Here is a 279,387-nt window from a genome sequence, read left to right as displayed (position 1 = left end):
GGAGTATTAAAGTCCCCTGCTATTAGCACATTCTTATCTATAAGCTTGTTTCTGTTTGTGATTAATTGTTTTAGATATTTAGGTACTCTCATATTCGGTGCGTAGACATTTATGATAGTTCTTCCTCATGGATGGACCCTGTAATTCTTATGTAGTGCCCTTCTTCATCTCTTGTTATTTTCTTTAATTTAAAGTCCAATTTGTCTGATATAAGTATCGCTACTCCGACTTTCTTTTGATTTCCTGTAGCATGATATATATTTCTTCATCCTCTTACTTTTAATCTGAAGGTATCTTCCAGTCTAAAATGAGTTTCTTGTAGACAGCATATAGATGGATTTTGGTTTTTTAACCATTCTGCTACCCTATGTCTTTTGATTGGAGCATTCAGCCCATTTACATTCAGTGTTATTATTGAAATATGTGGGTTTAGAGTCTTTGTATCTTTTGTAGGGTTCATGTTTGTGGTGTTGTCTCTGGTATCTTTGTTCCTTGCAACCTTTCCTTCAGAGCGTCCCCCTCAGGATTTCTTGTAGGGCTGGCTTCGTGGTGACAAATTCTTTCAAATCCTGTTTATTTGGAAAGGTTTTTATCTCTCCTTCTATTTAGAATGACAGGCTTGCTAGGTAGAGGATTCTTGGCTGCATATTTTTACTGTTCATCACTTTGAAGATACCCTGCCATTCCTTTCTGGCCTGCCAAGTTTCAGTAGATAGGTCTGTCACCAATCTGATAGGTTTCCCTTTGTATGTTAGAGCCCTTTTCTCTAGCTGTTTTCAAAATTCTCTCTTTGTCCTTGTATTTTGCCAGTTTCACTATGATATGCTGTGCAGAAGATCGATTCAAGTTATGTCTGAGGGGAGTCCTCTGAGCCTCTTGTATTTCCACATTTACTTCCTTCCTCAGGTCGGGGAAGTTCTCTGCTATAATTTGTTCCAGGACTCCTTCAGCACCTTTTCCCCCTCTCTTCCTCTTCTGGGATTCCTATGATATGGATACTGTTGCGTTTGACCGTATCGCTGAGCTCTCGAATTCTTCTTTCCTGTTTCTGGATCAGTTTGTCTCTTTTTTTGTCAGCTTCTTGTTTTTCTATAATGGTGTCTTCTAAATCACTTATTCTCCTTTTTGCTTCTTCAATCCGTGCATTGGAGGCCTCTAATTTATTATGTATCTCATTTATCACATTTTTTAATTCTTCATGCCTTTTTTTATTTTCCATTCTGTCCGTAGTCATAGTTTCTTTGATGTCCCCTATGTTTTTTTCAAGCCCAGCTATTAATTTTACCATTATTATTCTAAAATCTTGTTCAGTTATGCTGCTGATTTCTGTTTTGAGCAGTTCATTAGCTGTCATTTCTTCTTGGAGTTTCTTTGGAGGAGAGGTCTTTCGTTTCTTCATTTTAGTTAGCTTTCCGTCTCTTGTTGGTTTTAAAGACCTGTTATGCTCTCTGTATCTATGAGCGCTGCTTTATCCAAGAAGATTCTTTGACTGTCCAGGGCTTATCCTTTCAGAGAGTGTTCTTTGAATGGTATCTCTTGGTCTCTCTTGTTGGGACCTTGGTTATTTTATTTTCTTATTCGTAGTGATATTTGGGACTCTCCGCCTTGTGTACTCTGGCTTGTTTCTTGAGGTAGCCCTTGGTGGTTGTGGGGAGGAGAGTGACGGTGTTCCAGCCCCTCCTTGAACCAAGCGCTGTACCTTGCTTTTTTGGGCGTGTAAACTCCCCGTACCGGGAGCGCAGCCAAAGTTGTTGCACTCTTCAACTTAGGCCAGTCCTAATCTCCAAATCCCAGTCTGCGCACCCCGCTGAAATTGCCTTAGACACAGCTTCCCAGGCAACCCCCTAGGGGCAATTCTAGGCCCCCTGCCGAGCTCTGGGGGTGGAGTCAGAATTGCTGCTTCCTTCTCTGGGTTGGGCTGGCAAGCATGGGCGGGGGCTTGCCTGCCTTGTGCGCTGAGCCCGAGCCCACTGGAGTGAGGAAAACCAGGTCTCTCTATGGCTTGTCACCAGAAACACGAACTCACAGGCAAATTTCCCAGTTTTTAGCTCTTTGCCTTCCCTCTAGAGTTCCAGCCAGCCAGGAGTGCGGACGCCTGGTGTCCGCGCGCGCGGCTCTTTCTGGGGCCCAAGCCGCCTGGGAGGACAATGGCGGCAGGCACGCCGCTAATCTGAAGTCCAGCCGCCAGGAGTCAGCACAAAGAAGCAGTCTGTGCGCTCAGCCCCCCGGGACTAGTTGGCGCAAGGGGACCTGGCGTGCAGGTATTTGGCAAGTATGGTCTTTCTATGCCCAGAGCAGAGGTTTTTCTGTTTTGGACTCTCTCCTTTTCCCCTTTCACTCCCCGTAGAGGGTAGAGGGGGATTGCCTCCAACCCTGGAGTCTCCGATCCCAGCCCAATTTTATCTTCCCCAGTTCGCACACTCACTTTAGAAGGCTTTCTCAGTGGATTCTGCATCCTTTTTCTCCCAATCTCTCAGGTTTTGTAGGTTTCCAATGGCTTCAGATCTTTTTCGTGTGATGTATGGGTGTGAGTGCAAGTACGGAGCTCCTTACTCCGCCATCTTGCCCCCCCTATTTTTTTTAACTTAAAAAAATTTTTAATGTTTATTATTTATTTTTAAGGGAGAGAGAAACAGCGTGTGAGCAGGGGTGGGGCAGAGAGAGACACACACACACACACAGAATCTGAAGCAGACTCCAGGCACTGAGCTGTCAACATAAAACCCAATGCAGGGCTCAAACTCATCAACCATGAGATCATGACCTAAGCTGAAGTAAGACACTTAACCCACTGAGCCACACAGGTGCCCCTCAAACTTACTTTTAGTCCCAGGTCTTTGCATATGTCCTTTTCCCCACGTGGAACAGTTAGCTGTACTTAAGATTTTTGCAAAAATGTTCTTTGCATCATGCACGTGCTATTTACTATTACCTATAAAGAAAAGCCTCTTCTTTAAAATGGCTATTTCTTTACTTTCTCTTGTTTTGGGGCTGAATTTTCTGTAATATAATTAAATATATTAAGTATATTTAATATAATGCATTACTACATGAAAAACTTAAAGAAATTATCTCAGTAAATTTATTTGCTGTTTATGAGATACATATAGATAATAATGAATGCTTTGTTACTCATTTACATTTAAACATGTATTTTCATTTTATTTTTATGAAAATTATTAGTAATGAGTATTTTTAAATATCATACTTGTCAATTACATACAACATAGCAATTCAATAGAGATCACTTGAGATTATAAAAAGAATAGGTGCATTATTTACTAAAATATTTCTCCTTTAATAATTTCATTGTAACACAGACAGTAAAGATTTTGTTGAATTTAATGTCCTCAGAAAAAGAAAACAACAACAAAAAAAACTTGTACTATATTTGGGTCAACAATTTCTTACCTACAAGCTGTAATCTTTACCAATATTTCAAAATCAATATTTATTAGAGAAAAGAGCTATAACAAGTATAGTGTCACTTTATTGGGTTTTCCTTGCACTATAATCAGGCCTGCGAGTAACAACTCAGGCTTCAGTCCACATGTGAGGAAAAAGTTTGATATATACTCATGTCAAATACAGGCCTGCAGTTTATATTTTTCATCTAGAAAATAAATTGCTATTTCAAAAATTGTTTCTTTCCCCTAATACTTCTATTGCTTCTTTTCTATTTTAAATTAGAGTTACCTAGATATATGGATGCCATCACAATGCTTTACCTGTAATAAGTTAGAACTGTAACATTAATGATATAATCACATATTACAATATTGTACAGAGCATATTGGTGACTTTATAATGTTTCAAATATTACTTTATACCTAATCAATTCACTTATTTTTTGTTTATTGATGATTTATTTTTAATTCCCATGGGATGTTCTATTTCTTGAGCTTTATATATGCATAACAAGCATGTTTTATTACTAGTTTACATTTAAAGCACAATTCTGTCTCTTTTTCTGCTTGGAAAAATTGCTAGCTAATATAATAACAGACTTTTTTCAATCTTAACCTTGTTGAATTTCATTGGGTAAATACAGAAACTGTCAAAAAATGAAAGTAAGAAAAATAGTACTCAGCATATTGTAGAATAAGTGGCAAGAAACATGCTCATGGATGAGGTAAAATATTTTAAAATACCTTTGATTTAAAAGCTTTCAGTCCTTGGTTTCTCACTGAATTATGTGATTCTTTAAATAGTTTAAGGTTACAATTAGTAATGAATTATATCAACCCTGAGGAGATTATTCTATATTCCAACCATGACTTTCAAAAAATTGGGTAAAAAGAAAGAAAAGAAAAAAGCATGTATATACAGTTAATTGTATTTAAGAGGATAAGATCTAAGACACTAGAAAAGGAAAACTTTTAATTACATTTATTGATCGCCAAGTGAGAAAAACAAAAATACAAAAACCTGTGGTATTAATAATAGGATCTATAACTAACATCTACTACTAAATTAAATTGCTTAATGATTGAAGGAAATAATAGGTTTATACACACACAGCTATTCAAATTCCTTTTGATTCTGATATAGAAAATGGATTGGGTTTATTATCTGTATACTGATTACAAACTAAGGGGGGAAATCTGAAATACTGGCCAGAATTAAGAAAGATCAAAGCTAGGTTCCACTGGTAATTAATGCGACTCATCTAGAGGAGATGATGATGAAGACAGTGTTCCTATTATCCCAGAGATTCATACAAGTTGTTCATATTTTCAAGTTTGTTCCCCAAAATGTAGCTTGTTTCACAAAAGTCATAGAGTCAACTTCTTGGCAACTGCACATATGAACATACAAACTATTTATGTATTTTAAAACATTTAATTTGCTTTCATTGTTCTAAAAATAAAATGTCAGGTAGGCTTTTTGGTGTATGTATGTATTTTTCCCTTGTAGATGCCATGTTTTATTTTGTTTTGTCAACATGAAGGTTGCAAGATTTCCCCTTAACGATGTTACCAAGATATTTATGGGCAACTTTTTTTCTTATTATTATTCTGATCTGGAATACCATGGATTTTTAGTCTGCCAACTTAGTTTCCCAACTCAGCTCAGGGAAAGATTTTTCTGTTGATTTAATTCCTGTCTTTCCTCCAATAGCAGTATAGTTTGAATGAGGACTTACAAGGATCACTCCTCTTTAGAGTCCAGAGATCTCTTAGCCTGTATCTTATTTAGAATCGGTTACATTGTTGGTCTTCACTGGAGTGCTCTAAGCTCGTTCTCCAGGCTCTTGCCCATTCCATAAAGGAAAAAAATCTGCCACTGTTTTTTCTCTGCTAGGGCACAAAGTACTAGATGGCACTTGATCTAGCTGACCAAAGGTATATATACAGGGTAGTTTCAGGATTTACTTGAAAATTGAGAAGAAAAATTTTAAAGCTGTTATTGTTGTTATTGTTGTCTGGGAAGAAGTGGGAAATATTCAAGTATTAAGATCTGAATTCCAGTTCTTCCCTTCTATAAGCCTTGTTTCAAAGCCACAGCTTAAGCATTCAAGACAGAACTATTGGCTCAAACCAGCTGAGTTTCTTACCTGAAACAATGTAGTCTGATCATTTCAATTTCTAGTAAGAAAAAATGAAATTACAGATGATGTGATATTTCCAAAGGGAAGTTTTCTTTGCCCTCTACATCTTTCCTTCTTTCCTTCCCTCTGTCCTTATCTCTCTCCTTTCATCCTTCTTTCTTTATAAACTATATATAATGAATCAGATAATCTAGGCAATATCTTCTTCTCCAATTTGTAGCATTCAATATCTTCTCCAATTTGTAGCATTCAAATTGTTTGCTTCCTTTTTTGTCTTCCCTTTGACTATCTTAACTGTGTAACTAATCATTAAATTTCTGACAAAGGCTTAGGAAATGTAGACACTGACTACACAATCACCTTTTAGAACTAATTTTACATTAAGGAAGGAAGGCTCAAATCCTTGGTGGTCAGTTTTAATTTCCACATCAAAAAACTACCATGGCACATTTACTGTATTAAGGTTTAACTGAAGTACAATACAAATACAATGTTTAAGCTACATTTCTCATTATTCAACTAAATTGACCCTCTTTGCATTAATCTTTGTTGGGGTTTATATAAATCATTGATTTCTTACTAATTGTGTAATATGTGCTGGATATAAAGTTGAAAACTATGACCTTCATTAAAGTTTTTAAATATGAGATGGAAGTTTTGTTGATTGCTATTTATTTTTGTGAGAAAGAGAGGACATACTGCATCTGCTTCATTCATTTTCTTTGAAAGGATATAGTCTGAATACATTTTTTTAATTTGCTTATTCAAACACACTTCTTATTTGGCTGCTGTGCGAAAGCAAGTAAAAGGCCCATTTTCAGAATTATATATAGGATTAAAGAATTTGCAGGATATCCGACTTGCAGGATGGAGTTATTCTAGACTTTTCTATCTTTACTAATGTCACTAGAAAGCATAATACATCTTAAGTATTTCACAAAAGAATTCTGACAAAAGTTGTGTGTATTCTGTAGCATGGAGAGAAATGCCAACACCTAATGAGTTTTTTTCCAAGTTCTCATTTATCTCCTGACTAATTTATTATGACATTTTTTTTCTTTTTTTTACAAATAGTTTATTGTCAAATTAGTTTCCACATAACACTCAGTGCTCATCCCCACAAGTGTCCTCCTCTATGCCCATCCCTCCTCCCCTCCACATCCATCAGTCCTCAGTTTTTGTCAGCATTCAAGAGTCTCTCATGGTTTGCCTCTCTCCCTTTCCCCCACCATTGCCCCCCTTTTTCTCCCCCATGGTCTTCCGTCAAGTTCCTCCTAATCCTCCTATACATTCAAACATATGATATTTGTCCTTCTCTACCTGACTTATTTCGCTCAGCATAACACCCTCGAGGTCCATGCATGTTGCTACACATGGCCAGATTTCATTGTTTCTCATTGCCATGTAGTATTCCATGGTATAGATAAACCACATCTTCTTGATCCATTCGTCCGTTGATGGACACTTAGGCTCTTTCCATGTTTTGGCTATTGTGGAGAGTGCTGCTATGAACATTGGGGTACATGTGCTCCTATGCATCAGCATTTCTGTATCCCTTGGGTAAATTCCTAGCAGTGCTATTGCTGGGTCCTAGGGGGGTTCTATTGTTAGTTTCCTGAGGAACCTCCACACTGTTTTCCAGAGGGGCTGTACCAGTTTTCATTCCCACCAACAGTGTAGGAGGGTGCCCTTTTCTCCATATCCTCGCCAGCATCTAGAGTTCTCTGATTTGCTCATTTTAGCCACTCTGACTGGCGTGAGGTGGTATCTCAGTGTGGTTTTGATTTGTATGTCCCTGATGAAGAGGGATGCTGAGCATCGTTTCATGTGTCTGTTGGCCATCTGGATGTCCTCTTTGGAGAAGTGTCTGTTCATATCTTCTGCCCATTTCTTCACTGGGTTGTTTGTTTTTTGGGTGTGGAGTTTGGTGAGTTCCTTATAGATTCTGGATATTAACCCTTTATCTGATACTATGACATTTATTTCTAATCCAAACATCTGATAACATGCTGCATATATAGTACCACTCTCCCATCCCAGTTTTATTATTAGAAGCAATGATTCTTAGAGCAATGATCCCTTTAAAATTTTTTTCCAAGTTTATTTTTTTTTATTTTGAGAGAGTGAGAGGGAGTGTGCCTGAGCACATGCCCGTGAGCAGGGGAGGGGCAGAGGGGAGGAGAGATGGAAACCCAACCAAGCTCCATTTGGAGAACCCCAAGAGAGGCTCTGCTCAGAAACTCTGAGATCATGACCTGAGCCAAAATCAAGAGTTGGTCGGGGCGCCTGGGTGACTCAGTTGGTTGGGCCTCCGACTTCGGCTCAGGTCATGATCTCACAGTTCGTGGGTTCGACCCGCTTCGGGCTCTGTGCTGACAGCCATCCTGGAGCCTGTTTCAGCTTCTGTGTCTCCCTCTCTCTCGGACCTTCCCCTACTCACGCTTGCTCGCTCTCTCTCTCTCAGAAATAAATAATAAAAAAAAAACATTAAAAAAAATCAAGAGTTGGTCACCTGACCAACTAAACCACCCAGGTACACAAATATTGCAATGATTCTTACAGAACATGAACATTATTTCACATTCCTCATTACTCAGCAATACAGACAGTCTCAATTTATCCCATTTGCAAAGGTAGATAAAATTATTTTTCCACTTTATTATTCAGCCGTTTGACTCATATGATTTCAGTGCTTGGGCTCATGGGTTTACACGTGCATGCATGCCAGCAGATGCATACACATGCGCACGCACTCACACACTATCCAATCCAATGCCCATCTTTCCATGCTTTCTAAAAAATTTCACAAATGTTCTTAATAACCATGATTTTCTAGGAAATACTGTATTTATTAGTACAAGCTACTGCAAGAGTACAAGCTAGACTAACATATTCTGCAAAATGCTAAGGTTTACATAACAGAGGAGTTTACTTTTCTTTTACATTATTAGCTACAGGAGAGTTTTCTGGACTTCAGGGAATTCTACCAAGTGAGCCCAGCTGACAGATTGGCTCTGATTTCCCCCAAATTTCGTTTCCCTGTGAGTTGACAGCAGCAGTGTTGTCATCTCTTAGCCATCAAGAATGGGGGAAAATGTAATCCAGAATACATCACTTCATCTTTAAGGTGATGATCCAGAAGTTTCACATGTTATTGTAAGGGAAGTTTATAAACTCTCCCTTAGGTAGGCAACAATGCGCCCAGATGACCTGGGGAATTTTATTACTAAGACAAAAAAAGAAGAGATGGATGCTAGGGATAATTAAACTACTTTGCCCCATGTTAGGAACATTGAGTTGATAATGATTATCATGTGGTGAAAGTTATTATATATATATTATATGTATATAATATATATAACATATAACATATATATAATATAACATATATATGTATATTATATATTATATATAAATCAGTGATCTTCACTATAGAATTTTCTGAAAAGAGAATGATATATCTATATTCGATTTGTAGGAAGGAATATACTCAAAGTAAAAAGTAACAAAGATACTTCTAGTATCCCAAATTTTTGTGTTTTTTTTTTTTTCCATTTAGTAAATGGCAACTGCATACATACAGTTGTTCAGGGGGGGAAAAAAGTCATTTTTGTTTCTTCCCTTCCCTTCCCTTCCTCCATAACCAGCTCCTTGAAAAATGTTTTGATTTATATTTCCAAAAGATATCTTGAATTTGTTTACTTTCTGTTCTATTGTTCAAATGATTTTAGCAATTGTTTAGCAATAATCTTTTATCTGGTTACTTTACTTTTTATATTATCTCTTTCTAATGACTCCCAGTTAAGCACCAACCTTGGTCTTTTAAAAATACATCACTTTACCTTTAATAACTCTCCAGTATATTTTCCTTTGCAATTTAATACCAAAACCCCTTCTTATAAAGTTCTTTCCAATCACACTCCCATAGTTATCTCCAATCCCATCTAGATCCACAAATTTACCTGCTCAAAATACCTTAGGCATGCTGGCCTTGTTGCTTTTCACTACCATGGCAAACACAGTCTAAGCCTGAGGGTCTTTGTAACTGTGATTCCTCTGCCAGCAACTGCTTCCCGAAGAAATTTCCATAACTAGGCTAGGCCTTTTTTTTTTTTTTCCCAGAATCCAACAAAACCATCATCTCTCAGAGAATATTTTCTTCCCAAGCATTCTATTCACAATCATCCCTATGCTGCCATTATTCCTTTATGCACATGTAGAAATAACTGCTATGTAAAACATGTTGTTTATTGATTTTTACCCTCACAGAATGTAAATTTCCTAACATCTAACTTTTTTTTTTCAATTATTAAATCCCCAGGACACATAACACTACCTGGAATATGCTAGGTTTTCAGGACATTTTCTTGATTGAATAATTTGATGTATCTATCTTAGTATTTCTTATCCCATGGAACTAATTCTCTAATACTTATCAGCTTTTTCAGATACTCAGATTTCATTTTTCTTTCGGGCAGTTCAAAAAGGTACAGTTACTATCATTCAGGTAGTAATTATAGCACCTGATATTTCTTAATTTACCCTCCTTCCTCTCTCTCATCAAATGTAGCCTGTTACTTGTCCCATTCTCCTAGTATTTCTTAATACACAAATTTATTTGAGAAAATATTTAACAAAAAGTCATTACTGTTAATTTTTCCACATATGCATGCAATAAGAGATTATTTAGGTATAACACAAAGGAGTGACTAATAGTTTATATACAACATTTTCCATTATAATTTTTCCACATTCATTAAATATATACCCAGAATTGGCTTACAAACGTGGGTAAAAAAATACTTTTCATCTACTCTTATCAGTAAATAGACACATCATTAATTTTCTCATCAGGGATGTTTTTAGTAATATAGCATATCTTTTAAAAAAAATTAATCTATATCTTATTCTTAAGAGATACTTAATTTTTAATTTGGAAAAGAGAGCTTAAACATATATTTAAAATTTTTTAGAAATAGTGGAACAGATCATTTTAGATTTTATTAGATTTTAGTGTTAATATAGTATATTACATAAGATGCTTTTGACTTCTAGTAACAAAATCACCAACTCAGACTTGCTTAAACAATAAACAAAGATGCTTACTTATATGAAAAGGGGATTGAGAAGAAAGGCTAACTCTAGCATGATTTATCAGAATTCTCCCACTCATCTTTAGAATTCCTTAGAGTATGACTTCTCCCATGAACAGGTCACACATTATATTCACTTTTGAAAATGTCCAGGCATAGCTAAGTTATCATCTGTTTATTTATCTTTATTGCTAAGCAGGGAATCCATTTGCAAAAACTTCTCAGAAGACTTCACTGAGGTCAAATTTGCCAAGAGAATGTCAATAGCTTTCAACAGATTTTTTGCCCCATTATTGGCTTAGATGATTGCTTAGGGTGGAACGGATCATATGGAATCAAACAAGTATTGTCTGGTATTTACATATTTAACAAATGCTATTTAACTACAAATATGCATGTTAAAATTAAAAAAAATATTACTGAAATGTAGCATCAGTATTTGTAATTGTGCCCGATTCGCGAGTTCCCTGAGACCCCCAAGTAGCCGACATAGATGCAAGTACATAAGGGTCTTTATTACAAGCTCGAGCAGGGGCTCACCCGTTTACCAGCACAGCAGCAGCAGGGTGAAGCCCCGAAAAATAGCAAGGTTTTTTATGGGGTAAGGGAACGGGAGTGTTACAGTGCACATGTTGTACGTATAGCATCATCACATAAGCACCAATCATAATTGTACAGCACCCATGGTAACAGCTTTGACCATTCAGTATCTGTGAGGTGTCCATTACTTTTGATGGGACCCAATCATGACTATTGAGGATCCTTTGAAAATGACCAATTATGAGGTGAGTTCAAAGGGCCCACGTGGGGTTCAGGCAAGTGGTGAGAAATTGGTTAGTTTGTACAGAATAACTGTCTACAGTTCCCAGCCTTGCCTCAGACCACAGGAATGTTTTTTGATTAGCTGATCTGAGGGCGGTCTGAGGATGGCTTTAGCCTTGAGCAATCTGAGGAACTGGGGCTACATGCAGCCCGAGGTTGCTCTTAATGGAGGCCTTAATCTCAAAATGACGTCACTTAGGCTCTTCACAATCTATAACACAATGACATCTGCATCCTAATGACTCTCAACTGGAATAAGAACTGTTCTGATAAGGGGCATTTGAAAGTATGGGTAGGGTTCTTTTCAATTGTCATAAACATTAAGCCATATAGCGGTCACAAGCCAACAATGCTAAATACTCAATAATATACAGGTTAGTCTCACAGAATCTGACACATTAAGAATCACTAATCAGCTCTTATTTATGTAGATACATATAAATTGCCATGTCAATATCAAAATTAAAACATAAAGGTATAGTTAGATGTGCAGATTTATATGTAGTCACATATATCACATTAAATATACTGTAACAAACATGTATTCAATTATTCCTTTTGGTAGTGTTATATCTTCCATGAGCCCTGTGCTCTTAGAAAGCAGCAATGGTTAAGAAATCTTCCCAGCCTCTTGCATTCCAAGAAATGGCATACTCTAAGGAATCACCTTTTCAATATGACATAAGTACAACTTATAAATGCCTCCATCATTTTCCTCTAACAAGGCCAAATATCCACTTCAAATTCCATTCTGTGTCTCTATAAAGTATTAGCTTTTTGTACCAACTGACCAACCTGCTATTTGACTTGACTAACTTTAGTTAATTTTCTCTGTCTTCCAAGGCCTGGGACTTTGAACTACCATCAGCCTGTGTCAGTATCTGAATAGGAACAACCAGTCTGAGAATCTGGTAATCTCAAGGTAAGACATTTCCGGTTCAACTATCCTATCAGGCCACCTTTTAATTCAATTCCCAGTACTTGTTGTCTTCTTTATCCCTACCTTTACAAGAAAATTCTCTTCGGCCTGACTTATGAAATGCTTTGCAGATCATATGATGTCAAGGTTTCCCATATTCTATAGCCTTTTTGAATAAGGTCTTTTCTTATCCAAGTCCAGATTTATCATTCGTCCTTCAATAGTAAACATTTATCAAGTGTCTATTGTATGCTAGGTAGGCACTAAGAACACATGATTCATCAAACTGCCTTGGTAAGACCGGTGTTAAACAAATGAGGTTGGATTGTTTTAAACTAAATAGCTCAGGAGGGTTCCTCTGAGAAAGCAATATTATAGTTCAGTCTCTTTTAGGACTTTTAGCACTAGCTTTCAAATAGTGGCATAGAGGGAGTGCCAAGGTGGCTGAGTTGGTGAAGTGTCTGACTTCAGCTCAGGTCATGATTTCATGGTTTGTGAGTTCAAGCCCTGTGTCAGGGTCTGTGCTGACAGCTCAGTGCATGGAGCCTGCTTCAGATTCTGTCTCCCTCTTTCTCTGCCCCTCACCTGCTCATACCCTGTCTGTCTCTCTCTCAAAATTGATAAACATTAAGAGAATTTGAATAGTCGCATGGAGTGTTCCAGAGAGAAGGAATAAAACGTATGAAGTATTTATGACAAATACTCCAAATGTGTAAAACAATAATGCATTAACTTTTTAAAATCCAATCTTATGCAGTTATTTAAACAAATCCCACCATTAATTGCATATTATTTAACTGTTTACAATTTTAAATGTAAATTGTCATAGAAAATCAGCAGAGTTTTGCAGGAGTGGTTGGGATTATTGCTTGTCTGAAAACAAATCAAGGGCATACACATTTTTGATTATGTGCTTTGTTCCTTCTGTGAAAAAAATGATTAAATAATGAATTTCTGAATTGATATTGACAATTTAATATGAGAAAGTTTCTGACACTATACTGTGCTCCAAGTAATATCAAAACTAAGGTACACACTCAATCAGCTATCAAAGCAGAGTACAAACTCCTGCTCTGTGCCAAAATCTTTTTCAGATTTTTTTCTCTGAGGGTATAAACTTAGTTCCTTAAATAACATTTGTAATGAATTAAAATTAGTAAGCAAATATTTATTTGGTTTATTTATTTGGGTATTTATTGGCATTGCTTTATTGATATTCCTTGGGTAATTATGGTTTTTACTATAAAATTACACCTAGTACTGCTATCAGTTCACCTTCACCTCTTCTCTCCCCTTCTCAGGTAATGTCAATCTGCTCATAATGAAGCTGTAAAATTTTAAACTTCAGTTTGTGCTGCTATGCAGAGTTTTGATTTTCCTTATGTAAAATGTGCCGTGTCCTCAATAATAGCCCACATGTTCATTAAAAGTGACGTGACATAATTTATTTTAATGTAGATATAACTGTTAATTGTCTCTTTAAAAATACATTTATACCCATTCTAAACATTCAAAAAGATCAGTTACCTCATGTGAAAGTTTACAGACTATAACAGATTTATGACAAATACTCCAAATGTGTTCTTTTATAAACAGTGAAATTTTGAATGCAACATCCATCAATTTTATTCAAGTCTTAAGGTTTCCAGAGTGATTTTCCTACTTTCTTTCACAACAGAGGGTATGCAATAGCAAATCCATGTATTTATGTATACTTCTACTCAGTGAAGTTGCCTGGTTACAATATATGAAATAGCTTAATATAAAATTATTTTTAATACAACAGTCTTGATACATTTACCAATCCAACCCTCCTATACTGTTAAGCCTGTTAAGACCAGGCTTCCAATATCCAAGCGAAATGCTCAATTCTCCTTTCCCTGCACTGGAGCATTGCAAATTGGAGGTGAAAAAGCCAAAATGAAACTTAAATGCCCTGCTATCTTTCTCCCTCAATTTCAACTCCTCGACTTCCCCTCTTTTGAGCTTCAAGTTGTTTGAAAATGAGACACAGGACATAAAATAGAGGCCATTGGACCAGACAGACCCACAGGGCACAACTAAAAAGTGTGTTGCCTTTATCCCCCTCATCTTTCCTGCCAAATGAACATTCCCAAACCCACTCCCCCCCCCCCCCCCCCCCCCCACTACACAGCTTCTGTCTGAAACAGATAGTGTCTCTCTTTACGTTTGGCATACAGTTGTCGGGTCCCACTAACTTTTGAAAATGTTCCTGTTCTAATTAGTTTCATTTGAGAATTATTATTCTAACAGTTGCATTTTATAGAAGACTTTTTTCTATATGGTTCTGCATCATCCTTTCCCAATTCTTTCATAGAAATATTGAGTTCGGCTCAGTATAGCATAAAGTCAACAAATCTAATAATACTAAGAAAAGAAGTTCTTCAGGGGCTCCTAGAGTGGCTCAGTCGGTTAAGCATCTAACTCTTGATTTTGGCTCAGGTCATGATCTCTCAGTCGTGAGATCAAGCCCTGCATCGGGCTCAGTGCTGAGCATGGAGCCTGCTTGATATACTCTCTCTCCTTGACCCTCTGCCACTTCCCTGCACACACACATGCATGCTCTCTCTCTCTCTCTCAAAAAAGTGTGCTTCAGATATAAATGAGAATTAAATAAAAAATGTAGTAACTATAAACACTAAAAAGTTATATAACGGTCAACTCATGTAGTTAATTTATAACACCACATTTTCCCATAAAAAAATTAAGAAAAGACAGCAGAGCCCAAATCAAGATTTTTAAAAATATGTTCAGAACACTAAATGTATCGTTAATATTTATATATCTTAAATTTTAGGTCATTTTATTAAAAGGCAATAATTTGTTAATCTTGCATCTTGTCTTGAATAAAATAGGTAGTATACAAATAAACTAAATGGACTAAAGACTCTCAAGTTATGTAGCGATATATTTATTTTCTTTCAGATTTAAGCCAGTTTACAGTAGTGAATTATGGTGTCCACTAAGAGGTAAAAGTTAAAAAGAATGGCTGCTAACCTTAATCAATGCAACTGGGGTGAATACATGTTTGTGGGCGCATGTATATATTTTTAGGGGAAAGCTGGTGACAAAATGGAAATTATTTCCTTATTCTACCTTAAACTTTATCATATGCTTAATGGTGATTATTGTTCAATAAGTGCATATTCAGTGCATTGAACACAGGCTAAATGTAACTTAGCACAATACCTCTGAGGAAAAATACTTTGATTTAATGATTATGATACTTCAGAGTCATCTGTTTTCCTCCAGTAGAGTACATTGACATCTACAAGAATTACAGAAATAATAAAAATAAGTGTAACTGTGTGGCCTTCGGGTATGTGTTAAGAGAATAAATGACGTAAAGGCTAAGAGAAAGAAAACACACATTCAATGTGCTTATTAGCATCATAAAGAAATCTTGGAATTTATACATAATTATGCTAGCTATAAATCTATGGGTTAAGTGGGTAAATGTAGCTGGTTTTTATATTTTCCTTTTTCCATACAATAAACTTGATATGTGATTTCATACTTGCTATGATGGTGTATGTGTATGTCTGTGTATATTGTTTATCCTTTCAGTGCTCCCCCTTGCATTAAAAATTGTTTAAGAGATAATCCAATTCCGAGTTTATAATTCACAAGCAAAATATTTACCTAAAGTGTTTAAACGAATCTGTATTTTTGAAAGAACCACTCTAAATTAGTTTTGAGGATACTTTCACATTTCATAAATCAGTAATCATTCTTCTTTGTATCTTTCTCAAATAAAACAAAAAAAACCCTCTACTGATTGATTTATTCAACAATTCCAATTTTTTATTGAATATGTACTATGGACAAGTAAAATTCAAAATATCCTAATTCTTTCCAGTTTAGATTTAAAGGTAACTTTGTTATTGCTATTATGACAAAAGACAAATGTTCCTGACCTATCAGTATTAATTCCTTTGTCTCTCTGTAGTAATATTCTTGAACAAATTCTTCTTCAAATGTTGATGATTGGATAATGAAATGAACGTGATATATTTCTCAAATTTATAACTGTGTTATTTTATCAGAGGAACTGATATGCAATTTGTTTCTACACCCCTGATACTATTATCTATTATTTGACGGAAAATGAAAAGATCCTGTGCAGAAGAGAACAGAATGAAAAAGGAGAACAAATGGTTAGACAAGTATCACATGTAAGATATATTTGGAATTGATCATACTACAGGTTCATTCCCCTAATCCAGTGATCATAAATTGGGTGATTTTTATAAGCTCTCTAGCTTCACAAACCATTTAGTTGACAAGTTTTGAAATTTTTTGTGTTCTCTGTTTATTGATTTCCAATGAAATACCCATCTAAATTGATGAATGTGAACCTACACTATGGAAAGATGTTCTTTGTTTTTCTCCCCCTCCTCCAAGGTGAATCTAATAGAATTTTGCTCCAAAAGCACAGGTCAAGGAAAAACAGGAGGGAATAGTCTTTAAACTTACATAAAATGAAGTTAATAATATAAATGAGACAGGTACATAAATTTGTAGATGATCATAACAATAGCAACAAAAGAACTGAAGGCTCTTATTACAGAGTCATGGCAAATTCTTTCCTCATAATAAATTTACATTTCATGTTAACTATCTGAGAGGACTTGTATTCATATTTACTAATTAGCTATAATTTTTGTAAAAATGCTTCACTAATGCAGACAATTTTTTGTGGTTTTACGGAAGTTTTACAGAAAGTTTGCATATATTGAAAAAGAGATTCTTTCCTTAAGCAAATAGCTTTAGAAGATTAACATGTGGGAAAACAATTAACACCTTTATTCCAACAAACTCTGATAATTCAAACCTGCCTCATGCATGCAACATAATTGAAAATATTTTGGATAGTCCTATGGATTCCTACTTTTTCAAAATCATGTAATGGGGGCAGAGAACAAAAGATATTGAAAGACTAAAGCAGTAACAGAAAGCCCAGAAGTGTCCAGCAAGTCACAGAGTATTGCATTGGTCAGGAAGTGTAGAACAAGTATGGATTTGCCATAAAGATTCTTGAGTATAAATAACCAAGAGAATACTTCACTCACAGTAGTTTCTATGACATCCTGACAAAAGGTATCAGAAATAACTTTCATGTAAAATGAGCCAAATTAATTTATATAGTAAACAGCACTCCTCTAAATTAATTTTCTTAAAATAATTTGTTTTAATCTTCTGTATGTCTACATAAGAACACAATTCAAAAATAAAAATTACTGGTACAAACATTTGTCTAGACAATTGGAATTATGTTAAGTTTGAAGAATATAGATTCAAATATGCTTTGATTTTGATTAGACCACCTGTAGGGCTGGTTTCATGAACACCAGACCTATACAGGGGTACAGGGATTAGGCTCTGAAGGATACTGCTCATCGTCTAATGCTCTGCTGTCTCCTTCCCGGGATTCTTAATAATTTTATCCTTGCACTTCCGTGCTTTAAGTCCAACAAAACAACGGAGCATGTATGACAACAGAGAAGACACACACATTAGGTCTGTTGCTGTTTCTGGTCGCCCTGTTCACACAGTGCATGTGCAGTGTCCCAAGAGCTTAGAATTATAGTACACTTATGATGCATCTAGGGTCATGAGACTCAAAACAAGTGCAAATGAAGCTTGTTAAAACTGACTATTGGTTAAATGCAGGCGATGACCACTTTAAGAGGTTGCAACTTTCAATTTTGCACTTGCTTCAAATGCAAAAATAAAATGTCATTGGTGTTCTAAAAAACATAACCACTCAGGGGCGCCTGGGTGGCTTAGTCGGTTGAGCGTCCGACTTTCGCTTAGGTCATGATCTCGCGGTTCGTGGGTTTGAGCCCCGCGTCGGGCTCTGTGCTGACTGCCAGCTCAGAGCCTGGAGCCTGTTTCGGTCTGTGACTCCCTCTCTCTCTGACCCTCCCCTGCTCACGCTGTCTCTCTCTCTCTCCTAGAAATAAAACATTAAAAAAAAAAATAACCACTCAAAAAACCCTATCATATAATTCATTTATTTTATTACTCTTTGTATTTTCCAACCACTTATATAGAAAATGATGACACAGAAAGAAAGGTAAATATAAGACAGCCCATGTTTCCTTTTCCCTTCAGGCCTTATCATCAATAAGCAACTGTAGAGAGTGTTGGTAGAATGTGCACATGTCAAAAAGTAAAAATCTACTGAGGTATTTTTGCAGTTTCCACCGTCTGTTAAGAATAAAATACAAAACTGTGTATGCATTGCAAAAAACAAATTGTGTAATTTCACACATAATTTACATGGTCTTATATTTGAATTTTAAACTAGAATTGTATATCATATAAAGATGAATGATAAAATTTACGCTAAAATACTAAAAATTAGTTTTTTAATTAGATTATTTTTTTAAAATCTTGACTTATTTTTGAGAGTGAGAGAGAGAGAGAAAGAGTGCAAGTTGGGGAGGAACAGAGCTAGAGAAAGAGACACAGAATTTGAAGCAGGCTCAAAGTTCTGAGCTATCAGCACAGAGCCCCACATGGGACTCAAACTCAGGAACCATGAGCTCATGACCTGAGCTGAAACTGGATGCTTAACTGACTGAGCCACCCACGTGCCCCTCTTTAATTATATTATTAAACAACAAATAAATCAGTTGTGAGGGACATTACAAAAATGAAAGCACCTCAAATTGTAGTACCTTAAACAGTATTTTTTCCTATTTTTGAACAAGGGGTCCAACACCTTTATCTTGCACTGAGCCCTGGGAATTATGTTTCCAGCATCTAATACTTTGTTGGCCTCCCATGTCAGGGCTCAAATGAGAATCCCACAAACTTGAAGTAAAATAAGCCCTCTCTTGGCTTCCATCCTTTCTTTGACTGAATCAAGGGAGATACAAAGTGCTTCAAATGGGGAACAAAATAAGAGTCAACTACTAGTTAGCTAGACTCCACATAACCAGTATGAGTGTTTTCTGGGCCTCATAATTTCCCCATGTGAATGACCACCACTCCTCTCCCCCTACCCTGCACTAATGGATTCCCCTGTATGATCTGCATTGTGGACATTAATAGTAATCTCTTATTTGTTATAAATCATCTTAATTTTAAGACTCCTTTCCTATTGCCCATTCTAATTCCTATAATGCTTTATGTACTTCCTTTGCTAATCCCACCATCTCCTCTCCATAACTACTGAACTTAACTACTACTAACTACAAAATTGTATGCTAGAATTCATATTTGGTCACTGAAAAACTCTCCTTCCTCAAATTCTTTTCTCAATATTCCCTTACTTTCCTGTCCAAAAAAATAGATCTTTTCAGAAGATACTGCTTTCCATTAATTACTTTATGTGGTGGCCCCTTTTGTTTCCCTAACACTTTATACCAGTAGAACTGTAGTTTATCTTAGACCATTCTCTTTTTGTCTTCCCTGCTGACCTAATATATAATAAGTCTTGTCCCACCACTTTCTCTTTGCAGTTATCAACAGATCTCAGTCATACTTTATCTTTTGAAGGTTTTAGCTCTAGGATCACTTTCACTTTCTCTAATACAATGTAGCAGGATTCTCACACAGACAGTCCTGACACTGAGGCTTTTTTTTTTTTTCTAGGAAGCAACTATATTTGTGCTGACACTGCTCAGTTGGGTTCGTACCTGAAAAACTGAACCCCGAACGCCACGTGGCATAGTTTTTTTTATACATTTTTTTTATTTCATTGTCTCCCATATTGTCTCTCAGATCACAGCATGTAGTCTGATTAAGTGGCCTCATATTACAAGGTGGTGAGGGACCTTGTCACCTTCACGTACCGCCAGGTTGAGTTTTTTGTTTTTGTTTTTGTTTTCTCCTTAGGGAGGGGACCCTACCACAACAACATCATTCCTGTATACATTGCCTGTTATTTTATCCATGTTGTCAATAAGGTTCCTTTCAAATAAGCTTGTTCTGATACCACTTTAGCCATTCATATTCCCCATGGACCTACACAAGGCATTGTCATTACAAGCACAGTAATCGATTTAAAGTATCTCATTCTAAAGCCACTACCATCTTTTCTTCAAGCTCACACATTCTAGAAATAATCTCAATAATCCTTGCTCTCTACCTACAATCTGTTTATCTAACAACCTTTTCTTCTTTTTCACCTACCTACCACCTACCAGGCTGAATTCCATATTTATTTTTAACTCCCTAATATAGTCCCTAGACATCCTCATTCCATGTATTATATGTAACAGATATATTAATCCACTTTTTAAATTTTTTGTTTCTTTACTTATTTTAAAAGAGACAGAAAGAGTGCAAGTGGGAAAGAGGCACAGAGAATGGAAAGCAGGCTCCACAGTATTAGTGCAGAGACTGACTGACGCAGGTCTAGAACTCACAAAAACTGTGAGATCATGACCTGAGCCAAAATCAAGAGCTGGACTCTCAACTGATTAAGCCACCCAGGTGCTTTGATATTAATTCATTTTATTATTTTTTAATGTTTATTTATTATTAAGAGAGAGAGAGACAGAGTGTGAACAGAGGAGGAGCAGAGAGAGAGGGAAAGAGAATTGAAACCAGGCTCTAGGCTCTGAGCTGTCAGCACAGAGCCCTAGGTGGGGCTCAAACTCATAAACCTTGAGATCATGACGTGAGCTGAAGTAAGACTCTTAAATGACTGAGCCACCCAGTTGCCCCTAATTAATTTTATTTTCAATCAATGAATGTTTATAAATAAAGATTTTAACACAATTTGACATGTTTTAAAAATATAACTTATCCTTGATATTTTTTAAAAGTTGTAAGGCAACTAGGAAGATCTGGAAAGAGTATTTATGCAGGAGTTAGTTATGAATTGACTCATTTACAAAATTTTATTCAATTAATATTCCAATTATATCAATGGGAGATTCTTATAGATAAAATCAATTAAACCAAATAGTCTTCAACGATAAATTAAGAAGCACATATGCATGTTCAACAATAAGACTATCATTTGGAATTCTTTGTTAACTTAGGAAAATTCACATATTTCACTTTCCAATTAAGTGGCATACGTGCAGACAAGCCTAAGGCCATGATCCCCTTAGCAGCTCATTCCACTCAGAGCAGTAAGAAAACAGACAGGCTGTTCGTTCTCTTTCACATCTCTTGCATAGACCATAGCAGCTGTGGCTGTGACAGGCTGTCTGTCTTGTCACTTCTTTATGTATTCATTTTTACAGCTGCAAAGAGAGTCTATTCTTGTAAGAATTTGCATAGAAATTCATCTTAATAAAGCAGGTCTCAAATGTTTATATTAATCCATATACTGATACAAAGCCTTTACATTACCTTCTCTTTGAAGACGTGTTTTGTTTTTGAAAATTAATTTTGTGCAGTGATCACATGCAGTTCAAATTATAGAAAACATATGAGTTACATAATATTTATAAAATTAAATGAGTAACAAGTATTATAAAAGATACATGGTACTTTAAAAAGTTTATACATATATATATGTATACATATAGAATGCATACTATATAAATTAAATATATTAAACATTGTTAGGAAAAACCATTTGAAACTTGATTTTACGTCATTAAAAGAACAAGAAAATTGACATAAATAGATAATCAATCAACATTATTTTTGATTATCAAAAAAAATTTGAAGGCTTAGTAACTATATTAAAGTTTCTAATTCTAATTTAGAGAACTATTTCCATTAGAGATATAATAACACACTATTAACCATCTTGATTATAGCCGTAATTCAATAAAAATTAGTTAATGTTCAATATCCTACTATCCAGTGGTGACATGTGGTAAGAACAAATTAGTCAGTAATATATAACTTTGAAAAAAGTAATCAACATTTTACATTATTTTCTTAAAAGAAAATAGAGATGCCAGTAAAGTGTGTATGAAGGTAAAATGCTGCTATAATAAAAAAAGGTTACTTGTGTGCTTTCAGGTCTGCAAACTGCATCTTCATTTGTGAAATTCAGCATGCAGAATATATAATCTAATCAAATGATGTTGGATTTCAAGACAGCAGGCATTGATGCTACCATAAATCTTAGGCCTAAAAATACCTACCTTTAAAAATTATATAATGTTATCACTTTTCACATTTATTTAAAAAATAAATACTATATTTTTATATATTACACTATTGTAAAAATAATAGTATATTTATTATGCAGTATTCAATTTTCGAATGGGAAGAAAGAATCTAGGACCATTTATCTTAATAAGAAGATACTATATATTGGTTGGATGGGGGCAGGTAGAGCAGGGCGACAGGCACGGATTTAAATGTTTTCAATCAAGGGCGCCCGGGGGGCTCAGTCAGTTGAGCACCCAACTTTGGCTCAGGTCATGATCTTACAGTTCCTGAGTTTGAGCCCCGCTTAGGGCTCTGTGCTGACAGCTCAGAGCCTGGAGACTGTTTCAGAGCCTGTGTCTCCCTCTCTGTCTTTGTCCCCTACCCCACTCATGCTTTCTCTCTCTCTCAAAATAAATAAAACATTTAAAAAAATTAAATGTTATCAATCAGAACCTAGAGCATTCTTCCTTTTATACCATTATTTAATTATTATCCTCTGCTATGTAGAAGTTAATCCCTGTAACTAAAAAAGCAAAGATTATGGAAGGATAATTCCTAGAAGATGAACTATAACCTGTAAACACATTCATTATTTTAATTCCAAATGGATTTAATCTTATACACATCAAAAATATAAAATTTAACATAAATTATTATATCTGAGACCTGACAAGTTATTCTGAAATAACCATATCATAACCACACATTATGATGAAATGTGATGATTAGCTGTGGTACATAAAACAGTGGGGCAGATTTAGAAAACTGGTTATTAATTTTTTTTCAAATATCTCAACACATCCAGACTAAAGAGGATGAATTGATGGAATTAATAATTTGGTACACAGTGAAATTGTAAAGATAAGTCTTCCTACATTAGAAAAAGATATGTATTCTAAATTCTTTTAAGTTTTATTTATTTTTGAGAGAGAGAAACAAAGTGTGAGTGGGGTAGGGGCAGAGAGAGGGAGACAGAGAATCTGAAGCCGACTCCAGGCTCTGAGCTGTGAGCACAGAGGCCGACATGGGGCTTGAACCCACAAACCACGAGATCGTGACCTGTGCTGAAGTTGGCCACTTAACTGAGTCACCCAGGTGCCCCCAAGAACATGTATTTTAAATATGAAACCACTTTTGAAAAGCTAAAATCCTTTGGGAGGAGACTCTAAGTACACAGAACAAATTATCTAAAAATATTAACCACTGAATATCTGTAAAGCACATAGTGCCTAATAATGTATTATGATTAACAAGAGACTTCGGATATAAATCTCCACTTTCTTGAATACTAGGCAATATCATTTATTTCCCAGAAATATTATACCTTAGGATGTATACAAAATTATATATATTTGTAATTGGAATTACAACTAGGTCAGTGATATGAGGCATTGTTTCCTATATCTGGTAAGGTATCTGGTATCTTAAAATGGTAGGTTATCTGCCTGGTTTGCAATAAATTTAGATGACATTGTTTGTTGGATATTACTGACGCACCTGGGTGGCCCTGTCAGTTGAGCATCTGCTTCCAGCTCAGGTCATGATCTCATGGTTCGTGGGTTCAAGCCCCACTTTGGGCTCTGTGCTGACAGCATAGAGCCTGGAACCTGCTTCGGATTCAGTGTTTCCCTCTCTCTCTGCTCCTCCCCAATCATGCTCTTACTCTCTCTTTCTGTCTGTCTGTCTCTTTTTGTCAAAAATAAATAATCTTAAAAAAATGTTGGATACTACTGCATTACATGACTCCATAGTCCTGTAACCCCAATTGTCATATAAAGTTTTCTATTCCTTTAAGATATCTTATTTTAAACAATACAATGATTATCTAAGAAAGACAGTGACTATTATTAGTATTTCCCACCACTTAAATAATGTTTATGAATTTAACTTGAGTAAAATTACTAAAATATAAAAATAAAAGGAAGGAAGGAAAGAAAGGAAAAAGGAGGAAAGATAAGAAATATATAAGATAATAATTCCAGCAAGGCTTCCTCTGGGGAAATTGGAAACATTCCAGATCAGAAACAAGAGTTGAAAGGAGAGGTACATTTTGTGGTCTCTTTACAGTAAAATACTATGATAATAATAGTCATCATTAAGCATTGTTGAATATTGAATCTATCACTACTAAAGTTAAATTATATATATATTTCATATTACTATTAAAGTTATATATTTCTATTTTATTAATAAAGTTGAATATATAAACATGTGTGTTTGTGTGTGTGTGTGTGTGTGTGTGTGTGTGTGTGTGTATGTATATATGTGTGTGTGTATGTGTGTGTATATATATAGATTTTGCCCTGGAAAGGCTGTTCCTTCTTCTACAGTGCCCATTACTTTTTTTTTTTTTTTTAACATTTTTTCCCTCTGTGTTAAATTATTTTTAGATTTCCTTGCAATTTACTTCTAGTCATGTGTTTACAATTAAATTATTGAATCAAAACTCTAAGGATTATACTCAATCACAACCAATCAGTTATAAATTAGAATAATAACATATGAAGCCACATCATAAATGTTATAGTAAAAATCAGCAAATGTTGGGGTGCCTGAGTGGTTTAGTAGGTTAAGTGGCCAACTCTTGGTTTGGGTTCAGGTTATGATCTTATGGCTGGCAAAATCGAGCCCCACATCTCTGTGTTGTCAGAATAGAGCCTACTTGGGATTCTCTCTCTCCCTCTCTCTCTCTGTCCCTCCCTCACTCATGCTCTCTCTCTCCAAATAAATAAACTTTAAAAAAAACAATCATGTATTTGATTCAATCAATCAATAAACATAACTATTTTTCTGTCTAGTAAAATAAATATTTTTCTAGGTCTGAGAGTGAAAGAATTTATGTGCACTTAATATACATGCACATTAATTTTCAAAAATCAACTCTAGAGGCACTATAAAAACGTGTAGTTTTTAAATATTTTTTTAAAGTTTATTTATTTGTTTTGAGAGAGAGAGAGAGAGGGAAACTGTGAGTAAGCAGGCCACAGTTAAGAGAGAAAGAGTGTATCTTAGGCAGACTTCACACTCAGAGCCTGTCACGGGACTCAATCCCACAACTGCAAGATCACAACCCAGGCATTTCAAAAAATCTTGTAGGGTTTTAAAAAAGACTAAAGAATTTTCATAACTATCTTGAGCTAATTTCACATAAAATAATAGAAGCTTTCAATCCTCAGTGACGTTTACAACTCAAATATCAATAAAAATGAACTTAGCTGATCCTAGCATCCAAAGTTAACAATTAATTTCAACTATTCAATACAATTTTGCTCCTAACAATAAACTTGATTCTTCCCTTGACATTAACTTCCTTTTTTTTTTTTTTTTTTTTAAAACAGGCTTGGGAGACCCACTTTGTTCTATTTTCTCATTCCAAAAATCTGTCATTTTTGCTTTCTCCAGCACTAGATATATCCAAGAGGCTATGCTCCAAAAAGTTCATTTTGGCCCCAGGTCATATATTTTCTGCATATAAAATAGTCCAGCCCTTAGGCAGGCTATAGCATGCTCCTAGGCTCAATTCCCAATACCTAAGGTAAATTGTTTTATGCTGTCCCTAAAAATGTAGCCCATGTTAGAATAAATGTATGAGAATCAATGCACATTTAAAAAGCCTTTTTCTTCTCCATTGGAATGCAAGGTGGCAACATAAATAAAAATGAAAAATTGAAAAATAAAATTTTAAGTTCTATGAACTGCATTGTCATAGATCATTTAAATTAAATACTTAATGCTTAGTTCTTGAAATCACAATATGAGGTATAATTAGAGCTTTACTTTAATGGATAGAAAATCTAAGGCCCACAGAATTTATGAAATCTAGGTGACACAACTATTATATGCTACACTATAATAATTATACTAAATAGATATAATATGTTGATAGGTATAATATGATAAGTTATCACAGCAATCCCTACCAAATAACACCAGCATTCTTCACAGAACTAAAACAAACAATCCTAAAATTTGTATGGAACCAGAAAAGACTCTTATTAGCCAAATCAATTTTTAAAAAGAAAACTATAGCTGGATTCATCACATTTCCAGACTTTAAGTTGTTTTACAAAGCTGTAATCATCAAGACAGTATGGTACTGGCACAAAAACAGACACTCAGACAGATGGAACAAAATAGAGAACCCAGAAATGGATCCACAAATGTTTGGCCAACTAATCTTTGACAAAGCAGGAAAGAATATCTAATGAAATAAAGACAGTCTATTCATCAAATGGTGCTGGGAAAACTGGACAGTGATGTAGAAAAATGAACCTGGACCATTTTTCCTATACCATACACAAAAATAAACTCAAAATGGATGAAGACCTAAATGTAAGACAGGAAGCCATCAAAGTCCTAGAGGAGAAAGCAAGGAAAAACCTCTTTGACCTTGGTCACAGCAACTTCTTACTCAACACATCTCCAGATGCAAGGGAAACAAAAGCAAAAATAAACTATTGGGACCTCATCAAAATAAAAAGCTTCTGCACAGTAAAGGAAACAATCAGCAAAACTTAAAGGTAACCAACAGAATGGGAGAAGATATTTGCAAATGACATAGCAGATAAAGGATTAATTCTATAAAGAACTTATCAAATTCAACACCCAAAAAACAAATAATCCAGTGAAGAAATGGGCAAAAGACACAGACACGTCTCCAAAGAAGATATCCAGGTGGCACATCTCCAGAGAAGATATCCAGATGGCCAACAGACAAATGAAAAAAATGCTGAACATCACTCATCATCAGGGAAATACAAATCAAAACCACAATGAGATACCACCTGACACCTATCAGGATGGCTAACATTAACAACTCAGGCAACAACAGATGTGAGTGAGAATGTGGAGAAAGAGGATATCTTGTGCACTGCTGGTGGGGATGCAAACTGGTGCAGCCACTCTGGAAAACAGTATGGAGGCTCCTCAAAAAATTAAAAATAGAACTACCCTACAACCCAGCAATTGTACTACTAGGTATTTATCCAAGGGATACAGGCATGCTGTTTCGAGGGGCACATGCACTCCAATGTTTACAGTAGCACTATTAGCAATAGCCAAAGTATGAAAAAAGCCCAAATGTCCATCGATGGATGAACAGATAAAGATGTTGTATATATATGCAATGGAGTATTATTTGGTAATCAAAAGGAATGAAATCTTGCCATTTGCAACTATGTGGATGGAACCAGAGGGTATTATTCTAAGTGAAATTAGAGAAAGACAAGTATCATATGACTTCACTCATATGAGGACTTTAAGATACAAAACAAATGAATATAAGGGAAGGGACGTAAAAATAATATAAAAACAGGGAGGGGGACAAAACATAAAAGACTCTTAAATATAGAGAACAAACAGAGGATTGCTGGAGCGGTTGTAGCAGAGGGGATAGGCTAAGGAATTAAGGAGACTAATATATTAAGGAATCTATTACTGAAATCCTACATGCTTACTAACTTAAAAAATAAATTAAAAATAAATTAATTTAAAAATATATCGCAAAAAGTACAATATAATACTAATTATATAAAAATATAATGTATAATTAGCTCATATATTCCTAGGTAGAAAGATGTATTTTGAAATGTCCATGATATCTTAAATTAGTTTTCAATGTTTCTATTTAAGTAACTATAAGTAACTAAGCAAAAATAATCTCTCAGTTGTTAAGGTCAGTAATTCACTAAAAATGTGCATTTCTTCTTAAAAATAGGAGGATATATGTTTCAAAATTATCATAAATAGGTGTCACTGTTAACAATTACTAGGCTTTGTATAAATATCAATTTATAACATAATTTAAGAAATCAAAGATTTTACCCGATTAGCTATGATGTACATATAAGTATCCTTTACTGTACTTGATCATACAAAGAGTGAAGAACAGGTACAAGTTGTATATACTGTGTTCTGTGCAAGGATGGCCAGCCAAAAGTTTTAGTAATAGGTCTGCTTGTGAAATTATATGATGTCACATTCACAAGGAAGGGCTACTTTTTTAAAAACTCATTTACAAAAGGTCACATCTTGCACATGTGTATCTACAAGCCTGGAACATTCTAAATTGTTTGATTATATTTTCTAATTTTCATGATGTTCCATAGGGCCTAGAAACAAATTCAAATAAAAATTGTCTTTTTATAAGTTCTTTTATAAAAACAGAGAGTTGGTATATTTAAAATGACAGAGAATTTCTTTGCAAATTATCACTGTGTGTGCAAGGAACTGCTGCACCCATCTTGCATCAAGTCCCCTGAGTGTGCTTTTCACCAACTAACTAAAAGTGGTGGTAAAATATATTGCAAAATCTTTCTTATTGAAACACGAGAAAACCAGAAAGCAAGAAAACCTCAGGGCCAAATATGAAGTTAAGTGTTAATCTAGAGGGGCAAACAAAGATTTAAACCAATGTCGGACCTGGAGGCATGCACCAGTGCTGTTGATATTGAGATTCTATTTCTTAAGGACAAGGTGCAGGGAAAAATGACAAAACCCAGTGCTCACCCAAATTGGGCAATTTGAAGCCATCCCCATTATAAATCTGGAATCAAATGAACCTATCATGAGAATGACCTGGACATGAAAAACCTTGTGAATTTCAAACTTGTTGCTCAATTATAGGAAAAACAAAAACAAAAACTCTGAAAATCATTACCATAAGCCAGCATGTCTACATTTTGAGGCCCAAATTCCCATACCGATATGGTCTAAATATACTCAAACTGAAATTTTATTTTAGGTAATCTATAGTTATCTTCATTTGTATGTACCTTCAACTCAGAAAACATTTTGAATAAGATAAATTCTAAAACAAAAGTTAAAAACAGAATTTATAGGGGCACCTGGGTGGCTTAGTCGGTTAAGCGTCCGACTTTCTCTTAGGTCATGATCTCGCGGTTCGTGGGTTCAAGCCCCGCGTCGGGCTCTGCTGACTGCCAGCTCGGAGCCTGGAGCCTGTTTCAGTCTGTGACTCCCTCTCTCTCTGACCCTCCCCTGCTCACGCTGTCTCTCTCTCTCTCCTAGAAATAAATAAAACATAAAAAAAAAATTAAAAAAAAAAACAAAAACAAAACAATTTATAGGGTGGGACACCTGGGTGGCTCAGTCGGTTAAGTGTCAGGGTCTGACTTCTGCTCAGGTCATGGGCTCATGTCTTTTGAGTTTGAGCCCTGCATTGGGCTCTGTGCTGACAGCTCAGAGCCTGGAGTTGGCTTCCAAATCCGTGTCCCCCTCTCTCTCTGCCTTTCTCCTGCTCACACTCCATACCTCTCAAAAATAAATGTTTAAAAATATTTTTAAGACCAACAGAATTTATAGGAAAGGAAAACAGGGGAGAGTATAATCAGAGGGCATACATTGTTTTAATACTGGAATTTTCAGAAACAATAAAATACAAATACATTATACTTAAATATTATTTAAATAAAAAGGAGTGGAAAATAGACAATGCTTTATTATTTTACTTTTATAGGCATTATGTTTTATAAAATTTAGCAAGCAGATCTCAAAAAAGAATTGAATGGTTTAGAAATATACTATTGAAATTAATAACTCACATGATTACTTTAGACGCAGAGGAATTTTTTTAATGAACTAGCATTTAAAATTGACAAATTTATTCAAAATGCAACAGCGATCAATCAAAAACAGGCATCTGTAGGAGACACAAAGGGTAGGTAAGAAATCTAAGATACACAGAACTGGATTACTAGAAATCACTAAACTTTTCAAATTGATAAAAGACCTTAAAAATCATATTAAGGAAGGACAATGACATTGAGACAGAAAAATTAAAAGATATTTGTAGTTCAAATGAAAGTTCAGACCAGATATTATAAAAACACTCAAAGAACAAAGAATAGATTTCTTAAAAAAAAAAAAAAAAGCAGAAACTTTATTGACCGACAGCAACCAGTGGAAGTTATAAGACAAAAGGATCTCTAAAATTTATTTAAAAAATAAATATTCAGCAAGAACCATATGTTACACAAAACTGTCTTTTAAAAATATGACAAAAGGGGTGCCTAGGTGGCTCGGTCAGTTGAGCATCGAATTTCTGCACAGGTCATGGTCTCGTGGTTTTTAAGTTCAAGCCCTGTGCTGGGCTCTATGCTAAGAGCTCAGAACCTGGAGCCTGCTTAAGATTCTGCATCTTGCTCTTTCTTTCTGTCCTTACCCACTTGTACTCTGTCTCTGTCTCTCTAATAAACATTTTTAAAATTTTAAAAATAAATAGAAATGACAGAATAAAACATTTTCAGAAAGTAGTGCTTTTATCAAAAGACTACTGAAAGAAATTACAAGGGTATGATTTAGACAGGAGGATATAATCCCAAAAATACGTAATGTGATGCAGGGATGCCTGGGTGGCTCAATTGGTTGGGCATCTGACTTTGGCTCAGGTCATGATCTCACGGTTCCTGGGTTCGAGCCCCACATAGGGCTCTGTGCTGACAGCTCAGAGCCTGGAGCCTGTTTCAGATTCTGTGCCTCCCTCTCTCAGACCCTCCCCTGCTCATGCTGTGTCTCTCTCTTTCTCAGAAATAAATAAAACATTAAAAATTTTTTAAATAAGTAATGTGATGCAAATAAGAATGAAAATAGAATAGAATAGAAAATATTAAGGTAATCTGTCATTAATGAAATATGAAATTATAATAATGTAAATATCAATGACAATATAATATAAACATCATTTATAGTTAATAGATTAATATTAATAAATAATAAAATATTATTAATAAAATAATTGTTATATCTAATTTGCACGTTCAACAAGAAAACATGAGGAAAAATTCTTTACCTAATATCATTTATATTGGAGGTATAAGTGCTGAGTTAAATGGCTGCATCTTTTTTACTCTTTGAGTAGAAGGAACCAATTTTAATCATTTTAAAGCTGACTGTAACTTTTTTAAAAAATGCAATTACAAAGAGAATTAAAAAGTAAGTATACATACAAATGGTTGGAGAAAAAATGGGATGAGAAAAAAATGAGAGCCCCCCCAAAAGATTAATCTACAGTGATAGAAATCACCAGCATTTGCTTAGATGTAGGGGTAGTGGGCACTGACTGGGAAGAGGCAGAGAGATCATTTTTTCTGTGTTGTAAATAGTCTCTATCTTGATTATGGCAATAATTGCATGGGTGTACACATTTATCAAAATTTAGAACTGAACAATTAAACTGGGCTTTGTTGTTCATAAGTTAAATTTTGATATACTATTTATTTTATTTACTCTATAATAGTCTTTTTCCTAATATGTTCCTTTCTAAAATTTTTTTTAATGTTCATTTATTTTTGAGAGAAAGAGAGACAGAGTGTGAGTGGGGGAGGGGCAGAAAGAGAGGGAGACAAGAGTCTGAAGTGGACTAAGGGCTGTCAGTACAGAGCCTGATGTGGGACTCAAATCACAAATCACGACATCAAGACCTCAGCCAAAGTCAGATGCTTAACTGACCAAGCCACCCCGGCACCCCAATATAATAATGTTTTAAAGAATATTTATATTCTAAATAAACTTAGAAGCTGAATGGACAAGGCTGAGAACTGCCCATATTAATTTAGAAAAGCATACTGTTAGGTATCCTTCATAACAGAAAATGAAAAGGCTAATAGATAATGCTTCCATACCTCCTACATATTTCTTTCTTGAAAAAATTGCATCAGTAGTCAGTCAGCTGAATGAGTCTTCAGAAACAGTGGGTTTTGACCAAATCCCAGCTATAACAGTAACAATAAATATGTTTCCTGCTAACACTTCCTCTTTGGCCCAGGGGAATATAGTAGTTCAACTCCAGCATCTTGTTCACAAAATTTTCATCTTCCTCAGAGCTCCCTTTTTGTATTGGTTCCAAAATGACACCAGCAGCCTCCAGCTCCTGAAGCTCCCTTTTACTAGACAGAGTTCATTCACTAATTCATTGACTCTATTGCTTGTTCAGCTATTTCCCAAATTCAGTTTTCTATTCTATCTTCCAAATACTTTCCTGCCACAATTATTTTAACTTTCTATTGCATGTACAAGGAAGGCACCAGTCAACAGCACTCTTAAATTTGGGGACACATATCAAGCACTCCAAAAAACAAACTGACAATCCCTAAACTTGCTGTGAAGGGTTAATATCTAGTATAGTTTGTCCCTGACCAACTTTGGAATGGAGAACTAACACTCCCAGCATGTATTTATTCACAAAAATCTCTGTAAATCCTCTCCCTCTCTCTCACATCCCTCAGAAAAGATTGAAGAGTCCTTGAATTAGTTCTAGGATATGTTCTTTGTCAATTTCACTCAAAGTGCTCTGTCATACATTCACATTTTAGCTATCACGTTGTTACCAGAATTGAAAGCAAAGCAGCTAGATACATGAGGATAAAATTGAATCTGTTCCATTAAGTCAAGAATACATTTCTTCCTAATGTACAAAGTCCTGTTTGTATCACTAAAAAAGGCAACTAGTGGTGTCTAGTAAATTGGGAAAAGTTTCAGAAAGAAGGCTGTATTGCAAATATACCTTGAAAAAATAGTTTATAAGAATAAGTGGGAAAGAATGCTTTAGACTGAAAAAGGAATGATACAAAGAACATGACATTCTTCTCAGAAGGACAAATAACTATAGGTAGATGCAGTGTAATTTTGTGGGAAATTAAAAAGGGTAGGACAGAAAATTTAAGTGGGAAAAATGCTGAAGTGTGTTTATTGCTATTCTAGAAATTTTAGATTATGTCATATAAAAATGAATGTTCACAGACAACCCATCAGTGACACTTAAAACATGGGCTGTCACTTTATAAGTACTCAAATATGTGTGATTTATTGTGATTACAATAATTACAAAAACATTTAAATCACCACATTACAACTTTAAATGTATATTTTGAAACATAACTCTGACAGCACTATGAAATATGAATTAAAGAAACCAGAGACACGGATGTCAGAAAATAATTTCAATGGATTACATGAAATGGTGAGCGTCTGAATTAGGTCACTAGCCAATAATGAGGAGAAAAGATGAATTAAATTCCATGAGCACTAAGTATCTGGAGAGATGTGAAACACAAAAAGGGCACCTATCCTTCCTGGGGAATTTTCATAGAGGCAGAACCCTCAGGCATGTTGCTTTTGTTTTATTTTATTTTTGCATCTTATGAAAAAACAGGAGAGTGAAAAAAGTGAATTAAAAGAGGTTAAAGACAGCACTGAGCTACATGTACAGGTAAGTTTGGTACAACAATAATCCCCATGTTTTCTGTGACCCATGAAGAAACTGCAAATGGTAGAAGCATCCAGGGATAGCTTGCCAGCTTTTATAAGAGCCCTCACCTAAAAATAAAACAGACCATCTCTCTGTCTTCCCAGAGACCTTAATGGAGTGAATCTGATTCCAGAAGAGGTGGGGAAAATACATTTTTCTTTATGTGATTTTCTATGGACGAAGGCTATGAGAGAGCATGCAGAACTCACAGAACAATCAAATCCATTGCCCCAAAAGGCTTATGTTGATTCCTAGCCTTCAGAAGAATAACACCCCGGAGTTAAATTAGCAGCAGGCCCAATAGTTTTCCAGAGCCTGCCATAGAACAAAAAAGAGGATGGACTCCATCCAGTGAGGTTTGCCCTACCATAATTATTATTAAACTTCTCTATTTTTGGTGGCAACTCTCAAGTTTAGAAACAGGGAATGTTAGATGAAAGGAAAAGAGTATTTATAAAAAGAAGGAAATTGGAAAGAACTTTGAAAAAATGATTGCCCTGCTGATTTCTGTTGGAATATATATTTTCCAAATGAATATATTCTTACATATACACATGCTCATGTATATATACATTCTTACATATATTCTACATATACACAAATGTGTATATATATGTAATTTTCTACTACCCTAAATGAGCAAATGCAAATTAGTATATACATATAAGAACAATTATACACATATCTGATAAAAGACACACAGTAGTTCCTCACTACTCACTTTTGTGTTTGTGAACTTGCCTATGCATAAAAAATACTTGTTACCCCAAAACTGATACCCCCTGACATTTCTTGGTCATTCATAGACAAACACAGAGCAGCAAAAAAATAGAAGTCATCCAAAGGTGCACATTCCCAGCTGAAGTCTAAAGAGGCAGTGCTCTGCCTTCTTGTTTCAGTTGTTATAAAGGAACAGCCAGAGGACAGAGAGAGTAAAGGTAACACAGTGTAGTATAAGAAATCTGACTACGGATATAGTTGGACAGGGTGTGAAACTTATTTTCTTTTGTAAGATAAAACAAAATCTATCAAGATTAGTTGTTCAGGATATAAGATTATAATCATTATGGTTCAAAAGGTGGCATAAAAATGTTGAATTTCAATTATAAGAAAAATAAAGTATTACATTTCTATATACATCAAATCCAGGGCTACCAAATTAATACTAGATGGAGTAGATTGTCGATGACTTTTAGGAATACTTTCAATAGCATTTAATTGTTTTTTTTTTTTTTAATCGGTTTTTCATAGGCTGAGGAAGAAACAAGTTAAAAAATACTTGCTGTTAGCATGGACTATTCCTTTATGATGTTTAATAATGAGGAAAACTAAAACCACAAGGAAAACATGGGGGAACTAAAGGGATTTAGGGATGAAATGAAAACCTGTAGGAAAGGAATTGGGGATGGTGGATAACTGGGGATCGAATATTCAGGCAGGGCATAGTGGAGGTATTAAGAATACTCAGGCTTGAGTGCTTTTATTTCCTATGTTCATTAGGAAGCAAACTACCAGTTAAAATGTTGGCAGTTAGTTTACAGGAAATGAGGATAAAGCATTTCACAGCAAGCACTGCAGTGAAAGAAGACTAAGTTGGGGTAAGTGATACAACTGATGAGTAGTGTTGAAGTTCCCAGAAGTTTCGAGTTTGAATAAATAAATATGATTTGGAGCTAATCAGATCAGTTTTGTAATTTTCTCCAACATGTCCCAAGTGTTTGGGGGCAGGAGCAGAGAATACAGATGGTTAGATTCACTATGTGAAGGGTATTAACAAGGCATTTGCAGTGGCAGAAAAGAAAGCTAAGGAAATAAAATGTGCTTAAAGTGAAACCAGAAAGCTAGGAGAATAAGTAAGAATTGAAGAGGGAAGTCCATAAGAGAATATATCTTTGAGGTAGTGATCAAATGATAAATCATCTGATTCTAAGTCTTTGGAGCTAGAAAAACTCCAGTAAAAAATAAAGTTTAAGGTATTGTTACCAAAGTGAAGCTTATGGAAAAAAGAAAAGAAAAACTATAGAAATAACCCCCCCCCCCTAAAAAAAAGAAAAGAAGAAAAACAAGTTACATAGCCAATTATATTATGTTAAGGTGGCCATAGTTAGCAGGAATTAGGATTAAGGGTAAATCAACAGGTAACTGTTGCTTCAGCAGATATGAGAGACATGGAACCCAATGTTGCACAAATTGTTCCATTTATACTTATTTTTCATAAAGTTTTGACTTTGCCTACAGACTTTGTCTATTTGTTTAATTAAATTCAAACTGGGTTCTATTAGTTGGTTATTCCTCATATATCCGTACTTACAAATGTTTTTGTCATACGCTGCTTGTGATGATACTGGATGACTGTCTATCCTATTATAAAATAAAACTGCCTCAAAGGCTCCCTGAGTGCCTGTATCCCTCCAATCTGTTTTGAACTTTTATCTAGTTATTATTCATTACTGAGAACCTATCCCTAACATGTGTGTTCAAATTATAAGCTTCATCATGAATTCCTCACTTTATCCCTCACCTCCTTTCCACGTTGATCCAGTTATACTAAAATTATCCAATCAGAATGTTTCCCACCTTTCACAAGCTAACCATCCATGGCCTTCAAAGGCACTGGTCCATAAGTTCTCTGACCCTCCCTGCCCTACAGGCAACAAAATAAAAGAGGTGGCATTGCTGTAGAACTTTCAGATATTAAAAGATTATTAATAGAAAGATTCAAACAATCCTATAATCATAAATGCAATAGTTTGTATGAAATAGGCAAATTCATGTGAAAACACAAACCACTAAAGCTTATTCCAAAAAAAAACTTAAGCTGGATTTTTATTTTTATTTATTAAAATTTTTAAAATATTTATTTATTTATTTACAAATAGTTTATTGTCAAATTAGTTTCCACATAACATCCAGTGCTCATCACCACACGTGCCCTCCTCCATGCCCATCCCTCCTCCCCCCCACATCCATCAGTCCTGTTTTTGTCAGCATTCGAGAGACTTGCATGGTTTGCCTCTCTCCCTTTCCTCCACCATTTCCCCCCTTCTTCTCCCCCTTGTTCCTCCGTCAAGTTCCTCCTAATCCTCCTATATGTGCAAACATATGATATTTGTCCTTCTCTGCCTGACTTATTTCGCTCAGCATAACACCCTCAAGGTCCATCCATGTTGCTACACATGGCCAGATTTCATTGTTTCTCATTGCCATGTAGTATTCCATGGTATAGATAAACCACATCTTCTTGATCCATTCGTCCGTTGATGGACACTTAGGCTCTTTCCATGTTTTAGCTATTGTGGAGAGTGCTGCTATGAACATTGGGGTACATGTGCTCCTATGCATCATCATTTCTGTATCCCTTGGGTAAATTCCTAGCAGTGCTATTGCTGGGTCATAGGGGAGTTCTATTGTTAGTTTCCTGAGGAACCTCCACACTGTTTTCCAGAGGGGCTGCACCAGTTTACATTCCCACCAACAGTGTAGGAGGGTTCCCGTTTCTCCACATCCTCGCCAGCATGTAGAGTTCTCTGATTTGCTCATTTTAGCCACTCTCACTGGTGTGAGGTGGTATCTCAGTATGGTTTTGATTTGTATTTTCCTGATGAGGAGGGACCAAAAAAAAACCTTAAAACTACTAAAACTTACTTCAAAACAAATTCAATAACTTAAACATCGTATATCTTTTAAGGTACTGAATTTCTAACAAATGGCTTTCCAACAAAGACATTTCCAGAACCAGATGGCTTTACTGATGAATTTTTCTAATCATTTAAGAAATGTATAATAAGCCAACATAAATTCTTTGAGAATATGGATTAAGAGTGAATGCCTACCGATTCATTTTATTTGGTACCTCTCAAGTCCTTAGTTCCTGGAGGGATCTCCCCAAGATCCCTGCCTCTACAGGCAGCATTCTGAGATGAGCAAATCATTCTCCCTCCTGTCTGCCATCAGCATTTTTCAAACTGCTGGTTCTATGATTTTCAAACATTTTACATACACACTGAAAATATGTAAATATGTTCTCTATTCCAAGAGTTATTTTTCCATGTTATGGATGACGTCTTTTGAACCACAAAATTTTTAGTTTTGATGAAATTAATTTACCTATTATTTTCTTTGTTGTTTGTGCTTTTGGTGTCCTAAGAAAATGTTGTTTAAACCGAAGTTATACAGATCCTTTACTTTATTCTAGGGTTTTTATAGTTTTGATTCTTACATTCAAGGAGAGTATCCATTTTAACTTTTATGTGTGGTATGAACTAGGGCCCCAAATTTATTACTTGCATTTTGATATCCAGTTGTTTTGAGAACCATATACTACAAATTCTTCATTGAATTTTATTGGCAGCCATGTTAAAAATTAATTGACACTAAAGGTAAAGATTATTTCTGGCTTTTAGTTTTATTTCTGTTAATCTGTATGTCCATCCTTATTATATTATACTGCCTTGATTACTAAAGATTCGTAGTAAATTTTTAAATTGTTATTGTAAGCTACTAAACTTTGTTCTTTTTGAAAATTGTTTTGTACTTTCTTGGTACTTTGTATTTTCATATAAATTTTAGGGTCACCTTGCCAATCTCTGTGAGAAAAATGCTGCTAAATTTGATAGGAATTACATTGAATTCAGAGATTACTTTGAGGAGTACTGCTTTCTTAGCACTGATGAAACTTCCAAACAACTATTATGAGATAGATTTCCATTTATTTAGGTCTTTTACTTCTTTCAATAACATTTCATAGATATCAGTGTACAAGGTGTGTAGTTCTTTTGTTAAATTTATGCCTGTGTTTATGCTTTTTGCTGTTATTGTCAAAAGGATTAGTTTCTTAATTTCAATTTCAGATTGTTCACAATAAATGTACAGTAACGGAATTTATTTTTCCTTATCAATATTACATCCTGACACACTGCTGAATTCATTTATTGGTATGTACAATTTTGAAAACTCACCACTTTAAGAATAAATGTTATCATTTAACTCTACAAAAGAACCTAACATAGACTTTAGTAAAAGTCTCTTGGATAGTACCCTGTTGTAACTGGTATATGAAATTATATCAATCATGATTCAATCAAGGAAAGATTATAATTTCTCCCCAGAACACACACACACACACACACACACACACACACACACACACACACATACATTTATTTACCAGTCTCTCTAGAGCTATCATCTTTGTGTCTGATGTTGGGGGCTTTTATATCTACAAGGTAGGCAGATGAAGAGCAAAGATAGACATAATATGGAGAAGCATGAATCCACAGTGACAGACTCATATTCATGTTGTTCTCTCACTGTCTCCAAAGTTGTATTGTGGAGAACCTGGAGCCCTTCCTCAAAGAGCTAAACACATGAACTGGCCCAGGAATCACAGAACCTAAAGGAAGTTCTAGGCAGAAGTGAAGCAGCTAGAGGTCCAATTGTGCCACTGAAATAAACTGGAAGTTAATTTACAATACGTGTAATCTGTAAATGCACCTAGCAACCTTATAGCAACTTTCTAAGTATAAAAACAATATGGTCATCAAGATTAAAAGCTTCTACACAGCAAAGGAAACAATCACAAAATAAAAGGCAGCCTTTGGAATGAAAGGATACATTTGCAGGTGATATGTCTGACAAAAGATTGGTGTCCAAAATCCATAAATAATTCATCAAACTCAAACATTCCCAAAACAAATAATCCAGTTAAGAAAGAGGCAGAAAACATGAAAAGACATTTTTAGACATCCAGATGGTTAACAGATACATGAAAAGATGGTCAGCATCACTCATTATAAGGGAAATACAAATCAAAACTACAATGAGATATTACCTCTCATCTGTCAGAATGGCTATAATTAATAATACAGGAAACAACAGATCCTGGTGAGCATGTGGAGAAAGGGGATCACTTTTGCATTGCTGGTGGGATTGCAAACTGGTGCAGCCAGTCTGGAAAACAGCATGGTAGTTACTCAAAAAGTTAAAAATAGAACTATCCTATCATCCAGGAATGCACTTCTAGGTATTTACTACAAAATTATTGACTCAAAGGGACACCTGCACCCTGATATTTAAGGCAGCATTATCTACAATAGCCAAATTATGGGAAGAGTTCAAATATCTACTGACCGATAAATGGATAAAGTGGGGGCACCTGGGTGGCTCAGACAGTTAAGCATCCAACTTCTGGTTCAGGTCATGATATCATGGTTCATGGGATCAAGCCCTGCATCAAGCTTTGTGCTAACAGCACTGAGCCTACTTAGGATTCTCTCTCTCTCCCTCTGTCTCTTCCCCTCCCTGACTAATGTTTTCCCTTTCTCTCTCTTTCTCAAAATAAATAAATAAACTTAAAGAGAAGTTGTGGTGTATATATACGCAACGGAATATCACACAGCCATAAGAAAGAATGAAATCTTGATATTTGCAATGACATAGAGCTAAAGTGTATTATGCTAAGTGAAATAAATCAGAGAAAGACAAACAGCATATAATTTCACTCATATGTGGAATTTAAGGAAAAAAAGAGGCGCCTGGGTGTCTTTGTCAGTTAAGCGTCCAACTTCAGCTCAGTACATGATCTCACGGTTTGTGGGTTCTAGCCCCGCATTGGGCTCTGTGCTGACAGCTAGCTCAGGACCTGGAGCCTGTCTTCAGATTTTGTATCTCCCTCTCTCTCTGACCCTCCCCTGCTCATGCTCTCTCTCTCAAAAAAAAAAAAAAATTAAAAAATTAAATAAAACATTAAAAATTAAAAAAAAAAAAGTCCTTTAAGGAAAAACAGATGAACATAGGGGAAGAAAAAAAACAGAGAGACAAACCATAAAACAGAGTTTTCATACAGAGAATAAACTGAACGTTGCTGGAGAGAAGGAAGGCAGGGAGATGGGTTAAATGGATTATGGGCAATAAGAAGGTAAGTTGTGATGAGCACTAGGTGTTGTATATAAGTATTGAATCACTAAATTCTAGTCCTACAACTAATATTACACTATATGTTAATTAGCTAGAATATATATAAAAACTTGAAAGAAGAAAAAAACATTGTTTTGTGATAGTGAGTTATGTGAGTTCTTGATGCATTTTGGATGCTAATAACTTTTTGTCAAATATGTCATTTGTGAATAGCTCACACAATATGGCTGATGATTCCTTTTGCTCTCCAAATCTCATACAAAATATTCCTGTAGCACCCTCTAACCAGAAATATACTAGGAAGATAATTATTACAAACTGTGTTGCTCTAGTCCATTTGACATATATCAAAGCTACCTCAATGCAATATTGAAAGCTATTTTGAGAAGATTTTAAGGAATTTTTAGTAGGTCCTTAAGGATATTAAACAAATTACATCAAAAACATTTTGAAGAAATTTGACAGGCTGATTTATATGCTATCAAAACTGGTATTGAGAGTTACTCAGCATTATTATTTTACTTTGAGCAAGACAGATGTGACATTTTCAAAGCTGTATTCTATCCTCTATTGTTACCTGCCTATTATAACTAAATAGTTCTGGAATATAGTTCTTATTTAGTTTGAAAATCTGAAATGAACCACATGCCTGACATATAAGTTCTGATAGTTCACTGTGGCATCTAGTGATGTTACATATTTAAAATTTCTCTTATTTAGGGGCACCTAGGTGGCTCAGCTGGCTGAGCGTCTGACTTTGGCTGAGGTCATAATCTCTCAGTTCATGAGCTCAAGTCTTTCCCTGATTGAGGTGAGCTCAAGGCCTGCTTCTGGTGAGCTTGATCCTTGCTTTGGGGTGAGCATGAGTCCTGCTTTGGGTGAAATTCGGGTGAGCCTTGCTTCTCTCTCCCTCACTCTCTCTACCCCTTACTCACTTGGTACACTCGCTTCTCAAAAATAAATAAAATATAAATGAATACATACATACATATATACATACAACATAACATTTCCCTTATTTATATTACGTTTTGTTGAACGTATTATTCACAATGGAAACTGTCCCAAACCCAAACTAATAAAAAAAAAAAATTGTGATGAGAAACTGGAACAAGCATTAGTTTGAAATTTGGAAACAAAGGAAGATACCTTGTTTGGGCACAGAACTAAGTTAAATCTCAGTGTGGTTTGGAAATCATTATTCTCTTTTATCCAGAATTATGAAATACTTAATTTGCTTAGAAGGGGTGTGTTAAATATGTGTCACTTTTGGGTAAACTCTTATCTTTTTTTAAATTTAAGATTAAAAAGTAATCTATATACCTTAATCATATTAAGTAAACTACTCATTCTTTTAAAAGTGTTTTATATACCAATCAATGAATAGGTCAAAACTAAATTTAAATCATGTTTTCATTAAGCTCTTAATTTTTAAGAATTATATATGTATGTAATATTTATATAGAAATCAAAATATCCAACATCATTCAAAGCAAATCTCTTAAATATACCCTGCATTTGGAATGTTTAAATTATAAATGGACAGAAGGTAGATTCTTTGATAGAGAATTCTTCTAGTTAAAAATATAGCTAAATAGAGATAATTTAATTTTTTAGACATGTTACTTAAACACAAAAGTTGTTTAATTACAATATTGAAATTAATATTTAACACACAAAGTATTATTGTCAAACACTTTCAAAGCAGATGTGACAATTTCATTCATACTCCACTTATTTATTTACTGTTAATATACTTATTATGAATTATTTGTCAGTTATATTACATTTTATGAGTGTTTATGGTAGGAGTTGGAACTGATGGAGATTTGGTCCATTACAATTTATTCCTATAGCCTATCTTTAATTCAAGCATCATTGATTTAACTGATTTTAACACCTCCCTTTTATTTTTTCAAAACATGTATTATCTGAGTCTTACTGAATTTGTGAGGTTTATAAACTGAAAAATAACCCCAAAGTGTGTATGTGTAAAATGTAGAAAAACTAAATCATATTTTTAAAACTCCAACTTGGTATAATTTGTTTATATAATGGTAACATAAAATTATCTAATTTCCTCAGAAACTTGTTTTTTGATATATCCTTTTAAAAGGTTTTTATAAAACATCAGAATTTTGTATTTATTATGTTTATTTATTAAAAATAATTACCAGCAAGTAACTGTGGGATGCATATGGAATTCATGTGTATTATGTTAGGTAGAGCTGTGATTTATTCATAATGAATAACTAATTTTACTTTATTTTGCAAAACATACTTAAAATTTTTCAGGCTTTATGTGACATCCTCAAGAAAAAAAAACACTTGAATATGTTTGGGAGAAAAAAAATATAACCTTATTTTTAACTATACCGGAGTATAACTAGCTTATTTATTTTTAACTAACTTGTATTTTGCCAAGGTCACTTTTAGGAGAGGAAAAAAAGTGTTTTGCCATAAGTGTAGAAAAGCTATTGAAAATTCATACCTACATGGGATAGGTATTGCACTTCATAACTTTACTGAAATCAAACCGAAATATTTCTCCCATTTTGATAAAAAATAATTTTCTCCCAGTAGGGAAGTTACAGGATAAATCTGTTCAATGTGCCAGGAAGGGATTCATGACCTGGCTTCTATTAACAGAAATGGGGTGTCTTGCAGCTATATCTCCATAAGTTGCACTGAAAAATACCTCTGTAAGTAAAGATTCAACCCAAGGGTTAGTTTTTACTGCAAGTTATAAACTTCAGGAAACTGGGTATATAATAGAAATGCTGACACAACCTTAAAGATAGCTGCCTGAACGGAGTAACTATAATACTCCAACTCCTTTATTTCAGAAAGTGTGAGTGTTTATGTTGCCACTGGATAAAAGAATTGATGTGGAAATTACTCATGCTTGTTGAATTGCATGGTAATAAAAGAAAATCTTGCTAAATAGAGATTTGGGTAAAATGGAATATGGAGTCGATTTTCCCTACAAAACCATTTTTACAAGTTTTATGCTTTATGCTTATGTTCTACAAATCCTGCACCTTGTGTCATTTATCAGTTCTGCATTTCATTTGCAAACACTTCACTGATGAATTAATTTATATAGCAATAATGAGACAGTCTACCCAGAACTTTTAAGAAGCAAATACAATGGCAGTTAGAAAAAGCTTTTTTAAAAAGTAACATCAGATTTTCCATTTTATGGTCATTTAAAATTTGAAAAGTATTTTGAAAATTGTAGGTATCTATGAAAGAGTTTGTAATGTTATGCTAAACATCAGTTTATGATTTTTAGGAAAGCAGAACTATATATCTCAAAAGTTTCATATACAACATTAAAAATTTACAAAATAAAATCTCATTATTTTATTTCTCCAAGAATTATATTACTTTATCAAGAATATAAAAACTGTTAATAAGCCCTATTTTTTAATTTATGAATAAGTGCAGTACAGAGCTTTACAAAGTAGTATTTAAGATGTTGGAAATGAAGTATTCCCTTTATTATAACTGATTACCTTGATTATAACTGAAAAAAAAAACTTTTATCTAATTTGTATACAACAAGGCTGTGGGATTGCAACCACTGTGATACAGTACTTTCTGTTAAGGGTTTTAGTCTAACGGGAGAGACATAAAAACACACAAAGAAATGTGATATGCTCTTTTAAAAGGACATACTTGGGATAATAAGGAAAACAGCAAACAACTAATAACAATATTGTCCTTGGGATCAAAAAAGGATAATGTCATGGAATAACCATCCCAAGTCTTGTATGATAAGTAACAATTCATCAGGTAGATGAAAATGCACTTTGAGGGAGAAAGGAGAGGAATACAAAAATGGGAGAAAACCAGTATAAAGTATACATATCATGAAACATGAGGGAAGACAACCATTGCTAATACATCCATGTAGATATATCCATGTAGATGGATAAGATACTAATTTATAAAGATGAAAGAAAAATTAGAAGGATAGAATGGAGTTCAATCCTGAGAGCTTTCAACTGTGTGAAGAAATGTTGTGCATTTTCCTATATGAGATAAGAATGATAGGGAGAAAATAAAATCAGAAAAAAAAAAACACAAGATAATCTATGTTTTTAAATGAGATCAGACCACTTAAGCACTTACTGAAATAGTATAAAGGGGGTTCAAGAGTAGACACAGACTCAAAACATAGTTTCAAAGAAGACACATAGAATACAGAATGCATGTTTTTAAATAAAGAATCTTCTTTATATCTCCTAAAACTTACAGTAAGTTCTAAGTATTTGAAAAATTACAGTCAAGACAAATAGTCAAGTGTTTAAAACCAAGAGACTTCACATCCTTTGCCCATTTCTTCACTGGATTGTTTGTTTTTTGGGTATGGAGTGCGGCCCCTCTGGAAAACGGTGTGGAGGTTCCTCAAAAAATTAACAACAGAACTCCCCTATGACCCAGCAATAGCACTGCTAGGAATTTACCCAAGGGACATAGGAATGCTGATGCATAGGAGCACATGTACCCCAATGTTCATAGCAGCACTCTCAACAATAGCCAAAACATGAAAAGAGCCTAAGTGTCCATCAACGGACGAATGGATCAAGAAGATGTGGTTTATCTATACAATTGAATACTATATGGCAATGAGAAAGAATGAAATCTGGCCATGTGTAGCAATATGGATGGACATTGAGGGTATTATGCTGAGCGAAATAAGTCAGGCAGAGAAAAAGAGATACCATATGTTTGCACATATAGGAGGATTAGGAGGAACTTAACGGAGAACCGTGGGGGAGAAGAAAGGGAAAAATAGTGGGGGAGAGGGAGGGAGGCAAACCATGAGAGACTCTTGAATGCTGGGAACAAACTGAGAACTTATGGGGCTGGGGGGGAGGGGGAGTGATGGGCATGGAGGAGGGCACTTGTGAGGATAAGCACTGGGTGTTATATGGAAACCAACTTAACAATAAAGTATTTGTAAAAAATAATAAAATAAAATAATAAAATAAAATAAATAAAATAAAATCTAGAATTCCTAAAAAAAAATAGACTTGTATTTGAATTATGTGTTGAAATTCATTAATTTATGAGCATGGTTTCCTTTACCAATTATTGGCTATATTATAGGATTTTTATGTTAATTAAAAGGGAAGCATATGTAGAGTGTTTGGCTCATAAGACATGCTCAATAAATAAGCCTCTCTTTTTATTTAATGTAAATACCCACAGTGCTATCTCCTTTTTCTGTATTCTTTAAGTCCACTAGACAGTGGAGCAATTGCCCTTTCAAAGTTCTGGTCCAAGATGTTCCACTGAGCTATGACAGATGGAAGCTCAGTAGCAGCCATGCAGAACATTTGCCAAATAGGATAGTCATCTGAAGAAGATGGCAATAATAGAGTTCTTCTCTGCAGGACCCAAAGACCTACTGCCATTCATCAGTGATTGTGGAAAGTGCCTGGTGATTCTCTGTCTCTAACAATACCACTAGATATTAGATAATCTGTGCTAAAGACACTAAGAAAAGAGAGAAGCTGACTTTCAAGGTAAGAAGTTAGGATCTTTCTTGCCCTCACTTTTATCTTCCTCACTCCACCCTCCCTCACTTCCTCCTCTTCTTCCTCTCTTTCAAAAATGAAATAAAGAACACTGAATGAGAAATTAAAATTTAGCAGAGGAAATATTTCAGATGAAGTATAAGGAGGGCATTCTCAATTTCTTCAAAGATAAATAATAGAATGTTTAGATAAAAACTGTAGGCCTTCTGTGACTTAATATTTAGGAAAAAAATCCAAACACTTCCTCTGTATAGTTTAGACCACTGATACTCTCATAATATTGCTTTTCCCCCTTTCTTCCTGCCTCCTTTTTCTCTCTCTCCTTTTCCTTCCTCTTTTCTCTCTCTTCTTTTTCTGCTTCTTCTCTTTCTCTCCCTCTTCATTAGTCTTTTCTTAGGAAAACATAAGTATACGTGATCCCAATCTCAACTTTTCAACTCTATCTGCCCTAGAAGTTTCTGTTATCTTGCCTTGGAAATTGTTCTACCACTTCCATAGGCTGACAGATTTTCTTGTTAGTGAAATACTAAGTTATTATAACCAGTGATTCAAGTAAAGCCTAACTGCATGTCTCAAGTTTTAACATAATATTGATATTTGAGCTTCTTTTTGGAAAAGAATAGGACTCTAGTTACCAAGGGCAGGAAATATAAAGATGTTGGCAGCAGTTAATGCTAGGAAATTCAGGGAGTTTTTGTTTGCTATATGCTTTTCAAAATATATTTGCCATCATCTCAAAGCACTAGAGAAGTGGGCAAGAAGTTGGGTAAAATCCCTACTTAAGTATAGTGGAATAACAATAAACCTAAACCTAAAATAATTATTGTATATTGAATATTTACTATATACTAAACAATATACTAAGTACACCAATAACCATTTTACTGGCACCATTTAATCAATCCACAAAACTATTCATCTTTAAAAGTACTCTCATTGCCACTGTTTTATAGTGAAAAAACTTTTAAAGAAACTAAATAATTCACCCAAGGTCAAAAATTATTTAGTTGCTCTAGAATCCACATTCTTTCTTTTTTTAAAAATATTTTTATTTATTTCTAGGATAGAGAGAGACAGCGTGAACAGGGGAGGGTCAGAGAGAGGGAGATACAGATTCTGAAACAGGCTCCAGGCTCTGAGCTGGCAGTCAGCACAGAGCCCGACGCGGGGCTCGAACCCACAAACCGCGAGATCATGACCTAAGCGAAAGTCGGACGCTTAACTGACTAAGCCACCCAGGCGCCCCTAGAATCCACATTCTTAATAGCACAATATACCACCATCTTTAATATTCATTGAATAAATTCTAAAGACAGATTTTCAGCCACCGTGCAATGCTTATTAATTAACTTACCCTTCCTTGATACTGTGATTTGCCACTAAGATTCCTCCCTCAGGAGAGGAGACATGCATTCCCTTAACAGCAGGAAATAATGGCTGCTGAAGGCTCAGAATTGAGTTCCTTCCTGGAAATTGCCCTTACATAAAAGGCATTGTCCCAGCCAAAATTATGACCCCCTGTTAGGGACAGTCTGCATCTAAAAACCATTTTATATGGGTGGTCAAAGCTTTAGCCCCCTTGCCCCAATTCAGGACAATTCTGAAGGGTTGTCTCAGGTCCATTTCGCTCTAGAAGAAGCTGAGGATCCTGTTGCAACTCAATTCCTACTCAACCCCCCACCCCTACCCTCTGCTCATTCCTGCTTCACTCACTTTCTTAGAGGTGTCTTTCCTGAATGTACCGCCCAGTAAACCTCCTGCATGCATTATCCAGCTCAGTATCTGTTGCTATAGAAACCAACCTAAGACAATTGGTCCCAGAATGGTTCCAGAAAGCAAATTTTAAGTGGAAGATTCTGTGGCTGGATCACTTGCCAGAATTCTGACTCTGAGTACTCAATCACTGATAGTACGTGGAGTTATGATAGCCCTTGAAATTATATAGCAAAACAACTGCTATAACTTTCACTGCTGTTGAACTTGAATGGGATACCTAGAGATGGGAATGAACTGACTGGTGCCATCTTTTATGCATTTGAAAGGTAGAGGGAATTAGTAATTATAATGACTACAGAATATTATAGCATTGTTGGATGCTCTCCATGTACAATGGAAAGTCAATATAAAGGTTGACAATGTGTAGTGTGAAAATCAATGTGACTCCTTGACAGCCTATAAAGCTAATCTCCTCTCCTACGTTTGAGGAGCTAGAAAACATAAACATTGGACTTAGATCATAAACAACGAAGCAGAAGAGATCCAGTAATGTTTGAGTTCTCAACCTAATCAAGTCTCTTACAATAAGATCAGGGTCCTGATTATAAAGAAATGGGACCCTGAGAACTAGAATGAGTTTATTTGAAAATCATTGAAACTCACACTTTTCTGAATCCCCTTGAAGTGCTAAAGTAGCTCACTCTTCCTTGTTAAATACTAGACCCATGACTAGACTTTGCTACAACATGATGCAGAGTCATCTACTCTGAAAAGAAACATGAACTTCCTTGTAATGTATTCCCATTTTCCTTTCTGGTCATAAGAAAATAACCATCTCAGACAGGATGGAGAAGTGCTGGTTCTCTTGAGGAAGGAACAAATCAAATATCAAACAAGTTTCCTAACAAGCTGACATGTATCAGTTGGAGCCAGGAAAACGTGTACAGAAATGAAGTCTCAAGGTGATGATCAAGGGGATTAAAATATAAAGTTGGATATAGGAAGGTTTATCAATATGGGACAATATCACAGATATATGTTTTATCACTCTGGTAAAGACTCAGAGAATATATGGGACTTCGAAGTTTGGAAAAAGCAGTGGGTTACTTTAAGTGATGTAAATTCCAAAATAGAAGACAGTGGAGAAATGGATCAAATTTACAGAGACTCTCATGCTACAGTAGATATATTATGCAACATAGAAAGTCCATTATCAGACTACTTTTTGTGGGAAAACCCAAAAGGCACAGCGCTTATCAAAGCATTAAGGAATTTTCTGACAAAGGGGGAAGAGCATGGTTAAGCTCAGTGATGACTGCTTACTACAAGGCAGGATTGATAATAATGCATGTTATTACAGAACTGGTCTGCTTACTAGTTAAGAGCAACAGGATCTTAAAGTTATCAAAGCTGTGTGGCAGCATTTAAACTTCAGAGTCCAGGTGCAATTATCATAATTAGTAATAAGGCCACCATGGAGACTTGGGGGAATGGATTCAAAGAAACCAATAGAGAAATTATTAACACATAGTGTTGCTTAGTACAAGGTAAATCAGTAGCCAACAAAATTACTGCTTAATTTAAATAAAAAGAAATAATAATGATAATAATAAATAAAAAGAAATAAAAGATGGATGATCAGGTAGTTGAGAAAAGCTTGGTCAACAAAAAGGTACAGTGACCTACTCATCTTAAAAATATAAGATTTCAGAAACATCTAGGGTAGAAGGTCACTGTAAGGCCAAAGTAACACCATATAGATTAATGAACACCTCCAGATTTCCCCCAAAATATCTGTTGCAGTTTACTCAGGTAACCGTACACTAGGAAAAAGAAAATATTCAGGTACTCTGAGGTCTTTTTTTTTTTTATTTTTATTTATTTTTTTTATTTATTACCAGGAGAGAGAGAGACAGACAGCATGAGCAGGGGAGGGCCAGAGAGAGGGGGAGACACAGACTCCGAAACAGGCTCCAGGCTCTGAGCTGGCAGCCAGCACAGAGCCCGACGCGGGGCCCGAACCCACGAACCGCGAGATCATGACCCAAGCGAAAGTCGGACGCTCAACCGACCAAGCCACCCAGGCGCCCCCTCTGAGGTCTTTTAAACACAGAGTCTAGCTTGACATTAATATTTGAAGACTGAAAGCATGATCACAGCCACTTCTGAAAATCACAGCACATAACCAGACCCAAAATGAAATTCTGGCCTAGGACTGGTTACTAGTAGGTCTACTGTGTCTATGGAGCCACCCATTGGGGATTTTTCCAATCTCCAATTAGATTATTATATTATTGTTTCTTGCTAGTTTTAAGAGACCATTCTCCACCTGTCTCTCACATTTCTGCATTTTTTAAGAGCAGAGACATTGACTGCTTTTGTTCTGGGCTATCTTTTTTAAGGATAAGTGTATAGCAAATAACCATGGCTGAATAAGATACTCTGAAGCAAAAGATAGACATGTTTACCATCCAGTATAACAAATAAAATGCTTCCATCCAGGGCAAAGCAGATGTGTGTTTACTACCCATTATCAAAAACTTATGCCCCACTCAGCTGTACAGCAAATCATTGTGTGTGCTGTACCAATCTGGACTACTTTGCATCTCCCTTTAAAACTTGGAGAACAAGGGAAGCCATGCAAACATAACATTCATCCTGCTTGCTCTACTGTTGTGTAATCAGCTATTTTCCTCAAACTCTGAAATCTCCTGTCTTCTATGGCAGGTGAAAGCTCAGACCCTATACAGTTCCTTACAGGCTGTTGACAGAAATAGTATCAGTTTACTTGCCAGAGAAGTAAGAGCTATCATGGTGGAAAAGGCCAAAAAGAAACCTCTGCATCTGCCCCTGACTACCAGCCAAGAGAAAAGCTCAAATTAGTATCACATCCAGGAGAAAGCAGTAGCGATTTGAGCCACCTGTAAGGACAAAGATGCAGAGTGGTGATGCCAATTATATTCCTATTTAATTCATTATTCTGGCCACTTAAAAAACACAAATCTCCTTGAAAAATAAGAATTTACTACTACAAACTCACCCAAGTATTAATCCCAAATGTAGGTACCATGATAGGTGTGTATTTTGGAGATGAGAATAACCTCAAATATATACGTTTTCATTAATTTAGCAAATGCATTCTTTATTCTTGAACATCTGAACATTCTTCAAAATAGCATTTGATTCTCCATGCTGATGACGTATTCTTAATTAGAGACCAGTCAGTCACTTGGTGATAAGTTTACTACATTAGACCTCTTATGCCCTGGAAGGGTTAAAACTCAATCTGCATGCAACTTATGAATATTCTTGATTTTGCCTTTCCTGCTTATCAGCCTCACATTCTCAAGAGTTCACAGAGTATTCCAATCACAGTGGATCCCTGATATCATTGCTTCTAAACAAAGGAAATATTTATAACAGAGAGACACCAGTGGGCACATGAGGATGAGACCCACTTACCCTAGCAAATACTGAAACCCCAGAAGCCACTGACCTGACATGGCCTCTTAAAGGTTCAGCAGAGGTGCAAACTTAGAGTTGATGAACTATGAAGATAGGACACCTTCCAGGATATGTGTTTTACCATAAATAACCAACCATAAGACACTGCTTTTCCTCATTAGGTAGAACATTTGGGTCTGGAAACCAAGGAATGTAACAAGTATACTCTTGTTTTCCTTTATTCTAATACCCACTTACAGCACCCACATCCTTGTGCCCAAAGGCCTGCAAGTGAATAAATTAACGTACTGATAAGATAATTGGCCATTAGTGAATGGTAAGGCTATTGCTACAAAAGAACAGCAAGAAAAAATATGTTTGCCGTTCAGTTAAGTCACTGACACTTCTTTTGGTACTTTACATGCCTAATTTTAATGGTAAATGGATAAGTGCATCAGCTACAAAATGAAAGATTTTTAATGAGGAATAAAATGTTACCCTACAGAGTTAAGCCATGTAAATCAGCAGAGGTGTTAACCAGTATGAGGGGAATCTTGAAAACATATGGAGAAGGAAAAAAAAATTAGTATCATTTAAGGCCTTGAAACCAATTGCAGTGGGGAAATAGGAGATTGCAAATAGTCCTATTAACCTGTATATTATACTTTTTCCTAGGAGACGAAATGAAATGGAATTCAGAAGAGTCTGAACCAGATTAAAGGAACTTGCTCTTATAAACATGTACATCAAAGTGACACAAAGTGAGAGGTCTGATGATACTAGGCTACAAATAGCTGCTGAGTATTAGCTGCTGACAACTCAGAGTTGAATCTTCCTCCTGGAATTTCCTTTGTCAGGTCAACTTGTGTTTAAAGAATGGTTTATGCTGGGCTGCAAAGGCCCAGAGCTCTTGTCTCAATTTTGGACAGTTCAGCCCTTAGAATCAGGTGAGACTTTTGCATCACATTTTAACTTCACACTTTACTTAGTCCCGGTTTCCTCATGTACAAATACTTTGTTCCAACTACAACCCCCACAAAACATCCTGTGTGCAAATATTTAATTTAGAATCTTTTCCCCATAGGAACCTCAGTCTAAATACCCTCCAACTTAATATCCATGAAGGAATCATGTATAAAAAGTCATGTAGAAAGTAAATGTGCCTAAAGGCAAGCCATGTACTTTTATAAAATATCATGTTTCTATGTATCTCTTTCATTCCTGAATGAGCAAACAGGAAAAAGAATAGCAAAACAAAATGCAAAAAATAATACTACAGGTAGATGGCAATGAAAACATATCCTAAGTTTCAGAAGATCATAGTAGTGAAATTATTTATAATCAAAACCAGAAGAAATTTTAGAAAGTTGTTTGGCTTATTGCAAAGTAGAATTGATTTTTAATTTGAAAGGAAAATCCAATAAAGTATACAAATAAGAGAACAAAGAATTATTTTTTTTCATTTTCTGTGGCTTGCAAAAATAATATGACCTATAGAAAACAGTGTCACAAAGCTGGTTGTATCTGGATAATCTCATCTATTCTCAAAACTTTAACACAGACTTTATCTTTATGAATACAAAATCAGTTTATCTTCCCCACACCTTCCCCTGAGCTTCAAACTTTGATACACAACTGTCTACCTTATATCTCCACCTGAATATCCAGTAGGCATCTCAAAGTCAATATTTACAAAACTAAATTATTTCTTCAACATTACTGTCTCTCTGTTTCTTCTCAAACTTCAATTCTTCCCTTTTCATTTTTATATCAGTTGATACCAAAATATACAACTGCTCAAAAAATCTGAATCTTGTTCTTGACTTTGGGCTCTTTCTCATCTTCTGTATCTTGTTATTTTCCACTTCTAGCCAATTTGCATTCATTCATGTCTCTCTTCCTTCTCTCCCTTTTACCACAGAGAATTAGAGCATCTTATCCATAAAGTGAACTACTACAACAGCATCCTTAGCTGGATACCTGTTTCTGATTCTTCGTTCAACATATCCTTTACATACATACTACCAGCATGGATTTTCACCTTGATAAAAATTGTTTAATGATTCTCCAGTGCCTTCAGAATAAAAGACTCCCTAAGATTCAAACAAGACCCTTTACCTGGTAACTGATTACTGTTCCTATATCTACATCTGACTACCCACCTCTTGTAGGATTATTTACTGTTCATGCTTTGAATCAGACAACTACTTTTCCATCTGGTTTCAAGATTCAATTGAGGTACCTTCTTTTATGAAGCTTCCCTAATCCACTAGATGAAAAATCAGTAAATTTGCCAAAAATCAGTATTTGCATTTATTTATTTTTCTTTATTCTATTTATAATAGTGGAGATGGTCCCTCTTCCAACAAACCCCACCAATTCTGTGTGCTATATAGGTTTCATTCTTCCTGGAAAAAAAAAAACCTATTTAAGTATAGATGAAAACTATAAATTACATTATTTAATTGTGTTTTAGCTAAAAGAAAGGTGATTTTCTAAAAGTGTGACTTCTTGCTACTTTAGTCAAACTATTTTCTGACATTTAAAATATAATTTCATAGAATGTTCTAAAAATTGATTCATTTATATTTTGAGTGAAATGAAGAAAAAAGAGAAAAGAAAGAAAAAAGAAAAGAAAAGAGAAAAGAAAGAAAGAAAAGAAAAGAAAAGAAAAGAAAAGAAAAGAAAAGAAAAGAAAAGAAAAAAAAGAAAAGAAAAGAAAAGAAAAGTTAAGTTGTGGGAGCCATGTGAATAATGGAGCCTAACCCATGTCTGGTTAATAAAGGGTCACTTTATTGTGGTGTCACTCATTGTAATTCGCAAATTAAAATCATCCAGTTGAATTAAAATAATCAATATATGCCCAATAAAACATGTGATGTTGAATGGGATATTTCCTAAAATTTAAAAATGTAATTAAGAATAATTTTCATGAACTTCACTCAGAACATGTTTGCAACAAGACTCAGCTCATGCTTCGTAAATTTGGTATAATATTTCTAATTAAAACCATTCTGGCTGACTGCCATATCAATTTATGTTAGATTATTTTCCATTATACTTTCAGCCTTCCATCTTGTCAGGAAGTGTACAAGTAACAGAATGTTAAGTGGGTAGGTTTAATTGGAATCACCTGGATTCCATAGATATGGCATTCTTCTATAAGATGGTAGGCCTGAAATGAGAAAACTATAGAACAAATTTGCCCAATTCTAGAATATAAAGTACAGCTAAAGGGGAGATTCAGGAAAAGGATTGTGAAGGGATTATTGGGAGAAAGATACTGTTGCAAAAACGTATTATTCCATCAAGGAAGAAAGAAAAGATGATGGAATTCTTCAATGAGAAGAAACAGACACCAGGAGTAAATAGGTAGATAACTAGGAAGAATTGAAAATGGTGGGTCTCTACTATACCTAAGGCATAATAGTACATCCTTTTAAATTGGTACCAAACTTTTCAGCATGTCGTTGTTGTTGTTTTGTTTGTTTTTGTTTGTTTGTTTGTTTGTTTTCTGATTCAAATATAGAACTCATAGTACATTATCCTTACTGGGGCCAGTTTACATTTAACAGGAAAGGACTACATAAAAAAAAAAAAAAAAAAAGAATTTCTCTTATGAGTGACTGTGAAGAGCAACAGAAAGCCAGGAGTGAAAGGGAAGCTCTCCTCTAATGAACACTAACTTGGGATGGTGATTACTGAAAAGAAACAGTTATAAGCATAACCTTGTCCACAGAGAAAAGTGACATCTTGGAAATTTCACATAAGAACTTCTAACCCATATTTGACTTTCCTTCCTAAACTATGCCTCAAAGAACTCTACATGAAGGAGGGGAAAATAGTTGGCATTAAATTAACTTCACAATTTTATTTGCTGAGATTAGAAATTCTAAATACTAAATTCTGTTTGAAATTCTTTTTTTAAAATTTAGGAATTTACCTTTCTTAAGAGTGATTGGAAGTAATGAAACTTGGCTAACTTTTCACTGAAGAGCAGAGAAAAACGATCTCACTGAATATATTTCAATAGAGGGAAGATAAAATAGAGTTGTTATTACTGCCCGTGAATCATGTATCTTAAGTACATCAGTCACAACTTTGATTACTTATTCCTGCTCTCTAACTTGAACCTCCCTAAATCTTTGGTTCCATTTAATGAACAATTTACATTAATAAATTTCTTCTATGTTTTAAATTACATTAAGATTAAATTTTTGAAACTTTTATTTCTTTTATTTTAAACTTATTCAAATCCCTTCTCTTCAAAGCCAGTTATACACACACACACACACACACACACACACACACACACACACACACACATATATTTCTGCAATTTTTATTTGCATATCTAACAGAACACTTAATCCTAACATTTTAAAAAGTAATGATTTCAGTTTTGAAACCTACCCTGCTACAGTCCTCCACATTTTGAGATGGCAGCTTCTATCTCCATTGGCTAAAACACTTGATACCATTTTTGTCCCCCATTTTTGTCTCAACTCCATATCTAATCTACCAGTAAATTCTATTCTCTTTCCTAGTTTTCTAGCATCTACACTTATTTCTCCAGAGTTTTTTTCACTTGTAATATATATGTGCGTTTATATTTATTTATATTTTTAATATATATGTATATATATTTAATGTGTATTTCTTGGAAATTATATCTATGTAATTGAGATATATATATATCTTGTTTTTTGATACAGTGTCACAATCTTTTAATTGGTGCACTGGTATTTAAAGTGATTACTGACATAGTCAAATTGATATCTATAATATTTATTACTGCTTTCTATTTATTGCCCTTGTTTGTTCCTATTTTTGTCTTCCACTTTTTATCTGCCTTTTGTGGTATTAGTTGAACATTTTATATTATTTCATTCTCTCTTCTTTCTTAGGATGTCAGGTATATTTTTTTGAAACTTTTATAAGGGTTGCCCTGGATTTTGCAATATGTATTTACAACTCATTCAAGTCCACTTTCAAGGAGTACTATCCCACCTAATAAGTAGTGTGAGTACTTTATAATAACCAAATAATTCTAATTCCTCCCTCCCATCCCTTATATCATTGCTATCTTCATTTCAATTTTATAGAAGCATAAACTATTTGTTAGTCTGAGAAAGTCTTTATTTCTACTTCACTTTTGAAGGATAATTTTGCAGGGTACAGAATTCTAGTCAGTGATATTTTCCTTCAATATATTAAAAATTTCATTCCACTCTTCTTGCTTGGATGGTTTCTGAAAAGTCAGATGTAATCTTTGTCATGCCTCTCTAAGTAAAGTATTCTTTCCCTCTGGTTTCTTTCAAGATTTTTCTTATCTCTGATTTTCTGTTTAAAATTATATGCCTGGGGCACCTAGGTGGCTCAGTAAGTTTAGCATCTGACTTCAGCTCAGGTCATGATCTCAAGGTTCAGAGCCATGTCAGACTATGTGTTGACAGATCAGAGCTTTGAGTCTGCTTCAGAGTCTGTGACTTCCTCTCTCTGTCCTTCATCTGCTCGCACTGTCTCTCTCTCTCTAAATAAATTAATAAATACATAATAAAAACATTATAAAATAAATAAAATTATATGCCTAAGAATAGTTCTTCTTGTTTTTTTGTTGGCAGTTACCTTGAGTTTTCTGATCTGTGGTTTGGTGTCTAATATTAACTTGGGGAAATTCAGCCATTACAGTTTCATATATTTTTTCTGTTCTTTTCTTTCTTCTCCATATAGAATTCCTATTATACATATGTTACACCTTTTCATAGTCATCCCACAGTCCTTGGATATTGTTCTGGGGCTTTTTGTTTGTTTTTACAGTCTGTGTTCTCTTTGCTTTTCAGTTTTGGACTTGCTATTGAGATGTCCTCAAGTGCAGAGATTATTTCCTCAGCAATGTCTAGTCTATTCATAAGCATATCAAAGTCACTGTTTTGTTAGAGAATTTTTACTCTCTAGCATTTCTTTTTAGTTCTTTCTTAGGATTTCTATCTCTGCTTATATGTTCATCTGTTCTTGTAAGCTATCTACTTAATCTATTAGAGATCTTTCCTATTCATTATTTGTTGTTATCTTTTACTCTTCCTTCACTTATTCTATTCAGGTACATGGCCTTGATATTTCTAGGAAACACCACATGCTGTCCAATTCTGGGGACTTTGCACTGGCTCTTCTCTCTAGTTGGAACTTTGTCCCTCAGCTGTATATTTAGCAACCTTTCTCTCTCAATGAATCTCATCTTAAATACCTCCTTCATAATGATTTCTATCTTAGCCATCACTGAAAAATAACAGCCTGCCAACCTGGTCCTCTAACATTCCTGGTCTGCTTCCCTAGGTCCAGTAATTTTTGCCCATTGCGCATATAACCTTCTAACATACTCAATGACTAATGTATTCAATATGTGTATTCTTTGTATCTATCCTAATGGAGAAAAGCTCTTTGTTGTTGTTTGCTGTCATTTCCAGAAACTTAAAACAGGGCTGCCTGGCACATGGCAGTTTCTCACTAAATAACCTGTTGAATGAACAAATTAACATTTTATTCTATTTGATTTGGGCTTTTGCCCGTAGCACCAAAACTATGCTCATTGGTTGAGAGACCACAGATTTGGACAATTTATTCCTCACCTTATGAAAGTATTCTTTATATTTTATTTCATTGGTTTCATAAACTTCTTACTCTTCTGTTTGTCCTTTTTCTCCAACAACCTCTGAGAATATACCTCCTAATCATATGCTCTATTTCTTTCTAAATTACATTATGGTACACAGATATTTATATCTATAACTGTATGTAGGTGCATGTTAATAAGTTACATACATACTCTTTATCATAGAGCCCTGAACCATTGGTCCCCTATCTCCTGAGCTTCCTCTCATGTTATTTCTTCTTCAGCCTAACGCTTTAGTAAAACATCAAATATTGGCCACTGATTCAATAAATATTCTCCATTATAAAGGGCAGCTCCCCTACTCCACAAAGTATTGTCCTCAAGCTGGTTTTTAGCTGAGCCATAAACAAATTATTCCACTGTTTTATCAGACTGGTTGTTTTAGAATGATGATTCATTTCTTAGTATCGTGGCATCATGTGGTTATTTCTTTTTTGAAGGCTTTTCAAATCAGCTAGCAACAGCCAGGCTATCTTCCAATACTTATATTTATTCTCTTTATACATATTTATTGGTGAGGTGCCACAGCCACTGCAAAAGGCAGCTCTTCACCTTTCATCTGTGCCCATCCCAATCAACCACAAAGTAAAAGTACGTAAAATTAATCCATATTACTTTTTGCCAGGAATAATCTCTTCTGACAAGAACTATTATTGCTATGTGACTGGTGAGTAATTTAGCTCCACAAACCCATTCAAAGTATCTTATATTTAAAAGTATTTATGGCGCTCATTATCTTAGCCTGAGTTTCACCCAAAAGCAACATCTTTGGTAAAGATCTGTGTGTAAATATTCTATTTGCAAGTGTTATCCTGGAGAACAGGAGTGAAGCTGAGTGGGGGATGGAGAAAAAGGAAGTATTTATTTATAGTGTTCATATCTCTTATTGGCCAACAGTCACCCCAACATTGCTCTCTATGCCTTAAGTTCCCTTCACTTTTCAGTCCTGCATATATGATTGGCAGGTATGTTTGTATACCTGGGATGATGGCAAGACAAGCAAGTTGTGGCTGTAAGACAATCATATTGCACAAACACAAAGCTTCTGTTTAAAGCCTTTGTGGAACTACACACTGCCGCAGTGTCTGCAATAGGATAGGCCTAGAGGACATGGTATTGTATACATAAAAGAACCAATGCACTGCTTACTACAGACTCTTATTAAATATTTGTTTTATGTTTTGTTCTCCACCTTGACATATTTCTGTGAAGTTTAGGTCAGCCCTGTTCACTGCTATTCTGCTAATTCCTAGCATAGAATATTTTTTAAATATAGTTCCGTTCAATATTTTTTAAAAAAATGATATAATGCAACAAAATTACTTTTATTCTAAATTCACCACTATTTTTTTTAAAAAATTGTTTTTAAAAATTGTTTTAAGAATTGTTTTTAAAAATATTTTCCATGCCCTTGTATAAAATGTAATTTCACTTCAAAAAGTGCCCAAATCAGCCCTAATCGTATGAATCAGCTATTTGCTCAAAGATTTAAAATATTACATTCTAAACAAAATAGCAAATATTATTATAGGGTGGAGGTACAGAATAATTTAGTTAGATTTAAAGTATTTTAAGCTTGAAGAAATATAAATATCTTATGTATATGCACTTAATAGCACTAATTAAAAATTAACCTAAATATTATCTCTTATCGGCTTAATTATCATATGTAGTAATGATAAATAATGTATGCAGTCTTACCTGGTTTTCCAAAATTTCTCAGAGGAAAGTAAATTATGTTTCCTTAAGGTATACTGAATGCATTTCAGGTTTCAGAGGCATCTTAAGACAGTTACTTTGGGGACAATTTTACTCATGTGTTTATTATAGAACAAGATGTTTTGTTTAACCCCATGACTTTAAATATAGGATATTATTATAATTTGTATTCTTTGTACAAGGTTCTGTATAATAGGGTTTTGTTATGTTAATACAGTATATGACTTTTGCACTTCCACAGTATATAAAAAAGCTTCACTCCACCAGTTGCCTGTTATCTACCCACAAAATGAACATTCTGCATTCTGCTGAGCAAAGTTATCAATATTTAACCAAAATTGACAGGACACTTGAAAACCAAGTGAACCAAGGCTCATTGCGGGCAAGCTGAAGGTCTTCTTTACATGACATACACACCATAATAACCAGTGATCTATACAACTGTAATGTGCTTAGGTCACTCAAACAAATGGGGACAAAGTTTTGGCTTTCATGGATAGAAATACTGCTTTAACTCAGGGAGTTTGAACCAGAAAAGAAGTTAATTGCATTTGAAAAGAGTTTGAGAATTATATTCTCCTATGACCTTGTGGATTTGTACAATGAGGCATTATTTCTACAGAGATCAGTACCATAAAGAACCCCTAAAGGCTCTACTGAGTAGTAAGTTTAAAATCATATAAAAGTAAAGCAGCTAAATTTATGTCAGTTTAGCATTTCTTTAAGAAAAGCTTCTATAAAATCTCACCTCCCTTTTACAAGCAGAAATTTCCAGGAGAACTAAAAGAACATATAAGTAGTATGTACTCCACATATAAGTGGAGTAGGTTACTGAATATGTGATATGGCCCAAAATAAACTGAGTTTGATGTGCTGAGCACTGGTTTTCCAAAAAGAAAAATGACCCTACCAAACAATATTTCCAATCTAAGTAGGCAACGGAAAAGCATGGACCCAAAGCTACTAAATGATCTGCAGCCTAAGATAAGCTACAGAAACATTCCTCATTTATTTTTTTAACTTTTTCTCCCCTTCAGTCGGTCACTTATTTTTTTTTTTTTTTTTACTCATTTGTTTCTTCTTTCATTTTCAAAAGGAGATAGTGCTGATTTAAGCCACATAAGGCTCTTGCCCTCTTGAAGCTTTCTCATGTTCTTAACTTTTTCCTGGATTGTAGTTGCATATTTTTACATTCTATTTGCTTCTTGCCCGATCATTTCAGTAATATCTAGACTTCCCAGATGATCTATAAGATTTGGACTTAAGGTCTCTCTTCTTCGCATAGTTTGCCCTTCTATTTTTGTTAACTCCTTCAATTTCAGTTGAACAAAAAACCAAAACAACAACAATAAAAATCTTTCATCTCTGTGGTGCTAGCTGCAACCACAGTAATCTGACTGGCATGTGCTGCTGGAGTCAAATATTGAGTACTGACTACATACTAGGCAACAAGAGTTTCTATTCATTCTACCTATATGTCAATTTCAGAAACCAACATTTATGGGTGTTAGCATTAAATTACTTTCTAGATTGAAACTCTGATTCCCTTAAGGAAATATGGTCAAGGTGACCATAAAAAAATAACTATTTTACTTTTTACTTTGTAGGAAAAAGTGTTTCTCTTGAATTACTTCTTGAGCACTTGATTATTTTTAGGGTCTATTACCAAAATGTGCTACAATGACAAGATATTTTCATATTGTGGTGAGATCAGGTTTCCTCTCCTCTATTAGGCAGTATCAATATAAATGCAATACACATAGTTATTTGTCTGCATGTTAAAAACTTTAAGTAAAATATTATGTAAGCAAAACTTACAAGTGTCCTTAGTTGCAGTTTTATTCTCTTACCATTACAGAACAATAGTGTTTCAACCCTGCAAACAACTTCTCTTCGTGACTGATGTCACTACTATTTAGCCCTTCGAGGTTAGCATTTATTGATTTTGCTTTTACTTTGATTGGATCTTACCTACCTCGGTGCTTCAGTAAATTGAAACCTTCTGCAGTTCATGGAAGAAAGCTAAGAGCAAGGCTATGAGAAAATGTACACTGACCTCAATTTGTTTCAGACTATATTGGTAAAATCATTGTCACTGTGTTGCAGAAGTGACCTTAACTGGATTTGTGTAAATTCAATCCACCATATTCTAGACAGCTGATGGCAGACTGGCCTTAAGTGTTAGAATTAAGATAGTTTCAAAATTAAAAATATAAATATTTGTGGCTGTTTTATAAAAGATATTTTAACATTTCTCACATGCATAAACTTCTATATGGTCATTACATCAATTCAATAACTTATGTAAGTATCTATTGTATGTTGCCAAATGTGCTTGTTGTAGGGGATTTCAAGAGTATTGTGTGCTTCAGAAAATAGTAAAGGATACACTATAAAGTTATTTATTAAAGAACACAATGTAAAGATAATTAAAAATTATTATGTATTATAACAAATTACATACATTATGGGAACTGTGCAAGCATAGATTAAAGGGTGACCATATAAATTATGGTGCAAACTGAGGCTCTTTTGCCAGTAAAATGAGAATCATTCTTGATAATTATGCTGGAACAACAAGGGTAAAGAAACTGTTCACAGAAACTGAAATAATGAGCACACCAGCCTGGTTGAGGTGGAAGACCCTACAAGGAATTTACACTTGAACAGGAAGTTACTTGAAAGGAGAGAGTGGTCAAAAAGGAAACGAAATTCAAGACTTAAAGCATCCAGCTATGAGATGAAGCTGAGTAGGAAAAGAACTTGGGAAACACCTGGGAAATGTGATGAATACAGCAAAAGATATAGTGGCAGATATAATTTGGGAGAAATCGAGGCCAGACTATGAAGTTTATTTTCTATTATACGTATGTAATTTGGTATTAATGCTGCACAAGTATCAAAGATCACTGAAACCACAGCCAAGCTGCCAAACTTTGCTGCCCATGAGAACCGGCTACTAAACTTAAAAATCTCAGAAGCCTAGCTTGCACACCATACTAATAACATTGGCGTGTCTATAGGTAGAATTCAGACTTTAGTGTTTTTTTTTTTTTTAATAAAATTTTTTTAATGTTTTATTTATTTTTAGGAGAGAGAGAAAGACAGCGTGAGCAGGGGAGGGTCAGAGAGAGAGGGAGTCACAGGCTGAAACAGGCTCCAGGCTCTGAGCTGGCAGTCAGCACAGAGCCCGACGCGGGGCTCAAACCCACGAACCACGAGATCATGACCTAAGTGAAAGTTGGACGCTTAACCAACTAAGCCACCCAGGCGCCCCAAACAGACTTTAGTGTTTTTAAAGATCCCAGGTTACTCTAATTTGCATCCACAGTTTGGGAACCACTGGCAAAAGCCAGATTGTAACCCATTTCAGGGCACCAGACAACTTCTCAAAAAACTTTGGAACAGTGTGCAATCATATGGTGTTTTCATATTCTTCCAAAAAGCCAAACAAGAATTCGAGTAGGTTTACACAGGCTGTTCATTCTGGCTTAAACACTCTTTAAGAAGATATCTTGCAGAGACTGTCCAACTTTATTCAGATCTCTATTCAGTGTCACCTCTCCAGATGACATATCCTGACCACCACATCTAAAATAGTAACTTCATCCTTTTTAAATCCAATAATACACATTTGTCTTATTACTTATTTGGTATTATACCATGTATTTTTTTTTTGTTTACCTATTTTCTGCTATACACATTAGTAGAATATAAGCTCACTGATAGTAAGGATATTACGGACAAGTTTACTTTCATATCTCTAGTACCTGACAGCGTCCGGCACATGGTACATACACAATAAAGTCTTTTCAAATGAATGAATTATTATGAAAGTCAAGGAGGTAAAGCAACCATCCTGAGTCTCAGAGTATAATCAGAAGGTGCCCTTTTACTTAAAAGAGAGAGAGAGAAAAAAAACCTCTCCATCAATATTAAAGTTGTGTTTAATCATTTCTCTGTACTTGAAACTGATGTGAGGAAATAAACTTTGTTTTATTCTTTTCAAAGGATTGCGTTAAATACAATGGAGTTCTGGGGTTATAGAAATAATCTATAACCCTTTGCTGATTTGCTCGATTTGTGGCACACCGTTCATTTTTACCAAAAACTAACTGAAATGAAAGCTGCATGACCCCCAAGTAATGATTCCATACACATGCACACACATATGGTGTTTTGATCCAATGTGACATCCTGCCACAATTTTTGATGGGCACTGCAATTTTATTTATCTAAAACTTCCATATATTGAGAATTCAATACATTTTTGTATCCAAAAATGAAAATTAAAATAATCATAGGCATACAGATCCAGTTTTGTAATTTAGTATTTTTCTCCTTTTCTAAATTTGAATGAACTGAGATCAAGTGGCCAACCCAACCAAGTTTTCTCAGGGTTTTCACCGTTTTAGCTTTCTAAGTCCCATGTCCAGCAAAGCTTCTCAGTTTCGAGCAAGCTGAAATTATTGATCACCCTAATACCTTACTCATGATAGATGCAAGAAAGAACAAAATGGTTACTTTTCAGGTAACATCAGTTTATTTGCCTTGCCTCTATAAGTGAACAATGTAATTTGAAAGGCTTGACTTCATGAGCTCTCCAGGTTAAAAACCATCTGATTCTTTGGTACAGCTTTGAATATTGGTAATATGATCTACAGACAAGTAATTCAATTTGGATTGTTGAAACACTCTACTTAGTACTATAAGTAGTAAGTATTGTAAGTAGTAAGTATTGTAAAATGCTATCATAAGGAGAGAGGGTAAGGTAACATTTTTGCATAAACATTTATATTCACTTGTGAAAAAAAAATTTCTGTCGAACTGAGACAGAAAGAAGGCTCTGAACAGAGGAGAACAGACTCAAACCAAACATTCATGTGCAGGACAGTCACCCATCATCCCATTACTTCAGCAAAATTTTTTAAGAACTGCAATTACTGGAATAGTTTTATACTTATATCTGCTTTGGTGACTGAAGTCAATTTTTATCTTGCATTTTACCATTTTTCTTGTTTATATTTGAGACTGATATGAAGAAAAATTGAGTATAAATTAGGTGATTATAAAATTCCATTACAATGTGCATGTTTATATGGATATAAATATATACATAATATACATGTACATATATATGTATGCATATATTATTTACTTAGCATCTTTACCCAATCCCAAATCTCACATGATATTTTTGCACATCATATATACAAACTCTGGTTTCTCTGCAACAAGTGAATTGCCATCTCTAAAGATCAACTTCTTCTAAGCAGTATGATTGATCTACTCAATATCAATAACTACTTTCTATTTTTTTAAATTTTGTTAACATTTATTCATTTTTGTGAGAGAGATAGACTGTAAGTGGAGGAGGGACAGAGTGAGAGAGAGACCTAGAATCAGAAGCAGGCTCCAGGCTCTGAGCTGTCAGCACAGAGCCCAATGTGGGGCTCGAACCCACAAGCTGTGAGATCATGATCTGAGCCAAAGTCAGACACTTAACTGACTAAGCCACCTAAGCACTCCAACAACTGCTTTCTAGTAATAAATAGCTCAGTCCCATGTGCCTTTACGATTACTATCCAAACAAAATGAAGTGAACATAGCCTTCCCTTATGCTCCCTCAGGGAAATGGGAATCTTGGTCTTCCTCCTCTGAGACATTTTCTACCTTCACTTTATGTTCCTGGTATCCAGGCTTCACAGCCTTCATCAGGTGTACCAAATTCCACTGAATATTTCTCAACACTTTAAATTGAATTTAATATATATTTTTGGAAGAAAGGTGAAATCAGAAAGGGAATGAATACATTTTCTATAGTAGAGAAAGCAAAATTGATAGAGAACAATGATGTAATTCTAATTAATAGTTTCAAAACAGAAGTCTTATGGATCTATAACCCCAGATTATCAAGAATACTTGTTTAAAAAACAAATTCACTGGTGGTTACAGAAGTTCCCAAACTTTAAAATATAATTAATTTTATATAGTTCAAACATGAACAGAACTTGAAAACCATCCCTTTCATACACACTAGAAAAATGCTGAACACACTAAACATCAGCAGTTTTGCTTAGAAACATCGTAGAATTGAGGTCACAGGGCAAAATTTTTGCCATGAAAACTAGAAAGACAGATATATACAGAGAATCACAACTTACCAGGAGTAGAAGTTACTCAGCAGCAGAAGCCTCATTATCAGCAGAAATGTTTAACCTGTGAATGACAAATAGGGAGAGGCTTAGTATAGATTCTTTTAAGAGTTAAACAATTTCATAGGACCCACTCTTAAAGAAGTCACAACATCATAGTGTGTTTCAAATCCAGGAGGCCTTGCAAAATTTTAATGTGAAGGTTGAAATAAAATTCTGGTGCTTCCACTAGGAGGAGGGGAAAAATTAACTCTGGTACATGTTGATAGTTCCCGGCTCTTAACAAAATCTGTTCTCAATGGATATCATTTTATTAGAGACGGGAAGTGCAATTCCAGCCCCCTCTAGCCTTTCACTTGGAAGAAACAAATACCCAACTCAGGCTCACAAGAAGACTGTAAATGAATCTTTGGCCTATAGCACATTTTCCCTACCTCCATGCTTTATCACCACATCAACAGGGTTTCTATTTAAAACAGGGTATTAGACATAAAAGAACTGCAAACCATACCCTATTAAAAACTCTCTGGGAAGGAGTGCCTTGGTGGCTAGGTCTGTTGAGCATCAGACTCTTGATCTCAGTTCAATCTTGATCTCCGGGTCATGGTACCAAGCCCTGAGTGGGGCTCCATACTGGGTGTGGAGCTTACTTTTTAAATAAATAAATAAATAAATAAATAAATAAATAAATAAAAATCTCCAAGAAAAACTAAAGTCAAAAGGGAAAACAAAAACAAAGACACCATAGGAAGTTTTAGCTTCTGACACCACAGCTATGATAAACAGTAAGCACACTCTAAATCTGAGTCAAAAAAAACATAACTGTCTCATGAAGGCTTGTCTACCTTAGTTCCACTTATCCAATACAACATGTTTGGTTTTCAACAAAAAATTACAAGGTATACTAAAACGCAAAAAGCACAGTCTAAAGAGACAAAGCAAGCGTCAAAACCAGCCTCGGATATAGCAAATGTTTTAGAATTATCTGGCTGTAAATTCAGAGCAATTTAATATGCTGAGACTCTAACAGAAATTGTGGACAATACACAAACACAGATGAGCCTGGATGGCTCATTCATTTAAGTATCAGACTTTGTCTAAGGTCATTATCTCACGGTTTGTCAGTTCAAGCCTTGTGTTGCATTCTGTACTGACAGTTCGGAGCCTGAAGCCTGCTTTGGATTCTGTGACTCCCTCTCTCCCTGCCCCTCCTCAGCTCACACTCTGTCTCTCTCTATCTCTCAAAAATAAAGATAAAACTTAAAAAAAAAAAAAAAAACAGATGGGTAATGAAACGAGAGAAATGAAAAACACATAAAAGAATTAAAATACTAGGAAAAAAATGTAACAGGAATGAAGAATATACCATGGCACAGCTGAGGAACAAATCAATGAAGTTGAATTTGTCAATAAAAATTTTCAAAAGTGAAATACGGTGATGAAAGAGTGAAAAAATGGATAAAAGATGAAGCAGAATATTAAAGAATTATGAGACAATTACAAGAGATATAACATATATATAATGGTAATACCAAAAAGAAAAGAAACAGAAGAAATAATTATAGAAATAATGACTAATAATTTTCCAAAATTAATGATACTAACCAGGATAAATACCAAAATGTTCAGACACAGCATATCATATTCAAACTATACAAAGTCAAAGATAAATAGAAAATCTCAAAAGTGTCCAAAGAGGGGGAAAATATTACCCATAAAGAAACAAAGATAAAAATTACATTAGACTTCTCTTCAGAAACAACCTAAGCAAGAAGAGAGTAGAGTGGAATATTTATAGTGTTGAAACATTAACTTAGAATTCTGTATCCAAAGAATTTATCTTTCAAAAGTGAAAGGGAATTAATGACTTTTTCAGACAAACAAAAATTGAGGTGATTTGTTATGAGCAGAACTATTTGCAAAAAATGTTAGAGGTTCTTCAGTGAGAAGGAAATAATATAGGTCAGAAACTTGTAACTACATAAAGAAGAGTGTCAGAGAAGGAATGAATACAGGTAAAATATTTTTTTTTATTTTTCTTAATACTTACATGAGTTTCTTCAAAATATCAACATCAGGAAGTTATTTAGTTAAGTTTAGCTTCTGTATAAGTGAAACAAACCAATGTTATTAGGGATGGGAGGAAGGAATAAAGAATACTCTGTTATAAGGTATTTGCACTACCTGTCAAGTGGCATAGTGTTATTTGAAAGAGGATTTGGATTGATTATAAATTTAGGGTTGCCTGGGTGGCTCAGTCAGTTCAGCATCAGATTCTTGATCTGGCCTCAGGTCATGATTTCTTGGGATAAAACTTCACATTGTGCCCCCTGCTGGGCATGAAGTCTGCTTGGAATTCTCTCTCCCTGTCTCTCTGTCCCTCTCCCATTTGTGCTCGCACACTCTCTCTCTTTCAAAATAAATAAATAAATACTTAAAAATAATAAATGTGCAATGCAATTTCTATAGCAACCATTGAAGATATAAAAATTAAGGAAATATAATTAATATGCTAACATAGAACAGAAAATACAACATGATGAAATGCTCAATTTGAATCAGAAAAGGCAAAAAATGAGAATACAAAAAAGAAACAAAGAATAGCAATGAATAAAAAAGAGTTATAAATGTAGATATTAACCAAACAATATTATAATCGCTTTAAATGTAAATGGTTTAAATGCACCAGATGAGATAGATTGAGAATAGGTAAAACAAACAAACAAAGAAACAAAAATTCAATTATACATTGTTGACAAGAATCCTACTTTAAATATAAAGAGAAAGATATATCACTCTCTCATTAATCAAAAAAGAGGTAGGATCTCTATATTAATTTCAATCCTACAATACTCCAAGGCAAGAGATGTTATGGTGTAAAGAGAGACACAACATAATTTAAAGGAGTCAATTACCTAAGAAGACATAATAATCTTTAACAGATAAGTACTATGATAGAAGAGCAAAATATATGAGGCAAAAACTGGTACAATTGCAGGAGAAATAGACAAATCTATTATAATATTTGGAGATTTCAGTACCCTTCCATTAGTAATTGACAGAACCAGCAGACAGAAAATCGTTAAGAAAACAGTTGAATAATGCAGCACCATCAGTCAACTGGATATAATTGACATTTATAAAATACTTCATCTAACAATGCATGAATACACATTATTGTCATCCCGAAGCATTCAACAATCTACACCACATTCCTGGTTATAAAACACACCTGACCAAATTTTTAAAAATAGGTATTATACAATGTATGCTCTCAGAAGCCAGTCAGTAACAGAAAGATAGCTAGAAATCCCCCAAATATTAGGCAATAAAGCTATACCTACTATCTGGCATTACCCTTGGGTCATAAAGAAGTCTCAAAAAGTTTTGAAATATTTTGAAAATTGAAAATGAAAAACACAACCTATGAAAAGTTGTGGAATGCAGTAAAAGCAAAGCTTGGAGGTAAACCTATAAGCATCAGATATATATATATTTAAAAAGAAAAAAAAAACAGATCTAATGTTAATAAGATTCTAAGCTTCTATTTTGGGAACCAGAAAAAAAAAGGGCAAATTAAAACACAATGTAAGCATAAGAACCGAAAGAAAATCCAAGAGCACAAATCAATGAAATTGAAAATAGGTAGACAATAGAGAAAAACAATGAAACAAAAAGCTGGTTCTTTGAAAAGATCAAAAAAACTGACACCCCTCTCCCCAGAGAACCTAACCAAGAAATATTAGATAAGATATAAATCACTGATAACAGATATGAGAAGGACCATTGCTAGTGATACCGTGGACATTTAAAGGTTAACAACAACAACAACAAAATACTATGAACAGCTCTAGGCCCACAAATTTGAGAATAGATGAAATGTACCAATTATTTAAAAGAAACGATCAAAAATTCATAAAAGAGAAATGGATAAATAGGCCAAAATTGATTACAAAACCTGAATTGATAATCTTCCAAAATGAGAAGATAGGGAACCAGATGTTCTTACTGGTGAATTCTACCAAAAAGTTAAGGAACAAATTGTGCCACTTTTTTTTTTTTTAAATAATCTCATTTGGGAAATAGAAGCAGAGAGAACATTTCCTAATTCATTCTAGAGACTACCATTGCCCTAATACCAAAGCCAGACAATTAAATTACCAAAAAAAGTGGTGGGGGTGGGGTAGCTACCTACAATAACTTTCATGAACATACGTACAAAAATCTACAACAAAATATTAACAAATCAAACCCAATAATAAGTTAAAAAATTATATACCATGATGAAATGAGAGGTATTCCAGGAATGGAAGGCAGGTTTATATTTTAAAAAATAAATGAATGTAATTCATCACATCAATTTGGCTAAATAAGAAATATATGACACAGAGATGTAGAAAAAACATTTGACAAAAATCTAACATCATCCGGAATAAAATCTTTCAGAAAACTAAAAAAAGGTGAACTTCATTAATTCGGATATCTCCAAATACCTACGGCTCATAATATACCTATGGTGAGAAACGAGAAACTTTCTCACTAAGATCAGGAACAAGACAATGATTTTCCCTCTTACCACTTCCTTTCCACATTATATTGAGAGTCCTAGAATGCAAAGTATACAAGAAAAAGAAATATATATTGAAAAGAATGATATAAAATCATCTCTGTTTGCATATGATACATAATTGTCGTATAAAATTCAAAAGAATTAACAAAAATAATCTTGGAACTTATGGTAGGTGCTTTAAGCAAGTTTGTCAAATACAATGTTAATACATGTCAGTCTATGTTCCAGCAAAGAGCAATGGTATATGAAATTAAAAACGTAACACCATTTATATGACCCCCCAGAAAAAGAAGACTCAGGTAAAAATCCAACAAAATATGTACAAGATATGTAAGAGAGAAACTACAAACTTTGATGGAAGGAAATGATTCTTAAATGATTGGAGAGTTATTCCATGTTTACACATTTGAAGACTCAATAATGCTTAAGATACCAGTTTTCCTCAAATTTGTTTATATATTTAATAGATTCTAATAAAATTCCCAAAAAAGTTATTTTGTGTATATTGACAAAGTGATTTTATAGTTTATACACACAAAAAAGATACCTATAATTGTCACATGCTATTGAAGAAAAGTGAGAAGACTCACACTACTCAACTTCTAGACTCACTATCTAGCTTCAGCAATCAAGACACTGTGGTATCAGGAAAGAACAGACAAAAGAATCAATGGAATGAAATGGGAGCCCTGAAATAGACCAAAAAAATACAGTCAATTGATCTATAAGAGCAAAGGAATTCCAATTGAGAAAGTATAGTCTTTTCCACACATAGTCCTGAAACAACCAAGTATCAGCATTTAAAAATATTAACATGGGCAGAAAACATTATTGTTCATGAAAATTACCTCAAAATGTATCAACTTAAACACTAAGTGGAAAACTATAAAATTTCTAAAATGTAACATGTGCAGAACATAATAGAGAAAAAAAACCTATGTGACTTTCTTTGGATATAATGCAAAAGCAAAGGGAAAAATTACAAAGTTGGACTTCATTAAAATTAAAATTTTCTGCTCTGTGAAATACATGGTTAAGAGAATTAAAAGATAAGCCACAACTGGGAGAAAATATTTACAAAAGACATATCTGATACAGTACTTATAGCTACAATGTACAAAGACTTGTTGAAGCTCCATGATAAGAAAACAAAGTACCCAATTAAAAAGGAGGCAAAAACAGGAATCGACACCTCACCAAGGAAAATATGCAGCTAGAGAATAAGAATAGGGAAAGATGCTTTTAGTCCCAAACTAAAAGTTAAATATAAAAATACCCAAAATTTATAACCAGGATATTCCCTAAAAGCAGCGATGTCTTATTTTCTAGCCAGGCTAATTAAAAAGTAAGATATATATAGAATAACTTAAGTCCACAATATTTCATAAGTTTGGATTTTTCCCCTTATTCTGAATTCAGTAATAACATCATTACCCTCATAAATAATAGAGGAGTATTATAAATTTGTTGTGTGTTTGTTACAGGAATATATTATTTAATAATAGTAAAATTTAGATGTCAAAAAGTGAGGGGCAGAAGAGGTATTTGCAATGGCAAAATGATAGGGTCTGACTGGTTAAGGGGAAAAGATTCTTGAATAGTCTATCTGAAATGTTGAAGAAAATATCTGAATATATTTCTCCTCATGGAGAGAATTTAGAATCCATAGAAAAATTAAAGAGATACAAAATGCAACATGACTTATTGAAGTATTCACTGTTAGAGGCAAGCATTGCTTAAATGTATGTAACAGAGGTGCCTTGGTGTCTCACTAGATTGAGCATCAGACTTCAGCTTGGGTCATGATATCGCAGTTCGTGGTGTTGAGCCCTGAGCTGTACTCTGTGCTGACAGTTCAGAGCCTGAAGCCTGTTTTGGATTCTGTCTCCATCTCTCTCTGCCCCTCCCCCACTCATGGCTCATGCTCTCTTTCTCTCAAAGATAAACATTTCTAAAAAATTAAATGTACATAACAAATTCATCAACAATTAAACAAAAAATTCATCAGTAATTAAACAAAAATACCTTTACTAAAAAAAATAGGCTTTCTATATGTCAAAGCTATTATGCAAATTACTATGGCTATAACTGATTCAGCTGCAATTCTATGCTTATTACTAGAGTCATAATTGCATCTGATTCAAAATGATACACAATATTCAATGTTTTCCTACACATTTGACTCCTTTTAACTTATACATTCACATACAAATAAAACTTGAAAGACTACAAGAAGAATAAAAACAAATTTTCTATTGTATATTCTAATTGCTCCATGACAAAGGATTTTAGTTTGTTTTTAATCTTAAAAATTCCATCTTTATTTTTATTTTCTTTCACCTTTTATAGAAGATGGGACTCTAGTATCTCAAGTCATGTTCATCAACTACAATGAAATTATGTCTCACTGAAAGGAATATGATTGATGTAATATGTCACGGACAGCCAAATATGACACATCAGCTGCAAAATATTAAATGCCTTTGTGGATGGAAACAAAAATAAAATACCTGTTTTATAAGGGCTTAGAGAAAATAAATTTAAGAACTTCTCCATGATCAATGTCCAGAATTGTGTTAATTATAAAATTCCTAAACAAATAGATTCCAAATTCAAATACATATATATATATATATAAAGTAAAAAAGGAAACAAAACAAATCATAAGTGGTCTTCATTAAAATACATTTAAGTTCCATTTTAAAAAAAAATAACATTTATTTATTTTTGAGAGACAGACACAGAGTGTGAGCTGTGGAGGGGCAGAGAGGGAAACACAGAATCTGAAGCAGGCTCCAGGCTCTGAGCTGTCAGCACAGATCCTGATGCAGGGCTTGAGCTCAGGAATGCGAGATCATGACCTGAGCTAAAGTCAGACGCTTAATCAACTGAGACACCTAGGTGCCCCTAAGGTCCATTTTTAAGGAAAATATTAGAAGATAATAATTTGAAGATTTTTAACTACAAATTAACAATTAGGTAGGATTTTTTTCCCCCTAGAGAGAGAGGATGCACAGGCACATGCACAGCAGGAGAGGGGCACAGGGTGAGTGAGAATCTCAAGCAGGTTCCATGCTGTCAGCATGAGATTAACATGGGGCTTGAACTCACCAACCACAAGATCATGACCTGAGCCAAAATCAAGAACATGACACATAACAGACTGAGAATATTTTTCTTTCTTTCTTTCGTTCTTTATTTCCTTCCTTCCCTCCTTCCTACCTTCCTACCTTCCTTCCTTCCTTCCTTCCTTCCTTCCTTCCTTCCTTCTCTTCCCTTCCTTCCTTCCTTCCTTCCTTCTTTCCTTCCTCTCTCTCTCTCTCTCTCTCTCTTCTCTTCTCTTTTGAGAGAGCAGAAGTGAGGGAGAGGCAGAGAGAGACACACACACACAGAATCCAAAGTAAGCTCCAGGCTCCAAGCTGTCAGCACAAAGACTGACACAGGGCTCAAACTCATGAACCTTGAGAGCATGACCTGAGGCGATATTGTATGTTTAACCCACTGACCCACCCAGAGACCCCATGAATATTTTTAGTTAAATATATGTTGAAAGAAAACTACTCACAATTGACTTGTTTTTCTAAATATCACCTGTTTCTAGCCTTATTTCATTATTGCTTGACCCTGTGAATTACATGCAAAAGTTAATATTTTTTTGGAATTACATAAAAATTAAATTAAACATAAAAACAATTTTTATATTTTTAAATATTTAATTTTGAAAGAGAGACAGAGTGCAAGCAGCAGACGGGGAGAGAATGATAGAGACACAGAATCTGAAGCAGGTTCCAGTCTCTGAGCTGTCCACACAGAGCCCAATATGGGGTTCAAACTCATGAACCACAAGATAATGACTTGAGCCAAAGTCAGATGCTTAACTGACTGAGCCACTCAGGTGCCCCCCAAATAAAAACAATTTTAAAATAGTGGTATCACACAGCTTTAATTACCTTGGGAACTGGAATTTTTAAAATGCTCTAATTGTAAATATTCTGTTTTGAAGTATATATGTATATCTATGGATATGTATGTGTGTATATGCATATATAATGCACATATAATAGGTCTGTATATATGTGTGTATAGGGTATGTATTTCCATATATGTGCTGTCACTTGATCCTAGAGTTTAGTCTCTTTATCTTCACCTCCTACCTGTCTTAAAAACTTTGCAAATTCAAAAGACATTAGAATGAAGCTTAAAAATTAGTGAATTTTAACAATTCCATAATATTTTATATAAAGAATGCCTGAGAAGGTGACTTCCCCATGCTTACAGAGCTAGCCAAAATGATCATTCATTCTAACGTTTACTGTATAAATTATAAACCCATAGTTATATATGACAGTTTCATTTAAGAAGTAATCAGGATCTAAATATAAAATAGCATGATAGTTTTCTTAAATATGTGAGCCATCACAGCCTCATCAGATCAGATACAGTATATTCCATATTATTAATGCACAAAAAAAGATCATTTCCACTATTCATATCATTATACATACACAAAAATATACAAAATATAATCTAAGAAATGTAGCATCTCTGACTATGCTTAGAGATTTTTAGAGATGTAGGAAAGATATAATTACCATAGCATACACAGTGTTAGGTACAGACTAAGAAGCCATAAAGGTAACATGAAACAGAGAGCAATGCACTTTCATAATATAAAACTTGTACATCTATATTCTTATGCTGTGCTGAATAAAATAGAAGACAAAGCCATTAAATCTATATTGTAATGTGTTATTTTTTACTTTGTAGATTACTGTCATATATTCAGCCAGCTGACTTTTCAGAAATTATAATAATAATAATAATAATAATAATAATACCAAAGTTTTATAAAGTATTTGTCTTCCAAGATGCTCTGCGTTTATGTGTACATTGCTTCATCCATTCTAACAACATTCTTGTGAAGAAAGTGAAGTCAGGCATTATCTTCCTCAATTGCCTTACATGTAAAGGCAGCAAAGTGAAGCTAAATGACCTACACAATCATTTACAAAACTCAAATCTGAATCTAGGGCTACTGATCTCAGTATTTTCAACCTTTAAAAGAATTATTCACCCTATTCCATGTTCCCTACTAATAGGTGACTATCTGTTGCAAATAAAGACACAGCATAAGTATGACCAGTTAAATTAGAACTTCAAAGGAAAAGATATTATTTACTTAGTGTAAGTGCATACCATGCAATATTTGGGACATATTTATATAAAAAAACTATTTGTTTATCTGAAATTCCATTATTCTCCCTGGAAATCCTACATGGTGACCAGAACTAAAATGCAAAAACAAAGAGATATTTTAATTAGTGACACAGAAAAGAGATACAATGGACTGTATCCAAATTAAAAATGTTTCTCCTACAAAGATACTACCACAAAACTGAAAAAAAAAAATTCAAAGAATATGTGTAAATCACATATCCAATATAGGAATTTTATTCACATTATATATAGAACTCTTAGAACTTACTTATAAAAAGACATAAAATAGAATTAAAAATAGAGTTTAGACTATTTTAAAAGTAACTTTAATAGGTATTTCTCCAAGGAAGATATTTAAATCACCATTAGCATATGAAAAGATGCTCAAAATCATTAGTCATTTGACAAATTCAAATTAAACCATGTAAGATACCACTTCACACCAATGACAATAGCTATAATAATAATAAAAAAAAACAATAACAAGTGTTGGCAAGCTGTGCAGTAATTAGAACACTCATACATTGGTAGCTGGACTATAATATAGTACAGCACTTTTTAAATGCTCTGACATTTCCTCAAATGTTCAACATAGTTATCTTATGACCCATCAATTCCAGTCCTATTTATATACCCAAGACAAATGAAAATATATGCCTATAAAAGTACTTTTACTTGTGTGTTCATAGAACATTATTCAAAATAGCTAAAACTTGGAAATAATCCAGATGTCTATTAGTTGATGGATGGATGAACACAATGTGGTATGTGTCCGTACACTAGCATATATTTGGCACTAAAAGGGATAATGACACATGCTACAACATAAATTAACTTTAAAAAAAGTAAGCAAAATAAACCAATCACAAAAAATCTCCATCTTATGAAAATTCACTAATAGGAAATGTCAAGAACAGAGAAATATACACAGGCAGACATTGAAATTGTAAATGGGATTGTTTTCTTAATTTCTCTTTATGCTACTTCATTATTAGTGTATAGGAATGCAACAGATCTCTGTACACTGATTCTGTATCCTACAACTTTACAACTTTACTGAATCTATTTCTTCTGGTAGTTTTTTTGTTGGAGTCTTTAGGGTTTTCTATATATAGTATTATGTCATCTGCAAATGAGAGCTTTACTTCTTACCAGTTTGAATACCTTTATTTCTTCATGTTGTCTAACTGCTGTAGCTATGATTTCCAGTACTATGTTGAATAAAAATGGAAAGAGTGGATATCCTTGACTTTCTCCTGACTTTAGAGGAAAAGCAATCCATTTTTCACAAGAGTATGATGTTGGAGGGGGATTTCTCATATAAGGCCTTTATTATGTTAGATATGTTTCATCTAGACTGACTTTGTGAGGCTTTATCATGACTGGATGTTGTGCTTTGTCAAATGCTTTCTGCATCCACTGAAATAATCATACATCTTTTATCCTTTCTCTTATGAATGTGATGCATCATGTTGATTGATTTATGAATATTTAACCATCCTTGCATCTTAGGAATCAATCCCACTTGATTGTGGTGAGTGATTCCTTTTTTTTAAGTGCTTATTTAATTTTGAGAGAGAGAGTGATTCCTTTTTTTTAAATGCTTATTTAATTTTGAGAGAGAGAGTGATTCCTTTTTTTTAAATGTTTAATTTTGAGAGAGAGAGTGACAGAGAGGAAGATAGAGAATCCAAAGCAGGCTCTGTTCTCCCAGCAGAGAGAGCTCAATGTGGGACTTAAACTCATAAACCATGAGATCATGACCTGAGCCTAAGTCAAGAGCTGAAGACTTAACCAACTGAACCATCCATGTGCCCCTGATTCCTTTGATGTATTGTTGGATTTGGTTTGCTAGCTAATATTTTGTTGAAGATTTTTGCATCTAAGTTGATCAGAGATAATGGCCTGTAGTTCTTTCTTCTAAATGTTTCTTTACTTATTTGAGAGAGAGAGAGAGAGAGAGAGAGAGAGAGAGAGAGAGAGAGAAAGGAGGTGGGCAGGGAAAGAAGGAAAGAGAATCTCAAGCAGTCTCCAGAATGTTAGTGCAGAGCCCAATGTGACTGAGGCTCAACCTCATGAACCATGAGATCATGACCTAAGCCAAAACCAAGAGTTGGACTTTAGGCAACTGAGCCTCCTAGGCACCCTGTTGTTCTCTTTTCTTTTGTTATCTTATTTTGGTATCAGGGTAATGCTGGCCCCATAAAATCAATTTGGAAGGTTTCCTTCCTCTTTTTTTTGGGGGGGTGGGGGCAGTAGTTTGAAAAGAATAGGTATAAACTCCTCTTTAAATGCTTGATAGAATTCACCTGTGAAACTGTCTGGTCCTGAACTTTTGTTCATTGGGAGTTCTTAGAATACAGAATTAATTTCATTGTGAGTAATGGGGCTGCTCAAGTTTTCTATTTCTTTCTAGTTAAATTTTGGGGGAGTTATGTTTCTAGGAATTTACTTACTTTTTCTAGGTTGTCCAATTTACTGTCCCATAATGTTGTCATAATATGTTAAAATACTCTATGTGTTTGCAGTGTCAGTTGTTAGTTCTCTTTCACTTCGGATGTTATTCATTGGAGTTATCTTTCTCCTCTCTCTCTCTCTCTCTCTTTTTTACTTTTGTAATTTTTTTGACCAGTCTAACTAATGGTTTATCAATTTTGTGGATCTTTTCAACAAGCCAGCTCCTTGTTTCGTTGATCTGTTCTATTGAGGTTTTTTTTGTTTGTTTGTTTCTATTTCATTCATCTCTGCTCTAGTCTTTATTTCCTTCCTTCTTCTAGTTTTGGGTTTTGTTTGTTCTTCTTTTTCTAGTTCCTTTAGTTGTAAGGTTAGATTGAGATTTTTCTTTTTTCTTGAGGTAGGCCTATATTGTTACAAACATTTCTCTTAGAATAGCTTTTGCTACTTCCCAAAGATTCTGGACCATTGAGTTTTCATTTTCACTTATTTCCATGTTTTTTTTTAAATTTCCTATTTAATTTCTTGGTTGATTCATTTATTGATTAGTAGCATGCTATTTAATCTCCATGTGTTGGTGTTTATTCCAGATTTTTTTCTGGTGGTTGATTTCTAGCTTCATAGCATTGTATTCAGGAAAGATGCATGATATACCTTCAGTCTTTTTGATTTGTTGAGACTTATTTTGTGGCCTAATATGTGATCTATTCTAGAGAATGTTCCATGTGTCCTTGAAAAGAACGTGCATTCTGTTTTAGGACACCATGTTCTGAATATATCTGTGAAATCCATCTGGTCCATGTCATGCAAAGCCACTATTTACTTGTTGATTTTTCTGTTTGGATGCTTTTTCCATGTATGTAGGTGGGGTGTTAAAGTCCCTTACTACTACTGAATAAATACTGATTACTTCCTTTATATTTGTTATTAGCTGCTTTGTGTATGTGATTGCTTTCCTGTTGGGTGCAATATTTACAACTGTTAAATCTTCTTGTTGGACTGTTCTCTTTATGAATATGCGGTGTCTTTCTTTGTAGCTTGTTACGGTCTTTGTTTGAAAATCTATTTGTTCCAATATAAGTATTGCTATACTGGCTTTCTTTTTATTTCATTTACTCTGTCATTTGAATGATAGATGCTTCTCCACCCCCTCTCTTTCAAACTGCATACATCTTTAGGTCTGAAATGAGTCTCTTGTAGGCTGCCTATAAATGGGTCTTGCTTTTTGATACATTCTGTCACTCTATGTCTTTTGATGGGAACAGTTAATCCATTTTCATTCAGAGTAATTATTTATACACATGTATTTTGTGTCGTTTTGTTACTTGTTTTCTGTGTGTTTTTATAGTACTTCTCTGTTCCTTCTCTTGCTCACTTCTCTCATGTTATGCTGGTTTTCTTTAGTGATATGCTTAAATTCCTTTCTCTTTATTTCTTGCATAACTATTACTGGTGTTTGATTTGTGGTTACCATTAGAAGCATATAAAACAGTCTATTTTAAGTTCATGATCACTCAGGTTTGAACCCATTCTTTATTCCTCTCTCCTCCAATTTTTAGGTATATGGTTTCATACTTTACATGCTTTTATTTTGTGAAACCCTTAACTAATTTCTTTTAGATATATCTAACAATACTGTTTTTGTACTTCCTTCTTTTTTATTCCTACTAATGTTCTTTCCTTTCTACTCAAAAAGTTCTGTTTAACATTTCTTATAAGGCTGGTCCAGTGGTCATGAATGCCTTTAACTTTTGTCTGGGAAAATCTTTATCTCTCCTATTTTGAATGATAATCTTTCCACATAGAGTATTCTTGGCTGCATTTTTTTTTTCCTTTCAGCACTTTGAATATATCATTCCCCTCCTTCTGGCCTGCAAAGTTTCTGCTGAAAAATCAGCTCATAGGCCTATGGGGTTTCCCTTATATGTAACTCTCCCCGTCCCCCCCAGCCCCCGACCTTGCGGCTTTTAAAATTGTCTCTTCATCACTACTTTTAGCCATTTAAATTATTATGTTTCTTAGTATGAACATCCCTGGGGTGATTTTGTTGGGGGCTCTCTGTGTCTCCTGGATCTAGATTTCTGTTTCCTTCCCAAAATTCAAAAAGTTTTCAGCTATTATTTGGTTAAATAAGTTTTCTGTCCTTTTTTCCTTCTTTTCCCTTTTTGAAATCTTTATAATGTGAATGTTACTACACTCAATGGTGTCACTGAGTTCCTTAAGTCTCTTTTCGTTTTTTTATTATTTTTTTCCTCTCTACTGTTTGTTTGATTGCTTTTCATTATTCTGTCCTCCAGAGCACTGATCCATTCTTCTGCTTCCCCTAGTCTAGCATTGATTCTATCTAATCTATTGTTAATTTCAGTTGTTTAATTCTTCATCTGCGATTGGTTCTTTCATTGTTGTTACCTCTTTGTTTAGGGTCTCAGTGAGTTCCTATACTCTTCCAGTCGAGGGAGTATCTTTGTGATCACCACTTTAAATTCTCTATTAGACATATTACTTATCTATGTTTCATTTAGCTCTTGCTGTGATTTTGTCTTGTTCTTTCATTTGGAATATATTCCTCTGCCTCCTTTTTTGTGTGTAACAACACTCTTTGTTTCTATAAGTTACGGAAGTCAGCCATGTGTCCTACTCTTGCAAGTAGTGGCCTCATGAAGATTTCGAGTAGTACCCTGAAGTGCAGTGTCGTCTGTTCACCTGAAGCTTTCAGGGGTATCTCTTTATGTGTGTTGTGTACATCTTCAGTCGTGGCTGATCTGTTTTTACCATCAGTCATCTGCAACAGCTCCCTTTGCCTGTTGGGGCAAGGTTTTGTCTCGGTGTTATTAGTGAATCAATCTGAGACTACGTTGGCTGGAGTTGAGTGAGACCAGGTGTTTACCAGAGAAGTAGCACCACAAAAGTGCAGAATACATTCCTTATGTTGTTTCCGAGGAGCTTTCATTGCTGGGAAGAGCCTCCAGTCAGATCTGTAGTCTGCTCCCAGCTCACTGTGGTGCCATAGTGCAACTGGTGTGTATGCTTAGCTTCCCCTCTCTCCAGGTCATGAGTCACTTTGGAGTGGTACTGGTCCCTGTCTGGGCTGTTTACACACTGTCAAGCTTGTGGCATCACTTTAGGTGGGCTTTGGCTAAGAATATATTGGAGGAGGCAGGTCTGCAGGAGAATGTGGGAGCTGGGCATGCAGTGTTAACAAAATCCACATTGGTCCACTGTGGAAGAGGCCTTACAGTCATCCAAAAACCCTGTCAAGCTGGGCTGGGTTGGTGGCAGTGTATACACAGAGTATCCACAGTGTATCCACAGAAGTACATGGGGGTAGTGCAAGCTGTTATCAAGCTAGGTGGAGAATGTTGCTGTGTGGTGGTTCCTTAGTTATCCTTGTATCCAGAGTTGGGGGCAGTGGAGGACAATGGCACCTACCAGCTTCTCTCTTCCTGAGCAATCTCCCAAAGATCCCTGCCCCTTCAGGACAAGCTCTGAGATTAGTAAACAAATGTCCCTCCCATATACCCCAGGCATTTTGCAAACTGTTGCTTCTATGCTGTATCTCCATGGAACTGTTTTTTGTGCTCTTTATAGGCAGGAACTCAGTTCTGTATTACCTGCCTGGCTCTCCTATAGCGGAGCTCACTGATTTTTAAAGTTCCAGGTGTTAAGTCCTGTTGATTATAAAAGTTCACAAAATTATGCTCCTCTGGTTTTCGTGTGGGTTCCTCATGCCTGGGGTGCTTAGTGTGAGGGACTGGTCCTCTCACCTATGTCCATGGTGTCCCTCCCACCTGGGGACAGTTGTGTGGGTCTATTTAGCTCCCAATCATATTTCAGCTCTTTCTACACTCTTCAATGGGGTCTCTTTTCTATAGTTAGCTTTGGAGAGTCTGTTATGCCAGTCTTCAAATCATTTTCCAAGTTATACTAATGCGTTTTTTAGTTGAATCCATGGGAGAGGTGAGCTTAGGATCCTCCTACACCACCACCATCTTCCCTGGCAACCCTCTTCCATAACATCTTGATTTCAGACTCTTAGTCTCCAGAACTACTGTTTTAAGGAATCAAGTTTGTGTTGCAGTACTCTTGAGAAATTTAAATATATATATACATGCATTCATACACGCATACATATACATGTATATGATTATAAATGATATTAAAATAATATATCTACACATATGATCGTAAAATCTGTAGTTCATTTGAGTTGCAAATAAAGCTTTAAAGGAAACTCATCCATTCATAGCAACATATGTATATTATCAATTCAAAGGTATGATCCTTCAAATAAATAAAGTGACCTAATATTGAATCTAACATGAAGTCAGCTGACATTATTTTCTTTTAAATATACTTTTATCAAGATATCCTAAATTAATCAAATAGAATGTATGTAATCTAGACAAAAAAATAAAGCTTCAAGAAAATGACTTTGAAAGCTCATTATTATATCCGAACTCTGAAAATATTTTAACACAATGTATAACAGAGTTTCATCATTTTACTTCTAAAAGGTGTTGAAAAAGGATGAAGCCACAAAAGGAAAAACAGAAGAGCAAACTAACATCAACATATTTACAATTTTGATGTTATATATCTAAAATTAAAAACCATATTATTGAAAGTTTCTGATATAAAGACCTAATATTTATTAAATAAATGATGAAATAAATCAATGATTCAACTCAAATACAAATGTATTAAAATTATTAATTTTTATTATGGCCACAAAAAATGTTAACTTAATGCTGACAGTCTTGCTAATATTATTTCATATAAACCATATAACCTAGATTTATAGAGAAAAACATAATTTTTAAAGCCAACTATTAAAACTACTGAAAATGAGATTTGTTTTTTGCTTTTATACACCCTTACCTATGTTTTTTTTTACTTTCTAAAAAACTACCTGTCATTTCAAACTCATGAAAAACAAAACATTTGCAGGGTTTTCCACTACATTAGAAATTAATGACTTTCTGTTTGCACAGAATATTTTATAAGTAGAAGTGGGAATATGGAATGCTAAATAACTGGTAAATAGGATTATTTTATTTGTAAGCAATATTAAATTTCTTAATGTAATTTCTTACTGTAATTCTGTAGTATCTTACAGACATACATTAACACACTCACACACCATGACAGCATCTGTGTGTGTGGAAATACATACATATGTGTGTATTTGTGGATGTGATATAAGTACATGTGTGTGTAACATCTATATAAATGTTGCTTTTTTTCTGTGCATGCATTTATTTCAATATTCTGGTAATTAGTAACCACTAAAATAACTTCAGATTCTTTTAACAAATGGTTTATCAATTTTTAATAATTTATCCTCCAATTATTTCTTTTCTAAGTATATTTCTCAAAAGTATAGACTAGAGAAACTAGGAAAACAGATGCATGTAAATCCACAGGTATCATGTTAAAACCAATAATAAACATACTGTGAACTTGTGTTAAGTTATATACCAGGCCAGCTTCAAAAATGATGATCAAACTGTGTAAGGATAACTGAAACCTATAACAGAGTAAACACAGTGTTAGGATAATAGGGTGCTGACGGGGCAGATGCCTTCCAGCTGAATCATTTTTCCATTCCTGGAAGATTCTGAAATGGAGAATTAAGCATTGTCTACCTCAGGGTTACTCAGTCAGTATATATTTCTGCAGATGAGCTTGTGATATGACACAGAAACACAGTGATAAGTCTTACAGAATCCCAGTGCTTGCAGGCATGAGTCCTGCACATTGAGCAGCCTGGGTCAATGCTACATCTTCAGTGTGTTCTAGACAATGGCAAATAGGAAACACCATGCAGCTGTAGAACAATATTTGATGGGAAAATAAGCCAGGCATTATACTGTGATGTCTTGTGACACAACTGAGAAATGAATCTTTTAGGGGGCCTGTGGAGAAATTCATAAATATGTAAAACAGTTAAGTCTTTAGAAAGTATATTACTTTGTAGGATTAGATTTAGAAATGGGACAGGCTCTTTCTTATATATGAGAGCCTGGTGACTGAAAATAAGACTTTTGATAAATAGCACACATGTAACAGCAAAGAGCAAATCTGGAGATATAATCTATGAATTGGCATTTAGCCAGTGTACTTCCAACATTGGTTATTATTAGATCATCCAAGTCAGACAAGTTAAGTATTTCTATTTTCTTCAATTAAACTATAAATGCAGGAAAATTCCTACTTGTTCTTGTGTGGTTTTTCACTTTGAGGATACGTTATGTTAACTTTTTAATCCTAAACTAACTGTCCTCGGCTTCCAGAACACAAAGATCATTCTTGCCCTCATCCATAATACAGGTTTTCATTGACAATTCCAGCTTTAATTCAAGAAAACATACATCACATGATTATTTATTCCATTGCTTCAAATTGTATTAAATATTCCAAAACAAAATGTAAATGGTTTTAAACAATTTGTTTTTAGAATTATGCATACCCCCAAATAAATGCACAGATAAGAGAGATTTATCCGTATCTGTGAGCATAATTCTCTTTTACTATACAGTTCTGGAAATGAACTCTCCTGAGCTATAAAACACCAAAACAAATGCATGTGTATATGCTTTATCTCTTCAAATATATTATATGCATCAAGTTGGCCTAGTACTTGCAGCAGTATCACAGTACTTTGAACATAATAGGTACTCAAAAAGTACTGGCTGAACTATTTAAGTTAACCACACAGAGGTGTTTTAGATAAAATTAAGAAAATGGTTGATAGTTTATATAAATGAACATAATGTGATGTGGTTGTGCTATGTTGTACAGAAGTGTTGATATAGCACATAATAAGACAAAACTATATAAACAACAAAGGATTATTTACAGACTCCTTTTTATTAACCTAAAGAAATAACATAAAACACATGGTTTCTTTTAAAAAAATATAAACTCTAGGAAATGTATTTTGTAAATGACAAGATATATGGATGATTCTTAATTTTGGTAATTTACAAATACTATTCTCAATAAAAAAAAGAGATTTGAAATTAGTCATTTCCTCATACTAAAATGTCTAGAAAAAGTAAACTATATAATTCAGAAATACTATTTTAGAAAGACATGCATGTCATAAACAAGGATTAAAATTATTAAAATTAAAATTACTAATCTCAATTAAAATAATACAAATAGGCAAACAATAAAAGATAAAGAGAATACACATAGTTAAATAATTTTAATTTAAGAAACTTTGGTGAATCTCATCAATGTTTAAAATTAAAACAGTATAAGGGTGCCCAGATGGGTCAATTAAGCTTTGGACTCTTAATTTTGACTCAGATCACGATCTCATGGCTCATGAGACTGAGCCCCTCCCATTGGGCTCTGTGATAACAGTGCAGAGCCTACTTAGAATTCTCTCTCTCCCTCTCCCTTTCTGCCCCTCCCCTACTCATGTGCATGCCCATGCTCACTTTAACTCTCTCTCTCTCAAAATAAACATTTTTTAAGTAGTAAAATTAAGTTAAAATAAAATTAAAATAGTTTAATAAATCTGTCAGACATTTGGAATTTTTACCTAAACTTGAGAATAATGCATGAATATGATGGAATAAGTTTACATTTCAATAAGAACTCCCGTGGGACTTCATCTTACCTTGGTGATACATAGCCAAAAAAATGTTTCTACTTCTTTACAACTAGGTAGGACCGTATATGTAGTTCTAGCCAATGGACTGTAAGAGTTATGGTTATAGTGTAGTTATGGTAGATATGATCTTCTGTGTCAAGGTAGTTAATTGGCAATTTAAGGCTCTCAAACACATTTCTCACCATCTATGGAAATGAAAAGATCAGGTCTTCCAGATGCTTCAGCTACACAATGATAAATCTCCCTCCGATGGTATCTCAAAGTGTCTATGTGGGGTAGACTCTACCAAATTATCTATCAAATAATGCTATATTCATAGTTTGATTAAGTACTAAAATTTTATATTACTTAATCACTAATATTTAAGATTATTGCTTACTACACAGTAATATAATCTAGCTTAACCTGATTAATCAATAGATATTAGGAAACTATGATGGGCCTAGTCTACCCACAGGTAAAGCCTATGCTCAGCCATTTATTCGTCTCATACTGAAAAAATTTTTAAATAATCATCAAAAGGTCCAACACTACTTGATGGTATGCTTTTTACCCTGTGTAAGAATATTGTAAAACACAGTACTATTTAAAGTGATTAAAAAGTCACTGGGTGGATCATATCATTAGGTGTTCAAAACATCTAAAATATTCAGAAGAGAACTATATAAATACAATAATATTTTTTAACTTATCACATGATGTGTTTCTGATCTTGTCTTCTTGCCTAAAATAACTAAAAATATTAAAAACAAAAAGCAAAATAATGAGTAAACAGATCTGTCTTCTATGAATGATCTGTCTTCTATAAATATTCATATAATATATTCATATAATATATATATTATACATATAATATATATAATATAAATAAATACATGATTCATCATGCACTCACACACATAGACTATCCTCTAATATTCAATTACAATATCGCAGCAAAAACATGGAACAAGAAGCTGAAAAAAATTATACTACCTTGAAGAATTTGTACAAGGAAAGAAAAATTATTTAGAACAAGAAATAGACACGAAGGTCATTTCTTCATGCACATGTTCAGTGATTGATGGCCTGCTTTTGAAGAGTTTCCTGCAAATCAAGAAAAAGTGTTATAAAGAAATCACAAGAGTGTAATGAATTATAGTTAGAATGCAAGGAAAAACTGTATAGTCCAGCTCACGACAGAATTCACTGAAAAAGAAACCTGAATATAGGAAGTTAGAAATGCCCATGGTACTAATCAAAAGTTTATTGGTGTCCTTGAAGAGATATAGGTAGGAAATGCAGAAGAAAAAGTAATATATTTACATTAAGTTCCTATCACACATAAAATCTCTTAAAATATTTGGGGAGTTAGCAACACAAAGAATTATTCAGTAAGTGTATGTTTCACAGAGGCCATACCCCTGGTTCTGTCCAGACTTCTGAGTATCTAACATTAGGATGTTGATCTTGTGCACTAAAGTTAATGTCCTAGCAACTGTCTTCTCTGTTACCATTTCAAAAATAAAATGTAAACTTATTATTGTTAGGAAAACATAGAAATCTCTTATGCTGTAAGACTCTAAAATATTTATAATAATTTATTAAGATTCAAAATGCTTATAAAACAATGAAGATGCACTAATAAATGAAGTAAAACTTATTTAGGGAGCATGAAATCAAGGTCCAAAAATTGCTAGGGTCCCAGAGCTATTAATAGAACAAACTGATACCCATAGTGGCAGTTTGTACATTTACTTGTATGTGGATATATCTGTATGTACATGTTTATATGTATCTGGGTGTGTTTTTGAGGGGTGCCAAAAAAAAAAAAAAAACACTTCATGATATGCTTTTATATCTTATCCCATCCTCATTCTTTAAAATGTTTATTTATCTTGAGAGAGACAGCACACAAGCAGAGAAGGGGTAAGGAGAAAGGAATACAGAGAATCCCAAGTGGGCTCCATGCTGTCAGCACAGAGTCTGATGTGGAGCCTGAACTCACAAATGTGAGATCATGACCTGAGCCAAAACCAAGAGTCAGTTGCTTAACCCACTGAGTCTCCCAGGTACCCCTATCCAATTGTCAGTTTTAACCCTTCTGTGTGAGATACGGAAGACTTCAATAAAGTATTGCATTTCACAGACTATTTTTCAACCCCATAATTTAAAAGAAAATTACTTACGTTAGGAGAATTGTGAAAAAAATAAAACTAAGAAAATGGGAAAATCTAAAAGGAGATAGGAAAAAAAGGGTAAGGAATGTCCGCTCCCCTCAAAAAAAAATATGGTAACATATTTTGCCTGAAAAGTCAAATGGACAACCCAGGTAAGTCAGAAAGCAAAATTTACCAATGTGAGTATTCCAAATTGTGTTCTCTTTGTCTACTTCAACGATGACCTAGTGAAGTTTAACAAAGGCCTTATTTAGCATTGGTCTTCCACCTATATTGACTTTTGACTAATGATGGATACAGGAGGGTATGGAATTTATCCCCTAAATGTGTTTTGCAATGCTAAAAATCATAATATCAAAGAATCTATCAAGGAAAACTGAAAAGTAGCACATATTCTACTCTGTATCACATCCTACTCATCAGCAATCTGAAATTTAAGCCCAGGTTATCTCGGTGTCAGAATAGCAGAAACTGCAGTTTTTAGAAATCGGGCTCTGTGCTGACTGCCAGCTCAGAGACTGGAGCCTGTTTCAGTCTGTGACTCCCTCTCTCTCTGACCCTCCCCTGTTCGCGTTGTCTCTCCCTCTCTCTCTCTTAGAAATAAAAAAAATAAAACACATTAAAAAAAACATTAAAAAATATAATAAAAAAAAAAAGAAACCTAAGGATATGAGTTTGAATTCTGAACCCTGAGTCTGTAACTTTAACTAGTACATATTACTTATTTGACTTTTTTTAAGCTTCACTTGCCAACTGTGTAAAACAATTATGCTAAAATGTGTGATGCAAAGTTAAAGATACAGGTATCCTTGCTTTTGGAAAGTTAATGTTAGTCCACTTCACCTATAGAAATGACCTGCATGAATACCTAGCTTCACTAACCAAAAGAAATCAAAAGAGGAATTTTGTTTTTGCAAAAAAATGGCTAAAAGCAAAGACAAGATTCAGTGTTTGTTTTGTAGCAAATCATTATAGAGACAACACACATCCTAAGTGAGAGGGGCGCTGCCAAGCTCCTTCCCCGGAACTATACTTGGCTTCTTAGCATCAAGCCACCAGAGCTTTGCACTATGTCTGTGAGCATCTATTTTTTTTTTCTTATCCCCATTTATTTTGACCATCCTTTAGTAAGATGTGTCCTAAGGTGTCAGAAAAGCCTAAGAGAGGTTATTTTGGGGGTTTGGAAATGCTCAAAAATTTTTCCATATAAATGGCAACTGTTTCTGCACTTAACTGCATTTGGCTAATGAAAATTTTCATAGGAAGGCTCTATGTTGAGACAGTGGAGGAAACCTGTGTAAGGACCTGGGATATAAGGATCTGACACAGAATATTTCCCTGATAATCAGTAAAAATGAAAGTCAATATGACTATGATTACCACTGCAAAATGGCATTTTCTACTTTATTGTTGCTATTTTTCAAATAACGAACATATTATCTTCATATGCTAGGGAGGTCCTTTTTGCAATAGAGAGTATTTAATTTTATAAAGTGACTCAAGGGTTGGAATTGTCTAAGTAACACTTCATTCATCTCCTTAAAAACAGGATCTGAGGCCTAGGAAATGAAATGCCAATGATGGGACAGAGTTTGGGGTCCATGAAGCATGAGAAAAGAAAAGCCAAATTTATCTTCAATTATGCTGACTTATCTCACAATTTCAAATGGGTGTCTAATGGCAATAAATGAACATAGCAGAACAGCGATATTCTCTTTTTCAGACAGAAATAAGAGAGGCTCGGATAAAACATGGGGAAAATGTAGATATTAAATAAATAATGTTTTAAAAATTATATCTATCATTCTTATCATCTTGTGTTTTAATGTAATTCAACAGGTCATTCAGCTTATTTTCAGGTTGTTGGTTTTTTTTTAAATGTTTTTTATGTATTTCTAGGAGAGAGAGAGAGACAGCGTGAGCAGGGGAGGGTCAGAGAGAGAGGGAGACACAGAATCCGAAACAGGCTCCAGGCTCTGAGCTGGCAGTCAGCACAGAGCCCGACGCGGGGCTCGAACCCACGAACCGCGAGACCATGACCTAAGCGAAAGTCGGATGCTTAACCACTAAGCCACCCAGGCGTCCCAGCTTATTTTCAGTTTTAACCATGACTTAATATTTTAGTTGGGTTAAATGATTGCTAGTGCTACAAAAATGGCTGCTGACGTAAAATACTATTCCTTCATAAGCATTTAAATGCATTACTATAATCACAGCAACTTCATATATTTTAAAGTTTATCAAATAAATTTGGACACTATGTGTGGATTTCTATCATGATATACAGTTTGTAATTTATTGTTCACTGATCTGTCTGTCCAATGAATGGATGCCATAAGTCTGGACTTTTATAAGATAATTTAAATATATCTAATAAACCAAAATAAGTATTTTTGGTCTAACTTTTGACAGATATGAACAGAGCAATGTATTTATTTCTTGTTTTTGTTTTAAATCCTCAACAAATATAAAATCCTAAGCAAGAGATTACCTTAGTAATAATCTTAATTAAGAGTCTATCAGCCAAGGCTTTTAATGCCCAGATATTCAACAGGTAGTCACATAAAGCCATGACATTAAGGGGCAAACTAAAACAAAAGAACACAACAAGTACAAAATCTAAAGCATTCACAGATAACATGTGTCAGTCATTTCCACTTATTTCTTTGTATGATAAGCAAATTAATGAAAGAAATTGAGGGCAGTAACCTTTCCTTCTTTCACTCTCTCTTTATTTTTCATTCCAGTTCTCAAAGAGCCATGCTTGAATCAAAGACTTTAAAAGTTGATGAGGTCAGAAGTAATCACTGACTATCATCTCATCTTGCTTAGTAATGATCATGTTTCCTCTTGGTAGTAATCATGAGTTGGTTACAAAAAGTAATTCCAATTCATCCTCACATTATTAACTCCAGGTACGTGGGAAAAAAAACTGGCCATGGTCCTCTCATTTTGCTTCAAGTTCAATAGGAACAGGAAAAACTGGATTAGGTTTTTCATCCACCCAAGAGGCTTTTCTTTCCCCATTTTGCATCAGCCATTTGGGAATAATAGTACTACTCACATTTTCAGAGATCTATAAGCCTTTAACCATATCTAACATAAACAGAGGGACTTATCAAAATAAATAAAAATTGCCTTTAAGAAAACAGCTAAAATTGATCAAAAAGTCTATCCTGTATTCGGTTTCCTAAGCAAACACAAAATTATTTAATTCTACTTCCATATACTTATGATTAAGGTGTTACTCAATTTCTTTTTTTTAATATTTTTAATGTTTATTCTTAAGAGAGAGACGGAGAGAGAGAGAAAGAACTTGAGTGGGGGAGGGGCTGAGATAGAGGGAGACACAGAATCTGAAGCAGACAAGCAGGCTCCAGGCTCTGAGCTGTCACACAGAGCCCAATATGGGGCTCAAACTCACAAAGCGTGAGATCACGACCTGACCAAAGTTGGATGCTTGACTGACTGAGCTACCCAGGCACCCCATGTTACTCAATTTCTAAGCTTCTATATATCAGAGATGAAAAGTACATTTAAACTCAGAAGAATGCTGCCCCTGGCCAGAATCTACTACTGTCTTTGCTTAATTCACCTCATGCTGACCTCCTGAGATGCTTAAAGTCATCTTTTACGCATCTTTTAAGTATTCCATGGTGCAAGTCTATATAAAAAAGTATTTTCCAAATTGTATTTAAAATGTATTCCTTTAGGTTTCAATGTATTTTGAATAACTCAACTTTAGCTCAAAGCATACACATACCACTGTATAACACAAATGGTAACAAAGGAAAAATTGTGGGGACCAAAGAAACAAACTTCAGTATCTCAGAGTTCAGTGGTGATATCCACAGCCTTATGTATTGGTAACTGTTTCCATTTATGGAAATAGTTTCAATGTGGAACTAGAGCAAGGTATTTTAAGTATGAAATGTGGAGAGAAGCAATAAGTTCTTTTTGTCACTGATTTTTGGAAAGCCTTATTGAGCACAACCATTTTTCCTTGTTGTTGAATAAAATTGGGTTATCAGAATATGTTTAGATCATAATCTTTGCACTGTGTTGGCATACCGATATTTCATTCTGCAATTACTCTGCAAATTCTGTAGACCACAAGTTCTAGTTGAATAGTAATAGAAAATGGTAATAGAAAATATTTCTATGGTAATAGAAAATGCAGAAATTGTTTATGACTTTGAAGGATGCCAATGATAGCTAATGGCTCTGGGTAATTAGTCAGTTGTCCGCAACTTAAAGTATGTAGATGGGCCACCTTGAAATTATTTTTTGATTATATGGTTGTTTGCATGTACCACTGTCTCCACATAGTAGCAACAGCAGGAAGAAAAAATAAGGTAAAAAATAAGATCCACTTTGAGCACAACTATTTCTATCAACAATATGACTTTATAATATTATAATCTAGACTATCTTGCTTTGTGGTTCAAGAATTCTAACATGAGAAAACCTTATATATTCCCTAAAGGCTTCCAATGTCTAGCTGAACTTCTGTTCTGCTTTTTGTTTGTTTTTTAAGTAAGCTCTACCTTCAGCGTGGGGCTTGAACTCAGGACCCGAGATCAAAAGTCGCATGCTCTGTTGACTGAACTAGCCAGACAACCCAATAACTGATTTTCTGGATGTGTTTCCATACTGGCAGTTGTTTCCAATTGAAAAAGACTAGAATTCTTACCAAATAATTGGTAATTAAGATGTAATTATTTTATCATTTATTCAAAAGCTCTACTAGAAGGTATTTAACAGTTATGGTAAAAGGAGATTTCACAAGAGGCACTACGTGTGTGTGTGTGCGCACGCGCACACACCCGTGTGCATACACACATATGGGCACACATGCATGTGTATGTGTAAAAGCAGCATTCTTTAGTCCCCTGAAAGTGCTGAACTTAGATTTGAGTATTAATTATAAATTAATGGTTTTCTTAATTGATATTAACCATAGGCTTATTATCCTTCTAGTCTGTACACTTTACATTTGAATATTCAAGGTTCTCTTCTCTACTAGAGTTCTTATATTATAAAATACCTGAAACAGATTTTTAAGTCTGAGAAGAATGGGCACTGAAAACCAAGACCAGCTTGTATCTATATACTTTAATTAATAGGACTGAGAGGAAAAAAAATCTAGATCAACATAAATAAAGAACTGTTTTGAAAAAATATTGCCCAGGATGATAATGAACAAAATAATAACTTTACTTTTTTCTTCTTTTTTAAGGGAAGAAGCCTCCAAACTCTATCAATACAGATAAAATTGTTCACAAGATTAAACAACCTATCCAACCATATTTTAATTGCAACTCACTTTAAGACTCTCACTTCCTTGTGTCTGCCACTCTTAAATATTGTTATAAACTTTGCCTGATCACAAACAATTTTGGGCTTTAATAACCCACTTTATTTTTTAAGGTTTATTTATTTATTTTGAGAGAGACAGAGAGAGCACAAGTGTGAGGGGGTGGGGGATCAGGGAGAGAAGGGGATAGAAGGGGAGAGAGAGAGAATCCCAAGCAGGTTCTGCACTCAGCACTGAGCCTGATGCAGGGCTTGATCTCACGACCCTGGGATAAGGACCTGAGCCAAAATCAAGAGTCAGATGCTCAAATGACAGAACCACCTAGGTGCTCCTTAAGTACCTTACTTTATATACTCAATTAGGGAAGTCAATATGCAACAAAACTTTTGAAATGCTGAAGAAGTTAACTAACTTTTTTTCAATTTTGAAAACTATGATGTGTGACAGGTGTTAGAAATCATTTGATCATTCAAATGTAGAACTAATGTCATTGCCTTTTAACTTCTCAAAAACCATGTTTGTATCAGCTATCTCTGAAAATGTTTTCCTGGGATACACTTATGTATCTGAATATCTACTAAGAGTGATAATTTACTTTTAAGCTATTGAAGTAGTAATTGGATCCAGATTTATAAAAACTCTAAGAAAGTATTCTTTTCTATTTTGTGAAAAATAGGACACTACTGGGAATTTTCATAAGATATAGAGGAGACAATTTTCTTAACATGGTAACTCTGCTTTAATGTTACAGGTCTCAGGCCACTTGGGTGGCTCAGTCAGGTAAGCATCAGACTCTTGATTTCTACTCAGATCATGATTTCATGGTTCAGGGGATCAAGCCTCACGTCAGGCTCTGCACTGACAGTATGGAGCCTTTTTAAGATTCCATCCCTTCCTCTTTTTCTCTCTGCCTCTCCCTGACTTGTGTGTATGTGTTCTCATTCTCTCTCTCTCTCTCAATAAAAAGCATTTAAAAAATATCACAGGTTTCTCCACAACTTTTTATGTATGTATATTTACTCTGCTATGGGTCTTTATAATTAATATGATTTCACTTGCAGTTTTCTCAGCATTCTAAATGTGTATTACCTTACTAACATTAAAGATTTTTCAGCATTTGAGAGGTCTAGAATCTTAGTAACTGCAGTCACTCACTAAATTACCTTTTGTAAGGTGACTACTATACATTATTGTCTCAATAATAGCATTTTGAAACGCCAATCTTTTTTCATACTGATATTGTAACAATTATTTGTTCAATTAATGAATACACTAATTCCTAGAGAAATAAAGATAAACAAGTTTTCAGATAGCCAAAGCACCAGATTTGGGGTATCACATTTTAGGACAACCCAGATAATATGCCAAAAAGACTTTCTTAATTCTTCTTATGAAATAAAATTTTGAAAATTCATGTTTTTCAATAATAATAATAATAATATACTAGGCAAGATGCTGAAATATTTCCATGAATAATCTCATGTAGTATTCAGAAAGTTATGTATTATTATAATCTTATTCTATGGAGAAAGAAACCATAATTTGTAAAAGTTTAAAATTTTGCCAAAGTCACATAAATATTTTGCAGAACTTGGGATTCAAACCCAGGTGTGTTGATTCAAAGCTCATATTGTTAAGTAGCACCAAAGTACACCAATTCCTGTGCAATCCATAATGACTTTAAAAGGACGTTATTACAAAGTATTTTAAAGCTTTGATTTAATGACATTTCTGGCTTGAAAATTTTAGTTTAATTTTATAAGTATACACTAAGAGAAAATTAATTCAAGAACTCCTTCTCATTTCTGAAACAGTAAAAGTCTTAATAGTAATAGCAAACATTTTAGCCATTTCAATAAAGACTTAAAATGCTAGATTTTTTTCATACATTTAAAGCATGATAACTTTGATATGTGTATTCTGTTGATATAGAATACTACAAAAAAATTAAACAAATGGTGCTATTTAAACATAACCTACATGCAAGTCATAATGGTATATCATTTATTTGTTTAACTAATACTCATGCCTATTTTTCCAAACATTCTTCTAGGTGCAAGAGTTATGGCAGTGTACAAAAGAAATGCATTCTCTGCTATCATAAAATGTATATACCTAATGAGACAAAATTAAACAAGATAATATACAAAATAAGGTAGGGAGAATGGATTGTAGCAGGTCATTTTAAAACTAATATTATAGAATAGGTATGTTTATGAAACTATAGATAAAAGTATAATGCTTTAGGCTTTGTTTTTACTTATAGTAATTAAAGAATTAAAGAAAGTGTAAAATTTGCAATAATATCTCACTGTTTTTGTTAAAAATCATGCATGAATATTTTATTAACATTTTTTTCAAACAAGGGTACATTTAGCATGCACATATTTATTTAAGTTTTTTATTTAAATTCTAGTTTGTTAAAGTATAGTTTAATATTTGTTTAAGGAGTAGAACAAACTGATTCATCGCTTACACAGAACACATCAACCACTTAGCCCGTACTCCTCCCACCTCTCTCCTCCAATAACCCTCAGTTTATTCTTTACAGTTAAAAGTCTCTTATTGTTTGCCTTCTTTTTTTCCCTTTCCCTACGCTTATCTGTTTTCTTAAAGTCAACACATGTCTGAAATGTTAGGGTAATTACTTTTCTCTAAGTTATTTCAGTTAGCATAATACACTGTAGCTCCATCCAAGTCACTGCAAATGGCAAGGTTTCAATTCTTTTTGATGGCTGAATAATATTCCATTGTGTATACGTTGTGTACATACATATATATTTATATACGTGTGTGTGTGTGTGTGTGTGTGTATGCACGTGTGCACACATGCATATATACCACCTCTTATTTCTCCATTCATCAGTCAATGAATGTTTGGGCTCTTTCCATATTGTGGCTATTGATAAGTTACTATAAACATCAGGGTGCATGTGCCCTTTTGAATCGGTATTTTTGTATCCTTTGTGTAAATACTTAGTTGTGCAATTTCTGGGTGATGGGGTAGTTCTATTTTTAACTTTTTGAGGAATCTCTATTTTGTTTTCCATAGTGGCTGCACCTAATTTCAATCTCACCAACAGTGTAAGAGGGTTCTCCTTTCTTCCATCCTTGTCGACATCTGTTAATTTTGTGTTGTTAATTTTAGCCATTGGGACAAATGTGAGGTGGTATCTCACTGTGGTTTTGACTTGATTTTCCCTGATGATGTATGACGCTGAGCATCTTTTCATGTGTCTGTTAGCCATCTGGATGTCTTCCTTGGAAAAATGTCTATTCATATCTTCTGGCCATTTCTTATCGATTATTTGTTTTGGGTTGTTATGTGGGATATGTTATTATTTTTTTAATTTTTTAATGTTTATTTATTCTTGAGAGAGAGAGAAATAGAGACAGGGGAGGGGCAGGATCCAAAAGCAGGTTCCAGGCTACAGAGCCCTACGGGGGCTCGAACTCAGGAACTATGAGGCCCTGACCTGAGCCAAAGTAGGACACTTAAACGACTCAGCCATCCAGGCACCCCTAAGTTGAATAAGTTCTTTATAGATATGAGATACTAGCCCTCTGCTACATCATTTGCTAATATCTTCTCCCACTCCATAGGTTGCCTTTTAGTTTTGCTGATCGTTTCCTTTTCTGTACAGTAGCTTTTTATTTTGGTGAAGTCCCAATACTTCATTTTTGCTTTTGTTTCCCTTGTTTCAGGAGACATGTCTATTAAGAAGTTTCTACCGACAAGGTCAAAGAGGTAAAAGGAGTCTGGAAGTTTTCTTTCTACTTTTATTTTTTTTGGGAAGTTGGAGAAGAATAGGTATTACTTCTCCTTGAGATGGCTGGTAGATCTCCTAGGAAGCCATCTGGCCCTGGAATTTTGTTTGCTGGGAGGTTTTTGATTACTTATTTAATTTCTTTGGTGGTTATAAGTCTGTTTAAATTTTCTGTTTCTTCCTGTTTCAGTTTTGATAGTGTATATGTTTCTAGGAATTTATCCATGTGTTCAAGATTGCCTGATTTATTGGCATATAATTTGTCATAACATTCTAAGTGTTTGTATTTATGTGGCGTTGGTTTTGATCTCTCTCTTTCATTCATGATTTTGAGTCCTCTTGTTTTTTGTCTGGCTAGGGGTTTATAAATTTTATTAATCCTTTCAAAGAATAAGCTCAGTTTCATTGGTCTTGTTCTATTGATTTTGTTTCTATATCATTGATTTCTTCTCTAGTTTCCATTATTTCACTTCTTCAGCATGGTTTAGGCTTTATTTGCTGTTACTTTTCTAGATCCTTTAGGTGTAAGATTAGTTTGTGTATTTGAGACTTTTCTTACTTCTTGAGTTATACCTGTATTGCTATATACCTCCCTATTAAAACAGCTTTTGCTGAATCCCAAAGGTTTTGGACTGTTGTGTATTCATTTTCATTGCCTTCTATGCATTTTTAAAATTTTCTTCTTTAATTTTCTGTCTACCCCATTCACTCTTCAGTAGGATGTTCTTTAATCTATAGGTATTAATGGTTTTTCCAATTTTTTTTCTTGTGAATGACTTTAAGTTTCGCAGCATTGTGGTCTGAAAATATACATGGTATCATCTCAACCCTTTTTTATTTGTTGAGGTCTGATGTGAACAAGTATATGATCTGTTCTGGAGAATATTCCATGTGCACTTCAAAATAATGTATATTCTGCTGCTTTAGGATGAAATGAATGTATCTGAATATACTTGTTAAGTCCACCTGGTCCAGTGTGTCATTCGAAGCCATTGTTCCCTTGTTAATTTTCTGCTTAGTTGATCTGTACATTTCTGTAAGTGGGGTAATATCTCACTTTTAACAGTTATTTCTACTTGGGTTGCATGTTTCCTTCTTACTTTATGTGTCTCTTTATAATGCTACTTTTCTCTGCAAATGCCACTTTTGCCTATCTAGTATCCAGATTTGGTATTTGGTAATACTAGGCTCAGACACTTATGAAGGTAGTAAATATATAAAGATACAATAAAAAAATGAATGTAGTAGTTATCACTAAAGTTTCAATCACCATCATTTCTTCAAAATCTTCTTGATCATTTATCAGAAATGTTTAAATAAGCTTAAATTCAATGATAGAAATGATAGAAGTAATAAAATAAAGTTTTATTAACTACCACATAAAATCATGTAGTAGGGGTATACATCGATGATACCTGGTTTTCCCAGTATCACAACATAATAGTATTATCCACACCATATCCATTTTATAGTGGAAGGTAATATAAAATATGTCAAATATTTTTCCCATTTGAGGAATAATTCAAGGCCTATATGCAAACTACTAACATAGCAAAAATTCCAAGGCTGAATTTTGAACTCTAAAATATGAGCCGTAGGGTAGGGGAGCCAAGATGGAGGCATAGTAGGAAGACCCTAGGGTGGCCTCATCCCTCAAACACAGACCAGTAGCTATAAAATTATTCTGAATACTCAAGAAATTGACCTGAGGACTGGTAGAACAAATCTTACAACTAGATGGACGCAAAAGGCCACTTCAAGGAAGGTAGAAAGTGTGCAGATGTGGTTTGGGGGAGAAAAGATTCATGGATGCTGTGTAGTAGAGGGAGCCCTTTGTCACAGAGAAAGGTGAGAGAGAGTAGAGTATAGAAGAAATGAAGGAGGAGGACACTTCCTCAAAACCATTGTATGGAAGAACAAGAGGGCCTGAATTTCATGAGTTTTTGCAAAAAGCAGGTATAAACTACTGGACTTTTAGAAGTCTCTAGGCTCAGCTGAGATAGAGATGTGAGGACACTGCCCTGCTTCTGGAGAAGACAGAAGCAAACAACCCCTGGGATAGACTGTATGATCTGAGGATCAGCTAAAAGGCATGAGAAGAGACTGTTCATACTTTTTGGAGCACATCTAGACAGATGGAATTGCCTCTCTGGGGACAAAAGAATTGGCAGGCACCATTTCCTTCCCTGCCCCTCAGCACAGACACAAATACATGATGTTGTGTTAACCATCACTAGCTGCTAAGCCAGCTTTCTCCAAAACCTATGCCCCTGTGTTCTGACTCAACTGCCCTTCTATGGCAAACCTGACCCTTTTCCAGAGGACCAGTGCAGATCCCTGCCACAACAGGTCCCTTAAGTTTGTAATTTTAAAAGTCAGCAGGCCTGTCTAGGATAGAGCACAAGGTGTGCTACACTGCTCCAGGCAGGCAATCAACCCAGAGACAAAGTCTGAAATCAGCTATCTGAAAACTGCCTGTGATGTATGAGTGGAAATCATTTGCTCCTCCAGAAGGGATTTCCTGAAAGTGGCAAGCATGGACTCCTCTCTTCAGAGACAAAGGAGCGGGCTAATGTCATTTCCATCTACTGCTCTTCAACATAAACCAACTTTGGTAATCAGCATGGAACTAACACTGTATACCCACCTGCTTATACCAAGTCCCACCTCATTGTGTTCTGTAGGGACTGCTTTCTCAGGTAAATGTGTCTAAGAGCCAGCACAGCTGGCCCCTCCCCTAGCAGTCAGCACAAAGCCCCATATGGACCACATCTACTGACCACAGAATTCTGCAAATCTTCAGTTCAATAGGAAAGAGCATCAGGTCTCTTTTAGCAAGCATACCAGTGTACACCTAATAAAAACTCACCATACTCTGGCCAAGTTCCAAATAGTCCCTACTACAGGCAAGGAGAAACTCTGCAGAAGAGTGACTTGAAGGATGGAGGATCCAAAACACAGAAACAGAGTGCACACAGAACACACAAGAGACACTTCCTGAAAAACACCAGGCCATAGACATTATAGGACTTCATCTTCATAAAGCCATTACTCTGAGAAGCAGGAAATATAACAGGCGTTCCAAAGTATAGAAAAAAGACAGAGACCTAGACAAAATGCCAAGATGGAGGAATTCATCCAAAAAGAAAGAACAAGAAAACATCAAGGCCAAGAATCCTCTTGAGACAGATATAAGTATTATGCCTGTTAAAGAATTTAAAGCAGCAAGTTAAAGTATGATAACTAGCTAGGCTTAAGCAAATCACAGAAGACATCAGGGGTATCCTTACCACAGAGATAAAAGAGCTAAAAAAGCAATCAGGCCAAAATGAAAATTGCAATAACCAAGATTCAAACTGAATGGATGTAAAAAGAACAGTATGGAAGAAACAGAGGAACAAATACGTGATAGAGAAGATAGAATTATGGAAAATAATGAAGCTGAACAAAAGAAGGAAAGAAAAATCTTGGATCACAAAAATAGACTTAGAAAACTCAGTGAATCCATCATCAAGCATAGTAACATCTCTATCATAGGGGTCCCAGAAAATGAAGAGACAGAAAAGGGAGCAGGACCTTTAATTGAGGAATTATAGCTGAAAATTTTCCTAACGTGAGGAAGGAAATGGATATTCATATCCAGAGGCAAAGAGAACTCCCATCAGGATCAAGAAATGCATGCCAACATGAAGATATATAGTACTTAAATTTGTAAAATATAATGACAAAAAAAAATCATAAAAGCAGCAAGGCAAAAGAAATCCCTAACTTACAAGGGAAGACACCCAATGTTAGCACAAGATCTATGCACAGTAACTTGGAGAGCCAGAAAAAAGTGGCATGATATATTCAAGGTGCTGAATGGGAAAAATCTGCAGCCAAGAATACTCTATCCTGTGAGGCTATCATTCAGAATAAGAAGGAGACATAAAAAGTTTCCCAACAAAAACTAAAGAAGTCCACTAAATCAGCCCTGCAAAAAATTTTAAAAAATTAAAATAAATAAATAAATAAATTAAATAAATGGACTCTGAGTGGGCAGGAAAGACCAAAAATGACAAAGACTAGAAAGAAATTTTTTTAAAAAATTCCAGAAATGATGACAAAACAAGTAATAAAATGACACTAAATAGGTATCTATCAATAAGTACTCTGAATCTAAATGGACTAAATGCTTCAATCAAAAGACAGAGGGTGTCCGAATTTATTAAAAAGAAAAAAATAAAGACCTATCTAGATGCTGCCTACAAGCAACTCATTTTATTTTATTTTTTAAATTTTTTTACATTTATTTCTTTTTGAGAGACAGAGACAGAGCACAAATGGGGGAGGGACAGAGAGAGAGGGAGACACAGAATCCAAAGCAGGCTCCAGGCTCTGAGCTGTCAGACAGAGCCTGAAGTGGGGCTTGCACTGACAAACCATGAGATCATAAACTGAACCAAAGCTGGACACTTAACCGACTAAGCTACCCAGGCATCCCTGTGCATTCTGTAATCTTAAAGTATCAACCCATACTTTAAAAACCAGGTCTCTCAGGGTGCCTAGGTGGCTCAGTCAGCTGAGCCTCTGACTTCAGCTCAGGTCATGATCTCACAGTTCACAGGTTTGAGCCCTTCTTCAGGCTCTATGCTAACAGCTCAGAGCCTGGAGTCTCCTTTGGATTCTGTGTCTCTCTGTCCTCCCCTACTCATTCTCTCTCTCTCAAAAAAATTAAAAATATATAAAAAATAGTAAACACTTTAATTATTGATGACATTGGGAGGTTAAATTATTTGTATAAAAATTATACAAACAAAACATTTTATAATAAAAATTACAAAATATCATGTTTAACAAACTAAAAATGAAACACTAAAATTTTTAAAAATCAGTAAAGCAAAGAAATTTGAAAATAACAAACCTACAGAATTGAAAGTTAATTTTACCATTTTGTCATATGAAATAAGGTATGTGATTATGTTTTATATATGTGAATAAGGCAAATAAGCAAAGGATCTAATATATCAAAGAGGGAAACACCAAGGCTTCATGATTTTTGTTATTAAAAAAAAATCCAACGTCTCATATAACAGATAAAGCATATAGTTGTTACTCTACATTTTTTGTCACTTTATTTTGTTTATACCTAATATTTCAACACACAACTGAACCCCTTATTTATAAAAAATGCATAGTTCATATTTAGGAACTTAGAAGCAAATATATTTCTAAATGTAGACAACGAATTATTATGAAAAAAAGTATTATAGTTCTTTAAAATACTAGAATATCTAGGTGAAATAGATCTATTCTGCTTTTTAGTCCATCTTATTCATTCATTCACACCATCAACATGTTTACTGAACTCATAAAATGTACATCTCACTTTGTATGTTTTTAAGTAATGCTATTAATCATTATTTCTGTGTCTGTATACATATTGTGAAGTCTTCACTGGGGATATTATTCTAATATCTTCAGTAAAAACACATCCAAGTGCAGAGTCCAAAAGAAGTTTATCTCACTGTACTTTTTTACTTCACTGCCAAGTCAAACAAGGCTAGGTACCAGACACCAACATAAAGAATTATTGAAGCCATACTAAATAATGAGAGGGAAATCATTCTTCTGGAAATGAATTCTATTATCTGTCTTAATTCTTCAAATAATTCTCCTTGATTCTTAAATTATCTATATTTATTCACCTTTCTACTTACATTTTTCAGAGATCTACAAATATCTGATAAACTGATGACTTTTAAAGGAAAATACTTAGAAGACAAATAACAATAATCTCATTCACTTGACAGCAGTTTTGTAGGTCTACTATTCTATGCTATTCAAACTCTGATGCTGAGTAGCTACTCTTTAAATTTTTGTTTAAATTCTAGCTAGTTAATATACAGTGTAATATTAGTTAATATACAGTGATTCAACACTGGTGCTTATCACAAGTGCACTCCTTAACCCCCATCACCTATTGCACCCACCTTCCCCATGCATCTCCTCTCTGATAACTATCAGTTTGATCTCTACAGTTATGAGTCTGTTTCTCTCTTTTTTTCTCTATGTTCATTTGTTTTGTTTCTTAAATTCCACATATGAGTGGAACTATATGCTACTTGTCTTTCTCTGACTTATTTAACAGTATCATACTCCTTAGCTCCATCCATGTCACTGGAAACACAACAACTTCATTCTTTTTGATGGCTGAGCAATATCCCATTGTATCTATATACCAAATCTTCTTTATTTATCAATCGATGGACATTTGGGCTCTTTCGATACTTTGGCTATTGTTGATAATCATAAATATCTACAAACATCGGGGTGCACAAATCCCTTTGAATCAATATTTTTGTATTCTTTGGGTAAATAACTAGTAGTGAAATTGCTGGATCACAGGGTAGTTCTATTTTTAACTTTCTGAGGAAATTTCATACTGTTCTCTAGAATGACTGTACCAGTTTTCATTCCCACCAACAGTACACAAGTGCTCCCCTTTCTCTGCATCCTCACCAACCTCTGTTGTTTCCTATGTTGTTAATTTTAGCTATTCTGACAGGTGTGAGGTGATAACTCATCATTTTGGTTTGTATTTCCCTGATGATGAGTGATGTTGAGCATCTTTTTATATGGCTGTTAGCCATCTGTATGTCTTCTTTGGAAAAACATCTATTCTTTCTTCTGCTCATTTTTAATTAGATTATTTATTTTTGGGTGTTGAGTTTTATAAGTTCTTTATACATTTTGGGTAATGAATAGCTACTCTTAAGCTACTCTAATGAGTTGGAATTACTGTAGACAATTTATCATTCTCATGAATGCACAACATAAAGGGGCTTATAAATAAATAAACCAACAAAAACATAAGTTCTAAAATTTGATATGAAGAAAACAAAAAGGTTTTAATGTGACAAAAACAAAGTGGATGTGATATTTTGGGATCAGGTAAGATCTCTTTGAGTATTAACATATAAATTGAAAATCTTAAGTCAAGAAGATGGCAACCCCATGAAGCACTTGAATAAGAAAGTTAAATGAAGAGTAAAATCTTGAGAGTTAAAAGCTTAGGAAATAATAGCCACCTGTGTGGCTCAGTCGGTTAAGCATTCCATCTTGATTTTGGCTCAGGTCAGGATCTCATAGTTGCAAGATCAAGCGTTGGGTTGGATCCACCCTAGGGGGTTCTCTCTTTCCCTTTCCCTCTGCTCCTTTCAAGCCAGCATGCTTGCACTCTCTAGAAAGAAAGAAGAAAGAGAGAGAGAGAGGGGAAGAGAGAGAGAGAGAGAGAGAGAAAGTTAGTTTAGAAAAGAATGTTCAAATAATAGAAGGAAGTGTGGCTAGATGATAACAGCAAGAGGAAATTTTAACAACAGCTACCACTACCACTTACTAAATGCTCTTATGTATCAGGCCCTGTACTAAGCACTTTTCACATATTGACTCATTTAACACTGTAAACTATGAGACATGTAAAATTATTATGCACATTTTACAGATGAGGTAATTTTACAACAGAGCAGCTTAATAACAAGATTATATGTTAAATAAAGACACCAGAGTTCTACCCAGAGAGTCTGCATGAGAAGCTAGAGCTTTAACTCTGTCCCATTGCACACAACTGCTTGAAAGACAGTGTCCAAATCACCTAGGACACCAGAGATAAAAACTGGAATTGAGGCATTAAATAATATGTGAATCATAATTTGATTTAGCATTTATATGGACTCTGGAATTGGAAATATAAATATAGAAAAGTAACTGAAATTAAAAAGAAAGCAAATAAAAATAAAATAAAAATCAAATAGCAAGCACAAAGAAGAAAAATGGACAGGGGTGAACCAGAATTCTTCAATCAAGAAATTATAAAGGTTGTGAGGAAAGAAAAACAGCAAGGAAACAGAGTAAGGGTTTCGTGCGGGAAAGGGTCCTGGACTTGTGAACCCTTAGGACATTCTAGGTCTTCCTCAGCTACCAGGTATGTGTGTGCTCTTGGGTAATTACTAAACTTTCTGTACCTGTGTTTCTTTATCTGCAAAATAAAAAGTTGGACTACTCCAGTGTTTTGTAATTCAAAATATATTACAAACAAGAAAACTAGTTAAACTCTCCACTACTGACATAAAGAAGGAATAGAAGTGGGAAAAATTGGCAAGAATCACTACTTAATAAAGAAAAAAAAAGAACAGAAATGAGTGGTAAATAGAGTTTTTTCTACCACCATAAGCCTTGAAAAGCCTGGAACAGATGATCTCTGTAGTCTCTAGTTTTAAAATTCTATGATTCTATAATGAAAGTTTATACAGAGTAAACTTTTTAAAACATTTTATGTAAGAATACTTTCTGCTATACCTCAAAAATATCTAAAAAGAAAAGCTGTTCTTACATGAAAAGCAAAGCAAATTGAATTCGTTAAAATAACTCTAGGGCACCTCTAGGGCATCCGGCATTGAACCCAACATTGTTCCCTGTCAAAATGGGTGCAAAGGAGAGAAACTATAAAAATTGCAAAAAAAAAATTCACTTACATTAATCTAAGATGGCATCTGCTCTTATTGCTGAAGCTCTGTTGCTATCCGATACAGAGCTATATGACCTTGAGAAAAAGCACAGGTTTCTGAAAAGAAGAAAAAAAAAGAGTGATATACTTTCAAAAAGTGAATTATGAACCTTTCTTAATTTAAAATCATTTCTAAGATATTTCGTAGGTATGATCTTGAATATAACTCATTCAGAATATGAACTGAGTAACAACTTTTGTTGTTTATGCCATTAATGTCTATTTCCCCAGCTTAGGAAACAAAAATTTTACCATCAAAGAAAAATAAAATCACATCTGAACAGATATAATGATTCATGCTTGTAAAATACATGTTAATGAAGCCATACATCTATGAATTTAATTGAAGAAACGTTCATGTAAAACATACATAACATATACAAGAACATTCCAACTAAAGGCTGATAAAATGATACATTGTTAATGGCAATGATTTTTTAAATTTAAATTTCTATTAGTTAGCATACAGTGTAAGGTTAGTTTTGGGTGTACAATACAGTGATTCAACACTTCCATACAACACCCAGTGCTCATGACAACAAGTACACTCCTTAATCTCCATCACCTATTTCATCCATCTCCCCTCTGGTAACCATCGGTTTGTTCTCTACAGTTAAGAGTCTGTTTCTTGGTTTGAATCCCTCTCTCTTTTTCCCTTTGTTCATTTGTTTTCTTTCTTAAATTCCACATATAAGTAAAATCATATGGCATTTCTGAACAAGTTAGATTCCTCTTGTAAACCATTTTGCATTAAGATTACAGAAAACCTATTCTTTACTATGATCACAGATCAGAAACTTTCAAAGAGAAAGACAGACTCAACTTCTAGTAATAAACATACAAGTCAGAATTAGTAAAGGAGGAAACATCAGTCAGCAAATTTCAGACACTTGAGTACTTTTTTCTCTTCTAGGGATTTTCATCTCTAGCCTACATGTGCTTGAAATATGGAGATTTAAGGGTTTCCCCTGATGCTGGTTTCTGCCCTGGTTTGTGTTCTTACTTTTGATTTGCTTTGGATCTGGTTTCCTGTTGAGGATACTTCCAGTTTGCTTTCTTCTTTGGCACATGGCACATCTTGCCCTAGATCCTGCTGCTTGTGCTTGCTACTCCAAATCTGGAAGCTTGAACTCCACTTCTGACTATTCCCCTTGCTAATACTTTAAAGGTGATCTAATCCCCCAATATACTCTTGTCCAAAACTTTCTGCTTATAATGAAGAAAGATACATTCTATATGCTGTTTGGGAGACTGAAGTGACTATGCTCTCAAATATATGAGATAATAAATTAAATCTCTGAATTTATAACTGAAACACTATATAAAATCAAGATAAACATGGTTCTGATTTCCAGGCTTTATATGTTTCAGTTAGTGAGTATAAGATTCTGAATCCACAAAAAGTGGTATTTCACATAGTAGTACGTACACCTACAGAGCTTATTATCCAAATATTTGTCCAAATATTACTTCTTTATCCACATTATAATTTATTTTTTTTAATTTTTTTTAATGTTTTATTTATTTCTAGGAGAGAGAGAGAGACAGCGTGAGCAGGGGAGGGTCAGAGAGAGAGGGAGTCACAGACTGAAACAGGCTCCAGGCTCCGAGCTGGCAGTCAGCACAGAGCCCGACGCGGGACTCGAACCCATGAACGGCGAGATCATGACCCAAGCGAAAGTCGGACGCTTAACCGACTAAGCCACCCAGGCGCCCCTATCCACATTATAATTAAAAAAAAAAAAGATTTACTCACATGAATCACTGACTAAACCATGAGACATGCTAATATAATTTCTCATATTTCTTGCCATGGGAGTTGATATCAAGTAGGACAAACAGGACCTTTGATTCATGGGTTCTAGAGTAAGCCCTACTTGTCATAACAATACTTAACTAATTTTAATCAAATCATAGCAAATGGTCAGATACTTAAATTCTCAGAGTTGTGTATATTAATATTCTCAGATATGGATTTGAGCCATTGCTGGAGGAAAATACTGTAAACAAGGATAGAAGCAAATCAGTCCATAACTGTGTATGTTTAGCATGATTGTCCATTTAACTGATTATAGGGTTATTGAAGAAAATATTGAGGGCTAAAGAGAGAACTTAAGGGATGAAACTATGAGGCGGGACAAGGTAGAGATACCAATAGACTTTAACTTGCTTTTGGACCCTGAATTTCTTTCGTTTCAATATGTGTCTGGTTCCATCTACCATCTCTCCCTCTTTTTATACCATAAACAGATTAGAGTTTACTTTTTAACTTAAATTTCAAATCAATAAGATGTGCCTTATGATACATCGTACTGATTCACTGAATGTGTTTCCCAAAGAAGTATAGCTTCAGATAAGAAGAACGGTGAAGTGCACAGAAAAGTGAGACAATGCAGAGACTAGATGCTTTAACAATCTATTAAATGTCTTAGCAATCTATTCGAGTACTGTGAGAATTAAGAGTGTATTTTTTTTTTAATGCGACTCTTAGGGAATATTGGTTCCAAAACTTTTAGAATTAAAAAAAATAATTGAGGGGCAGAAATATTATTGTGAAAATTCTGTGCTGCTTCAGGCATTTAAATGCAGTAACAAAAGGTTATATTTTGAAATGTACCAAGTACCTCTACAAGGCATACTGTGTGCAGAGGTGTGTGTGTGTGTGTGTGTGTGTGTGTGTGTGTGTGTGTGTACTGCCTAGAATGAAATCAACTGATATTACCATGTTGACTCAGGTATCTGCAGCTGACAGTGCACCCTTCAGGCATTTTGGAAATCTTCAACTAACAGTGCAGACAGCTGACAGAAAAAGAATGATGAATTAACACACTTAGGGGCAAGAATAATAGCAGAGAGAGCCTGCTAAGAAAGTCCGGTAAGCCAGCTTGTAAATATAAGAGACCTATTAATTTTTTCAGAGTTCCTAATCTGAAAGGTTTAGGAGAAATTACACTCAATCTTATATTAATATTATTTCTAACAATTATAGGGTTACTGAAGGAAATATTGAAGGCTAAAGAGAGAACTTAAGGGATGCAACTGTGAGGGGGGACAGGGTAAAATCTTTCATTGATTAAATAATGACTATGAATACACAGATTTTTGAATAACTTAATATTGTCTTTTAAGTGGTATTGAATACCACCTAATAAGGGGATATTTTGGTATTTTGAACATGAAAATAAATCCATTACCAACCACATCTATAAGATACAACACATTCAAGATGTCCTTGTTCGGTAAGAAAACAAAACTGGGGTATATCCATTCAGTTAAAGCACAATGCTGTTTAATACCTACACAATTTTATAGTAGTAAATTTTTTAAAAATGAAACTTGTAAGCTGAATAGTATTTGTATCTATTGAATAAAAATTGTCATTAATAATTCTCATGAAGAAAATTTACATTGGATCTCCTCTTTCTCTATTTTTTTATTCAATATTACATTTAAAAGAAAAAGTACAACTGGACTTGAATCCAGTAAGAATAATTGATTATTTTTCAAAAGGTTGGTATAGAATTAATACTTCTTTGGCAGCAAAAATAAGTCAAAATTATTACATAATATATATTAAAAGCAAGATGAAATTGATGTGATTTGAAGCATTTTGGCACATGCTGATGTCCACTCCAAGTTCCATCTCTTTAAGAAAACTTATCAGCTATTCTTTTAAAATACATATACTCATTTTTGTACTCATTCTTGTACTTAATTAATATGGTCTTCATTTTTAATAAGTTTCATGTTTATCTTGCAGGGATATTGTTTTCTCCATTTTAACTTTCTTGCACAGAGGGAATGCATACTACCTCACTGTTTATATCTTGCATAAATTCTTCCAGGTCTTTGGGCTTATCTCAAATGGACAATGAATAGGGTTTATAAAAAGTGAATTGAATTCAGCACATTCAGAGAAATTTGGTATCTCAGACCAAGCCTATGGGTAGATTAAGGCCTTGAAAATATAACCATGTTTGGGTAGTCCTTTCAAATGTAACTTACAGTAACTTTAGGAGAAAACATTTTGAAGTGGCAGTATACTGCTGTGTACGGCCTTCTAGTTGTGCCATAAACTCCAGGTTGACTACTGAACAAAACCACATTTACCAAGAAGGAAAAGTAGAGAAATAGTAATTGTAAAATATATATATATATATATATAAGTTGTATTCGATCATATCAAGAGATATAGGTCAATTGCTTTTATAAAAACACAGCAACTTCCTAGGGTACATAGGTGAATTGACATTAGTAAGAGTTAACATTACTATCTGGCAACACAAAACTCTTTCCTTTAAAGAAACCTGTATCAGCTCCAGAGATATTGTGTGGTGGATACTGCTAGAGGCAGAGCTGAGTTAAGCACCTCACCATGACATGTAGACCACTTCCTCCATTACTGACTGCATGAGTGTCATGATAGACTAGACAATGTTTTTCTCCTTGTATGACAATCACAATTCTAGAAAATGGGACCATTTCAGCAAGAAGGAAAAGTATTGAAGCACACTCAAAATGCCAACAGTTTTCAAGCAATCTAACCTCATTAAAAGGTTATTTAATGAATACCTATTTTAAAAAAGCCTTACAAAGGCATATGCTATATCACATTTAAAAGAAAAAAAAAGGACAAAAACATGTAGTGTTTTTTGAGTACTTTACATGAATTAACTTTTTATTTCTTATGACAAGCCTCTCCAGTACAATTATCCTTCCCATGCTATGGATGGAAGACTCGGTACAGAAAGTTTAAGTAAATTTTCTCACACAGCTAACAATTGTAGAAAATATCTCTTAATTCAGAGGCTCTACAGTTAATAAAATTTCAAAGATTATAGTCTATTGAATCTTTCTAAATAAAGTTAAATTATAGTTAGTAACATTTATTTCATTTATGCAACCATTTACAGGAATTCCACTTCACAGCTAAGAAAAATATCTTAATCTTCCACGAACTTTTGCTTTTAAACAAATCACTTATTCAATAAACATGTGATATGCAAAACTCTTATATAAATAAAAACATCTCTTGGCTCTAAAAAGATGAGAAAAGTCATTACATTCTAATTATTACTTATTAGAGCTGACACATTAATATTTTTAGGCCAAATAAAAAACATGGTTGTCATGTATACTTTATAAGTATTTTAATTTCTGCATACAGTGTTATTCATGTAATGTATATTCTAAGTTACAATAAGAATTTATAAGAGATATACTAGGAGTAAAGAAAAAGAACTACTCTTTAAAGTCAAGGGTAAAAATTAATAAGGGAGAGGTACCTGGGTGGCTCACCCAGTTGAGCATCCAACTCTTGATTCTGGGTCAGGTCATGATCCCAGAGTCTTGGGATCAAAGGCCCACTTTGGGTTCTGTGCTGATTGTGGAGCCTGCTTAAGATTCTTTCTCTCTCTCTCTTTGCCCCTCTCTCCCACTCTCAAGCAAACTTTTCTTTATGAAGAACATTAGTACAGTGGAAAGACCAAAGGCTTGAAAGCCAAGTAGATACGGGCTTACATCAGAGCTATACCTTCAGTACTTCTCTAAGCTTGGGCAATTGACTTGACACCCTACATATCAAGTTTTATTTTATTTCTGTTTTACCTGTACTTTACACCAACTCTGAAAATTTTTATGAAGGGTATATCGCAGACAGTCAATAAAAATAGCTGTGATGATGACGATTATGTTTTTGTTTTGAGCTAATAAGAACCATGGAGAAAAAGTATAACCAATGGATATTTTAATTTATTACAATTTTCTAAAAGGCAATGTTCTACACTGTGTATTTTTAAAATATTGTCATTGGGATTAATGAAATCATATCTTAAGGAATAAGAAATTAATTAGGGCTATAAAGATTTAACAAAGCATATATGTAAATTATCACAACATCTAAGTCAAGGACAGTATTTTCTCCTTGCCCCATTCTCTGAAAGATCTGTTATTAACATTTTATCAGTAATGCAGAAGTGATACTACAGTGAAACTGCTAAGTTTGTAGATCATATAGAATTTCTCCTAATAATTAAAGAACAAAATAACTAAAATGTAGCAATGATTAGTATTTGTTATATATTTCCTGACTTATTATGAACTATTATACTTTATAAATGTAAAAAATATAAATATTATATAAGTATAAATATAAATGATTCCTATTTATATTTGTTTACAGTTACTTATACAGTTATAAGTATACAGTTATATATACAGTTACTTATATATATATATAAACATATAAAGGGATATACTTATGAGCATATATTATTTCTAAACATATATGAAGTACTCATAAACATAGAGCACATATAAATTCATATTTTATAAACATTAAAACAATTCAAATATAGTAATGATTAATACTTCACCTATGTTAACTAACTGAACATATAACAACATTTTACCTACATTACCTAATTTATTTTCAAAACAATTATAGACCCTGTTTGATGGGTTCACAGAATGAGGTAATTCATGACAGAGGTTGTGATTTTCTCAAGGCCATACACTTGTGGGGAGCAGAGTCATTCTGATCCTAGAAATCAGACTCTAGAATGTAATCTATTAACCAACATATCTTTTTCTTTGAAAAATTAATATTCAGGGAATTTGTGTATGGCATTAACAAAGTATTAAATAAGCTTCAAATGGGAGAAACAAAAACATATTTAAGATAAACCTAAAATATAAAATATATATACTAATTTTTCTCTGGTATTTGTGAATAGATACTTGAAGTAATATGGGACCTGGTTGCAAATCTGAAATTCTGCTCTACCAGAAGATTTATAAATTAGACAAATCCTCTGAGCCTCCGGTTTTGCCATCTGAAAAAAATACAATAATGTAAACATGATATATGTGTTTGACAATTAAATGAAAAACACATAGGTGTCTTGTGAACAACATAGTTTCTGGTAATTGATAGAAGAAAACTGATTAACACAGAGAGCAACTCTGATAGAGCTTCTCTCTTATAAAAAAAAGTCTTGATGCTAAATTGAAACAATTTGATCCCTTATATAAATCAGTGTATGTCTTTATCAGAACATTAATCTGAAAAATATTAAAGATGGCTATGGGGCAGCTGGATAGCTCAGTTGGTTGAGCCTCTGACTTGGCTGAGGTCATGATCTCAGGGCTCGTGAGTTGGAGCCCCACATCAGGCTCTGTGCTAACAGCTCAGAGCCCAGAACTTGCTTCAGATTCTGTGCCTCCCTCTCTCTCTGCCTCTCCCCCACTTGCATCCTGTCTTTCAAAAATTAATAAACATTAAAAAATTAAATTACGTAAGGAGCATATGTGTAGCATGATCATCTGAATTGATGTGCTTGGACAGTATATAAGTTTACTTGTCCCAGAGTCATTTATCCCCTTTCACTCTCAATATTGTTCTACTGTATATGGTAGGCTATGCAGTCACCTTAGGCTCAGTGTAACTGATTTTTGAGGCTGAAAACATTAAAACTGTTTCATCTAATAAAATTAAGCCTTTTTAAATTATGACTACCACATCTTTAATAAACTAATGGAACATGTATATAGGATAAGAAGGGTATATTCATCCAACCAAAAGTACATGAGAATTCAGAGCACCCATTAAACATGAAAGTAGTTCAATTTAGGGCAAATACAAAGCATGGAAAAATATTTCTCTGAGCTGTACTTTATTCACAGAAGAGAGAAAAAACTTCTTTGTTTGTTATCTAGTGCATTCTAATTCTGCACCAGATTTGAGAAATTAATTTAAAGCAATACCAAGTTAACTATACTACAGATAAGAATACATGGAGATAAAAGATATTTATTGAACTAACTTTGGCAAAACATGTTTACAGTTATAGTATTTAAGTGATATTGACATTATAGTTAACTGAAACAAATTATTTCATGCGTAGAGCATTCAACTCTCAATTCTGGAGATAACTAATGAAATAAGATAGTGTTGTGTTTTTTTTTCCCCTAGAAGAAATTAGGATTTGATGGTTCTCTAAAATATACCATAGGCTAAAATAAAGGTAAGTAGTTGGATTTGAGAAGTCTTTTTTAGTACATTACTAGAATATCTACATTGTCTAAATCATAAAAGAAAAATGGAAATTTGGGGGCTATTTTTCTTAAATTTTAGACATGTCTCAAGTTAGATCTATAAGAGTGTACCCTACAAAATTAACTTATATTGTTGATTTTAAATCAAATTTTTAAAATGTTTAGTATAGATCATAAATTTTACAATTGTGGTGTGTACATACTGTGTTGTGTAATACTCAAATCTTTTCCCCCAAGCTAAGACATATTTTAGGATGTTAAATCCTTAGGCCACCATCATAAACACCTTTGATACAATGAATAAAATTACCAAGGGCCCTAGTAAAAACTAGTAAAAACAGTAAAACTAGACTGTCCAAGATTTAAGTTCTTCAAGAACAACAATATATCACAGTTTCTTGGAAAAGTTTTTGATACTCAACTTTAATTTTATTTTTCTACCCTTCTCTTACATTAGGATTTTCATGCTTTAATTTAACCTTGCTTTAAAATATAATCATCAATAATGATCTGCAATAATAACTATTTTTTGAATGTTCATTTTTATGGTATTATGGTCATTTTGCACAATAATAATAAGTACAGTAAAAACTGGTTTCTGATTTAAATATCAGAGTAATGAAAATATAAAAATGAATGATTAAAGAAAATAAAATTCAACTTGATTTTATTAATAAACTACTGTGTAAATTGTTTCTTTACCCCAAAATTCATTCTGGGATCACTAACAGTAAAAATCACTAAAGAAATTTTTCTTCTACAGTTTAAAATCTAGAATTACACCCTAGTACACCCACTGCCTAAATCTATATTTTTCACCAGGAGGAGTTAAAAATTCTTTGTAGAACTCATTGATCCCAAAGTTTCAGCAGAAAGACCAAAAATCAGGGGAATGTCAAAAAAATGTAGAAAAAAAAATAAAAAAATTGAGAAACCCTCTAATAATTGAACTTCCCTCTTTAAAAAATGTCAGCCATGAAACATAATGAAATACCAAAGTTACTGTAATATATTGGAGAATTCTAATTAGAATTTTATCACTACCATAACAAATTACCACAGTTTAGTAACCTGAAACAAAACAAGTTTATTATTGTATTGTTCTGCAAATCAAAAGTTCAGTGCCATACTCAGTGGGATAAAATAAGGTATCATTAAGACTGAATCTCTTTCTGGAGGTCCATGACCATAGCTTTTAGAGGTTGCCTGCATTCCTTGGCTGTTGGCCCATTATCTCCAGAGTCAAAGCCAGCAACATCACATTTCTCTGACTTTCCTTCTATTTTCACATCTCTCTCTGACAATCACAAAATGTTCTCTACTTTTAAGGGATTCAGATGGAAAGAATGTTCCCACCTTGAAAATCAATAGTAATGTCCCCATCTCAAGGTCTATACCTTCAATCATGCCTTTAATCACTGCAAAATCTCTTTTATCATATAAAGTAACATATTCAGAGTTACTAAGCATTAAGACATGAATATCTTGGTGGAGTGGGGCTGGGGATGATGACAGAAGTATTTTTCTGCTTAACAAAGAAAGATGAGGAAAAAAGCAATTCCGGATTGGATCCTAGACCATAAACTAAACCTCATTGGTGAAATCCAAATAAAGTGTATTGTTCAGTTAATCATGCTACATCAACAGTAATCTCTTAACTTGATAATTTTTTTAATGTTTATTTTTGAGATAGAGAGAGACAGAGTGCAAGTGAGAGACAGAGTGCAAGTTAGGGAGGGGCAGAAAGGAGACAAAGAATTTGAAGCAGGCTCCAGGCTCCAAGCTGTCAGCACAGAGCCCAATGCGGAGCTTGAACCCAAGAACTATAAGATCATGACCTGAGCTGAAGTCACATGGCCTGAAACTCAGCCTATTCTATTCAAATAGCACAAATCTTTCTCTGTGAAATCTGTTAAATTATGAAGATAGTGAAGCAGTAAGTAAACAACATAATTTATGTCTGTATTACTACAGTTTAATTAACAAATAAATATAGAATTATGCAGAAAATCTAGTAAAATCAGTTCTTAAGAACGGAAAGACTAAATTCATTTTATGACCAACTTCAATGACTTAAGGTTTCTATTAGAATATTAGCTATGAATATTCTAATATTATCAATTAATATTCTAATATTTTAATATTAGCTATGAGTATTCTAATATTAGAATATTAGGGTGAAAGTTTTACCCAGAACACTGACAGCTTTGTTAAAAGTAAGAAATGAGCCTGGTGACCAGAAACTCCACCTCCAGAGAAGAAGTGGATCTGTTTCTCCCCTGGTTTTTGAGGAGCCAGCTTGGGGGTCCAGTATACCACCCTTCCCCCCCACCCCCGGTATTAAGTGGAAGTATCATGTATCCCCTATGCATTTGACTTCCCGGCCCTTCTTTGATGAACAGAGCCTGACCAATTTTCAGAGGAATGATTTTGTTCCTCCCTGTGTTGGCCAGAGATGTTGGGACAATGTGATTTTTGAGTGATTTCCTACCGTGTTGGTTTCTTCCTACAAGTTTGGAGGCAATAACCACCATCCCAGGAATTCTCAATAAATTTTCATTACTTAAAAAAAAGAGTATTAGCTTCAGAAACTATGCTCTTGAATGCAGAGACTGAGTGCAAAATGCCAATTATGCATGAAATAATTTTTTATTCTCACAGGGATCAAAAAATTATCTTTCTTTTAATAGTACATATGTGACATGAGTCTTTACACATAGGCTGTTCATGCCTGTAATAGTTTACTTATATTTAAAGTTATTATTTTCTATCTAAAGATTCTAAGATGTTGAACTTGCATTCGTGTAAGGAAACAACTTAAATCCATTAGCAACTTGGTAAAAAAAAATATATCTAAACCGTATCAATTAGTAATGTGTGGCTTCTTTCTGTTGTCCTCTATAGATTTTTATTTTAACTTTGATAAGAAATCTTTTAAAACAATTCAAAGGATATGTTTTCAAGGTCATAAACAAAAACTGCATCACTACTAAACAGAGCTTTCTACTGAAATTATAGTGATTTGGCTTATTTATTTTCAGTTACAAACTTTTCCCTTTATATGTAATTCTAAGAGAGGCATAAAACATTGTCTTTAAGATGAGAATCTTGAGTGTCGTTAATTAGGCTGAAATTATTGGTTTACTATCCTGTCAGTTCTTAATGTTTAGACTTGCTAAAGATACTTAATCTTTCTTTGATTAATTTCCTCAACTCCAAAATACATTCATCTTATATAAGATAATTACTGAATAAAATACTGAAAGAATGAATCTTAAACATTATTTTAAAATATTACAGAAAATTCAATAATTATTGGGGCACCTGGGTGGCTCAGTCAGTTAAACGACGGACTTTGTCTCAGGTCATGATATCACGGTTCGTGGGTTCGAGCTCCATGTTGGGCTCTGTGCTGACAGCTAGCTCAGAGCCTCGAGCCTGTTTCATATTCTGTGTCTCCCTCTCTCTCTCACACTCCCTTGCTCACACGGACTCTCTCTCTCAGAAAAAAAAAATTAAAAACACAATAAAAATTATTTGTAAAATAAGCTTTTTTTCTTCAAAAATCTGTAATAAAATTTAAAACCTATAAAAACTAGGGCTTATTTGTGGACTATTCTATTCCATTGATCAATGTGTGTATCTTTGTTCCAGTACCCTATTGTTTTAATTGCCTATTGTTTTTAATATAAATAAAATTGTATTTAAATAAAAATATGAACTTCACTCTGTTATAATTTTCATTAAAATGTTTCCTTTTATGAAATGTTCTAAATTCTGCCTGTACCTACTCTTGACAATATAAATGAGTTAGCTAAAATATTTTACATCAATGCCATAAAATTTGTAAGGTTTGAGAGTTTATCTTACTGATGTCCTAAAATTTTTGCCTATCACAATCTCTTTGATGCTGTGTACAAGACACAAGACTCATAAACCAGAAGCAAAGGATTTTATTACTCATAACCCAATGAGCTTCATGAGCATCAGCAGATATGTTGGTTTCTATCATCCCCACTTCCATGGGGCAACACAACATGGGCCAAGATGAACTGCACATGCTGTAAGTTCCTTATAAGAGAGGAATTCTGGGGATGCCTGGGTGGCTTAGTCGGTTAAGCGTCCGACTTTCGCTTAGGTCATGATCTTGTGGTTCGTGGGTTCGAGCCCCACATCAGGCTCTGTGCTGACTGCCAGCTCAGAGCCTGGAGCCTATTTCAGAGTCTGTATCTCCCTCTCTCTCTGACCCTCCCCCGCTCACGCTCTCTCTCCCCTAGAAATAAATAAATATATATATATATATAAAGAGGAATTCTGAATCTCCTATATTGGACAATAAACATAACTATCCTTTCCTGCTGGAGTAAGATATTACCTTAATAATAATTAACAATCAGCATGCCCGGACCTGACACTAATGCTTAATTACCTTCTAAAAACTCATGCTCTAGGGGCTCCTGGGTGGCTTAGTCCAGTTAGTATTTGACTTTTGATTTTGGTTCAGATCATGATCTCATGGTCCCGTTGTGGGATCTAGCTCCACATCCGGCTCCACACTGGTACATGGAGGCTGTCTGGGATTCTCACTTTCCCTGTCCCTCTCCCCAGCTTGTGCAGCTCCCAGCCAAAGACTGAAATATCACTACAGGAGGGTCAAATCACTATCATTTCCTATTCGTCTGAGCAGCATGTAGAAAGAGGCTAAATTCAAGGTGAATTCAATCAAGAAACAAAGGACTTAATTCTTCAACTCAACTACCATGTCGAGGGTGGACCTCAACCTAGGAATGGAAGGTTGTGAATAATACGGGCCCAGGTAGCTCTCTTCCAGCTTCACAGAGTAGATGTTCCATGACAAAAGAGGAAAGCTAAGAAGAACAGTTACTGAGCTCCCAAATAGGTTATTTGTTCATGAAGCAAATGTGTCACTCTGGAATAACTGGGCCAGTATGTCAAGCTCTAGAGATTTCTCCTAAGAGGTAAGGCAGTCTATAAGAGCTATAGAGCTCTCTTCAAGAAAACTGGTTTTATTTAGAACAAATAAAGGAGAGATTTACAAGAGCACTCTAAAAAAGAATGGATATTTTAGTGTTAAGCAACTGAAGGGAGTCTAGGAACTTCATAAGAACAACAGGACAAACTGCAAACCACAAGATTGCCAGAAAGAACAAGGTTAGAAAGATTACTCTTGTGTAAAGAACAAAGATCAAAACCTGGCCCCAACACTATCCTTTCAAAGGAAAATGAGATGAGACTGTGAAGTCAAATATGATGCAGAAAATTATCTCACACAATGGAGCAACAAGCTGGCAATTAGTGGGGCCGAATCACTTGCTGTGATCCCAAAGACACAAATAGGATAAAAGAAAAATCAAGAAAAGAAACAATCTAAGAAATTCCTGTAGAAAGTATTATCATCTCAGGGTTGAACTGTGTTTATATTCAAGGCCACACTCTTAAAGAGTGATAGTGGAGGCTTTACTCTTCATTAAAAGAATTGTTACTAAAAAAGTGCAGCTTAAGTCAATAGACAACTACATAAAAACACAAATATAAATGCAAACTCTTGAATGGAGGAGGGTAGGACCTGCTACAATAAATTGCCAAATGTTAGTTTTCAACAACAAGAAAAAAAATGAACTATGTGAAAGAAAGAAATGAAAAGGGAAGAAAAGGAAAGAAAAAAGAAAAGGAAAAGAAAAGATTGGGAAAGGAAAGGAGAAAGAAAAGAAAGGAGAAGAGAAGAGAAGAGAAGAGAAGAGAAGAGAAGAGAAGAGACGAGACGAGACGAGACGAGACGAGACGAGACGAGAAGAGAAGAGAAGGAAAAAGACAAGGAAAAGAAAAGATCGGGAAAGGAAAGGAAAAGAAAAGATTGGGGAAGGGGAAGGGGAAGGTAAAAGGAAAGGGAAGGGAAGGGGAAGGGCAGGGAAGGGAAGGGAAGGGAAAGGGAAAGGGAAAGGGAAAGGGAAAGGGAAGGGAAGGAAAGGGAATGAAAGGAAAAAGAAAAGAAAGAAGAGAAGAAAAGAAAAAAGAAAAGAAAAGAAAAACAAAGAAGGAAGAAGTGACCCATTAATGTGGAAGGAGGAACTGTAAACAGAAACTGGATGTGGGGAAGACTTCATAGATAAAGTTTTCAAGGAAGCTATTATAATTATACTCACAGAACTAAGGAAAATCATGCTTAAATAAGTAAAGGAAGATACAGTATTGCTATTCTATCAGTACAGAATATTAATAGAAAGTAATTTTAAAATAAAATTAAAATTCTGCATTTGAAGAATATAATATCTGAAATAAAAATTTCATAAAAGGGGCTCAAAGGTAATTTTGAAATGAAGAATAAAGTTTGACAAAACTTGAAGATAAATCTGCAGAAATTATGTGATATAAAGAAGAGAGAGGAAAAAAAAGAAACATGAATAGAGACTTAAAATATGTGGTACATTATTAAGTACTGGAGTGTATGTGTAAAGTACCAAGAGAGAAGAGAATGTAACAGAAAAAAGTTTAACAAATTAATGACTATAAACTTACCAACTTTGATAAAAATCCTTAATCTAGACACTAACAAGTTCCATAAACTCCAGGTAGGAAAACAGCAAAGACATCCACACTGAGATATAACACAGTGAAATTACTGAAAATTAGGGGCATCACTGGCGTGGCTCAGTTGGTTAAGTGTCTTAGTCATCATCTCACCATGAATTAGAGCCCTGTGTCTAGCTCTGTGCCAACAGCTCAGAGCCTGGAGCCTGTTTCAGATTCTGTGTCTCCCTCTCTCTCTGTCCCTTCCCCACTCAAGCTCTGTGTCTCTCAAAAACTAAATTTAAAAAAAAAATAAAAATGGGGCGCCTGGGTGGCTTAGTCGGCTAAGCGTCCGACTTTCGCTCAGGTCATGATCTCACTGTTCATGGGCTCGAGCCCCGCGTCGGGCTCTGTGCTGACTGCCGGCTCAGAGCCTGGAGCCTATTTCAGTCTGTGACTCCCTCTCTCTCTGACCCTCCCCTGCTCACGCTGTCTCTCTCTCTCTCCTTGAAATAAATAAAACATTTAAAAAAAAAAATTAAAAAAAAAAAATAAAAAAATAAAAAAAAATAAAAATTACTGAAAACCAGAGACAAAGAGAAAATCTTGAGAGTGGCAAGGGAAAAACATCTCCTCACATACAAAGGGACCACAGGATGATAAACAGTGAACTTCTCATCAGAAACAATGGAGCCTAGAGAAATGGGAAAACATTTTTAAAGTGCTGAAAGAAAAACAACCAAAAATCTTATATTGAGCATAAGTTCTTTCAAATGTGAAGGCAAAAGGAATAATTCCCAAATAAAAAAACCTCAGAGAATATGTTGCAAGTAAATGTCTTACAAGAAAGGCAGTTCTTTAGCGTGAAAGCAAGTGACTCAAAATGTAATTAGAATCCATATATATAAAAAAAATAAAGAATGAAGGTAAAGGTAATTTTGTAATTATTAAAGAGAGTAAAAATTCATAAGTATTTTTATTTTTCTTAACTCATTTAAATGTATACTTATCTAATCTAAACCTATTTTAAAGCAATGGTATAAATTGAATTTTGAGCCTTTATCATGTAAAATATAGTACATCTAGTAATAAGAGCCCAAAGGAGAGAGTGGAATCAAAGCTCTGTTAGATTAAGGAAACGATATAAATGACATAAACTTCAATTTAAAAGAACAAATTAAAAGAGCCAGAAACAGCACACAGGAGGGTTAACTTAAATGACACAGACATATGCTTATTCTGTTTGTTTGGGTTTTTTATGTTTTTCATAAGATACAAAATTACATAATTACACTATAACAATATAGTGTTGGTCTGTAATATTTATAGATGCAATATATAGATGCACAAGAAGATGAAGAGCTAGACTCAGGGGAAATGTTCGTTTTACTCTAAAATAGATTATGATAATTTAAGATGTACATTGTAAGCTCTAGAGCAGTCAGTAAGAAAAAGTTTTTTTGTATACAGTGAAAAATCATTAAATTAATTAAGTGTTGTACTCGATAGCAATAATATAAGAAAGCAAAGAGGAACAAAAATGACAGGAGATGTTTAGACAAAAAAGTAAAATCGCTGACATAGTTCAAGTACATAGCTAATAACATTCAACATGCATAGATTAAACAAACAATCTGATCAAAAGTCACAGATCATCAGACTAGAAGGAAAAGATCCAAGTATATTCTATCTACCGGAGAAATACCTTTGATTCAAAGGTACAAATATATTCAAAGTAAAGAGTGGAAAATAAGCTGCATGCAAACAGGAAATATAAGAAAAGTGGAGTGGATATATTATCAGAAAAACAGGCTTTTTTATTTTTAATGTTTATTTATTTCTGAGAGAGAGATAGAGTGTGAGTAGGGGAGGGGCAGAGACAGAGGGAGACACAGAATTTGAAGCAGGCTCCAGGCTCCGAGCTGGCAAAGCCTGACACGGGGCTCAAATTCACAAACTGTGAGATCATGACCTGGGCTAAATTCAGACACTTAACTGACTGAGCACCCCCAGAAAAACAGACTTTAAGATATATGAAAAAGATACAGGAGATAAAATTCTTAGAATAATAAAAAAGTCAATCCATCAGAAATATATAAAAATTTAAACATACAATATGCAAGCAACAATAGAACATCAAAATGGTTAAGCCAATAACCAACAAACTGAAAAGAGAAATAGATGCTTCAATAATAGCACTGGGAAGCTTTAAAATTCAATTTTCAATAATGAATAAAACTAAAGGAAGATCAACAAGGAACTGGTAGATTTGAACATTATAAACCATTTAGACCTAATGATCAATTATAAAACACTCCATGCAACTGAATATCCTTCCCAAATGCACATAGACATCCTCCAGAAGAAACCATATTAGCCTCAATAAAATGAGCCTCAATAAAATAAAGGACTGAAGTAATACAAAGTATATTTTCAAACCAAAATAGAATAGAATTAGAAATCAGTAACAAAAAGAAATTTAGGATATTCACAAATACCAATGAGATAAACAACACATATCTAACCAATCAATTAGTCAAAGTAGAAATCACAAGGGAATTTAGAAAGTACTTTGAGATTAATGAAAATGAAGGCAAAACATGCTCAAACTTCTAGAATGTAGCTAAACCTGTGTTAAGAGGAAACTTATAACTCTAAATGGGTACATTTAAAAAATAAAAATCTCAATGACCTGCTTTTTCACTTGAACACAGTAAAAGGAAACACAAAATAAACTTCGTAGAAAAAGAAGGATGGAAATTAATCAAATTGATAATAGGGGCACCTGGGTGGCTCAGTCAATCGTCCGACTTCGGCTCAGGTCACGATCTCACGGTTTGTGGGTTTGAGCCCCACTTGGGGCTCTGTGCTCACAGCTCAGAGCCTGGAGCTTGCTTCAGATTCTGTGTCCCCCTCTCTCTCTGCCCCTCCCGGACTCATGCCCTTCTCTCTGTCCCTCAAAAATAAACATACATTTAAAAAAAATGATAATAAAAACAATAGAGAAAATCATCAAAATCAAACATGGTTTCTGAAAAGATCAACAAATTGACAAAGGTTTAACTAAACCAACCAAGAATAAAAAAGACTCAAATTACTAAATTCATAAATGAAAGCAGGGACATCAATACTCACAGAAATAAAAAAAGTAAAAATGCATACTATGAACAAATGAATGTCAACAAATGAGATAAGGTAAATGAAATAAATTTCTAGGAAGACAAACTGCTGAAACAGACTCAAGAAGAAATATAAAATGAACAAATGTATAAGAAGTAAAAAAAAAAAAAAAAGACACTGAATTAGTGATTTTTAAATATTCCTATAAAGAAGAGTCTAGGTTCATATGACTTCACTGGTAAATTCTATCAAACTTTAAAAGAAGCAGCAGTGCCAATTCTTCACAAACTCCTCTGAAAAATAGGAAATATTTTCAAACTTAGTTTATGAAGCTAGTATTACTCAGAATACAACACCAGATAAAGGCCTGAAAATAAAACTATAAAGCAGTATAGATTATGAATATAGTTGTAAAATATTTTTAAAAAATAATACTTGTAGACGAGTATACTAGTAGAATAAAAAGGATTATACACCACAACCAAATAACAACCACCCCAAGAAAGTAAGGATGGTTCTACATTCCAAAAGAAATTACTCTAAGATACTATATGAATAGAATAAAGAACAAAACCCATATGATCTCAATAGAGAAACATTAAAAACTAGTCTTTGCCATAATCAAATACCGTTCATTACTTCCTTACCCCAAAAATTACATTTATAAAAATCTACAGCTAACATCATACTTAAAGGTAAAAGAATGTTTTCTCTTAACATCAGAAAGAAGACAAAGATATCTTCTTTCATCATTACTAATCAATACTATAACAGATATTCATGCTAGGGAGAATCAATAACAAACACAAATTGAATCCAAGTGGGAAGGAATAAGTAAAACAACCTCTATTTGCATAGGACATAATCATGTATACAGAAAATCCTAAGGAATCCACTAAGAAACAGATCTAATAAACTACCTCAATAAAGTTACAGGATACAAAATCAATATACAAGTATATATTCTGTTTGTATATGCTAGTAACTAACAAACTGAAAATTAAATTAATAGTTTAATTTACAATATTACCAAAAAATATAAAAGTTAGGAATAAATTGAAACAAAAATTACAAGTTTTGTATGCCAACTACAAAACCTTGCTGAAAGAAATTAAACAGAACCTCAATAAGAGCAAATAAATACAACTTAATCCATGAAATTAATTTAGGATGAAATTGTTACTCTTCTTCAAATCATATACAGAAAATTAACTCAAAATGAGCAGAGATGTAAATATTAGAGGTAGAAATACACACTTCTTAGGAAGAAGTTTGAAAGTAAATTTATATGACTTTCGTTTAGCCAAAGCTTTCATAAATATAAAACCAAAATGTACCAGTACCAAAAGATAAAACAGATTAAGTTGAACTTTATCAAAATTAAAACTTTTGTGCCTCAAAATATACCATCAAGAAAGTGAAAAAATTATCCAGATAATCACAGAATATTTGTAAATCACATACCTTAAAAATGCACGTGTATCTAGAGGATATAAATAACCCTTTCTATCCAATATTAAAAAGAAAGAATAAAATAGGCAATGAATCTTAAGGGATATTTCTCCACAGACATATATAAATGGCCCAATAAGCCAAAGATTTTCAACATCATTAGTCATCAAGTAAGTGATAATAATAACCTAAATGGAATATTTCTTTAAACCCATTAAGATGGAAATATTTTTAAAAATTTAATTGTAAATAAAGAAAATTAGTGTTGGAGAGGAAATGGAAACATTGGAACCCTCATCTATTGCTGGTAGTAATGTAAAATTGTGCAGTCAATTTTGAAAATAATTTGGGAGTTCCACAAAAAGTTTAAATATAATTGCCATATGATCCAGCAACTCTACTCCTAAGTATGTACTCAAGAGTGAAGAAAACATATACTAACACAAAAATCTCATACTAAAAAGTTCATAGCAGCATTATTCATAATAGTCAAACAGAGACTACCCAAGTTAAACAACTGTAACAGCAAATGAACCCCACTGATTTTACTGCTGCCTAACCATCACTAACCACCAGTGCCTGGTTCAGGCACTTAGTGAAGTTCTGTAAAATGGAGAGGTCCATTGAGCTGTCAATTCTGTTTCAAGTGGTGGAGTGGGAGATAAAATTTTCACCAAATAGATACTTTTGCACATATGACCAAATTCCTGCTGGAGCTAGTCTGGCTATATTCCTGAATATATGCCACTTTCCATTTGACTAATGAGACATGTTGGATACTATTCACCATGTTACTCACTGAGTCCAAGATGACCCATCACAAAATGGGAATATTAGAGAGTCAAATGGCTTCCTTGCGTCAGGCATTTATTTCAACAAGATTCCAATGACAAGCCAAGTGATGGTTTTGTTTGTTTGTTTGTTAAATGGTGTACCTAGTAGTCATCCATAACTGAATAGATCAGGTAGGCAATACATCCAAAACTCCAAAGGATGCTTTTCGGTGGGGGCTGCCTCCATTTGCCAAAGGTTCAAATCATCAAAACATCAGTAACAAAAACTCAAAAGCATTATTAGCATAATGGAACTCCAAATGTAAAAGCATTTCTGTATATGCTCTCAAGAACATTACCTCTGACATTTATGTAATGGAGAAGAATGAGCATGTAACTCATGTAACTCAATTCTTACTATGCATTTAGAGATAGAAACAACAACAACATATATTGTATTGGCCTAAAGTGTCCCCTTAAACACACACACACACACACACACACACACACACACTTCATGTTAGTATCATTTCTCTGAAAAACTTGTTCAAACCTCATCAATAAATTTGCATGACTCTACCCTTCATAGGACTAGATAGAATGTAACTTTTATCTCTACATCTAAGACACAAAAATTTTATCTCTCCTGTCCTCAAATTTTCCCAGGTATGTATGGTCATTGGTCACTCTTGGAAATAAGGAGAACTCAGCCACACATCTAATCATTTTTCACACTAAAGCAGCTGAAGACAGAATTAAAAAGGTGAAAGGGACAGGGATACAAGGAGAGAAAGAATTTCTACAAGACAGTAAACAAGGGACAGTTAGTTTCAAGCATGTGGTTGCCTGATCATTCTCCCAATATTTCTGTCCCATCCAAATTCCCGTATTGGTTTCAAGGTTTTATCACTGATAGCATGAATTTTAACTTTGAGGATCCTTTGACTCTTTAATCAGAGCTACATCAATTTGCTTTTCTAGTGGAGCTACACTGTTTGCTTTAACAGTGGGGCTTTATTCACGCAGCTGTGCTTTTTAAAGGTTCACCTTTATACAGGTCGTTTTTTGGTCTCACTGTTATAATAGTATCTTTTACATTTCTAGCCACTTTCATCATAAAAACTAGGAGTGTTTTTCAAGTCAGAAGGGTTGATGGCAAGAATTTATCTAGAATTTTATTGGATCTGTATCTTACTCCCTAGTGGTTCCACTTCATTGGTATTTTAAACCCAATCTGGGGCGGGGAAAAAAACAAAAAACTAAAAAACAATGACTATTCAATGCCTTGTTGGTTTCACATAGGAGTTTGTCTCAGGAAAATCTCCCCAGGGTTGACAAATTTGCCTTACAATAGTCCATACTCAATACCAATAACTCTAAGACATTTGGTTGTTGTTTTTTTTTTTTTGTTTTTTTTCTTCCAAATCAATCTGAGATTGTCTTCATAAATTATAGAAAGATCTGAGGTGGAAAACGGCCCAGGTATTACTAATTTTACTATACAAGCATTACGTATCCTACTTCCTCATCCCACCACAACTCAAAGTTTTAAAAGTACTTTGGTTTTCAAACTGAAGTAGTTATGGATTTCCTTCTTTCATTTCTTTGTGTAGATAATGCATCACTTTAACTGCTGTCAGATGAAGGAGGGAAGGGAATAGGCCAAAACCCTATGTCCATCCAGGATGAATTTGAGTCCAATAGTTTTAACAGTGGGCAGACCTGAACTGAAAGCCAAATGTCAAGAAAGTGTCCTTACCAAGAGAGAGGCCACCATTCAGAGGCTGATTTTTGAACCATTTTTCAGTGACTCAATTGGTAGACACTGCCTCAGCTCTCCCTTAATAAAAGTCAACAAAATGCTGGACTATTTATTGCCAATTGTCCATAAAAATTGATCTACATGCTCACTACTGATTTCCATGAGCTCCCTCAAGTCCTGTATTTTACCCAACAGACCCTCATTCATCTTCAAAAGAAATGTCTCTGTGAGTATCCAATACTTCACACCAAAACTGTCAAGAAATATCTAGGGTCTGAGATTTTATCCTACTTGCCAAATAACGAGTTAGCCTACCACAATTTCATAAATGCTGCTATATGACCCAAGACTCAAGTCAGAGATGAAGAACTATATAATCACAGCACAACCAGCAATATGAGAATCAACATGTGATTTTCAGGCAAAGTCCATATGTGCAATGAAATATCATAGATGCCTGTACACATGGTGAGTTGCATCAAAGGAGAGGAACCCTGAGCTCAGGGAGCATTGTTCATTTAGCATACTTACTCTTTGCTTTGGATGGAAACATTTCATTTATTACCCTGTACAGTGAACATATCTGTCCTTTGCTTTAGAAGGAGATATTATTTCTAAATTCCAAGGCTAAGCAAACCTCCTCTTTGCCTCAAAGAAAAAAAAAGACAACATATATCAAGAAATTTACAATAAAAGGAAATATATATGTGGAAATCTATTTATGGATATATATAAGGAATAGTACAAGCCCTTTTACTCTATAGACATCTTTTAAAAGATAGTCAAGAACAATCAGCAGAACTGCCTCTCTCAAGATGTGCAGAAACATGACATCCATGGAAAATACTCTCAACAATCTACACATGCTATCATGTGTTTAATTATTTAACTCATATTGCTTTAAACTCAAACTGTATATTGAAGAATAGTCGGTGTTTTGTAAAACTGAGAGGAGATACGTATCTTTTCTCATTAATAATGTATCATTCTCCTTAAATATTATAAGAACACTTCAAAAGATGAGCTATTGGGGTGCCTGAGTGGCTCAGTCGGTTGAGCGTCCGACTTCCACTCAGGTCATGATCTTGCGGTTTGTGGGTTCGGGCCCCGCATCGGTCTCTGTGCTGACAGCTAGCTCAGAGCCTGTTTCAGATTCTGTGTCTCCCTCTCTCTCTGACCCTCCCCTTCTCATGTTCTCTCTCTCTCAGAAATAAATAAAATAAAATTTAAAAAAAGATGAGTGTGTATATAATACACACTATTATATTTAGTGTGTATAATTTCATAAAATTTCCACATTATGAGCACTGTAGGCAAATACCATAGGCAAGTACTATGTCTGGGAACAGTTTCTTTTGTCATTGAAACTATTCTTTTAATATCATTTTCTTTTTCTTGAACGTCCTTTTAAAGTTTTAAAAAATCCAGATTTAAAAATCTATACCCTTTAATCATAAGTAATACAAATTTAGAAATTACTCAGCACAAGTCAAATTTTTAACAAAGAAACTGAGGAAAATTGAGATTAAACATGAGGTTATGATAGAGCAAGTTAATGACTAGAAGCACTGTCTTAGTGGACAGGTACTTAGGTTTTCTCTAATTCATCTATTAAGAAAATCTGTTCTTGTGTTTCCATTTGCATGGAAATATGGAAAATCAAGAAAAAATTACATATTCATACATTATATATAATATATATAATATACATATTTAGAACACAAAAAATGTTAAATCCATGCCAAAATGTAATATACACAAAAATTCATGCATTCCACTTTGCAGGAAATGTTCAGTGACATTAAAAGCTCCATTTAGATGAATCAATGCCATTATATCATCAAAGCGAGGAAGGATCATCTACATGTAAACAACTTCACATCCCCAAAATAACTCTATTTAAAATTAGGCCAAAATATAGAGTATTTATTCATTATGTAAAGTGGAAAATGAAGAAAAATTAGAAAATTAAGATTTAGAAAAACAAAGTGATTTGCATTTCATATCTTTGTTAAGCCACAATTGCATTAATATTACAATTTAGGGGTATAGAATATATAAAATAAAGTGGAAGGAAATTCTCATGGAGTTTACAAAATATATTCGGGAAGGAAAACAAGAAAGAAACATCCAAAAAACAGTAACAAAGTAATACATTCTAGGAGCAAAAATAATATCAAGATAATGTGTACATATGAGGAAGGATTTTTTAGAGAATATTAGATTTAATTATTATCCTACAGATATTAAGAGTGTTCTCTACTTATAACAGCTTCTCAGTGTGATTGATTTTTACAATTTGTCACTATATTTCTTTTCTTGTCCCCGTTTCTATTCCCCATTCCTCATTTCTATCTTATTACACAGCTGTTCATTTGGAACTGCTTTAGTTACAGCCCATAAGATATATATGAAATTAAGTCCTACTCCAAATCATTTTTAAGTAAAATAATATTTAAAAGTTTTAAATAGGTCAAATTAAGTATTTATCAAAATCATCACTAAGTATGCTTGTTAATTGAGAATATTTACCATATCACACTTAAAACTGATTTTTTTTCAAATGAGGTCATGCTCATAGTTTCCACATATACACCTTCTGAACTTTTTTTTTAATGTTTATTTATTTCTGAGAGTGAGAGAGACTAAGCACAAACGGGGGAGGAACAGAGAGAGGGGCAGACAGAATCTGAAGCCGACTCCAGGCTCCCAGCTGTCAGCACAGAGCCCAACCTGGGGCTCAAACTCATAAACCATGAGATCATGACCTCAGCTGAAGCTGGATGCTTAACCAACTGAGCCACCCAGGAGCCCCAACATATACAAATTTTGGGATACCATCATTCACCCCAATATAAGGACAGTTCTATACAATATTTTTTATTATATTTAATGTAAGCATATTATATATGCAGAGTAAAACGGTATCTTGTTAGAGACTAACTCCTAAGTTTAACTGTAGAAGACAAATTTTTATCAATTTAGAGATTGTCTTCTAGTATAAATGGAATAAAAATCTTAAGCAAGATTCAACTCTACAGAACATTTTTCATTATGAATATACTAAGACAAATCTCTCCAAAGTTTGTGCGTGAGAGTTCAGAATCATGTCCACATGTCCAACTTTCTGCTGAAGTTTATCTAAACTATAAATATATTTTATGGGTGCCTGGGTGACTCAGTCAGTTAAGCATCTGACTTCAACTTGGGTCATGATCTTGTGGCTTGTGGGTTCGAGCCCCATGTCTTAATTTTAAAAGAGAATATTAGCTGTAGTAATAACTTGAGAATTTCAGAATAAACACTTTTGTGGGAAAGTTATAAGTAATACATTTGATTTTAGAAACTACTCAAATGTCCATCAGAGGAAATTATATCAATGAGATGTCTTTGAAAGGCTTTAAATGAATATAAATATAATAATGCATACTCAAATACTATATCATATAGGAGAAATGCTATAAAGTAAAAAAAAGAAAAGTAGAACAGATGGGGATGAAGGCTGTGGGTAAAGTGGGAAGTAGTTGCAGCAGTATACAGAGAAGCCAGAAGAAGTTTCAGTGGGCAAAAACTTAGAAGACAACAGAGTTAGGCATCTAAATATTTAGGAAAGGTTACTGCAAGTAGATAAAATCTTTAGCACTGCACAGTCCACTAACTACAAGTGACTAAGTTTAAATTGATTATATTTAATTAAATTTTAAAAATCTAATTCTTTGGGTATCAATGCTTAGTAACCACATTTGCATAGTACAGATTACATACTATTTCCATCCTTGTAGAAAATTCTATTGGAGGGGTGCCTGGGTGGCTGAGTTGGTTAAGCATCCAACTTTGGCTAAGGTCATGATCTTGTGGTTCTTGGGTTCCAGCCCCGCATCATGTTCTGTGCAGGCAGCTCAGAGCCTGGAGCCTGTTTCAGATTCTGTGTCTCCCACTCTCTCTCTGCCCCTCCTCCTCTCATGCTCTGTCTCTCTCTGTTTCAAAAAACAAAACAAACAAAACAACAACAACAAAAACTGGGGTGCCTGGGTGGCTCAGAAGGTTGAGCATCTGACTTGGGCTCAGGTCATGATCTCATGGTTCGTGGGTTCAAGCCCGCATTGGGCTATGTGCTGACAGGTAGCTCAGAGCCTGGAACCTGTCTTCAAATTCTGTGACTTCCTCACTCTCTGACCCTCCCCTGCTCTCATTGACTCTCTCTCTCTCTCAAAAATAAATAAAACGTGAATGAATGAATGAATGGAATGAATGAATGAAAAATAAAAACCATAAAAAATTTTTTAAAAAAGAAAATTCTAGGGGTGCCTGGGTGGCTTAGTCAGTTAAGCGTCCGACTTTCGCTTAGGTCATGATCTCGCAGTTCGTGGGTTTGGGCCCTTAGTCGGGCTCTGTGCTGACTGCCAGCTCAGAGCCTGGAGCCTGTTTCGGAGTCTGTCACTCCCTCTCTCTCTGACACTCCCCTGCTCACGCTCTCTCTCTCTCTCCTAAAAATAAATAAAAATATATATATATATATATTAAAAAAAAAGAAAATTCTATTGGAAAGCACTTGACTTATACTGGCCTTATTTTGGAAGCAAATACCTGTCATTTGGAGAAACAACAAGGTAGTTGGAGTGGAATGAGTAAGAGAGGAAGAAATGAGGTTATAAGTGGATGGCCCAGGTAAAACATTTACACGTAGGAATCTGTTGGAAAAGGCAATCCACCATAGATCCTAAGCATCCCTGCACATTCTTGATGTGTATGTCTAATTGCAAGGCTTACGCTACTCCTTGTTAATGAGCATTTTGTGTGGCTAGTCACATAGATAACTAAATAGATCAATGCAATCACGGTGTGCCAACTTTGTAATTGTGTGCTGGTGGGAAGAAGACCAATTTGTTCACTGCTGACTGCAATGTTTCTGGCTTGTTCAAAAAGTGATAGGCTCTTGGGCCTGTTTTTCCCCCCTCATCCAATCCAATGCATGTAGAGGTATTATCTGGCTTTCTTTGGGACTTGGAACAAGAGAAACACACACAAATATGATACACGTACCACTTGTCTTGTCATGAGTAATAAAGGCATTTGTCTCACAAAAGTATCAATTTTGTGCCAGTATCCATGATAAGGTTATAGACTAACTCATTAATTTGTGCAGTAGTCAGAAATGCTAAGAATCTTATTCCTTGATTATTCTATCAAACACAAATTCAGGATACAAATGTAAAGTCACTTGACATATGTAATAAAGAGTACAGACCTAAAATAGGGAGATTATCTGGATTATTTGGTGGCCCAATATAATCATCTGAAAGCAGAGAAAATTTCATCAGCTGGAGTCAGCGATATAAGAGTAAAAACATGAGGCCTAAAGAAAGCAATTTATCATATATATCATAAATGATGGATTCAGATAGTCTATTAAGAATTTCTACTGAAATTCTACTGAAAATGACTAAAAATGAAAAATTCTAAGTAATTTATGGCAAGCATTTGGAGAAACTGGAATTTTCATATGCTGCTGGTGGAAACTGCAAATTAGTACAACCCTTTGGAAAAGTTTGAAAGCATTTAAAATGAACATATGCATTTCATATAATTCAACAATCCTACTCAGACATATATCTTTTAGAAATATACATATACATAATACATATTCATATTGACACTACTCATAATAACCCCAGGCTGGAATCTACTCAAATGTCCACCAGGAACTGGATAAATTGTAACACATAAATATATTCAATTCTCTACTGCAATGAGCTTGAATGATTTCCCTTCATTTGCAATAATACATGAACCACTCAAACACATTCTTGGTCAAAGATAAATTAAAGTGTGTAATATGATTCCATACATTTAAATAAAAAAAAAACAGGTGAAATTGTCTATGCTGTTACCCTTGTGGTTAATGATTGGAAAGAAGAACAAGGGAGACATGTAGGATGAGATAAATGTTCTATTTCTTGAGATGGATTCCAGTTACTTAGATGAGTTAAACTAATGAAAATTATTCAGCTGTGATTTACGATTTGTACCCTTATATATATTACATCTAAATAAATGATAAAAAGAAAACCACACATTATATATAGCATGCATCCCAAAGTGGTGAGGAAGGGAAACAAAATTCAGCAAATTTTTATTACCATGTAGAATTAGTAATAATAATAGAGACAAACACATATCAACATATATAAAAATAATTTCCAGAGACATTATCTATTATTTACAACATTAAGATATATGGAATATAAATATACAATGTGAGTACAGTAGATTTGAGTCTGATTATCAGATATATCAAATGATGAAGGGTGAAGAGATTAAAGCAGAGAAGAATAAGGCCATCTGGAACTGATTTTCTTGGATCTAGCTTCTAATGCCATGAATTAAAAAATAGAGATCACTAAATTAAGGATTTAGGGACAAATATATTTTAAATTATACATATGTAGACCACTGTATTTGTGGCATATAGTATCCACCAATGCCAATTCTAAAACCAACACAGGATTAGTCATGTATACAATTCCAAAGACCATAATGACCTGATAAAGGGAATATTTAATATTCTACTAGAATACCATTCAGTAAATCACTATCAATATTCATCTTGAGGGCCATTTGGTAGTATCTTTATGTTTCATAGCCTTAGAGATAGATGCTATTTTTTCCTGCTAAAAAAGATCATTTGCCAAATTTTTAGGATCACTCTGATCTACTCGAGTTCATATTTTATGATAATCTTTGGCCCTTTTATTATGTTATTTTCTCTTCTATGTTACTGTATTTGTTTACTATGTTTTCAGATTGATTCTAGAAAAGTGTATTCAAATCATGGCTGATTTTTCATGTATCTGATCCTATTTTGAATAACTGATCATATTAATTCCCAAAATACACCAGACTGGAACTAGAGTATGATGGGATTTGACTAAAATTGAACATTTTAGTTAATTAAGTAACATAAACAAATTCAGGATTTAGGAAAACAAATCTAGCAACCAGCATAAACATAGCTTAGAGTGAGATAATACAAAATAAGGAAAAAATAAATAGTCACATCCTCTGAAAGAGCATCACCTAATATAGCAGCAATAGGAACTGAAAAGGAAAAGGTGGAAACATGGGCCCTTGTGAGAAGGATCAACAGAACTCGTTAAATAACAAAATTAGGGTATTATCAGAGAGATAACATGTGCTACTGTGAACACGATTATCTTACAAGGTAAAAAGTGCTTAGACATATCTAACAGCAAGTGCATGAAGGTCAAAAACTTGCCAGCAATGCTTAAAGGGGGTTTCCAATAATTCCTTGGGGGTAACAGGGTAGATACAGATGGAGGAACAGGGTAGATAAGTCAGTTGGTATCCAATTATGAAGATGTATAGATGTGTTGTTAATCTACGTTAATATTACCTAAAATTAGGTTTTCATATCCAAGTTTTTCATTAAGTATTCATCTAAGTATCCATCTACTCAATATTTTTATTAAATGACTTTCATAGTCATCTATGTAATCCACACATAAAACAATACATGAGAAGTCTTCCAACAAATTCTTTCTTTCAGCTGCCCAATACTCCTTCCAAATAGAATCCACTTCTCCCAGATTCATGTATGACCTATCATACATACTCTGCTCATACAGAGATATTCACATGAATATTCACCACAAATAGCATATTACATGCACTGCTACACATCTTATTCTATTCATCTGTGTCTTAGACATCATTCTTTATGTAGATATATACAATTGTTTTATTCTTTTTAATAGTTACATAATATTCCATGTCTGAAGGAGAGATTTTTTTAGGTTGTACAGTCTTTCAAAATCAAGCAAAACTACTATGAATAACCTGCATATATGAAATTGTTAATGTGTTAGTATTTATTTGTAAAATAAATCCCTATTAGTATTAATATTTCAGATGTTTATAGATCTAAAGCATATCTAGCATTTTTATAATGTATAAACCAAATAATAGTATATGCATGGGTAGAATATCAACTTAAGCTTAAGAATATAGAAAAATATCTTTAATAATAATCTACCTCTGGGCCTAAATATTAGGATTTAAAGACTTGGGCCTTTCAGTGATTTGCCAATAAATTGGCTCTGCAATTTAAAAAAAATTACTGACAAAGTGTTTGCCAATTTTTGTGGTGTAAATATTCTCACCATGGTCTATTTTATGCTACCAATGATTTGACAACTGGCTCTCAAATTTCTGAAACATTTATTTGGCTCCAGAGAACTTTGGCCAGGTCCAACACACCACTGTTAGTCATTCATTTGGATTTATATCTCAGCCCTATTGACAATTATCTGAAATACTTATTATTTAATTCTCTATGTATTTAATTATCTAACTATTGTGTTCTCACTTCTAAAACACAGAACCTGACTTACAGGATAACTCTAAAGATTATTAGAAGCCAATTCCTTACCATCAATTTACTCTTCAGCTTAATATAATGAGTTAGGCCCAATCACTTCATGAAACAACTCCCCATATATTTGCAGTTACCTCTTACCAGTTGCAATTTATGAATGTATTTACCTTGCTTGACAGTTTGCTACAACCATGCCCATATACATCTTGAAAGATTGGTCTTTCTTGGTTGTCTCTGTATTCATGTGTGTTTATACACATATTATATGTGTATATAATATAATATAATAATATGTGTTTATACACATATTATACATATATGTATACATATATGTATAATATTAATATATTAATATAACATATATAATATAACATATTAATATACATATGTTTGTGCATTTCTATATCCTGTATATATTATCTCCTACTATACTTAACTACTCTTTTTCGTGATCTTGCATGGGTTTTCCTTTTCCTATTCACCTTTCAGTATTAAGACTTACCAAGTTAGATCTTTGGATTACTTTTATTCTTATTCTACATAGAAATTATGAGCAGATTACCTAAACCTATGGCTCTGTTACATCATTAATGATTACAGCTCCCAATTTTAATGGGCCATGTAAAATTCCTATTAAATGCTCTCTAGTTAGCAGACATTTTGCTGAGAACTAAAAATACACACATGGATCAGTGCTTTTTTGTTCCAAAACCTTCCAATCTATTGGGGGAAACACTGGAGTAAAATAATTTTGTTTAGCTATGACAAGTGCTATGCACCCAGGTATACTGAGCTACTTGTCATTACATGTATATGATATATTCTATCAGACCTGTTATTTCTTAGCCTCTGTGTCTTTCTTCTCTCTTCTTCTTCATTATTTTCAATCCCAAGATTAACTGTCTATTTCAAAATTTTCCAACTTCCTCAGAGAAAGAGAGAGAGGGAGTTTATTCCCTATATTCCTACAATATCTTGTGGAAATTTTTAATCAATTAATATTATTGTGCTAATCTATTTATATTCATATTTATATCTTTCTCCTATCTCATCATTAATTCTTGAGCTCCTTGTAATGTTTAAAACATACCTTTGTTTATTTAAAACCTAGGTAGTGCCAGCTAAAGAGAAAGTACTCAATAAATAAAACTTCAAATGAACTGAAGTTCAATTCTATTTTATAGAGGTAAGTGAAGCATAGAAAGTATAATTAAATTAACCTTAAATATCTCATTCAACTCTGAAATGGAGTAAAATAATTATTTGATACCAGAATTGTGGTTTTGAACTCATTTCTAATGAAGGAGTATTTATGGTATAAAAATGGACAGTAAGCCAAGTGCTTAGAAAGAGTGCAAGCTTCCTCAGTTAATACATATTTTTTTCCATGCCAGTCAAAGCTATCTGTATTTACATATACATTTCAGTTAGCCTACAAGTGAACACAGTGGCTTGGAAAAGGGCATAACTACCCCTTCCAATAAATATATTGAGAAAAAATAACATTATTTTGTTTCAACAGAGGTAAAGAAAAGAAAGATTTAAAATGGTACATCAGAGGAGTGCCTGGGTGGCTCAGTCAGTTAAGCACCCAACTCTTGATTTCAGCTTAGGTCATGGTCTCACATCAGGCTCTACACTGGGCAAGGACCCTGTCTGGGATTCTCTCTGTTTCTCTCTCTCCCTCTGCCCATCCCCTACTCATGCATGTGTACACAGCTCCCTCTCCCTCTCTCTCAAAAAAAAAAAAAAAAAAAAAAAAAAAAAAAAAAAAAAAAAAAAAAAAAGGTGAACAGGGAAGTGACAGAGCACAATGTAATATGCATTAGTTTAGGATCTAGAGAAATCTTGGTTTATAAATTTTGGCTCATAGCCAAGTATAAATTTGGCCTTATTATCATTATAATGGATACGGTTGGGTCAATGTGAACCAATGGATATTATGAACGTAAAGTAACAAACAGTGCCCAAAATACAACTGATAGTATCATCATTCTTAGTGAAGCTAGAATCAGTTTATACATTAAAAAATATTCCTTCTTTTACCCTTCAGTGTTTCTCATTTATTTTTCTTGTTGTTGTTGTTCTTGTTATTATCCATTTATTACCAAAAAGAAGCCAGTATTTTTTAAGAAAGAATCAGAGTTGCGCACTCAACTAAAAGTCAAACACTAACAAGAACATGTTTTCCTAGTTTACTCAGAAATATGTCATGTGAAGTAGCACCAAAATCATTGCTCATGTCAAGAAAGATTGCATCTATCGCCTTCCCTTGATTGATCAAGTTTAGATTCATTTGATAGAACTTGTACTTTATGAAGCCATTGCTGTTATTAACTAATTCTAGGGGTAAATTACTTCCATAAAATAGGCCAAGATATTTCCTCTGTTGACTGGCCAGGAAGCAAACTCACTGGCAAAAGCAGGCAAGTGTTACACCTTCCAACCAAAAAACCTGCAAAAAGTGCCAGTTATTCTCTAGGTCACTAAGCAAATGAATAATCACTCTCTGTTGTAATCTTGCCCTTCAGAGTAACCTTTTCTCTTCCAGATGCTGGTAAATTGATTTTATAGCACCTTTTTTTGAGTAAAAATTTAAATTAAGGGATCAGTAATTTCAAGGGTTATAGATTTTCTCTTTCAAAGTCTAGTTGCAATACTATTTTTACACCAAAGTAGTTAAAATATTTATAAAAATATATTTTAAAAAGATATTTAACATTCATCATGTTAAATATATATATCTTTATGTATTATCTTTTATGTCTTTATAAAAGATATATATCTTTTTATATCTTTATGTGTTATCAATTTTAATTCATCTATTATTTTCATTATTTTGTCTATACTACTGTCTTCAAATGTTTTTTCATATTTCAGAAATCATTAATTTTTAATTGTGTCATCTCTTTAACAAATCTCAGATTTAGTAAGTACACAAGAATCATAACCTAGGGAAAAGAAATTCTCCAACAATGTGGATAATGCTGATGCTTGGATAAGTATTATTTTTAAATGGAAAATTAGGTCAGTGTCAGATCTATAAGTTATTGAAAGACATCCATTTATTAAACATTACTGATGGTCTTCAACATTCCCCAGACCTACCTATCATGTGTCAATCAAGAAGCAAGGACCAGAGGTACAATATTCAAGAAGAGGTAAACTTAATCTTAAGAAGCATAACAAACACTAAAGGATATAAACATGAAAACTAAGCCTTCAATAGACCAGTACAAATTATGAACAGCTGCTTCTGGATGATGAAACCATGGGCATCTACCATTCTCTCACAGTTTGATATAAAATAATCTGTTATGCTCGAAATCATTCTTGTTTGGTCTATTGTGATGAGTACTGTGGTATTCACTATGTTCCCAGATGGTAGTAGAAAAGTATACTGGTTAGGGAGGGCAGTTACATAACCAGATTAAATATCTAATACAGTATGGATATAATATTACATCTCTCTTAATGAAAGAATCCAAATAACTAAGAGACTGGTCTAACTGTAGAGTAGTGTCATATCATATTACTGGTGAAGCTGTTAGTTTGAATATGTGGCAGTAGATGTGGCCAATTTAGCTTACTTGAAAGGAAGTCTCTATTGCTGAGTTCATAAATAACCAACATCTGAGTCAATGGGCAATGGTATCTGTAATCCCACTGAGGGACTACAATGCTGGAAACAGGAAGAGAGGGTAAGAGATTTCTCAGTAACAGTTCTTGGTGCTACCCTCATTACATCTCAAAACTGGCACCTCTTCTCAAATCATTTACACCAAGATCTAAGATTGTCACCATCTCTTACCAATTTGTCTTCTTCATTCCACTTTTGTCTTGACATAGTAGCCAGAATGACTCAGGTTGCATCTCTCTCAAAAACCTCTACTGGGCTTCCCAAATCACTTAGAGAGAAAACACCAAGTACCTTTCAATGAACTTCAAACTATAAATAATCCAACTAGCCATTTTTCTCTTTCATTTTATGTCCTACTAAATACCTCTTGTCTTACATTCTGCTTAAGTTATACTAGCCTTTTCAACATTTCTGGAATATTAGTCTCCTTCAGATTTTTTATACTTACTCTTCTTTTTGCTTGAATACTCTTTCCTCAAATAGTAGTATAATTTGCTCTCTAACCACTTTCTTGCCTTTACTCCTTATACATTAAGCACACTATATAACAGCCACTTCTAAGAGTTTATCGCTTTAATACTAAATATTATCTAATGTATTTTACATATTCATACTGATGATATCCCTTAGTTATCCCTACAATGACATGAAGGTTATATGAAGATAGGTATTTTTGTTTGTTTATGTATGTTTGTATCCCTAGATGTAGAACAATGCCTAGTCTATAGCAAGTACTCAATAAAATGCTGAAACAGATCACAAAAATTCCCTATCTAATTATTATAAGAATTGGCAAACATTCAGATTGGAAGAAAATAGTCCTATTCTGAAACTAATTTATGTGTTCAACTCAAAAGCCAAACCTCTTCGTAACCAAGTCTTCATTCTTGAGTGCTGCAAATTCTAGGTTGTTTACAAAACAGTAACTATTCATGAATCATTATAGATTGATATTACTAGGCAATTTCCCTTCCAAAGTAGACAAAAAAGACATAAAACTTTAAGTTTACCCTACTAAAATAAGTTTAGAAGAATAAAAACTCTTGAGTGATGTTTTAATGTCCCAGTAGTTTAATCCCAGCTGGTACCAGCATATTTGCAGAACACATAAATCAAACCCAATTGTTGCTTCTTCAGGAAACAGATCATAATAAATTTCTCTTGAGAGCTCTTGGGTAGGTGCACTGAAGGTACAAGCCATGTGCTCATGCAAATTATTACTATGTTCAAAGTTTGCTAGAAACTGACCTCACATAGATAACTTTCAAGTAACAAAAGAATCCTACTACATAAAACAGGATTTATGTATGGACAGATACACTGACATGATCTCCTATACTGCTAGTCAATGATTCACCTCCGGTTTCCTCAAACAAGTGCTTGAATAGAACAAACTTGGCTCAGAAAGTTTTATAGTGCAAGGAGGACCTCAAAGTGAATGAGATGGATAGAATTTCCAAATGCAATGGATTCTTTAAATAAAAGAAAATTATATCAAGTAATTATACTTAGGTCTTATACTATCATCTTAAGCATAGTCTTAGGACAAAGCATTGTTTTAGATGTCTGAACATATCAGTCTACAAATGGATAAAATTTCCATTCTTATTCTAGATTACAGCAGAAAAGTAAAAAATCATTAGAAAATGAATTTTAGGAATGATAAAGAAACAAATTTTGTTTGGAGTCAGAAATAACTTTTAGATTATTATAAAGAATCAGCTATAACCTGTCCTGCACTCTAGAAGCTGCCATTACAGCTTCTGGCTACAGTACTATGACTAAATGGACATAACCTAAGTAAGCCAGACATGACTAGAAGCACCATAAGAAACTAGGAGTAGTGGGAAGCTTCAGAAATAGCAAAAAGAGTGGTATACAAGATCTATCTCCCTTCCATATGCCAAAACTGTATGAATAAATCTATTTGGTGGCAGTTAATTGCACCAAGAACAATAACCACAAATAAGTACTGAAAATGCAGTTTTCAACTTTGCCACTGAGGAAGGCATATTAGAAGAATATTGAAAATGCATGGTGACCACTTAATTATATTATCCACTCATTAATCTTCTTGATTACCCCCACATATAAATGAGTAAAAAAGTTTGATTAAGAGTAAGACAATTCAAGAGTTTTAAAGCACTTCCTCAATGTTGATTTCTTGATTACGATGGCTGGTATGTGGTTATATAATAGAATGTTCCTATATGTAAGTAATACATTCAAGTATTCTTTGGTAATGGGGAATCTTGTCAGTAACTTAATTTCAGCTATCAGGAATAAGAAAGTTATTTGTACTATTTTTATCATTTTACGTAAGTACACCACTAAAAAAAATTTATTATGCATTATTATACAAACTAATGTTTCCCTTGATAGGCATTTATTGTCATGCATCACCTTATTCCACATTGCTTTTAGTTTTATAAAATATTCCTAATTACTGATGCCAATGAATTTTGATTTTATACAAAATACCTAAACTAACTGTTCATTATTTAACATCTGGGTTAAGTGATATATTTTCTTCTGTATTAAAGATACCAAATATAAAAAGGATAAAAAATAAATGTTTTAGTATTATGAATGTTTCCTAAAACCATATAAAACTTGGATGTCCTTTTATATGCGTATCTTATCAAAACACTTACAATTTCTTTAATGTCTATTTCTTTTTGATAGAGCATGAGTGGGGAAGATGCAGAGAGAGAGGGAGACATAGGTTCCAAAGCAAGCTCCAGGCTCTGAGTTGTCAGCACAGACCTGATGCGGGGCTCAATCTCACAAACTGTGAGATCATGATGTCAGCCAAAGTCAGATGCTTAACCAACTGAGCCACCCACCCAGGCGCTCCACTTATAAAATACTTTTAAAGAACCACAGTAGAGCTTTTATTGAAACATTTCACCCTTTATCTTTTCCTATATCTTTATGAGCAGTGAGTCATTTGTAACTCCGTTTTCATTCTTAAGAAGGCTTAAACATATGTTCTCTGTGTACAGAATAGAGAGAGGCATATTAGAAATGTTTATTTACAAATCTGTATCATTTTCCTAGAATATTAAAACATCATTATGCAAATTGTCTACTTTTAATGGGCATTTTAAAATCAGATTTATATTCCAATTTTCTCAGAAAGAAAATACAACCAACAAAATCATACATCTTGTGTATTTTCTAATGTCTTATTTTCTCTTATTCTTATTAAACCTTCTTATCTGTTGCTCTATATGTTGCATTATTTAAAGGCTGTTTGACATATTTACTACTTGTAGAGAGCTAATTCAAGAACAAAATTGCTTTTAACATGCTGTGATAGATTTTCAAAAAAAATTCAAGTTCAATTATTTATAGACTAATTTTCTGTTTGCTGTCTAGTGAATGGCAAAGTGAAAAGTTCACAAATCCAGCTAGATGACACTTGCCTCCTCATATTCTAGGGCACTGACATTTCTTGCTGGACTGACAGTAAATCATAACTCCCCAGGCTACTCGTTAACTTTTAGAAGCTGATATAGTAACTTAAAAGTTTGGTCTCCCTTGGATGACCATGAATTCTGCTTATGGATACTATAAAAAAAAATGTATTGGGGATGGTAATAAATGGGGCCTCAAAGACTAAATTTAACTGTGGTAAACTTGAACCATAATGACTACGGCTACTTCCTATGAACATCAACATTGAAGCTTTAGAGGCTTTAGGGACCACAATATTTTTCACACCAGATAAATTGTATTTTCATTTCAGACGGTGGCATTATCAGACCTATAGGCAGCCATCAATCACCTTATGATCTTTGAGTCATGCATCACTGTTATTAGGGTCCTACTAGAGTTTATTTAAAAAAAGAAAGAAGATGAAGAACCCAACTATTTGAGGCTGATACCAGTATACTTAGAGAAAAACGGTACAATAAAAACACTGCCAACAAAAATGAATCAATACACAACATTTTAATATTAAACTATAAGGAATAGCAAATATATTTTACATAGCACAATAAAAATTTATAGCATATTTCACATTTAAAAGATTTCTTAGTGACTTTCATTTTTAGTAATCAGGAAATTCTATCCTCAGTGGGGAAAATTGACAGCTTTCCCCCTGAAATCAGGAACACAACAGGGATGTCCACTCTCACCACTGTTATTTAACATAGTGTGGGAAGTCCTAGCATCAGCCATAAGACAACAAAAGGAAATAAAAGGCATGAGAATTGGCAAAGAAGAAGTCAAACTTTCACTTCTCACACATGACATGATACTCTACATAGAAAACCCGACAAACTCCACCAGAAGCCTACTAGAACTGATCCAAGAATTCAGCCAAGTTTCAGGGTACAAAATCAACGTACAGAAATCAGCTGCATTTTTTAAATGTTTAAGTTACTTTTGACAGAGAGAGAGACAGCATGAGTAGGGGAGGGTCAGGGAGAGAGGGAGACACAGAATCCGAAGTGGGCTCCAGGCTCCGAGCTAGCTGTCAGCACAAAGCCCGATGTGGACCTCGAACCCACGAACTGTGAGATCATGACCTGAGGTGAAGCTGGATGTTAAACTGACTGAGCCACCCAGGCACCCCACTTAGTTTTATTTTTATAAGCCAATAATGAAGCAACGGAAATAAAAATTAAAAAAACTGATCCCATGCACAACTGCACAAAAAAACATAAAATACCTAAGAATAAACCTAACCAAAGATATAAGAGATCTGTATGATGAAAACTCTAGAAAACTTATAAAGGAAATTGAAAAAGACACAAAGAAATGGAAAAACATTCCATGCTCATGGATCAGAAGAATAAATGTTAAAAAGTCATCACTACCTAAAGCAATCTACACATTCAATGCAATCCCAATCAAATTGCACCAGCATTCTTCTCAAAGATAGAACTATCTTAAAATTTGTATGGAACCACAAAGGACCCCAAATAGCCAAAGTAATATTGAAGAAGAAAACCAAAACGGGAGGCATCACCATCCCAGACTTTAGCCTCTACTACAAAGCTGTCATCATCAAGACAGCAATATTGGTACAAAAATAGACACATAGGCCAATGAAACAGAATAGAGACTTCGAAATTGGACCCACAAATGTATGGCCCATTAATCTTAAACAAAGCAGGAAAGAGTATCCAATGGAAAAAAAAAGGCAGCCTCTTTAACAGATGGTGCTGGGAGGACTGGACAGCAACATGCAGAAGAATGAAACTTGATCACTGTCTCACACCATACCCAAAAATAAACTCCAAATGGATAAAGGACCTGAACGTGAGACAGGAAACCATCAAATCCTAGAGGAGAAAGCAAGAAACAACCTCCTTGACCTCAACCAGAGCAATTTCTTACTGGACACATCCCCAAAAGCAAGGAAATCAAGAGCAAAAATGAACTACTGGGACCTCACCAAGAGAAAAAGCTTCTGCACGGCAAAGGAAACAATCCATAAAACTAATAGGCAACCGATGGAATGGGAAAAGGTAGTTGTAAATGATATATGAGATAAAGGGCTAGTACCCAAAATCTATAAGGAACTCACCAAACTCCACACTCAAAAAATAAATAATGAGTGAAGAAATGGGCAGAAGACATGAACGGACACTTCTCCAAAGAGGACATCCAGATGGCCAACAGACACATGAAACGATGCTCAACGTCCCTTATCATCAGGAAAATAAAATCAAAACCACACTGAGATACCAACTCATGCTGGTCAAAGTGGCTAAAATGAACAAGTTGGGAGACTGTAGATGCTGATGAGGATGTGAAGAAATGGGCACCCTCCTACACTGGTGGGAATGTAAACTGGTGCAGCCACCCTGGAAAACAGTGTGGAGGTTCCTCAAAAAATTAATAGAACTCCTCTATGACCCAGCAATAGCACTGCTAGGAATTTACCCAAGGGATGCAGGAGTGCTGATGCACAGGGGTACATGTACCCCAATGTTCATAGCAGCACTTTCAACACTAGCCAAATCTTGGAAAGAGCCTAAGTGTCCATCAACTGACGAATCGATCAAGAAGATGTGGTTTATCTATACAATGGAATACTACAAGGCAATGAGAAAGAGTGGAATCTGGCCATTTTTAACAACTTGGATAGAACTCAAGGGTGTTATGCTGAGTGAAATAAGTCAGGAAGAGAAGGAGAAATACCATATATTTTCACTAACATGTCGAACAGGAGAAACTTAACGAAGGACCATAGGGGAAGGGAAGGGGAAAAAATAGGTAAGGAGAGGGAGGGAAGCAAACTATAAAGACTCTTTATATATATATATATATATATATATATATATGCATATATATGTATGAATTTTTTAATGTTTTTTTAAATTTATTTCTGAGAGAGAGAGAGAGAGAGAGACAGCATGAGCAGGGGAGGGTCAGAGAGAGAGGGAGACAAAGAATCTGAAGCAGTCTCCAGGCTCCTGAGCTAGCTGTCAGCACAGAGACCGACGTGGGGCTCTAACCCAAGAACCGTGAAATCATGACCTGGGTCAAAGTCGGACACTTAACCGACTGAGCCACCCAGATGCCCCCACTATGAGAGACTCTTAAATACTGAGAACAAAATGAAGGTTAATGAGTGTGGCGGAGAGGGGAAAATGGGTGATGGGCATGGAGGAGGGCACTTGTTGGGATGAGCACTGGGTGTTATATGGAAACCAGCTTGACAATAAACTATAGAAAAAAAAATTAAGTTTCCTCCATGCCTTTTTTATGACTTGATAGCTCATTTGTTTTGTACCACTGAATAATATTCCATCGTATTGATGTGCCAGTTTATCAACTCATCTCTTGAAAGATGTCTTGACTGCCTCCAAGTTTTAACAATGATAGAAAGGACACTATAAACACTTCTGTGCAGGTTTTTGTGTAGACATAAGTTTTTAATGGACTTGGGTTTTTGTGTAGACATAAGTTTTTAATGCATTTAGGCACCAAGGAATATGACTTTGGATTGTGTGATAAGAGTATGTTTGGTTTTATTAGACACTGATACACTGTTTTCCAAAGTGGCTGTACCGTTTTCCATTTCCACCATGAATTACTGAGAGTTTTTGTTGCTCCACATACTCAATAGCATTCATTGTATCCGAATTTCAGCAACTCAAACATGTATGCCATCATATGTCACTGCTGTTTTAATCTGCAACTCCCTAATGACATATGTTGTTGAACATCTTTTCATATGTTTACTTACGATCGGTATATCTTCTTTGGTGAAATGTCTGTTCAGATCATCTGCCCATTTTTTTTAACTGTTGCTTATTACTGTTGAATTCTTTGCATATCTTGAATATCAGACCCTTATTAGATACACGTTTTCCAAAAATTTTCTCCCATTGTCTTTTTATTCTCTTGGCATTATCATTTGTAAAACAGAAGTTTTAATTTTAATGAAATTCAATTTATCATTTTTTTCTTATGGATTGAATATTTACCATTGTATCTAAAAAGTGCTCAAAAAGTGAAGATTCTATCCTAGATCACCTAGCTTCTAGCCTATGTCATCTTTTAAGATTTTCAGTTTTGTATTTTATATTTAAATGAGTAATACATTTCTAGTCGTTTTGTGAAAGGCATAAGGTCTATATCTATATTTACTTGAATATTTCTGTTTTATTAGTATTATTACTGGCATTTTTATTTTACAGTTCAATTAAATTAATAAAAATCATACAATTACCATCCAAAATGTCATATAAACCCTAAGTAATAGAATTGGAACTGTGCCCAAGTCTATCAGTTTTCAAAGTCACAGAAATAAATTTTTGTGCTATATAGTTGCTTCAGCGCTCAGCTCAGTCATCTTTGTAAACCTTTACCTAGCCTAGTCCCTGACACATAGCAGATCCTAAATCATTCTTTTATCAAAAATGTATTTATGAATTAACAAAAAAAGGTGAAGTTGATGTAACATAATCAAGTACCAGAAAAATCAAATCTAGTTTTACTTATTATTGATCATATTCATTTTGCAGAAGGCCCAAGTTTTTTAATGAATATTTTTATTAAGTAACATAGTTTATTGAATAACTAAACTGAACACAGGAATAGTTTAAGAGATAGCTATATAAATGATGTATTATGATAGATAGGAAGAAGCCATGGCAAATTTGGGAATAGAGAAATCTTATCAATTTTTTTAACACTAAGAGTAGACTAAAAATGACATTTAGGAAGACAGAAGAAATAAAAAAGAAGCATTTTAATTACACATTAACCTTCAATGGAAGACACTTACAAGGCAAAAATAATCAATTTTTATAACCTTAAAATTATGTTCTCATAATGATATTTTTACTCAAACAATATCAATTACATTTTTTAGGCTGGCTGAAGACTTATCATTCATTATCAGATTTAGGATTCTAAAAAACCACTAGCTAATAGCTATAAAATGCAACAATTTTTGGCATAAAATTGAATGTACACTTTCCATGGAAAGTTACTGAAATAGGTAGATATTCTTTTCAGCTAATTACTTTCTGGAACTACATCCTCATTTATCATCTGACAAGCTCACAATAACAATACATGCCCTTGTGATCATAAGACTCGGTATTACATCTTTAAAAACTGCCTTTGCAAAGAAATTTTCTGGCACTAGAAATTTGTGCAGAGTCAAACAGCATGACTGTTGATGGGTTAGAGAAGTATACTTGAGTTTTTTAACTTAGATAATTTCTGTATCATATTTACATTAGCTTCATGATACTTAACACTCTTAAAATATAAGTGTCTGTATGTTAGCACAATTACCCTGAGAAAAAACATTAAAAAATGTTAGCTTTTTTTTCTAATTCTTCATAATTAATCCAGTGTAATATAGGAAAATATTTTTTTTCAGGGAGAAATAGCACTTTTTTTATATTCATTTACAAAAAAGAGGAATTTTTTTCCTTATTTCCTATATGGTTTATCCAACAATAGCTACGCAAGCTAAAATAATATCCCTATTTCTAACTGAAGTCCACCATAGATCTTTCTCCCTAAGTATATTTGCATTGAAGTTACCCGACTTGTTATTTTACCATCTAAAAAACTTTCTATTGAATTCAAGTGTATCACTGTGGGAAGACAAACCTTTTCCAGATTTCTGAATGATCCTTCAAAGTCCTGGCCTCCAGGTCTATGGAAATGGATAAGCTATAAGATGAAGAATATTTGCTGTTTTTTCTGGGGAACATTTTTTTAATTTATTTATTTTGAGAGAGAAAGAAAGAAAACAAAAATTGGAGAGAGAGACAGAGAAAGAGAATCCCAAGCAGGCTCCATCCTGTCAGCATAGAACCCTGCATGGAGCTCCATTCCATGAAATGTGAGATATTGACCTGGGTTGAAATCAAGGGTCAGAGTTAATGGACTGAGCCACGCATGTATCCCACTCTCCAAGAAACATTTGTTCCTCACATGCTATGGGTGTTAGAGTGGCAGACATTTGTTTCTTTAATAGTAAATCCATTTGGTTCAATTCAAAAGATATAAACCTTCTCTTACCTACTTCATCAATACTCTTCCATCAATTCAGAGTATTGATGGAAAAGACAAATGAATAGCTAAGAATCTTCCTGAGAGGTTTAGAGAGTTACTTTTCTTTGTGTTTATATGCCAAAAGAGATACATCTCATTTTAAATTTGGAAATCCCTTGGGTTGCCTGGGTGGCGCGATTGGTCGATCGTCCAACTCTTGATTTTGGCTCAGGTCATGATCCCAGGGTTGTGGGTTGTGGAAGGAGTCCCACATCGGGCTCTGTGCTGAGTGTGGAAACTGTTCAGGATTCTCTCTCTCTCTCTCTCTCTCTCTGTCTCCCCCCCCTTTGTCCCTCCCCCATGAGCACACTCTAAATAAATAAATATATGAATAAGTAAATAAATATATTAAAAGATCCTTCTTTTATCTTCCCCCTGGAGATTCTTGTTTACATTCCAAATAGGAACCAAGAATCCTTCCCTGTTTCTTCCAGATTTTTTGTTTACATTAACAATGGTTTCTCTTCCTCTCTCAGGAGAAGTGCAAGGATAACTGTCCCTGTTATAAAGTCCTAGATTCAAATTTGTGGTGTTCTTTGCTTATAGGAGATTCCTTACTAACACACGTAGGTATAGAAAGACCTTTGGTTCTTACCAAATCACCCTGGGACACATGTGAAAAGATATAGTTATTTCTGTCAGTAATAAGTAATCTTCTCATTGTCCTAGAAAAATTTTGTCTAGCTTCAAGATAATATGAGTAAATATAAATATTCAAATCTGATTTTAGGACATCACACCTGAGAATCTTATTCCCTACCACCCAGAAGTAATGAAAGAACCATCATCTCCCAAAAACATCTGAGTCTTACAGGTTTCTTCCCAGTAATTAGAGCATAAGCAACTAGAAAAAATAAATATTTTGTATCATTTTGCAAATCATTGCATAGATGACTGACCAATACACACCAATATTTTTAAATGAATAGGTACAATATCTAAATTGTCGAGCTGTTAATGCTAAAAGAATACACTACATAGTAGTTAACTTAAAAAGATGAATGGTAACACTGCTATAAAAAGCTCTGTTTGAGTAATTAAAAAAAAAAGAGACAGGGCAAGCAATGGAATACTGAGGTAGAAAACATCACAAATACTTAGCTTTTAAATCCTTCCTCAGATCATCTAATAGGTCATGACATTAGACTACCATAATTGCAAAATTTATTTTTTGTATTTTCCTCTAGTGTTTCTTTTTTTTTTTTTTTTTAATGTTTTTTATTTTATTTCTAGGTGAGAGAGAGAGAGAGAGAGAGAGACAGCGTGAGCAGGGGAGCGTCAGAGAGAGAGGGAGTCACAGACTGAAACAGGCTCCAGGCTCTGAGCTGGCAGTCAGCACAGAGCCCGACGCGGGGCTCGAACCCACGAACCGCGAGATCATGACCTAAGCGAAAGTCGGACGCTTAACCGACTAAGCCACCCAGGCGCCCCATTCCTCTAGTGTTTCTAATAAATTTGCTGGATTGTGAATACCTTAGTGTCATTTGGCTATTTCAAGATATCTTATTGAGTTCCTATTTCTTTTAGAGAATCTAATTGAAGCATTCTATTAGTAAATATGTGAATAATTTCCAGGAACCACAGCAAACAGAAAATAAAACTGAGGTCACACTTCAGTCATGAAGCCAAATATGTCACACTGACTCATCATGAAACAGGATATACGTCTTCATGTACAATGGACAAAATGACTTAAATCGTACACCATAAAATAAACTACTACTTGGCCTTGAAACTGATTCATTAATGTAATTCTAGCCTGGAGAGTCAATATGCACGATTGCCAGATTATAAAGAATTGGCTTCTCTTGTTCAGAGAGCACTATTAATTATGACAGTCATTGTTTCCTCAGAAGGAACACGCAGCATTACATGTCTGTTAAATAACATCCAAAGTATAACCCTACACCTGTTCCTCTTCCAGAGAAATTAGTTATAACTGCTCATTACTTCAGTGCTAATCTCTTTAAGGAAGAGCTCCAAATGGGTGAAGAGGGTAAGAATATCACCCTACAGGTACTATAGCATTATTTGTGAAAAATTTTATGGCAAAATATATTTCAAAATTTCATTTTGAGGAGTCTTGTTTCTGATTTAACAATCTCTGTGTGAGTTGTCAAACCTATCCTTAAGGACTGGGGTCGGGGGGAAGGGGACTAAAGAAAGAAAGAAACAAACAAACAAAAAAAAACTACCTAGCTGATCTCACAGGAGACAGCTGTCCTCTCCACACCGTTATCTTGTGCACAGCCCATACATGTCAGTCTGTAAAGGGGGTTGCAGTGAGGGACTCAAACCTCTCTAGCTGATCATGCTCTTAATCATTTTTGTATTCTTCACCCAGGTACTTTTATTCCTAGGTCAGTTTTTATCTTACCTGATCCCTCAGTGAAAGTCCTCTTCTGAGGTCTCTGCCAAAGGCTTCATATAGAAGGAGAAGAAGGAGAAACCTGAAGGAACTTTTCCCTACTCTGATTCACTACTCAGGTCAAATTCATTAAAAAAAATGAGATTCCAAAGCCATATAAATGTATTTATATTATTTTGGAATATTAACATACAGTCTACGTAGGGAGAATACAGTGGCATATCAGAGAAATGTGATGATTTAATTGATCAATTAGCAGATATTTCTGATAGAAAAATTACAAATGCAGGAAACTACAGTGTGGGAAACTAAAATCATCCATATAAATCACATAAATTCCACATATTATGTGCATGTTTATTGCATAATGAATAATAATATTTAGTACTGGGCACATTTTGGATCAGAGTGAGATAGCTTTTTTTAATGTTTATTTATTTTTCAGAGAGAGAGACAGAGTGTGAGCAGGAGAGGGGTAGTAGGAGAGGGAGACACAAAATCCAAAGCAGGATCCAGGCTCTGAGCTGTCAGCACAAAGCCCTAAGCAGGGCACAAATTCACAAACAGCTAGATCATGACCTGACCTGAAGTTGGACACTTAATGGAACTGAGCCACCCAGGCACCTCGAGAATGATATAGCTTTATTATTACCATGTTATTTATTTAATTATTTCATCCATGAGATACTTTCAATGTATCCATTTTAACACATAATCAAAAATTATTTAGAACTATAATTTCTATACTGGAAAAAATATTTCATTAGAAATATTCACCATGTTTAATAATTATCTTATTTGAAAGTAACATTCACTCAACTTTTCCACATGATAAAAAATAATAAATAATAACATTTGACTATTTAAACAGAAAAGACTTCTACCAATAATAGGAAATAGGAAATAATATAAATACTTTTAATTTTTTGATATAAAAATGTCAAATTACTTTCTAAGCATTTATATCAAGTCAGAATTCCTGGAGAATCGTGAAAATAATCCAAAAATTCTTGCCAGAATATTTTTATCTTGACCAACTGCATGTATCAAAATGTTTCATTGTTTTCTTACTATGAATTTCTTTGATTATGAGAAACATAATTTTATTAAATTTTTTATGTGAGCTATGTTGTATGCCGTAATTCATGTATTAAAAGAATTCTTGGATTTATAAGAACTACTATAAATACCTTTTTGCAATTTTTTAAAATATTTGTCAAATCTATCTTTTTCTCCCAGCTTTTTCTCATTTTGAGGCACCAGGAAATTACATCCATTGCATGTCAACATATTCTCCAGACTATGAAAAGATGCTTCAACCACAGATGTCTAAAAGTGAATTTTCTTTACTACAGCTTTGAGCAAAACTAAATTTTATATCTTGAAGACTGTCATATATCCATCTACCTCTGAGAAAAAAACTGAATTTTGCCCTTAATTTCTTCCTCTTCTTTACATTTTCTCTTATAATCAACCAATCTTGTTAACTCTATTTGTAACTTAGCTCTTATTTTTTTCTCTCCACCTTCATGGCAACTGTCTTAAGAGATTCCCTTACAAATTCTTGCGTTATAACTCTGCCTAGCATAATGTCTGCAGAAAATATAGTAGATTTGTGATGAAAATGTGTTAATTTTATCAAGTCAAAAATCCCTTTGCACTGGTCCTTTTTTCAATTAAAAATATGATCACAAGAAATATCTATTTACAAAAGCATTAATTTCTTTCCTGGTATATAAGGACATGGATATAATCCAATTTTTAGCAAGGTTTAGTTTTTTTCTTTTTTATCATTTTTCCACTGTTTACCTTCCAGCTTAATTCTTATATACTCTGTGTAGCACACAATGTACCTTCTGTTGCTCTCAGAGTTTGCCATTTTTTCTCAAGCCTTCCGTTCCATGTGCTACTGCCACTAACTGCAGAATGGATGAAGCCTGAACACTCCCACAGTCAACAGTGCCATATCTATTGAGGAACGTCTTCCCCCAAAGGGACTGTTAGAAACCAGAGTAGATGTTCTGTCAGATTATATTTCCTGAATGTAGTCTCTAACACTGGAGCATTTCTGAGGTAACAACTTAAGACAAGCTAATAAATATATGTTGTAAATTCATTGAGGAAGCAGTGTGGAAAAAAAGATCTTGTGATGTGTCAAAATAAAGGGAAAAAGCTAGTCTGTTTCATATTAATTTCCATGTGAAACAGAAACACAGATCATGCAAAGACTCAGGCCCCCTCCTCCAGCCCTCCCTGTGTTTTCCTCTTGATCTGAAACTCCCTCTCTCCTTCTCCCCTTTCTCTTCATATAAATATACATATATAAATTAAATGTCATACTAAGTTCAATCTGTTATTCTACAGAGTGAGTCATTGTGCCAGGTTATTTCAACTGTAATCAGTGCTTCTTTTTCTAAAATAATTGCTACTTGTTATAGTAATATGCACTGTTGAAATTAATTAAAGTAGATAACCTATACAACTCAGAAACAATGCTAGAGAAGTTGGGGGGTATGCACAAAGTGCCAGCATCCATAGAAGGGGAAACAAAGCTAGGGAGTTAATTTAAGTTGATAACTCTATTTTCAATCTGAACATTGTATTCCAATACTTTACTAGCATAGTAAATATCAAATAATTTATCAAATATGTATTAAACAACTAATATTCACCAGACCCTAAGACAGGCTTTAGGAACAAAAATTCTGATAAGACACAACACATGCCATCAAAAGGTTACCTTGTAGTAGGAAAGACTGGCAAGTATATTAAGAACCACAAAGATGGTAAAGCACTGACAGAATACAAACCATGTGATTCAGAAGAAAACTCTCTGAAGGAAATGTTTGAGTTTTGAAAATCAGTTAGAAAAACTAGGTGGCCAGAGGAAGAGGGAAGGGAGGAGAAATGCCACCAAAGAGGAAATGCAGGAGTCCCCTTATCCTCATATTCACTTTCTGTGGTTTCTGGAGTCAACTACAGTCCAAGAGCAGACGACCTTCTTTGTGACAAATTGTCCGAATGTCTGTATCAGTCACAATGCTGACATTCACTTCACTTCACTTCATCTCAGCACATAGGCATTTTGTCCTCTCACATCATCACAAGAAGAAAAAGAAGGATGAGTACAGGATAGTAAGGTATTTATACAGAGAGAGGGAGAGAGCACATTCACATACTTTCATTATAGTATAATTATTCCACATTATTATTAGTTATTATTGTTAATCCCTTACTGTGCCTAATCTACAAATTAAACTGTATCACAGGCATGCTACAGGTAGTAAAAATCATGATATATATTCATGTTTTTATATATCTCGGGTTCAAGACTACTCCATTTCAGGAATCCACAGGGGTCTTGAAACATACCACTTTGGATAAGTGGGGACTACTATGAAGTAGTGTGAAGACACTGACGACTGTGTCTGAATCACATTGTGCACCGTATGTAGACTGAACTGTGAATGTTAAAGGAATTCATTAAAGGGTTATGTGCAGAGGTCAGATGAGCTCATTTGCAGAAATGTCTACATGTTTGGAAGAAGTCAAGGGTGACTACATTAAAGACTGGACAAAACCGTTAGGTAATAAGGTAATGGCAAGAAAATGGACAGGAAAATTCACATATTAGTATTATTAAGGAGATCTTACACAGGGCTTTGCTAACAAACATTAACACCTTTTTTGCTCAAAGATGTTACTTGGTAATCCCATCTCTGGCTCAGAGTTTAATGTGCCTGGCTATGAATTGTTAGTTCTTAATATTTGATAAAAGTTCTTTATTTACTTCAAATATTATTTCTTAGTAGGAAAAAGATGTTTTCTTTAAGGATAGAGCTGACTTGGTGTTTACAGCCCATGCAAACATCCTTTCCATATTCTTTCCTAACATTTAATGTAGGAAATTTAAAAAGTTAAACTGTCTAATTCCTCAAAGAAGAGAGAGGAAGATAATTGATCTGGAATACTTGACAGCTAACAAGAGAACTATTGTTTCTGAGATGCTAAAAAATGATATATTGAAAAGGAGACACAAAGGATCTGTTTTCATGGCTTGACATTCATACTAAATTCCCTATTTCCCATAGTGGGTGTCAGAACACTTAGAACAAATTCCAAATGATCAATATTTCTAGTCTCACATTCTGTTTGTAATAGATTTTACAAGGTCATGAAAACTTGTGTTTGCCTCTGTGGGTCACTGTCTTTTTTCACTCTCCTTATCAAACTCACTATGCCTTTGTTAGCAATGACATTTACTACTGTCTCATATATTACCTTTAAAATTTACATAGAAAAATACAGATTTTACAGTATACTCGATAGTAGCAAATTGCAAGTTCCTTTCTCTCCCACTCCTTCCCTCTCTTTCTCCACTAGGTCCTCTTTCCTCTCACTTTCTCCATTTTTACTATAATGGCCACAGTAATGGCTTCCATATCTTCATTTGACTGCACCTCAGAATTATGACTGTTTGATGTTTAAAAATGTTCATACTTGGGAGCTTGGATGGCTCAGTTGGCTGAGCACCTGACTCTTGCTTCTGGTGCAGGTCATAATCCATCACTTGCGGGGTTGGGACTCATGTCAGACTCTGCACTGAGAGTGGAGCCTACTTATGATTCTCTCTCTCCCCCTCTCCCCCTCTCCCCTCCCTCTAAAATAAAATAATAAATACATATAAAACTATTTGTGCTTAATTTGTAAATATAAAAAAAAATCAACTATATTGTATTACAGGCAGAACTGTGGCCCTCAAGTATGCCCATGTCCCAATCCCTGGAATCTATGATCATATCAGTTTTAACATGCTATAGTTAGGGTTCCAAAGACCACCCTCAAGACCATAATTTGCTAGTGGAACTCCAAGGATTCAGTTACTATTACATTCATGGTCAAAGTTTACTACAGTGAAAGGATACAGAGTAATATTAACAAAGGGAAAGGTACCTGGAGCAAAGGTCAGGAGAAACAAGACACTAGGTTTCAATTGTCCCCTCACAGTGAAGACCCACAGGATGCACTTAATTCTCCCAGCAATGATGTGTAGTAACACATTTAAACTGTTATCAACAAGGAAACTCACCTAATTCATGGTTTCCCCAATTTTTATGGGAGACCACTCACCTATGCATGACTGACCCCATCTACTCAGAATCCAGACTTCCAGAGTAAAAACAGATGATCACTATAAACTATACCATTAACATAAAACTATCTGATCAGACTGGTACAGTGTGACCCAAGTCCTTAAGCATACAAAAAATACTCATATCAGGTTAAACAGTCCATGGAATCAAGTATCATTTCCCAGGAACCAACCAAGGGTCAGTCCTAAAAACAGGATTTTCTTGCTAAACAGCAGATGCGCAGAATGTACATAACTCAGGCTGTTCACTTTTCCTTGTACACATGACAATAGAGAATAAAAGTCACCTAAGGAATCAAGTTTGAGATGGGAGACTACTCTGTTGCACTTTCAACTTTTTCCTTTTTAAAAGGATACCAATCATACTGGATTAGGCATCCAACCATCCAGTATATGAACTAACTAGGCCTACAATGACTATTTCCAAATATGGTCACATTCTGAGGTACTGGATGTTAGGACTTTAACATATGAATTTTGGGGGACACAATTCAAACCATAAAACACAGAAACTCTGGCATGTGGGTGGCTTAGTCGGTTAAGTGTCCAACTGTTGATTTTGGCTTGGGTCATGATCTGTTTGGGGATATGAGTCCTGCATTGGGTTCTGCGTTTACAACATGGGGCCTGCTTAGGATTCTCTCTCCGTCTTTCTCTGCCCCTCCCTTGCTTGCACGTGCCCACTTCTGCTCTCTCTCTCTCTCAAAATAAACCAACATTAAAAAAAGGAAACATTGAAGAGTGCTACCAAATATGCATATGCATGTGGTGAAAACTCACCCATAATCTACCATCCAAATATAACTACTCTTCACATACTGATGCATTTCTTTCCATTTTTGTGTGTTATATATAATATTAACCAAATATGTCTGTCTATACATACACCTTATGTCCTTTTTTAAATGCAGTACTGTGGCATTTTAAAAATTCTTCTACAGAGAAAACTTAATGGCTCCATAGACACATTTCTTCAGCCATTTGCCTATCGCTGGATGTTTCTGCTGCTTCAGTTTAGACTACACAAATGTCACTCAAAACAGCATCCTTCTTATATTGCTTTAAGTATCTCTGATACATTTCCTACAAAAAACAATTCCACTTAAGGAAATTGCTGGATATGAACATTTAAAGATTATCAATACCACATCACACTTATTGAGTATATATTATGAGACAGGCATTGTTCTAACAAGTTTACGCAAATTAACATGTTTAACCTCACAGTGTCCCTATGAGGTTTGTAGTATTAATACAACTTTCATTCCTCAAATGAGAAAAACAGAGGTTTAATAATTTGCTTTCCATCATGGGATGAGTCCATGACAGATTTAGTATTGTTTTAAACCAAAATCTATCTCTAAAGCTTGGAATTTTAACTGTTCTATTATCATCATACTCAGGTTACACTCTAGAATACATATTGAATTACTCCCCAGTAATTGAATTTTGACCCAGTTATTATACTGTCTTTAAGTTGTTTTTTTTAATTTATCTATTTACTTTGAGAGAAAGAGAGAGAGAAAGAGAACAAGTCAGCAAAAGGGGCAGAAGGGTAAGGAGAGAAAATCTTAAGAAGGCTCCACAATCAGTGCAGAGCCTAATGCATGGGGCTTGATCTTATAACTATCAGATAATTGCCTGAGCTGAAATCAAGAGTCAGACACTTAGTCAACTGAACCACCCAGGCATCCCAAGTTTATAATTAAAAAAATTATCTTAGTTATTATACTTTCTAATAGTCATCACTTTCAAGAGTAAAAATCATACTGTAAAAAAACATGTTATATTACTTTGACGATTTCTGAAAATCAAAACCTATATATTTATAGAGCCTTTCATTTTTAGTTGGCAGTTGTCTTTGAGCTGAATTATACTTCTTATAGTAATGCAAAATTGTGAAACAAATCAGGTTTTCTTTAAGGCCTTTCTTTCATTCTCAATATTTAGTTTTGTCTGCCTATCCTCAATTATTTGACCATTCTCAGGACAATTCTGGATTGCAATGAGCATACCACTATCAACTTTTTCTTACCATTTACATCTTTCTCATCTCTTCCACAAACATACCCACATTTTCTAATTATTCTCTTTTCTCTCAGAATCTAGTAGTTTAGTCAAATACAAAGAAGGAAAAAAAAACAGGAAGATTACTTCCATTTTAGAGAACTATTCTGATAATTACATACTCAGAAAGTTATTGTTTTATTTCACTTGATTACAATTGTACTAAGGATTCTTAAATCAGTTTGGTTTTTTGTTTGTTTAATATTCCTCTTTTTCTTTTTTTCATTCAGCAATCAGCCATCACCGAGGGATATTTTCTGGACAAGATGATATACCAAGTATTTTCTAAATCTTACAATATAAAGAATAACATTTGCTCAATTCATTCAGATATTAAGGGATTTTACTGGGTTCCTAAGCACTGCAAAGTAAATAATATATTCTACCCTAGAATCTACATAAAGATCACACAAGTACTGAGAATATAATGTGCCAATAGTTTGATCAATCTATGAATGTCTATCATAAGTTCTGGTATACCAGACTTCACATAAATATATTTGAATGATAAGTGATAAATAAGCAGATTTTAATTCAGCTATTTTTTTCCACATCATAATACAAGTCCTGGCTGAACGTGTTTGAAACCATGAGTAGGAGGCAAACCACTCAAGAATACCCAGTCAACGGGGTGTCTGGGTGGCTCAGTCAGTTAAGCGTCCGACTTTGGCTCAGGTCATGATCTCTCAGTTCGTAGGTTTAACCCCCGCATCAGGCTCTGTGCTGACATCTAGCTCAGAGCCTGGAGCCTGCTTCAGATTGTGTCTCCCTCTCTCTCTGACCCTCCTCTGCTCACACTGTTTCTCTCTCTCTCTCTTAGAAATAAAACATTAAAAAAACAAAAAGAATACCCAGTCAAAAACATCAATGTCCATGGTACAAATTTCTTAATCATAAATTTTAGAGAGAATCTTCAATCATACTGTGAATTGCAAAGTGGAGTCAGCACAGGTTATATAAACATATACACTCCTGTGTCATGTTTATAGCTGCTACTGTACCTTACAAAGTGTATCCTAAAAGCAGGTCATATAAATGGGTTTGCTTTGTCCCTGGCAGAGCCTGGGATAAATTTAATTATAACTGTGAACTTCAGCTCCTGGACTTTAGTCTATGAAGCAGTCTATAAAAAAGTCCAACATCTTTCATCAATTGCGTACTTAAAATCAAACAGCTCTCCAGTGAGGATGAAGACTGCAAGTTTTCAAGTGAGTTTCAACTTCCCATTTCCCAAAAATGATAAAATGAGACTCTTTAAAAACTTACCAAAAGCAAGTATCATTCCAAAATCTCATTCTTCAGTGTCCAGCTGACTTTCATGACAATAGTGTACTCAAGGTACCCTTCCCTGGCTACTTAAAAATAATTCATCCAGTCATCCCTCTTTTCAATTATTTTACTTCTACAGAGCCACAGGTAAGGAGAATTTACATGACCAACATTTCAGCCTCACAGAGGAACTGACTATAAATCACTTCTTTTTCTTAATGCCTTATCCTTATATATAACAAATTTTATTACCCTCTATCATTTTCTTTTATTTTACAAAGAATAAGGTAAGTGCTTGCTGTGAAATGCAAAGAGATCTGAGATAACAGCACAGTTTTTTTCCTAAAAGTACTAACATGAGAAAAAACACTTCCATATATTTAGATTTCTTTAACTGGCACAGAATATACTATTTGTTCCACAGAGACTTTACCCAGAAACAGCCTATAATGTCACTTATCAATCTCCCTTGTAAGCCATCATGTTTAAGTGAACTACTAATATACCTGCTTTTTCACTTGACAAACTGAAACAATGCAGTTAAATTCCAGAGAATGCACAAGGGTTTCCTCCTATTGAAACCTTCATTCTAATCTGTTATGATCCTGCCAGAAAAAGGAGTTCCAGCAGTGTGTCCACTACTGAGAATAAATTCACAAAAATAGTGTCCATCATGTTTCAGAAAACTGTTCTCAGTTTATCAGCATGTTTTTTTTTTTTTCCTTTCTGATAAAGGAACTAACCTAGCTGGCATCTGACAGGTATAAAGTACATACATGCGCTCCTTCACGGAATGCCTGTCAAAATTGCTCAAAATATTGGTTTCCTCCAGACCTTTTGTTTATAATTCCTTTAACATGAAGCAATCATGATAGCCTATACTCTCCTGCAGACAAACCAGTGACTAGATACATTAGTTCTTTCTAGAGTTGTCGGAAGGTTTCACTTACTGTTAAATCCACCCAGAGGGCAGACAACAGCACTTTACTTTCTCAATTTGAACTGTTTGCTGTGTCTCTCCAAAAACTAACTTTTTCCCAGTGTAAGACAAGTAACTATTTCAGGAATTTACATATCCTGACAACCTTACTAAAATTCACAAATATATTGCTGTTGATCTCAAACTTAAAAAAACAAAAAACAAAAAAACAAACCACACACACACACACACACACACACACACACACACACACTTTTCCCCAATGATAAGAGTGTCACAAAGTACAGGAGAAAGTACAGAAATCTATGACTTTCAGGACATTGCTAGGAAGTTTAGGGTATAGTGGTATTGGCATTTAATACTTGCCCAGTGTTAACACTGATTTTTTTTTTTTAAGTTTATTATTTGACAGAGAGAGAGCAGAAGGGGTGGAAGAGAGAGGATGAGAGAGAATCCCAAGCAGGTTCTGGACTATCATCACAGAGCCTGACATGGTGCTTAAAAACACAAACTATGAGGGGCGCCTGGGTGGCTTAGTCGGTTAAGCGTCCGACTTTCGCTTAGGTCATGATCTCGCGGTTCGTGGGTTCGAGCCCCGCGTCGGGCTCTGTGCTGACTGCCGGCTCGGAGCCTGGAGCCTGTTTCAGTCTGTGACTCCCTCTCTCTCTGACCCTCCCCTGCTCACACTGTCTCTCTCTCTCTCTCCTAGAAATAAATAAAAACATTAAAAAAAAAAAACCCACAAACTATGAGATCATGACTTGAGCCAAAGTCATACCCTTAATTGAATGAGCCTCCCAGGAGTCCCAACACTGAAGTTAATGTTAACAATAACAATAAAAGCATGTAAACAGAAGATTCTAAGTATTTTAACAAAACTAGAGTTAATAGTGATTTTTAATTAAAGGAAACAAGTTTTCCACTTAAATCATTTTCATTTAGGAGGCAGCAGTAGAGCTTTGGTGGTTTTGATTCTTCAATAAAATGATCACACAGTATATTTATACTGAAGAGCTAGAGTGGAAAGCTCTTTTAAAGATGATATGGTAGTTCTGAATACTTTTTAAAAATTACTGAAGTAAAAATATATTATTGTTTTTAAAAATCTTTAATACATAAAAGTTGAAAAGCTTAATTAATTTGACTTAATTTTACTAGAAGAGTAAAATGGCAGTGATCAACAGAATAGACTGGTATGACACGGTTTTTGTAATATATGATTGACTCCCAGATACATCACTTTGTGTTAGGGGGTCATTTAATAACACTTGTATTACTTCTGAGTAATACAGGAAAATTTCTGCTAACTTGCCAATTAGCAGAGCTTTTTGGAAATTTCAGGAGGCAAAGGTAGGTTAGGGATCAGCTTTTTTAGTATGGCTCAACTATTACTTCTGCTCAGAAAATAGAGGCTTTCTGAGGCACCTGGGTGGCTCAGAGGGTTAAGCATCTGCCTTCAGCTCAGGTCAGCTGGAGCCCTGCATTGGGCTGTGTGCTGACAGCCAAAGCCTGGAGCCTGCTTGGGATTTTGTGTCTCCCTCTTTCTCTGCCTCCCTGCCCACACTCTGTCTCTCAAAAAAATAAAGATGAAAAAATTAAAAAAAAAATAGTAGAGGCTTTCTGTGTCCATGTCTATGGAATCTCAAATACCTAGGTGAAAACTCACCAATTCTCTCACCTTTCAAGTTCTTTCTCAATTTCAGAATATGTAATTTCTCAAGTTACACCAGGATCATTACAATTATTTTTCTTTGTTTGCAATTTACTTTTTATGTTTGATTAAAAATTGCTTAAATCCTAGTGTTTTTGATATAGTAAACGTAAAACATATACAGAAGTACTATAGAATAAAAAAACTAAAGAAATGAGTACTAACAGAACTGTCAGATCTGTCAACAAGCAGCTCTGACAACAATTCATAAAATCCAAGTGTGCAACTCTCTCATCATATTCATACTCTCCTGACCTCACACTAAGGTTACCATTATTTGGATTTTTATATGAATGACTACCTTACCTTAATAAGTTTTCCTGTGATCTCCTCTTTGATGAATGGGCTATTTAAGACGGTGATGTTTAGTTTCCATATACTTGTGAATTTTCTCTTATTTAGTTCTAGTTTAATTCCAGTTTTAAGCTTAATTAGTTAAGTAGTGTTCCTTCTGTTCCTATCCTGAAAAATTTTAAGACTAAATGTATTTAGATGAACTTGGCAGAAGTTCACTAAAATCTCCCAGTTAAAGAATCTTCTGACTCTTTTTTGAGTTTTATAGTTTCTTTGACATATTGGCTCTCCCTCATCAGGTCTAGTTTGCATAGTGTTAGGTATATTCAGGGTTTTCTCATTTTTATAGTTTCCAGAAGAAATTCCCTGTGAAGGGAACAGGTGGACCAGACAGGTCAGAAGGAGAAACTGAATGACTGTATAAACCTGTCATTCTCAGGCAGCCATACAGGTAGCCCTAGAGCTGAATTGACTCAATTCATCCTAAATCATCTGGGACTTAACACCTCTGTCTCAGTTATCTGATATATCTGGTCCAGGAAGGCATGACCTTGCATGAAGTCGCTGTTTGCAATTCTTGAAGTCAATGAGAATTGTAAACCTACAGGCTGACAACATTCACAGCAACTAGGGCAACAAGTCACTCCTTTGCAAAGGTTGTGGATCAAGAATCTCTATGTTTACCATATGTACCTATAATGGTTTTCTTCTCCCTTTGTGAGTTTTTATTTAAGTCTTCTCCTATCCCTTGACTCAACACTTCTATTCTGTGTATATATAGTAAAACTCATCTTCTTTAAACTAGGACATTTTTATTGTATTTACATTAGTGGTGTCATTTGATGATTTAAAATTTAATTTTAATCTCTTTTAATTTATTTGGAGAGAGACAGAGCGAATGGGGACAGAGGAGGGACACTGAGAAAGACAATCTCAAGCAGGCTCTGTACTGTCAGGACAGAGCCTAAGGCAGGACTCAAACTCATGAAACTGTGAGATTATGAGCTGAGCCAAAATCAAGGGTCAGACGCTTAACCAACTAAGCCACCCAGGCACCCCAATGTTTTTAATTCCCTAATTTAACATCTACTTTTACTTTTTTAAGTTGGTATCTGAAATAACTTTTATCACTTTAATACTTGAAGATATTCTGAGTATTAAAAATTCTAGTGGCACCTGGGTGGCTGAGTCAGTTGAGCATCTGACTTCTGCTCAGGTCGTGATCTCATGGTTCATGGGTTCAAGCCCTGTGTTGGGCTCTGTGCTGACAGCTCAGAGTCTGAAGCCTGCTTCAGATTCTGTGTCTCCCTCTTTCTCTGCCCCACCCCTTTTGTGTTCTGTCGCTGTCTCTCAAAAGTAAATAATTTTTTATTTTAATTAGAATGTGGCATTTCTTTCTTTTATTTAACACATGACAAGATGTTATTTCAGGGTTCACTGTTTCCATTGTTGTTCCTGGAAAGTCAAGTCTATTGTTCCTTTAAAAGTAATTTTATTATCCCTCACTATTCAGATTCTTCTGAAATGTTCTAATTGTCATTTATTTTAAATAAAATAATTTAGGTGTGAAATTTCTTTATAGTATCCTTACAGAGATATAAGGGATTGGTTTCTTAGTGTCTGACTTTGTCTCTTTCATGAATTGTCTCTTTTTATTAATGGATAGCATTATGGGGTCAACTTTGCTTGTGGGCCAACAATCCCTAGCTGTATGTTTACCATATAATTTTAAAAAATGTGAAACAATGTGCAACCCTGAACGAAGTTACTTTTCTCCAAAAGATTAAAATTTGTTTCAACATCTCTCCTAGAGACACAACCCTTCTAGAATCACTTCAAGTCATGTGAGGGCTTGATCATCCCTAGATTACTGACACTTTTAAAATCTAGTCTTCATTTTTAACTAAGACTCACCCACTTATATTGTGCTTTAACCTGGAGAGATACTTGTTTTGTATAATGGGTCTTCTGTTAGAGTACCACTTTCTATGACTTTGGTTTTGGATGTTTTGTATGTTTGTTTGCCCTTTCTTTTTTTCAACAAAAGGTAAGTAAAATATGCACTTAAGACTAAAAGTATTGCCAAGTTGTTCTGTCCTTTGAATGTTATATTTCCTAGAATTTGGTCAAATACATTTTACTATCTTTTTGGCCTTAGATCCTTTTAAGATAAGAATACATGTCATCCAACTTTGCTACTTATTGTCAGCAGGAAAATTTTCCCAAACAACCTAACTCATTATTTCTATAAATGGTAGTTCATGTACATAAGTGAACAAAGACAAATATATGAGTATTGATGATCAGTGTGACCTAGTTTTCCAAGTCACAGAAGAACAAAGAATTCACAGCTTCCCCAGTAAAGGATAAATACATTTCTCATTCTCTAGTAGTACTTAAATACAAAGTTAAAATTTTCTTCTGGATGTGATTAACATACAATCCCGTTTAACTAGTCAATCATGAAAGTTCTAAAAGACAGTAACTTACTATATACATATGGCAGTTAAAGAAGAGTTCTGCATGTGCCTGAACTGTTAATCGACAATAAAACAACTGCTGTTGTACATTTCAATGTTGGTGAAAAAATTGGCAGCATACCATGCTCTATTTTCTTTAATATGGAAGCATTTAAAGACACTGACATGGCAGTCTTAATCGAGAGCTAATTGTTTATGAGAAGGTTATGGCGTACAAAATTAAAAGTGGCCACAATATCAGTCAGCAGTAATGTGCATTCATGCTGAAAAAGACTCTTTCTTTATAAATATAAGAGAAAGCATATTCAGTAATTTCACAAGTTTAAGTTCATTCAATCTTTTTAGTCTGAGACAAACAACAAAAAAGCAAATGTGGAAACAAATTAACGCATTGTAGCTGAATCTGTTGCTCTTTAATGTCAAAACAGTGTTCAGAGGCTTTCACTCCTATCATTTGGATGCATCTGTTACAGGCATAAATGAAAGCATGGAATTATTTCAACATGCATTTGCCTGTTGAATCTTACTCTATTAAATCTTCTACTGCATATTCTTTTTCAAATCAAAGTCTTTTTAAAGAAATGTTTCAAAATCTATTCTTCATGGAATCACCACGGATATTAAATGTTAATTACAACCAAAGAGATGTTTACAAAGGCTTATATCCAAAATTAAAATATAGTTTGTTTTTGCAACAAGTTCTCTATATTGCCCCATTATTTGAATAATCTGAGTTAGGACACAAAACACCAAACTATACATTTCAAAGCCATTCTTAATAATATTTTGTATTAAGTAGTATTTGTTCCTAATAAAAACTCTTACAGCCACCTGAAATAACAGGTAAAATAATAATACCTCTTGAATCTCCTTAAAACTATACTGTTTTAGTTTCCATGCAGGAGAAAAATTACTATTCATAGTTTATTAACTAGTTCAGTTAACCAAGAGTCAGATATTTTTAGAATAAATTATGAATTTGGATAAGATTACCTCACTTTTGATTACATTAAATTATAAATTCAGTCTGAAACTTTGAAGCATTCTATTATCACTCATGGTCAACCCCAAAACATGTTTTCCTTACTGTCCATGTTTTCCTTACTACCATCCGTTCAGTTTGTATAGTTTTAGCACTGGCATGTAGATATGGTATCTCAGCCACACATCAAAGTATGTTGGAATCTGATGATGACACTTCCTCTATTTTTGTTAGGTATATGTTAAAGAAATCCTTCAGAAGAAAACTATTACTTATTTTTTAAAATCGCTAAATTGACTAGATATCATTTTCAACATTTGTGATAGTAATCTGTAGTTGACTTTCAGGACAAAGAAAACATCATTAAGCATGAATAATAATGGAATAACTTTTACTCTCATCTTGTGAAAAGAATGGACTTATGAAAATAAATATAATGCATATTTACTCATTTCAATTTTATATTTTGTTATGATATTTAAGTAATTTGAATATTTTTTAATTCAAAGCAGAAAGCAACACAAATCTTTAATTTGTTATTTTTGTTAAACTCAATGAATTCAAAACATAAATGTAACATAAATAATTTTATCATTTTTCCTTGTTTTCTAACTTCTTCTTCTTCAGCATGGAGTTCTTTTTGTTCCCACTCAGGTATAAAAATAGACACTAACTGTTTGGGAATAAGTTTTCAACCCCACTGAGAAATTCTTCATAATGGCATCCCGCCTTCACTAGTAAATTGAATCATACTGTGATGACTATAAGAAGCAGCACTTCCATCAATTAGATGAATTTAATCTTTAAAGAGATGCTCAGTTTGATAACCATTAAGCACACCTTAAATTAAAACAAAGAGCACACCTTTTTGCCTCACCAGAATTAATTCAAAATAGATTTTTGGCAAAATACATATATCATAATTTGTTCTGGATGACATGTATAGGTAATCTGCTTAAATCTTCATGGGCAACATAGAGAGACCATTAATTACACAGGTAGTCTTCAGTATTCAAAATATGTTAAAACTTCATAGATCTTTGTTTCAATAAAACATCATAAAATTGTTTATACTCTAAATGTAGTACACATATTTAAGACATTTAACAGTAGTTACAGTGTAAGATTAAAAAAAAAAATAGCATACCAAGAAAAAGGATTCCAGGTTTTAAAAAGTTTCATCACTCTGAAATTTACATTTTTCTTGTATATTTCCTATTTTTATGAGCAGTTAGTGTAGATCACAACTATTTACACATTCTGTTCTCCAGTGTTTCTTTTTGTAAAACTAACGAAAATCTTTCAGGTTTACTGAGGAAAAGAAGAAAATCACTCGGAGACTATTATATTCCCAAAAAGATGAGGATATAAGCTAGATGGACCTGACAATCTACAAAGTGATACTGTGCAATAAAAGTATGAGTTGGTCTGAGTGGAATGTTTGAATTTTAAATGCCTAAACTCAATATTCAATCTCTAAGAGTGTGTGTGTGTATATGTGTGTGTGTATGTGTGTACATAAGTATATGCACCCCCAACCCCAATCTAGGATTCTATTCACAAGCTTTCTTACTTTAAATGTACATTTTAAATTAATTTTTGCAAGCCTACCAAAGATTAGAACACTGCTATGTGCCAAATCAAATTAAAGTTCACATTTTCCAAAGACCTTCTCCCATCTTTTTTTACCAAAGTGCATTTTTTTCTCCAAAGCATGTAATGCATACAAAATGGTATCAGGCTCACTTCTGAATATATTAGCTTAATGTACAGCTAGTCATTGCCATATAGTAAAAATGACCTTTAAAAGTAAACTATCTGTCTGCCAAAAGGGGCAAAACGTTGCAAATAATCTATGTACACTACTAAATATTACACATAAGTCTGTCACATATGAAAGATATATGGGCCTTTTTTTTTTAATTTTTAATAACAAATCTGAGAGCCTAGGAAACACAATATGTTAAACAGCATGACATTTAGTGGAAGAAACAGATAGTATTGACAGATAATAAATAATAACATTAAATATAGCATTTCACATTTCTAACAAAAATTTAAATACCCTGAAATTAGTTGGAAGACTAAATTCATTATTATTATTTAATCTACCTCTCTGGTTTCATCATCTACTACTTCTTGTAATACACTAACCCTTCGCTATAATGTCATCATTTCGACAGCAAGACAATCCTTCGTATGTATCTCACTCACATTTTTCCTTTAATAAAGAAAAACTTACATCTCTTTCTCTCCCTACTGATTAATATTTTTAAAAATTTTACTCCGCTTGTGTAGTCTTGAATTTGTCTTCCAGGAACAGTCTTTTAAATCCTCCATTATTCTCCCATATCATGTTTTTCTTAAAATCCTTGACATATTCTGATACAATCATTAACATATCCACAATCTACAATATTGCCTGCCATCTAAAGTGTAAGAATTCATTTCTACATTATTTTTTTTCTCTCAGTCTAAGGTCTCACTATTCTTTATCTCCCTTTTTCCCCAGACTTCCACTGAGTACTGCGAAACACATCTTGTGATTTAAGATGAATGTGATGCCATGAGAGGAAGTCAATGTTAGCAAGTAAATGGTTATCTTGTTTTTGTTTCATTCTTCCTAAGAATATGAATGATAAAAAACAACCTCTAATGACACACATATTTTATGTATCTGAAATCTTCTTCTTGGCGAGAAGAAATCAGGATACAGTGGAATAGGTAGGGAAAAGTAAGAAATCAGGAAAAATACGTAAATGTAAGGAGATCAAAGAGTGAAATAAGCCTCCAGACAGCAATCTGAGGATGCTCTATAAATTGATACATGACCAAAAGGGAAAGGAAACAGAACTGGCAAGCACTATAATTATCATACTCAAGAGCTATTTTCTTCTCATTTTAATATGGTAAGGCTTCAGTACTGTTGCATGGTTTACCCTCCATTACAAGTCTCAGGAAATCCATAATGCATTTCCATTCCATTTATAGGATAAGTGATGGATAGCCATGTGACTTCACTCTGACCAAGAGACATAGAAATAAATTCTTCTTACTTGCTTTAGCTCTCATGTGCTCTCTTATACCCTCTCCTCTTAAAATAATGAAAAATAGTTCATATATTTTTGTGTAAATTTTTAGATCTATATTTAATGTTTGAGCTAAGGCATCTGTTCTTTGACTGTGAGAGTAACTAGTATGAGTTGATAGCACAGAAAAATGATATAAATTTACATTTCTTGATGACTTTATTGAGCCACTAATAACATCTGAATCAATTCTACTACTAGACTTTTCCAAATGGTAAAATACTTTGTGCATTACTTATTAAAATATTTCCACTTTCTTCCATGGGGACTCCAATTATACATATTTTAGACAACTTCCTATTTTCAGACAGATAACTGAAATTCTGTTTATTTTCATTTTTTCCCTCAGAGCTAATGTTTAGATAGTTTCAATTGCCTTGTCTTCAAGTTCACAATCGAAAATTTCCTTCCAAATTTTTTAATATTCTGGCAAGCCCATTCAATGAATTTTCATCTCTGATACTGTATTTGCAGCAAAAAAAAATCAACTTTATTGACACAAACTAGGAAAAAAAAAATCCAGCACACACAGAGGTACATACGCATATATGTATACACACTCCTAGAGACTCAAGGCCTTTAAATGTTTTTTAATGACTTTAAAGGTTAAATAGGCAATTCAGTTAAAGTCTGTTCTTTTGTTTATTTGGTCCTCTGTTCTCTAGCGGTATTCTCCTTTTTTATCACTTTTCTTTCATTTTCACCACTATACACTGTACCTTTTTTTCTACTTGAACAATTCTAACTACTAGCTAGCTGATGGGAAAAGTGTGTAACTTTACCATGGCTCCTATTTCAACAATTACCAAGTCATTAGTTATTTAATTTCAAATGAACCTATCAGACTATACTTTTTTTAAAAAATTTTTTTAATGTTTTATTTATTTCTAGGAGAGAGAGAGAGAGACAGCATGAGCAGGGGAGGGTTAGAGAGAGAGGGAGTCACAGACTCCGAAACAGGCTCCAGGCTCTGAGCTGGTAGTCAGCACAGAGCCCGATGCGGGGCTCTAACCCAAGAACCGCGAGATCATGATCTAAGTGAAAGTCGGACGCTTAACCCACTAAGCCACCCAAGCGTCCCTATCAGACTATACTTCTTGACTCCATATCTATCTGTCCAGTTACCTATCCATTATATAGCAACCATTCCTATTTCTCTTCTTTCCTTCTCCAACTCTAAGCCTAGCATATAAACTAGCAGTTTTCTGGTGTTACTAATTATCTTTCCCCTATGTCATTCTATTTTTCAACCTTTGATGTGGATGGACAGGGTAATTAAAAACTCAGCAGTGTGGCTTCTTTCTCTATATATGCACCTAAATTAACCAGTAGAGAGGAATATAAAATCACAGACTTGTAGAGATAGGAATCAACACCCTATTGGGTCCCCACCATCTTAAATGAACTTTATCTATTTACCTGCATAGTTCTTTCCTTTCATCTTTCCTAAAGACATTTTCAAAAATGTTTACTCTCTTCAAATCTTCAGTAACTCCTTCCCCATTTTGCAACACACCTCCACCCTCAGAATGTTATTTTACCACATATTAATTAAGCTAAATTGATTGGATTAGAAAGGAAATTGAATAACAGTATTGCTAAAATAAACTGGGTTTCAGTCTACCTAATTAGAACAGAGTTTATGGAATAGTAATTATAAATGTCAAGTAAATTATGAATATACAGTTAAAAAAATATATAGACCATGAAAGCTATAGTTTTTGACAAAGAGTTCATCTTTTTAAAATCTTTAAATATCTTATTCAAAGAAAAAATAATCTACTTTATTCAACTGTTTAACTCACTTTTGAGAGTTCTTATACATATATCATTAACATCAACAACTTTGAGACATTCATTCTTCCCTGAAAGCCCATTCAAACTGCTAGCCAATGCACAGTTTCCTCAGTGTGCTCATCTGCTCTCCTCTATCAATTCTTATTATTCTTTCCAGACAATTTAAAATTCAACTCTATCAGTCTTCTCCGCAGAAGTAATGGGTTTAACACAGATGAGAGAAATATGGACATTTTACAAGAAGGGCTTTTTAAAAATACTGTCATAATGACTTCATCCTCAGTAATGTCTTTAATAAAATTTACATTTCAATGCCCCCAAATCAATATCATCAGTTGTCTACAATGAATCCCACTCTGTCAGTCCAACTTCATATTTCCATTTACGTATCTCTGAGAAACATCAACACAACAAATACAAAAACCAGTTTATAAGTTTCTATCAGTTTATAAGTTTCTATCAGTAAATTTTCTCTTCTGGAACTTTTCATTTTTAAAACATAAAACTGATGGTCATGGCATAAAAACCAAAATTTTTGCCAGGGTTTTGTATGTTCTGCCCCTCTCTCTTCTCCTTCTCCTTCTATACTTCCCTTTGTTCCTGGTGCTGCAGTCACACTGACATTTTTATTGTTTTTCAAATACAGATGCTTGCTTTTACTTGAGAGACATTAAACAGGCTATTCTCTGTGGAAAAAGTTTTCTTATAACTTAAATAGTTTTTCTAACCATTCAGAGGTCATTACAAGTAACCCTTTTTAGAAAACTTTTTTTTCTGAATTATGTCTAAACCATGCTCTTTTTTGTTATCAGCACTTACAGAACCATGAAAATACATTTATTTCATTCAAAGCAAATTATTCACAATTCATCAGATAAAAAATATAAACAAATATAAATAATATAAATATACATGTTCCTCTTTATACCATAATCTCCTAAGGACAAAGACTAATCAATTATGTTTATTATACCACCAGCACTGAGCACACAGTACCAGGTAGATAACAGAAGCGCTGTCGAATTAATGTAGTAATATGCTTTAAGAGAAACCTGGAATAACACAGCTTTTTTTTTAATATAAAATTATGTCACAAAGAAATAATACTTTATAAAATTAAAGTGTTTTGAGAAGATGAACTAATTATTCAGACACTGATATATATAAAATATTAACTGTAGGGTTAATTTGTGCCCTGATAAGAGTAGGAAATTTTAAATAAATGACAAACTCCCCAAATGCTCTTAAAGGTTTTTTCCCCACTCACTAGCCACCTTCCATTAATTACAATTCAACATCCTTTTCTTTATCTTTGAAAGTACATGACATTACAAAAAATTCAATGACTGTGCTGTCAACTAAATATGAAAATGACACATAAGAGCTGTATCTTCTTTATCAGACTTCTTAGGAGACAGCTCTGTCTATACTTAAGATCAAAAGTAACTTTACTTCCTTGGAACTGATTAGTTATTTTCTGTGAATCTTGTAGTGGTCAAGGTTTGTCTTTGTAGAAGCTACTGGAAAGTACATGAACAAAGTTTTAACTAAAGTAAGTATATAGATTTCATGAAATGCATATTTTGTATCAGTCTAATTCCTTTAGGTATTTTTTTTTGTATTTATAAACTTGGTTTTCATAATTATGTTTCCAATATGTTAATTACATAGTATAAGCCACTTTCCAACATTTCTGAACTGAGACATCATTTCTGGAACAAACACAAACATACATATTAACCAATAAAATAAACAGCATAACGTTGTTACATTAAAGAAGATATTACAGCACAACTGGGAACCACATACAATCAGTTCTCATGGTGTTAACCTGAAGCACTAAGAGATGAATGAGATGGTTCTGTTTGAAAAAAAATGTGTTGCTGTTACTATGTGGCAATACAGGCATATCCTTAGCAACTGAACCCACAGAAGCAGTCCTTGGCATTTTAATAAATATATGTATGTAGTTGGCCATCATTATATCCATTACCCTTTCCTCTCTGTCGTCTTCATGTACATAATATAGTGAATAACAAATGGAAAATTATTGTTTTTAATTTTTTAATGTTTATTTAAAAGTTTTATTTTTATTTTTATTTTATTTATTTTATTTTTTTTTTTTGAGAGAGAAAGAGACAGAGAATGAAGGGGGGAAAGGCAGAGGGTGAAAAAGACACATAATCCAAAGCAGGCTCCAAGCTCTGAGCTGTCAGCACAGAGCCCAATGCAGGGCTCAAATCCATGAACTCCAAGATTATAACCTGAGCCAAAGTCGACACAACCAACTGAGCCACCCAGGCGCTCCTTTTAACATTTATTTAATTTTGAGAAACAAGAAAGAGACAGAGCATGAGCAAGGGAGGGACAAAGAGAGAGGGAGACACAGAATCCGAAGCAGACTCAGGATTTGAGCTGTCAGCACAGAGCCTGACCCGGGACTTGAATCCATGAACTGTGAGATCATGACCTGAGTCTAAGTCGGATGGTTAATTGAGTCACCCAAGCGTCTCCATATAGAAAATGCTTGTATCATTTTTTAGATAGTCCAAAGGTTATCTTGAAAAATAAAATAAATGCATAATTGATGCTACCATTTATAACTTTATTTTTTTTACAATGAGTATAACATCATGCTAGTTTTTTAAATATAATACTTTTCATTTAGATCCAAACACTGCAAGATTTTTGTCTACTTTTTAGACTTTTGTTAATTCATGAGTTTGTCCTTTATTTCTTAATCCTAACCCCTTGCTCAATTTATAAAACACTTATCCCACTTCAAATATTTCACTGGATTACAAATATAATTTTCTGACATAGATCTTATTATGCCATTTCTCAATTCAAATTTTTTAAATTTTTTTTAAATTTATTTCTAGGAGAGAGAGAGAGACAGTGTGAGCAGGGGAGGGTCAGAGAGAGAGGGAGTCACAGACTGAAACAGGCTGCAGGCTCTGAGCTGACAGTCAGCACAGAGCCTGACACAGGGCTCGAACCCACGAACTGCGACATCATGACCTAAGCGAAAGTCGGACGCTTAACTGACTAAGCCACCCAGGCACCCCCTCAAACATTTTTTATAAGTGCCATTTGCAAATAGAAAACTCTTGGCGTAATAGTCCAAAACTCTTTTGTCTCTAGCTTTACCCTTCACTTTTTTAATATTCCCTATACTTCAAACAAACTACAAACTGACTTTTCAAAAATACCTCTTCCCTTCCCATTGATGATTGACTGATTGCAAATTTTTTTTGTAATACATAGATGGTATATATCCATCTATCTCTAACCTGGAATCCTAGAGACTCTGATACATATCACTTTCATAAAATCTTCACACATATGCTTAACTAAATAACCTTTTCTGGTATTCCTCCTTAACCATATCCTTCTCTCTTATTACCTAAGCATCATTAACCTAATAGTACATTTTACCTCTGTCTTACTTTTCGTAATAACTTTTTTTTTTTTTTACTAAATTCTTTAAGTGACCAGAGCTTATCTTTTTTGTTTGTTCTTGTTTTTTTTTTTTTGTACGCCTCGCTTTAAAATAGACTTCTACAGATAATCAACAAACACATATTGCATTAACATTACAATATCTTCAATACTTGACTACAATACTGGAAAATACAGAGGTGCATCAATTGTATCTCAGAGGTGGTATGCAGTTTTCTTATTTTTCCTATTAAACCATACCTTAGGAGTGTTGAAGAATAAGATAAAGAAAATAAATTTTTTGACCAGCTGAATTTTAGAAAATTTCATTGGTATATGTTGACCCTAACACCAGAAGAATCAAGCAGTGAGTTAGGTCTTTAAACTATCAGATATTATAAATCACAAATATTTTAAGGATTTCTCTTCTCTTATCATGTATCTATCATGTATCGTTCCTCCTTCAAACACCAATATTAAAGAAAAGGAAGAAATCCCTGATAGAATCTTGTCAAATACCTTGTCTCCTTTGATATTTTAGGATGGAAACCAAAGCTAACAGTTTGGACAGTGTTCTTTAAAGCAGCAAATTAAATGAATTTTACATAACAGGCAGCTAGTTTTCATCAGGGGAATAATGGAATAGAGGTAGTATTCTTGAGCAATCAATTGGAATAACAAAAAGGGAAAGGAAAAGCTATTATGCAAATATATAGCTAGGTACTGCTCATCTACTTTGAGGTGGTTCAACACTGGATATGGGAAGGCTGTAGATTCAAACTCTTTTTGCCTGTGATCCCATTCTATTTTAAAAAGTAGATACCTGTATAATAAATATTATTTCAGAATGAGATAAAAGATTATGAAAGATTACCTGCAGCAATGCTGGGTGATATAGGTGAGTATACATTACTTCCCTGCTGTGCAACCACTGTGCTCATATATTTCTCATGATTTCTCATGGTGGAAGTATTAAAAGAGAATTTAGGTCTGAGGCAAATTCTGGCATGCTGATTTCTAAATCTTAAATTTTTATGCTTTGAAATTAAATAATTATAAATAATAAAATTTTAAATAGTAAAAATACTTCAGTGCTCAATCTATAGTTTGAAGAGAAATTTAACTATTAAGTATTGTAGAGTATCAAGGCCATAACAATCTACAGTAGTAAAATAAGAAGGATCTCAAAAAAAGATATATCATCATGACTAACTACTCGGCAATTCATAAAAAAGAATAAATAAAAGATGCCTGTTTCTTAAAATATGACCAATAACATCAATCACATGGATTTACATTCCTAATTCTATTCACAGTTCAATATCAGTCTTCTGAGAAAATGAGTCATGTATGTAAATTCAGATATTCCTTGTAAGGCTACCTAATTTTTATTATCCTTCACAACTGTCTTGACAGCAATATGAAAGAAGAAATGGCTATGACTTTCAAAATCAATGAGCCATTAGAAATGGAGGTGACAGCCTGAATATGATGGCAGTTTAGGAATGATGACTGAAATGAAGAAGTGTGCCCTGTGGATAGGGCTACTTCTGCCTTTCAGAAACTACCACCACTTCAGTGGTAAGAGTAACAGTTCTTAAAAATATTTTTTAATGTAAAAGGTACCATTATATCTTTGAATCTTCATAAAAATCGTATTGATTTTTTTCAAAAGACTCTAAAGGTAATAAACTGAATAGCAAAAAAGAAATAAATCATTCACTTTTACCTGGTATTATTTCAAACTCAAATCAGTTCAGAAACACCTGAAAGTTTCAATAGGAAAAATATAAAATTACCTGAGGTTGTAAGTTATTAGCAACAGTTACAGAAAGCTCTATTGTTAAATTCTAATCTATAAGCATTCCAATAACATCTAGTTACACAGAGAACTTGAAAATATGATGACAATAATTATAGCAGAAAGCATAATATTGATATGCTGAGAAGAGTGAACTGGAGAAACTACTTTCTCACTTTCATTAAATCATTTACCTTAAGGTATACTGAGTAAAAAATGGCACAGTTCCTCATGGTAAACAAGCAAAACAGGAATCTATGGAATGACTAACTTGTGTAGAAAGGATAGTACTTCCAAATCCAAGTTGTTGTAAAATGGCCTATATCACTACCAATTACGAATAATAAATACTGACTTATTCACACACACACACACACACACACACACACACACATATTATTGGAGTTTCTCTTGTGGTTTGTGTTGTTATCATTTGAACGTATTGCCCTAAAAGTTCACAATCCAATAAGGAAGTGTAAAAAAGCACATATATTTATTAGAAGTTTAATGGCAATAAACACTCTCTCCTTTGTTAAATCATTGGTTTTAAATATTACCTGTTCTCCAGTTATTCTATCTGTTTCAGAAAAAGAGGTGGCCCCATGTCTTCTTAAGGTTAATCCTATCACCTGTATTTACAATTCTAGCCTCCTACATTTTTTAGATCATATTGTTAATATTTTCAATTTTCCCTGAAATATTCAGTTTCTCCCTATCCATCCTTTTCCTATACGTGATGAGTATCAAAAATTGCTTATGTAAACTCTGAATGCAAGTTCAGTTACATAATATTTAGGGGAAAAAATAGGATGATCATGTTATCCGTTTAGCTAGTAAATTTCATTTGTTTATGATCATGTTATCCGTTTAGCTAGTAAATTTCATTTGTTTATGGAAATCCTACTTTAAATTAAAAAAAAGCATTTACAAGGATGAAAGGTGAAGAAAAAAATTGTTGTTAAATCTGTTTAAATAAATTTCCAAGATTTAACTACAATGACAAATGTGTGCCAGGTACCATTCTAGACACAAATGATATAGTGATATAGAAGACAGAATAGCCTGTTTGATAAAGTTTAAATCTTAGTGGGGAAATAATTAAAATGAAACTGGCAAGCAAATAAATAAGTGGAATTCAAACAGTGATAGGTGTTTTGAAGAATACAGAATAAAACAACATTTGGAAATGACATTAGGTGGCTAGGGCGTGGAGCCAAAAAATGAATACCTACAAGTTAAAGAACAGAATAGAACTTTTAAGAATGAATTACATTTGTGGCATTGGGAGAAATCCTGGTATCAGGTAATTGAAAGGAATGGGTCAGCTATTTTATATTCTCGTAAGTTTTTCTTTTTACTCTAGAATGATAATCACATTTTAAAAATATGTAACTTGGAGAAGATTATGGCTGAAGAAATTAATTTCATCAGACTTCCAAAGGACATATGCATAGGAGGGACTTTAGAGTTACCACTAAGGTGAAAAGGGAAAACATGAAGTAGATTCTGTTTCAGTATAATGCACTTCCTGTTCACATTAGATACTCCAGCAAAAAACAAGCTTCTTCAAAGGACAGTGCCATTTAACATTTAAAATTATTGAGTGCTTGCTATGACATAGTAATGAGAGGCACTTTGTATGATTTTCATCTTCAAAACAAGCTAATCAGGTAGGTGGTGCTGTTTTGTCCAATTTATAAAAAATCTGAGCCTTTGGAAAGTGAAACCTAGTACACAGCTAGTGAGGTACAGAACTAGGATTCAAACCAACCTCTATCTGAGGCTAGTGTCCATGACATAACCTATCATGCTTTATGGATTTATTAGGATAGATGAACACTTGGAAGGGGTTGTATAGTCAGTTCAAGCATCGGATGTGTGGTGAAGTTCTGGAAGTGAAAGACATAATAATGCAGCGATTAAAATAAACCACTATTACTATAATAAAACACTAGGGTTTTCAAATGTTTGAACTGAATTAAAGAACAATATCTTTAGTTTACAGTTTACTATTTCATCTTAACAAAATTACATAAACTTTCTCCTATGTCTTTTCAGCTAGAGACAATGGTTAAAACATTCCTTGCATATATTACACAAAATGAAGTAATCTTTGATAAATTACTCAGTGCAATGTTTATCACAGATTTATTCAAGGAAAATAATTTTTTTACAAAAGAAATTTCTTTTTACTCTCAAGTTAGTTAACATACAGTGTAGTCTTGTCTTCAGAAGTAGATTCCAGTGATTGATCAGTTACATGAAACACATAGTGCTCTTCCCAATAAGTATGGTACCATTTTCTTTTTGCAACATTTTTTCCTGAATATCACAGGACAGTAAACACTCTCAGATCTTATCTAGATCACAGCCTATAGGTCTCATTACGCCTTCTTCTCTTTTACTTCAGGGAAAAAAATATATTGAAATAAGATCTGGATAGATGGATAGATGGATGGATGGATGGATGGATATATATCTGCAATGTTATTTTTACATTTCAGTCATGAAGAAAAATAACATAAATCAGCCAGCAAAATAACAAGATTATTAAAAAAGTAACAGGAACAAATCTAGAATTAAAATTCTCAGGACAACAGAGTCTGAAAGGGAAAAAAATGTGATTTCTATAATTACCTACAGAAAGTTACTACCTATATGTGGAAAAGTAAAATGACATTTTACTGATCTGCCAGAAAAAAAAATAGTTAAAAATAAAGTACAGTGAACCAAAAAATGAACCAATCCAGAGTGCAAGAGAATAATTCTTAATATAAAACAACTGCAACAGCAGAGAAGATGAAGCCCACTTTAATATTAAGTGTCCTCATTTCATCATAAAAATAACCTAGGCACACAGCAGCTCAAACAAGTGTCCATATTTTACATCTTCTTTATAGTGAATTTTATTCTGAGGTTTTGTGAATTTGTGCCCAATAAGGTGTGATAAAAATGTTTAAATGCCCATAATTTTTTTTAAATAATTGGCTTGCTTTCTCTACTTTTTTATCTTTTTTGGAGGACTGGATATGATTGTGGCTGGTGAACTAACCATCAAATATGCCAATGTGGGCCATGGCAACAGTAATTAAAGAAAATTATATAGATAAAATCCAAGCTCTGATATTTTTTTTAAAGTTTGTTTATTTATTTTCAGAGTGACAGAGACAGTGTGAGTGGAAGAAGGGCAGAGAGGGGAGAGAGAGAATCCCAAGTAGAGCCCATAAAAACACGAGATCATGACTTTAGCTAAAACAAAGAGTCGGGCGCTCAACCAACTGAGCCACTCAGGCACCCCAAAGACCTAATAATTGTACGGACAAGAGCTGCATTCCTGATCTGGGACACCTATCTACTACTTCTAGACCATAATGTGAGAGACAAAATTTAACTTCTATGTATTTTGAATCATGGAATATCTGAGTCTCTATGTTATATTAACATAAATTATATTCTAGCTTTTCCCATGGGTTTAGAAAATAGCATTTATATAGAGTTAAAGACTTGATGAAAATTTTAAAAATAATAATCATAAAAATTATGATATAGTATCATAAAATTTATAATGTCATAAAATAATTGGGTCTATACCTAAATTTAAATGTGAAGAGTGTTGTAAGGAATTGAAAATAAAATTATTTTAATTACCTATTTGCAGAACACACTTGATAAATTTAAACCTCTAATCAAAGTAAAATTAAAACCATTATTTCTGCCACCTTAATAGAAACCTCTTGCTGTTACCTTCTCCATACCAACGAGTCTGTGAAAGCCTCATGAACATTGAGAGCCATGATTGTTCTATTTAACAGTTCCTAGGCCAAAGCAAGAAGTCCAAGCTTAGAAACCTGGCCCAAACGGAGACAACTGGATGATTTCTCCCAAAAATTTGGAACTGATTTGAGCTGATATCTAGAACTGAGAATTATTATTCGATGGGGTGAGCATAGTAGGTCCTGTGTACATATGCATGTAGAAATAAAGAGAATGAGTTAGCTGTGACACACAGGTTTAACATGAAAAGCAGAGAAAGAGGCAAGATCATAAATCTTTGAAGAGGTCCTGAGAAATTAGCTGCCTTGGTTCCTAATACTAGTTCTTGTTTCTGTTTTGGTTCATGAGTCCTAGATGTACTTTCTGCTTTGATATTGTAATACAATCCTACATATTTATAAACAGCTGGCCAATCAAGCATACTCAGAGGAAATAAGAACCATTCTTGAATAAATAAATCCCTTCTGTTACTCACCCTGGAGAACTGCTACACATGCATGAACAACCTAGCTCTAACACGAATAGCTGTTTTGGTGAATAATTCTGTATTGCCTTGTGGTGATTCTACCTTTAAAAACTAACTTTTCTATAACACTACCATGTATTTTCAGTCAGATTTTCCAAACAAGTGCTTCAGTATTAGACTTTCAGTGTAAAGAAATAATGAGACAAAAACTTTAGAATTTTATATTGAGAATATTCAATTTGCATAAAATAATTCAAACTAAAGTATGATTTTTTTCTTGTATATACAAAGTGATTACAGAATATTAAGAGTACTATAGTAAAAGATAAATTTATATTAAAATATCCTGCAGAAATGCACAAAATTGAGTCATCAGATAAGAGTTCTGGGAACATCTAATAATAAGCAGGGCTCTATCTTTTGTGGGTTCTGGAGTAAGAGATAAACAGAGACAGAAATAAGTACTGCATTTTTGAGAACATAAAAGAGACCAATTTGTTATGAACAAAGTAAGAAATGTTAAACAGGGATATTTGTGAGACCCAAATATGTACTTTGCATTTCAATTGATTTTAACAGGAATCCTTTAAGCAAGTACAAGATGTGTTCTGAATTGCTCTTCAAAATGGTTGTCTTTCCATGACGTGAAGAGTGGATACGAAGAGCAACATTTAGGCAAGAAGATCACATAGGATGTTTTCAGAATAGTCTAGGTGAGTTGCATTATAGTAATAGCAAAGAAAAGAATGAAAAACTAAATGGATTCAGGATACACTTCGAAGTTAGAGCCCATAAAATTTGAGGGAAGATTAAATAGAATGAATGTAGATGGAATGACAGACTCCTAGAATCTGGCTCTGAATACAACTGTGTGGAGAATAATCATTTATATAGATTGGGGAAAAGGAGGAAGAATTTGCACGGGGGGAGTAGGTATCAAGAGCATTTTCAAGACATTTTTTTTTAACTCTGACAGGCCAATTAGGTATCCAGATTAAGTTATCAAACTTATCTTGTTAGATGCATGATTTTGTATTTCAGTTGAGAGATCAGGAAAGATTTAAATTTAGAAATCACTGCCATGAATGGCATGTATAGCGAAGCTATTGGAAGAGATAACATAGAGAAAAATCTTTATTGAGAAGAGAATCCAGGAGTCTTCCAATGAGTGGTATTATTTAAAGGCACAATGATATTAAGAGTAGCCAACAAATAACTGAGAAGGGGTCTGGGGGAGATACCATTATATGAAAATCAAGAGATTTTCAAGAAACAAGAAATCCCAAAATCAAAGAGAAATAAAATGCTTATTACTTTAGAAATTAGCAGAAAGCTGATGAAAAGTGAGGACATAAATTATAACTGGAGTGCGTAACAGAGAAGTCTTTGTTGGATCAGCTATGAATGGATGAAGGTGTGTGTGTGTGTGTGTGTGTGTGTGTGTGTGTACACACACTGCAATATTACTCAGCTATAAAAAAGAATGAAATCTTGTCATGTGCAATAGCACTGATGTAGCTAGAAAGTATTATGCTAAATGAAATAAATTACAGAAAGACAACCACCACAGGTTTTTACTCATATGTGGAATTTAAGAAACAAAACAGAACAACACAGGGGAAAGAGAAAAAAGAGAGAGAGGCAAACCGAGAAACAGAACCACAGAGAACAAACTGTGGGTTATCAGAGGAGGTTGGTGGGGGGATGGGTTAAACAGATGATGTAAATTAAGGAGGGTACTTGTTCTAAAGAGCAACAGGTGTTGGATGTAGTGATGAATCACTAAAGTCTACATCTGAAACTAAAATAATAATTAATAATGATAAAGTGTTTAATAGAAGAAAAAAAGAAGTCACAAGCTAGAAGACTATTGGAAACTGATTAAGAGTAATGTTGGGGGTACCTGGGTGGTTCAGTGGGTTAAGTGTCTCACTCTTGGTTTCGGCTCAGGTCATGATTTCAAGTTCCTTGAGTTTGGGCCCCACATCGGGCTCCATGTTGCCAGTATGGAGGCTGCCTGGGATTCTTTTTTCTCTCCCTCTCTCTCTGGCCCTCCCCTGCTTGTACTCTCTTTCTCTCAAAAAATAAATAAATAAATAAACATTAAAAAATGATGCTACTGCTCAGAATGGTATTTGTTAAAAAATGGTAATTTTAAAACCACAATTGAGATTTGTAGTTATTCCCAGTTGTGCTATTCGCTACTTTTCTACAGCAATTGAAATTATTTGACTGTAACTATGAAATTCAATTAAATGGAGAGGAAAAATTTGAGTTGATGGTGATGGCAACTAAATGAACAGAATGGCAAACCATGAAATTTAAGGAGGATGGGACTAAAGTGAGAACATGAAAGAGATCAGAGATGTCCAGTCTTTCCTGCATTGTGTCTTCTTTTACATAGAACACCTCACATCAGACACTTTTGTTACCAAATGTATGAGGATTTTTTCCCCACCTAGAAATTCTCTGAGACACCAGCTAAGTACAATTTAACTCAATTCTGATACTACCTACCAGGAGATAGTGTCAGGTCCCACAGGTTAGGAGCTTAGTCCCATGAGACTAGGACCCTGCCCCCAACTTCAGATGCCAGGTGAAAGTAGTAAGTCCCTGGGGCGCCTGGGTGGCTTAGTCGGTTAAGCATCCGACTTTCGCTTAGGTCATGATCTCACGGTTGGTGGGTTCGAGCCCCGCATCGGGCTCTGTGCTGACTGCCAGCTCAGAGCCTGGAGCCTGCTTCAGATTCTGTGTCTCCCTCTCTCTCTGACCCTCCCCTGCTCACGCTGTCTCTCTCTCTCTCCTAGAAATAAATAAAAAAAAAACACAAAAAAATTTAAAAAAATAAATAAATAAATAAATAAATAAAAACACAATTTGTGTGTGTGAATGTATACACGATTGATAATGTCTATTTAAAAAGAAATAAAATGCACTTGACACTTTTTTTCACCAAATATCTAGTAGTCTGGTGAAAAACTAGTGTAATATACATAGAAAAAAAACAACAAACACAAGTGGTATTATTAAAATGCTCTTTGTACAGCCAAAAGTAAGACTTTACACCTCAGCATCCAATTTATATATTTTGACTGTCTAGTGAAGAATAATCCCTAACATCTTCTTCTACATGGTTTTCCCACATTCCAACTCACGCACTCAAATATACACATGACATGTCATACACTGGGTATATTTGTATACAATTTATTTTCTCAATCTCTCAATGATTTCACCATATGAATAAGAAATCTAGAGATTTTTACCATTAAATATTATATATCAAATACATATGCAATATCTACATACACCTGGATTAAATCTAATTGGTTGGTCTAAGAAAAATTCTTTGGGAAATCCACAGTACAATGCTAAAGTCTTGTCTGGTTCTCATGTATGCTCCCTGTCAGCACAACTTTGACCTAACAGCTTAGTGAGATCTCACCAGAGTCAAACCACGCTCCTGTTCCGCTTTTCAATCATGCCCTCACTAACCCTGGCCAATATGACCCAATTTCTTCTTTACAGCATTATAGAATTTTGAGCCATGATTTTTCCACTTCAACTAGTATTGAGTCTCAGATAAAGTTTTCAAGGGATCACCACAAACAATTTTATTTAGCTTATGAAGGTTCAAGAGTCATGAGGTGATTTCTCACTCTACTGCATCTGTTCTTAGTCAGCCTTAAAGAGTTAGCCACAAAACAGAGTAGAATTTCCTTGTTAAAAATTATTTTTCTTAGTGAAAAGTTCAAGAAAAAAGAAAAATCTAAAACTGAAGCCATGTTTGTATGTTTGAGAGATTGTTTATAAGAAAGGATTATTTCCTGTACTTGCAGGCCACAGCTATTATGAAGTCCAACAGTATATTTCTATTAGTAATATAATATCTAAGTCACACAGAGTAACTTTAAAAATAATTTGTAACTCATTCTGTTAAAAGAAATAGCATAAAGAATATTTGCTATGTGTTTCCATGGAAACTAATGCACATACACAAAAATGCCATGCCCATTATTTCTCAATAAAATGTCTCTGATTTATATTAGATTGTCTCAACATTAAAGGAAACTGGGAAATTCTAACTCAGAAAATGTCTCAAAATTAGAATTGAAACAAAAAGAGCCCTGTTATGAATTGTTTAGAACTGGCATGGATTATGCACACCCCCCTCCTCATTCAACATGATGCCTCATCATCTTTAATTAAAAAGTTCTGGTTAAGATATGATATAATCTTATGAATACACTTTTCAAAATGTATATATGATAAAGCACATATTTTATAGAAATGGGATTATTTGGGTCATGACAAAATGGTCATTGGGAAAAAGAAATACACCTTTCACAAAAGTATAATACGTATATTCTTGAAATATAATTCTAAGTTAATCACTCATATAAGATATGTGAATAAATCTGAGATGCTGAGCTCTTTGAGCTCTTTATTATTCTTAAAGCTCAACACTAAGCTGAGTGATGTTTTATGGCTGACTAAATAGACTATTTGCTGTATGATTTTCAAAGTAAATTTACAGGCTTAGATAACCTTTATTGAACCTCAGCAACAAATTCTCTTCCTACAAAGTCTGAGTTAATCTAATTGAATCTCTGAAATTCCCATAGAAACAGAGGAGCATATTTTGAATGAATAAAATAAATATCTTATTTACTTAATTAGTTTTTTTAACTTTCAGCCATAGTCTGTTTTAATTAATATTCATTTTGTAGTTTGATTCTAAGTATGAAAACTCAATCATGAGGAAAAATGCCACCAGAAAGGCCCCTGAAGTACTCCCCTCTTCCTCTTCATTTTATTTATTTCACTTCATTCTAATTCCAATATAGTTAACATACAGTGTTATATGAGATTCAGGTATACATTTTAGTGACTCTCTCTTCATTTTATTTTAAAGTTGCAAATATATAATTTAATCACTCTATGGAAAATAGAGACTTTCAGTTGCTTTTAAATATAGTCTACAAAGGACCATATATTGTATAAAAACTTCGAGAGGAAAAAAAAAATACTACATTGTAGCCCTGCCTTAAAATTAGGGCCAATTGATTATTGTGAAATCTGAATTTCACAATTTAAAAACATGATTACGGATAAATCAAAAAATGAACTCTACCCTGAAAATATTTATATCAGGAACTTGTTGGGATAGCGACATAAGCTCCAATATGAGTGCAATTTATATATTATTAGAATAGGAAAATATATGCACAGCATTCAGGCTTCAAACATCTATATTTTTTAGTCTGTTACAAAAAATTGATATATAAATAGGTAAACAAAATACTCAAACTGCATTCATTAATGTTTCCATGAAGTCTGTCTTCACCTATATATTTACTTAACTTAGTTCAAAATTACATGGCAGTGATACAGGACTGCTGATGCATAGGAGCACAGGTACCCCAATGTTCATAGCAGCACTCTCAACAACACCCAAAACATGAAAAGAGCCCAAGTGTCCATCAATGGACGAATGGATCAAGAAGATGTGGTTTATCTATATAATGGAATACTACGTGGCAATGAGAAAGAATGAAATCTGGCCATGTGTAGCAACATGGATGGACCTTGAGGGTGTTATGCTGAGCGAAATAAGTCAGGCAGAGAAGGACAGATACCATATGTTTGCACGTACAGGAGGATTAGGAGGAACCTAACGGAGGACCAAGGGGGAGAAGAAGGGGGGAAACAGTGGGGGAGAGGGAGGGAGGCAAACCATGAAAGACTCCTGAATTCTGAGAACAGACTGAGGACTGATGGGTGGGGGGGGGGGGGGGGGAGATGGGCATGGAGGAGGGCACTTGTGGGGATGAGCACTGGGTGTTATACAGAAACCAACTTGACAATAAACTATTTGTTTAAAAAGAAGAATACAAACATTAAAAAAATTTTTTTCAGAAAAAAATTAATTGGCAAAATTCTTCACGTCTTTTTTTTTTTGAAGTTTATCTATTTTGAGGGAGACAGAGAGTAAGAAAGCATGAGCAGGGGTGGGGCAGAGATAGAGGGAGAGAAACCATTCCAAGCGGTCTCCATCCTCGGAGCAGAGCCTGGCCACATGGCTCAATCCCACAACTGTGAGATGACAACCTAAATCAACATCGAGGGCTGGACGCTTAACTGACTGAGCCACCCAGGCACCCCTATATTTCATGAAGTACAAATTCTACGACAATGAAGATAGCATAGAAGAACATATATATGTAGTATTTTTGCATTTGTAAAATTTTGCTTAAAATCACTTTTGTAAACAGAAAAAAATATATATGCCTAACATTATACACATGTATACACACCCTAGAATAGAGGTTTTGGGGAGTTTTGTTGTTATTGTTGTAGTTGTGGTTTGTTGTTTTGTCCTCATATCTTACGTAATGAATAATAGCACCATTTATAATCTGGAATCACTTATAATGCCACTAATGTAAGAGTATAAGAACATCATGTAGGAAGTACAGAATTTGATAGTCCTTGCTTTGTGAAATGTGAAAATCTGATTTTTAAATAATCAATTTGTGTGCTGAATCAGAATATCAGCTTCTCTATCCTCTCTTCCCTCACAGCCTTTAGTAAACCCACTCAAGGAATCATACAGAATTGAAATAAACTGGCAACGTGGATGGATGAAAGCAGTAGCAAAGAGGTTAAAAAATCCAAGAGGGGGAAAAAAAAGTCAAATGAGAACATGTTTTTATTTTTAGTTTAGTTTAGATTTTTTTAGGATTTTTTTTAGTTTTCTTTTTCTTTTATAATTTATTGTCAAGTTGGTTTCCATACAACACCCAGTGCTCATCCCAACAAGTATTTTTAGACAGACCATAACAGGAGATCAAGGCATGAGGGTGTGCACTAGATAGAGGAGCTGCCCCCAGAAGGGAAATCAAAATACTGCATTCACTGAATGAGCTTCTGGATACTATGTAGAAAAGTCATTCTTAACTTCCCAATTACGTTAGGATTATTTGTATAGGAATACACTTCTCACACCAACCACTGATTACTGCTGCCACTGATTACATGTTTTACCAACTAGGAGTAAGAGAGTACAGAAATAATGTAAAGTCTTCCCTTCCATTCTTAGGGAACTAACATTAAGTTTTTAATTTTTTACTAAAAATGTGTTTTTCTAAGGCCAACATATTATATATAAAGACAAATATATGGGAGAATAATGAAATAGTAAATAGTAAACTACAAATAGTAAATACAAATAGATCTAAATAGTAAAATACAAATACTGATAGTTTTAAAGTTTTTTATTTAATATAAACCAGAATGAGGTAAATGTTTCTTTTCCTCAAATATCATAACCAATAGAGCCATCAATAATCATTCCCAAGTTCCAAAACAATGATTACATGATGGGCTATTCTTTGTCAGAAAACTTATTTCAAGTAAGAAATTATGAATTGAAGTTTTTTGTTTGTTTGTTTGGTTTTTGGTTATGGCTTCCTTTGGATTTCCACATATTATTAATATAGCAATCAAAGTGTAACTAAAATACATTTTGCTTAAGAATATCCTAAAGTATGCAGTAAGAGTTTTAAAACAGCAAACACTTTAGTTATAGCAAAAAGACACACAAATTAAAAAGGCTGTTCATGAAGAAAGCAGTAGAAAAATTGCTATTCTCCACATACTCCTTCATAACAGGTTCTTGGTTTTTTAGCTAAGCATATTGTTGGTCACCATAAAGGTCACATTTCCCAGCTCACTTTGTAGGTCAAACTGGCCTGCTGACCATGTTCTGGAGAATAAGATATATAGGAAATATACTAGGAAGGTGACTTTGTTGAAAGGTGCCTCGTTTTTTTTTTTTTTTTTCCTTTTATTCTTTCTTTTTAAAATAGAAGTCATCTATGAAGTTCTGACAGCTATCTTATACATTAGGGGGAATTCAGATCTGATTCTAGTGCTGGGGAGCAGAAAACAAAACAAAAGCCTGGTTCCCTGATAACTGTAGAACTTCCATACCAGCCCTAAAGAGCCTAGCACCAGCATTATTTTGGATAAGATTATTAACTCTTCTGTGTTTAAGCCACTCTATTAATATCTGGGTTTTTTTTTTTTTTTTGGATAAACACAATTTCTACTTTATATGGTACAAAAAGTCAATATTAGTTTGGAATCTTTAATTATAAATAATGTACAGCTTTAGAGGCACCTGGATGGCTCAGGTGGTAGAGCATGCAACTGTTTTTTGTTTGTTTGTTTTTGAGCATGTGACTCTCGAATTTGGGGTTGTAAGTTTGAGCCCCATGTTGTGTGTAGAAATTTAAAATTTCTTAATGTCTTAAATGTCTTAAAAATAAAATAATATAAATCTATATCACCTCATAACTGTAAGAATGGACATTAAAAAATAGACAAGAAAAACCAGTGTTGACAAACATATGAAGAAAAGGGAACCCTTGTGCACTGTTGATTGGAATGTAAAACTGGTTCGGCCACTATGGAAAACAGAATGGACGTCCCTCAAAAAAATAAAAACAGAGCTACTATATGATCTAGCATTATACTACTAGGTACTTATCCAAAGAAAACAAAACACTAATTCAAACATACATATGAACCCCTATATTCACTGCAATACTATTTATAATACTCAAGGTATGGAAATAATCTAATGTCCATCAATGGATGAATAAAGAAAATATGATATACACACACAGAGGAATATTATTCTGCCATAAAAATGAGGAAATTTTGGTATTATTATGGTATTGTATGGTAGTTATTATGCTGAATAAAATTAGTCAAACAGGGAAAGATAAATACTATATGATCTCATTTATATGTGGAATCTTAAACAATAATCAAAAACAACAACAACAAAAACAGAAGCTCACAGATAAGGAGAACAAAATGGTGTTTGCCGGGGGAGAGGCAGGAATTAGGGGTGGGCCAAATGGGTGAAGAGAGACAAAAAGTACAATCTGTCAGTTATAAAATAAATAAGTCTTGGAGATATACAAACAGCATGGGACTACAGTTGATAATACTGTATTGTATATTTGAAAGTTGCTAAGAAAGTAGATTTAAAAAATTCTTATCACAAGAAAAAAGTTTTATAGGTATATAGAGTAAAGGATGTTAACCAGGTTTGTTGTGATCATTTTGCAATATACACAAATATTGAATAATCTTGTAAAGCTGAAAATAATATGTGGTATTTCAATTATACCTCAAAAAAATTGAAACTGACTCTGGAAAATCTAAAGAAATTTATTAAAAGAATACTTCACCTGGAAGATCACCAAATTGAAGGAAAATATAAAATTAAAACTTAAAGAACAGCTGCAAAAACTTATGGAGAATCTCCTCTAGGCTACCATCATTTGATTCATTTAATTACAAAGTATATACAGTGTGCAATACTCCACTCCAGATTAAAACTCTAAGAAGTGAAAACTAACTAGCTTGAATCATAGTTCATCCTTTAGTAAAGGCAAATTGGTGTCACTTGAGGCATGGTAACTGATAATCTCAATATGACTTCATGGAATGCTAAAATTGTAGCTCTCATGATGTTATTACTGATACAAAAAGAGTATAAAGAGGGGGGCCGTTTCACTCTTCATATAAGTACACATTCCAATCCATATGCAATTTTTTTAAGTTTATTATTTTGAGAGATAATTTGTGCATGCTGGAGAAGGGCAGAGAGAGAGAGAGACAGAGACAGAGAGAGAGAAAGAGAGAGAGAGAGAGAATCCCAAGTAGGCTCTGTGCCATCAGAGTGGAGCCTGATGCAGGCTCCAGCCCACAAATCCAACTGTGAGATCATGACCTGAGACAAAATCAAAAGTCATATACTCCACTGCCTAAGCCATCTAGGTGCCCCTGCAATTTTTTGATCCAGATGCAATTAAGGTATCTCCATCTTATGTTAGATTCTGCTTCACGTGTTAAACATAGACACACACACACACACAAATTTTTCCTTCTCTAAAAAAAAAGCAATGCAAACCCATTCTCTGTAATGACATCCTGCTTCAAACACAGTCTCTAAACCTATTTTATTCTTAATTTACAATATTTGGAAAATTCCAGACTAAGTTTAACCATTCCCATCACCCTTTATAAGAATAGAAAAAGAAAAAATAATAATTTTTTTAAATTATAATTCATGCAAAGTCAGAATCAGAGGTAAACGTTATAATTTTAAGTTGTGTATAGGTGCCTGGGTGGCTCAGGTGGCTAAGTGTCCAACTCTTGTTTTAAGCTTAGGTCACATCTCATGTTTTCGTGAGTTTGAGCCCTGCATCAGACTCCACACTGATCGTATGGATTCTGCTTGAGATGCTCTCTCTCCCTCTCTCTCTCTCTACTCCTCCCTCATGCACTCTCCTTCTCAAAATAAACTTTAAAAAATCTGTGTAAATATTTTACAATGTTATAGCTGATGATTATGACTTCCCCTTCTATTACCTATATGTTACAAACAAAGTTCTTTACCTAGGAGTACTTCCCAAAATTTCCCAGCTGAGATTTTGGAATTATTGCTGGCTTAGTCTCTAATAAAATCTCAGTGAGTAAGTTACTGAACTAGACATTCCTCCACTGTTTAGCAACCACACTATTTCTCTTTTAAAAAGCATGGTAATCACTTTAGCCTTTCTTCCTCTTTCACTTTTCCCACTTCCCTCTTGGCAACAGTTGTTTCAAATGGTCAGGTAGCAATTTCAATCATTTTATCAATAGGCTTCTAATCATATTCTTTGGTGAAAGTTTTTCTCACTTGATTATGAACACCTCCAAACAAATGGCAGTCTGGGTCATGGAGATTACAGATAAAACTTTTAAGTTAATGTTTAAATATAATCTTACAAAACTTAACCCACACTTCTAGTTTGGGGTAACTGTAAATACACATGTCTAAGAAATACATGCATGCGCATGCACACATACATCCAGACAATTAGAGAGATAGTTTCATATATAGTTCACTGGTTCAAAGTATTTATAACATTCTGTAAGAGACAAATAATTACCAAAGTCATGATTACTTACTTCCCAAACAAGCCTAGATACTAAAAAGTAGTACCATCATTTTACATAAGCATCACATGGGAGCACCACTAAGGTTAAACATAGTGGCTGACAGAGAGCTTGATAATAGTATAAGCCAGTAGGCTGGGATAGTGTGGTTTACAACAGTCTTGTCTTGGATCTGTTAATACAGACTACTTGTATTCAATAATGGTATGCCACTGAATAAGCTACTTTGCCTCCAAAACCTATAGAGACTTGCCAACTTGTTTGCCTCCTGTTACTAGATATTATCTGTTCATTCCTCCTCATCCATCTCCATTCACACACCAACAGGATGCCAAACTTACTGGACTAAATCAATCAGTTTTTTACTCTGGTTTGGTTAAACTAATAATAGCCCAAGAGATAGAGGACAGGAGGAGATTTAAATTTGAGTATGTCATCCACTGCATACTTCATGTTGTTTACTCCAGGAAAGCTACATCCGTACAACAGCAAACTGTTTCTTTCTTTTTTTAAATGTTTATTTTTGAAGAGACAGAGCATGAGTGGGAGGAGGTCAGAGAGAGACAGGGAGACAGAGAATCCAAAGCCAGCTCAAGGCTCTAAGCTGTCAGTACAGAGCCTGATGCGGGACTCAAACTCACGAGCTCTGAGATCATAACCTGCGCCAACGTCAGATGCTTAAATGAGTGAATTACCCAGCCACCCCAATATAAGACCACAAAGTTTCTAACAAGCTAACATCTTCTGCAGGTACAGCTACTATCTATGGATTTGTACAACTATTTTTTCCTCTTATCCTTTCTGATATAGAGGGATAACTCCTTTTCTTTGCTACCCTGAGATGCCTCCATTTTTTTTCATGCCTCCCAGAGATCTATAAATAGTTCCCTTATTAACCTTTACTGTTTTACCCCACCTGTGGGTTAGCCAGAGGCCTGACAAAAACAGAGAGAAAAACCAGGCATGATATTCTTCACTTTGAATAAATATTCTCAATTCCCCCAGATACTTGAATTCCCAGGAATTTCAATGAGGTATAGAAGTTTAACATTTCTTGTATTTATTCTCTACTCTGACACACATCTTAACTTTGCAGCTGGCAAACTTGAACTTGCTTCTCCCTGATCTCCTGGTTTTCCCAGAGGCCGCTAAGAAATTATTAGTGAAGTGTCCCAGAATGACGGACTGTGGAAATGATGAACTATCAATGTCATTTGAGACTATATTATGCTACAAATATGGAGTATCATCTATCCTTAAAGGAGGGATGTAAAGACTTAATTCCTGGTGATCTATACTCACCAGAATAAACAACTTTTAAAAAAAGTAAAAAGGAAACAAGTTTGCAGGCACATAATTCCTTCCCAATGTCAGAGGTTTATCACATTATCCAAGAAAAGAGATTATATCTGAAAAAGCAGTTATAGTTGCAATCACTGCCCAATTAATATCCTTATAATCTATTGTCATATTCCAATATGTATCAGGTTGCTGCATAGGTAAAGCCAGAAAAATTAATGGGTAGATGATAAATATCCCTATAGCTGCACTATTCAAAATTTTGATGATTGATATTCTTGATTCCCAAAGGGATGCATTATTCAATCTGGATTGCTATAGTAGTAAATAGGAAGGTATATAACTGTTTCTACTCAGTCCTTCTTGAAAATATAGAAATTCTTCCAGGGTCTAAGACTTATCGCTTTAAAATTTGCAATCAGGAAAAAATAAAATAGCCAAGTTCTGGTATGAAGTTTGTAATAATTCTGATAACTTTAGCTGCATATAATAGCAAAAATATAATAAAAACAGTCCACAAATGATGAAAACTTTATTTTTACTTTTTCCTTCTTTCATAAGTTCAGAAAGAAATCAATGGAAGATTTAACTGTTTCGTATTCATCAGGGACCCAATATGTTTTTCCTCTATTATTCCTACACCTAACTTATCCTCCTTTTTATACTTGCTACAAGCCACAGAATTTCTAAAAACACCAGAGTTGGCACACCTCACACTGAATTTTTGTGGTTTAATTGCATACTTTCTGACAAACATGAATCTTGGTGAATTATATACTATTCTAACTATCTCCGAGACACTTTATGATGGTATTACATAATGAAGTTCGCTACTTAACATGCTTTAATAAAAAGCATTTTATGCTTAAAGATAAAGTAGGTTTTCTTGATTTACCTCTGGAAATTGTATCATTACAAGGAATACCAATACGTGGCAAAGATTTTGGCAAATAAAAGTTTTAAATCAATTTCCATTATTGCCGGAGGCGGAGCCGGCTCCGGCAGGTCCAGGAGTCCCTGAAGGATGGACGGTGTCGGCGAGAGAGAGAAAAGAGAATGAGAGATGCCCCAGAGATTCTTTCTGATCCCCAGGCAGGCATCTCTGTCCTGTCAGTTTTTGTGTCTTTATTTAAAGGTTCAACAACAAGATGAAGTCATAGAAAAGAATTTCTTACAATGGGAGGCCTTTTGTGATATAAATAGAAGAAGTATTCCGACCAAGGAAATAACAGAATGTTCTTAGTAAAAAACAGGATAACATATAGGTCAAATTGTATATAGATAAGTTAGGAGTATTTTGTCTGGCTCTCAAGAGGATGAATGTTTCTGAATTGGTTTGTTTGTGGAAACTAACATGGGGACCCTGAATGGGTCAGTCTTTTGCCCCTGGGTTATGTTTTAGCTACTGTTATCTATCTATCTACTTTGTGGAAAGTAGGCCTTGAGGAAGGGACTGTTATGTTTCACCAATTAGCAAAGATATATGTGGTAACTATGTTTTGCTCTTAACCCCAAAATAGTCCCTTGGTCTCAGGGCCAGGCTCAATTGTAATTCTTGTATTCTTAACCCCCTAAGTCTTGGATCGGCAAGGCCCATAGGAAGAGCCTTTTGACAATCGCCCACAGAGCTTTCATCTCAAATCTCTTTCGTAAAGGCAGGAGTATGCTTTTCCTTATGAGGTATCTGTTTTCAGAATATGGGTCTGATATGGAATATTGTGAGGCCTGGTCAATACCAGTAGGCTTATATTCAACATGAGCCATAGTAGCAGAAGGAGATACCAGTTTTCATTTCTCATGGTAGGAGCTGCAAACATTGCCACTTCCTTGCTGTGATTGCCATCCAGAGAGGCCGGTGCAACTCCCAGCACATTATAATTGTAGATATAAACATCTAAAGGAAAAATACATCAACAGAATTACTAAAATACCAAATAGACTTCAAAATTCAAGGAATGTTAAGAAAGTTCAATATTATAAAATGTGATATATACATACAGTGAAATATTATTTAGCCTTAAAAGAAAGGAAATCCTGTCACGTGCTTCAACCTACATGCATATTGAGGGCATTATGCTAAGTGAAATAAACAAGTCACAAAAATGACAATGCATGATTCCTCTTATATGAGGTCTCTAAAGTAATCAAATTCATAAAAACAAAAAACAGAATGGTAATTACCAAGGACTGGATGATGGGGGAAATAGGGGTTGTTGCTTAAAGGGCAGATATGTACAGTTTTACAGGGTAAAAGTTCTGGAGATCAGTTCCATAAAAATACACATATACATAGTAGTACTAAATTGTATGTTTAAAAATGGTTAAGATGATGCATTTTATGTTATGTATTTTTTTTAACCAGGACACAAAATGCAATGAAAACAAAAATTATAGCAATTTATAAATCAGTCAACAATTTTCACAATAAAAAAGAAAATCAGGGGCGCCTGGGTGGCTCAGTTGGTTAAGCGTCCGACTTCGGCTCAGGTCATGATCTCACGGTTTGTGGGTTCAAGCCCTGCACTGGGCTCTGCGCTGACGGTTAGCTCAGAGCCTGGTGCCTGTCTTCGGATTCTGTGTTTCCCTCTCTCTCTGACCCTCCCCTGCTCACACTGTCTCTCTCTCTCTCAAAAATAAATAAAACATTAAAAAAATTAAAAATTTTAAAAAATTTAAAAAAATAAAATAAGTTATATACATTAAGACTTTATATGATTTATCAGAATTGAAAATTTAAATGAAAATGATTGAGACATTCTCGACACACGAATATGTGCATGCCAATAAATATGATAAAAATATTCTGAGAATTGAGAATAGATTTTTTCAGATATTTCAGTTTATAATTTCTATTAATTCTTCTACACAGCATTATATTTATTATGTATATTCATAGAATATGATTTTCAAAACACAGTTGCAAAAGTATATGTGAAATGTATTTTTATGCTCACTACACCTGTAAGTTAGGCTTCCCTGTTATTAATATCCTCTTGTTAATACAGATATTAAATGACAATGCTGAGACTACATTCTCTGAACCTTGATTCCTAGAATAACAAGATGCATATTGCTATATTTCTTCTATTTAAAGAGAATCTGGGGCACCTGGGTGGCTCAGCTGGTTAAGCGTCCAACTTTGGCTCAGGTCATGACCTCACAGTTTGTGGGTTGGAGCCCCATATCAGCTCTCTGCTTGACAGCTCAGAGTCTGGAGCCTACTTCATATTCTGCACCTCTCTCTCTCTCTGCCCCTCTCCTGCTTACACTGTGTCTCTATCTCTCTCTCAAAAATAAACATTAAAAAAAATTTTTAAGAGAATTTGAGTGTGACTAAAAAGACCAGTGGGGTGTCAAGTGATTTTTACCGATCTGAGTCAATATGTAGGGGCATCTGGCTCAGTCAGTTAACCATCTGATTTTGGCTTAGATCATATTCTCATGGTTCTTGAGTTCCAGGCTGGCATCAGGGTCTGTACTGACAGCTCAGAGCCTGGAGACTGCTTCAGATTCTGTGTCTGTGTCTCTCTCTCTGTCCCTCCCCTGCTCATGCTTTGTCTCTCTCTTTCTCTCAAAAATAAATAATAATAAAACATTTTTAAAAATTATATATAATACTACTAATTTATAGAGTATTTGTCAGGTATTAAAGAATTTTATAATGGATTTGGGACATGATATAAGAGAATGTCACTGGAAATGATTTCATCTATATTGTTCAATCTATGTTCATTAACATTCTACAATTATATTCTAAATTTTTGGTGTTGTTCTTTACAAAATCATTAAAAATTTTTATCATTCCAACCCTAAAACTTACAGTTAATTCCATTTGGTCTGCAATTCAAATATTTTGTCTACGAACTTTGCTATATAACAGCATTTGGCTAAAAGCCTTTGATGCACAGTTAATCAGAATTTCTCTAAAATTCCCATAGTTATATTAGAAAAATAATGTAAAAAAATAAAATACATTCCTAAAATTAAAAAAAAAAAAAACTCTACAAAGTTAAAACTAAAAGGCAGCGAAGTATCAGAATGTCGGTATCATAATATACATCAGTCCTAAGGCTTATAGAAAATAGATCGAAGAGAGCATACCAAGAATTTAAGTATCCATGACCTCAAAATCTAAACTTGTCTGAGAAGTAATGTGATCACTTGTTTCTTTTGTCACCACATATTCCCATACATAGGATCCAATCTCTCTACCAACCACAAAGAGACAGTGATCTCCTGCTTCAGCACAGATATACTAAAAAGTGATTATAGTTATGTAACTTTTATTTTTGTGAATAGGAAACACATGCACAATTCATGAGTGCACAGTAAAAACCTTTTCTAGTCCTTAACCAGTCAATTACCCTTCCCAGAAGCAGCTGCACTACAAAGAATGTCTGCATAACAAACCATATAAATGTTATCTTTATAAAATGTTTAACAGGCTTTAGTAATTTTTAGGTCTCTTTTTTAGACACAGTGAGTACATTTTTCAGGAGACCTTCAAACTCTGGCTAAAGAAAGGTGTCACCCTCAAACCTGGTTCCTGAGTTACCCTGCAAAAAAAGAAATTTCTTCATGAGATTCACAAAATTTATAGGCCCAGCTCTTTGCGAAAGTGCTCTACTTTCTCATCCTCTCTGGTAGGCCTATTCTAAATAGTTCTACCACTGGTCTTTTATTACACAATAATGTCAGAGACCAAAAGGCCTTCAGCAGAACAAGATGCTGGCCTGGACTGTTAGCTGTTAAAACTCCTGGTCTTTGTTGCTGTTTTTATTTGTTAATAATTTCAGTTGAAAAGAAAAGTTACAAAAGTAGTAGAAATACTGTTTTATTGAGAGTAGACTGAAGACATTTCTTGATGATAACTTGTGCAGTAACTTTCAGACATGATGATCACCAATTAATAAAATCAGTGCTTCACTTTAACAAATCAGGACATTGTACTGTACATCCAATGCACAACTATTAAGATCAGAAGTTAGTACTAAGACAGTACTACTATTTAACCCTTGGACAGAAGTTCTATCAAATATCCCAATAGTGAAATGAGCCAATTCAAGATCAAGCATTGCTTTTAGTTATGATTTTCAGTAGTTGTCATTTAGTTCAGCAGGATCATTCCTCAGAATTTTGAAGATTACAGGACTAACAGAATGTCCCTCAACTTGAGTTTGATATTTCCTCATGATTAGATCCTAGATTTATTTCATGAATTTTTGGCAGGAATAGCACAGAAATAACATAGTGCTCTTATTGCAACATACTAGGTGGTATCCAGTTTCCATTTTTTCCTTCAAGGGTGGAGTTAATTTTGATCAGTGAATTCAAGTGGACTCAGCCAGGTTGCAGCTCCATACAGTTACTCTTAATCAGTGTAAAGCAGAGTGTAGTAAGAGTTATTTATGGGTTTGTTCAGCCTATGACTTCTAAATGCAGTCAAGAAATATCAAGACTTATTTTTTATAAGATGTGTTTTCTTTCAGTTATGCCAAATTATAAAGTAAAATAAATTGATTCATGCCCTCAGTAAAAACTTAAGTGCTTACTATATATATATATATGAAGCACTGTCCTAGAAATTAGTCTTTTGCATGTGTTATGAAGAAATAAAGGATGAGCCTGTGTCTATGTGGAAAGAGCAGATATACATCTTACCTGTCTCTTGGCTCAAAAGTGGAGTACAGTCTCATAAGAGTAAGAGATGACACTAATCTTGGAGGACTGGGATCAGGCAGGCAAGGCAAGTCATATAAGCCTTGGTTAGCAAGGGAAGAAAAGGCATGGATGCTTGCCTCTCCCATGATCTTAGAGAGCAGATGTAAGTACTAGGGTGCTGTGCTGGACACAGTCCACTGGAAGGGGCCTTCACACCTAAAGTTTTGCCTTTTTTAGGGCAAGTGTGAAAAGTGGTATAGTCTCTACCTGCACTGCAGCTACCTAAAGGCCAAACTGTTGAACTTAAGGTGCCTGCTGACAGAAAGTAATCTCTGGGAAATCTGGGTACCCAAGAGCCCTTGGAGATTTGGGTGGCCTGATATATTCCAACTCTTCTGGTTAAGGTAGGGTTGCAAGATTTAGCAAATAAAAACAAAGGAAGTACAGTTAAATGTGAATTTCAGATTAAGAATGATTATTTTAATCAATTATGCAGTATTAAAGGCATACTTAGACTAAAATAGTGTTTGTTGGTTTTCCTGAAATTGACATTTAACTGAGCATCCTGTGTTTCATCTGACACTTATACTATAGCCACACTACAAAGAAAGACACTGGGGCAGCAGGTATAGCCACGCTACTGCTAAGAATCTCAAACCCTGTTACCTCATTGTCCAGGAAAAAAAACAAAACTTAAACAATTTTTCTTACTGTACCATAGGAACTAATAAACCTAATACATTAGCACATTTGTCTCTTTCAAAAATATATATGATATAGGGGCACCTGGGTGGCTTAGTCGGTTAAGCGTCCGACTTTCACTTAGGTCATGATCTCGCGGTTCGTGGGTTCGAGCCCCGCGTCGGGCTCTGTGCTGACTGCCAGCTCAGAGCCTGGAGTCTGTTTCAGTCTGTGACTCCCTCTCTCTCTGGCCCTCCCCTGCTCGTGCTGTCTCTCTCTCTCTCCCCTAGAAATAAATAAAACATTAAAAATTTAAAAAAAAAATAAAAAAAATATATATGATATATATGATTTCATATATTTCTACATTCTTACTTACATTTATTATGAGTCTCTTTCCATAAAATTGTATAAAATATATAACCATATTTTCACATAACTCATTGTAAATTTTTAGCTTGCTTCTTTTTGTATTTAAATAATTCTGCCAACACTGAAGAATAAGTCAACACTGAAGAATAAGTCAATGAACAAATCCCTCTCCTTTTCTCAGGGTCATGGGTATGTGGACTCCATAGCTGTGGTACAGAAGTATAAAATGGTGAATATAGCTAACACATTTTTATCTGCCAGACATACATTCTCTCCTCTTCTCCCAAATACCCTTTACCTCACATTCCTGCCAACAGATATCACAAAATTTTGCCTGTATTTCAGCTAGGTATAGGCAGGTTCTCTAAAATACAAATGGAGGGGTGCCTGGGTGGCTCAGTCGGTTAAGTGTCAGACCTCAGCTCAGGTCATGATCTCATGGTTCGTGGGTTCGAACCCCGCATCCAGCTCTGTGCTGACAGCTAGCTCAGAGCCTGGAGGCTGCTTCAGATTCTGTATCTCCCTCTCTCTCTGAGCCTCCCCTGCTTATGCTGTCTCTGTCTCTGTCTCTCTCTCTCTCTCTCTCTCTCAGGAATAAAACATAAAGAAAAATTTTTTAACAAAATAAAATACAAATGAAAAGACTGTATTAAGTATCCTAAGCAAGTTTCTCCCTTACAAATAAAAGTAGATTTTCAAGAAAAGAGTGTCCTTATATTATTTGGAGTCAACTTAGTAAATATGATGCCAAGATTTATAATAGCTGTCCAATGATCCTTGAGGAAAAGACAGAACTAAAGCCAACACCAGAGGTTGAGTGAAAGGACTATTAAAAAACCCAGGGACTTGATGACATCATTGTGCTATTTTAATCAGATCTCCTGGGTTCTTGTTATGTCCTTATTGCTTAAGTCATTGTAAGCTGGGTTGTTTGTTACTTGCTGCTCAAAGAGTGCCATCTGGTTCTCATCATCATCTGTCCATGATGGTATTTACCAATACATTCATCATCTTGTCATGTTCTTAGTTGTCAGTGCATATGGGCTGACACTGAATCATTCCTCATTTCAATGCTCAAAGTTCCACTAAAGGAAATCATTCATATGCTTCTACCCATGAAACTTTATGAGGTTGTGTAAGATGATTTACTTAGGTTCTTCATATAGTCATCCATTGTTTCTGGGGCTCCCTAGCTCCTCCCCTTCCCCCTAGACCTACCTGAAAAAAAAATATATTTTTTCTTGCTATTACATTGTGTAAACTTTCTGATACATATTTTTCTCTGTTGGACTTGAATCATGGGACAGGAAAACAAAGACTTTTTCAAAGAAAATTGCTTGCAACTAACCACTACCACTTATATGCTCCTCTCCTTCCAGATTTAATTTGGGCATTATTTTCCCCAGTCTAAAAGAGCATTGTGTTCTCTCTGCTTCTCCCTATAGCTCTCCAAAAGCCTACTCTTTATGTCCTGGGTTCTTCCTACTTGCCTAAAAACTAGCTATTTAAAATTCAAAAGTTAGAAGAAATTGCTTTAGGGTAACACACCCTTTCCTGAACAGTGACCATAGAACAATTTATGTTCCATTGAAAGACATGAGGGAAAAGAGAGATTAGAAGATATTAGAAGGTTTTAATACTTCAAACTTATGTACTCAGCACCCACATGTTCATGTTTAGAGAGTAATTCTCAACAAACCCCCTTGTTGTCTTCATTCAGTCCTGAATGTATGTGTTAGGGAAGGGAGGGACATTTCCAAGTCTATTTCTGAAAAGATTTTGAAAACAGAAAGACATTCCTATCTATTGCAATTCATTTTCTGGTGTCTAGGGGAGGCAAAACTGTTTATATATTCAATCATATTCAATATTGCTTTAAGGCTTCTTCAGATTTAGCTATCTTTCAGGCTAAATATATGCTATATTCTATTGAAAAGACTAATTCTAGATGCATTTTATAAGGAACTTGTTATAGAAGGTCTTCTGAGACTTGTCCCCAATATCTGATAATGGATGGCTAGAATTAAGAGAAATGCAATTCCTAAGTTTTATTAGTTAGAGGCAAAGTTCATTGGGGAAAAGGTCATCTTCTGGGAGAAGTGGGAATATGGGAATAGCTTAAGTGGGCCTTTGATGATATAAATGAGAAATAAGATTCATTTAATGAAAATAAGGATTTGAAATAATACCAAATTGCTCCATATATTAATGTCTGAAATTGTTTTCCTCTGGGCAAAATTTCCTCCTTCCAGGAAGATTATTATGATGTAGAAGTCTGTTTTATAGAATTATGCAAGGAATAGAAGGTTCTCAGCCACCCCACCCCACCCCCACCATAAAGGGAGATAAGAGGCTAGGCTCTAAGTAGGGAGGAGGTGATTAAGGAATCTCAATCAGGTAAAAAGACACTGACTCCTATAACTAAACAGCAGTCTAAGGCGAGAAACAAAAGTCAACAGAAAATCTTGTACAGCCAATGGATTCTAAGAGGCATACTTAGTTTTGCGTTTCTGTTGTTCTTAAAAATCCCTGCATTGCATTCTTTTTTTTCTTTTTCACATATGCAAAAGCAGAGGGCTTTATTATGGGCTTAAGCTCGGGCTCCCAGACCTCACCACCGCAATGGATCCATGCTGAGAGCCCCGAACAAGGGCAGAGTAGGGTTTTTATGGGGTTTGAGATTTGGGAGTTACTGAAGTTGTGACATTGGAACAGTGATCCAATCATAATTATTCAACATCATTGACAGCGGGTTTGACCATACACATTGTCTAGAGTATTCTATTGTGTGCTCTTTAACTTTTCAATAAAGTACTAATGGACTTTGAGACTGGTCTTATCTGTGCCAGGAGTTGGGGTTTAGGGGTATATGGATAAGGAATATATCTATAGTTTGAGGACAATGGTCAGACAGTTATTGAATAATAAACAGTGACTTGCAAGGAACAGGGCAGCTTTCTATTACTGCCACTAGCTAAACTTCTAAGTGAAAAACACTCAGGATTTATAAAGCATGTAAGAATTCCTTGGGGAAGGTCACACATGACCATTCTTAGTGCTATCACATATAATAACGACCTCTATATTACCGAGTGCTGCTGCAGATACTGTAGATGGTTTAGTCACCATCCACTTTGCTTTCTACTTTTTCAATGAAACTGATTTGACCAGGGAACCCACTGACTTCCTATATCCATGGGTTCCACACAAGAAGCACAGTGATCCTAATCCTCCCTAGTGCTCCTCTAAGTTACATAGCCACTGGTAATACAAAGGCATCCACCAATCAGGGTAGATAGCTGCTTCAACACAGGAGTGGAATTCTGGAGGCCCCCTGCTAAAAGGGGCTGATGTCTGGAGGTCTAAAGAATTGCCTGTCAGAAGCTGCTGAGAATAGGGCAATAGAAGTACTAGATAGGATTGAGTCAGTGGCTGCTTGGCAAATAATTTGAAAGTGTTTCAATATCTAGGGGCGCCTGGGTGGCTTAGTCGGTTAAGTGTCCGACTTTCGCTTAGGTCATGATCTCGCTGTTCGTGGGTTCTAGCCCCGCGTCTGGCTCTGTGCTGACTGCCAGCTCAGAGCCTGGGGCCTTTTTCGGAGTCTGTGTCTCCCTCTCTCTCTGACCCTCCCCTGCTCACGCTGTCTCTCTTGCTCTCCTAGAAATAAAAAAATATATATATTAAAAAAAATTAAAAAAAAAGTGTTTCAATATCTAATAACTGCAAAGGCCACACACTGGTACAAACCAGATAAATATCAGCCTTGCTCAATTACTCTTTCCAAGGAACAGTTGCAGTTGTTAGAGTTGAAGCTTTTGAGATTTGAAAGGAAATTTGCTGACTTAGAAATGTTATTTAGTAATGAAAAGAATACATAATACCTACTGGACAGGCATCCCCATTTTCATGCCCCATCCCCTATAATCACCATTCTATTCTCTGCCTCTATGAATTTGTCTGTTTTAGGTACTTCATAAAAATGGAATCACGAAGTAAATGTCCTTCTGTGACTGACTTATTTCACTAATGTAAAGTTGCAGGTATACAAGTTCTAGAGATCTGCTGTACAACATAGTACCTATAGTTGACAATATAGTATCGTTCATTTAACTATTTAAGAGGGTAGATTGCATGCCATGTTTCCTTACCACCAAAAGAAGGAGAAGCAGAAGAACAACAATAACAACTACAACAGCAGCAGCGGCAGGAGGGAGAAGGAACGAGGAGACACAAGAATTCTTTTGGAGGTGACGACTGTGTTTTACCTTGACTGTGGTGATGGCATTACAGGTTTATACAGGTGTCCAAAGCTGCCAAAATGAACACATTAAATATGGGCAAGTTTCATGTATATATAAAGTATACCTCAAGAAGACTGGGGAAAAAGAAACATAATAGAAGACATTTCCCAACACACACACACACACACACACACACACACAGGATAAACACACACATATAAATATGGTGGACCTCGTTTCATTTTCTTGTACTGCCACTAACTGTGATAGCCATTTTGTGACTATCAGGAGAGACAGCCAATAACAAAATTCATACCCTGAGGATAATACAGGAGGAAAGAATTTGGATCCTTAATGATGTAAACTGGGATGTGGAATTAAATAAATTAATTAAATAAATCTGTAGGTACTTGTCCTATCTTATGAATGTCTGTAATGTAATATTATGTGTTTATATTTTTTTCCTTTTTGGTCAAAGCCACTTAAAAATATATACATGTACATACAATTTATGTATATATCCTTACTTCTTGCTGTAGAATTTATCCCAAGAGTTGAAAATCTTGGGAAAGACAAAATAAGATGGAGATGCAGTGCTAGTCTATGGATGAGTCAAGTGAAGTTTAGAGGATTTGTGAAACTGATTTAAGTTGTAGCTAGAGGAACATACCTCAACTGCTTCAACAGTCTACATAATCATACACATAGTAGCAATTTTATTAACAATCACCAAGCATCACTATAATAAATAAAAGTACTTGACCTCTAACATGTAATGCCGAAGTAAAAATTCATGTGATGACTATACTTCATTTTTACTCTCTTATTTCATAACCTAACTTTTATACCTAACACTTTAGATTACAATCACTCATAATTTTTATATATAAACAGAATATGATTACAGATACTGTATGCAATTACTGTGTATCAATTCACTAACAGAAAGATGTGGAAAATATTCTGTAAAATAAGTAATAAAATCATTTAAATAATACTTTAATTAATAGAATAAATCACACAAAATGTTTTGAGCAAATATTCTCAATTGCCTGTTCTTTAGTTGATCAGGGAGAAATATTTTTTCTCATTGATTATAGAATATCACATATACTCTTCTCTTTTTAAAATACGTTCTTAATGTAGTCTTTAAATTTTAATTTTTAAAACTTCATTAAATTTTAACAATATTTAATTTTTAAAAGGACAGACAGAATGGCTTGTTATTCAGCTCCCTTTTAACCAAACAATACAGACCAAAAACCAATATGCTAAAACAAAGAGAATAAAATAAAGATAAGTGCTATTTAATGCAATTATGTGTGTAAGAATTCAGAATGAGTATTCTTTGACAATATGAATCACAAAATATTTAATTTAGACAGTTTAAGAACCTACATAATTATTCTCTAATAAATTCAATTATACATGCTTTTGCATAAACAATACTAAACACCTTTCAAATACATATTTAAATGTGAAAAATGCTATAGATTAATGACTGTGGCTTGTTTTCCTCCCCCAATCTTTTCCTATCAACTTAGTAATTACAACAAATATTCCTGACCCCAGAGCAAAGAAAACTTTAAAGTGATAATCATTTAGTAGTTATAGGATTTCTTCTACCTCTTCCAGGTGTATCTCCTCTCATAGAAAAGCATTCAAACGTGCCTGATGGCTCATGGGTTTTGTGGGTCAACTAAGCCTCTGGTTTTTATTATTTCTGTTATGTAATTCTACATCTTTATATTTTTTCTTCTGATTAAAGGTGCTTTGAGTATTTTTCTTCTCCTTCTATTTGCTGCCTAGAATTTCCTAGTAGCTGTTTGATCTTCTGTCCTTGAGAATACATACAGAAATAGAAATTGCATTGTGAGGTAATACTGAAGTTCCCAGAAATCATCCTCTACCAAATGCTTATAAAATCTTTGGACCATCCTTTACTCACTGCTGGTACCTCTCTTCTGAATAGTAATTTTGATTCAATTGTGTTACCAATCTATGTTTATAAATATCACATGGATTATATGTGATGTGTTCATACTAAAGTTCAATCTATCATGAGGCCATACTTCACATTCTGTCCAGTTCAGGTATTTGTTTCCATAATTACAGTAAATAGCTGTTTCATTTTGGTCTGGGTCAAAAATTTGGGTGTTATTACTTCTTCTATTTCTCTCATATTACAAATCCAAAACATAAGAAAATTCTATTGACTCTTATCTTCAAAATATTTCTAGATTCTAAAACCTAAAATTACCACCTAACCACCACCATCCTGATAAATGACTCAGGGAAACCTGAATATTAGCTCCCTAATTTTTGTTTTCCTATCTGCCCCTTTATAGTCTATGTGCATCACAACAGCTAAAATTATACTTTTAAAACTTAAATCAGATTACGTCAGTCTTCAGTGCAAAATTCTGTTAGTGTCTCATCTCACAGAGATCAAAACAATGACCTTACAGTGGCCTACAAGGGTTTCACCAAGCATTACCTGTGACTTATCTCCTACTTCTCTCTCATTCTCTCTGCCCAGACACACACCTTTCCTGTTCTAGACCACAAAGAACATTTGACACTTGAGAGTCTTTGTACTGTTGTTTCCCCCAGAGAGCCACCAGGCTCTCTGCATCTGCTCAAATGTCACATTTTCAGTAAGGCCTCCCCTGACTATCCAATATAAAACAGCAATTTGCCCCTCTCATTAGAACTGTAACAGCACTCCAACAAACCTTAAGGGTTAACTTGCTTCAAGCTTATGCACTCCTTGCTTTCTGACCTAAGCCCTTTGGTTTGCAGCAGAACTTACTTTCCTTGAAATTTGCAAACCATTAACCTTGAGGAGTGAAGAGCTGTACTTTCCCAGAAAATAAGGCCTAACTACATTTGAAAACAGTTGCCAAGGATGCCAGCAAGTCTGTTCAAGGTTATGTCTACATATGACTAACTACCTGGGATCTTGCTTCTCTAGCACATAGCCCCCTTCCTTTTCCCATGTCTTCCCCTTTAAAACCCTCCAGCCTCATGTGAATGGTAAAAATGGTCTTTGAGATTTTAATCCACCATCTTCCCAGGTTTCCAGCTTCCTGAATAAAGCAACCTTTCTTTCCTCACTATCAATTGTGTCTTGGGTAGCAAGATTTTCCAGCAGCGAGCAGCTGACCCTGAGTTTGGAAACTGTTATCTGTCCCGTAATAGAACTGCCTATTTACCTTACCCTGATTTATTCTCTGCACAGCACTTACCATCTGACACAGTATATACTTATTTTGTTTGCCTGTTTATCATTTGCCTTCCTCTATTAAAATGCAATCTCCAAACTTTTGGTCTCCAGTCTAGAATGCAAGAAGCTTGGAACTGGCACACCTTATCTTAACATTAAAAAACTAAACACAGTGAAAAATCAATTTTTCTTAGATCCATAAGAGAAGTGAGGTTACAGGCAAAACCAGTATCCCCAAAACTGGAGAGACCAATGGGAAAATTACAAAGAATCACAATTTATCAGCTCAGAAGCCCACGCATAGCAACATTTCCAGGGAGGGAAAGTTAAACTTTGATAATTACTGGAGGGTCAGTGTGGCTAACTGAGAGTCAAAAATTCCAGAAGCACCCAGTCATAAGAGGTCTCCACATTGTTTTTTACCTCCCAGAGCTCAATCTGATTCTTACAGGGAATGTGAAGGGGGCGGGGTAGCGGGAAGGGGGCAACAACAAAAAACCTCTCTTCATTCTGGCACAGGTAGAGGAAAAATAAGACATTTTGAAATATGCCAGAGCATTTTTTTTAACCAGAGGCTAATTTTGTGAGGTTTTTCCAGAGTTTAACTGACTTCAGGAGAGAAATCTACAACCCCAGACCCTTCCAGCATTCCACCTGGAAGAAGGGAAATACGTCTCTCCAGCTCACTCCCAGCCTCTCGTCCCGTTTAAGGGGATTAAACACAGAGGCGCACAGGTGAAGTTAAGAATCCAAAACTTCGGGCACACAAAAAGACCAAAATGTAACCACAGGACACTAGAACTCTCCTCCTCCCCTCACTCCTTACCTACTGGTAAGGCTGACAGGTCCTGACAGCAGCCAGGAGGGCACAGTCTGGAACGCTCTGAGTGGGAGGTGACGCAGACAAACAAGCATCCCGGCCAGAAGCCCTGCGAGCTCAGTAAACCACACAGGTGAATCAGATCTCGCGAGATGCTGAGAGATCTACGGGGGCCCGCAAGGCTTTGTGGACTCTCTGCTTGAGTATCCTTATCCCGACATAGGCAGCGACGCTTCTGGCTCTTCCCACCTGTCAGGTAAACCCCAGTCCTAGTAGATGCCTGTCCCTGCGCGTTTCCAAGTGACACTGTGGCACCGAGCTCCACGGCGCTTGCCACCAGGAGTGTGGCAGTGAGCTCTGGCCCAAAGGCTGAGCGTGGGAGCTGTTGTCTGAGGCCAGAATGTGGGCGGTGAGCAAACCCTTGCACAGGTTTATGGTCTTCCTGGGGAACTAAGGACCCAGTGAAAGGACACCGGCTTCCTTAATAGAAAGTTGGGGTCCTGGTCCCAAATCTGCCAAGGTCCAAAGCTTCAACAACCCAAACACAACGTTCCATTGCGAGTCCTCAGTCCAGTTATTTATTTCCCACCAACTCCCGAGTTCTTGAATTCAACTCAGGAGGCCATCACTCTGCCTTTTCCTCAGAACTTGCCCCTTGAGGAAAAATCTCTTGGCATTGTTCTCTCTTACTGACCCTGCCTAATTGCCAGCGCCATTCCATGGAGGAACTTACTTAAGGAAACGTTCTCTTTTGGTCACCATCAGGGATGCTCACAAACTGGGCCCCAGGGCCTTATCTGGTTGGGAGGAGTGTGGAATTTCCCCCAGCAGGGCAAACAGAGAGCAGCTGAAGGCTGAAGGTGCACTATGTGACTTTGTCGGTGGGAGTGTGGGGCAGGGCAGTTCCTTTCACCTAATATCTCCTGTCTGAGTCTAGGGGAAGGGAAAAAAAAAATGCCAAAAGGCAAAACAACATAACTTGAAAAGACAGAGAAAGCCTCAAAAGCAAACTCAGATATAGCAGGGATGCAGGAATTTATAACAACTGTGATTATATAAATATACTAATAGCTTTAACACATAAAGTAGAGGGCATGTGGGCAGCGTGAACAGAAAACCCAAGAAAGAAACAGAAAGAAATGCTATAAATCTGGGGTGTCTGGATGGCTTAGCAGGTTAAGTGTCCGTCTGTTGATGTCTGCTCTGGTCATGATCTCACGGTTTGTGAGCTGGCACCCTCCCTACCGGTTTCTGGCTTCTTGCTGATAGTGTGGATCCTGCTTGGGACTGTCTCTCCTTCTCTCTGCCCCTCCCCCTGCTCCCTCTGACGATCTCTCTCAAAATAAATAAAATAAACTTTTAAAAATGCTATAGATAGGGGCGCCTGGGTGGCTCAGTCCGTTAACTTTCTGACTTCGCTGAGGTCATGATCTCTCAGTTCGTGGGTTCAAGCCCCACTTCGGCTCTGTGCTGACAGCTAGCTCAGCGCCTGGAGCCTGCCTTCGTATTCTGTCTCCCTCTTTCTCTGACCCTCCCCTGCTCATGCTGTCTCTCTTTCTCTGTCTCTGTCTGTCTCTCTCTCAAAAATAAATAAAACATTAAAAAAGTTTTTTAAAACAAAATAGAAAATGGTATAGATCAAAAACACTGTAACAGAAATAAAGAATGCTTATGATAGGCTTATTAGTAGACTGAGGGAAGAATTCCTGAGTTTGAGGACATCACAAGAGATTTCTAAAACTGGAAAGCAAATTAAATAAAAACACTAAAAAAATCAATAAAGAGAATAGCCAAGAACTGTGGGACAACTACAAATATGTAGAATACACATATAGGGATACAAAGAGGAGAAAAAAAATAAAAATAAAATAAAGCAGAAGAAATACTTGAAACAATAATGTCTGAGAATTTTCCCAAATTAATGTCAGACAACAGCACACAGGTCCAGGAAGCTCATAAAGCACCAAACAAGATAAGTACCCAAAAATCACACCTAGGCATACCATTTTCAAAAAAACAAAACAAAAAAACAAAGATCAAGTTTTTAAAAAATCCTGAAAGAAGGCAGATGAAGAAAAGCAACTTACCTACAGAGGAGCAAAGAGAACCATTGCATATGAGTTTTAGAGGAGGGTGTTTTTTTAATTTTTGTGTTTTTTTTTTGTTTGTCTGTTTGTTTTTGAGAGCAAGAAAGAGAGGGTGCAAGTGAGTGAGGGGCAGAGACAAAATACCAGGAGGTGCAGAGAGGGTCAGGGGAGCAAGAAAGAGAGAGAAGTGTGGCTCACCCAAAACAGGGCTCGAGCTTACCCAATGTGGTACTCAAACATATGAACCTTGAGATAATGACCTAAACTGAAATCCAGAGTGGGGCACTTAACTGACTGAGCCACCTAGACACCCCCCCACCCCATAACCGACTTTTTTAACTAACAAAAATTGATGGAGTTTCTTGCTCGTAAACATGCCTTACATGAAAAGTTAAAAATTCTTTAGAGAAAAGGAAAATATAGATTAGAAACTCAGATGCTCACAAAGGAGGGAAGAACATTGGAGAAGGAATAAGTGAAGATAAAATGAAAACTTCTCTTTTTTATTCTTAATTGATCTAACAGATAAAGATTTGTTCAAAATATAGCCGCAACAATGTATTTTCTTATTTATTGTTATATATAAGAATATATACATATTTGCTTACATAATATATTTATATTTACTTATATATTAAGTCAAATAAATGACAGCAATGATACAAGGAATGGGGTAGAGGAATTAGGGTTATTTTGTATTATAAGGTACTCACATTACCTGCACAGTGGTATAGTGTCGTTTCAAAGTGGACTTGTGTATTAGTCAGGGTTCTCCAGAGAAACAGAACCAAAAGCATGTAGAAGGTAGATAACATAGGTATATGATAGATAGATAGATAGATAGATAGATAGAGATGGATAGAAAAAATTTATCATAGGAATTGGCTAAGGACACTATGGAGGCTGAAAAATCCCAAACTCTGCTATCTGAAATCTGGAGAACCTGGAATATCAGAGGTTTAATTTAGTCTGAATTTGAAAACCTGAGAACCAGGGGATCCATACTAGTATAACTCCCAAGTCCAAAGCTGAAGGCCTCAGAAAGGGGGGCTGCTGATATAAGTTCCAAATCTGAAGGCCCAAAACCTAGGAGCTCTAAAGTCAGAGGGCAGGAGATGATAAGTATCAGAGCTCAAGAAGAAAAAGCAAGAATTCACCCTCCCTTACTTTTTTTGTTTTATTAAGGCCCTTAATCAGTAGGTTGATACCCATACACATTGGTAAGGGTGAATCTTCTAGACTCAGTCTAATGATTAAACTGCTAATCTCCTCCAGAAACACTCTCAGACACACCCCAAAATAATGTTTTACCAGTTTAACAGGCTTCCTTTAGCCCATCCAGTTAACACAAAATTAACCACCATATCTTGGATTAGTTGCTAATGTATATTGTAATGTATAATGCATACATTGTAATTATATATTATAACCGCAAAGTAAGTAGAACATATCAAGATGCACATAAAGCACTTGTTGAAAGACAATACCCGTTTATGATAAAAATTCTCAGCAACTAGGAATAAATGAGAATTTTCTCAATTCGATAAAGAACATATATAAAACCTTCAGCTCACATCATACTTAATTGTCAGAAACTGGAAGTTTTCCCACTGACATCAGGTACAAGCCAAGTATATCCCCTTTCGACACTTATTTTCAACATTCTGTTGGAATGCTGAGCTAAAGCAATGACAGGGATTGGAGGAAGGAAGCATAAATAAATAGGAGCATAAAGTACTTGCAGGGCAGTAAAACTCTTTATACTGCGAAGATGGGTACATATGATAAACTGGTAGAATTTATTCAAACCAACAGAATGTACAACACTTAAAGTGAGCTTTAAACGTGAACTTTGGGTGAGATGATGTGTCAGTGTAAGTTTATCGATTATAACAATGTTCCATTCTGGTAGAAATATTGATAATGAGGAAAGTTATGCATGTGTATGTATATGTGACACCTGTGTACCTTCTATTCTATTTTTGATGATAACTTAAATCTGCGCTAAAATAAAGTTTTCAAGGGAAAAATGTAAATGAACAGAATTTTCAGGGTCATTGAGAAAAATTATTTATTCTTTAGTGTTGCACTCCTGGAGCTTATAGTGAGGCGTAACACATACTAGGTGCTTAGTAGCTGTTTGCTAAATGAAATACTCAGCGGCTAAATAAATATCTTTCTCTTGGCTGCCACTTAGATTTCAGTAAGCCTGAAATTAATGGAAATTCTAAAATGAACTATTTTCTGTCAGTAGCAGCTTTATTGTATACCCAAAAGCATTTAATTATCGCATCTTTTTCTTGGTGTGTTTATAGCTGTGTGATTACAATAAGTTTAGGGTTTTTGTTGCTGTTTTTGTTAGTGTGTGCATGAATAAGGTTGTATAAATTATAAGAATAAAATATATAACTATTGTTTTACCAAAGGAAATAAATGCAAATATAATGCAGTAATTCCATGATTTACAAATATATTGTCACTGTAATATGAAGATAAATGCACATGTTGCATAATGATTTGCTATAAAACATTTTAAGAACAGCATCAAACAAAAAAGAAGCTGATCTCTGTAATGTCAGGCTGCATCACATTATGCAGTATCAAAACACTAGAACATTCAAAATAGCATATTATGTGGCTTGTCTTATTTATAAAATATTCAAAGACATTTGGTTTCTTTAGAATGCAAGTAATCACTCCAAGTTCCTAATGAGTGAGAATGGAGCTGTCTCAGGCTCCTAATACTAAGTAGCTAAATTTACCAGTTTTCCTGACATAGTCCCAAGGCTTAGCAGTGTGTCCCAGTCTCTGACCCCAAATAAAGTGCTTTATTAGATTATGATTGGAAATAGTGCAATTTAGAAAGTAGTAATCTTGGGGAACCTGGGGGGCTCAGTCGGTTAAGCGTTGGACTTCGGCTCAGGTCATGATTTCACTGTTCGTGGGTTCGAGCCCCACACTGGGCTCTGTGCTGACAGCCAGCTCAGAGCCTGGAGTCTGTTTCCTATTCTGTCTCCCTCTCTCTCTGACCCCCACCCACCCCACTCATGCTGTCTCTCTCTCTTTCTCTCTCTCTCTCTCAGAAATAAATAAAACATTTTAAAAAATTTTAAAAAACAATTAGAAAGTAGTAATCTGATCTATTCTCAAAAATGTAGGAAAATGTGTATATGACATGGGTCATTAAAGGGAAAAATACCTTTCAGAAAGTGTCAGCAAAAGCTTAAATACTCTTATTAAAAGTGTACATGCTGAAATTTTTTCATTAAAATAGTAACTCATATTTAATATGGCAAGAACAAAAAGATATAGAGAAAGTAAAATTTACTCCCACCCAGGTATAACCATTTTCAGTAGTTGGGTAAATATCCTTCAAAATATGGGTTACAGAAGGTAGAGGAAGAATTAGAATGTTCACATACTTTTGTAAAAGTCTTTTTTTTGTAGTAGTCTTTTACCATTTAACAATATATTATAAAATTTTTTCCATATCATTATTTTTTTATTATTATTATTTAAGCATTGTACAGTCCTCTGCTAAGTTCTCATGTTTATGCTATGGCTTTGAGTAAATCATCTAAAATAATAGGGGATGGTGGAAAAGGGGAGACAAGATGCTTAGACTTAATTCCATCTTACCTAGATAACTGCAAGTTTTTTTAAGTTCTGCAGGAGAGGGGGCAGAGGATCCAAAGCAAGCTCTTTGCTGACAGCAGAGAGCCTGATGTGGGGCTTGAACTCATTTATTGTCAGTTAATGACCCGAGCCAAAGCTGTACACTTAACTGACTGAGCCACCAAGGTGCCCCAGATATCTATATTTTCATTTTTGGGTCTTTCCCATCAAATTTAAATATTTCATATACTGAGACTGGTAATTCTTTGTCTCTCATCCCCATCCTCAACAGCATTCATTAGAATTCTTACACTTTAAATATGTGAAGAGTGTAATTAATTCAAATTAGGATCACTGTGACTCTTTTTGAGAAAACACTTGTAATAATTGTCCCCAAACTTTCTATTTTTCATGTATTGGAGCAATGGCTGAAATAAAGGATCTCATTTTTCCCCTCGTCTCTCTCTTCTATCCTCACTATACCTTCATGCCCATCCTGTACTTTACTTCTGTTCTTGGGGATGGTGGTAGGAAACAAAGAATCATCAGTTTCAGTAATGAAATATTTAAGTTTGGTGGGAAAAAAAACCTAAAATGAAAATATAAACAGGTACAAAAGATAGAGTTAGGTGTAGGCATTCCTGATTTCATTAAAATGGCAATGGGCCTTGTTAGAAAAATTAAAAATAAAATTAAAGCAAAACAAAACAAGGCAAGACAAAAATAAATAAAATAAAATAAAATAATACAATAAAATAAAACAAAACCACATTTCCCAGCCTCCCTTGACACTGCAGTGTTTTCTTAGGTCAGTGGAAGCCCACTGAAACATTTAAGCATATTTTACTTTCTGATGTAGTCATTATCCTTTTCTTCTTGTTATTTCCTTATTAGTCTACTGTTTATAGTCTGTAATATAAAGCTGAAGGTCAGTTTGAGGCAGGTGACCATGAAGATTATAGCAGTCACTATGGATGGTGGAGCAAGGAGATAGAAGTCTGTGAAAATGGTGACCTCATGAAGCGAATGACCTATCCCAGGACTTCCTAGCCTGACATTCTTTGTAGATTTTTTAAAAAAAGCAAAAACCTGTTATTTTTTTAAGCCACTTTTATCTGTTATCTACTTTGTGCAGCTGAGGCAATACTTAACTGATATTTTCCCTCCTTCCAAACTCACTATGTTTTTTTAGAATCCTATTCCATAGGTAAAAAGAAATAAACAAAACTCCCATACATTATCATAATTTTCTCTGAATAACCCCTTATTGCTGTCTTTCTGAAATTCAGATCAAAACAAGTCTCATCTTTTCTGCAGCTTTCTTAAAGAGTTATATTTTATTTTCCTTCTTCCCTCATATTTTAGCATCTGAGATGATCTGAGCTGGGAAGAGCATGCTCCTACCTCATGGATCCTTCTGCACAGTGATGCCTCTAACAATATGTAAAAATGTCTTCTGTCCTTTAGGATCATGCAATTCAACTATTCCCACAACATAACTTCCTTATGATTCCTTCTGTCCACCTCTGATTGGCCTCCAATGTTTAAATAATTCAAATGACTGCAGTATTCACACAGATGACTATTATCCAAATTCTTAAATCCTTATTATGTACAAATGTTCATGCTCACTTTCTTTTTTTTTATTAATATTTTTAATGTTTATTTTTGAGAAAAAGAAAGTGGAGGAGGGGCAGAGAGAGAGAGGGAGACAGAGAATCCTAAGCAGGCTCCAGGCTCTGAGTGGTCAGCGTAGAGGCCCATGCAGGGCTGTAACTCACAAACTGTGAGATCATGACCTGAGCCAAAGTCAGACGCTTAACCAACTGAGCCACCCAGGCACCCCATGCTCACTTTATTTCAGACACTTACTCCCATCTATACAAGTTGATTGTCAGCATCCTCTATAAGGCTTCATCTCTGATATTTTAAATTGAAATTTCTTACTCTGGGCAAAACCCGTCTTCCTTTATCACACTAAACTCTCCATACTTTTTGACCCTTCTAATATCTTTAGTTAAACCTTCTCTTCTACTTTCTCCTGAACTCATTCTTATGACCCAATATTAAAACTACTCTCTTCCTGATATTATTACTTCTGTTCCTCTCTTTATCCTTTTGTGGTGCCTACTAAAAAATCAATCAATCAATCAATCAATCAATCAATCAAACCCAGCCTTAGATCAGTAGAACAGTGTGAGCCATCCTATCTCCAGAACACTAGGTGGTCCAACAACTAAAATACTTAACTTTGTTGGCTTTGCTGCTGCAAATAATAATCTCAAATAATAACAATCTCAAAACTCAGTTGGGCCTGAAAAGGTGTCTGCAATTCTTATGCATAACTGATGTCACATGGCTCTTTCATGCTGTGAAAGGCAATGGAAGCCATTAATTCTGCCAGGTGACAGAAAGTGGTGTTTCAAAAGAAACATGATTATCTGCATATATATGAATATAGTTTTTCATATAAAATTATTTACAAATAGAAAGTATAGAAAGTTGTGCAGATCTATAAGTATGTAGCTAATTTAGAAAACTGCTGTCACCTATTGTACATGAGATGTGTAGGTTTCATTCAACAGATGAAACTGAAATATATGTGGGAGGTGTGCTTAACATTTTAGGGAGTTTATAGTTTTATTCTATTAGAAATTGTAGGTTAAAAAGTTTGCAAACAGGTGACTAAAAATGTATGCACTAATATAACTTCTTTTTGCAAAGTAAAAATACTTTTAATTTGAAAGTATTTATTGGTTTTTTTTAATGTTTGTTTATTTTTGAGAGAGAGAAACAGAAACAGAGTGTGAGTAGGGGAGGGGCAGAGAGAGAGGTAGACCCAGAATCTCAAGCAGGCTCCAGGCTCTGAGCTGTCTGCACAGAGCCCAATGTGGAGCTAGAGCTCACAAACCATAAGATTATGACCTGAGCCAAAGTCAGATGCCTAACCAACTGAACCACCCAGGTGCCTCAAAAGAATTTATAATATACAAAATGCATATAATAGGGGGGAAAAAAACAGAAGCTAAACATCAAAGTGAGTCATATTTTGGTAGGTAGTCAACAGTTATATGTGTTTATAAAAATTAGATCCTAGTGTACATAGTATATTGTTTTACTTCATGTATTTTTTCATATGAATATATCATGACCCTATTTTTGCACAAAATTATTCTAATACCATCATGTGGCACATTGATATTATTCCATAATATCAATGTTTGAAACAAAGTTAAACATTCTATTGATTTTTTTCCTACTATTGATTTTAGTTGGTGCTAGGCTATAAATATTATGAATAATACTTGAGTACTTATCTTTATACAAATAGCTTAGTGCAATATATTATTTTTTTAGATTTAATAACTTTTATTATACTTAAAAAATCCTAGTAGTAATAAGCTAACACAGTGTATAACATGAATTATAGGACTCATATTGTTAAGATATTGATTCTTCCAAAATTGAATTATAACATAAATGTAATCTCAGTCACAATACAAGCTGGATCAGTTTCTAAAAGTCAAAAAGGTGATTTTGAAACTTATTTTAATGGACAAAGTGTCAAGAATATCCAAGACAATTGGGAGAAATGAACAAAAATGAAGGAATCCAAGATTTTTTATAATGCTACAGTAATTTGTATAGTATGGTCTTGCCAAAAGGATAGACAACTTGATCAGTGGAGCAGTAGAGAAGTATAGAAATAAACCTACATATAGATGGTCCAATAATTTTCAAGGATGCCAAGCAATCACTGGGGGACAGAAAATCTGTTCACCAAATGGTGCTACAACATCAATATGAGGGGTGGGGACACCTTCTACTTCACACTGCACAGAAATAAAAAATCAATTTTAGATAAATCAGTCATAAATGTAAAAACCAAAAGCATAATGTTTCAGAAAATATGTTTATGACTTCTGGGTAGGTAAGTATTTCTTAAACCAGTCAAAGAAAGAAATACCTATAAAAGGGGGTAAAAAAAGGATAGATTAGACTTAACCAAAAATTACAACCTTTTTCTTGTTAAAAGAAACCATTAAAGAAATGAAGATATTCTAAAGACTGGAAGAGTACTTAGAGCCAAAACATATTAAGAACTATTGCAACTCAATTATGAAAGACAACTCAATAAAATGAGCAAAACAAACATTTTACAAAAGAAAATATATGAAAATGATGAGGAAGAATGTGAAAAATTGTTCAATAGCATTAGTCATCATGGAAATAAAAATGTTTAAATCATAATGAGGTGACAATATATCCACTTACTAATTGGTTTAAAAATGTTAAGCAACTCCAAATATTAGAAAACACACAAAGTAACCTGAGTGGTTCCATTTATAGAAAATTCCCAACTTTGCTAACGGACTTGGACTTTCTATTCTATTTGTAAGAATGATTAAAAGAAACACACACACACACACACAATTGAGGGGCACCTGGGTGGCTCAGTGGGTTAGTCATCCGACTTCAGCTCAGGTCATTATCTCGTGGTTCATGAGTTCAAGTCCCACATAGGGCTTTGTGCTGGCAGCTCAGAGCCTGGAGCCTGCTTCGGATTCTGTGTCTTCCTCTCTCTGCCCTTCCACCACGTGCTCGCTCTCTCTCTTTCTCTCTCAAAAATAAACATTAAAAAATGTAAAAAAAAAAATTGATAGGCTTAAAATGTTTCATATCCCTATTCTTTAGCAACAGTATTAGTCATTGTTTCTAAAAGCAGTAATAGCAAACATTGGTGATGATATTTTCCAGCAAAATCTGGGAGTTTAGCAGTGGTGGCAGGAGCATTCTGACGAGATTAATCCATCTTTATTATGGCACACTTCTGTAAACATAAAAATGTTCAGGGAGTGCCTGCTGGCTCAATTGGTTAAGCATCTGACTTCAGTTCAAGTCATGATCTCTGTTCTTGAATTCAAGCCTCACATCAGGCTGCTTCTTGGGTCTCAGTGACTAAGATGTGCATTCCAAGGAATATCTAATAATGAGATTTGAAATAGTGGGGACAAAAAGCTTTGAGCAAGCAACCAATGGTGTCTGCCATAGCAGTCAACAGTATCACTCAATTTAATTAAAACTTTCTAACTTTGAGGTCATGTTTAGAAAGGCCATACTACTTGGATTTTAATGGAAATTTCTTCAAAGCTTCAAAACTAAATGTGATGGTCTGTGTTGATTTTGAATAAATATATGTTTTTATTATACTGAAGATACAGATCAAACAAGCTAAAATTCTTAGAGTTCCTCAGATTACTAGAGAAAGTGTGATTGCCAAGATGATCGATCACCTTATTAGGAGTTTTAATCTTTGGTGAAATTCATCAAATGATCTACTCTACATCTATTAAAGGAGTATTTATTAATGTATCACCTTATTTGCAATCTGCTTACTAGTTAGTACTCAATGTCTTATAATTTTTATATCATGCTGGAGATGATTCATTAACATTGGTGTTTTAGTACTTCAATATATAGGTTTAAGATGCAAGCTTTTTGATACTAATATGATGATATTTTTAAAAAAGAATGGGACACCATCCATCTTGTTCTATAAACTAGAGAAGTTTAAATCCCAAAAGAATAATGTGTTATATAAGACTTGAAACATCTTGATTTTTATCATGACTGAGTCTATCCTTTTGTGGATAGTTGCTTGCCAGTTTTTCCCCTAGTTTATCACATGTTTTTTTTTTCTCCTTAATATATATTTTCAACACTTATATGACTAAAATATTTACATTAAAGCCGATCAATTGAAATTTCAGAATTTAAGTTTCAAAGATAAAAAATATAAAATCCTCTAGGAAAAGGAACATATATATATATATATATGTATATATATATACACACACACATATATAGAGAGAGAGAGAGAGTCTAAGCAAAGACTCAATAAAGAATATAATTTCACTTTCCAAATGTTGATACTATTCCTAAATCAGAGTAAAATATTATCCTATGCATTCTATAGCTAGTTAAATATTCAATCACTATTAAAAATAAATGGAGACACTTTAAAATAAACAAGGTCTCATATTTAGACATGTAAACACACAGGCACATTCTCAAGAAGCTGCTTCACCACAGTAGGAAATAAAGCAACAGAGAAAACTCCTGAGATCCTGAGAACAAAAGATCCATATTGTGAAGATTTGAGCAGATTCCCAATAGGATGATCAAGTGGATATTACATGATTTCTATGCTGAAGACCTGGAATGCGGTCACTCCTGACTGCAGCAAAAGGACTGATTACTCTAGGAGCATGTCCTCTTATAGATGAAATTGACAGAATAACTGACATTCACATTTTGTTTGGAGAACTTGAAGGTGACTGATTAGAGTAATTGTGCTAAGTAAGCAAACAGAGAGTGACTTATCAAGTCCAGGAAAATAAAGTGTGAAAGAAAGACTTTCATCTCTGATATTGCTCACATAGGGATAATGTTTGCATTATTGTAGTAACCCACATACTGATTATTGATGCAAACAAACTGTATAATTTCACTGTTTTGGAAAGATTGTGGGAGAATGGAAAAGGGTGATATGCTAGAGACCTAAATGCTCATCTTGCATAAATAAAAATAAATACACAATGCATAAAATTAAAATTAAGACCATAAGCATGTTACTTAGAAATATGAATATTGAAATACTTGGTGTCTTCCAATATTCTCTCTCTTCTAGTAATATAATTTTCAGTTTTGTATACAGCTAGTCAACATTAAGAACTAGTTTTCTAGCTTCCTTTTTCTCAATGTGGCGATGGATTATGTAATAAGAGTGTTTTGTTTAGGAGACAATATAATCTTACCCTTTTCTTTTTCCATATTTGCAGGTAACTGCTTATAAAGAGCTAATGTGTGATGGAACAAGCTTTTGTACCCACTTAACTCACTTTAGACTTCTGCAATGAACCGCAAATTATACTGACTTATATAGATGAATAGTATAGCATACATTTACCTGCAATATGTGTTACTTATAGAGTCACAGAGAAGCCAGTAAGATTCAAGCCTTTACATAATTTCATGAATTTTAGTCAATGAATGTTCTGACCTCTAGTAGAACTTTATACAGTGAAAGCCCAATAGACTTGCAGATTATTTTAACAATGAAAGACTTACTTTTAAAAGTGTAGTAATAAATGCCAACCATTTTTTAAATGTATCTTTAATATATTTAACATATATTCTTATATAGAAAAAGTAAACACTCAGGAAAAGCAAAAACTTATAAAGGAAAATATAATTTGCCTTTCATGAACTACAAATTAAATTATTTGCAACCAATTCTGAGCTTTATTTTTCTAGTATTCTAAGAAAATGCACTTAAATTTAAGGTAACTGCTTTGAGCCAAATATCTTTTAATTTATTTTATTGTATGGGTATTATTATTTGTGTTCATTAAAATTTACTCAACTCTGAAGTTGTCATAAGAAAATACAAGCTTGAGGCAATGGTATTCTGATACTATTTCCATACATCTCTGAAAAAATATTCTAAAGAAATATCATTTATAGAAATGCTATTTTAAATTGTGCTTCATGCTTAGTTTGATGACTAAAATAATAAAAAATAAAATAATTTAAATATATTTTAAGCATGTTATGTATGTGCCATTTTATTCATTGTAAGTCACTCATTATTTAGAGGTGGGCCCAAATTATAATACTTTATTTGGAAAAACAGTAACATTAGTGCTTTGGTTAGATAACATGCATAAGTTATGTGCAATTTATGTTTCCTGTCTGAAGCTATGGGTGATACTTGAGCATAACATAGATGGTTTCTCTGAAAAATTTGTGGATAAGAAGAGAACATGTGAAAATTCAATAGATCCATTCCATCTTACTCAAATAAAGGGCTTTGAATGAGAACAAAACAGAAACATCTATTTAGTATCAGAATTATCCCTAATATACTCCATGCATATTTGTGTACATACATATGTGAGTATGTATATATATGCATGTGTGTATATGTTTGCATATTTATGCATACACGCATTTTAAATGACAAAATATTATTTGTTTTAGGAACTATAAAATTAACCAGGAAGATAAAATATCTTTTACTGCTTTTCAGATTTATACATAATAGAAAGGAAAATGCCCCCTTTTCACACTCTAACCTAGTCTATAAGTAAGTACTCAGTTCTGTCAGCTGGGAAGTTCTAGTCTGAAATGAAGACCTCCTCAAATTTGAATGACCACATGAGCTCTAATGCTGAAAACTCGAGTTGTCTTATTCATGTTTCTAGCAAACATGCCTGATAATGGAGAACCTGCAGAGTTCATGCTCTGAAATGTTCATGAAAACCATATTCCAATAACAAGGCCTAATAGTAAGACAGTAAGTAGGAAGAGGGTATTTGATCCTCTATAAATGGCAAATAAGAAAGCCTTTATTGTAAAAGGTCTTCTGCTTCTAATGGAAAGTCACTAAGACTAAAAGTTCAAATCCCTTTTTTCCCATCTACTTTATGACTGTGATCAATTTCATTTAAAATGACTTTCTTTTTTTTTTTAATATTTTTTATTTATTTCTAGGAGAGAGAGAGACAGCGTGAGCAGGGGAGGGTCAGAGAGAGAGGGAGATACAGACTGAAACAGGCTTCAGGCTCTGAGCTGGCAGTCAGCACAGAGCCCGACGCGGGGCTCAAACCCGCGAACCGCGAGATCATGACCTAAGCGAAAGTCGGACGCTTAACCGACTAAGCCACCCAGGTGCCCCTAAAATGACTTTCTTAAGTCTTGTGCTAAAATGGTACATAATTACTACTGAGCCACTCCATTGAGGCTGGTACTCACAGGGCTCAAAGTTACCATTTGGTTCGAAGTTAATTATTTTAAACTACTAAGGCTAATTTTTACACTATTTGCTACCTCACCTTTACTGTTGCAAAAAAAAAAAAAAAATGCTTAAAAATATTCTACTCATTAAAGAACTAGTCTGCTTCCAGAGATGTTGAATTGTTTTCATGGTATAGTTTTTATTTTCAGGAACTCTTGATTCTATACATAAATATGAAATGTTCACCTGGTGACCTGAAAAGCTAGTGTGTCTTTAATGGCAACATCAGTCACAGTATATGGGTAGAACAAATGTCCACATCATGGACACATCTGTTAATTTTTGTCATGAACAGGTAACATATATACTTGAGTAATTCAGTTACTGTGTTCAGTATTTATCACTGAATATCAGAATAAATGGATTGACTAGGAATGAGCCAACTCTGCCAGTCATATGTAGAAATGTCTTGGGTGTCACAAGTCACACATATTTGAGAAAATATCATCCTGATTTTCCCAGAAACTGATATCTCAAAATTATAAATATCTTTCTCTGGAGCCTAGAAGATTTATATAGACATTCAGAGATGACTGTTTTCTGATCTTGCCAAATATTTTGTGCTAAAATCATTTAAATCAATATGAAGTTTATGTTAGGTATATACAAACTAGTGGTTATTATTAAAATGTTTTCTTCAGTAAAGTTGCTTAAAGGATACAGATTTTAATTCATGTAGCATTTAACTGTAATAACATATTTTCATGTGGACATGATTAAATTTATTTAGCATCACTTTTAATATTAATATTACAAATCTCAGTATTCAAAAGCTGATTCAACAATTTTGAAAACAGATCATTGAAATAACAAATACAATAGTGTTAATGTTAAAATTTTCAGATTGCAAACTAAAGTTGATAAGCAATTTTTTGTCTCAAATTATACAAAATAAGCAAATATGCCTTAAAATTTTCCTCAAGGCTAAAATTAGCTTATAGGTTCTCCTATCTAGGAAGAATCTAATGGATGAACATTACAAGTGCCTGTTTTGTTTTTGTTGTGTTTTGTTTTTAGTTTGAATAGTGAAGCATAATATATGAAATAAGCTGACAATTGCTGAGTGTGTCAAAGATAATTGAAATTTGCGTTTATGGACACAGCCTGTTGACCTTTGAGACAATTGCTAATGGGGTTCTACTGGCCTTTAACAATACAAAAAGAAAACATTTTCCTTTTACTCTGCTTTTCAAAGTTTACAATATAGAAACACTAATTTGTATAAATGAATTATTTTAGCTGTATCTTTGTAGTTTCACTGTATAAAGTAAGCAATATCTTAACAAAAAGTTTCCAAAGACCATAAAATCAGACTTACGTATGGATAGAACCAAACACAGCTTACTAATCTGTGATTAAATCAAATTATTGGTCTACAAGAAAATACAAGATGGAAGATGTACCTATTTTGTTGATTAGACAAATGCTTTCAATTTGCTCTTCCAAAGAAGATGCAAGAGGAATACTTATTAGTGTACCACATGTAAAACAACCAATCTGAAATTCAAATATTCCATTTCTATGCATGTCCAAGTTTGCTTCCATTTTCCATGCATATTTTCATGTGCAAACATATGCTTGAAGACAATCTCCAATACCCAGATGACAATTTACCTTTTTAAAATATCCTTTAAATCTCTTCTAATCCTCACTTCTCATATGAAGCATATTAAATGAGTTAAGATGATTAGAATTAACTCATCTTTACTGTGGAATTTAGATTGCTGCATTTGTCAACATGTTCTTTTTCTTGAATACTTTCACATTATTTTCCAGGATGCTTAAATCTTACTGCTTGAATAAGACCTTTCCATAACTTCCCAGCAAGAATGAATCTTTTGCTCCCCTCTCCTTTCAAAGAATTTTTTTAAAACCTTAATTATAGTTCTTATTGGATTAGGTCTCACTGGTTTTTAGCCCTTAAATTGAAGGAAGCTTTCATTTAGACATGCATGTATTTGGTTCCTCCAGGAATAGTTACACAAAATAAATGTGTAGTAAATATTTACTGAATTATATTGCAAATTAAGACACTGGTTGTCCAAAAAGAGTAGTACATTATAATCACTCTGATACATCCATGTTTCAGCTATATTAGACAAAAATGCATAAATTGTACATACATACATGAATAAAAAACAAATAATGTATCTTATTATCCATTAAGTAAAAAAGGTTATCATTATGCATTAATGTATTTATTAATCTTAAGAGAAGGTAATAGTATCTAGAAAAGGTTTTTCAACCTCAACACTATTGACATTTTTGCTGGATGATTCTTTGCTATTGAGGGATATCCTGTGCATTGAAGAAAATTTATCAGCAAATACCCATAACATCCCCCAAATTGTGACAATCAGAATGTCTCCAGACATTATCAAGTATCCTCAGAGGGCAAAATTATTTATGGTAGAGAACCAGTTGTTTAGGGAGTAGGGGTGGGAAAAAGCCACTAATAAATAAATCATCACTCTCAAAGTTAAGTTTTTTGACCACAAAATTTTCTCTTGAGTTTATCAAATGACTGACTGGGCTAACTATGCAGTTTCATCTAAAAGAAGTCAAAAAGAATGCAAATTGAGACTTACCTTTATTTCGGATCATAGAGATTATAGGGAGGAGAAAAAAGAGAATTTAGAAATAGTGATCTGAATCACAGCCTGACCTGTCTATGAGTTTTGGTCCTAAGGTAAGAGACTTGTTAGATGGGTTGGAGCATTTCTTATGACACAGGGTTTTTCCCACCTAAATATTTGAGACTTTGGGGAAAGATCACCTTGCAAACTGCCCATAACAATCTTCACATGTTCACATCAAATTAAGCTTGCTGGTGTACAGTGGGTAGGCAGTAGGAAGACCATTTAGTTTTCTCAAGTCACCCTCCATTCTTGGGTATTGTCTATAAAATATTTAATTTCTTACATTTCCCTGGTAAGGGAAATGCAGAGAGTGGCTATGTAGGAATCCAGTGGGTGTATCATGGAGACTGCCCAGATAAGAAAGAAATAACTATCAGTCAATTTATTCCCTTAAAGACTTTTAGGAAAAAATAATATTTATTGATCAGACATAGCTAAATTGATTAGACTTAATGTAGTAAAGGAAAATACTATCTTGACAGAATTTCTTATTAGTATCTCAGAAGAAGAAAACTCCAGGGAGAATATTTCATTTGAGATTGGACAAATATCATCACATAATGTCTTTGAATTACTAAAAACCTTGAGATGACAGTCTAAAGCAAATTGGGATATACCAACTGTTAGCTATCTTACATAAGCTATTTTATATGGTACAAGATCTTATTATCTGATAACAATAATTTCCTGGAGAAAGTAGCTAATATGTATACAATGTGACTGTTGTGTTATACATTTCAACTAATGACTGTCTTTCAAGTTTGGAGAAGGAAATGTCCACGTGACCTGTGTGGTGTTACCAGGAAAACCATCACAAACACAAAAATAGAGTAACAGATTCCTTAAAGGTACTCTAAAATTTAAATTTAGAAGTGAAAACAAAACTACAAGAATATTCTAGAAAAAAGGAAACATAAGCAAGGTATGAAGATGAAAACCACAATTATCAATGATAACATTCAGGCCCATTCAGGAAAACAAGCTGTTAGATATTTCGTCTGGAAGGATTTAACCCAGGGAATTGTGTACTAAAGACATTGAAAAGAAAGGAGGAAAAAGTCATGGCTCAAAGGGCGAAAAGGAGAAATGGATTGCTATGCTAAAATAAAGAAGCTGTTTTCACTCATGGTTTGGAGTCCATAAATGCAAATTTTCAGTTTTCTGTTTAAGGCACAGCTGTTGCCGGCGGTGCTGGGACCACTAGGGGCTCTACTTAGGCAAGCGGTTGTGACCTAAGTTCTTCTCTATGCAGATCACATGATTTACACAAAACAGACGTGTTAATATATTACATTTTAAAACCTAATCCCCAGTTGTCTATATTCATTCCCTGTTTCAAATTCCTCTCTTGACATTTTCTCGTATCCCACTCAATCAGTCATTAACCCAAACCCTTTCCACAAAGCTTCTCTAATCAAAATCAACAATGAGCTCAATGTTGCAAAATTCAATAATAAATTTTCAGTCCTCACCTTACTTGGCCTTAGGCAGTGTTAATTATTTCCTCTGCCCGAAACCCGTTTTTCACGTGGCTTCTGAGAAGTCACACTCTTCTGGTATTTTTTCTGACCCCATGGGCCATTTCTTTTAACCTCTTTGACCTTAAGGTTTTGGTGTGCTCAATAGCCTAGCCCTAGAGCCTCTTCTGTCCTCTATTTACATTCATTTTATTTGTGATTTCCTTTAGTCTAATGGCTTTAAATGCCATTAATTTTCTGCTGCCTCCCAGGTTTTATATCACTGGTCTGAATCTTGCTTCTGAAACAGTCCCATATATTCAGCTGCCTACTTGATTGATGTGCTTGGTTGGATAAGAAACAATTCAAATGCAACACATTCAGAACTTATCCCTAATGCTACTCCACCCATAGTCTTAATCTCAGTAAATGATGACTCCATTCTTTAAGTTTCTCAGGAAAAAATAACCTTGGATTTTCCCTTTACTTGTCTCTTTCTTGTGTCCCAAACAACATTGCCATCATCTTTAAAACATACCCAGAATCTGGATCCAAAAATTTATTTGTCCCCAATATCCTCATAGTCAAGCTAACATTTCCATGTGGACTGTTGCTATGCTCCCCGACTGGTCCCCTGCAGGCAGTGTTTTTCTCCTATCAATCTTTTTTTGATACAAGGGTCCCAGGCAAAACCTTAGAAGGGTAGAGGGAAAATTTCTTTCCCTCCTCTATAATTCCCATTCATAGTTTGTTCACACTGTTTTGTCATACATCCTTATATTAGTGAACATACAGGTTTTAATAAATCCAACTAAGATAAGTGAATTTACTTTATTTGAATGGCAAATTTGTTTGGGAAGATTAGGAAATAGCAAAAGGTTTGGGATATCTGAAATTTAAAAAAAAAAAAATATTTATTTATTTTTGAGAGAGAGAGAGAGAGACCAAGCATGAGCAGGTAAAGGGTAGAGGGAGAGGGAGACAGAATCTGAAGTAGGCTCCAGGCTCTGAACTGTCAGCACAGAGCCCAATGCAGACCTTGAACTCAGGGACCATGAGATTATGACCTGAAATGAAGTGGGATGCTTAATGGACTGAGCCACCCGGGCACCCCATGGGATATCTGAAATTTTAAAATATTATACATAGCAAGAAAAAAATGTAGTATAAGTGGCAAATAACATGACATCAGACAATAACAAAAGGTAAGATTTTCTTTAATCAATTTCATTTTACCATTTGACATCCATATATAAAAAGCACTAAAGAGGAAATCATCTGTATATGTGAGTAAGGTAAATTTATGGATTTAAGTAACATATTTGGACAAGCACCCAAGCCATTTTATAATTTACCATGAAAAGGGCTTTTGGTTGGATTGCCTGTATAGACTGAAATTTAACCATCTTGTTTCAGGATGGAAATAAATTTCAATTATTCTTATAATTTTATCTGAAATGGAAGACAAACAAAACCCAATTTTCTTTTCCCGTATCTATTTTTAATTCCTTATTTAGGTGACAGAGACCAACAAATGATCTAAATAATGTTCTGCTGTTAACTTTTTTTAATATGCCAAATCAGTTTAATTACAGTTTCTATAAATAATCTATGCAAAATACTTCCCAGAACAGAATGCACTTTTCCTTCTGTGTGTGGCACATTTTAATACTTAAAAGCATTAGAACAGATGTTAGGTGCCTGCTAAACTTGTTTTCAGTTTTCTTTTATTTATATGTTAATGAGAATTTAATTACTTCATGAATACTTAAACAACCTGAGGGTGCCTGATATCATTAGCTTGAACATGACAAGCACCTCAAGTGACCACATGGGAAGACAAAAATTGCTTTTAGTTTACTTGAAGACAGAAAGATGAATTCATTTCGCCCCCTGCTATGTTTTACCTGACATACAGAACTGGGAAAGCATAGACTCAATCTTGCTTCAACACGACTGAAAGGATTTCACTAAAGCACTCAGGAGCATAAATTCTTCCTATTTGGTTTTGCTTCGATGTCTTTTTAATAACTATTATTGCTATACTGTGCTTTAAAATCTTATCTCACTACAAAGTGCTCTCTTAAAGCAAGTCACTCATTTTCACGTATTATTTTTACAGCAATCTTAGCAGGATCGTGAATATTTAAGCATTCTTTATGGCATTGAAAAATAGTCTCAATTTCAGCTCAATCAAAAGGGTTTATTTAGCTGAATTGTAGAAAAGCTTGCAATATGGGTAACATTTGTGTTTGCTTATTATTTTTAGTACCACAAATGGTAAGTAAAAATATGTATTTATTTTAATGGTATTTATGATGAAATTTTATATATTTAAATAATGATTAATTATACATAGTGATCATATATTCATTTTAAAGTATGCAAATTTTTATATCAGAACACTATGAACATTATTAAATGCTTTCCTTTAGAAAGTGGAAAAGCATTAATCAACTCACAAATATATCTTATCAACTATACAATATCCGGAATGCTTTGGGAATTGTGAGGAGATGTATGAAGACTGCATTAGGGAAAAGAAAGTACAGTATTCAAGAAGAAGGAAGAGGAGGAGAGAGAGAAGAAGAAATTAGTAGAGTGTTGCAAAGAAAGGGGCCATTTTCTAAAGCTATTGCATTGATGTGATTAAATTTGCTACAGTTGACCCAATGTCCCTTGTAGATTTCAATAATTGCCTAAATTTATAGGCAAGGAATATTGGAAGATATTTCATAAAATGTTATTTATATTTCTCTTTTTATGAATAAAGATCATAACGTGTGTAAAAAGATCATTTCCCTTAACAATATTAAAGTAATATTTTCCAAAATATTTTCCCAGGTTTTATTTAAAATAAACAAAGAACTTTAAATGTAAGCTGAAATTTAAACACAAACAACAAAAAGAATTAAACAGTTCCTCTAAAAGATGAATATTGGCGTTTTTAAAAGACAGATATAAATCGTGCCTAGATCAGAGCTTGCTCTGATGATGAGATGAGTTGAGTCCTGGGCAAGTTCTAATAAGGTTTTGAGGTGATCAGGGTTTGGAGCCAATGGCTAAGAAAGAATTCTCAAAGACATCCTTGGTGCAAAAAGGTGATTTTATTAAAGCACAGGAATGACCCATGGGCAGAAAGAGCTGCACAAGGGTTGTGAAGAGTTATTGATTATATGCTGTGGAATTGGGGGAGGTAAAGTAGGGCGAAAGTTTCTATTTTTTTAATTTTTTTTTAATTTGTTTTTTAATTTACATCCAAGTTAGTGTATAGTACAACAGTGATTTCAGGAGTAGATTGCTTAATGCCCCTTACTCATTTAATCTATCCTTCTTCCCACAACCCCTCCAGCAACCATCTGTTCTCCATATTTAAGAGTCTCTTATGTTTTTGTCCCCCTCCCTGTTTTTATATTATTTTTGCATCCTTCCCTTATGTTCGTCTGTTTTGTATCTTAAAGTTCTCATATGAGTGAAGTTATATGATATTTGTCTTTCTCTGATTAATTTCAGTTAGCATAATACCCTCTGGTTCCATCCACATAGTTGCAAATGGCAAGATTTCATTCTTTTTGATTACTGAATAATACTCCATTTAGTATATATATATATATATATACCCCCCCCCCACACACACACATATACCACATCTTCTTTATCTGTTCATCCATCGATGGGCATTTGGGCTCTTTTCATTCTTTGGCTTTTGCTAATAGTGCTACTATAAACATTGGGGGGGGGTGTCCCTTTGAAACAGCATGCCTGTATCACTTGGATAAATACCTAGTAGTGCAATTGCTGGGTTGTAGGGTAGTTCTGTTTTTAATTTTTTGAGGAATCGCCATACTGTTTTCCAGAGTGGCTGCACCAGTTTGCATTCCCACCAGCAGTGCAAAAGAGATCCTCTTTCTCTGCATCCTTGCCAACATCTATTTTTGCCTGAGTTGTTAATCTTAGCCATCCTGATAGGTGTGAGGTGGTGTCTCATTGTGGTTTTGATTTGTATTTCCCTAATGGTGAGTGACTTTGAGCATCATTTCATGTGTCAGTTGGCCATCTGGATGTCTTCTTTGAAGAAGTGTCTGTTCATGTCTTTAGCCCATTTCTTCACTGGATTTTTTGTTTTTTGGGTGTTGAGTTTGATAAATTCTTTATAGATTTTGGATATTAACCCTTTATCTGATATGTCTTTGGCAAATATCTTCTCCCATTCCATCAGTTGCCTTTTAGTTTTGCTGATGAGGAAGTTTCTTAAATGAATTTCCATATGCTAAAGAAAACTTACATATTACTGGAGGCCTAGCTATTGTCAAACTAAGGTTGTTTTTCTCTCTAGAATAACATTATTATTAAGACAGTAGGGACTTACTACAGATTAGAGTATTGGTAAGATTGCCTTTTTCTTGTAATTTACTAAGATATTTTTAAACTGATGGAGACTCATGTCCTGCATAGACTATGACCTCTATCAGTTAACCATTGATTTTCTTTCCCTTTCCTTTGTCCTTGGGCATCCAGGAGTATCTGAGTAATAGCACACATATCTGACTTGGGGGGCTTGGAGGGGCTGCTAACTTATACTTTACCCACTGCTTGCCTTATGCTCCCTCATCAGTTCTATCTAGCTCATAGTAATAACTTCATACTGCCTTCAACTGAAGTCTCTGTGACATACAAATAGCATCATATTTGGCTTGTGATAAAATCTTGCAATTCTGGAGCTCCTGGGTGTAAATCCACAGTATTTCTCAAAATTATCTGATCAAAATTCCTCTTGAGGTTAGTCTGCCAAAAACATTTTGGAAATAGTAGCTGAGGATTATTTCTTTTACATTTCTCTATCTTATGTGTGGAAAGGTAAAAATGTTTATACTGCAATGTAACACTTTTTAACACCACAACATAATAACACATAATATATATGCCTTAATATATAATATACATAACATATATACAAATCAGATTTTATAAGAACAACATATTGCACAGAAATACCTTTTGTGGGAAAAAAAAATCAAGTAGAGCATGATCGTTAAAAGTCTTTATTCAACAATGACCTACATGAAAAGGTTCCTAAAGAGCATTTGAACTTGTAAAAGAAGGAAGAAATGGATTATAGGGCTTTATGAGAAGGAAGGGGTCATAGAGATTCACAGAGTGAAAGAAATGGCTCTTGCTGAGTACCAGCCATTGTTTGGACAATTTAGATTTCATCAAATGGGGGAGAGGGGAACGACTGGAAATGGCAAGGACCGGCCACAGTTGAAAGTTGTAACTTTTCTGTGTCTGTTACAATTAATAGGGAGATTATTCTGCTGGGCCTTTTGAGAGATGAATCAAAAGATTTCAATTAGTAATGTAAAGTACATATTTATTTATTTTGCCAAAAGTACTCAGCTTCACTTAACACTCACTGGATTTTCCAGAAAATGATTTTTTCATGAGCTTCTTTTTGAAAACTTCATGGTTTCTTCATGGTTTATCATTCATCTAAATTACAGATTTTACAAATTAAATCATCACAAATTGGTAGCTGTTATTGACAAGATCCACACACTGGCAAAAAATGTAATTTAGAATGAGGAAGAGGAAAAACGAGACAAAAATGTATTTCACAAGTCTTAAACACAAAAATTGTTTTTCCAGTGTTGGTTTTTGTCTAATATGCCTTTGCTTTTAAAATTAATTTCCCAGATTAGTAATTTTTTAAAGGTTAAGTAAAAGGACTGGCCTTGCACCGTATCACCAATGAAAGATTTATAATGGACACTTGTTAAAATAATAGGATTTATTTAAGACCAGTGGGGGAGCAGATTGAACTAATCTTTGAAACAAAAGCAGGTGTTTTTCAGCATTGCAGTTAGCTAGTGAAAAAGTACTGGAGATCATTATGGGGAAGGTTGGTGAATGTGATTAAGCCATCATTGTTGACTAATTTGTGCTTATTGAAGTTAGGTGCCTACCCTCCCACAGAGGCTAGAAATAGACATGATACCTTCCGTGAGGATTACGTTTCAAAAAGATGGCTTCCAGGTCCTTGAGAAAGATATTCCTGGCTTATAAAAGACTTAAGTCTCAGAGGGAAAGAGAAACGATTTGCAATCTCAAGTTTTCTAAGAAAAAAGAGATTAGAGGCATATAGTTGGGAAGAAACCTAAGGTTTAGTCGAGAAGAAAGTACATTTAAAGCTTTCTTAGTACTATCATCAAATCATTGAGTAGAATCATATAAAATGCTGATTTAAATTAACCTGCAAGAAATAGAGAAATGGGAAATAAGTAATATTTTATTTGTTTATGAGCCAAGCTCATTTCATTCTTGATAAAAATCTTTATGAAAATACTGTAGGCATTTGGGGCACCTGGGTGGCTCAATCGGTTAAGTGTCCAACTTCGGCTCAGGTCATGATCTCATGGTTTGTGGGTTTAGTCCTGTGTCAGGCTCTGTGCTGACAGCTAGCTCAGAGCCTGGAGCCTGATTCAGATTCTGTGCCTCCCCCTCTTTCTCTTTGGCCCTCCCCTGCTCACTCTGTCTCTCTCTCTCTTTCTCTCTCAGAAATAAACATTAAAAAAAAATTTTAATGAAAATATATAGGCGTTTAGAAACTCTGGTACAATGCAAATAATAAGATAAGTAGCAAATCTAAAAGATCCAAATAGTGGAATAATATATATTTAGGATAAAGGACTCTTCTCTCCACCATCACACCAATGGGAATCTATTTCATTTAAAAGTAAAAACAATTTAATATCTTATTTCTTAACTATAAATCCCCCATCCAGTTCACTATAAAGTAACTGATTTGGGTAAAGCAACTATGCATAAGTAACATAGTCTCATGTAAAGATGTAAGTATTTAAACAATTTTCTTATAATCTATAAACATGGCTGTTAAATAGTTGCTTTGTGTAAAGGTTCATACAGAGTTTGCATGTGACACTGAGGCATTACCAGCCCAATGGATTCTAAGTTATATTAATATTCTAATTCATTTTAACTTTTAAAAAATGCTTTACTAAATATGTCTTAGTTTGGGCTGCCATAAAAGAATAACATAGATTCGGTGACTTATCAACAACACAAATTTATTTCTCACAGTTGAGAGGCTGGGAAGTCAAAATTATAAGCACAGATAGAATTGGTGTTTGGTGAGTTCATAGATAGCTGTCTTGCTGTGTCCTCGCTGGGCAGAAGTGGCAAGGGAGCTCTCTGGGGTTGCCTTTATAAGAATATTAGTTCCATTCATGGGGGCTTCACCCTGGTGACCTAACGACCTCAAAAAGGCCCCACACCCTTATATTGGGGATTAGATTGGAACATAAGAATTTGGGGGAGACACATTCAGTCTATAGCTTTGCCACTCATGTCCTTTCACGTGCAAAATAAACTATTTTTCCCAAATATCCCCAAAAGTCTTAACTTGTGCCAGTATCAACTTTAAAGTGTAAGACCAAAGTCTAATCTTAATAACTTGAATTTAAACTGTAAATGGATTATATTACATGTTGTTGCATTATTTTTTACAAATTAGACTTTAGTGTGTGCCATATTATCTTGTAAGAATTGTAATGAAAACATTTGTTAGAACTGATTGCCAGAAATATTCTCCAAGTCCTTTATGTTTAGTTCTCTCTCTCTCTCTCTCTCTCTCTCGTTTCCCAAATAAAAGTGTCAGTAACCCATGTGGGTAATTATTTAAAGTTACAAACAACAGAAGTCTTCCCCCAAAGTGAAACATTGATAGATCTAATCAAGAAATATGGAAAAATATATCAATGATGATATTTCACATTTAAATTTGGATGAGGACAATCAGATTGAATGAGATGACTCTATGTATCTGAGTAAAGTCACTGTAAAAATTGTGATTACAATTCTATACAACCCTATAAGTATAATAATTGTTAAGGCAGTTTCATTTTACCAACTGACTCTATGTTATCAAAACAAAAAATTGCAATTGGAAGACTCTAAGTAGGTGACTTAATGCACTGGAATGCTTTCTTTGCTGATTGCTCAGAACAGAATCATTAGCTTTTTGTTTTAAGCACCTAAAATACAGATTTTAAGATTGAATTAACATTAAGTAAACATTAAGTTTTTATTAACACAGAAATGTAACCCTTTATGATTTGATATGACCATAAAACCCGTATATTGGGATCTTAAAAGCTGAGCAATGATGCACAGAATTTCAGAGCCTAAAAATTTCAAGAGAAATATTTTGTTAAGAATCTAGTACAATTAAAAAAGAATTTGTTAAAATCAAAGTTAGCCTTTGATAAGCAAAATTGCAGTGAGATCCATGTCATGTTCATGTAAATATTTCAATTTCATGTGTACTAATGTAGTTATGACAATTTATTTCCCAAAGTTTTATTTCTCCAGGAAGTGTTAGAGTTTTTATTTGACAGTTTTGTAAAATTCTGGATATTCTGCTTCACAATTTCATAGCCATCCAGCTGGTTCTCTTGGCCATGTCTGATGCTCCGTGGCTCAACACTGTCTCATTCTGATACTGTGTTCCATTCCTCTGGCCAACATAAGCAAATTACAATTCAAAGTACACATTATGCAGGTATTTGCCCTTTGGAATCCCATGGAGAAAGAAATCAAATAATGAGTAACACACTAAATAGATAAATTTTTAACTTAAAAAATTCATCTTTTTGGTTTTTCAAATTGACTGTAGTTACCTAGAAGAGTTGTGAATGGGCATTCATCTCTTCAATAGCTTCCTATTTAATGCATAAATGTATAAAAAACAATAGGGTGTAGGCACTTGGGTGGCTCAGTTGATTAAGTGTCCAACTGTTGATTTTAACTCAGGTCATGATCTCAAGGTCATGAAATCAAGCCTCTTATCCTCCACAGCACTAGGCTTGGAGCCCACTTAAAATTCTCCATCTCTCTTCCTCTTTCCCTCCCCCACTCACACATGCTGTGCTCTCTCTCTCTTCCTCTCTTTCTCTTTCTAAAAAAAAAAAAAGTTGGGGGTTATGAAACCAGCTAACCTGCTTTAGTTTAAGTTCCAAATGAAGTGAGTTCTTGTTAACATATGGTTCATAAACTCTTCCAAAAGTCAATCACTCTTGGATAGTTTTCAGGTTTTCAATATGTTATCTTACTGTTCTTTTGCTAAGGAACTGAAGTAAACATAAATGCCATCTATATTCCCAAATCATCTATTATATCTCACAGTATCATATATTGTCAAGACATTTGTATTAGTCAGGATTTTCCAGATAAACAGAACCAAGAGGATGTGGATATATATGGAAAGAGATCCATCATAAAGAAATGGCTCATGGGATGAATGGAGGCTAGCAAGTCCAAAATCTACATTGTGGGTTGGGAGTCTTGAGATACAGGTGACCTAATGGTACAGTTGCTGTGCTAAGGCCAGTAGGCCAGATAAAGTCTGAAGGCAGTCTGTTAAAGATTTCACTCTTGCTCTAGAAGGCTGGTCGTTTTGTTCTACTCAGCCCTTCAACTGATTGGAGGAGACCTACTCACAATATGAAAAGCAATTTATTTACTCAAAGTTCACTGATTTAAATGTTAATCTTATCCAAAAATCTCTCCAAATTGACACATAAAATTAACCATCACAATATTTACTTCTGAATTTATTAATATAAATGGCATTTATTTTGTACCTTGCACTATGCTACATACTGGAATTTTTCAATATGAATACTATTAATTGTCTGAATTCTTCTTAGTATGTCATCACTTGAAAATATCTGGAAAATCTTTCTCCAATTTTTGAAGTATGTTTTGTGTCAGGAGCTCTGAAGGGTCTGACATTATTCTCTGTTTGCAAACAGAAAATTAGTCACAAAGTATAAGCATATTTGCATGATTTTTGTGAGATGCAATTCCCACACAATGACAAAAAGAGGGCCAGATGATGCTGTGGACACAGTGGATTACATTACAGAAAACGCCTGAGCATAGGGAATCTCAGTCTCTTATAACGGGTAGTTAACATGCCTGCCCTTTACTCTGGAGAGAGATATTATCTTTTCAATTCTGGATAGCAAGCACGCCTACTATTTGATATGGAAGGAAGCACTATATCTCGAAATGATATAAAAAAGCTGCCCTTTTTTCCCAGGGAGGAGACATTATCTCCTTTTTACAAGGCTGTTTGTTATAGAAACATCTTTAAAAAGGTAGTTCAGTTGTTTTTTCCTTTGACATGTAAATAGCTTGGAAATTATCACTTCTTGCTATCTTCATAGCAAAAAAAAAAATAGTAAACTAAAAGGTCAACTCTTTTTTTGGGTTCCTCAAAGAATTGATGTCACAGGACAAACCTACACCCTAAAAACACGAATACAGAGAATCACAGCTTAGCAGGAGCAAAAACCACTGCAGCCAGAAACTGATACGAAAACCTAAACTGTAATTGATAAAGAAGGCTGAGTAGGGAGTAATTTGAGAGCTAAACATTTCCAGAGGCCCTGTCATAGGTGGGTCTACACACTTTCATGATTCAGCCCCCCCCTCCCCCGCCAGAACACTAACATTCTCATGTTGAAAATTAAAGAGAAATCTCTTTATGTACCAGCAAATGTAGGAGAAAGGACATTCTGAAATATAACCAGAGCTTGGGTCCACCAGCTCTCAAGAGAAACTACCTACCTAAAATGAAAGAACAGAAAAGCCAAACTTTAGCCTGCCCCAGCCCTCCTCTCTGACCTAAAAGAGAAATAAAAGCTGAGGAGCACATGTGAAATTCACATCCCAGGCCCACTAAAACACTGAGAATCAATCATAGGATTATAGAGGACTACTCCTTCCCTACATTTCACCACCACATCGACAAGGCTTCTTTACAATAACAGAGGATACAGGTGATAGAATCACAAGGCTTAGACTCTATTTAAGAGTTTCCAAAGGATGCCCAGGTGGCTCAGTAGGTTAAGTACCCTACTCTTGATTTCTGCTTAAGTTATGATCTCCCTAATGTGATCTCATTGCCTCACTCTTCACTAATGTGGAGCCTGCTTGGGATTCTCTCCCTCCCTCTCCCTTTGCCCCTCCCCTGCTTGTGTTCTCTCTCTCTCTCTCTCTCTCAATAAGTAAATAAATAAATAAGTTTATTTTTAATTTTAAAAAGTTTCTAGAGAATCCCAAAGACAACAAACAAGAGAGACAAAAATAGGAACACTGGAGAAGCTTGCAGCCTCAGACACCTACAGCTATAGCAAAGTGTAAATACAGTACTAACCCGAATCAATATAATCTCTCATATTCACGACTTATTTGCCTCAGTTCCTATTACTCAATACATCATGTCTGTTTTTCAACAACAACAACAAAATTACAAACCATAAGACAAAAAAATTTTAAAAAAAAGAATTTGAAAGACAATGCAAGAATTTGAATCAGACTCAGATGACTGAGATTTTGGAATTATTAGACCAGCAATTTAAAACAAATATGAGGAATATGCTAATAGAAAAAAGATGGACAATATGAAAGAATAGATAGATAATAGAGCTTTAAGAAAGAATCAAAGGGAATGCTAGAAATCAAACACACTGTAAAAGGAATTAAAATGATTTTGATGGGCTTACCAAAGAGTAGAGAAAATACTTGAGGTAATACACACAGGAAAAAAAAAAAAAAAAAAAAACCCTAATGGCAGACACCAAAACATACATCAGTAAAACTCAGTGAAGACCAAAAAGGATTAATATTAAAATGTTAAAAAAAATATGCTCATAGGTATATCATATTAAAACTGCAGAAAACCAATGACAAAGAGAAAATCTAAAAGAGAATCAGAAGGAAGACACACTTTACAGAACAAATGGAGCAAAATAAGGAGCCCCGAAATAGACTCTCCATTATAGTTAACTGAAACTTGGCAAAGTAGAAAAGTAATACAATGGAGAAAGAATGATCTTTTCAATGAACTGTGTGGTAGAATAATTGGACATCTATATGCAAAAAAAAAAAAAAAGGATCTAAACATAAACCTTATAGTTGCACACAAATTATCTCAAAAGGTATTATAGACCTAAACATAAAATAGGAAACTATATAACTTCTGGAAGATAACGTAGCAGGAAATCTTTGTGAACTTGGGCTTGGCAATGATATTTTAAAAACAAAACTAAAAGCATGAATCATGAAAAAAATGATAAAATTGGACTTCATTAAAATCGACAACTTCTGCTCTGCTGTGCAAATGACACTGTTAAGCTAGTGAAAAGAAAAGCCACAGACTGGAAGAACTATTTGCAAAACACATAACTGCTAAAGGACTTATACTCAAAATATACTAAGCAATACTTAAAACTCAACCATAAGATACCAACAGTCTAATTTAAAAATGAGCAAGAAATCTGAACAGATACTTCCCCATGCAAATATTTGCCATCTGCATGGCAAATAAGCATATAAAGACACTCAGTATCATATGTGATTAGGGAATTTTAAATTAGAACAAAAATGAGATTCTAGGGGCGCCTGGGTGTTGGTTAAGTGTCCGACTTCGACTCAGGTCATGATCTCATGGTTCATGGATTCGAGCCCCGTGTTGGGTTCTGTGCTGACAGCTCAGAGCCTGGAGCCTGCTTCAGATTCTGTATCTTTTTCTCTCTGACCCTCCCTTGCCCACTCTCTCTTTCTCTCTCTCAGGAATAAATAAAACATTAATTTTTTAAAATGAGATTCTATTATACACCTATTTGAATAGCTAAAATTAAAAACAAAACAAAACAAAACCTGACAATAGCAAATGCTGTCAAGAATGTGGAGCAGTAGGAGCGCACATTCAATGATGCTGGGAATGCAGTGGTACTGTCTGTCACTGTGGAAGACATGTTGGAAGTTTCCTACATAGCTAATCATAGTCTCACAATAAGATCCAGCAATTACTTATCTTGGACTTTACCCAAGTGAAGTGAGAACTTATGTCCACACAAAAAAATTGCATACAAATATTCAGAGCAGCTTTATTCATAATTATCCTTCAAAAAGTGACTGGATAAACAAATATTTCCATGCAATGGAAGTTTACTCAGCTATAAAAAGAAGTGAGCTATCAAGCTACGGAAGGACGCGGAAGAACTATAAATGCATATTACTGAGTGAAAGAAGCCAGTCTGAAAAGGCTACTTCTGGGCTAGCCTTGTGTTTTCTCACAACACTCTGACACCAAATATGCAGGGTTTTTTCTGGTATCAACCAATTTTCTAATTCTGCAGACACCAGTTGGTCATTTTACAATTCAACTCAATTCTGATTCTAATTACCTGGAGTTAGCATAAGACTGTTTCTCACTTCAGAAGCCAGTTGAAGTCTCAAGTTGCCACTGTTAGACCTCCCTTTCCAAAGGAGAATCACCGAAGGACAAAGCCCACAAAACACAAAAGGAGTTGGTTATTCAGGTATATTTTAGTCCAGCCAGATGGCCCCTCCGGAGCACCCGAAAAGTCCTCGGAAGAGCGCCCCGCCAACCCATAGCTCAGGGTTTATATAGGGAGAGGGGTGAAGCCAGTGTACAGAAGTGAAAATTTTGCGGTTAGAGGTGGGGGTTGCTTAACAGTTGCTTGAAGAACATGTTTGACCTTTCTAATCACAATGTTCACTAAAGATTTACATCTCAGGGGCTTGCTGCAGCCAGGAGGAGCTAGGTTGCTCAGCCCCTGACCTTTTACCCTAATAGAGTTTGAGATCAAACAATGGTTGGTATTTACTCATTTGCAAGTGAGGAGCCTGAAATTAAGTCCTCCATTAAGAGCAACCTTGGCTGCATGTAGCCTCAGTTCCAGGAAAAGCTTCAGCTGAAGCCACCCTCAGGACCACCCTCAGATCAGCCAATCAAAAGAAATGTGTAACATTCCTGTGGTCTGAGTCAGGGACTGAGGATTCTTGCCTAAAACCCCACATAGGCCCTTTGAGCTCACCTCATAATTGGTCATTTTCAAAGGATTCTCAAAGGTCATGATTGGGTCGCGCCAAAAGTAACGGATGCCTCACAGACACTGGTCAAAACTGTTACCATGGTACTGTACAATTATGACTGGTGCTTATGTGATGATGCTATGTGTACAACATGTGCAGTGTAACACCCCCGTTGTCCCTTACCCCATAAAAACCCTACTCGCTATTGTTCGAGGCTTCATCCTGCTGCCTGCTGCCGCTGCATCGGTAGACGGGTGAGCCCCTGCTCAAGCTTGTAATAAAGACTCTTATGTACTTGCATTGGTGTTGGATCCTTGGAGGTCTCTGGGGACTCGCGATTCGGGCACAACACAAACCCCTCACCTTTTGGACCAAGGGAGTTTTAACACCACCTGTACTTTTTTTTTCTTTATTTTTTTAGTTAAATTCAAGTTAGTTAACCTATAATGTAATGTTGGTTTCAGGAGTAGAATTTAGTGATCCATCACTTACATAAAACATGTAGTGCCCAATACAAATGACCTCCTTAATGCCTATCACTCATTTAGCCCATCCCTCAGTACATCCCCTCCAGTGACCCTCAGTTTATTCTCTATAACTAAGAGTCTATCATAGTTTGCTTCTCTCTCTCTCTCTCTCTCTCTCTCTTTTTTCCCTCTCCCCTATGTTCACCTGTACTTCTAACCAACCGGCAATACATTCAGAGAGTTCCCACAAATCACTTTGTATATATGATAATTTCCTAGAATGCTTTTAAGGACACAGCTCAGGAATAGCCAAAGTGATCTGCATAAGGCAAAGTACAGTAAAAAAGGACACAAAACTTCTAAGACCTCTCTGGGAGTGTCATCCTCCCAAAACCTCAATATGTTTACCAAACAAGAAGCTTTCCAAATTGATACTTTAGGAGTTTATCTGGAGGTTCCATTACATAAGCATTATTGATTAAGTCATAATCAATATGATTGATTGAACTCAATCTCCAGCCCCACTCACCTTCCTGGAGGTCCAGAGTGGACTGAAATTTTCAACCCTTTAATTACATGGGTGGTTCCTCTAGTGAGGAATAACAATCCTGAAGCTATCTAGGGGTTTACCAAAAGTCACCTTATTAGCATAAACTCAGGTAGTGTTGAAAGGAGCTTGTTTTGAATAAAAAAAAAGGTGCTCTCAAAATCCCTATCACTCAGGAAATTCCAAAGTTTTTTATTACTGCTACATATTGTATGATCCAACTATATGACAATCAGAAAAAGTCAAAACTAGGGGTTCCTGGGTGTCTCAGTCTGTTAAGTGTCCAACTTCAGCTCAGGTCATGATCTCAGGGTTCTTATGTTTGAGCCAAAGTTTGGGTTTGAGTTGGGCTCTGCTCTGACAACTCAGAGGCTGGAGCCTGCTTCAGATTCTCTCTCTCTGTCCCTCCCTTGCTATGTGCTCGCTCTCTATCAAAAATAAACTTTTTTTTTTTTTTTAAGGCAAAACTATAGAGCAAGGGAAAGATCTGCTTTTCCCAGGAGTTTAGGGCATGGGGTGGGGTGTGTGAGGAAGGAATGGAAAGGTAGAACACAGATTTGTAGGGCAATGGAACTATTCTGCATGATACTCTAATTGTGGATCCATGACATTATGCATTTGTCGAAACCCATAGGATTGTACAACACAAAAGAATGAACTCTAATGTAAATTATGGACCTTAGTTAATAATCTGCCAATATTGGCCCATTATTTTAACAAATTATCACACTAGGACTAAGTGTTAGTAGCAGAGGAAACTGTGAAGAGGAGAAAGTATAGATATCTGAGAGAGATGTACTATCTGCTCAATTTTTTATAAACCTAAAAAGACTCTAAAAATGAAGTCTATTATTTTTTTAATGTTAAAAATATAAAAGTAGTACAAATATCCTGAGAAAAGGGCAGTAAAGGCAGTGAATTCCTCTCTTGCAAGATGTACAGAATTGTGTCTCATCATTGGGGATGACATAGGGCATCCAGAATTTACTTTGCACGCCCCAGATGAGTATTTAGGTGAAATAAGCAATTATCTTCCAAATTAGCTGAAACTGAGCTTCCCTAAAAGGCCTAATGTAAATGCTAATTGTGAGAATTCTGGAATCATGAAATGAATTGGCTTCAAAAACATAAATCTATTAAAAGGTTTCCAAATTTCCCACTCCAAATTACAGGTTGGTGATGGAGTTTCTTTTTATAAGGGCAAATCCGTGTATGGCCTATCTGTGCAGGAGCAAGATTTATTCATGGGAGAATGCTTCCAATTTCCCTGAGCATTACTCAGTGGGCAAGTATAAAAGAAGTGTCATTCTAAGAGCAAATGACACTTCCTTCAGTTAGGCAACAGTGGAATGTAACATGGTTTAGAAAAGATTAGATATGAGTGTCTAACATCAAAATCAACTCCTGATGTTAAGTGTGTAAAGGCCTCCAGCCTGGATTGGCTGTACTTTCATTTCTATTCTTTCAGGTACTGTGTCACTTAAATTCCTTAAAGTTTGGTGGTAAAACCACAGTTATCCATCAACCTCTTTTTCACTTGCTTCTCTTGAGAATACTGTGACATAGCACAAAATGTGGGGCCTAGAGCTAGGTAAAGCAAAAAACAAACACCTCTCAGACTCATATCAATAGCATAGTCATAGTTTTTATCTTCCTTCCTGCTGCTTGCCAGCCCTTATCCCTTCCTTTTCATTTGTTCTTGGACCTGTTAGAGAAGGAGGAAAAATACGTCTATGGAAATGCTAGCAAAGTGCTAATATGACCAAGTAGTAATCTAGATAGAGACTAATGGACTATGCCAAATTCCCTGAGGAGTTATGCAGAGATACTTACGAAGTACTGAGACAAGTTCATATTGAATATGTCAGGGGAAACTTAAAAGATTTCATACAAGAGGATAATTTTAGCTTTATCTGAAAGGATGAATAAGTATTTGTCAGACAGAGACAAAGAGAGGGCACATTTCAGCCAGAGATCACTTTGTTCAAAGATATGGAGTAAAAAGAGCATAAGGAACTGCAAAAAGTTCTTGTGGTGGAGGGATAGATTTGAGGCAGGTATGTAAAAAAAACAAAGAATGGAGAGGAAGTCATGTATAGAATTGGAAAACAGCCTTCTCTGTCATGCTAAGGAAATGGAACTTTATCCAATATGAAAGGTTTTCAAGCAAAGTGCTAAAAGGAAAAGTTGTTATCAATGTGCTCCATAAAGGGAAAACTAAGTGTGAGAATGCAGTTGAAACACTGGAATCAGGACTTTGGGATTCTGGTAAAAGTCCATGGCACCTTGACTGAAGGGATTAGCAATAAAACTGGAAAGAAGAATCAGGCTTTAACCTAAATATTTCTGAGTTGAAATCAACATTACTCCACTGAATCCTCAAAATGACTTATAAGATATGTGTTTATCTTGTAAAAAATGTTTTGACTTTCAACTTAAAGATAAAGCTGAGACTGAGAGGAATGTAACTAGTAAAAATTCATATAGATCATAAGTGTGGGCTTTAAATCTAAGTTTTAAACATCAAGTCCAAGTTCATAACACTGGAATTCAAGTCACTAGGAATCAACATGGTTTGGCAATGCATATTTTTTCCTTATTTACAAATGTACCTTAAGATTATTAAAGCACTTCTTTTAAATTTTTAATTAATGAAAATAGTACACATTAACGAAAATAATGAAAATAATAATTAAAGCACTTCTTTTTAAACATTAGTGACAATAATGAAAAATAATAATGAAATAATAATTCATTCATTAATTAAAATAAGTTTCTTCACTCTATCTCTTAGAAAGCAAAACAAAGGACTGCTCAATGATTTCATACAAAATGAACACATTTGTAAACAACACAGTTTGAGAAATAGAATAACCCCCTTGCACCTTGTCCCTATCCCAATCACTCCCCTTCTTACATCCTTTTCTCCTCCCACTAACCCAATATGTTGCTATTTATGGTAAACACTTTGCTGTTTTTCTTTATTCACATCATCACCTGATGTAAATAAAATGATACATCTTGTGTTTTTTATGTTAGCTTTCTTTGCTTAATACTATGTTGTGAGGTTCATCTCCATTTTGATATCTATTTGTGCTTCATACTTTTTCATTTTCAGTAGAATGCAGTTGCATTACTACACTATTCGCAATACTACACTATTATTTATTTATCTGTTCTACTGGTGGTGCAGGGATGTGTTGTTTGCCTTTGAGGTTATTGTAGAATCTATCATCATGAATGCTCCTATAAATGTTTGTTGATGAACATGTAATTCATTTGTGTGAAGGATATGCCTGAGAATGGAATTAATTGATCACAGTGTGGATATATTCAGTTTTGCTAGATAATGCTAAAGCACTTGCAAAACGATTACATTGACTTCTGTTACCAGCAGCACGAAGAAGTCCAGTTCCTCCTCTTCCGTGATAGCAGCTGAGGTTGCCAGTGTTTTCCATTTGAGGTATTTTGATGAAAGAGTAGATGTATGCATTTGCTCTAATTTACATCTTCCTGACTACCAATGAGATTGAATGAAATTTTACATAAACAGATCATACTATAGAGATATCTTTATTTTTCTTTTGTAAAATGCCTTTTCAAATTGCTACCTCATTTTTTTTTTCCAGTTGTCTTTTTCTTACTGGTTTTGTAGAAGTTTGGTATACAGTCAGGATACCAGCTTTCATCAGCAATATGTGTTTAAATATCTACATTCACATTGTGGCTTGAGTTTTCACTTGATTATTTTTCATAATCAGAATCACCTCATTAGAAAACCACCAAATTTATTATCATTGTATATACTATTATTTGATTGTCACTGATTATGTCTTATTTTAAACTTTCCTTACCTTACATTCACTAAAATTTTCTCCTATATGATTATCTAAAAGCTTTAATATTACAACTTTCTAAAATCCACCCAAACTTAGCTATTTTTCTTCAATATAGAATGAGGCAGTTTTATTTAGTTAGTTGTTTTTATTTCAATATTGATAACCAATTGACTTGGTACCACTTAGTGAGAAACCTATACTTTCCCTACTGATTGGTAGGGTTTGGATTTTGTTTTTTAAGTTTATTTATTTTGAGAGAGGAATAGCACAGTTAGGGGAGGGGTAGAGAGAGAGGGACAGTGAAAGAATCCCAGCCAGTCTCTGCACTGTTAGTGCAGAGCCTGGAGAGGGACTCAAACCCATGAATTGTGAGATTTTGACCTGAGCCAGTCAGATGTTTAACCGACTGAGCCACCCAGGCATCCTGTAGGGTTTGTTTTTTATCAGTTGGTTATCTACATATAAGTGATGATGTTTCTGAATTCCTTTTTCACGGATCTATTTTCTTCAATTAATTAATATACTAATTAATTATTTTAACTTTATAATAAGGCTCAATAGCTAATAGAATAAGTCCTCCTACCTTTTTTCATGATTACCTGGTTATTATTATTATTTGCATTTCTATATATTTTAGAATATATTGTAATGTTCTACAAAGAATTTACTGATATTTTGATCCAGGTTGTAATAGTTTGTCTTCAAATTCATCAGTATGGCATATTTCTTTATTTGTTTTGATTTTCTTTTATTTTCACCATGTTTTATAATCTATGTAAAAGCCATATAAATTTTTCATTTCTAGTCATTCAACATTTTTTATTATATCATTGAAGGTATCATTTATAGAATTTCCATTATTTTAAAATAGGATATAGAGATGAATTAGAATTTATTTGTACTGTGACTCTATAAGACAACTGATGAATTCACTTATTAATTCCAATAAATTCTACCTGCAAATTCCTTTTTTTTTTCTTTTTTTTGACAGAGAGAGAGGGTACAAATGAGAGAAGGGCAGAGAGAGATAATCCCACAAGAAGCAGAGAGAAAAGGGGTGAGGAGAGAAGGACAGAGAGAGAGAGAGAGAGAGAGAGAGAGAAGCGGGACTCAGGCTTACCTGAAGCATGGCTTGTGCTCACCCAAACCGCCACAAGTTTACCTGATAAAGGGACTCAAACTCACAGACTGTGAGATCATTATCTGAGCCGAGGTCAGATGCTTAAAGACTGAACCACCCAGGCGCCCTTTACCTGCAAATTTTTTGGAATTTCTTATATGCAATCATATTGGTAGGGATAATATTTATTTCCAGTTCTTGCTCCTTTTCATTAATTTTTCTTTTCTCACTGCATTTGCTAAATATCTTCAATGTAATCTGAATAGCAGTAGAGTTAGGCAAGCTTTTATATTAATTATAGAAAATTGTTTTCTATATACTTTATTTGTAACAATATTATAATAAATGATATTGGGTTTTAAATTTCAATTTCTGATTTTTGTTGTTAGCATATAGGAATACAATTTATTTTTTATCTTAATTTTATAACCTGCAACCTTCCTAAACTTCCTTGTTAGTTTGAGTGGGTTCTTTTTGTACTTCCCTTTTTTTTTTTTCTCAGACAATTATGATTAAATACAATTTTACTTCTTCCTTTCCAGTCTGGAAGACTTAGGTTTTTTTGTTGTTTGTTTTGTTTCGTTTTGTTTTGTTTTCTGATTGCACTGGATAGAATCTCCAGTATATTTAGAATAGACTGGACTTCCCTATCTTGCTTCTGATCTTTTGTTTAGATAAAAAAAGTCAGTCTATCTAACATGTCAGTTGTAGGGTTTTGTTAACAGATATCCTTTATTAGTTTGAGGACATTTTCTTTTATTAATGTGTGTGACAGGTTTTGTTTGTTTGTTTTTTGTTTGGTTTGGTTTTTATCAAAACATGTTTATCCAGATAAATGCTGAAATTTGTCAGTTGCTTTTTCTGTGCTAAATGAAATGATCAGTTCTGTGTTACTTTTCCAGTATGTAAATATGGTGATTTGAACTAATTGATTTATCAAGCCTACATTCCTGGGGGTAAGCCCTACTAAATTGTGATATATTATCCTTCTAATATATTATTAGACTCAAATATCAAAACTTGTGTTTGAAATTTTTGCATCTATACTTATGAAAGTTATTGATTAGAAATCTTTTCAAATATAGGAATTTGGTGCTATAAATTTCTCTCTAGATACTATCTAGCAGCATACCACAAAATTTTATATGTTGTTTTTCATTTTCATTCAACTCAAAACATTTTTCTAATTTTTTTTGTTTGTTTTGTGTCTTCTTTTACCCTTGGGTTATTTTTAAAATGCGTTATTTAATTTCCTCATTTGAGAATTTTTAAGTGATACTTCAGTTACTGTTTTTGAATTCAATATTCCTCTATGGCAAGAAAACATATTTTGTTAGACTTAAATCTATTATATTGAGAATTGTATTATGGCCAGAATGTGGATTATTTTGCTATATTCTGATGTTGTTTGTTGGGTAAATTATTCTACAAATATAAATTAAGACAACTTGCTTGATAGTGCTTTTTAAATATATATTTATTGATTTTCGGCCTACTTCTGTTAATCATTGAAAAAGAGTATTGAATTAATTATAATTGTGGATTTGTCCATTTCTCCTTGAAAATCTATGCATTTCACTTTATGATCTTTCTGTTACACATATATTATACATATTTATATACATAAATATTTTTATATATTATGTGTTCTTGATGAACTGACTTCTTTCAACTTAATATGGACTACTTTATCTCCAGTGATATTCTTTCCTCTGAAATCTAATCTTCCTAATATTAATACAGCTATTCTAGTTTTTTTATTGCAAGCATAAAATATTTTTTCCAATTATTTTTACTTTAATCTATTTGAGTCTTTTCACTTAAAGTTTGTTTCTTACGGGAAGCATTTGATTTGGTCTTGATTTTACCCAATATGACAATATCTTTCTTTCAGTTGGGGTATTTAGACTATTTAAATTTAATATGATTAGTGATGTGGTTAGATTTTCATCTATCAGCTTGCTATATAGTTTTATTTGTCCATCTGTTCTTGGTTCCTTTTTTCTTCTTTTTATGCTTTCCTTTGGATTGCATGTATATATTTTTACGACTCCATATGATCTCTTCAGTTGGATTGTTGGGTAATAAGGGTGTATAGTTGTATCAGAGTTTATGTTATACCTTTAACTTACTACAGTCTCCTATAAAGAACTATTGTTATATATTATGCATTAAAAAATCATACAGTAGTATATGTTTATTTCTCCCATCCCAGCCTTTGTGTTTTTGTAGCCATATATTTTACAGTTGTCATAATCTCCATACTATATTATTACTTTTGTTTATATATAAGGCGATTTAAATAATAAGAAAACATATATTATGTCTTTCTCAGGTAGTTATTATTTTCTGTGTTTCTTATTCCTATGCATAGATCCTTATTCTTAGCTATGTACCTTTTCTTCTTTTTTCATGACTGAAGAACTTCCTATGCTATTTTTTGGAATGTAGATATGCTGTTTATAAAGTGTTTCTGCTTTTGTGGGTCTTGAAAGCTCTTATTTCACATGTGTTTTTAAGAGATATTTTTTCTGGTTATGGAACCCAAGGTTGATAATCTTTTTTGCTTTTAGTACTTCAAAGTTGTTCTACAGACTTTTGCTTATTGTTTTAAATAAGAAATTAGATGTTTTACTTGCTTATTTTTTCCCACTATACAAAACCTGTCATCTTCTTCTGACTGCTTTTAACATTTTTTTTACTGTCAATTTGAAAAAATACTGTGATTATGCTATGTTTTGCTAAAGTTTTCTTCATGTTTGTGGTTCTTGAGTTTCACTGAATTTCTTACATTTGTGAATTTATATTTTTTATCATGTTTGGATCCTTTTGGCGATTCTTTTTTTTTTTAAATGTTGTTCTGTAACTCCTTTCCTTGGGTGACTCAAAATATACATATATTAGGCTTCTTGAAGTCATCTCATCATTTATTGATGTTCTGTTTATTATTTTTTAATTCTTTTTTTTCTTCTGTGTTTCACTTTGTATTGTTTATATTGCTATGTCTTTGAGTTTACTAAGTTTATCAGGTGTTTTGTCTTCAATGGCACTTCCACTTGTAATATGTCTCAGTGTGTTTTTCACTTCACATATTATAGTTTTATTTTTAGAAATTATATTTTTGTCTTTTTTTTAGATTTCACTCACATATTTGATCATAGGCAATTCAGTTATAATAACTGAATCTGAAATCATGTATCTGCTGATTTTAATATATGTATCATATCTGGTCATGTTCAGTAGATTGATTTTTCTCCTCATTATGTGGAATATTTGTCTGCTTCCTATATGCCCTCACTTCCCCTCCCCTCCCCTCCCCTCCTTTCCCCTCCCCTTCCTTCCCCTCTCTTCTTTCTTCCCCTCCCCTTTGGTTGTTCCAGGATAAATCTCCTTTGTATGACCCCTATTCATTTGCAAGCAGAAATTTTCTGCTTATTTTATATTTGAATTCTATAGTTTACATGGGAGTTTTTTTGTCATGATTTCCAGTTCTCTACCAAAATTCTCAATTTTTCTTTGACTTCTTTGATCATTGGAAACATAATTTAAAATTTGTGATTGCTTAATTTGATATCTTGATTCATTGTGGGTCTCCTTTTATAGCTTTTTTTGGGTTACATTCTTCTCTTCACTCATAATTTGTTGTGTTCTTATATGCATTGTTATATCTAACTTTATTCTAGATGTCTCACTTATAGAATTATTTATAGAAAATTTTTGAGGAATAAAACCACATTATATCTTTCCCCAGACAGGAAACACAACTATTTCTGGCATACATTTTCTTTTATACAAATTATTGTCATTTCCTAAGAATTAAGCATTTCACATACAGGAAAGAATATTGGTAGTTGAGTGGACTGCAAGTAACTTTCATAGCGGTCACAGAAAAAAAAAAAAACCTCTATAATTTATAAGTAATGGTACCATCTCTGAACCAGTCATTGTAGCTTGGCAAATATTTGCTCTAATTGACCAATATTGAGTCACGTATCTGAGCCCGGATACAAAGAATATTCACCAAATCTTCAACTGAGAGTATGGAGATGAGATATTCTGAGGAAAATTGTAGTACATCAGGAAAGAATAAAATGAATACTAGATGTGAAAACAAAAGATGTTGACTGATATAAATGATTCTCACAACTTACTGATTTATCTCATAGATTCATGATACTTTTTTTTTTTTTTTTGGCTTCTTATCTAACCAATTCCTTGTTATTCTCTTACTTACACCTCATGCCTTTTCCACAGTGCAAGATTTATTTTCCCTTCACAAACTGTGATGTTTCATATCCACTTGACTTTATATGTCCTCTCCCCTCTACATCAGATATTCTTCTGTTTTGTCCTGAAAACCCACACTAAAACCCTTTTGTTTATCTGTTTATCTGAAAAACCCACACTTATCCTTCAAATGTCTTCTCAAACACGGCCTTCTTTGTAATGTCTCATTGCACTCTATAAAAAGACTCAAGAATATGTGCCAAAACTCTCATATTGTGTAACTGTTATGTAATTGAATTGCTTGCTTCTTTGCCTACTCGATTTTATCTTTTAGACTGCAAATTATTTATCTCTTTTTTACTTCCAAGTTAATGATAAATGTCAGGATCATTGTTGATTCTAAATGTTTTTTGAATAATAAATGTTGAATGTCCTGGCTGAAGGATTGTGGAAAAATTTGACTTAAATGTTGGCAAAATATAACCTAGAAATATGTTTTAAAAATTGTATTTGCAAAAAAAAATCATTCTTAAGAGCATAAAAATTAAAGGATGAAGAGACTAGACAACACAGGAACTGCAAATAGTTAATGTTTCAACTCAGTCATGTGGATGGTGAGGGAAAGCTTATTTTGAAGAAAGCAAAAGTAAGAAGTGAATGTGGAAATTGATGTGAGTACATGAGATTATGTAGTTCTAGAGAGAAAGGATGAGAAATTCAGAACTTCTCATGATTTCCTAGTAAGTTCTGGCTGTTTTTTATTTCCCCCACCCCACCCCCCAACCTTGAGACTGTAAGATACCTTGTTGACTTATAGTAGAACTCCTTTTTCCTCAAATATATTGATTAGCTTTGTATTACTTGAAACCTAAAAAGCATTAATTTATAACACAACATATATGGTGTGTTCTTTCTAACTAGGCTCACCCCACTTTTATTTGCGTTTCATTCACATTTCCCCTAGGCCTTGAGCATCATTTTTAAATAAAAACAGTCTGAATTTTAATCTTATGCCATATTTCAAGAAATGTTATAGTAATTATTGAACACTTATTAAATATATCTGAGAAATACATAGGAAATTCTTCCTAATAGGATAAGCTAGGCAACTTTAAGTGTCTTCATGTGGAAACAACTGAAATATTTCTTGATTTGGATGTAGTCCTAATGCCATTCTGGTACAGCTCAAACCAATTGTATTTCGTGAAGTATTTTCTCATTTGCAGTCTTTTTACCCTGATCAGTGTTCTCAGGATAATAACACAAATAATAACACAAATAATAAGACAAATCAGTTGGATCAGGACTATGTTATAGGGTGGAATTACAAAATGCAAATCCTTTGTCTGATCAGCTACTAGATCTGAAGCCTGGAATATGGGATCAAGACTGTACTTCCTAGGCACCTGGGTGACTCAGTAGGCTGAGCATCTGACTTGATTTCAGTTCACGTCATGATCTCTAGGTTTGTGGGTTTGAGTCATGCCTCAGGTTCTGTGTTGTTAGTCACAGAACCTGCTTGGGAGTCCCTGTCTCCCTCTCTGCCCTTCCCCAACTTGCACAAACTCTCTCCCTCTCCCTCCCTTTCTGTCTCAAAAATAAATAAACACTTTATTTTAAAGAAGATTGCGGGGCGCCTGGGTGGCTTAGTCGGTTAAGCGTCCGACTTTCGCTTAGGTCATGATCCTGTGGTTTGTGGGTTCGAGCCCCGCGTCGGGCTCTGTGCTGACTGCCAGCTCAGAGCCTGCCTGTTTCAATCTGTGACTCCCTCTCTCTCTGACCCTCCCCTGCTCACGCTGTCTCTCTCTCTCCTAGAAATAAATAAAACATTAAAAAAAAAAATAAAGAAGATTGCACTTCTAGCAAGTGCTACAGGTGACTATTATGCCATATAGAGCATATGGATATACTGTAGAGTATATATTTTTAAAAGAGAGTAAGTCTGGACATTATATTAAATCTAATTTAGGATATTGACTTCAAACATCTTTTTTTTCCCCTCTTTTATTTCCTTTAAAAAACTGGTCACTATGTTTTTATATTTTTTTCCTACTAATAAGTGTTTTAGAAACTAATAACATCAGTGTTATAATACCATCATGATAGAAATATATTTCTGAGAAAAGAGATATATGAGTCTTCTTCAAAACTACCTTTATGTTCAGCACAAATTTTATGCAAATACCATGTTCCCTGGGGTTTTTTTTGCAGAAGTTTTATAGCTGTGTCCTTAATATTCACAACAGGTTCCTCATAACGCTTTATTTTGGTGTGCTTCTCTGTTCAGTTGGTTTACTGTTTGCTTCAGAATCCCTGGATTTCTTTATAAAACTGCATGTTTTGTTCAGTCTCCTGAATAAAAACCTTTTGGAGTGATATCTTAGATTTAAAAAAAAAAAAACCTACATAGTTTATACTTACATATGCTGAAGTTTGAGAATCCTTAATCTGAAGGATACAACTACAAAATATTTTACTACCTTAAAAGTTTACATATTAACATTTCCCAATTACAAATCTTAGTATATATTTGTTAATTTTATCTGAGTATAAGTTGAATTGGTGAAAAGGCACTCATTTGAAGGAATTAAATCAAGATGTTCTAAAGATGGTGAAACTAAAATAAATGAATTTAGTAAGGGACCAAGTAACATATAATTGTATTGGAGGTGATTGTTAGCCTTAAATAGATTCTATAAAGTTTCATCAAATAAGAAGTACCTTCAATGCACTTGACCTTTAATAACCAAAATCTTCTTAAATTCAGGAAAACTTACTAGAGGCTGTGTTATTTTCTTTAACAAAGGAAAATGTTCATTTTATTTAAAGCAAATAAAACTGAACAAATCTCAAAAACACTGTATTCCACAAACAGTCTTAACTATAAGGAAATAATACAGTAATGAATTTTCAAAAGAGTAGGGACACTTTCCACACTTTGCAGTAGGTGAATGAGAAATAGTTATATTAGCAGTGTCCCAGACTTGAAACATAGCTCATTATACACACCTGCCAGCAGCTACATTAAACATTTAATAACAGTAGGATACACCTTACCCTCACAAGTGATAAATGAGGACATTTTAGCATTTTCCTTTTTTACTGGTGATTTTTGTCTTACTTGCTAAAAAGAACAAAAATGTCTATAGTTGCTACATTTTTAATCTTCAAAACAGCATTTTTAGTGAGGGCAGAAATACTTTCTTAATTCTTTCAAAAATATATTTATTTAAATTAAGTGGTTACATACATATGATTTTCATTTCAAATTTATCTTTGCTCTTAATAATAATAATATTGATTATTTTTAATGGGAAAATTTAGAAGGCTGCCTTCTTTGTTTCAACAAGAGGCACATTTTCATTCCTGAGACAATGTCTAGAATGTTAGAGTAGTAAGTAAAAAAATATATATATATGTATATATATCTATATATGACCATGGATATGAGCCAAATTCTAAAAAATCCCCTCCCCTTCCAATGCAATAAATACAATGCAAAATGTAACCATTGAATGTTAATAATAACTCTCCTTTTTTTTTGGGTTCAATTCATATGCACCTCACACTTTGACACATTATTCATTGCCTTGAAAAGGAAACAGAAAAGAGCGAGCAAGCCAAATAGAAAAGGGCCAAGGAATCACTACTCTGGCAAGAAAAAAACGTAAAAAAAAAAAAAAAAAATGTGTAGAAGAGACACCTCAGCCTCCTCATATTTCTTTCAATTGTATAATGACTTTGTTGTAGCAGAAGTGAACGCTAAGTACCAAGTGCTGAATTTTAATGAGAACTACGTGGCTAAACATACTTAAATCTTTCAGCACATGATAAAGAACACACAGTAGTCTCATTGGAGTGTCGAAAAATAATTTTCATTTTCATGAATTCAAAACAAATTTCTTCTGAAATGTACAATTACAGATGATTTCTCTCATCCCACTCCTAGGTAAGAATTGAGTATGAGTCTGAGTTATCTATTAAGAATGTATTATTTCCTTTTTCTCAAACTAGTTGCTTGTAAACAATTATTCTCTCTGTATCCTTTCAAAGAATTGTGAACCAAGTTTTTAATGCCACTCATGGAAACTGACAGGCCATTTTCTAGGATTAGGAAATATAATGGCCACAAATTTGGGATACCAAATACAATATTATCCCCCTTTTTCTCTAACCATGTATGCTGTCTGATTTGAAAGAGCAATGTCTTTATTTGATATTAAAATGACTTTGCATTCTAGTATTGTCTAGATTAGAACAGAGATCTTTTTTTCTACTTCTTATCACCATCAAATACTCTCGACTGAATCCTAGAATCTCTAGGAGTCTATAGCTGATGAATTGCATAGTACACAGGTCAGCAGACTATAGCTTATGGACCAAATCTTGCTGGTAAATAAAAATTCTTGTAAATAAATTTTTTTGGAACACAACCACACTCATTTACTTGTGTACTCTTTATGGATGCTTTAGCTCTACAAACAGCAGCTTTGAGTAGCTGTGAAAGCACCACCTGGCTTCAAAAAAAATCTAAAATATATATAATTTGACATTTTATTGAGGTATAATATACATACAACATTATATTAGTTTCAGGTGGACAGCAATGATTCTATATTTGTATATATTATGATGTGACAATCATAGCAAGTCTAGTTAATGCCCTCCACCATGCATAGTTACAAAATTATTTTTCTTGTGATAAAAACTTTTAAGATTTACTTTCTTAGCAACTGTCAAATGTACATTGCAGTATTATTAACTATAGTTATCGTGCTATATATTACCTCCCCATAACATTTATTTTATTCCTGGAAATGTGTACCTTTCCTATCTGAGTCTTTATAGAAAGAGTTTCTCAATCTCTGACATAGATTTTCTGTCAGTGACATGATATTTCTATAGCTATATAATAGTATTCAGGTATAGTTCTATAGTTCTCTAAAACATAAATATATGTGGATAAATTTGAGATTATTGGATTACGAGTTAGAATATCTTACTATTATTTATTTTATTTATTCATTAAAAAAATTTTTAAGATAATGAGAGAGCCCACATGAGCAGAGGAGGGATAGAAGCAGAGGGAGAGAGAGAATCTTAAGCTCTACACCCACCTCAAACCTGATGGAGGGCTCAATCCCTTGAGGATGAGATTATGTCCTGAGCCACAATCAAGAGTCGGGATACTCAGTGGACTGAGCCACTGAGACTCTCTGAAGAACTTACTTTAAAAAAAAAATCTTTCTTCTATTAATATGAAAATAGTAATATTTGCAGGAAAGTCACAAATTGTCCACCTGTTATCTCATTTGACTTTATTAAAGCCTTGGAAGCATTTGTAAATAGGAAATGCCATATGGAAATCTAACATATAAAAATAGAGCTCTTATTGAAGTAGAGGTGGGGAACTCAATTCAGACCACTTGGATTCTCATTCACCCTCTTGTAACTCTTTTTTTTTTTTTAATAAAGTTTTACTATTTTTTACAGGTTTTTCTTTCTTTTTTTTTTTTTAATTTACATCCATGTTAGCATATAGTGCAATAATGATTTCAGGAGTAGATATATATATCACAGTGCTCATCCCAGCAAGTGCCCTCCTTAAAGCCCATCACTGATTTAGCCCATCCTCCCCATCCACAACCCCTCCAGCAACCCTCAGTTTGTTCTCTATGTTTAAGAGTCTCTTATATTTTGTCCTCTTTCCTGTTTTTATATTGTTCTTTGCTTCCTTTCCCTTATGCTCATCTGTTTTCTATCTTAAATTCCACATATGAGTGAAATCATGTGATATTTGTCTTTCTCTGATTGACTAATTTTGCTTAGCATAATACCCTCTAGTTCCATCCACCTTGTTGCAAATATTAAGATTTCATTCTTTTTGATTGCTGAGTAATACTCCATTGTGCATATATACTACATCTTCTTTATCCATTAATCTGTCAATGGACACTTGGGTTCTTTTCATACTTTGGCTATTGTCAATAGCACTGCTATAAACATTGGGGTGCATATGCCCCTTTGAAATGGCACATCTGTATCCCTTGGATAAAAACCTACTAGTGCAATTGCTGGATCATAGGGTAATTCTACTTTTAACTTTTTGAGGAACCTCCATACTGTTTTCCAGAGTGGCTGCACCAGTTTACATTCCCAACAGCAGTGCAAAAGAGATCCTCTTTCTCAGCATCCTTGCCAACACCTGTTGTTGCCTGAGTTGTTAATTTGAACCATACCGTCTGGTGTGAGGTGGTATCTCATTGTGGTTTTGATTTGTATTTCCCTGATATTGAGTGATGTTGAGCATTTTTTTCATGTGTCTCTTAACCATCTGGATGTCTTCTTTGGAAAAGTGTCTGTTCATGTCTTAAGCCCATTTCTTCACTGCATTATTTGTTTTTTGGGTTTTGAGTTTGATAAGTTCTTTATAGATTTTAGATACTAATCCTTTATCTGATATATCATTTGAAAATTATTTCTCCCATTTCTTCAGTTGCCTTTTAGTTTTGTTGATTGTTTTCTTTGCTGTGCAGAAGTGTTTTGTTTTGTTTTTGTTTTTGTTTTTGTTTTTTTTTAAATGTTTTATTTATTTCTAGGAGAGAGAGAGAGAGACAGCATGAGCAGGGGAGGGTCAGAGAGAGAGGGAGTCACAGACTGAAACAGGCTCCAGGCTCTGAGCTGGCAGTCAGCACAGAGCCCGACGTGGGGCCTGAACCCACGAACCGCGAGACCATGACCTAAGTGAAAGTCGGACGCTCAACCGACTAAGCCACCCAGGCGCCCCTGTTTTTTTTTTTTTTTATCTTGATGAGGTCCCAGTGGTTCATTTTTGCTTTTGTTTCCCTTGCCTCTGGAGATCTGTTGAGTAAGAAATTGCTCCAGCTGAGGTCAAAGAAGTTGTTGCCTGCTTTCTCCTGTAGGATTTTGATAACTTTCTGTCTTACATTTAGGTCTTTCATCCATTTTGAGTTTATTTTTGTGTATGGTGTTAAGACTGGTCCAGGTTCATTCTTCTGCATGTCACTGTCCAGTTTTCCTAACACCATTTGCTAAAGAGTCTGTCTTTATTCCATTGGATATTTTTCCCTGCTTTGTCGAAGATAGTTGGCCATGAATTTGTGGGTCCATTTCTAGGTTCTCTATTCTGTTCCACTGATCAGAATGTCTGTTTTTGTGCCAGGACCATACTGTCTTGATGATTACAGCTTTGTAATACATCTTGACGTCTGGGATTGTGATGCCCCCATCTTTGGTTTTCTTTTTCAGGATTGATTTGGCTATTTGGGGTTTTTTCTCGTTGCATACAAATTTTTTAGGATTGTTTGCTCTAGCTCTGTGAAGAATGCTTGTGTTCTTTTGACAGATTGCACTGAATATGTAGATTGTTTTGGGTAGGATCAACATTTTAACAATATTTGTTCTTCCAAGCCATGAGCATGGAATATTTTTCCATTTGTGTGTGTGTGTGTCTTCTTGAATTTCTTTCATGAGCTTTCTATAATTTTCAGTATATGGATTTTTTCACCACTTTGGTCAGATATTCCTAGGTAGATATTTTATGGGTTTTGGTGCAATTGTAAATAGGATCAATTCCTTGATTTCTCTTTCTGTTGCTTCATTACTGGTGTATAGAAATGCAGCCAATTTCTGTTCATTGATTTTATATCCCGCGACTTTGCTGAATTCATGGATCAGTTTTAAGTTTTTTTGTGGAATCTTTTGGGTTTTTCATATAGAGTATCATGTCATATGCAGAGTGAAAGTTTGACTTCTTCTTTCCCAGTTTGGATGCTTTTTGTTCCTTTGTGTTGTCTGATTGTTGAGGCTAGGACTTCCAATACTATGTTGAATGACAGTGGCAAGAGTGGACATCCCTATCATGTTCCTGACCTTTGGGGGAAAGCTCCCAGTTACTCCATTGAGGATGATATTAGCAGAAGAGTCTCTCATATATGGCTTTTATAATATTGAAGTATGATCATTCTATCCCTACTTTCCTGAGGGTTTTTATCAAGAAAGGATGCTGTATTTTGTCAAATGCTTTTTCTGCATCTGTTGAGAGGATCATGTGTTTCCTATCCTTTCTTTTCTTGATGTGATATATCACATTGATTTGTAGACATTGAACCAGCCCTGCATCCCAGGTATAAATCCCAGCTGGTTGTGGTGAATAATTCTTTTAATGTTTTGCTGGATCTGGTTGCCTAGTATCTTATTGAGAATTTTTGCATCCATGTACATCAGAGAAATTGGTCTGTGGTTCTCCTTTTTAGTGGACTCTTTGTCTGGTTTTGGAATCAAGGTAATGCCCTTTTGTAACTGTTGAGGGGACACAGAGAACAATCTTGCAGCTACCTGCCTATTCCAGTTCTGTACTTACACATCCCATATGCAGTTCAAAATCTACAAGCAAGTCATTTCCCCAAAAGTATCTCTTTTTTATCAACCTCCTAATACTGTGAGAAGTACAATCATCCTCTATAACACTGCTTAAACCATAACACTCTTGTCATCCTTGACTCCTGCCTACCTTATTTTCTATATTAAATTTGGTATAAAAATTCCATGTCAATTATAGATATTTAAATTCTCCAGTAATATCTTTTTTTTTTTTTTTTTACTTCTCCTAAATTGGCTCTGGATAGGCCTTCATCATCTTATATCTGAGTTTCAGCAAAACTTCATAAGTGGTACTATACTTCCAGTTATTTCTCTCCAATTCAATTTGTAACTGATGTAAAATTTGATCTCTTATAATAAAGATCATTATATCACAATTCAATGTAAATTAGTTCACTGGGTATACCTTGCTTTTAAAATAAAATTCAAACCACTTAATATGACATATAAAGTCCTTCAGTAGCTTACTTCTACATTGCTTTTCATCCTCATTTCTTATCAGGCCTTTCTTTCCAGACTTAAGCTCATTTTATATATACTAAGTAAGAGACTTGTATTTTTAAGAAAAACCTTAGAAAAGTTGAACACCCCAATTTTTTTTCTGAGATAACTGAAATCAATAGCCAACTGTCATTCCTTGAACACTGTAATATATTAAATATAACTCTAATCTGGAAGTTCTCATATATATCACTCAAGAATTAATTTTTTGTTTTGTATCTTGAATGACATCCTGAATTATGACCAAAATGATAAACATGATAAAATCCCCGATTCCTTCATTCAGGCAACAAGTTAGATTTCATGATTAAGGAAGAACAAGAAAGAAGTAAAACTTTATATGTAATGAAAATCATGGCAATCTTAACTGACAGAATTTATGAGAGGAAACTAATTTATGGTGAAAAGAGACGACATGTTTGGGACATTCAAGTTGAAGTCATTCATAGCATTATAGAATATTAGATTTATAAAAGTTCTCAAGGGTAATCTAGTCCAAATTCATTTTTATTTGGCTGAGAAAAAGAGGACTATGATATTATGGGATTTGACTAAAGCTTCAGCAAGTTTTCAGCAAGCTCCTAGCACATGACTCATGTCCCAAGTTCTCAGTGTTTTTGTCAAGAGTTAAGAGTTGGTGCACTTAGAACTTCAGGTAGAATTTGAAACCAAGAAGTATTTGACAGCCTTTAAGAATTTGGGGTGTGGGCTGGGGCGCCTGGGTGGCTCAGTTGGTTAAGCGTCCGACTTCAGCTCAGGTCACGATCTCATAGTTCGTGGGTTCGAGATCCACATCGGGCTCTGTGCTGATGGCTAGCTCAGAGCCTGGAGCCTGCTTCAGATTCTGCATCTCTCTCTCTCTCTCTGATCCTCCCCTGTTCATGCTCTCTCTCTCTCTCTCTCTCTTTCAGAAATAAATAAAAAAAAATTAAAAACTTAAAAAATTAAAAAAAAGAATTTTTTTATCAGTTCTCTTTAAATAAATAGAAAGAAAGAGTTTTGGAAAATTGCATTATGTTTCTTTGAATCCCTTGAGGCCAGTTTTTATTTCTGATTATCTCTTGTTATTGACAGACTAACCAACTGGCTGAGGAAATGAATGAGAACAAAAGGAAACAAAATCAAATAAAGGCTAGTTCAGGGTTATAGGTGTGACAAGAAGAAAGTTTTATGAGTAGAAATTTATTGGCAGTGTTAGTGTTATAGACAATCTAGTGGGAAAAAAATGAAGAAATGTTGTGGAATTTCTGATTAGCAAAATAATCATTAACTTGTTAATCAGAAAAAAATCAACTGATAGTGCAAACTCATTGAAATATTAGTTTGGTCTTGTCAAAAAAAGAGCTCTAGAGCTCTTGAAAAACACTTTCTGCTTGTACACAAACTTTAAAAACAATAAAATAAATTTCTTTATATTTGGGGCACTTGGGTGGCTCATTCAGTTAAGCATTCAACTCTTGATTTTGGCTCAGGTCATAATGATCTCATAGCCCAGGCAATGGGCTCTGGGCTGGATTTAGAGCCTGCTTAAGATTCTCTCTCCCCTCTCCCTCTCCCTCTGTCCCTTCTCTGCTCACATGTGTTCTCTCTCTCTCTCTTTTTCTCTCTCTCTTAAAAAAAAATTATCATTAAATGTTTTCCTTATATATTGTATTCACATTATTACATATACATATTAAAGTTGGGACATATATTTTAAAAGCAATTGTTTTGAGTTTCAGCACTGGGGAAGAACCTTTTAAAGAATTAGCAACTTGAGAACAGTAAATGTGTTTTAACACAGTGCCAAGGACAAATTAACCCCTCATTAAAAATGTGTCAACCTAAGGAATAAATAAGTGAAACAAGCCCTCTGAAAATGGATACTATATTTTCTGATACAAACCTTTTCAGAAATCACCCAAATCATGAAACCGTAACCAGCCAATTCAGTCTTGACATAATAACTGGGAAAAATTCAAGGACAATGTATTTTTTAAAAGCCTTAATAAACTGAAAACTGTACGTACATCAAATTGGTGCTAAAAGAATTTTAAACATAAGTAAGAATAGTTACTCATGGTTTCTGAGTTCAGACCCCATGTCAGGCTCTGTGCTGACAGCTCAGAGCCTGGAGCCTGCTTCAGATTCTGTGTCTCTCTCTGCCCTTCCCCACTCAGATTCTATCTCTCTCTCTTTCAAAAACAAACATAAAAAAGAAAGAATAGGTGACTTAAACATAATTTAATGTGAAATTCTAGTTGGTTAAGAGCTAGAGGAAGTTAACATAATGAATGAAATACACAATAATTGAATGGCTATGGTGATCTTAAGAATCAGAAACACATTTACTGTTCTCATGATTCTTCCCCTGGGTGGCTCAGTCAGTTAAGCGTCCAACTTCGTCTCCGGTCATGATCTCACGGTTTGTGGGTTCGAGCCCCGTGTCGGGCTCTGTGCTGACAGCTGGCTCATAGCCTGGAGACTGTTTCAGATTCTGTGTCTCCCTCTCTCTCTGACCTTCCCCTGCTCGTGCTGTCTCTCTCTCTCTCAGAAATAAATTTTAAAAAATTTTAAAAAATCAGAAACTCATAAAACAAAGGCTACTAGAAGAAAATGCAACTAATTTCATTACCTATATTTTACCATGCAACCATAGCATCGCATCTGTGGCTCATAGTATTTCTTCTCAGAGGAGAAATACTATATTCTTTTGGTGGTCAAATTAAAATTAAATCTGAGGTACATAGATGACAAACATTAGTATTCCATAATTATAAACTATTCATGTAACAGTGGAATTAAGAATCATAAAACATTTCTTGAATACAGAAATGCTATTCAACATTTAATATTTGTGAATTATCATGATTTCTTTTGAAGATTATTTTTGAATTGTAAACAACAACAAAATAAATCTCTTTATTTTTTGTTTCCTTGATAAACCTGTAATTCTACTACTAAATACAAAATATGCATAGTGGAATACACTGGAAATAAATTGATGGTATTTGTCTTGCTGTGTACATGATTACATCCATTCCAAATCCCTGTGTATCACTTTTTACTAGGCCATGGATCTGAGTAGCAAATTATTTGGCTGAACAAAAAGGGGCAAGCACAAAGCAACAGCTTAACTGTAAAACAGTTTGGCAGCAAAATGCAGTTCGACAATTTGTTATAGACAGATCATTAGGTTAATATGAAGTTGTGTGAGGAGGATGGCTAAGGGGAGGTTTATATGTCTAGAAATATTAAAAAGCAATTTGCACCATGCACACATCCTCACCCTGGACTGCCTTTGAACATGTTTACAATCCACGAAGAAAATCTGGTGTACGTTTTATTTCAGAATTGAGTAGAACAGGTGTTAGTGCAGCCAGGAGTGGAAAGACTGAAGGGATGTGAAGCTGCTAGTCAAACTTGAATAGAATATATCAGCTGGTCTATTTAATATTTATGTGAACTCAATAGTTTAGTAGTTTTTTGATGCAAAATATCTCATCAACTTTGAATTCCATAAAGGAAGACAAGGTGAATTTTCTTCCAACATGCTTTTATGGCTCTTCTGTTTTTGTTCCACATTTCAAAGAATTGTATAGAGATAATTAGAATTAAATATACATTTTCTATCGTATTATATTTCTGATCAAGGTTAGATTTATTGGTCAAAGCTATAACTCTGAATGAATATACAATGAATAGTTGAGTTTGCCTCCAAAAACTGCTATATGGGTTATGACATCATAAATAAAAGATGTAAAAGTTTAAATAAGCTGAATCAAGCATATGCCTTTGGTTTTATTTTCAGAAATCTCATGAAATGATTCTGTATTTGTAGCTCCCTGTTGGTCTTGCATCTTTCTGATATTCCCACCCTCTTTCCTGTTCTATGCTTACTCACTCTTGGTTCATCCATTATTGATTCATTCTTCTGCTTGGATGCTGCATTAAGTTGTAGATACAATCTACCCCAGTTTTCCTGTTTTCCAAATTTCTTGAAAGAGTAGTTCACACATGCTCTTTCCCATCCTTACTTCCCAGTAACTCATCTGCCAACTATATTGAGTTTTCATCTATTTAGTATGTTTAACAGTAACATCCTAACATTGTAAATCACATGCTATTTGACAGGATTTTTTTTTACCTTGTGTCCTCTGCTGTACTAGTGAATGCTCACTTAATAAATCTCTACTCCCATGACTATTAATGTTCCCAAACTATTTCCGTTCTCCTCAGATGTCTTAGGTTCACTCCTGAATTTATCTTGATGAGATTCCTTTTCTTTTATTACCCATTAACCAATGTTATTACTTAGGGTTTTATTTTTAGCTCACTGTTCTTACGCAGTATATTTTCTCAGGTGATCTAACCCATTCTCTTTTGTTTCAACCACCACCTATATTCTACTGATGTCTCAATTCAGAACCCAAGTCCATAACCATTTCCTGAACCACAGACATATGTGTTTGATTGGCTTATGGATATCTGTATCTGGATTTTTCATGTGCACCTTATCATCAATATTTATAAACCTAATTTTCACATTTTCTTCTTAGCTTGTCACTACTCTGCATCTTGATTGGAGATACCTCCATCAATCCGGTTCTTCAGGAGAGAAAACTGACACTTATGTTGGACTCTTCCCACTGTTATATTCAGAGTCCATTCAATCTTTGAGAATTTTCCAGATCCGAGGCACCTTTATACTTCTTTCAGTGTCCTACATCAGGAAATTTACTTTGCTTAAAAAAAAAAAAGGCTTAATTCTCTTTGTTACCTGCATTATGGTTTTAATCATAGATTTTCTTCCAACAGCTGAGTTAGCTACCTCAAAAACAAATCTGATTCTGGCACATTTCAGATAAAATTCTGCAATTAATCCTTATCTCTTGTGAAATTTCAGTTCCTTAACCAACAGAGACTTTCCCTCAAATTTTGCAGTCTGACACCTGCCCACACTGTCAGTCTCACATCACCACCCATGGTCTTAGAGCCTAATCAATTTCCATTACAATTCCTATGCCATCTTTTTGATCTATGAGTCTTTGTTAAACTGTTGCCTCACAATACCTCTCAACATGATATGATTAATACCTGTTTTTCAATATGACTCAAGTGGTATATCCTCTCAGAAGTCTTTTTTTTTCATTTCTTCACAATATTCTGTATATCATAATTCTGCATTATTTTTGGCAGAGAGTCATCAAGAATGAATAAATATTTGATATATCTGGATTTTTATGTAGAGTGTAAGTGAATTGAACTCTGTGTGCAGGGAGTGTTTGCTGCTGTATAAACATTTAGTATAATCTTGAAAGCAGCAATAATATTGCTCTGTGGCCAAGTCAGTGTCAAAGGAGATAAGTACCGTGTCACCCAATCCTCAGGTCGGGTTAGCTTACATCCTTCTGCCAAATACCAGTTTGGACTAACTTTTTCAAAATGAAGCAAAAAAATATTAACAAGATCTCACAGTGAATGAACATACTCACACTTACTACTATTACATGTTGTAAAACCAACCTAGTGTCTACTACAGGCGCTGACTCAGGATATTGCCAAGGAAATTGTCAATGCCTCATTGCAACCACTAGACTTTTTGTTTCCATGACAGTCATAAATTAGATCTTTTCATACAAAACGTTTGAGACAAAGAGGACTGTTTTAAACATCTTGAGAAAAGAGCTATTCTTAATTAACCTTCAATAAATGATATGATGTGATAAAGAAATAATATCTGATAAAACATTTTTTTTCATATAACTTTAATACAAACACCAAGGAGGATGTGAAAACGAGATACATATTTCACATGAGGTTGTTTTATCTTTTTTTCATGTAAAACATATGAGTGATCAGTGAGTACCAATATTACAGAAATGGAATCTTTTGTGACTATAGCCACTAACAGATCTCTAAGTACAACAAACAAACAATGACAAAAATAAATAGAAAAAATGCATTTGGCAACAAATTTCTTTTTAATCAAATTAGTGAAAATTACTTTATCAATAGTGTATTTTTTTCTCAAAAAATCTAGTCATTTAATGAATATTTGCTAATTTCTATTTGAGAGCATATAATATGAATACATTTAGTGATTATGTGATCAAATATCAAACAAATTTTCTCTTTCCTCTAAGAACTAACTCTGAATTTAAATGTTAAGTGATTAATAAATACCGCAGGTTTTTATTGTTTTCTGTTTTACTTTTTCAATGTGGAAAAGTTTATCTCAAGAGAAGTTGGCACTAAATCAGCTATTTATATTCTTATGTAACCAAAATATGATGAAAGAAACAAAAGGGAACCAAAAGACTGACATCTTTCTATTTTGTTTTGTTTAAGCTTTTTAAAAAAATATTTTTTTGGGCTTTAAAAATCAAAGAAAGCTCTTACTATCCATGTTTAGTTTAATAAGATTCAATTACACATCAAGCACAAGTTTCTCTGAATTTTACTGTTCAAGAGAATCAACAAGACATTTTTCATCCAACTGCTATGTATTTGAAAAGATTAATTAAATGCTAAGACAAAATTACATGGAATCAAATGTAAAGACTATATCTTGTACTCTTGGAGCAAATTAATTTCAGTTCTACAGTCAAAGACTAATGAAAATTTAAGTAATGGATTTTATTGGCACTCTATTTCTAAGAGTCAAGCACTCAGACACATTAAATTACTTGTATAAATCACTCCTTATTGGAGAGGTAGAGCACTATTTAAGAATAAAAACCTCCTACATCTTATGTTAAATTTGATGCAAGAGGTTGATAAAGATCATATCTTCTTTAATTTCATAAGTTTCTATTATAGTTCCCTAGTCAATAGTACATGGTATATCACTTACTTCTAGCTAGGTTCCCAAAACAGAGCCCTGGTATCCATCTGGAAAAAAAAAGAAAAACAAAAACAAAAAACAAAAAAACAACTAAGTGTTATTGATAAATCCAATCCTTTTGGAAGAGTTTTTTAAAACTTGAAATTGACCAATGAGCCTGTTCTCATACTACAGTTCAGTTTGTGTAAAAATCTTTTGTTTCCTGATCAATGACCTACTTTACTTTTTTCTCTTAGCAGCTGACACTATCTCTTAGGAAGTTTTTCCAAGGAAGTCATGACATTAATTTTAAACTCAAAACTCGTAGTCACGTACCCTCAAAATCAGATGCAACAGATTTTATCCTAATTCAGACTGTTTTATTTTAACTTGATAATTTCCGTTCCTTTGATTAGTTTCCACTTTAATTTGCTATTGTCGACAGCATCCACAAACTAATCTTTCCAAGTCAATTTTGCCTCAGTATAAGTGCTCTGAAGTTACAGACAGTTTTCAAGTTGCAAGATTATGTGGAACTCTTCAGAAAAATAAATCCTTCTTCTGTTTCTGTTCCTTCGTATCATCATTTCTCATTGCCACTACTACCATGTTATTTATTTCAAGCCACACCAGCCTTAACCACAATCTTCTTTCTACCCTTCATTGTTTCGTACTAACTAAACTTGCATAGATAAATGAAAATCATAGAAAATTATTGATAGAAGGACCCAGGCTCCAGCTGTGGCCACCACATAGTTTTGTACAAGAAAAATAAAGTGAATTAAAAGCTAAGAAAATTATTGATAGATAATGTAATATTTATTTAGCATCTGCTATATTCTACATAATATTCTAAGTGCTAGAATACAGATGTATCTAAAAATATGAAGTATTTATTTATTTATTTATTTATTTATTTATTTATTTATTTTTATGTTTTCTTTCTTTGTGAGAGAGAGGGCAAGCAGACAAGGGGCAGAGAAAAAGGAGGACAGAGGATCTGAAGTGGGCTCTGTGCTTACAGGCTAATAGCAGCGAGTCCAGCATGGGGCTTGAACTCACAAATCCCAAGAGCAAGACCTGACCCGAAGTCAGATGCTGAACTGACTGAGCCACCCAGACACCCCAATATATGAAGTTTTTAATCATATATTTTCCATTACATCCTTAAGCCTAATAACCTTTTTTATATTTGCAGACAAAACAAACTCTCTATGTAAGTTCTTCTAATACTATGAAGTTTTTGAAATGATCAAATCTGCATTTCAGATTTACCAAATATTAGAACATTCCTGTAGTTGGTTTGTACAAGAATAAGAAAAATGTACTTGTTGATTTATCATCAATGCATATGCGGTTTCCAGGAAGCAGACACACTTGGAATCTGAGGAGTTATTCAGCCCAGTAACAGAAGATCTGAATTTCCCCAGTATCACTTATTCCTGCCTATTACCTACTAGTCAACTGACTGGTTATGAGTTTACTAGTATGACTAAGCCACTGTACTTAGGCTTTGATCTCTACTTCTATTCATTTCCCAATATAGAGTTTATTCATTGAAGGGGAGAATTGATATTAAACATTTTAAGAATGATATCACTGACACCACCATCTACATCATCATAACTCCAAAGCTGCATTTTAATATCACTGTGCCACAGTAATAAGGTGTAAAAGGAGAAGATGACATCAATTTTTATTGTTTGAAATAGCTTTGTTGTTTATTAAATATAAGTAAGCTTTTACTACTATAGTAAATGTATTTTAAACTACATAAATGCTTGAGTTTCAACATTTAAAAACGTAAATCCCTGAATGTTTAAGGAGACAGAGGGAATCAAGCAGGAAAAAAAGTAGGTATAATTCAAGAATAAATTTAGACATGTAAATAAGAGACAGATAATGCATAACCCCAATTAAGTTAGCTAAGATTAATAACTAATGCAAAGGCTCATTTATATTTGGCTATCCACCCTGCTGGAAAGATAGAGCGAGTTCATCTTACAACTCCTATAAGATCTTTGTGATCATTTTCCATCATACTGAAAAATCCCTCCTTGTCAAAACACTGATGTAAACACAGTAGCCCTAAGCAAAATTGTGAAGCAGGTAAAACATTTCAGATACTTGGTTACAACTTGTAACCCAGTCTTTCTCCTTGAACTACATGTACCTTCCTCTCTAAACAGATTCCTTTCCTTAGGTAGCTGTCAATTAATTCAGTTTAATGGTGTAGAATAGCAGTCCTCAAACTTTCCTTGCACCAGTTTGGGTTGAGGTCACTATTTTTACACTTATATCAAGTACACTTCTTGTTGGAGATCCTACTTGTTCAGTATCCTGGTAACATAATTAGTGAATTAACAACACCTAGCACTCATGAAAAGGGTACAACATGTGCAGATTATAGGAGCTCATAAGATGGTATCTAATTTAGACCTCACAATGTTAAGAAGTAATGACAACCAATACGATCCACAATTTAAGGAGAGAAAGCAGATGTTGAAAGAGGTTAATTATTTGCTCTTGTCTATGCAAATTATAAGAAGCATCCATTATTTGAATACTTGATTTTGTTTTTATTTTTGTTTTGTTTGTCCTGTTTTTTCCTGACTTCCAATACTCTACTAAAAATAACCAAAAAGGCTGAAAAGCACTGCCGATTAGGAAGAATCTTTTAGTTAAGAAGAGCCATTAAGGAGAAGATAGATGATTCAAGAAATGTGTTTCAGGCATCTGGATAACCCTATAGGAGAAAAAAAAAAAAATCCTCCACAAAGTTTAACCTCTATGAAATTGTCGTGGCGTTAACCTGTTTTTGTTGATTTTGGCAAGGATGCAGAAAGGGGAACGCTTTAACATTGTTGGTGGGAATGCAAACTGGTGCATTCCAGTATGCAAACAGTATGGAAGTTCCTCAAAAAATTAAAAATAGAACTACTATATGACCCAGCAACTGTGCTTCTAGATATGTATCCAAAGGATACAAAAATGCTGATTCCAAAGGACACATGCACGCCAATGCTTATAGCAGTGCTATCAACCACAGCCAAATTATAGAAAGAGGCCAAATATCCATTGACTGATGAATGGATAAAGAAGATGTGGTATATATATACATAATGCAATACTACTCTGCACAGAAAAAGAATGAAATCTTGCCATTTGCAACAATATGGATAGAACTAGAGTGTATTATTCTAAGTGAAATAAACTAGTCAGAGAAAGATAAATATATGATTTCACTCATATGTGGAATTTAAGAAACAAAACATAGAGGAAGGGAAGGAAAAATAAGAAAACAGAGAGGGAGGCAAACCATAAGAGACTCTTAAATATATAGGACAAGACATTGCTGAGGGTAGGGTGTTGGGGGCATGGAGTGATGGGCCTTAATGAGGGCACTTGTCAGCATGAGTACTGGGTGTTGTATGTAAGTGATGAGTCACTGGGTTTTACCCTTGAAACCATTACTATGCTGTATGTTAACTAGCTTGAATTTAAATTAATACATTTAGAATAAAATTTGCCATTAAAAAAGTTTAACCTCAACTTTGTTGCACTTCACACAAAAGCTGATTCCAAAGTACAAACTTCTAATTACAAAATAAATTAGTAATGAGGACACAATGTATAGTATGGAAAATATAGTCAATAATACTGGATTGCATATTTGAAAGTTGCTAAGAGAATAAATCTTTAAAGTTCTTATAACAAAAAAATTTCTAACTATGTATGGTGATGGGTGTTAGATAGACTTAGTGTGGTAATCATTTCACCATATATACAAATACTGAATCATTATTTGTACATCTGAAACCAATGTAATGTTTGGTATCTATGATAAATATATCAATTATATCTCAATAAAAACAAAACAACAACAAAAAACAATTCTAGGTGGGTCAAGAATTTAATTAAAAAGACTATATCTGACATAATGATAGTAATAGAAAAAATGTCAATGTATTTATAAAATAATCTTTATAGTTTATAAAACAATTTTTCTTAGTATCACTGAAAACTGTGAAGTACTTAAAAAATACTGCCAAAGTAAACAAAATGTTTAGAAATGAATAAAGATAAAAGTATTACCAACTAACTGTACTCTATAAAGAGTTTATGAAATTGAATGAAGAATATCCTAAACCTCATCAGAAAATTGGGATAAAGACATGACTAGAAAATACAAGGACTGTAACAAAAATGAATTTTTTTATGAATCTTAAATCTATGAAAAGATACCCTATATCCCTCATGGAAAGCTAAATTCAAACTAAAATCAAAACCATTTTTCTCCATCAAATTGACAAAAAGCAAATTGTTTGATTAAATACTTCCTCAGCAAAGACTTCAGGGAATTAGCAGGAGTGTGAATTAGTACAAAATATGCTCTATGTAGAAAATACCAATGCAAATGTAAATGTATATTTCCTTCAACAATTTAATTTTTAGCAATTTTATCACAGGTATAGTCAGTTTTCTGAAATTGCAGATGGCCAACATTACTGTGACATTTTTTTGCATTAACTAAACAGGGCAGGCCTTATTACCACCATGTCACCCTAATGTAGTTCTTTCCTAATTACTCCCCTTCTAAGTGTCAAGAATTTGATTCCTCTCTCCCATCATTTATCACTGTTGCTGCCATGCCTGTTTATTCAAGTGCCTACCAATCTTAACCACAATCCTTTTTCTATCCTTCATTTTTGGTATCAACTAAAATTGTGTGGATAAATAAAAATCCATTTGATTTGATTCTCTTTTGAAGGCAGAGGAACTGAGAATGGGTGGTTTTATGAATAGGCTGACCAGATAATTGTCTAAAATAGGTCCCATTTGAGAGTGCATAATAAACAACAAAACTGATGGAAATTGAGATTGTGAATGTGATGAATGAACATCCTAATTATAAGCACCTCACACCATTGAAAAGGTATATGCCTCTATAAGCCAGAGTAGCTGAGGTTCAGATGATCTTGGATCATACCTCTTTGCCACTAGATATTTCATGGGAATTATATAGAAATAGAAGGGAGGAAAAAAATCCAAAATAAACAACTAAAATGGCCTCATCATAAGCCAGGTATGACATCAGTGTCTTCTGAGTCTTTGTTTACTTTCCATGTGTTTATACTGGTAAATCAAAGATACTGTGAGATATCTCTGTTGGATTTGACATGAGCTTCTAGGACCTAATTTGCAGGTACAAAACTGGACACTGTTTCTTTTTCTTTGTGTTCATGTTTTAAAGAACTTACTGCATCACAAGGCCATTAGCATATGGAGGAATCAACAGGGAAATTATCTCTTGTAAAGACTTTTAGAGAAGATAAATGTTTTCAAGACAATATCTTGCTATATTCTTGCCTTTAAAAATTATAAAAAGTTGTAAGCATGAAATCATTACTAAAAGTGGCTCATCTAGGGGCGCCTGGGTGGCTTAGTCGGTTAAGTGTCCGACTTTCGCTTAGGTCATGATCTCGCGGTTCGTGGGTTCGAGCCCCGCTTCTGGCTCTGTGCTGACTGCCAGCTCAGAGCCTGGAGCCTGTTTCAGAGTCTGTCACTCCCTCTCTCTCTGACCCTCCCCTGCTCACGCTGTCTCTCTCTCTCTCTCTCTCTCTCTCTCTCCTAGAAATAAATAAAACATTAAAAAAAATTGTAAAGTGGCTCATCTAGTATGGAGAACATTTAGAATAATAAACTATACTGACAGCCTATCCAAAATCACAGCATCCTAACTTTTTTACCGCGATATTAGGAAATCTGTTCTGGATTACATTCTAATTTGACCATGCTTCTTTGGAAATTTGAGGCCAGCTTCATGTCAATATGTGAGTACTCATGCCATTCCTACAACTACTGTGAATGAAAGGTGCTATTCCTCTCTTGTTTTTAGTACTTCTGTCTGCAAAGTGTTTTCTTGCTTTATTACCAATATTACAATTGCACTGCTTCTTTCTTGCCATATGGTAACATGGTACATTCTAGGATATCCATTTCATACTAAAAATTCTACCTGGGACTTAGTTTGTTTTTTAAGTTCTGACACTTCTGACCCTTGCCTTCACCGAAAGAAATCTTGTTCAGTTCCTAGATACTGTTTCCACTTAAATCCTGTCTAATACGTTCACTCATTTTCTCAAGTCTCATGGATAGGTGGCTAGGCATTCACCTAGCTCCTCATTAAAAAATTTTAAAGTCTTTATCCTCTACACCTGTGTAAAATAACTTCCTCGTTTGAGGCTCATGATAACCCATTCCAGTACCAACTACTGCTAGTCATTGCTGTAATCTACTGACTTTTTAACAATACGCCCCAGAATAATTAAAATTCCTGGCACCCTCTGTCATTATTTCTGCTTTACTTAAAATTATGCCATTCTGTTGATGCATTGCTCATGTGAATGACCAAAACAGCACCAGAATCCCAGAATTTCTGATTGTCTTCAACCCCATATGTCTTTCTCTATACTTGTTGGTAGCTTTCTGTAGCCAAAGGCACCATCTTAGATGTTGTCACTATCTGTAAGTGCTCTGTGTTAACTAAAACTTGGTTTACTTCTAACATATCTTTATAATCATAAGCTCCTATTTTTCTAGCTGATCCTTACTTCACTTCAACCATATTTATTTAATAATCAAGTCACTTAAAGTACTTCCATTTATTTAAAGTCCATGAGACCCTTATGACTCTCTCTCTCTCTCTCAACTCAGCAGGGACCCTGTGGTGGGTCGGTTCCCATTTTTTTAACCCAATCTTGTGTTCTTCCATAGCATTTTTACGAAAAACACCACTAAAGGGTTAGGTCCCAAAGTTATCTACTATATACTTAAACCCTAGACAACATTAGATGATTTATTATTAATGAAGGTTGGTTTGATTTCCAAAATTAAAATAAGCTGTTTTATTTGCCTTTACTCCTAACCAAGAAACCAAGAAGAATATAAATTTTTGTAGCTTATTCACAATTAGATGTTTTTATTTTAATTTTAATTGAATTTAAGTTCTTTTCTGTTTTTGTTTTGTTTTGTTTTTGTTTTTGTTTTAGAAAGAGAGAGAAATAGAGTGCAAGCAGAGGAGGGCCAGAGAGAGAGGGAGAGACTCTCACAACCCTGAGATCATGACCTGAGCCAAAGGCAAGGGTCAGATGCTCAACGGACTGAGCCACCTAGGCACCACTGAATTTGAGTTTTGATTTGGTGTGTGTGTTTACGCAACTGTAGTGTGAAAATGTTTTAACATATTTTTAAAAATAAAAGTAATACAATATGATATTGTGATCCTAACACATCTATGAACTGCCATAATAACGTGGTAACAAAAGGGATGTTTTCTGAGGAAAATCTTCATAAGATTGCTGTAATGTTTACTGGAACATAAATGTTGAGAGAATAATTAAAATCTATGTAAGAGAGAATTATAGAAGTACTCAGAGAAGGAGTGAAAACATGACAATTTCTGGAATGGTGAATACTGCTGAGTAGGTTCTTTGCAAAGTAATAGCCACTGATGGCGAGCCAGCAGACTACAGCTTACCCACTAAAAGTGACTGTCTTTAGGTGGATTCTTCATTATTCTGTTCATCACTACCCTCTCCTCTTTTACTTTCCTAACTTGACCCCTGTAGGCCTGAGTAAGAAAGCTCTGAGGATGTTTGCAGATAAATTATTAGAGGGCAGGAAGCTGCTAAAGCTCCAAGTAATGGTTGAAGTTAAATTCGACTAAGACTTAAACATGCCTTTAGATTTTATCCTGCAAAAAGTAGAGATATGAGGAAACACTATATCTGGTTTACCGGATGCTTTATGACCAATACCCAGAGTGACTGTAATCTTCTTGATCCGTGTGCTATTATTTATAATAATGAAGTCTAAAAAAGCAGGCTGACCTGTCACATATTTGGCTGACATAGAGCACACAGGGCATGAAGATTCTTAAGCACTTAGTATAAAACTTGAAACTTTAAAACTCGTATCATTATGTACTTGTACAGTTTTCATTTATTTACATGGAAATTTAATTTTATCCTCATTATATTTTATCATTTGATTTTCATTTTAACTAAGACTAATTCAATCAGGTTAATTAGTTTATTCAATGTCTCTCATAACCATCTACTAAGACTCGGGAGAACTGTAGACACTGGTCTTTTGGGATTACAACTTTTGTACTCTCCCAAATTTGTGACATTTGTCTCTTCATTTGATTGTAATTGACAGTAATTGACACTTCCCATTATTGTAATCTTGGTACCTATACTTTCTAAACTCTTCTGTATATCTACATTCTTAACTATAGAAAAATTAAGTAATGGTCTCAAAGTCCAACTCAAAACCTTCTTTCGTTCTTTTTTTTAAATTCCAGTATAGTTAAATAAAGTGTTATATTAGTTTCAAATGTACAATGTAGTGATTCAAAAATCCTATATATTACTCAGTGCCCTTCATGGTAAGTGTACTTTTAATCCCCTGTTTCAACCGTCCCTCCCTCCCCCACCTACCCCCTAGTGACTATCTGTTTGTTCCCTATAGTTAAGAGTCTGCTTTTTGGCTTCTCTCTCTCTTTGTCTCTTTCCTTGTTTTTTGTTCATTTCAACTCAAAACCTTCTTATTGCTTTTTCAGGTTGTAATGCCTTATAGTTGTTTTTAAGGACAGTGTAGCCTTAAAATATCTTCTAGCCTCAGAGCTGCCTATGTGACATTTTGGCTTCAAACTGCTCTACTTTACAACCACTGAATGTACATTTTTTCCCCCACGTATGTGTCTTTGATTCTTGTTCTGGCCTCCATTTATAGTCATTGTTACCTTCTTCATATTTCAGTCTTGTTCATAATCAATCACCTCATGAACTTTTTACTTAACTATCTGAAATAGAAGTGATTTCACCCTAGTTTGAAATACATATACTTTATATATCTGAAGACATAAATGCTATGAGTATTATACATATAATTTTACACAAAGATTTTACTGATTCTCTTTTAATACTAAATTTTATATGGGAAGATATTATTACAGAAATTTAAACATTTCTTTAATTAAAAAATGTAAAAGCTCTTGAAAATACATTTGTTTCCATGACCCATGCATGATGGTTGTAACTCTTAAGAGGCAGGAAGAACTTTTTAATGCCATCATTCAGGAGTCTGACCTGGCCAGTGTTATGTTTGACAATGTAATCACCACATTTTCAAATGACAAAATTCCAAGAGGAATATCAAGTATATTGGACAATACTTGCAGTAAAGGATCAATTCTAGCAAGGGAAAAGAAAATGAGTCATAAGAGCAGAGACTATTAAAAACTATGGAGTAGAATTTCATTTGGCAGTCATCTTGCACTTAGAGGACATCCCATCTTTTTCCAACATGTCATACTTGCTTTCTCTTCATAGCTTTCATACTAGTTTCTTTGCCTGGAATATGATAGCCTAAGCCTCTGCATGTTTCTTTGTCATTCTTCTGAGGCCATTGCTCAAATATCTTCTTAGGCTATGGCTTCTATAATAACCTTTTCTATAATGGCATTTGTATCCACCACCTCTGTCATTCTCTATAACTCTTGCCTTTCTCATTTCTTTTCCTGTAGCACTTTTCATTTTCTAGCACAGGACATGATTCATTCAGGTTTATTTTTATTGTATTGTCTCTACAGCACCTGCCACAAATACATGCAATAAGTATGCTTCACAAGAGCGGAACTTTTGATGTCTTCTCTTTCACTTTATTAAAATTTTTAATGTTTATTTTTTTAAAGGGAGAGAGAGAGACAGAGTGCGAGCAGGAGAGGACAGAGAGGGAGACACCAAATCCAAAGCAGGCTCTGATGTGAGACTCAAACTCACAAACCAAGAGCTCATGACCTGAGCCGAAGTTGACGCTTAACCAACTGAGCCACCCAGTCACTGCTCTTTTCTCTTTCACTTTAAACTGCTAGATTCCCACTCCCAGGAAAATGTAAGGTAAGAATAACTTCTCAAAAATGCTTTCTGTATAAATTAGTTAATTAGAGTACTAAAATAAAATGATATAGTTATGTTCTACTCTATGTTATTCAGGTTGCAATTAATATATTATCTTAAATTATGAACTCTGTGTTTTGAGAAAAACAGATTCAGAATAGCTATATGTATGGTGAAGTGTTTTTGTCATGTGAAGAAGAATTGAAGGACTTTATTATCTTTATTGGGGAAATGATCCACTGCTAAGCATATAATAGATATCCTCAAATATCCATGAAGGTGGAAAAAATGTTCTTCAAGTGTTGAAAGTATGAAGAAATGGAAGAAAAATAACTAATTGCATTTATGCACAATATAGTGAAGAATATTCCAACATTCAGAGCTGTCCATAAAGAGAAAGAAGTACCTCAGGAATTAGGAAGGTAGTGTTTTAAGCATTATTTGCATCACCTCTTCCCAGGGGGGTTATAAAAGTGGTTGAAATATGGATTAGATGCAAAGACATTCAATTGTGATACACTGAATATTCTGTGAAAAATAAAATATTAAAGGAGAGGAACCTACAGAGGTAAGATACTTAGGCCTAGTGACAAGGGAAAGGGTTGATTACTAAGTTTTGTGACTTGAACTTGTAGAATGTCAAAACATTTGTTATTATTATCCTTGAGATAAGTTACAACATAATATTAAACAGAATGACTCAGAACTTTTGTTATCATCCTTCCAAACTTTGTAAGTGAATATTTTACAGAAATAATAGTTTATTCTTTACTTCAGTAATTTTTTTTCCTCTGTATTATCTTGATTTCTTTATAATATATTGCTTGTATTAATACAATATTTTGTATGGTTTATCAGGTAATTTTACTTAGAGATAAATAAAAATGTTTTAAATTAATTTCTCTATTGAGGTAATAAAGTTATTCTTATGGCATTATTCTCAAAGAGGTGGATGATTCTCTTACAAAAGAATAAACATCAATATGGTTTATGGTCTTAAAAACTATTGCCAAGCTTTTACAATAAAAGATTCAAAAATAGTCTAATCTTCATGGTGTTTTTTGTTGTGCTATTGACTGCATGACTAGTTGAATCAATGGTGCAGAAATTGGTCATTTATATTGCAAAAATCAGAATCAATTGAAAAACAGCTGACTATAACTGTTAGCCTTGTGAGAGAACACATATTAGATTAAGGTGACTTGTTTTCATAACCTCAGGAAGAAATTCTAAACAATGATTTACGTACATACTATTGTCATTCTATTTTTTTTTACTATCGTTTTGTATAATTTTGTTAGTTTTTGATGTGAGTTGATTTTAAATTCTTGGCTAGTATTTTGGATGCCACAGGGAAGACTATTCTTGAGAGGTGACTTAGTTTTGAAAAAACTTCCTGGTTAACATCATTGCTTCCTTGAAGGAAATTCATGTTTTCAGTGCTAACTGTAAAGCTGATCAAAAATTTTTGGTATATGTTGTAGAAAACAGCTATTACTAAAAATCAAGATATTTCATTGATCTTCTAGGGAGTAAATAGGAGGTTAATTTAATGATGCAATCCCTTCTAGCTATGCTGTATAGTGGAACACCCCAAAATTTTGTGGCCTAAACCCATGAAGTGTGGTCAGGAATTTCGGCAGCCATTTGGAAGTCAATACACTTGGTAAAGTTGAGTGCCTAAGATTACTAGGTTCTTCATCTGGTTTCTGGGCTGGTCTAGAAATAAGAGGGCATTTTACTTACATGCCGAGTGCCCTGACAGGGTCATCTGGAAGACGAGTTTAAATAGAACCCTCTATTAGAACTTTCCTACCAGTCTCCTCAGTAAATAGGCTACTTTCATGAAAGCTCTGGGCTCTAAAAATAAATCTTCCAAAATATAGGACTTAGAACCTGCTAGTTGTCGGAAAGGCTAGACTTGCAGAAACTGGTATATAGTATTATGCTCACTGTACTCTGCCGGTAGGTTACTGGCCAGCCTATTTTTAATGGGAGGAGAAATAAAACACAGATTTTGAGGAGTATCAGAACATATTTGGTTATCTTTACTCCAAAAATAAACTTAGTTTTAATCCTTTAGACAAATGTTCTTGAAATTCCCTTTAATATTTAATCAGGGAATTAAGAAATACCTCTTTTTCTCTTCTTACGGTTTTTAAAAATTCATACTTTTAGTCTCAGCAAACGTCAAGGAGAGATTTCATTTCAAATCCAATAGCATGCAAACTCAGCTGTTTGGAGTTCAATTTTAGAAAAAAGTCAAGTTTGTCTAGACCTTGCTTAGGTTTCCAAATGAAGTATTTCATTGTTTCTGGATTAGCTGAGACCTAGGTTCACTATTTCAATTTAGGCTAGCCATTCAGTTTTTATAGCAAATTCTTGAGAATTCACAAGGTTTTGTGATTCCTTTTGAGTTCTTTTTAAAATATGACAATACTTGTCAAAACCTGGTGAATCCAAAAGAGATGGCTGAAGCTCATCTGTTTTACATTCAATTTGGAAGCTTGCTTGGGCCTGGCTGAATATAAAATGTCAAGCTAAATGTGCTTGGCTTAAAATCATAAAGTTAAAGCACATAACCTAATGCAAATTCATAAAAATCAGCAACTTTATGTTATGATTAACTTCAGTAACAGGTAAAATCAAGACCATCAGACAGTGAGGAATCAGTGCTAGAACAATTTGTAAAGTAGCTCTAGTTTGTTCTCAAAGCCCTATCAAATCCTTCTAAGTTCTTTTAATCTTTTTTCATGCAGAAGAATGAAACTAGATCATTTTCTCACACCATGCACAAAAATAAACTCAAAATGGTAAAGGACCTGAACGTGAGACAGGAAACTATCAAAACCCTAGAGGAGAAAGCAGGAAACAACCTCCTTGACCTCCACCGCAGCAACTTCTTACTTGACACATCCCCAAAAGCAAGGGAATCAAGACCAAAAAGAAACGATTGGGACCTCATCAAGATTAAAAGCTTCTGCACAGCAAAGGAAACAACCCAGAAAATTAATAGGCAACCAACGGAATGGGAAAAGATAGTTGCAAATGACATATCAGATAAAGGGTTAATATCCAGAATCTATAAGGAACTCACCAAACTACACGCCCGAAAAACAAACAACCCAGTGAAGAAAT

General features: G+C 34.4%; 1 long non-coding RNA gene across 2 annotated transcripts; it reads right to left on the bottom strand.

Annotated features, from left to right (window-relative positions):
- Positions 1-65,926: 65,926 nt before the first annotated feature.
- LOC120225374 lies at positions 65,927-208,035 on the bottom strand. 2 transcript variants are annotated; one of them, XR_005526790.1, is made up of 3 exons: positions 207,798-208,035; positions 105,539-105,627; positions 65,927-65,981 (listed from the first exon to the last, which is right to left on the bottom strand). It is a non-coding gene; the product is annotated as an uncharacterized LOC120225374 (long non-coding RNA). The 2 variants fall into 2 exon arrangements; XR_005526791.1 differs by lacking the exon at positions 65,927-65,981 and adding an exon at positions 86,698-86,868.
- Between the last annotated feature and the right edge of the window lie 71,352 nt (positions 208,036-279,387).

The sequence above is a fragment of the Hyaena hyaena genome, unplaced genomic scaffold (assembly GCF_003009895.1).
Source record: "Hyaena hyaena isolate Hyena2069 unplaced genomic scaffold, ASM300989v1 scaffold_1381, whole genome shotgun sequence".
Lineage (NCBI taxonomy): Eukaryota > Metazoa > Chordata > Mammalia > Carnivora > Hyaenidae > Hyaena > Hyaena hyaena.
Note: the sequence above shows the minus strand (reverse complement) of the source record. Positions and strands in the feature narration are given on the sequence as shown.